The following is a 278,559-nucleotide window of genomic DNA, read 5'->3' as shown; positions in this document are numbered from 1 at the left end:
CCGTGCTTGCTGTCACCCATGGATGTGACAGTAATGCCAGCATTCCCATGATCATACTACAGAGCTTTGAAAGCAGTGACTGATTCATTTCTCACCAGGGCTTCCTGGTGTTGCTTAATTTCTTCATCTCTTTCCTCCAAGAGAGCCTTGGGGAGAAAAAAATATATATATATATAAAAGCAAACACTAGATAAGATCTAGATAGGATCACCTCATTTCCAACTTGCAGCACCTTCTGCCAAAGGTCTGCAGCTATAGGCACGATGACAAGCATGAAGGCCTGCATGGTACTTGATGCCCACCAGCCATTGCACTACAAACACTGAAAGCTTGCACAAGCAAGCTCAATACATAGCAGGAATGAGAAAAAAAAAAAAAAAAAAGTAAATTCCAAAAGAAATCATTTGAAAGATGGGTGTCTGAAGCCAGCTGTTTGAATATTTGAATAAATGCTTCCAGAGCTGGGAGGGAAGAGGTTGCTGGATGTCACCTATAGTGGCTATAAGGGGTGAGAAAGAGCTGCAAGCCAGGAAAGGATCAAACCACTGGAGCAAAAAGTTTCTGGAGAATTGTTTTGCTCTGCGTAGACTCAGTGATGGTAAATCTCTCCAGACTGCTGCCTGGGGAGCACAGAGCTGTGATCTCCCCCACAACCACCCTGCTAACACACATCACATTACAGTCTCACCTGCAGTTGCTTGCTGGGGTCATCTTTCTTCTTTACACAAATTGCAAATACAGACACCTGTAGTGCATAACTGCTGCATGAGGGAGAAGTGGCTGCAGACCCCTCCCCTCAACACCCTGCCCAATGCAGCCCCAGAACCCTTCACAGCCACTCATTTCCTGCAGCTGAGAGGATCCACGCTGCCAGAGAACTTTTATTGCATGTTTCAGACAGCAAAAAAACATTGTACACCCATGTGTCAAATGCCTGACTGATGAACCATGCCTGGGAAAGCCTCTGACTAAGCGTTATTAGTCAATTATGACTACTTTGAGGAGCCACTTAATGCACCTCTGTAATGTGCACAAGCCTCTTCAGCATCCTATGGGTGTGTTACACTAGCAGCAACATTTTCCATGATCCCAGCACCTCCTTACTGACCTGAAGGTTTGCTGAGGGCACCTCAGCTGCTTGCAGTCACCCAGAAATGAAAGGGCATAAGGCCAGTGATAAGCTGGCCTAGCAACTTTTGCCAAGAGAACACTGTGCTTCAAAATTGAGACAGGGATGCATGCTGGCATAGCACAGGACATGGCCATCACCAACAGCTCTGCTGCAGTACCACCATGCCAGCAAGCCCAGCTTCCCCCATTCTTATATCCCAATTCTCAGGTGTGTGGCAATCAGGCCACCCCTATGAGAAATGGTGCAGCATGCTAATTAATGTCTGCATGCTATGTGAGCCCTTTGTGCTGGATGGAGAGAAGCAGCACAGGCTCCCCAGAGAGATATCCCATAAGCTGTTACTAATCACTGAGCCCTCAAAACCATTTAAAATGACATGTCTGGGATCCTCTGGGCAGTGGTGTGCTATGAACCCCAGCTGGGCTGGAACTGGGCACGGGGCACAGCGTGGTGCCAGCTCAGGTGATGACTACATTTGTGAACAACTGTTTTGGAGGATGATGTACAGGAAGAGTAGAACTTCTTCAAAAATCTCTGATGAGCATCTCCAGAACTCACTGAGAGTTGCAACCACCGCCATCAAACCAGGGACTGTTTCACCAAAATAAGATCACATAGCCCACTGGTTTTATGGTTCTCTCTTTTTTATTTTTAACACAAGCATTAAAGATTAAGCTTTGTTGCTTTATATACATTAACTATAGTATATATTTAAAGAGGGCTGCTCTGAAAGTGATGCCTCCTATTTTACAGTGTTGGCCTGGGATGTCAGACGCAGATGTTGGTGGGATGGCAGCAGAGGCTGAACCTTCCCATCAATATTCTGTTGCATTTTGTTGCCATATGGCACCAGAGAGGTGGTCTGTCATAATGGCACCTGACATGGAAGTGCATATGAAGTAGAGGGGTGAGATTGAATTCCTCCATACAGAAAAAATGGAACCCATTGGCTTTCACTGATACTTGCTGAAGTTAATGGAGACCAAACAGTGGATGTGAGCACAGCGAGGCGGTGGGTGGTGCGTTACAGCAGTGGTCCACTGGTGCAGATTTTTATGAACGCAGCATGCAGCTCTTGCTCATAACTGGCAAAAACGCCTAGCTAATAGTGGTGACTACGTGGAAAAACAGTGTTTTGTAGCTGAGAATTTGCTCAATCAGTGTGTCACTGTGCTCTTTGTATCAGTTGTCATTCCCATGGAAATAAATAGGAGGCATTACTTTTGGAGCGACAGTGGTCCAAGACAATTCCTCTTCACTCAGTGCAGCCCAGGCAAGCCAAAAGGTTGAACACCCATGTTTTAAGCCAACAACCTGATACTTCAGATGAATAAACCCAAACCCCTCCCTGGTTAATTCTTGGATGCTGGAGCACTCCTTAGGCATTTAAAAACCTTAATCCTTTAGCAAGCATAGAATGCTTACTGCAAGCACTTTGTAAAACAGAAGCAGCCAATTCATCTCATACACTTCTGGCTTTCGCTCAGCTTGGTGAGACATTATATGAAAGAAACACGTCCCAACAAGCGTAATCTGGAGCACTGGAGGAAGCTGGATTTTTAATTACTCTTGGCATTTCGGTGCTGTTGGGTGCCAGCATTCAGCCTGCTGGAGAATGGCATCACTGTGGGCACTGACAGCTGCCAGCCTGTTTTCCCATCACTGGGAGGAGGCTTCTACCTCCGTATTTACCTATTTTTTCAACTTTGAAACTTAAAATTTATAGACGTTTATCTTCTTAAACGAGAAAGCAGAAGGCCTCTAATTTTTTGCCTGCAAAAAACTTCAGGCAGTTAATTTTCTCAATCAATTACACATGACAGCATATAGCTGCAGCATTATAATATGCAGAAAACTTTCCATATATACAGTATTTAACTAGATTATTTCTTGAGAATTAGGTTTTCTTTGCCAAAAATGCTTTTATGAAGGCAGTCTGATGAATATCTTTAATTAGTTGGCAATCATGCAGCAATATAAAAATGTACCAGTATCAAAGATTTGAGGGTTTGTGGTGAGGCTGTGGCATCTTCGTGTACTTCAAATGTGGAAATTCCTTTTGCTCACAAGTGAAGGGGAATCCCTGCTTTGTTCCTAGAGACCAGCCTGACACCTACACAACACAGAGTTGTGGACTCACCAAGGTTGGAAAAGACATGCAAGTCCAGCTGTCCACCTCCCACCAACACAGCCCACATCCCTCCATGTTTCTTGAACGTGACAAGGAACCCTCTGCTTTTCCAAAGGGACACCCAGACCTGCTGAGTTCAGAAGGGACCGAGTGGGGCTGTGCACATCTCTGTGTCAGGACACGTCACTGCTGCTGGCCAGAGCCCTGCAGGACACAGACAGATTGCACTGACAGTGCTGAGGAGCTTTCATGTAACGATGCACCCTGTGCCAAGGCTAGCACTCCCTCTTTTTCACAAGAACTAAAGCAAGCATTTATAAGTTAGTTATTTTCCCCAAGAGATTCATTGCTGGCCAAAAAATACATTTTAAATCCACTGCTGTCGGCAGTGTAAAGTGCTGCGTTTGTGTAGATATTCTGATGATACCTTAATGCCCTATTGCTTCTCTCCCTGATCTATGGGACTCGGTACATTCTGCTCTTCGTGTCACTGTTAATTTAAGAAAATTGGACCCTAATCTGCTTTCATAAACAATATTTTCTCCCTCTGAGTCTCATAGCTTTTGGATGGGATCCTCTGAGGAGCAGACACAGCTCTTTGGGCTCAGCCTGCAATTCCTCAGGAGCTGTCACTGCTGCACGCTGCTCTGCCAACCACTCCTTGTGCAGGTTCCTCCTATCTTACTTTAGAGCTCTTCCAGTCCAAAAGGGTGAAGGAAAAGCTTAGAGAATCTACACTGTGATCAGTGCTGTAGCCCTTCTGTAAGATTCTTCCCTGAGGGCAGGACAGTATGAAAGATCTTTTCTTTCCCTAACGTGCCTCTGCTAAGAGCATTCCTGGGCCACGATCCTGAGAGCTATAAGCACACCCACCCTACTGCACCATCACTAAGGCTGGATCTCCAAGCAGCTTTCTTCCTCTTTTCTAGACAGAAATGAACCATCTTGCCCAGCCCTCAGGTTGCCATCCTCAGGCAGCCAATATCCAGTGCTGCAGAGGAGCTGAGAGCTTGGCTCTGGTAGCATGGGCATGTGGGAGGGTGTGTTGGTGTTGAAACTATTCCTTCATCAGTATCCAATCTGTTTTAAAAAACAAATGAAATTCTTATGAGATGTGATGCATTGTTTAATCAGCAGGGAACTGGTTTACAAATGAAAATGCATGGCTGAGCCAGATGCAAAATTCTTGCAAATAATTCAGCAAACGCAGTAGGAGGAAAATACCCCAGAGCAGATCTTCCTGGTGGGGAAAATGAGATTCCAGTCCTCTTTAAACAGAGAAAATCCTGAATGGGTACCTTCAAAGGATAGCCAGAGCAGAGCTGCTGACAGAGGCACTGACCTGCTTTCCTCTGGAAGCTTTTTAAGCAATAAGTTGCACTGCTGTAAACCTCAAAGATTGAGGCTCTTTATCTCTGAGACTTGGAGCATGTCTCCACCCAAGCCAGACTGAAGCTGGTTCATCCCTCTCTAACACCTCCGGTATTTGTGAGAGCCATGAAATAGATTGTAAACCCATGGAGGCTGCTGCAGTTGCTCAGAGGGCCCAAGGGAAAGCCACAGCTCAAACTTCTCCATAAGGATCTGGTCCCTAGGCTCAGTGTGGAAAGCAGGAGCTGCGATGCCCGATGTACTGCCTGACGGGGCTGCCCAAACGAGCTGCATCACCACCTCCATTCTCCCAGCTCAGTAGCTGGAAGGAGGGGCAGCTCTTGATTTGTCTGCACATGGAATAAGAACAGGACAGAGAAAAGCCTGGAAACAGTGGTACAGTGTGACCCCACACGTACTGACATACATAGAGAGACAAGTTCTGTCTGAAGCAGTGGAGGAGATCCAAACATTTTCATATTTTGTATCCTGCCTTTCATGTCTTCAGCAGTAGGAGAAGTATTTTCTTTACATTTCTGCCTGGAAAAACAATTATGATGTTAATTACATTGACCAAGAGGTGGGACAGGAGCTGGCCAGGAACAGCTTTTCTTTGCTTGTAAACAGGAAGGCTCAACCTTTCCCACCATTCTCCATGTTCTGGAGATGGAGGTGTCATGAGGATATCAAGGAGCTGGAAAATGAGACCTCAGTGGGAAAACCAACGTAACACAGAACTGAACAAACAAGCAGCATGGAACAAAGAAGCCAGCACTCTCTAGGAGAAACCATGCTCCTGCTGCAGGCAAAGCCACGGGAATGGAGAGGACACCCCACCATCCCTCTGGGAGTTGTCAAAGATTTTCCTGCAACCTCCCTTGAGAAGCAAGGAAGCACTCAGATCCCTCTGCCTTCCCCATATTACAGGGATGGCAAAAAGCTGGAGGACTCTGAGCTGGCAGTGAGTAGATAACTTGTGTGCTGTTCTTGTACATTGAATAAGCCAAGTAATTTTCCAGAGCTCTTTAGGATAACACTGCCTTTTTAATTGACTATTTTAAGACACCCAATCGGTCCCTGCATCCCTTAATTAAACCCATAGCTGTTTGGTGTAAGATGCATTAGAAACAAGGTAAATACTTTTAAAGTCAGGTTTCCATTGCATCCTTGTCTCCAGAAGTGGCATCCTGTCCATTAAGCTGGGATTCACTGTGCCCATACTGCCACAGCACTGAGCAGCCATGCTGATGTCCAGTATTTCTTCAGCTTCTGAAGAGCATTAATTTCACTTTCTAGGTGTCCTGGGCTTCCCTGGGACCTTCCTCTATGCTTTCCCTCCCATCTCACAGAGTGTGGAGCTGTGGAAATGGGAGCGTGTGCACTGGGGTCCTGGCTGCACAGATAGCAGGTACAGGTCTCAATGGGGACAACTGGGAGGAGACTCCAAAGGTGGAAGGTTTGTGATGAAGGGATGCAGCAGGGGAGAGGTGTGGGATGCTGTGCCTTAACACAGCTTTAGAAGTGAGATCTAGAGGTGATGTAAGCCTGGAGAAGCAGACAGTGTGCTAAGTGAACAAGATGCCACCAATCCTTGCTTGTTTTGATAACCCACCACTAAGACCTGTCCAAATTGTGATGAAAAGCAATTTCCAGCAGCTGAGGATATTTGTCCCTTTCCATCCTCCACCTCCCTGCTTACACCAGCATAAAATTTTGGAGGATGTTCTGGAGCACACACAAGGAGATAGCATCCAACTGCGAGAGACTTCCCATGGCAAAGTGCTGTTTATGCAACCAGCAGCTAAGGACATGCCCTCATCTGTATCTTTTGAGACAGTGCAGATGGTTCCACGTCCTGGAACTGCAACCAGCACTTGCTGTATAGTGAAAGAAACATTCTGGCATTGAAACAGGCTGCCCTCCTGCAATGGGAAAGGAAGCTCACTGCTGAGCAACTGAGATTCACTGTGTGCTTCTTGGGAGCCCCTGCCAGAGACACTTCTCATTTTACAGGGCTTTTTCTTCCCTTCCTAGTGTTCTGAACTTTCTTTGCTCAGGAAACTCAGAGGAGCCTGGCGCTAAGAATGCTTTCTCCCTGGGAGCCAAGCAGAGAAGAGCCTGCTTCCAGCGATCGTGCCTGGCAGGACCTTCCCTGCTGCAGCATCAGGCAGTAGCTGTGGAGCAGCTGCTTGTGCCCACGTAACACTTTTCTTGATGCATATTCCTTCTAGTAAGTAAAATGATCTGCCTTTTATTTCACCCCTCATCCTCCAAAGTTTCCCACTGGCTGAATGGTCTGAAGAGCATCTTGGATAGCATAACCATACTCCCTAACTAAGTAGTTTTCTCCTACTCCGATGGCCCCGGGGCCACACAGCAGCCCATCATTGAGAGTCTCCTTTTGATTGCTCTAACCCCCATTGGGCAAGTGGCGTGCATTTCTGAAGCAACAGCTACAACAAATGAGCACCTTTGATAAAATGGGTAAGTTGACACTTACTCACTGTGCTTGTTTTCAGTCAAAGGCTGAGGCAGCTGGTCTCAAAACAACTTCCTTGAATACCAGACCATTGCCCACAGCTTCTACTCATGCCTTAGCAAGGTTACTTTGCCCACGTGGTTACTGCTACAGCTATGTCATTTCTTCAACTTTCTGATGTGATTGGTCTTTCATGAAATGTTCTCAAATGTGATAAAAACAGAATAAATGGTGCAGGATTTAAGGTTACCTAGGGTCCATTTCCTTCACTTCCCCTATCCACAGGTGTAATGCTATAATGTGATGGAAAGTACAGTGATAACAGCAGGATAGCAAAGTATTTGGCTCAGCAAACAAGGACAAACCCAACTGATACAGAAACAAAGGGAAGAAAAAAAAAAAAAAAAAAAGCTGCTTACCTTCAGAAGGCCTCAGATAGGCAGAGATCTCCAGCAAGATACCCTCACCTCCACTGCCAGACCTTAAATGAGGGCTGGAAAGGGGTGGATCCTGGCTCCGTGTCTTCTGGTCACTCAGCTACATTGCATGCACCTGAGTTCCACTGGGTTGGCCCTGCATTCCCACCATGTACTCAATTACTGCTTCAGGACATGACTTAGCATTTCCACTACCAGCTAACATCAGACCACCCTCTCCCCCCAGACTTTCATCCCCAGGAGCACTGATTCTCTTTTTCAGATCTCAGCTATTTGATCTCCCCTGGTTTTCCTCCATTGCTTCCTCCTCAGCTATTTATGTTGTGAAATTTTTGGATAAAAGCTGTCTCTTGAGATATATAACACGTAGCACAAGCAAGATCCTGATCCTGTCTGGGGCTTCTGGGCATTATTATAGCACAAATGGAAAACAGCACTAATGGTGGCTCTCAGACATGCGAAGAGAGAAGTCTCATGAATCATCCTATGGTTGAGAACTGCATGGAGGCACTGGGCTTGACATGCATGGCTCACAGACCGGTGCCAGCTTCTAGCAGACACCTGCACTGCTCCTTATGGAGGGAAGAATAAGCTCATGTTTATTGCTTATTTGAGAATATCCCAGAGTATTTTGTGTGCTGTGCTTGCTTCTGTCTTCCTACCCCCTGTATGCAGACTGCATCCTGGAGATATTAGTGCCAATCCAGATGGATTTGCAAGCTGATGTTGCCCAAAGCACCATGTGCCACCATGTTGCCAATGGATGTCCACTGGACACATTTCTGATGTTTCTCCCCCTGCTGCTGCAGACCAGTGACAGCTCTGGCTTTCACGAGAGCTCTCACAACCACTGGAACACGCCAAACCATCGCTGGCATTAGGCAGAAATGAGTTCAGAGATGTAGCTGCTGCCCAGCAGTCGCTTCACGTGGTTGGAAAAGCTTCCCCAGAAGCAGTGAGTTTGTTGTGCCTTCCCACATAGTTTATGCACTAGCTCAGGTCACTCATGGCAGTCTAAAAGTCTTCTCAAATTATTCATGGGTTATGTGGGGAGCAAATGCATTGGGCACTGGACTAGATGATCCCTCCTAACTCAAATGATTCTATGATTCTCTGACATTCACATGCCCGGGCCCAGCAGTCCAGTAAATCAGTCTTGGCTGATTAGAAATGAGATTATGATCTGAATGTCTTCCTGACATCCATAAGGGATGTAGGGGAGCCACCAAGGACTTTGTCCCCTCAGGATGTTTCTGGAACTAGAAGTCAGCTTCTAAAGTTTTGACAGTTTTGAAGGAAGCTAATTCATTGCAGCAGCAAAAATCCTTCAGGAGACACTCACAGGGCTCTAATGTGCATTTAAGTGAGTAATTTAACAGGAGTTAATGCACACTTACACTTCATCAGTAGCCAGTTTCAGAACAGGTAAGGGATTTCAGATCAGAAATACTGCCCAAAGATTTGGAGGCTCGATGTAAAATCCATTTCAGCAGGCTAACTCACTCACTGCTCCTTCCTTGGTTCATTTCTAGATATATGAGCTCATTTTATAGTCTAATCCTCAGCTTTCAATTTTTGCTTGTCCCACTTGCCCCTCAAACCACACACTTGTGGTTTGAGACACAGTTTGCTCAAAAGTACTTGAGCTTCCCTGGAAAGGCAGACACATATGCAAAACTTCAGGGATTCACTTCTAATAAGGCCTCCTGCTAAGTCTATCAAAACCAGCAGGAGCTTTTCCATTGACTTTAATGGACTTTGGAAAATGCCCTGCATCACAGCAAGGAGCCTTAATCTACTAAAATATACCATCTTAAAGCAAGCACCATGCTCTTTCTCAGAGATGGGATACGTGAGCAATTCGGATGGCCCATAGTGATCCTCGTGGTGCTCATGGTGGTTCTCTACTGGGAGTGCAGACTGGTGGCATTGGGGTAGGAATGCAGCAGGGACTGGGCTATGGTTATGATGACAGGCTGATGCCTAATGGGTGGAAGACAGGTGGGAAAAGAAGCTGCCTGACATCTTCCTCCTGAGCACTGCCACTTTATTTTGATGAAATCCATCAGCTACACAAGGTGAAAGTCAATTAATTTCATGCCGGGCTGATGCACGTTTGGGAAACAGGGACCTGTAGGCCCAGCGTCAGGGCCATGGAGAACAGAAGCAGGTAGCTCTACCTACCAGAAGCAGGGGCACTGGCAGAGGGTGCGGAGCCTCATGTGCACTGGGCTGGTCTGTGTCAGGCTGGGCTGGTTTGTATGGCTGCAGCTATGATTCATTCATCCGACATGTTCTAGTGCCAAAGCATCGTTTTCATGAGCATTAAAGAACATGAGGAATGTTATGAAACACCCCTCCTTCCTATTTCCTCAGGAATAAACACCAGTAGTCACATAACTCCTGTTCTTTTGTGCCTTCTCATGTCTGAGCTAATAGAAGAGGTCAAGTTGAACACAGTAGCTGTATACCCTAGGTGTGGACGTCCCTCCAGGAGCCAGACATTCAGGGCTATTTATGGACCCTGCCCGGGGGGGGATTTGCTTTCAATGAAAACAGGCAGGGCAACCAGAAATATTCCCTGCAAATTTGAGTGAATACCATCATGGGGGATTATCAAAAAGGAGGGCTTCTTTTTAGGAACTTTATTATGCGTGCATCGCAAAATTCCTTGAAGGTGGGGTTTGGGGGATGGAGCAGGGAGAAATACATCTGAATAATTTGTTTGCAAAGTACCTTAGATTCACAGAAATCTCTCCCTGGAGCCCAGCATTCCCAGAGCTCATACTGCTGCCTGGCTATCAAATAAGAGGGAGATGCAAAGAGGAGCATTTTGGCTTCTGGCATGAGAACAGATGATATCGTTCCCACTTGATGTGAGAATGAAAGGCCCAATCTGTATGAATGACAGAGTGAAAGCGGGGCTCTTAAAACCCTCCTATTAAGAGAAATATAACTCACTTTAGGAGCCTTCCCTTGCTGACAGCCAGACATGAAGTGCTCAGATAAGCTGTGCTGCATGGGAAGGATTTGAAAGAGCAGAGAAGAATGCCTGACATAGGCTCATTGCAAGTAGAAGGAGAGGGCTTGAGAGAGAATATGGTGGTGAGGAGAGAGGGCACATCAGGAAAAGGGGCTGTGAAGAGCAGAGGAAGGAGAATTAAGAGGGAAAACACTGTATTATCTTGTTCTGCTGAAAGCCTGTGTTGCTGCTGCAAAAAGAACCTGCAAAGCTGGAATCTGTGGAGAGGAGGAAGAAGCAAAGTGGTGCTTCAGAATGTATCAGTGTTTCCTAGGGGAACAACCCTACTTAGGATGCTGACCTACATGGAGCTTTGTTTCCCACATCACTTTTTGGAAAGCAATGGAGTCACTTAAATGTGAGCATTTAGTGCAGCAACCCCCAAGTGCATTGAGATTCTGGGCTGCGAGCCCCCAGGCTGCTGATCCATTTTGGAAAATGGCACCTTAAAGTCATTCTGCAGTTTCACTGAAGCTTAACGTGGAGATGGATAGTTTGGAAGATAACAGCTGAAAACTGCACTTAGAGAATGCTGCGAGAGAAATGAGGAGCCCGGAGTTGTTTGAATATAGAAAAGAAATCTCCTTCATTGTCATGCTCACAAACGAGAACAATTAAACTGCTGCCTTTCTTAGGTCGACGTTATTCCCAGGGGTCTCGGTGGCAGCCACATGGAAATGTCTGCAGACCTCAACAATTCATTAGTGACAGCATAAATTATTAATTTCCTCCAAATGCGTGCCTGCTGAGCGTGCCTGAGGAATTCCTGCCCGCAAACTTTAAATCAAGCAGCAAGGGAGCAGAGCACGGCTCTCCCAGCCGCTGCAGCCCATTCTTTTTACATTGGCTGTGCACTCAGCTCTGTGTGCTCAGCAGTGAGTTGAGCTGCAGGGATGTGCCGATACGCCAGAGGGTTTTCCAGCCATCAGCCTCAGGAGCAGGAACCTGCTGCAGTCCAGCTGGTTGATGTGCTGGTACAAACTGCATGAAAATGACAACTCTGGGTTGGCTTTTCTCACCCCTTTAATAGCAAAGGAGGTGCTAAGCCTCTTGTTGTGTCTGAAATACCATCCCTCATCCCAACAGCCTTACATGGGAATTGCACGCCAGCTATTCTCAATTATTTATTTCTGGGCACTGCTCTCTCCTTCTGTAAATCAAGAAACGATTGGTCTGAAGACTGCGTGTGTGGTCTTTTAAATAGACACGCTCAAAAAGAAAAGGTTAAGCACTGAAATATCCTTCAGTGCCTCAGCTCCTCAAACAACAGCATGGGATAGCCTCGGCCCCATGGATGGGCCACCAGGATCTGTGTGCCTGCCCCCACTTCGTTCCCCCTCCATCATCTCCACTCTACATCCCTTGAGCTAGGGAAGCCCAAAGGGCCCAGCCCATGGCCAGAGCATCACCCCAGAGCATCGGGATGTGCCACGGGGTTCGGGGGGGAGAGGAGGGAAGAACAGCCCTGACTCAGCTCTGCAGGTTGTGGCTGAGCAATGAGCATCATCAGGAGGTGTTCGCACTGCAGTTTCTTTGGGGGAGGGAAGGGGTAGGTGCTGAGAGCAAGTGAGTCAGAGGCGTGAGTAAATGTGAAACCAGCCAGTGAGCAGAGCTGCACCAATGGAAGCACTTACTCTTTCTCACACTTCAGATGTGATTTTTTTTTTTATAAAAACTAAATGAGGTGAGTATGATATGAACAATAACCAAGGAATTTGTTTACCCATGTGCTTCTACCTGTGTCTCACAACTCTATTCTTCTGCAGCTTTGCCCATGGTACTGGTCTGGGTGGGATGAATACAAATAATATTTTAAATGGAAATGTGCTTTTTTTGTGTGATGTGGCTGCACTTAAAACCCTTGCAGCAAGCAAAGGAGGAGGGAAGAGCTTTTGGAGGGTTTGCAAGAAAAACAGGTGAACAGTTCCAAAATAATAATGGCTCCACCTTCTTCAGTGTTAAAAGGGTTTGTAGATCTCTGTATTATGCAGAGAATTATTTAAGGTTTCTGTGTGCCCCTTAGCTCTCCTCATGTAGAAGTTGACCTGAGCTGTCCCTGCAGTCAGCCCACAGCACAGCACCTCCTCAGGGGTCTCCTTGGGGTGAGAGCATTTATTGGCACTCTGAGGAAAGGGTAACGTGGCACTGAAGGACATGGTCAATGAGCATGGTGGGGATAATGGTTGGACCTGATGATCTTAGTAGTTTTTTTTTCCCCAAAAATTATTGATTCTATCAAAATGGGCCAAAGGGAATGGGCCACATCTTTCAGTGGTTCTGGACTTCAGATGTGGAGTACTGTTGTCAAGAGTAAAACACTGTTTCATTCATGAAACTTCTCAAAAGCAAGGCCATGGGCTCTACAAGCTTAACTCAGCCTTGCAGAAACCGGTTGTGGTGGGAGCACGTGGCAAAATGCTGCACTCGGTATTTGGTGTAGCTGGAGTTGGGGATTAGCAAAGTTCAGCTCAGTGGCTGACTGCAGGCCATTGGGAATGACTCAGCTCCTGTCCCATCAGAGGCACTCACACCTCATTTCCCTGCCCATCCTGCTGCTGCTGCAGTTACTGAGAGCACAATCAGCCAACTGAGGTCAATTGCAGCTGCACAGCTGACCCCCAGCCACAAGACCATCCCTGATCTTGCACTGACTAGACCATTTGCTCTTGATTTTTATCCAAAGCAGGGCATGAAAATGGTCCTCGGGACATCTGCCCATAGCCACGCTCATGGAGAGCACTGCATGCTGGGTGCTGCTGACCTGTGTGGGCAGGGGAGAGTACAGAGGGGGCTGAGGGTGCTGAAGCTGTCATTCATCCTGCTGCCCTGAGAAACTTCCGTCACACCTACTGCAGGGTGTGCCCAACAGTTCTGTTCAATGCTTGGCTGTCCAAAGAACCGGCACTAATAGGAGAAATGTGGTTTGGTCTTGTTTTGTTTTGTTTTCAGCTGGGCTATTTAAAGAAAGACTGGAAAGCAAGAAGTCTGTTATCTGAGCTGCGGTGGTGGTTGATGAGATGTTTCACTTCTTCCTGCACCACGTACTCTATCTGTCCCCATTTGTTTGCTCCAATTTGTGTTGACCTCCTTGAGCTTTGGGTCATTCTCAGCTTGGTTAGAAGTGTAACTCATCTGTCCAGGAGGGGTTCCATTGCCCCAGGTTGTGACTCTCATCTGTCACTACCCAGAAACAGCACTGAGCAGAGTATTGCAGGCAGCATTGGGCCTTGCTCTCCCTGTCAACATTTTAATGTTTTTTTTTCCTGGTCATGATCAAATAGATGGAGGTCCTGCAGCCAGTAGGTCATTTGCAGGTAACAACCTGTGAACTTTAAGGCACCGTTCTCTGTCCTTCCAGGCTGCCTTCCAAGAGTAAAGCACTGTGTGTAATGACAAGCAGAAGGCAAACCTTTCAGATCCCTGTGCACAGAGCACTTTCGGTCAGAGCTATAGGGCTTCCTGCAAATGGACTGAGAGCAGAAGGATGTCAAACTATTGGCATCCTTCACTGTTGGCAAAGTGTGGTCGCTGCAGTGCACATCTTTATCATCTCTGTGCAGCAATACTCTGGTTCCAAGGGAATTCATGTCCTAGGAGAGTATTTCTAAGCTTTGGAGCTTCCATCCCTTTAACCTCAGGTACTTCAGGAGAAAATAACATCCCCAGCTTCCTTTGTTGAAAGGGAGATGGCAAAGTCTCTTGCTTACTTCACCTGCATGGAGAGCAGCACTCGGAGTGAATGAAAAAGCAAAGAAAATGATCAGCTGATGTGAGATGGAAAATGTCCTTAAACTCAGACCAGAGATGTCAGTGCTTCTTGCTCAGCTGTCTTTCGAGGTGCTGTAACTGTTGTGTGCCAGGGAATGAGCCTGCTTTCTCCCGTGAGAAGAAAGTCAGAGGAACACAAGGACTGGAATGCTTCAAGCTGTTGACATACGATGGAAAATGGAAGCAGCACAGATCAACCAGTGACTAATAGGGCACTGTAACCATCTGCACAAGAAGGGTGTACACACCAACAAAAAAAGGAAAGCAATTAGGGGTATAGTTACAAGAAATAAAGTGACTAATTGGAGGAAAGTATAAGCTGAATGTCAGGAAATAATTCCTAGCTGTGAGCTGCACAGGGCTGTGGAACAGAGTTGAAAGAAGAATGGGAACACAGTTTCCTGAGCTGTTCAAAGCTGGATCAAACGCTTGAGGTTCAAACCCGCTACGGACCTGGCAATCCACCAGCTGCTCCCGTCTGAGCCTCCAGACTTGCTGTGATTGTTTTTAAAGCACTGTGATGCCAATGTCTATAAATGCCAGCTAAATATCCACCCAACCTTCGCCATTTCATTTCTTGAAACTCCCAAACAGAAACCTTCAGCGCATTGAAACAGTGACTGAAAGGTCAGCCTCAAATCGCCGGCACCAATGGAGCTCCTCTGCTGTGAGCTCCTCTTCCTATGCATTGAATCCTTCTCTTGAACAAAGAGCAAAACAACTTCAAGTAATTATTTTGTCTTTATTATGCCTGCTGGAAGTCTTTTTTATTTTCTGATTCATTCGTGCCTGTGATTAATGCCATCTTGAGATTTTAAAGTGCCTCTCTAGAAAGATAAAGCCTGGCAAGGGTAGCATGTTTGGTGTTCCCCAGCCAACCCTGACAGCACCCTTTGGAGCTGACCTCATCTTGTCATCCCTTTCTCAATGTCCCTTGCAGTTCTGGCAGCACCATCCGGGCCCAGCAAGCAAAGTGCCACAGGAGCAGGGAAAGAAATGACCTCTTGACAAACCTTGCATTGTGAAATTCAAAGTTCCAGGGGAAGGTAGTAACATAATTGGTAACAAACAAAGGCAGCCCAGAATATGGAGTTTCTGTTGATCTTGAATTCTCTCCAGCCTCTTGAAATGGGCTGAACTTTAGCAGGAAATAGAGATATGACTCTCAGAAAAACAGTTTGAAGAGACTGATCATCCCTGCCTGGCTCCATGCAGGGCCACTGCCAGGTGGAGGGATGGTGAGAAGCACTGGGAGCTGGTTGTTGAGGGAGAGTGCCCTTGATGCAGTTTCTTCTACATACGTGTCCAAAGGAAAAATAGAGGAAATATAATGATCTGTGTGGTGCCTAAGTACTTGATGCTGGAGATGAAGATCACGTAGTAGATCTTCCCTTCCGCCTCTTCAGGAATACAGGACTGGCTGGTTTCTAAACTGGCTCTCACCAGTATCCCTCTGGGAGACTGCTCCTCAGTCAGGCAGAGTGACAGAAAACCTCTCTGAGCTCTGCTCATCCTGTCCCTGAGTTTCCTGGCTGTACACATCACACAGTACGCTCTCCTCTTTTACTGCCTGAAGCAGCTGCACAGAGGAGGACACCAGATGGCTGTGTTTAGTGACTGGACAGAGGGCTTTGGCTCTTTACCTCCAATGTTTGTGTTTTGAATGGCCAAAGGTTGGCTTTGTCCTCCATTTGCCTGACCCTGCACCTTGTATCACCTCTAGGAAGAGCTGGCAAAGGTGGCAGCAGCTTGGGTTGGAGAAGGCAGAAACTGGGCCCAGTTGCTATTGAGACTGGACAGAAGATGGCTGTTCTTGGAGCATCCCCAATCCACATGAGACAGTTCCCAGGAATGACACCTGCTTGGGTTGTTTTCTTTTTTTTTTTCCCAAGCAGAAGATGTCAAACCATGACAGCTCCCCTGATCACCTATTTACAAAGAGCCTTCCTGAGACATATGCCCACCAGAGAGCAATTTTGGAAGGATTTCTTAAACTATTTTGAAGTACTGGTGTGGGAAGGAGAACACAGACTGTTTCCCTGAATGGGAATTCCATCCCAGGCTGCTGGGTACAGCCACTGTAGGGATGTCTGAATTCCTTTGGTGGCTTTGGAGCAGTTGTAAAGGCTGACCATGAATTTCCCAATGTTGCCAAAGTGGAGATACAAATCATCAGTGACAAGAGAGTCTCTTGGGAAGGCGTGTGTGTGCATAAACACACACAGGGTGCACTGGCAGGTATCCATGGATAATTCCCACCACGCTCGGGTGAACTTTGCGCTGTTCACCGCATGTCATAGAAAGAGGCAATTAACGTTACTTAACATTTGGCTGTTTTTCCCAGATTAGATGTTGACTCATTTCGTGGCTGCATATATTCTTTGAAAAGGTTAAAGGTTTCCAATCAGCTGGGACAGAAACAGAAACAGATTGCTAAGCCAACATTGAACGTGGACCTTCTTCTGACTTCCCAGTGTTGCTCCTGCAGTGTCCCACAGTTCTCCTTTTCTTCTATCAGTTATGTTTTTAATGCAGAGTACCCCATAACTGCAGAGTTAAAACTGGTCGTTTCTGATGTTACTGATTTACAGCATTACATTGTAAAACTTTAATCAAGTTTTTAATAGAAAATGCATACCTTTGGGGTATAAATGTATCACAGATTTCATAACAAGTTACGTGTGAGAAATGCTAAACTGATGGGGCAAGCAACCTGATGGATGTGAAAATGTTGTCCCATTTATGTATACTACTAATTCAATCACACGGGTTGGACAGCTACAAAGACTTTAGCCGTTTGTAGAATTTGTAGCATTTGTAGAATACAGAGCATCTTAAAAGAGAGACAAAGCTCTGGAAGTCCTTTAGAACTGCTAAATCTGAAATATTTAAGAATGCACTGTGCTAAGAGACCAAACATGGTGATCATGCAGCGGTGTGACCAACACTACTCAGCACCAGCAACCACGCAGCACTGCCCACAGATACCTGCAGTTCACCACTGAGAAGGATTTCAGTGTCTTGGATCACTCACTCAGAACTGAGCATGTGGCTGTGGTGAATTGCTAGTGACAAGCACACAACAGACAGCTGTTCAATACCTTGCATCTGGATGCTAAAAGCATCCCCGGCACTCGACACCCATGCTCAGCACTTGACCCACCTCTGTGCTTCTGCCCATGTCTCTGTGCTGTGCCATCACCTGCCTGGGCATTGTTTTCTACTACAGCAGGTGAGAGCTATGCTGAGCTCACCAAACAGCCGAGCCCTTAATAAATAACAGGTTGTTGTGCCTAGGTGGCCGTGAACTCTGTCCTCTTTATGTCTGTAGTGCATCCCATCTTGACAGACAAGAAAAAAACATAAAGCCTTTCACAAACACTCTTGCAGAGCAGAGAAAACAGCCCTTCATCAGGAAGCAGGCTATCTGTGCAGCAGATCTTGCAGCAGGCTCCTCTGCCTAACCCGGCCAACTCCAGGCTTCCCCTGGGAGCTGCAGAGTGGTTTGGCTGGGGATGGTCTGTCTCTAGCTCACAACCTCACACAAAGAGCACTTCCAACCAGGGATCTTATGACATGAGTGCTGGCCCGCTCCTCCCTTTTGTCCTAAATCCAGCTAGCATAGGGGTACAGTTGCATCAGTTCATTAGTTAGCATAAGGGAATCTGGAGGCAAGGGCTGTGCTCCTTGTTGTGGTTCTCTGGAGGATCACAGAATCATGGAATTACAGATTGGTTTGGGCTGGAAAGAACCTCAAAGATCATCTAGCTCCATCTGCACTGTCATGGGCAGAGCTGCTGACCACTGGATCAAGCACCAGACTGGACTGCCCAGAGCTGCACCCAGCCTGGCCTTGAACACCTCTAGGGACAATGAAGACCTCTGGCAGGGCATTGCTAACTTCCCCTCTGTGCTTTATGTACCTCTGACAAAGGACTCTTGCAAATCTCTTGGGCTGCATATGTTCCACCACAAACAGAGCCATCCTCTGCCAGGAGCCATCTTTAGCTTTGTCCCAGATATCCTCACTTCCCATATCTGAAACATTAGAATGATTTCAGATTCCATCTCCCTTCCTTTCTCCCCTGTCCACAGCCTTCCCAGTATTGAGTCTGTAACCGAAGCACAGTTCCTGGAAAGGTCTCTCTGGAGTTGTTGAGGGACTGGTGTTCTGGTCTCCTGTGGGCACCAGCACTAGAGGAACAGCTGGCTGGACTATGTGTCCAAGTGCTCTGTTGCCATCGTTGTGTATATCCATTCAAGTCACACAGCCCTTTCTGCTGGCACTCAGAGACATGAAAAAAAAAATTGCTAGATTTGCACTCTACTATTTTTGTCTTCAGATGTTTTTGCATTTTACTTCAATCTTTGTGTATTGTGTCCTCAGCAAGATGACAGTTGTTCACTTGAACCAGCTGAACCTCAGTACAGTTTGAGCATGATCCTCAAGGAAGCAGGGAGAGGTTCCTTTTTAATTAAATTAACAGTGACAAACCTCTTTACCAAGGCTGGGCCCTGAACAGAGCTTGCTCCTTAGTTATTTTCAGCCTGGAATCCCCTATCATTTTCTATTGTGGTTTTCTAGCCAAAACACTGAGCTTCAACAGTAAGATAAACACAAGCATGAGCTGGAAAAGATCTACCTAATCTTGTCATCATCTGTTAGCAGTGCAACGTGAATGGCTTGACATATGATATTTGTGCACAACATTTTGTCCAAAGTGTGGGTTCCTGCGCTTCCAGATGTTGCTTATCAGCTTCCCCGAGGAGTCCCTTGTGAGCACAGGAACACACTTTGCTCCGAGCTGCACCAGGATATGTCTGAAATACTTCAGTTGTCTGTAGTAGCATAACCGGATTTTTATCAATGTAACTGAGACAAGATTCCGTCCAAGATGTTCTAATAAAAACCAGCGTCTGCCCTGGGAACAAAGAGCATGTGATACATTTTTTCCAGCTCACTCAGCACCGAAAAGCTGAAATCAAGATGGTGCTGCCTACAGACTGGTGGAGGTGCTGACATTCCTCGTGCCTTTCCCTTTACAGCTCCAGGGCTACACGAGCCTCCTCACATCCCCCGTGGAGGCTTTGCAGGGGGTTGAACCGTGGTCCTGATGGACTTCAGAGCTGCTTGATGAAATATGCAGCAGGGGTAGGGGGTCAGTGAATAGCAGGGAAATAGCGAGTTTGTTGTATGTACAGACACTCGTAGCCCTGCAATAAATAATGGCTTGCACAGTTGCGTGTTACAGCTTCTATTCTGTTATGGCCTTGGCAAGGCCAGTTGTATTTTTTTTTTATGACCCTGGAGCAACTTATTCAAAAGCAGCGCATTGGCTTATGGTGCTTTACAGCTGATGGTGAATACGTCCTGTTATTTATGTTCTCAGCAAGTCCTTTGCCACGGCTTCCAGATATTTTGTAATTACATAAGCAGTAATAACCAGTTCATCAAAAGGGAATCTTCATTAAATCTGCGCACACAAAACATGTCAGGAGCATGGTCAGATTTTACCTGCCAGCAGCAGACCCAGATAAAATAAAACCAACCTATGTCGAAGTGCAGAATGAAGCACACGATAGCATGTAGCTCATGCAGACACGTCTCCGCCTTCTCAACAAAGGTCATCGAGCATCTCTCTCATCCACAGCACAGATGAGGGCTCTTGATGATGATGATGATGATGATGATGATGACTCTCTTTGATGGGCAGTACAGAGAGGTATCTCTTTTTCCTCTGAAGACATAAGCAGCTAGTTCTTCTCTGCTGTGATCCTACACTGTAAGCAAAGCTTGCAGATTGCATTATTTCTGCTGTGTCACCTCTGCTCATGTCTGTGGTTTGGATGAAACTGCTGGCTTGGGAATTCCTTCAGCTGCCAGTTGCCAGAACAGGGAGCGCCTTTCAGGAAGGGTTCATGCAAGATTTGTTCTGCTGCTGTTGTTTCCCCCCTCCTCCTCAGTTGGTCACAGCTGGAGGCAGGATACTGCTCAAGCTGGACCTTTGCTCTGAGCAGTTCTGTCTTCCTTGGGGTTTCCGAGGAGATGGTAAATTTCCTGTGAGAGGCAACATGTCTCAGTGAGATCGTGTGGAAGCTGTTGGATGAGGTTTTCCTTTTGAGCTGGGCAATGTTGAGGTGGGAAAGTGGGGGGATTTGAAAATGATCCATTCCTAAAGGGCGTGAGACACTTCTCAAAGCTCTGACAATTTTTCTGCGGTAACTATTTTTCAGCTCAGGTTGGACATTAGGAAGAATGTCTTCCTTGAAAGAGTGGTAATGCACTGGAATGGCTGCCCAGGGAGGTGGGGGAGTCACCATCCCTGGAGGTGTCAAGAAAAGGGCAGGTGTGGCACTGAGGGATGTGGTGTAGAGCAGTCACAGGCACGGGTTGGACCTGATGATCTTAAAAGTCTTTCCAACCTTAATGGTTCTATTATTCTATGAACTATTGCTGAGCTTAAGGAAAGACTTCCCCACCAGCACTTCTGATCTGAGAACCTACTACTTTCATCTCAAGGATGGAGAAGGATCAGGAAGAGCAGGAAGAAGCTGCAGAAGTAGCATGTTTGCAGAGAGCCACCAGGGCAGGGAGGACACTAACCTCTGGAATTTGTCTTCAAGTGTGTCACTAGTCAAGGATTCACTTCTACTGGTGCCAAACCTGCTCAGTGGGAATGACGTCCCCATACAATGGTGGCTTCCATTACAACAGAAATGCTATGAGATGTCTCTCATTTAGCATGTTGTCTTTAGCCCTTCATTGGCTGTGCTGGTGAGTGCCCAGTTAGGAATGCCCTGGGATGCCCACTGAGAGCGCCCTGTACAAACTCCTTGGGAGGCCTCCAGATAAAGGGAAGCTCAATGGCTTCATAGGGAAGCAAAACCCAACCCAGGACCACAATTCCTGAGCTCCAGGCGTGAGCCTTCTCTTGTTCCACTGATCTGTGTTGTCAGTTGTTGTCAGTCCTTGGTATCTTCTGTTGTGGGCTATCTTCTATTGTGGGGTCACAGTGAATGGACATCCCGGGGGGGTGGGCTGGCGGATGCCTGCACAATGCACTGCCTGCAATGGAACTGCCCATCCCTGTCCTCCATCTGACCGCTTTGCCGCAGCACATTGTTCCTCTTCTTCCTGGAAAGCGAGCTCTGTGCTGTGGGAGCAGGGCAGGGGAGATGACGGCTTTATTGCTTGAAGCTCTCCAAAGTGCTACATCCTGCTTTGTGTAGTAAAAACTGGTTTGCCCTTTTCCAAAGCTGCTTCATATGCGTTCGGGTTCACAGCAGTTCAGTCTCTTCAGGTCGCTGGTGGCCAAGTGCTTACGTGCAGAATTGTTCCAAAGTCAGAACACACGCAGAAATTCAGTGGGATGAACATGCAATCCATCAAGATCAATGTAAATTGTGCTGGCACTGGGGGCAAAAGCACAAGGAGGGAACTGATGTCAGACAGAAGGGGATGGATAGGGAGATGGGAAGGCTCACAGGCTGGGCAAGTGGAGCTACAGAGCGGGGGTGTGCAGCAGGACTGCTTGAGCTCTAGTTTACAGGTGTGTTGCAATGTTGGTAATGCTGATGTTGTGGATAGTGGGTGATGTGGGAAAACACCCAGAAAATAACCAGAATCTACAGGTTTTGTTTCAGGGTGTGAATATGGACATTCCTTGGGTAGATACCCAGGTGATATGGTCATGATTATGAAGCTGAGAGCAGGAATACGTACTGCTGATAGCATAGCCTGCTGACACGGCATTGGCATCATTCAATGCCAAGACAAACATGTTACATTGTGATGCTAGTTAATGAATTCTAATTAAGATCTAAACAAACAAACAAAAAAAACTTGCCAACCTTTTTTTTTTTTTAAATGATTTTTGTGCCTTTCAGTGCCAAAACCCACTCAATACTGCCCAACCCATATTTAAAAAATAAAAATAATAAAAAAAAGATTTTTCTGTTTCATCACTGCAGTATTGAATCTCCAGTATGTACACCCATATCCACATGTAAAACGTGAAGGAATGTCTTACTGACCCTTCCAGAGTACATTATTCACTGTTACCTCGGACACACAAGTGGCAATGGAGTGTTCTAGCCCTAATCCCACAGAGACAATGCTCTTAAGCAATCCACTCAGAACTGTTCTCCTGATCCAGTTCTCCCACCTGGGCTGTGATGATGAATTGACTCATCTGAGTCTTCTCTACGGATCCAAATCACTGCATGACAGATTCCTGAGATCGGGAAGTTGCAGCTTCATAAAACACGGCCAACATCTCTGCCAAAAGGCCAAATCCTGCTGTCCTGCTCAGACAACGGCAAATGAAAATAGATGCAGTGGCTAATGCCTGGAAGAGTGCGTTACCCTGGGTTCAGAGGAGAGTTGCTGCTCTTTTTCTGCTGGGACAAGAGCTGAGCCGAGCTGACAGAACTTCACTGCAGTTTCAAAGGCTGCTGGTATTTCCTTTGAGTCATCCTGGTAAGGGGACTGATAAAGCTGGGCCAAGGCTCTGTGCCATGTTTGCCTTGCTGTCTGTTTGGGAGTGCAGATGTCCCCACTGCAGTGCTACTGGGAGCCAGCCAGGCACGAGTCAAGGCTGGAGCCTCATCCCTCCTTCCTGTTTGTGCAAATGTGTGCATTGGGTCCTCTTGGAAAAGCTCCGTAGAAGAGGTTATGCCAACAGGAGCTGCCTGAAAGAACAGGTCTCACGCAGGGATGGGGGTAAGGATATTCCAAGCCCCCACATCCCAAAGCTTTCCAGACTTTCTCAAGCTTCTTCTCAATGCTCCATGTTTCAAGACCAGGTCTGATGAATGTTTCTGACCTCCTTGAACTGTGGGAGGCTGAACATACCCTGCACATATTTTGGTCTCATCAAAACAACTCTGAGTGCCACATGTGGATGTTTCCATCAGCACAGGTACTGCCTCTGTTCCAGGTGCCTGCAGTACGCTAAGCACTCAAAGGTCTGCTGCCTGGCTAATTCACCTTTAAGGACTTTTAAAAGACTGTTTAGTGTCCAGTGTCTCAGTAAGCCAGCATATGCATGCAGAGCACCTTACTGAAGTTTTCAAGTTGCGTTTATGTCCCTAAATCACGCCCCAATTTTGGTGGCATTTCATCATTTCTATAGGAAGAAACATCCTGCATACTTTGATAAATGCAGTGAGGATGAGTCCATGACATCACTTTTGGGTTAATCAGAAGAGATAGAGGGATGCTGGAAGAGCAGCAGCTTCCCAGGGGCTCATGGGATGGGGTCATTTCTATCAGTCTCTTCCAACTCGCCCTGTGATTCCCCATAGATCTTCCAAGACAAACAAAATCCTGCTTGCCGAGCCTTTCTCAATCCTCTGACATGAGAACAGTCAAATTCCTCAAAGCCATTCGTAGAAACTGCTGTCTAATGACTTTCTGCTGCCGGCTCTTTACAGATTACTTCAAGATGCTGAGATCCCACCTGTCCCATCCAATCAGTTTTACTTTGGATGCTTACAAGAGACGAGCAAAATAAATGTAAACTGATGCAAGCTGATGCACACTGCTGAGGAACATCACTTATTATGTAAAGGTCAGCTGCTGTCAAACTGCTGCTGAACTCCAGGGCTTTCTTTTTTTCTGCACTCCTGGAAATGAGCTGAAAGCATCAGGTGGGAGAGCTGTGGGTGCAATGTGGGGCTGGAGCTGTACAATAGCCGTGGGCGCTCAGCTGTGCGGCTGGGGCAGCCCAGCACCACCTGACAGGTGGCATTTGGGGGTGGTAAAAGAGGATGAAACCTCCTTTACATTTCTTTAAGGGCGTGCCCAGGACATTTAGGTAATAAGGTTTGAAGGTTCTGTTCTGCTATTGATTTCCTATGTGTCCCTGAGCAACTCACTTAACCTTTCCATAGTACAACTCCTCTTGGATCAAAAAAAGAGCAATGATGCTTTTTTGCTGCTTCTTCAGGGATCAGTGGGGACAAGGACCTTAAGAGGTGACTTTGGTTCTCAGCGTGTTTCAAGTCATGCCAAACATTTCATTTGGTGCCAAGAAGAGATAGAACTTTATGCTTGCTATGGAGAGGTCACCACAAAACTATGTATCCTTCCAAACACTGCCAGAAATTCGCTGTAGTTTTACTTCCGCAGCGAGGGGCTCTGTTTACGTCAGCATGTACAAGTTTGAAAGAATCTTCAGACATGCTGCACAAGGCTGGGAAGCTTGCAGCAGAGTCCTGGGATGAGGCTGACACTGCCCAGTGTCCTGGCCAAGTGAGCTGTACGAACCCTGAGGTTTTCTGCACGTTCAAACCGTATCCAGACCAGCTTAGAATGTTCAAAACCTAGGAGATATGGTAACAGGCACTGTGCTGAGGATGATCTCCTATAGCATCAGTGGAACATCCATTCAGTACAAGAGTTTGTCTTGTATTCCCAGATGTCAGCCTTCAACCAAAGAAAAAAAATCACAGAATCACATCTCAGGAGGAAGAATGTCCTCTGAGGACACTTGAGGAAGGATATTAAAGAATGACTATATAGCTGAACAAGCTTCTACATCCATAGATACTGTGAAAACTTATTTTGTGTGTATTGCATGCTGAAATGGGGAAACAATCTTGTTTCCCTTTCCAGTGCCTTTAACATGGGCTTTGGACAGAGGAGATCAGTTCTCATACTCTACATCTAGTTATAAGTCAGACACACTCTTATCATAGCCAAGCATCTACAGAGCAGCATTTCTTAATCTTGCTTTGACAAGTAGGACAACAAACCTACTTTTGCCGTATAGAGTAGACCTTACCTTAGTGCTCCAGTTTTAACTTCACTGTGCTTTGTTTCTAAAGCAGGAAGTACCCAGTTTTATACACCTACCTTTCATAAAATGAAGCATCATTCCTGGAACTCAGAATCCATTCAGTTTTGCTTTTACTCTACAAACAAGAAGTTATATATAGCCCTACTGTAGCTCACTTTTTCTTCTTTAAGTGTTTTCAATTCTTCAGGAGCATTAGGTGAGTATTTGAAAAGTGCTTTCCTTGCATTTTGCAAAGTACAAGTTAAAATGCAAGAAGCAATTTCTCAGTACAATACAAAGCCACAAGTTTTCATTTCAAAGCTTGCAAATATAAAGTTTTATCGCATGCAAAATATAGATTTCATCCTGCTTTCTTAATAAAATAGTTTTGGACTGTGAGCTTTAATACCCTATATGGTCAGAAATGATGATAATTCATTACTAGGAGCACTGCCAGATAATGTCCTAATTGTTCTTCTGTTGTAGCATTCTTTGTCCCTTGAAGACGGAGTTGCAGTATGGAAATCCAAAAGAATGAGTTGATTTTCAGTCCCTCTATCCTGAGGATTTTAGGAGTTTCAAATCCAGATCAGAATTACACAGACTGTAGAGCCAGGTTGAGCTCTGCTGCGATGTGGAACAGAGCATAACCAGGAGGTCTGTGACAAGAAGCTGTGGTAGGAGCCAACACGGATAACCTTTGCAGAGGCAGAGAGGTCACAACGTTCATAAAAGAATATGAGCCATGAAACAAGCAACTGGAAACCTGAACAGCTCATTATGTTAGGTGTTGACTGGGCATTAATTAATTAACCCAATTATTAGATAACCCCAGCTTGTCAACACTTCAAAAGATTACCTCATGTTACATACTCCTGCTTCATCTCCTGCTGCTGCTTCCGCTGCTGACATCTGCCTTGGCTTAAAGCCCTGGAGAAGAAGCAGACCAATGTTGAGATGAGGGACCAGTGCAGGTGCTGCTCTGACCATAGCTTCCACTGCAACGTGATGTGCCCAAACACACAGGACTGCAGCCTGGCTGCACTGTTTCTGTGGAAGTTTTGCACCAAGTGCCCTCTTTCAGAGAATTTCATGTCAGTTGTGCCCTCAATCTTTGGCTTCCCTCTTCAAATCACTTTACAGGAACTCTACGTTAGCAAGACTAGTGCTCACCCTTGGATGGATCCCCCATTTTCCCTAAACTTGTCTCTTTGGATTCAAGATCCTGACTACTCTAAAACCCATTAATAACCAATAAAGATCCTTTAGAGCAGCATATCACTCTATTTTGTTCTCCTCTTTCATCCTAAACAACAAAATCAAAAGGGTTTTTAATCAATATCTGACAGCTGTGCTGAATATGGTGTGGAAGGATGTGTGGGGAGCACCAAGCAGACACTGAGGTGTTGCATATAAATTTAAGTGCAGAGTGCAGGCATGTATGTTTGTTTGTTACCTTCAGGCACTCGGGCACGGAGAATGATAAGATGAGATGGAATAGCTTTAAGTTGCACCAGAGGAGGTTCAGGTTGCATATTAGGAAGAATTTCTTCTCAGAAAGAGTGGTGATGCATTGGGATGGGCTGCCCGGGGAGGTGGTGCAGTCACTGTCCCAGGAGGTGGTCAAGAACCATGGAGATGTGGCACTGAGGGACACGGGTAGCAGGCAGCCTCCACCAGCAACATCCATCTTCATCTCTTCCTGATCCAGGCAAACCCAATGCTGAAGAGCCTTCAGCAGAAGAACTGAACAGCCTTCACATCTGCATGTCTGCCCATTATCCCAATCCTTTCCTTGCTGCACCAGACTTTAGTCCCAGCTCATAACCATGCTTTTACAAAGGACACTGACCTACTCAATTCAACCCTGGAAAGATCTACAGTGCTGCTACGCCAAACAAAAAATAAAAACAATATATGAAAAGCAGATTTAAAAAAAAAAAAGGAATCCCTTCCTAATCTTTCTTTCTTGGAAGAACTCCAAAACTCACTTTAATGCATGAAATTAATGCTTAGGCATCTCCAGACATCCTATTTTCCTCCTAGCCACCAGTGATTGGAAACCAGTTTGCACTTCACAGGGTGAAAAGCTTTGAGATCCATGACCTGCAGCCTGAGAGAGGCGTTCAGAGCTGAGGTGGGGTGAGCTATGGACGATCCAGCCATGCAATTGTTGCTGCATCCTTTTCTTCACTTGTTTTCCCAGAGCAGAACAAGCAACCACCCCTTGTTGAACCACTGCACAAATGGGAGCTGACAGCAACATCTCAAACCACTGAGGAAGCCCAACTGCCAATAGGCCTTTGGGAAACCCATGATTTATAATTTGCAGCAGTTACTCCACGCTGATTTCTTCTCCCTTAGGTGAAGGATCCAAAGCTAACAATGCTGTGTCCTTATCAACAGAAACATTTTTTGGGGAGAGGTCCAAAAATGACTGAAGCAAAGCTCAGAATCTTTGAAGTGCTTTGTCCTATTCCCAGATGAAGTGTGCTTGTTTCCAGTTAAATCCTTTGAGCTTCAGCAGTGAGTGTGTGTATATATAGATGTTACAGATGTAACAGTGACCAACGCAATAATAACAAAAACGTAAGGCTCCTTCATTTCTTATTCCAAATCAATAAGCTATGTGGCAGATGGCTAGCCATGCTTGAGCTGTGCTTTTAACTCTGATAACCACATAAAACACCCACTGATAGCAGAGACACGACACTCCAGAGAGCAACTAACACATTATCAATGAAAAACAGCAGATCTGGATCCACAGGCAACTCAGATAACAAATTCGGTACTAATTCCATTAGTAGGTTGGAGGGAACTTGGAAGGATACATTAAATACGTATAAATTCTTTCAATTGCTAGAGAATGGCATTTGCATCCCAAGGAGGCACCTTCCTCACCTTTGCACATCACAAATCTAGAATCAACCTTGTGTTTGCTTTCAGATGCAGAAGATTGGGTGTTATTGTAGCTCTGGATGGAGTCCTGCTTGAAAATACAGGCAGAAGCTGAAGGCTGGGATAGCAGGAAGGCTGTGAGAGCTGCCTGCAGGCTGGGGATGGGTGGGAAGATGGTGCCATGGGTCCCAGCTGAGACGGACTGACAGAGCTCTTCTTTAAATCTATGATGAAATGCCCTCCAAACTGTAGAAATCCCCAAGTGGACCTAATCCCAAAAGAGCTCCAGCACTGTCCTCTGAGCTCCCAGCATCGCTTTCAGGTCCCAGAAGTTTGGCTCCTGCAGTAGAAGAGAGCTCAGAGAGCGCTCTGTGCCCAGGAAGAGTCTCCAGACTGAGGAGTTTTCTCCTCTCTGCATGTACAAATTTACCACTTAGGAAAGAGACCCACTGCAATTTTTAAAGAGCACTGCAGACCCACAAGTGTTTTACTGGCCCCTGGAGATCAGCAGCAGCTGGAACAGAGCTGAAAGGCAGGAAGCAATTGGCCCTGTTATTGAGGGAAGGGAATTTTCATTTAACAGGGCAGCAGTGCTGGATGGGGGGGGTTCTAAGCAAGACCTCGGGTCTTGGTGCAGCCACAGTCTCCACAGCTGTGGCAATGCCCAGGGCCCCAGGCAGCTCAGTGACACGGGCAGATGGGGCAGAGGTGGGAAGGTGCCCAACTGCTGCTGTGCTGCCAACCAGCGCTGTGCCCCAGGGCTCAGCGCCCCTCTGGGAAGAACACTGTGTGGGTCACCGAGCTTTCAGGGGAAGGTGCTCTTCTCTGAAGATCATCAGGAAAAGCCAGAACACGTTCCTAGAAGGCAGCTTTCAGGACTGCCAGGATTTTACCTGCAGGATGGATGGCCCCGGTGCCCTCCAGCCTGTGCGCAGACTGTCGCTGCCCTGGCTGCTGACGCCGGCTCTGAAGTCACCATCCGGAGCAGGAAGCTGGGGATTAGCAGGAACATTTTTCTGTCAAGGGGATAATCACAGGCACATGGCACAGATCAGATAGCCCTCCTGCAAGCCAGAGCTCCTAATGAGGGTGTTTCCCCGGTTGCTGCAGAAGGGCTCTTAACGAAGTTTCTGTCCTATTCCATTTCCCAGCACTGAGCATGATGGCTCTCTTCTCCTGAAATCTCCCAGGTCTCTGTGCCCTGAGCGGCTCTTCCAGCCATGTCCACACTGACCTGCCCCAGCCCTGCTGCTCCCAGACCCATATGAAGTGAATGGCCCTGCTCTGTTCCTCTTAAAGAGTTGGCTCTTTAATTAGTATTTACATAATACTAAGTAATAATAAGCTCGTTCTTCACAAAGAAATAAGGACAACACTAAGCAGCCACAGTGTGCTTTTTATTTTGCTCAGTAAATATATCAGCATAAAGTAGGCGAGTCAAAGATTTTGCAGTAGAATTGCAGAAGATACTGCCTATAGAGAGAAAACCATCTGAAGGTGGTTGGAGGTCACGAGGCAGCATTATATTTGTGAATCTAATCTATAGGAAGTACAATTTTAAACTGTACTCCAGGAAAATGCCTACATTTAAAGGAATCCAGATCTCTGGGGCTCTGCCGTAGTCCTGACAGCAAACTCAGATGGGTAGGAGAACATCCTGAAGATGGGCATGGGTGAGGTGGTACAGCTGAGTGAAGGGCATGGCAGAGCAGTTTCTATGCTCAGTACACATATGCCTCCCATTTGCCTCTTTGAGGGTTCAACAAGGCAGCTGCTTCCTGACATGGGCTCCCAGGTGAGCGAGCTTTGCTTTAGTGGCATCCAAGCATGAAAGAGATAAAGTTTTAATTAAGGAGGGGGAAAAAAAAAAAAAAGGAAAAGAAAAAGATAAAGGCTACAGGGGCTGTCAGAGAAAACAAACAGAATTAAAAGAGAATTACAATCAGAACACAGGAGCATAGGTCTGTAAGGTAGTGGAGGTTGTGCTAAGAGACATGGTTTAATGGGGAAATATTGGTGGTAGGTGGATAGTCAGGCATGATGATCTTGGAGATTTTTGCCAACCCTGGTGATTCTGCAATTCTATAATTCTGTGCTGGATCTCCTCTCCCTGGCTGGTGGGAGCTGGGTCTCACAGCACTGGCCCAGACACCTCCACCCCTCTGCCCACAGTGAAGCTCCTGTGAACCAGGGTCTGCTGCTTCTCCCACAAAAGCTGCTGACCTCACTCATAATGATAATAATAAACACAGACTGCGAGAGCTGTTTGGTTAATGAGCTTCAAATTCTTGGGTGAAAAGCAAGGTTTGGTGGCTTGGCTGCAAAGTGACTGATTGAGCCCAGCCCTGTGACCTCCTGGTCCCATACTAGGGCTGGGAGAGAAGGCTGTTTTGCTTGGCACCAGGCATCAGAACTGCTGCCCTGTATGCTCTGGGCTGTATTACCTGCTGCAGTGCTCCATCCTCACCCACCTTAACTGGGAAATGCAGCTGCAGAGGTCCAGATGCTAGCAGGTGATGGATGAGGGTGCTGGGTTACTTCATGTTAGTTTGGTTTATTTAAAGCCCCCATAATTACTTTTCACATGGCTATATTCATTGTTGTTTATTTTGGACATCAAACAGGATTTTCCCTTTCAAAACTGCACCCACTCAAACTAGACAGCTGCCTGAACTAATGCAACAGGAATGAACTGAGGTTTCCAAGGGAAGGGAACATTTCCATCTTATCCACGTCTATCAACAATAGTCACCCTAAAATTCCAAACCTGGAAAGGGACAAAGATTTTTGTGGATGAAAAACAATTATGCTGCTAGGACAGCTATAGTTGGTACAGCTGATGGATGTGGAAGCACCAGGTCTCCTCTGCACCTCTGCTTCACCAGAGTTCATAGAACGGTTTGAGTTGGAAGGGGCATTTAAAGGCCATCTGTAACAGAGACACCCACAGCTCCATCAGTGCTCAGGGCCCCTCCAGCCTGACCTCAGGTGTCTGCATGGATGGAGCACAGCCACCTCTCAGGGAAATCTGTGCAGTGCCTCACCTGCCTTATCATAAAAACCTTTTTTCTTATATCCAATCTAAATCTCCCTCTTTTAGTTTGAAACCATTTCCCTTTGTCCTATCACAACAGACCTCGCTAAAGAGTCTATCTCCTCCTGAAAGGCTGCTCTCTGGTCTGCCAGAGCCTTCTCTTCTCCAGGCTGAACAGCCCAGGGCTGCTAGGAGCAATGTGGATAGAATCATGGGGGCCTGGAGGAAGTCCTCTGCCCACCCCGAGCTCCCTCCATGGCATTTCTGCCTTCCCTCTCCCTAATCCTCATACAGGACCTCTACTACCATCTAGCATTCGGGGTCAGTGGGATCTCTCCACTGCACCACTTGGGATACCTCCCCGTGTTCCACTCCCACCAGAGGCTTACACAAACGATTATGAAACCAAATGACTTTGACCTTTGAAGTAAGGAATCAATCCTGGGCAGGGCCCGATTTAAGGCAGAACTATTTACAGACACCAGGAACACTGCATTACATTTCTGTTATTCTGGGAGGGGGCAAGGAGCCAGCACACATTACGCTCAATTCATACACCGAGATCTTCATCATGACTCTCAGCTCACCTGCCCCAGCCTTATGCCGTGTCCCACAGCATCTCACTGCCGTGCATCAGCCAGAGAGGTTTTCTGGAAAAAACAAATACTTACAGAACTGGATTGGAACTTATCAAACCTCTCTGTGTTGCTGATTGAACTCACATCCCTTTTTATGTTGAATGTTCTGCTGAGAGCTGGTAGAAGGGGTGAATTTGAGTTTGCCAGGGCTAATTTTAGTAAGAGAAGCTTTACACCATTTCCCTCAAGGCTGGCTACATTAAAAAAAAAAAAACAAAACAAAACAAAACACACAACCACAGATTAAAATAATTCAATTACCATACTATAGCAAATAAAAACACTAGCCAAAGATGTAATCTCACATGCTTTTAAAATACACTAACACACAAACACCATTCACAGATAGCATCTCCTAGATGAATACCACACACAATGGTCCATCTAAAAGCAATTACTTACATTGTTTAAGGAGTGTTTGTTCTGGCATTCCATAATGGGCTGTGGTGGGCAAAGAGACTGGGTGGTCGTGGGACATGGTGCCTTTCACTTTCACGTGCTGCTCAGAATTCAGCCCGAGATCATCAGGGAGCAGAAACCGCAGAAGGATTAGAAGTTATGGCTTTAAGGGGGGAGGTTTGGGTTGGATATTAGGGGGAAAAAAGAAATCATCCTGGAAGACCTATCAGACATTGGCACAACTGCCCAGGGAGGTGGTGTGGTCACTGTCCCTGGAGGTGCTCGAGAACTGTGGAGATGCAGCACTGAGGGATGTGATCAGTGAGCATGGGTTGGTGGTTGGGCCTGATGACCTTAGAGGTCTCTTCCAACCGTAATGGTTCTGTGACTCTATGGATGCGAGGAGGATATGATACGTGGGCTGGGAATGTGCTGTTAACTCCCCCCCAGAGCTAAGGGATAGGTTGAACAGGGTTCACATCACACGCTGGGAGCAGGTTGGGGTAAAGAGACAAGAGATGTGACTGTCTGCTTAGTGCTTACTGCTCATCTCATTGCTAGAAAATTGTGTATCTTTGTTGGTGGTTGTAATGTGATGGAAAGCACAGCAATGATAGCAGAGCAGCAAGGTTCTAGGCTACAGCAAGTAAGAAATCAACCAAATGCAACAGCTGTGGGCACAGAAATAAAGCAAAGAAGCTACTTACCTTTGGAAGACCTCAAGTATGCAGGAATCTCCAGCAAGATGCCCTCACCTTCACTGCCAACCCTTAAATGAGGTCTGGGCTCCATCCCTTCCCGTCATTTGGCTGCATTGCATGCACCTGAGCTGCTCTGGTTGGCCCTGCCTTCCCACCAGGTGCTCAATCACTGCTTCAGGACATGACTCAGCATTTCCACCACACTGGTGATCAGCAAAATAAGTATCTTTGTGTGTTCTGGAGGTGTTTGTGTGCAAGGCTCTGAGTGTGATCATTTCAAGGCAACGCTTTCACTTTCAAGGGATTTCCACGTCCCTGGACCTTGCATAACACAGCTACTGCCTTTCTTTCAGGACGTGGATTTTCTTCAACGCTGAGAGCAAAACTCCACGACAGTTCCCACTGCAATGTCACAGCCTCTATGAAGCAGGAAGACAGATGGCTCTGGTCAGACTGAGGCATAAGAGAGAAATGAGACAAGCCTGGGTTTACCCTAAACTGCTTCTGCATTGTGATTTTCCTTGTTCCAGCAAGGCAGTTGGGGACCATAGAGGGTACAACCATTAAGAAACAAAACCTTTTCTGCACCACCTTGCGAAGTCTGCTCCAAAAGAAACGGGCGCTAGCAGCCGTGCCGCAGTACCTTGGCATGCTCAGACTGCAAAGCTCCTGAACAATCCCTCGAAGCTGGGGGAAGCTGCTCTGACCAGCAGCCTCACAAGCTATTTTGGGTTTGATATGCAGCAGATTTGATAAGAAAGCTCTCAGGAAAAAACAAATTTCCTCTTGGACTCAGTAGAACTGGGCACATATTCCGGCACACACAGTTCCCTTTCCTATAAGCTTATGAAGTAGCCTTCTAAAATTAGGAATTAGAGGAGAAGCCCTGAGCCCACCTCAAGAAGGGGCCATTGCCCCAGACCAGGACTCACCTGGGGGTCTCTGCAGACTCTCATCGATGGGGGATAGATATGAGAAGAAATAGAGTCCTGATAACAGCCTTTTATCTCTATTACTCTGTTTCCGCTGTTGCCCTCATGTTACGTTATTCCACAACCTGTATTCACCATCAGTGCTGATTTATGAACCAGCAGTTCAGAGTTTAGCCCAGAGACAATGAATCTCCAGAGCTCGGCTGTTCCATGTGCCATGTTCCATATTAAGCCCTTGGTTTTCACTGGGATCATTTCTTATATTCAGCCATTTCCCTTCCCTTTGGTCTAGACTTTAAAATCAGGACAAGAACATAAGAACTGTGAACGCCAGGGCCATCAGATGTTACACACGAAGGCAGTAGGGATGCTGCTGTGTGTCTGCTGCTGTGCCAGTTGCTTTGTGCCATCCCTGAGCCCCAGCGCTGCAGGCAGCTCCTCGGCTGCTCCTGCCCCTGTGCAGAGCAGGGGTGGGTGTTATCAGTCAAGCCCTAATTCCTAATCACACTTGTTCCTGACCAACAGAAAGGAGGTGTTGCTGGAGCTGTGACTCAGAGGTGGCTCCCCCTCACGGTGTGAGAAGTGGAGAGGAAGAGGAATGGGAGCCAGGAAGCCACCACGAGGAACCTGCCAAAAGCTCGCTGTCTGCCAAGCTGCTGTCTGAGCAGGGGAATTAGGAAACCAACAGCCCCTAGAGACCCAGAGTAATGTAAGCAACCCTTACGCAAGTACACATGGCCACCTGCTTCCACCGGGGGGCTTCCTGCTTCCCAGCCCACGATAAACACCTGGGGATCGGGCCAAGGGAGCATCCCTTGTCACAGCCCTGAAGAAGATGTGTGTACCTGAAAGCGTGGCTGTTTGTTTCCACTTGTGTCAGATGGGCTGGTAAAAGTGATTACCTCTTTCTCCCAGCCCTGCCTCTCTCATTGATCCCACTGGCTGCTCTTCAAATGTCACCCCACAAGGAAGGAGCACACATCCAATTGTAAAAGGAAAAGATTAATGGGATGACAAAGCAGCAGGGTCAGTGTGGGGATGTACTGCATGAAACAAACAGGGTGCACCTGGCTGTGACACCCTGCAAGCTGAGGCCCCAGAAGGAGGCATTGTGGGGTGGGCAGAGCCCCCCAGCACTACGGGCAATGCAAGAAATGCAAACCTAATCTTCCTCCCAACCTCTACTCTGAGGTTTGGTATTATTTCTGTTTGACAACAAAAGCCTGTAGCTACTCAAAAGCACAAGTAAAAGCAGGCAAACCACAAAAGTAACCCAGACTTTGGGTATGACAGTTATGTGGGGCAAAATCCTGCCTTTAATTTGAAGTTGTGTTCACAGCTGCAGTGTGGGTCGTGGCTGCACAGCGGGGGCTGAAGGCAGCCCAGACTGAGGGTGCACTCCAGCACACCCCATGCAGGTGAGCAGATGGCCAAAGCAAGCAGAAAGCTGCCAAACTGAGGAAGAAAATTCAGCCCTGCTACCTCCACCATCCCCCACTAAGCATGTGAGGCCGAAGCTGCCGTGAATATAACATAGAAAAAGCCAAAATCTTGAGGTAGAAGCTGGGCTTGCTGAGTTCTGCATCCCACACCAGGGTGCTGATACAGAAGGATGGAGGGCTGTTACCAGGATGTGCAGGACAAACAGACAGCTCTGATGTGTTCTGCATGTGTGATGAAGCACAGACCTGAGCTCTGACCCTCCCAGACTCAGTGTGTTTTCTCCTAAGCTCCTAGAGCTGCCTCTCCTCCTTTCAAGACAGCGCTTCTCGCAAGGATGAACATGACATCTATCGGAACAAGGAACCTGATGCTTTTTGAAAGTTGTGATTTAGTGTCACAGCATTTCCTGATGTCAGCCTTACAGGAAGCAGCACAGCAAACTTGCCAGATACTATCATAGGCTTATCTTGATCATTTTCCAGAGTTTTCTGACCAGGTCTTTAAAAAGAGCATTGGACAGCGAGCTGAGCATGACGTGTTCTCTCCCAACACTGCATCTGATCCACCTGCACTTTCCCAGCAGTTTCCTGCTGTGTTCTCCCCATGAGGTGCATGCACTGTGCAGGAACCTCTGTGCACAGGAACCAGGGATGGGTACTGCAGCCTGCAGATGCTAAGCAAGCCTGTATTCAAGTATGGAATAGATCCCCACCTGGTGCAAAGTCTGTGAAAGCCAATGGGATGCTACAGCCTTCCATCAGGCGGTTGCAGTCATACATTGAATGGATCGGATGGGACACTGAAAAGTCCTGGTAATTAACTAAGGTCATTAGTGCCCCTCTGCACATGTTGGCTGCCCCACATGTCCCTCCTTTCCAAAGCCGTTCGTTACAGAAGAGCCCCCGAGCCAGAAGCACGCACCGCTGGAGCTGCCCTTCATCGCGTTTCCCGATCCCAGCACCTCGCTCAGCCCTCTGTTAACCCACAAACCTCCCCCTGCGTGCAGCCGCTCCTCTATTAATAGCGCGGGCAGAGCGGCTGCGGGCACCCCCAGCTCACACGCGGTGCCACCTGCGGGACAGCAGCACGAGGCGTCGGGGCCCTTCCATGCACAGCGACGCGCAGACGTGGCGTTCCGGCGACAGCGTTCTCTCTCGTGACATTGAAGTTTGTAGGATTCCTCAGCCCTTATTTAGGATATTTGTTTGCTTTGGTGCCAGAGAGCAGCGCAGCAGTCACACAACCCCGTGCCCCGCACTGCCCCGGGGATGTCAGGGGGTGAATGGGGTGCGCGGGGGGTGGCAAGTTTGGGAACCCCGGGGCAGGGCGTGGGGACACTCCGAGATGGGGAACACACAGGGGGATACCGCGAAGCGGGGAGCACTCGTGGGGCGGGGGGACGCGGCGGGACCGTGGCGCGGGGACAGAGACGAACTGCCGCGTTCCCAGCAGGAGCGCGGAGCGGGGACACGCGTGGGGCGGCTGCCGGGCCGGGGGGGCACGCGGGGGGGTGCGAGGTGCGCGCGAGGCGCGGCGCGGGCTGCCATTGGCCGTGCCGGGCTGATGTCACGGCGGGTGTTGCTATAAGCTCGGCGGCGCCGAACGGGCTGGGGACAGTCTGGCGGGTGAGCCGCCGTGGGACGGGTTCGGAGGGGTGAGGAGCGAGCGAACTGGAGCGGAGCGCAGCGCAGCGCGCACAGCCCCGCACGGCGGGAGCCCCCGCGCCCAGCCCGCCCGCACCTGCCGTCCCCTATGCGCGGAGCCCGACGCAGCGCCACGACGCCGGAACGCTGAGCGCAGCCCCCGCTGCCTGCCCGGGGACCTGGCTGGGGGGCCATGGGGGTGGCGGGCACCGAGCTGCCCGGCGGCAACGTCAGCGCCAACCAGAGCGACGCGGACCCCACGGTGTCGCGGGACGTGTGGGTGGTGGGCATGGGGATCCTCATGTCGCTGATCGTGCTGGTCATCGTCTTCGGCAACGTGTTGGTGATCACTGCCATCGCCCGCTTCCAGCGCCTGCAGACGGTCACCAATTATTTCATCACCTCGCTGGCGTGCGCCGACCTGGTGATGGGCCTGGGCGTGGTGCCCTTCGGTGCCTGCCACATCATCATGGAGATGTGGAAGTTTGGGAACTTCTGGTGTGAGTTCTGGACCTCTCTGGACGTGCTTTGCGTCACGGCCAGCATCGAGACCCTTTGCGTCATCGCTGTGGACCGATACTTTGCCATCACCTCCCCGTTCAAGTACCAGAGCCTGCTGACCAAGAGCAAGGCACGCGTGGTCATCCTGGTGGTGTGGGCGATCTCGGCCCTCACCTCCTTCCTGCCCATCCAGATGCATTGGTATCGGGCAGACCGTGACGAGGCCATCCTCTGCTATGAGAAGGACACGTGCTGTGACTTCTTCACCAACCAAGCCTATGCCATTGCCTCCTCCATCATTTCCTTCTACCTGCCGCTTGTGGTCATGGTATTTGTGTACGCCAGGGTCTTCCAGGTGGCCAAGAAGCAGCTGCAGAAGATAGACCGGAGTGAGGGGAGGTTTCACATCCAGAATAAGGAACAGGACCAGAACGGGAAAGCCGGGCACCGCCGTTCCTCCAAATTCTTCCTGAAGGAGCACAAAGCCCTGAAGACCCTGGGCATCATCATGGGCACCTTCACGCTGTGCTGGCTGCCCTTCTTCATCGTCAACATCGTGCACGTCATCCAGGACGACATCATCCCCAAGTACGTGTACATTCTCTTGAACTGGCTGGGCTATGTCAACTCTGCCTTCAACCCCCTGATCTACTGCCGGAGTCCGGACTTCAGGTACGCCTTCCAGGAGCTCCTGTGCCTCCGCAGGTCTGCTCTGAAGATGTATGCCAACGGCTACTCAAACAGCAATGGCAGGAGCGACTACAACGAGGAGGACAACGGCTACCCCCTGGCACCAGATAAAGCCTGTGAGCTGCTCTGCGAAGAGGGCTCCTTCCCTCACCCCGAGGACTTTTTACACTGCAAAGGTACTGTGCCTAGCGGGTAGCTCTGAGACGCGATGGGCTCTGGCGTGGCACACTGCTCCTAACGACGAGCCTTTCTCTAAGGAAATACAAAAGCCTGATAGTTATAACGATCCTCTCCTAAAGCTCACCTAAACCCCAATGGCTGCAAGAAACCTAAAACTCAGCAAACCTCCTGCAAACAGGTGGAAGGCAGCCCCGGGTGGCTCGGGTGGGCTGGCTGCTTGCAGGGGTTATGAATTTAAGTGCACGACCTTAGGTCCCTTGTGCCGGGGGGAGTGCTAGGGGGGATGGTATTTTAAGGCTGTGCAGAAAGCTCGTCCCAAGAGGAACTTCCTGGCTGTGGCCGGTGTTGAACTACCTCATGAGCTGGGTGCTGGCGGCAGCTGCGGGAGCTCCGTGCTCCCCGGGCTGTGCAGCACCTGCCCCAAAATCCCCCCGAGGGATGCTTAGAGCTCGGTCGGTTGTATCTGATCCTGTTGCTGTCAGTGGGAAAGTTTAAACAACACCCGGAAAAAAAAACAAAACAAAACAAAAAGGAAAAAAAAAAAGGAAAAAATAACACAACAGCCACGAATGCGTCTTTTGCCAAGTGCTATAGGACTTTCCGCTGAAATAAGGATAGAAATAAACGGAGGCTTTGCCCAGAATGTGACACTGTGACTGTGGGACTCAGGAATGTGGTACTGGGAAACTGGGCGATACGCTACTGCAGTCGCAGCCCGTCCTTTTGTCGAGTCCGAAGCTGTGCAGCCGCCCGGTTTAAGTTCGGTTCCCAGCTGGCAGCCCGAGGAGGTGGGTAGGGAGGGTTTTATTTTCTGTCGCTGAGGGCTGACAGTCCGGCAGCGCAGCCCTGGCCGCGGGACGGCTCTGGGCTGGTTGGTAGGTTTGTTTGTGAAGGGTTTTTTCCCTCCCTTGCAGCAGGCTTTGCATTGCGTTCCCGCAGCACTTGGCGGCGGGCGCACGGGCTGTCACGGCGGCAGACGCGGGCGGGCAGGTGGGGACGGACGCACGGACGGACGGACGGATGGACGGGGTGGCCGTGCTGCTCGGCGCTGCTCGGACCCCTCGCTGGAAGAAAGCAGCGATCGCGGGGCGGAAATGGAGCTCCCCCCTTGCTTTCTTCCGCAGCTGCAATTTGAAAGAGGGGAGCCGAGGAGGATGTGAAAGTGCTGTGTTCAGAAGCACGTGGGAAAGATGGGGGAGGGACGGCCCGCGCCCCGCGGGAGCTCTTCTCCCTGCCTGCACTCGGGGGGTCTTGTTGGCACCGCTTCTAGGAGGTGGCTCGCACCCACCTGGGCTGCTCTGTGGGGAGGAGGTTCTGCAGCTCCTGCAGCCCCTTCACCGCGGCTCCTTTTGCTGCCCTCGCGGTTACGCCCAGGGCGCGCTGGTCGGGATCAGCTCGTAAGGACAGCGCTGGTGCTGCAAGGTTCAGGGCGGCTGCAAACTCAGCCTTGAGCTCTCAGCGTTTCTCGTGACCAAGCCGCACCCGGATTTGTGGGGAAGGGTTTGGAAATCCTCGTGCTGCCTTCTGCCTTCCCCCAGGTATCCCAATTCAGTTTGGGAGGACAGGCAGCCCTTAGCCCTGTCCTAGCCTTGAGCTGAGTGCTGGCTCGGCTCCGTTTGCAGCCTCTCCAGCTTGGTGCGTGCTACAGAGCGGCAGGGAATGTGTCCAGCAGAGCTCTGTGTCACTGCCAGCTTTGCTGCCCGTGCCCATCCGCACCTTCCTTGGTGCTCTCAGCAGTGCCCAAACACTCCCCAAGTCACTGGGTTCAGCTTTTACATTACAGCGTGAACAGACGAGAGGGGTGTGATGGCACAGAGCGGTGTGTGGCTGCGGGAAGCAGGAGGCCAAGTTGGAAAAACATTTGCTCCTCAGATAAACATTAACAGGCTGTCCTGGCAGGGGAGACCTGGTGTGGGGTCAGGTGCTCTCAGCTTCCTACTGTAAAGGGCTGAAAGGCAAGAGGCCCTATGCTGCACGGCTGGTGTCGGTGCCCCATGTAGGTTAGAGATGCACCGCATTGGAGATGCACTTCAGCTCAGTATGGGTCATGATTATCACAAAGCAAGAAGTGAAAATTAGCCTCTTGGTGGAAGCGATTGATTTTTTCTGTGCCATTAATCCTGCCTAGGCTGGTGTTAGCAGGAGTGCAAGGTGAGGGAGTGTCCCATGGTGATGGCTCCTGGTGGAGGGGCAGGAGAAATCCAGCATCCACATCTCAGTTACTGTGTGCGTTTTTTATTATTATTAACTACTATTTGCATTTCAACAGCATGTGCTGTGGATGAGGATTTTATTGTCCAAATAATCACTCTGCTTGCTTGGCTGGCTGTACTCATACTTCAGATGTTGGTGTCGTATGCAGCCAGAGCTGAGAGATGAGAAATGGGTGACTGCAGCACTGCTGCAGTGTGCAGAGCACAGAGATGTGGAAGGGACGGAGGATGTCTGTCTGTCTGATGACCTCTGCAGTGCAGTGCTCAGGTGCACTGTTAGGAAACTTCTAGCTTACCCATGTCTGAATGTTGAAAAGCTGATTTCTTTCCTCTAAGACACTACTAGTAAAACTGGTGAGGTTTCTGCTCAGTTCTGGAAGCAGCTGGAACCAAAAGAGATAAATACCAGAGTAGCAAATGTTGTGGCACCAATGAAGTTGAACTTGATTAACCCTTCCTATTTCATGAGAAAAGAAAAGCTGAATAAAGGAATCCCCTTTGCCTATTGAAATGCGTTGTAATGAAAAGAACTTACAGATGTATGCCAGGGACTCAGAAATGGAGCACTAAGTCAGGAAACTGTAGCTGCTACAGTGATTTTAGGGTCAGGGGAAACCCAGCGCGCACATTTCAGGATTAACACTAGCAGAGGGCTGACTCGGGTTAAGTACATCTGATAAAACACAGCAGTAACTTCATTAGAGGACAAGCACTGTGATGAAATGCTGGGTTCTTATTGCAGGCTGATGGGCTGCTTTCTGTGCTGCGGCCACGATGTGCATAGAGCAAGGGCGGGATGGTGCCAGCCCAAAGGGTGGGTGTGAGCTGGAGCTTGGCATGCCTGTACCTTCATGCTTTCAGTCACTTTAGCCAGAGAGGTTGTTACTGTTTTTAATGCCTTAGTTGAGATGAGAGGCAGGATTGCAGCTTTTGTGCTGTCACAAAATACCGTTCTCACTGCGGGTCCCTTTGTTATTGCTGTAGCTCCATCCCCTAAAACAGGCAGAGTATCACAAGCTGCTGCCTTATGTCAATCCTTTGCTTCTTGGGATCAATTCTGGAGACCTTCTGCTTTCTGGGAAGCACAGATCTTGAAACCCAGCCTCGCTCACTGTGGCTCTGGGGAGCTGTGGGGCAGCAGATCCCCCCAGTGCCGATGTGTTTGTCTGGGTGTTACTGATGCACAGTATGCCCCTCTGTGTATCTTTGTCGTGTGGGTGCTGGGGGCTGGCCCAGACCCTGTGGCTATTCCTTAGGAGCCCTGGTTAAAGACAACACTGAGCAGTGGATACAGCAGGGAGGATGGCAGAGGCTGAAGTTACCAAACCCTCCTGAATGCCTGACAACAGGCCAGGGCTCAGCGCAGAGAGGAGAGCCTTGTGTCTCCAAGCAGCACACAGCGTGCTCTGCCACATCACAGCTGCTGTGTTTTTCTAAGGGCTTGTTTATGTATTTATTTACTATAAGGAACGTGTTTTTGCAGCAGAGGGAGAGCATTTACAGGGCTGGCTGCAAGCACACCACAGGCTGCAAGCTCTCTCAGCATCTCTTGCCCTTCTGATATTACAGCACTGCTGCCAGCAGCCCCAAACACCACTCTGCCTGAGGGAAAGGCTTCTTCCCCTCTCTTCGCCAGCCCTCTGCATCCAAGTGTTTGTATTCACTGGTACGATGAGCCCATTTCCCAAAAAGATGAGTTTATGAGCATGTTCATTCCTCTGGCAGGAGGAAGGACATCCTGCCTTGCATGTTCCCTTCTGTGCTGTCCATCAGCAAACACTAAGTGTCATCCCATCACAACAGCAGGGGAACAGAGGTTCCCTGACCGGCCATGGCTGTGTCTCTGGGCAGGGAGGGTGGAAATGGGGAACTGGGGAGGCTGTCACCTCAGCCACCTTTGCAGGAACATCCAGCACCAGGAGCACCCTGTTCCTCAGCTGAGCCGCAGTGTTTGCTGACTTGTAAGAGCTGCGTGCCATGTTTTGAAAGCGTTAGCCCTAACCTTTCTTCTTGGGTTCGTAGAGAACATCTTGCAATTGACACACAGCCCGGGCTGTGAACACACAGTCGTTTGGCAGCTGGGGTAGCTACACCCTTACACAGACATTCCTCCAGCGACAGCTGCAAGGGACACTCAGGGGAACGTGTAGGTGCTGCTCATGATATTATGGAGCAGGGCAGCAACACCGTGCCTGCTGAGAGATGTTCCTTGTGCCCGCACTGCAGCTGCTGGTACAGGCAGAGCTGGGGCACAGCCACAGAACAAAGTACAGCAGCTCAACTGGGAACACAGAGCTCCTGTGGTTGTGGTAGTGCGTCCCAGGACTGGGCAGAGCTGTGCACTCTGGAACTGAGTTTACACACAGCTTGGAAGAAAGTTGTCTCTCCTGCTAAGTGTGGTGAAATCTGTCTGTAGGAGCTGGACCTAGCCCTGACCCTTAAATACATTCTTTATTGTGGAAAAAAGTGGATTCGCTGCTTCTCCATGCATACAGTTTGAGTTTTTCTCCTGTTTTCTCACCCTATCAAGGGCAGGAACCTTTTCAGTGCAATATTACCAGTGCCAGCAAGAGTGGGGTGGGAAATATTTTCTGGTTTACTGTCCTTGGTAAGGCCATTTTTGCACAAGTGCATATATATTTAGATATATGTATGTATATGTGTGTATATACCTTGATTATCTATATACAGTGATATATAGATCTGTATATAAATAAGGAAATGTAAAGGTGTTTCGCTGTGCTAGCTAGATGAAGACATGTATGTTCAAAAGTTAAAGTATTTATTGCAGGTCCTAATGGTTGACATTGTGTTAAAATAAAGAGTATTTATGGTACGCTTGTAGTCAAGTGTCCTTGCTTCAAGCTGTCCTGCTTATTCCATGGGAGTAAATCCTCAGGTCTTGTTGGAAACTAACCCAGCACCTGAGGAGCTCAGAGCATGTAGAGTGGCAGAGCTCCATTCATTTATGCTGCACGTTGAGCTTGCCTCCCCTGGAAGCACTGAGGATGCTGCAGGTGCTCAGCACCCCCTGTAAAAGGCCTTCTCTGCTTCATCTCCAGGGCTTATAGGAACTTAGGGGTCCCCTAAGTTTGGGGAACTCACTTACTGCTCTGCCTGTTTGGACACCAAACAGCTGCAGTCATGTGTGCCTCCTGTGTGGTGAGGATGGAGAAGAGCTGGAGACAGCTGAGCTTTAATCCTTTGTTGCTGATCTCCAGTGCCAGTGTTCCCTGGGAGCGGGAAGAAACAAATGTCTGTAGGGATGGGAAGGTGAAACCCAGGAAAGTCATGCAAGGGTCTACAGATCCTGGTGCTGTGCTGCTGTGTGCTGAGCGAGGTCTTGCTGTGTCTCTGTCCTAACCTGGTTGGGCTGGGCTTGAAGCAGCCATGAGGATTTGAACCACCTGGCTGGAGTGGGGGGACAGCAGCACAGTGTGATGGATCTTTTCTGTCTGTCTCAAGTTGCTTTATCTTCCTTCAGGGCTGGAGAATCTTCTGGGGGGTCTTTGGACAAATATCTCACCCCCTTCTGTTACCAGGTGTGCAGCCCTGTTATGCTGCTGCTGTTACTGCTTCAGGAGGGGTGAAGGAAGAGCATGGCTCATGCTAAACAAGATCGCAGCCCGGCGTGTGGCAGTGACACGCAATTTGCATTCCTTATGCCACTCAAACCACAGTGAAAGCATTGGCAGCAAAGGCCGATGTGTGTCCTGTGTGTTTCAAGGCTTCTCTCCAAAACAGCAGCAGGGCTCACTGTGCAGCTTGGATGGGAAGGGACCACACCGAGCTCTTACAAAATACAGTAGATGCACAAATTACAGTAATTTATGATTTTGTAACTTTGTGCTTTCAAGGCTGAAAGGTTCCAGATGGGAACAGGTGCCATTGCTGACTGCAGGGATCCTGGAGAGGTGGGAACCCCATCTGCTATCCACTGTTCCTTTCCAACAGGGCCTTCAGACCGGAGAACAGCTCTCCCTATGTCCCTCCTTGTCCTTGGTACTTAGAGGTGCCCAGAGCCCAGTACTCACTTCAGGGCTTGCACTGAGGCTCCCACAGCCCTGCCTGGCTCTGGTCCATTGCGATGCCAAAGGAATGGCATTAGGAAACCACGGCGGTGGCTACCAGAGCAACCTGTGTCTTTGCTACACGGCTTCCTTGCAGCCTGCACTGCCTGGAGCCCCGCTCACGCCCTGCTGGGCAGCTGGGGGGGCTCAGGCTCCACCACTGAGCTCCACAGCATCAACCCTGTCCTGAGAAACACATAAACAGCAACAGGGCCTCTGCAAAACCCCTGCCAAGTCCTTTCTCTTTCATGTAAATATTTTTTCCTCTTAAGTGTATGTGAGTGTGAAAAATCCCTCCTTAATCTTTTCTGGATGAAAGAAATGTTTGTTCATCCTTGGGTGGGGATGGCCCTCCGCTTGAGATTCGGACATTTTGCAACCATCAGCTCAAGCAAAACTGACACTGCTGAGAGCATTTCTTATCTCTCCCAAATCCATGCTGCTCTTCCTGCCGCAGCCAGGTTGCATCTGAGCAAAAGGTGCCCACCATGATGGATGCGTTGGATGAAGGTCCCATGGACTGCAGTTAGTCTGGGCAGCCTTGAAGAAGCCTTCAAAAAACCTGTACACAATGTCCATGGGGTTGCAGGGTCCCCACTGCTGGAATCATGTTTTAGCGGGCTTATAGAAATGAATGGCAAGTTTTTTTCCTGAGAAAAGATAAGATTCTTGAGGTCTGACCCTGGAATCACACTGCTTAGTGAGAGACGCCTCGCATTCTGATAAATGCATGAGAAGGTTACCACATGCTGCCACATTGCAGCAGAGATCCTGGGGACCTGATATGACTACGCACTTGGCAGTGGGATGGAGGAGATGTGCAGCAGCACATAGGAGTGTACTGTCACCATCCTTACCCAGGTTGTCCTGCTGGGGTACCAGCTGCCAGCCCTGCCCATAGCACTCCACTGGCACCACGGCTGAGGTTGGTGTCCCACCAAGTCTGCAAAGCTCTGCTGCTTCTGGTGCTCCAGCAGGAAGCTATCTGCTCTGTGGTTGGTTAGTTGTGTGTGAGAATGATGCTGAGATAAATCCTTATCAGCCTTGCCTGCAGATCGTGGTGACATTGCGTTGTGACCAAGATACCGTAGTGATACTGAGCCTCCATGTGAGTCTGGGCTCTTTGTAGAGACAAGCTGGGCTCGAGAGTTTGGTACAGAGCTGCTGAGTGGGAAGGACGTACAATGACAGTGATCTGGAGATCTTTTTGTTCTCTGCCTGAGAATTTCAATTTTTCATCTTGGAAGATGAAAAATAGTGATAAAATTCTTTGGAAAAGCCAACCTTTCAGCATGGATTTGAACAACTGCAGCTTACTGATGGCCTTTGTCTGTAAGGAGGTTTTCATCTCCCTGCCAACAGATTCATAAATACATAGAAGTTAGTGAAGAAGACTAGAGAGAAAGAGAAGGACTTTCAGGAGGATGGAGGCAGCCAAAGAACAGAGGCAAAATGAAAGGTAGCCCAAAGAGAGTGTAAAATAGTGATGAAGAAACAAATGGGGATGAGAAACGGTCCCTGGGAGGGAAAATGACTCAAACACCAAACTTGGGCGGAAAACAGGAAGCTGAATTCCATGTGGTAAAGGAGGAAGAAGCTGGAAAGGGAGTGCAGAAGAGATGGAGTTGGGAACTGCTGTGAGAGCAAGACGTGAATATCAGTGCAGGCAGCCTGACTGCTGCCCCTTTCCTCCTATGTCAGTGTTTTCTCCTCATCCTTCAGCAGGAAGGAGGTGGCAAGCAGGGAGAGGGGTGGCTGCAGTGGTACAGCAGTGCTGGGAGCTGTGCAGGAGAAAGAATGGCCATTAGAGAGGCAGTGCATGCACAGATTGTTCCCAGCACTGGGGGAGTTATCCAAGGCAAGTGACCAAAGCCTAATTTACGCTCATGGAGCAGGGAAGGTGAGTGTTGTTTCATTTTTAAAGCCCTTTTCCTCTGCCTTGTGCTGTGCCACCTTCTGCGGTGGGGTTCCAGTTGCAGGAAGAAGAGGGGAAAAACAGCCCTGTTCAAACTCATACATTGTGATTTAGCCCGTAAATGACATTTTACCCATAAGTGGACCAAGATAGCCCAGGCCCATGGTGTCCGTCCATCACCCTGTCACTCTGCCAGTTTTAGGATCACAGGGCAGCAGGATTGAGCCAGCCCCATGCCGCATCCCAGCCCGGGCTGACACTGGAAAAGACCCAGGGCACACTGCAGTCATGCCATGCTGCTCAGGTGTTCTCCCTGTTAACCCTCAGCAGGCTCATTGCAGCAACGGCAAGGCTCCTTTACTGCTGGAGTGAGAAGGAAAGCCAGGGATTTTGTCATGGAAGGAAAGTCCTACTGCAAACCTGAGATGCTCCATAAGCAGCTGGTTTGTTTGTTGACAGCACAGGGCCCTTCAGTGTGAGAAAAGGTGGCCCAAAACTGACCCTGGGTTATCTGGCCCCACCAGAGCCCTGGGACAAGCTGTGCAAGCGTTGGTACGGATGTGGGTGCGCATGATAGAGAGATAACCAAATAGCACAGTTGCATTCAGGACCTTGCTCTCATTTTTACTGCAGTGACTTTCATGTGAGTCACCACAGTGGCATACTATCACAGTTCACAAGCAGCACAAAATCCTCTGGTTTCAGACAAGCACGCATACGAACAAACTTGATGTGAAATTACCCTGTGTAGGCACTGCCCTGCCTTGTGTCTCCTGGGAGCAGCAGGGAGGGGTGAACTCAGGGGCTCTACCCTGCAGCAGGTGGGGTTTCCCAGCTCCATAGCTCAGCTTTGATGCTGGTGGTGCCCTGACTGCTCCCAGCTTCCTTCTTCTGTTTATGCTTTGGTGCCTGCATCTGGTTCTTATTGCTGGAGCTGCACCTCTGGCAGCCCTGCAGCAGACCCCAAAATGCCTATGCTGGAGCCTGCATGGCTGATGGGTCACAATGTGTTACCTGTGCTGTGCTAGCAATGAGCTTGTCTGCTGCATCCAAGCATAAAACCTCTGAACACAGGAACAATCTTTGCTCTCTCTGAAATGCCTCTCCATGCTCTCTCAATGTGCCTGAGAGGTTTTTCTGAGATACAAGCAGGTGGTCAGTCTGTGCATAGGGAATAGACCCCCTTACAATCCTACAGCCAGGGCACAGAGCCATCTCCTGCAGGCTGTTGTGGCTCCTCAGCTCTGCCCAGGGCTGCAGGGACAGAGGAAAGGTAATCAATGGGAGAAGGATTTCATATTATGGATGTCCCAGCAACTGTCAGTGTCCAAGCTTTTATCAATCCCAGCAGACTCCTGCTGGAGTCAAGTGAAAAAGGTATCAGCCCCACCTCACATTTTTTTAGGAAGGAGATCTTGTGGAAAGGTTGAAATGCTTGTGGACATCCTCCAAAAGAGCAGAGTTCACAGGACTGAGGAAAAAGTTCCTGCCAAATATATTGCATTTTGAATAGAAGCAGTGAATAGAATAGAATAGACTAGACTAGACTAGACTAGACTAGACTAGACTAGAATAGAATAGGTGGGGAGAGCAGCATCTTGGTTTGGAAACAGGGCAGATATGCTTACGTAGTACCTGCTTGCTCTCTGGATGACATCAGCAGTTGGTTTTGTGGGATTTTTTTGTTGTTGTTTATTTGTTTTGTTTTGTTTTTACCTTCTGATGTCCATGAGTGCTAAAAGAGTGATAAGATGGCATTAAAAAAGCAGTTTAAATGTGTTTTCTCTTGGGATCCTATCCTTAGATAGAGGGATAGAGGTGCCCAGAGAACACCAGTGCCTGTAATCCACCTCCAGAGTTACAGTGTCTACCTTAACCTTTCAGGTTGGATATTAGGAAAAACTTCTCCAAAAGAGAAGCACTGGCATGGGCTGCCCAGGGAGGTGATGGTGTCACCATCCCTGGAGGTGTTCAAGCACCGTGGAGATGTGGCACTGAGAGATGTTGTTTAGTGGACAGTATTGGTGGTAGATGGATGGTTAGGGATCTTTTCCAACGTCTGTGATTCTATGATTCTGTGACTCTAATACGCCATCTTTATTTCCCTTGTTTTCCGTCCATCCCCTTCTGCAGTAGGGGCCCTTGAGCCCTGCTATGTGGTTCTTTCCTGAAGCATCTTTTTCTTCCTCTTCCTTGTAGAAGACACAAAGTCAAGGCTGTGTGTTTGGAAAGTCCCCTCTCAGTCCTTGGCTCAAGGCAAGTTTATATAAAACAAAACATTCATGACTTCCTCTTGGTCCCCCATGTTCCTTCCCGAGCTGCAGCCATGTGCAGGGCAGTGGTTTCCTCTAACGTGAGCAGTGAGCTCGCTTCCTCCTCAGAAGCTGCTCTGCCGCCTGCCAAGGCACGATCACTGTGAGTAGTGAGCATGTCTGCCAGGTACAGAGACAAACTGGGACGGCCGCCTGCTGCCCAGCCTGGTGATGGCTGTGGTGTTGTGTAGGAGATGCAGGTGGGGACAGCTGGGTTTCCCTGGAGGAGAGCTGGAAGCATCAGAATAGCACCAGGGATGCTACTTGGGCTCTGCAACAGCATCACTCTCAGAGTTCCACTGCTCATTGCTGCTTTTTGTTTGTCATTTTGGGGTGTCTCCGTGATGCACGGTGTGCCAGCTAGCAGCTGCGGTTAGGGAAGGATGGGGTACCATAGCTTGTCTCTCCTGGTGCGTCCATTGGGCACACTTGTCAGCATGGCAAATGCGTTTGCATTGCTACAGCCACGCCATTTCAGCCTCAATTTGCTGAAATAGCTTTGCCTTTAGCAGCTCAGGAAGATGTGCAGGGAGCCCTGTGGCTGCACCTTGCCCAAAGGATGTCACACTCACTGCAGGTCTTCAGCTTCCAGCATCCACTGCCGTCCTTGAAAAGCAGTCTGTTACTGAAACACAGCAAGGCAGCTGTGTTGAGATGTTTGTTCGGGCTTTGTGCATAATGCCCCAAGACCTCAATCCTCTCTGAAGCACAAAAGCTTTTATGTGAGGTGCTTGTTGAGTTGCAGGAAGAAATAGCTGAAAATATCACCATGTTCTGAAATGGCAAACATCTGTGATTCAGGCACTAGATTAGAGGCTGAGCCACAGTGACTCACTGCACATCGCTGTGCCTTGAAATGGAGTCTGCTCTAGAAGGGCAAATCCTCTGCAAGGGTGTTTGGAGAGAAGAGGCACTATTTTCTATCTCACCTGAAGCAGGCTGAGGCCAGGGCAAGATCCCTGAAGAACAGGATGCAGCCTTGTGCACCAGGAGGGCAGCCATCACCAGGGGGGCTGTAGAAAGTCATTAGCTGTTATGTTTGTCAGAGAGTTTTGCATGCTTGTGCCCAACCTAAAAGTGACTGCATCCCCCACAAAAACGTACCATTTTCATTAACCCTGAGTACTTGTCAATGTTTCCTCTCCCTATTTCCTTCCTTCAGATTACCAAAAAGGTGATGTTAACAGAGAACTTTCCTCCTTCCCCTTCTTGTGTGGTGATTCATTCAGGGATGCCGCGTTCCTCCGTGGGTGATGCAGAAGCCAGTGCCAAGGAGGCAATTGCATCACAGACACTGATTCAAATGGGGACAGAGAAGTCGGTGGATGCTAATGGGTGCTTCTTCTCTGTACACATGCTAATTATAGCACCGACAAAACCAGGTCCAAGTAATGGCCCGAGGAAATCCCCGCTGATTTTAGCCAGGAGTTCAAATTACTGGTTGTTACCATCAAACAATTAATAGAAACTAGACCTATTAGGTCATCTTAAAGCAAACATTTAATTTTCACTAGATCTACAACAGGTATCGTGAATCCTGTCCTAAACTGCTCAGTCTTGCATGAACTTCATGGGACTCCCATTTGCAATGGTATCATACCAGTGTTATTCATGAACTACAGAGCAACAACACATCGAGCTGTAGGTGTCCCTGTTCTCTGCAGGACAGTGGGTTGGACTAGATGACCTTTAAAGGTCCCTTCCAACTCAGACTATTTTATGATTCTTTGATTCTATTCTCCTGTGCATTTCTAGAGGATTCCTCTGTGTAAATATATGCATGGGTATATTGTGCTCACCCTTCAGATCTTCATGTTGTTTGCCTGGTGCAGGACAGTAGGTGCCCACCTCTCTGGAGAGAAGGCTGGGTTGGTGTTTGAGGTGAGGTGAACAGAGCTGAGTACATGTATGCATTTCACTTTGTGTGTCTTTCTTACCTGGAGGACGTCCTCATTTGACTTGCAGTAGTTTATGAAAAGTTCTACAGGAGTTCCATGCGAGCTCCCTCTGGTTGGAGTTCCATGCCAGAGAAAACACTCTTTCTTTGCACATCACTGGTTCTTCATTGGCCATTTCAGCCAATGAAACTCCTGCAAACTCCTGTGCTCATGAACCCCACTCTTTCCTCCTGCTGTCACAGCGAGCCCTCATAACTCAGGGTGAGGAGTGGAGGAACAGAGCAACCTCGTGCAGCTGCTGGTGAGTCTCCAGTAGGAAGCTGGAGGCCTTCAGATTTCATCACTTCAGCTCTGTCATAGCTATGCAACCTATTTAAAATACAGTAAACCTGAAAGCCCTTCCATATCAGACCATCAGAGGGCTGTAGCTGAGCTGCCTGAACCCTCGTAAATAAATACCAGGACTGTCATTCCTGCAGAAGTCTTGGGACCAGCCATTTTTAAATGGGCTCTCAGGTTTCAGCTGGGCTTCACAGCACAGCCTGCAGTTGCTTCAGGGTCATGGTGCTGTGAGGTAAGATTTGGCCCTTCCTAAAGAGGAGGGAAATTACAATAAACAAACCACTGAAAATAGAATCTGGTGTCCCTTTAGCATTCTGCCCTTGCCATTTCTGCATGTTCCTGGGGAGATCTTGCTGGGCTTTTCCTCTCCTTTCATTAACTTCTTCAAGGGTCGTCTTACTTCCATCTCCCTGTGTGGAGACCAGGACAGGTCTTGTTGTTGGGTTTTGTGCCAGCGAGAACTGTGTTGGAAAGCAGTAGATTCGGAACTCTCAGCTTTGGTGGCTGGAAACCCAGATGAAAACAGATACAGCTGCTGATACTGGATGATGAGCATGAACACTGGAGGGATGGGTGCATCCACCAAGTGCAGCAGGTCACCAGGATTGGAACCATCAGATCACCAACAAGCCGAGCTCCACCTCACAGGGAAAGCTTTTCATCTCTCCATGGCAGATGCCAACCGTGTGCTCATTCGCTTAAGACATTTTTTGCCAGCACGTATTCAGAAAACCCCTGAGGGCTGCTATGGAGCAATCAGCACCTAAATGCCAGGCTCTGGAAGAACAGCCCTTCTTGCTAGGTCTGTATTTACCCATGTGCAGGGCCTGCTCCACTCTGGATCCCTGACCACGGCCTTCATGCTGTTTGCCAGCCTACTGCGGGACTGTGCTGTGCCTGATGTGATGCCGCTGGCTGTGTCCAGCAACGCAGAGTGGGAGCTCAGCCGTGGTGGGGCTCAGTGTTTTCTGCACAGGTAAAGACTGGGAGTGTTTATCAGCCCTGGCACAGACCTCTCTGCTCCGCCCTTTGATGTGGATGAGCAGGATGAGGGAAAAAAAATCCAACTTCTTCTCATCGAGCCACATCTACTCATGTAGGGAGTGGATGTGAACGATTTCCCAAAGCAAGCAAGCCACTTTTGAGAAAGTTACTGGAAATCTGTTGCACAAGAGAGAATTAAAGGACAGCTCACACTCTGTCCCTCTCCCTGCCCATGCATTTCTCACGTGTTCCTCGCTGATGTGACGGGATGAGAGAGCTGCTGGACTTCCTCCAAACACCAACAGATACCCACGATTGATTGCCACTTCGAGGTTTGTGTGACCCCAGTACACACAGGCTGCAACGCACCTGTTTGCTCTAAGGTTTCTCTTCTGTGTGGTGAAAAACAGCACTCCTTTTTACTACATTACGTATCATAAGGAGGGGAAAGGGAGCAGAGGTGTCTGGTGCTGCGTATGGCAGCTCAGGGCAGAGCTGCTGGGGATGCGTGCAGCTGCCTGGGCTGGTCCCACCTTCACCATCCCCATAGCCACGTGTGCCCTGTGGGACAGCTGTGACAGACAGTGATGCTGTTTGTGTTCCCTTTGTGTTATTTGCGCACTCTGCTGACACAGAGGGAAGGGGCTGGCTGCTTTTCTCGCTGCTGAATCACTTACAGTTACGTAAATGCCTTCTCCCCAGGCATTCAGATGCCGTGCAAGTCCCCCAACACCCGCCTTAAGAAAACCTCTAAGTCTTGTGACTTCTCTTTCTTCCTTCCCCTTTCATTTGCTTTCCCCTTTCCTTGCTGCTCGCTCCCCTCAGAGCCCTGCAGCTCCGTCCCATTGGCAGCAGCCACACGTTGCCAGGTCAAATGTCTTCACAACTTCAGATTCTAAAAAAGAACCCCTGACCTTTCTGAGCCTCGCAGTCACTCCTGAGCACAGAGGGCACTTCCTTCCCCGCCAAAGCATTAACATCTCACCTCTTTCTTTTTATTTTGATTCTCATATATGAGAGAAACTTCTCTTTCACACTTTAGGTGTGACCAAAAACAGCTCGAGCTGAACAGACCTGATCTGGGCAGTCCCTGAGCTGCCCCCAGCAGCCCACATCCCTTCATGGTTTGTGAGATCACGTGGCAGGAGAATGTCAACAGAGCAGAGAGCGGTGACCTCCTCCTTCCTTCCCAAATAGGGGTGCTTTAAAGTGCATCGCCAAAATCACATCTAGGAACTGCTGCTTTGGGTCTGTGTCATGCTGGGCACTCATACAAACCCAGAGCTGTGTAATGCAGTGGGCTGATGGTAACCCCTCAGGAGAAACTTTCCTCCACAGTCACCCCTCAGGGGCCGTTTCCTCTGCCACATCCCAATCTCAAGAAATTAAAGTGATGAATAATGCAGAGTTTGGGGTAATGTCTTCTTCTAAGGAGAGAGAGGGAACAAACTTGAATAAAGAATTTTATGTGTAGGTGAAATGGCATCCGCTGTGTCTCTGTGTGAGCCTAAACTAGTCTTTGTGTTACCTCATTAGTCACGTTAGTCATAAACTTCTCAGAGATCACCAGAGATGTCAGAGCTCTGCAGAGAGCCAGTTGGAGATTGGAGATTTGGGAACCAGAGTCACGAGTGTCCCTGGCCTGCAGACTGACCTCCATTGGGTCCTGGCTCCTCATCTGGGTGGGAGAGACACAGCTTTCCCAGCTAAGGACAGGTGAAATGCAGTAGTCTGAAAGCAAGGGAAATGCTTGAGTGCTGATGTGCGCAGGACCAGGTGGGAGGAAACTCCAAAGGCTGCAGGTTCCTGTTGTAGGAAGCCAAGTGCTGCAGCTCAGCAGGGCTCAGCTGCAGGTGGTGGAAGTGTCACCTCTCTGCCCGCTGCCCCTGGCCTAGCACAGGGTTCATAGACTGCCTGAGGATGAAGGACTTGGCGTTAAGGTTGCAAACCATTTCCCATATCTGGGGACATTCCACTTGTGGATCAGAGCTTCTCCATGCTGGAGCATCACGTGGGAATGCCTGAGAGAGGGACGGCTGCAGTGCTGCATGTGGGAGGGAGGAGAAGCCATCCCCATGCCTCATGCTCTCTGCCTCTCACCCCAGGGAACCACAGCTGCGTCACAGAAGCTTACAGCACAGCACTTACAGGAGTGTTTGCAAAGGGATCATGGCATTACCTAGTTTCAACTGTCCTGAATGCCACCTGTGTCTTCATCCCTTGTTCAAGTCTGAAAACCATCCTGGAAATGTGCAGTTCAATGAGGCAGAACTTCAATCACAACAACCTGTGTAGCTCTGACTGCCAAATTCCTCTGAAAGAAGAGATTTCTGTGCTCTGAGAGACCTCAGGACAGCTGGTTTGGATGCTTGCCAGTGAATCAGAAGCAAAGACTCAGACCTTCTCCTTCCCCATGCCTTTCTCTCTCCATATGATTTACTGATTGTGTATTGGGTTCTGAGTCTGGCTCAGTCTCTCATTACCAGGAATAATATTCTAGGGATGGGAAAAGAGCTCCCAAAGAGCTGAAAGGACTCTCCCATGTGTGTCTGCCTGTGCCATAAGGCAGCACAGGGGGATGTCTCCACTTTCCTGATGTGATAGAAAACAGCACTTGGTGTGTTACCAGAGAGCTGCCCCGTGACACTGTAGGATTTCTAAAGTAAAACTTATTTCTCACTGCCTCCTGATTTCAGGTTCTTCTGCACAAAACAATTTAACAGGCCACTCAAAATGCATTTACAAGATCTGCCAGAGATCCTTGGAGTATTTGAGCCACTGGGCTTAACTTCTGTCCTAATGGTTGCCTTGATGGTGGCCCACCCCTGTGTTCTGGGGCTGGCAGCCATAAACACCCCTGGGCCAGCCCAGAAGGATGAGCCTTGAGCAATGGCCACCCTTACTGGGACCCCACCTCATCAAACCTGAGAAACAGCCCTGCTGTGCCCTCAGCAGAGCATCTCTGCCCTCAGCTTAGCAACTTGCACTAAAGCTTGCTTCTTACAGCATAGCAGGAAAATAGAGAACTTCTGAGCTAGTGGGGAAAACAAGTTAGTAGTAAAGTCAATGGTGGGGTTTCTATTTCATCTGTTGGTGATCCTGTTGCAAGCACATCATCACTTAAATGCAAGAGTGACACTTTAGTGAAGGGTCCTTGCTGTTGTAATTCACTGGGAACCTCAAGAGTACTTAAGGAAACTTCCCCTGGAGTGACCCTTCACACCAGCATGGCACAAAATGTGCTTGACAGCCCTGCCAGCTCAGCGTTCTACCCAGAGGGCAGGGAAATTAGGACTTAGTCTGAGGTCCTTTACGGCTGGCTGGCAAGAAAATATAGAAAGTGGTGTCTTCATGTATGTCTTTTTTTGTTACACGAGTCTGGCATACAGCAGTGTATTTCACAGCATCACAGGATTGTTGGGGTTGGCAGAGACCTCTGGAGATCATGCAGTCCAATCCCCTGCTAAAGCAGGGTCAGGAAGAGCTGGTTGCTCAGAGCTGTGCCCTTGGCTTGGGGTGGGAGAGGAGCTGAGGACTCCCAGCACCTCTCTTCAATGAAGCGCTGAGTGCAGAGCAGATGGAGGAGTGAGAGTGCTGTTTGAGTATTCGGTTCCTATGGGGAGAAGGACTTTCTGTTCACTGTAACTTGTTTGATTTCAGTCCGTATTTGTTTAAACCTCAGAGGAAACTGGGTGTAAGCCCAACTTAAGGACAAGTAAATGTTGGCATCACACTAAGGAGAGGAAATTACGGTGTGCCACAAAGCAAGACAAAAGCATTCCCTGCATTATCTGGCACGCAAGGCCTTGGTTATAAAAGCACACTTATCTCTATCATGACTTCAGGCTTGCAGAATATCAAAAGGATTGTTTTGTGGCTTTTTTTTTTTCTTGCATCGTTGTGAAATCATCTTTTTGCACCTCAGGAGCACACTGAGATCCCACATGCATGGAATTTACACTTGGCCAGAATGAGAACACATTCAGCCCTACACAGCAGCGAGGTGCTGAGCATTACCAGCTCAGGGTGGGCTGAGTGCCTGTCCATGGTGGTGTTGCACTGAGCCTTCTAGCAGTGCTTCCAGCAGTGAAGAATCATTTGCCTTACCTGATGTGTGCATGCAATACTGTGTTTCAGAGTCAGCCTCTCCCATTAATGCTTCTGAAAATGTCTTTTCTTTGTATAATCCTCCTTCTTGCCCTAATGACGGTTTGTGTCACAGTTGCAACATTTGAGTGAAGTCTGACAGAGGTGTGGAGTTGGACACACATGCTATAGCACATTGTTCTACAGTCAGGAAAATACAGGGAGGAAAACCACTACTTGCCAAAAAATGAACACTCCAGGCAAACATTGCACCAGCTCCCAGCTCTCTGACAGTCAGGAGTTCCTGCTGGGGGACTACAAGGTTTTAGAGTTCAGTTTAATAGTTTCAAAGACAATTGCTGCTCTGTTGGGAACTGCCTTCAATCTGCTCAGTGATTGCAAAGCAAAAAATCTCCTTCCAACTGCCCCAAAAACCAAAAAAGAGGCAAACCGAGTTCCTCAGAAAAGCTGGAGCAAGCAAACAAGATAGAGAAATAACACAGCTTTTAAAAGCCTGTTGCTTTTCAGCTATTCCATATTCTGGCTGCTTTCCAGAGTTACTTTAATGATTGACCAACTGTCAGGAAAAAAAGAGAGTCCTTCAAATGTAAAGTTTGATGTGGGCATTTTCTAAAGTTTCTCACTAAAGTAACTGAGGCTCCAGGTCTGGGTTTTAGTGGACAGACTGCCATTGACATCAGTCAAAGAGCCAGTGACCTCCCCAGAGAGCCTGGAAGATTTGAGTGCCATCTCTGTGGTGGGAGATTTGTGTTCTCCAACAAGGCTTACAGGACAAAGACAACAACCAAAAAGTGGAGATGTGAAGTTAAATCTGTGCTAAGGACTGACGCTGATTGGGAAGTTGCATTGATGCTTGGTTGTGTTGGCTGCTGGATCCCTGCTGCCTCGGGAAAGCTCATGGGGAATGAGTACAAAACAAGCACATACCAATACACGGGAGAATGGCAGTGGCCAAATACTTCTGAGTAATAATGAATCCCAAGCTGACAGATTCACTATGAAATGTTCAGAGCCACTGCCAGGTATTCCCAAAGCTGCCACTTGTATCTGGGAGTTGTGGGTGAACTCTGTGGTGGGAAGATGCTGCATCAGAGCTCTGTAATGAAACAAAGACAAGTGGTATCACCGTGTGTCAGCTGGAGCATTGCCTTGTGCAGTCAAGTACAGAGACCTCTAAGATCATCTCATCCAACCATCCATCCATCACTAGTATTTTCCACTAAACCAGGTCTCTCACTACAACATCTAATCGTTTCTTGAACATCTCCAGCATTTAAAGTAGTGATGTCCAGCTGACTGTTAGTTTGCAAGTTGCACGCACTTGGCCCGTGGCCCACCTCCATGCAGCCATTGCTTTGTGGGATGCAGGTGGTCCACCCTCTCCTGATGTCTGATCTGTGAGCACATCCAAGCTTCCCAACAGTCAATAGCAGAGACCACAAGGCTTCTTCGGGCGACTTCTGTTTTGAAAGTGATGTTTTGACTTGTGAACCTGGAGGAATTCAGGGCAGAGGAAATGTTGGAAGAGGTCGGGCGCGGAGCAGCAAATAGCAAGCGTTCCAGGGCAACATCTGATTTTCTGCTTTTACGAGGCAGATGTTTAGGAGAAGTGATCTGCTGTTTATTTTAATTGCCATCTTCCAAACCTCCCTTCTATGTACGCGCACACATTCAGAGGCCATAAATAAGGATTCTTCAGGGTATGCAGTTATTTGGGTAGCCAGCCCTGTCTTCTGTCAGTGCCTGGCCAGGGACGTGTCTGCAAACCTATTTCCCCTTATGTATCAGTTTTACAGTGATGTAAATCAGCGAGGTTTAATTCCATTCTCAGCAACACTGGCATAAATCTGAAGTCACTCCACTGACGTCAGCACTGTAATTGCAGTGTAAAGGAAAGCTAGACCCTCTTGGCTTCAGAATGTTGCTGCTGATATAGACCAGACCCAGAGCAATAGTAGTGGGGCTCAGCATGTCCCGGCACTATGGAACTGAACCACGCTTTGCTCTGTATACAGCAACAGAGACACACTCTGCTGATTTCACCGGCATTTTGTTGGTGAAGATGAATTGTATCTTCACCACAGCTTGGGTCGAGCTTGGGTAGGAACCCACATGGCCCAGGTTGTCCTGCTCTCCTTGTTCTTGATAACTGAGCCAAGGGGACCACTGGTTGGATGCTGCAGAGTTTACCAGTCCTGACACAAAACTCTGGTTGTTGCCATAGGAACCTGAGCTTGAAAGCAAAGCTCATCCAATGGGGGAGCAGAAAAAGGGCATCAAGCTTCTGCATCTTATCAAAACCAATCAGCTTGGCTTGGATTTGGAATACCAGACAGTCACTAATTACAATAATAATTTTAGAAATATCTAGATATCAAGAAAGACTGATTTCTTTTGGATTCTGGGCAAGAATCCAGTCAGGATATCTGGGGCTGGGCTGAGAAGGAGGGCAGTTATCCCTGCTGCAAGGCACAGAGCCCTTCCCATGGGGAAAGGAGGCACTTAAATCACGGTGGCTGTGGAATGCTGAAATCCTCGCTGTGCTCCATGGGTGTCGTTCCTGGCTGTAGATATGAACTTGTTCAGAGAACTTCCTCTTCCTTTCCAGATGGACTCTGTAGCAGTGGCTTTGCCCTCGTAGCTGACAGCTTGGTTCAGGTTTCCTGGTAAGCTTACAAGCTCCATCTATAGGATAGTCGAAGAAGAGCCCCTCGGCTTCAAGCTGTTGAAAAGAGCAGAGAAGCTTCCCTAGTTCTGTTCTGGAAAAACTCGTACCATATCGCAGAACATCTCTGATCTCCTCGTTGTGACTTCATATTTAGGTATAGTTCCCTTCCCTGTCAGCCCTTGGTCCCATACTGAGCGACTGTGGGGCTGCTGTCTGGAAATCAGAGAATCGTTAAGACCTCTATGATCATCAGGTCCAATCCCAGCCCGTCCCACCGTGCCCACTGACCGCATCCCAGGAAGGTGACCCCACCACCTCACTGGGCAGCTGTGCCAGTGCCCGACCACTTTTTCTGAGAGTATTTTCCCAATATGCAGCCTGAACCTCCTCTGAAATCACTGGAGTTGTGGAACTGCTGTTTTCCCACATGGGAAATCTCAGGGATTTTCGAAAGACATTTGGAAGATTTCTGGGTCCCACCTGTGGCACCCTTAGTCTCTGATAGCCTGCAGCAGCCTGTATGCAAAGCTCAATGGTAGCAATTATCCAAACCATCTAATTGCAGCTGATTTAGCAAATTGGTTTCTTCTTACCTGGGTGTTTAATGATTGCCAGCCTCAGCTCACACTTCACTGCACTAACTGTACCAGCAGAAGTCATTGCAGCTTACAGAGCTTTTTTAGAAGTAGGAAACATAAAAAGTGAAAGACTTTTGTTCCTTCTCTGGTGCAAAGCAACAAATTGCCATTAAGAAATTCTCCAGAGCTTGATTTTCTGCTCAGGGCATAACTGTGCCTTCTTAAGTACTATACCCTAACGTGTCTGGTTGTGCATCCCCCAAACAACGTGGCAGGGCAGATGGAACATGAATATTTTTTTGTAGATGCTGGCAACTGATACTGCTACAGAGCAACCCTCTCACATTGAAACTTCAGCTCCCATTTGCACAAGGAGCGCAGCTTCAGTTTGGATACCCAGAGTTCTTCTGAGAGGCGTTGTGTTCCCAGAGAACAGAAATGTTTTCTCTTCCTTCCTTCAGAACCGTTCTGTTTGTCACTGCTGTTTTTCTCCCTACATCCACACAGACCACAGTCTTCAATGTGTACTTGTTAAAATATCACATTAAAATATCACTTTGCAATAAACAAAAGCACAGGCATATCTAGTACTTGTTCCTTTCTCTATCTCAAGATTAATTTCCCATTTTTCCATCTAACACGTCAGTCATTCAGGTATCTCCACCATCAAGAAAAGGGTCTGTTCTTTCCTTTTTGTAGATTCACAGATATAAAACCAGAAGGAAATATATTCTCATCTTCTGGCCAACAGATCTAAGTGTGCATGTAGAGATGCATCTGTTTATTCTAATTATTTCATGCAAAGAAGCCCTCTTCTGCTTTTTAGTAGGAAAATCTGCATAAACCTGATGCATCTCTTCTTTCTCTCTTGCACAGAGATCCCTGGGTGTCCAGGAATGGTGGAGAGCTGACGGCTGGCCTCTCTTCCTTACCACCCTGAGCTCACGAGGGCTCTGAAGAGATGGAGTAGAAGCGCAGCCATGCTTCTCTGAGCCCAGGGTTGCTTGGGAAGTGATTGCCTTGGCAAACGTCTTCATCTCAGCCCATAGCCCATCGTGCATCACCTGAAGGAGAAGCTGATGAAGGATTCAGAGGACCAGGAAGGGCTCTGCCAGCACTTCAAGCACTGGAGAGCACAGATGGGGGATTAGCACTGAGAGGCACTCTGCAGGAGCCACTGCATAGGAAACCAGCTCTGGGAAGATGCTAGAAGAGCCCTGTGAGCTGAAGGAGGTGAACGGCCAAATGACCACAGAAGTACTGTGAGGTTTTCCTGGCACAGCATCCTCCGCAAGAGCTTCCAGAAGCACAGGGTAGCAGGACCACGTGTCTGCATGCAGTGGCTGGGCCAAAGGAGCCCCAGCAAGGTCCTGTCTCATGCTGCCTGGGGCTGCAGGTGGAACAGGAACCTGACCAAGACAGGGAGGAGAAGCATGGGAGATTGTTTTGCTTTATACTGTGCTCATTTCTGCTTTTGGTATCTGCTCTGTCTACCTCTTTTTCTCTTTAGCCCTACACGTACTGGATATGGGAAAGCCCCACACAACAAGCAGGAGGTTTGCACAGGGCAAACCCTGTTCAGTGCAGCATGCTGCTGTCAGATGGGGCTGACACTGAACAGCGCAAACATAACCTGGCCTTCATTCACTCCTTCTCCCAACAGATCTGGAACTGCAAAGCCTGGACTTCGGACAGGAGAAAGGCTTGAGCCTGGCAATCCTTGCAAGCAGTCACATGCTAGCATGACCAGCCACTTTTGGGAGCCAAGTTTTAACACCTGAGAGCCAAAATCACATAGAGCATCTGGCTCTGTGCTGTAGCTGTTGAAATGAGTGTGCTGCACATTTAGCTCCTGTTTGTGGAATTTTAAGAATTCAGCAGAGAAAGGAACAGAGGCACAGGGAGCAACATAGGCTCAGGCAGGGAATCATAGGAAAAAAATGGTTCAAAACCATAGGGAAAGTTGCAACTTCATTGCAGAGGGCATCCCAGGCACACACTGGCATGCCCAGCTGGCAGGCTGCAGCTCTCTGGTCACTGAGCATCTCTTGAAGGCCAGACACAACACGCCAGCACCGACCCAAGGCAGGAGCCCCATCTCTGAGCTGCTGTGCCAGGCTTCCACCTGCAGAGCCCTTCCCCTTCTGAAGTCATATTTATTTATTTATTGATGCCCTTACTGCTTGATGCAGTGCTGCTAACAGGCGAGGACACAGAGAGGGAGTGTGTGCTGTGCCCCTGCAAGATGGGAGCGGACAGACGGACAGATGGACACCTGCCCTCCCCTTGGGACCGGCTGTGGAGCAGCACAAAGCAGCCTGCTCAGGGGAGCAGGGCTCACCAAGGGCATGCAGTGGGTCTTGCACATGCAGGAACAACTGGGTTTTATGTGGGTGAGGCATGGCAGTGGGAAATGCCTTGGTCAGGCCAGACCCAGGCATGCACATGGGCTGTGGGAGCACATATCTGTGGGGCAGGAGGAAAAGGCTGCCACTAAAACAGGAATGTATCGCCTGGGGTGAGCACAACTTTTGGTCTTTGGAGAATTAAGAACAGGCAGGATGGACTCTGTTGTGAAGGACAGCAGGACAGCTGTATGGAATCTCTGCGGAGCTCTTCCAGTCAGATTTCCTGCATGCAGCCGAGGCTGTGCAGCACACATCTCTCCTCACTCTTCCTCCAGGCCCAGATCCTGCTGCAACGTTGCAATCTCCCCATCTGCTCCCTGCTGGTGGAGCAGCTGTGTCCCTGAGTGCTGGGCTCTGCCCTGCTGCTCCCGGCCCTGCACCCTGCCCTGTGCCCTCCTTTCCCTGCCCCATCCCCACCAAGGCTTTGTCCCAAACTGTGCGGCTGCTGCATGGAAACATCTCTTCTCCCAAGCCTGTTTCCTCAGAAGATTCCTGGCTGACTCCAGTCACATATTATGTACTGGAAGCACTGCCCTTGGGATTAGCATTCAGGTTAGAGACACGCGTGGGATCTCAGTAGGTCTTTTTCTCACAAAGCCTCTCATGTGCAGTTTGCAATAAGAGAAATGGATACACTTGCTCTGATAATTCGCCAGCGTGGCCCAAAGCAGTGACCTGCTGATTGCTGAGTGCTCCCTTGAAGAGTTGTTGGAGATGGAAGAGACAAATTACAAATCCATCTGCCTATGGACGTTCAGACTTGTTCCATGAATTACATTACAGCCTATTTTTAAATGCCCTAACACCAGGGTTATTGTGCTTTCCTTTGGGAGACTGCTCTGTAGTCCAAGTCAAGAGCTGCTGTTAGCACTGCACCTGCATTTCCTCCTGAAATCTTCATTCCATTATTCCCAGTGATGCTCTGCAAACACCTGCTGCTCACTGGGTGAGCTCTGCCCCCTGAGCAGTGCCCCTCCAGCCTCCTCCAAGGAGCTCCCAGGCTGCTGCTGCTGCTCTGTCCCTCCTGCAGCTCAGCACGGTAGAGCCCACTTGTCATTAATTGGTGGAGAGGGAGTTGTCAGAGATCTGCACCCACAAGCAGAGCAGCCAGGACCCATAGCAGTATGGAGCTGTTCTGCACCTCCTTGCACAGCATGTGCGGTGCAGGAGAGGGGCAAAGGCTGCAACTTGTCCATACCAGTGTCAGCAGTGAGCAGCTCCCATCCCACAGGCAGCAAATGCTGGGGAGAGCACACAGCAGCCTCTCCATCTCTGCAGAGCCCTCAGTGCTGGGGGAGCGCGTGTACCGCACTCGGCTGGAGCACCATTGTGATCGTGAGAGCTCTGTTCTCACTGAACAAATTGTTCCTACCAATAAAGAATGAAAAGCTCTCCTCTTCCCACTCTCTTTTATTGCACTATTCATCGAGCTGTGCTGGAGGAAAGGACCGCGCTGGGCTGGGGGGGCTGAAATTTGCCATGCGATGGACAGGTCATGGGGAGGAAAATCACAGCATGAAGTGGACTGCAGCTGGGGCTCTAGGGGGAGTTTGCTGATGCAAAGCAGGTTGCAATATCTCCTGGGGATGGGGTTGTGGCACACGGCTAGAGGGGAGCAGAGTGACCGTCGGTACCAGTCCTGCAGCTGCTATGGCACAGAGCAGAACAGGTCAAGGAAACCTAGGCAGGAGAACAAGGCAGATGAAAGGGGATGCTGAGACTCCCGGGAGTTTCATAGGATGATAATAAAGGAATCTGGAGACTCCCATTCGCTTGGCAGTGTGTGGTCCCAAGGGCCCGTGCTGTGCCCAGCCATCAGATCAGTGATACAGCAGCAGGCTCCTTAATTCCCCCTCTCCATTGCTGGCTGTTCTCTCCTGGTGATGTGGGGCAGGGTGGCAGTGACAACATTGCAGCTTTTAGGAAGAAATTGCCAGGAGAAGCTTTTGGTCCCTGCGTGCTGAAAGAATCAAAATAACACATTTCCAACAGCATTCATGATTAGATAATTAATCATCCCAATTTAAAACATTGGAGGGCCTGAATGAATAAAGATGTTGGAGGCTGTGGCTGTGCTCTGTGTCTGGCAGTGAGTGTGGAGCTTTAGGCAGTATCTGCACTGCAGGTCCACACAGATCCAGCAAGCAGACAGGGTGCGTTCTCCCCATTTTCCAGGCTTTGCATCTTGATTTACCAAGCTCTGGGGTCACTCTGGCAGGGTTGGGATTGAATAAATTGCGAGCCTTGTTTTCCACAAAACAGAACTCCAGTGCCTCCAGACATCTCATGATGTGTCCAAATAACTCTCCGAAGTTCCTAAAGCTTTAAAGCAATCCTGAGAAAAGAGCCGCAAAGAGATTATTGCGGTACATCACTGCAATAAACCTTTTCTTTATCCTTTCATGGTTAGAGGTATGAACATGAATTATGGCAGCTTAAGCCTCTCAAGAGCAGCATGTACAATTGTTTTCTCAAACTGCTGGTAAAGAGCCCTGTTAAGCTGCGATGTCAGCGCTCGCAGACGCTGCAGCCTGAATGGGGCTGCTTTAGGAGCTGCCTTAATCCTTCCAGGAATCAAACGACCCCTTTCTGCCCGCTCCAGGCTGTGGGTTGCTCCTTGCTCCCTTCCAGTTTGCTCCTTCAGGGCTTTGGCACTATCACTTCTTGCAGCAGATGAGAGCCTTGAAGCTTGCAAATGTACACCTGTTAATAAAAGCTTTGCAATCAATAACTTCATGTGCGCAGTTTACCTTCATTTGAATTGTTATGGGAGAACTTAGAAATCACAGCCCACTTCGTTTTGGTCTCCATGGGATCTGATGAAGGCTCACCCCTCAGCTGCATGGTCCTGGTGTGTGAGGACTGGTTTTCAGGGAGGGATGGGGCTGGGCTATTTGTCTGCTTTTCTTTCTGTGTGTGTCTGTCAGTGAAATTCGTAATGAAAATGTGGATCTGCACAGACTGGGCTGTGATCTGACAGCAGGGAACAAAAAGCAGGAAGATGGGGTGGTACTGAAATGGAAATGATGGTAATTAAAACACAAAAAATAACCGTTCAATTTTTCTGGACATTACAGCCACCAGGGCTGATTTATCAAGGCTGCTTCTCTAAAGACTGCTGTGGCTTAAAACTAAAGGAGTAGAAAAGTATCTACTGTGATTATTTACCATTAACTATTTTGCTGCCAAGCCTGACTGCAAGGGGATCCCGATGGGTTTTGTTTGTGGGTAAATCCTCATTCAGCGCTCACTCAATCCAATGGGAGGACTGGAGACATTATGGGAAAGTTGTGGGTTTTTTTTCCTTTAAGTGAATATTTGCCATCTTTGAGAGATCATTTCAGACGGTTCTTGCTCGAAAGAAATAAACCACAGCTCCATCAGGGCGCCGAGCAGAGTGCACCCAACCTGCATCATCCCGCTTCCTTCTGCACTCCTTCCTTTGGGGCAGATTTTAAAAGAACAAGGAAAGGTGAGGGGAAGAAAGAAGCACCCTCAGCACCGCATGGATGAGCGCATCCAGGGACAAAGCAAACAAAGAGGAAATTAAATATTTCAGTTTTTCTTTTATCATCGAAAACGAAGTGAGGTGAATATGTCAACAAAATGAAGGCTGCTGTGTTGCAGAGATCCTTGGTAGAAGTGCAACCATAAATATAATTTTTGAGAGAAAGAGATGGTTTTGATGGAATTGGATTCTTCATTTGGTTGGAGCTAAATGAACCTCCAACTCTCCGTCCTGCGGCTGTGGGTGAGCACTTCTCTGTGTTGGTACCACGCAGACATGGAGTGGTTTCTCAGAGCTTGCTTTCAGCTGTCAGCTTTCTGCAGGCACAGATTACGTTGATCCCTGATGGATTTCACTGTGTGCTCCCTGGTGCTTTAACCCATATGTGAGTTATTTTTCCTGGGGTTGCCCTGGGCAATGTTGGAGGCGCAGCTGCGAGTTTGCAGTGAAGAAGAGGGCGAACCTGGGCCGCTCTTCTAAACATGGACGAGCTGGGCACACACATCACACCCCAGCTTTGTGCTAACAGCCCAGGCACGACCCCGAGGCCGTGGGACGCAGCACCCACACAGCCCAGCACAGCACCTGTTGCTGTTGCAGCCATGCACAGCGGGAGCTCAGCGCTATTTCTGGGCCGTGCTGGAGGGCAGGAAGGGCTGGTGTGTCCCAAAAGCAGGGGAGTGAGCTGGTTGTGAAGAAAGGGGCTTAGCAGCCATGCAACCACAGGAGGGGGTAGGAAGGCTGCCCTGGACCCCCTCTGCGTGGATGGAGCAGGGCAAGGAGCTTGGGACACATCAAGCAACAGCAACTGGGACAGTAATGGCAATTCTGCAGCAAACCTGAGTTGGCCAAAAGGTGCAGGGCTGAGCTCCCTGAGCATCACTATAGGAAGCATCCACACCAGGGTAGGACAGAGACATGGCCCCCAGATAGACACAAAAGAGGGGAGCAGGGAAAGAGGGTGTTTAGGGTCAGGGACCTTGCCTGAAAAGGAACAGTCTGCACAGTCCAAGGAATTCAGCAAAGGAACTTTTGGGAATGGTTTTTCTTGTTGATGGGATCCAGATTGTGTGGTGGCACCCAGAGCTGCCAGGAGAGCTCCAAAAGCTGACATCCTTCACAAAGACACACCAGCAGGGCAAGTCTGAGGAAAGCTTTCAATAAGCATTATTCTCATCCCACTGCATCTTCTGCTACCTGAAGCCCTCATCCTTCCTGAGGCCTCAGAAAGCGTGGTCTTCATAAAGAATAGCAGCCAGCACAACCCCAGGGCCCCATAGCTGTGAACTGGTGCAGTGGTGGTGGTTCAACAGGAGTCGATGTGTTTTTCTGCAAGATGCCACTGCCAACATCATGGGAAAGATTTCAGCAGATGCAGAGCTGGGACTTGCAACTTCAGCATGCAAACCCAGCATACTTCAGAGGAACAAAAGAACAAATGGCCCCAGAATAGAAATGAACGCCCATTTCATTAGCTCATAATTCCCAGTGTTTATTTAAGCATCAATTCTTGGGGCGGCTGTGCATGCATAGAGCTGATTAGCAATTACAGAATGTACCAGAGCATCACCACAGCACAGCTGGGGACTGCAGAGCCAACTGGGTGACACCATGTGAACCTCAGGGCAACATCTTTGTGATGACTTTTAATAGGAAACCACTTGACTGGGTAACTTTGAAGGAAGAAAACTAGTTTCTAAAGTCTGTTAGCTCAGCACTCTCTAGCTGCCTGGTGGAGCAACTGCCTGAGCTACACCCAGGTGCTTTCTTCCTTCTCTCCTTGTCACACTGGGATGTATTTCCTTAAAGCCCAACCTCCATTTCATCACAGCAGCAGGAGCCTTACAACTTAACACTGATCTCTGTAATCTTTTATACAGTTGATGAGAAGAAACAGTCTCCATCCATCTATAACACGTCTCCCAGGGACATTTCATATTCCCCTCTTATGACAGCTTAGCCAATTCTGGTCCTGAGCTCCACACATCCATCCTAAATACTGATGAAAGCCTGTCCTGGTTAATCATACCGAATGGGAGGTGGAGGTCCCAGATTGAACCAGACGAGGGTATCAGAGAGCAATGCAAGAGGGGCTTTCCTCCTCCAGCACTGCTTTCTGCAGCCACCCCACTGCCAGTGCACCAGCCAGCTGCGTGTATTCTATTGGCTCCCCTGAAAGAATTGTGATCATAAAATACAACATAGCTGTCTTGGTTTGAACCCTGCTCTATTATTAACTTGGCTGAAGAACAGGAAAACCTTGTGCACTCAACCAGGGCTTGCTTTCTGTATTCTCCATCTTCCTCTGGGACATCAGGTGCCACTGTCGGAGGCATCGGCCTCAACACAAGAGAGGCGTCAAGTCCTCCTCTCCTACAAGCTGTATCTTCCTTGTTCAGGGAGAACCCTGGGCAGCAGCACTGGAGTGTTTCCTATCTCCCAGTGGGCAGAAATTCAGAGGGTAAGAGCCCATGCCTAGGAGATTTGTGTGCTCGGAGCTCTCAGACGTTTGGTGCGTCCTCCTGGCTTACTACCTCCTGCTGCTGGCTATGTTAATTCTACATGGGGGACATGGGCATTTCCACAAAGTCCAGTAAAAGAACAGTCTCATCACTATTAATTCCTTCAGTGCTGTTTCTCTTGGAGCCACATGTACTGATAGGGTATTCACGTGGGTGAAACCCAGGATCCAGGTCCCTGCTGCTGCCCAACACACGGAGCTTCCTCCTCTTGATCTAAGCAGGCAGCAGCAATGAGAAAATTAGGTAGGTTTAATTAATCAGAAAAAGGAAAAAAGATAAATAAAAGTAGCATCTCTTGGGAAGTAGAGAAAAAGGAATTTACACTGTTGGTTACAGAGCTGCTCCTGGGAGCCGAGGGATGTCTGTGACAGCAGGAAAATGGGAAGGAAGACCTGAGAAGAAAGGCTTGCAGAGGGGCTGGGACGTGGGGATGAAACACTGAATAGAGTATGTAAGTAAAACGCCTACTCCTGCAGGAACCCAGGCTGTTAATTGGACTGACAATCCATTTGATCTTACATATACATCTCCTGGCTGATTCATGCTGAGACATACTTCTGATCTTTCGAATACTCAACTTTTTGGTGAGAAGTAAAAAGGGAGCCGTTTTCTTTCAGCAACTGAGTAATAAAGTAGTGCTGCAGTACTCCTCATTTTCTTCATCACGGTGAGTCAGTATCTGACTAATGAACGCAGTCAATAGCTGAGTAATTTAACCTGGTGAAAGCATGACCCTGCCACAGCAAGACCATCTCCTGCAAACAGCAGTGTTAGGCACTAACAGATAAACAGAGATTCTGCCAGGCTGAAGGGATTACTTTCCATAGCAGCAATTCATCGGCCACAGCTTTTACAAGGATCTTCTGGAACAGCAAAGCTGTGGTGCGGGGATTTCAGCCCAACTGCAGATAAGTGTCTCTTAGGGGAACTGGCTGCTGGTTGGGGTGGGCTGTCACATCCAAAAAGGGTTTCACCCCCATTTCCACAGGTGTAAACCCAGCATCACTCCATGCCTATAGTGCCAAGGCATAAGCAGGCCTTCCAGTAGTCCTCAAACCTCTGCTTTTTCCAGGAAACCTCCCCTGCAACCTCACTTAACCCAGCCCCCGGCTCTGGGGGACCCTTCTCATGGTGGTATTATCAGACAGCAGAAAAAGGAACCTGACTCACAGGGCCTGCACTGCACCCGAATTTATCCGCAGGCTTGTTAGCAGGGAATGCAGGTTCACGTCAGGGCTGTTTTTCCATCCCCTTTTGGGGGTTAATCTCTCCAGGGCAGCACCTGCTGGAGGAGTCCGTGGCTCTGTCCTGCTGCAGGCAGATGTCTGTCTGATGACAGAAGTGCCCTTCACGCCTGCCCGTGTGCTCCATCCCATGCTGACCCGGCCCTGCTGCGCACAGCCCAGGTGGAGACACGGAGCTGGTGCACACACGTGGAAGGGGCACCCAAAGCCCTGCACGTGAACAAAGCTTCAGCTTCACCTATACGGATGTCTCCATTCCTTTCCCCTCTTCACAGTTTTAAAGATAGAGGGAGGAGAAACAATAGGAGCGCTGAGTGGGAAATTCCCTTTTATCTCTGGATGTAAAGTCAAAAAGTATCATTTCCCCCCCTCAAGTGCAGGGATGAGGGGGCAGATACACCTCTGTCTTAGTGAGTGCTGCAGCCTTTAGCAACACAAAGTGCTCCTGCTGATACAGCAGGATTTGTAAGCAGGGGAATCATTTACTGCATCAGGAGCACAGCTCCAGATTGTTCAGCTCCTATTAACAAAATCACATCAAAACAAGTGATCGGTCCCTATAATGAAGACTCACTGAGAACTCCTCCACAGCAGATAGGACAGAGCCTTCTGAGCAGAAGCACCAGGAAGAACTCAGCCTTGCAGCAGCACTACTGTCTCTTACAGCTCAGACCATTCCAGCTAAGCAACAGCAGAAGCAAGCACAGGCTCTGCCAGAGCCCTTTATACCTTCATGCCTTCCTACCAGCCCTGCCAGCAGCCACTCAGCACAGACAGGTCTTTAAATTCTCCGCAGGTGGACCTGCCCCATAGCTCTGGGTTTGTGGGTATAGCGTGGAGGAAATCTGAGAGTTGGGGTTTTTAATCAGTGGGTCAGCAGGTTAGTGAAGGTGCTAAGAGGAGGTTTCTTTTAAGTGGGTGTACTCTGTAATCCAGCTCAGAGAAAAAGGCTTTGGGACAGAACCGCTAGAGGTGTAGAGAGAAGCTGCTTTGAGAAGGTAGGGCTTGCCTTTGTTTCAGGCACATCAGGAACTGAAAACATTAGAGGAACATATCTACTGCTCATGGCTGTGGGATTCCCACTGTCTGTGGCTGATGTCCCCTGTCTTCTAGAGGATGGGAGCTTGGGAGGTGAAAGCATTACAACAGGAGGAACTGGAGGAATCCCAAACAACTGAATTCTGTGCTGGCACTAGTGAAGAGGATCTGTGCTGGTGAGCAGTATAGGGTCTCCCTTTAGCAATGGGCTCCTCATCAGGAGGCAGGAGCAGCTGCTGGGTGCCCTGGCTGCCTGCTCATCTGCAGGTGTCTGTAAGAAGAGCTTAGAACCAGGCTCAGCACACTGTGCTAGGTGTGGGGCTGAGCCTGCTGGAAGGGCTCTGTCAGTAAGCAACTGAGTCGTGGCTGCAGGAATGACCACAGTCTGAAGCTCTCTATCTGCAGCTGCTTGTGATTTTGAACATCTGTCCATAACATATAAAACTCTGCGGAGTGTTTTCCCCGTATCACTTGTGAGAAAAGAAAGAACAGAATGGGGCTGAAGCAGCCGTGATGGATGCTGAAAGCAGAAGGTGCGTGGGTGCTATGCCCAGCCCACGGCAGTGCTCTACCCATACTTTGGGCTGACTGAGCTGGTGAGGCATCTCCCAAAAGAAGCACTTCTTCCTTTGCTCATTTCTTGCATTCACTGTTTCTTCTCACCTTGTGGCTTTAAGATAAGTAAGTGGAACACATCTCACCTTTGGTCCTGTGATGGCCAGGAGGAGCATCCAATAAAACTTATTGTTGAGGAGCTGGCTGTGACAGAGACTTCCCCTGCCCTGAGAAGCAGGGTTCGCAGAGAGAAGCATTCAGTGATGAAGGCTTTGAAGAGGGTTTGTTCCACATGGAAGTCACAGCAGGAGCGTTCCTGAGGCGGTGGGATTCCTCCTGCTTTTGCAAAAAGAGCACTTAATATGTTTATTTTGTATCCTGTATTAAAACACTCTGTCCCTCCCTTATTTATCTTCTCCTCCAGGCTGTTCTGGATCAAGCCAAGTGTGCTCTGGCTGCAAGCTCCATTACCACAGCCCTGCAGGGACAGGGACAGGCTGTGCTGGAGACCAAATGGCCATGTGGAGGTGCCTGAGGTCAGCTCAGGTCATACTGAGGGGGAACTGAAGCCTGTGACAGCAATTAGAAAGAGAAAAGATTAGGTATTTGCAGAAATAGCCCTCATTGAATCCTGGTGTCATGGTCAGAGCTGGAGTTGTCAGTGACAAGGGGGCTCAGAAAGTCACTTTCTCACCTGGACTTCCCACTGAAAACCAGACTTTCCATGTGCACTGCTCCAGCAGACCTCATCTGATACGATATGAGGGAGGGAGGGAGGCCTCTGGTTCCTGAAATAGCCCTGACAGGTGCCCTTAATATCCTGGCTCCAGCATGACAGCGCTGAACGGGGCCACTAAGGAGCCTGAAATGGATTTCGAGTCACTGAGTCAAAGCACATGTAACCCCAGACCTTTGGGTCACTTCTATTTATCCATCTCCTATCAGATGTGGGGGCTTGGGCAGAAGCACACATGTGCCCATGAGTACACAGCTCTGCTGCTGCGTGTAGTGCTGGGCTGCTGTGCATTCTGTCCTCAGCTGAAGTGTCACTGCACAGGACCCTCCCCAGTGGGCAGCACAGAGCTCCTGGTGGGCTGTCTTCTGCTGCTGCTTGGTGTCCGTGCTTTGTCAGGTCACTGACTTCTTACTGGAACTTTGATTTCCCTTCCTTTCAAACTGCCACTAACAAGTGCTAGCTCACTGGTTTCACTGCTCTGTCCTCTCCTTGTTTTTTGTCTTACTATGTGTGATTGAGCACTCTCAGACGAAGAAAAATAAATGCAATGACAGCTCTATTAGCAGTATAACTCTGTCCTGGTTCTCCAATAGCATTTCCCCACGGTTGTGCAGCAATTACATCTTGGTGCATGGAGCTTATTCCTCCTTCAGATCCAATTCCATGCATTGCAATGGAGGATGGCATTTGGATGGACAGTGGAAACACAAAGGTAAAACTGCACTGTAGGTTGTGCTGGGGTTTTAAGGTTGTCCTTTTAGTGTTGTAAATGGAGAACATAAAGTAAACTTCTTTTGTTGCTTTTGTCTTTTGATTTTCTCTTTAAAGGCATGGAACGTTCTCCAGGACTGGCACCAGATGTTGTGGTTGTTTGCTCCAGCTGACAAAAACTGGGACACAAATGTCAATGTCTCTTTTCTAACGACCTTGAAAAATACAGAGGGCTTTGGGCACCGCTGGTCCCAGTGCTGCTGGGATTTGCTGAACCTGGAGAGGTGTGGGCATGGATTTGTTGTAGTGTGGCATCACCCAGAGCTGGTACCCTCTGCACCCAGTGTCCCTGCACTGCAGGTAGCTGGCGGGGGGAGGACTGAGGTGGCAGTTGGTGTTGCAACACAGCATCCATCTGATTCAGCAACACAATGTGAATCCTTTGGAGGGAAGCTTTTAATAAAAGGTGAGAGGGAGATTCTTCATTTGCAAAATGACACGATGTTCCACAAAGACGGGGGGGGGAGGGGGAAAAAAAAGCAGTATAATTGAAAACAACACACCCAACCTCAAAACAGTAAATCCAATCAAGCTTTCTTGTTAAACGCTTTGAAGAACATTGTATTTAATCATTAACAGTGCTGGATCGATACGAATAATCTGAAGCGACTCCGAGCAGCAGGGGCAGGTCATCCTTACAAAGAGATGAATATTGATGTGGTTGCTCTGAGTGCTGCACAGCCCCATGGCACGGGGGCAGAGGACCAGGGCCATTGGGGCAGAGCCTGCAGGCCAAATACATGGGGAATATGCACTGCACGTGCACAGCAGGCTGCTCTCTGCCGTATGAAGACCCGGGCTGTGCTGTGGTGCAGGAGAGCCCAAAGCATGGGCTGGTTCCCATTCCTTTTCCTGCTGCTGATGGAGGCATTCCTGCTGATGGATGGCAGTGCCATCCAGGACCAAGCGATGCACACTCTTTCTTCAGCTAACTTTCCATTGCAAAATGTAAGACCTGAGGCATCAGGCTGATGCTCTCTGCCTGGAATCACTGTAGGCAGAGCAGGGGCGGGCGGTTGCTGCTCTGTGATTCACAGAATCCTTCAACAGGTGACTGCTGAAGTTGTAGTTCCATTTGCTGTCCTATTTCTCCTTTTTTTTTTTTTTTTTTGGCCTGGCCATTTGACAGCAGATATTCATTCGAGCAGTTTGTATTGGGACATCTTTGAGAGGCCCGTTGCCTTTGGCTCTGAATTGCCAATGTGTTTTTTATAACAAATTCTCATGAATTTCCCCCGGATGGAAATGAACAAAGGAGCCTGGAGGAGGGGGGAAGGTTTCCAGTTTCTGGGAATGCTTTGCAAGCAACTCAATTAAACAGGCGGCGGTGTTCAGTTAACAACGGGTTTTGTCAGAATTCAGCCAATTAATCTCAAAGGAAAATGAGCCATTCTGCAATGCAGCCACTCCAGCACCCTTGTCCATACAGCTCTTCTGCTGCTCTGCTGTGCCTCACTGCTTGGACATCTGACACTGGGGGTGTTCACAGGGATGGCAGGGCCCCAAATATTGCTGTCACCAACCTGCAGCCTGCTGCCTTCTTGCCAATGTGCAGGAGGCTGCTCTCCTGTCAAGGCTGTTGTGGCCTTCCAAGAGTTTTCTCTTTGATTCCCTTTCCTCTGCGCAGTTCCTTCCCCTAAATAAAAAAATAAAAATTAAAATTAAAAAAAAAAAAAAAAGAGAGAGAGGAAAACGAACCCACGTTGCCTGACGAATGAAAGGAAAAAAAATCCCACTCTTCATTAGCTTGTGGATATATAAAGAATAAAACAAACAAAACGTGCTGGTCTCTTTTGAAGGATTGAAATGGACTCACTTTTTATGCTGGTTTATGATATTTCCATAGTATTCAAAATGTTTTACTGCTGCCATCCAAATTAACCAACTTGTTCCAGCACGAGAAGTCACGTTTGGATTCAAAGAGCATTTCCTGCTATTTGTCTTTGAAAGTGGTATCGGAAATGACAAAGAAAGTTCCTTTGGAGAAATCGTTGACATAAAGAGATTGATGACTTGGAGCCAGTGATCTCATTGTACATCTTCTGTGAAAATAGAGCATTTTGATAGCTTTTCTCCAATTTGCAGTACTTAACAGCAGTATTGATCCGAGAGGACAAACGTAAGAGCAGTGTAAATGATAATCGGGAGCTATTTGAAATGAAGCTTTTCTCGCTCTCTCATCTCACAGCTGAGGACAGAGAGAATGCAGCAATCAAAGCGCGTGTCTCTGTAACAGCTTACAGGTTTATAACATGGAAGTCACAAAAGGAGAACGTTTACAAACTGCATTTTGCTGATTGCTGGGGGAGGTTTGAAGACTCATGTCACAGCAGCAGCAGGAGCTCCAGTGCGTCCCTACACGAAGCCCCTAGCAGTGCACTCAGCAACACGTGAGTCCCTCTGCAGAGCAGCTCACCCCTGAGACATGGGCAGTGGGTGCTCCACGCCGTCCTGCACACAGTGCAGAGAAAATGCAAAGAGAACTGAAAACAAACCACGTCTGCTCGCCTGCATGTGGCACCTGCACCCCAGGCTGGTGAGGTTGGTGAGAAACGAGGCATGGGAAATTATACTTGCTGGTTAAACAAGTGGCTGTTTCTGTGCTCAGCTCCTGCTCGTTGTCCGCGTCCTCGCAGGGAAATGAAGAGCTGTGTTTATACCAAATGGGGTTATTGAAGTATCAGAAAGCACAAATCAATTTGCAAATGAAATTATATAATACCCCAGGAATCAAAACTGACAAACATAGAGATTTGCTGCTAAATGAATTGCAAGCTAAGATAAAAGGCAGACCATACAATTAGCCAGGTATAATACGCTCCCTCGACTCAGGAGCTGCTTCCAGCTCATTGGCACGCTGCTCCACTTCAGAACTAAATAAGCAGCAAAGGGGTTTTGAAATCAATATTGTAGCATGAGCGGCAAAGCAAACTGCAGAAGGCATGTTGCACTGGGGCATTTTTCCTGCCTTCATACATTGCCCTGCAGCCCCTGTGGGTGTACACCCTGCCCCCGGCTCCAGGAGGACAGAGCTGGTGCCCAAAGCTCTGGAAGAAAAACATGCAAGGGACCAAAGCCCATTCCCAGACAGGCTCTGTATGAGGATGTGAGCACTGTGAGGATGCAGCAGCCCCTCAGCAGAGCCCACCCAGTGCCAGGATGGCACGGCTTGTCTTCTCTTGGATCATGTCTGCATAATTCAGAAGAACCATTTCTGGCTGCAAAAGGTTGCCTAAGCTGATAACCAAAGGAATGAAAAGATGGAGGGATTAGGAAGTGCAGCAAGATAAATTCAGGCTATAAGCAAGGTGCTGATAATAAAAAAAAAAACTGAGCAAGTTTCCTAGGAACGCGGGTGTGCTTCTTACCATTATGAAGCCAAGCCTGGTGTCACTGCAGGACAGGCTTGCTGCTCTCCTGCTGCCCTTACACACCTGGTGCATGAAACACATGGGGAAGTGTGGGCAGGAGGCTGTGTAGCCATTGGGACAGCATCTTCCAGCCTTCAAGTCCATTAACCTCTAGCTTTCACCTCCCTCTCCAATAGGAACAGTCATTTTTTGTCTGAGGAACATGTTCTTTGAAAAATAAGGTCCCACTGGGACACGTCTGGGTCCATAGACAGCACAGATCAGGCAGAGCAGGCCATGTGTCAGGCCATGCTCACCCTGAGCGACTGGAACAAGCTGCCCAACGTGGGCTCTCACAACGGGCAGCACCTTGGGCTTCACTCTCTGAGCTCATCTGACATTTTCACACGTTTTGTAGCGCTGCTCTGACTGGTGCCACTTGCTCTTCTGCCACCTAATTAACTAACGAGACATATGATGAAGCCATGACATGCACAAGGAATGACAGGGCCACCGAGCTCTGCAGCGTGACGTCCCCTGCGGCGCCCAGCAGAGCAGCAGAAGTGGGGCAGGCTTGCAGAGATAAGGCACTAATGGATGTTGAAGTACGAGCGCTTCTCAGAGTGAAGAAAACCATTGCCCCAAAAGAGGCTCAAGGATCTTTAACCCTGGGCAATTTGCTGCAGGAGGAAACTGCTGCTTCCACTGGGAGCCAGCCCTGGCTGGGCAGTGTGATGGGGGCTTCCCAAAGTCAATACAGAGCCCTTGGATCTGAAGGATGTGCTGCAATAACTCCCTTGGAATGTTTCAGTTTTGAGTTAATAAAGCTGTTATACCTAAATTGAGTTATAGGTATCTGATGTTACTCCATTCGGTTTTCATTGCCTTCTGCTTAGGAAACTAAATACCATGTGCATAATAATAATTAAAGATTGGCAGATGAGCAGGAAATCAATCCACGTCTCCTGGGCAGATATTAACTCTCATCCATTTTTTTGTTTGTTTGTTCCTTTTTACAAACATGCAGCCACACTGCCTTACCCACACTGAATTAGCAGAGCTCACTGACGGATGCCCTCACTGATGGAGCACGGCTGGAGCTGCTGCTCTCTGGAAGAGCTCCCAGCATCTCCTGTGACCCTTCTGCAAATGAAGTTTGTAAAACAGACTCTCCTGTCTTTCAGAAGCTCTCTCAGTACACACATGACACTTGCAGTTCTTACAGCCAGGGTGCATGACATGCATGAGAAAATAAAAAGCCTCTGCTCACCTGGGTTTGCAGGGGCGGATTAAAGAAACCTAATCTGTTTTCTTTGAAAGAGGAGACAGGTGGGTAACTTGATTACAGCCTACAAATGCCATCTCAGAAAAAGCCTTTTGTTGAGGAGAGGGGCTTCAGTGAGTAACTGAAAACACAGGTAGATCCAGAGCATGGAAACTGAAGTCGGGCAACTTCAGAGTGGGAAGCAGGGTGAGTAATTAAACAGCAGAATGGCATTCATGAGGATGAAGTGATTCACCAGTACTTCTAATAGCAGGATGGATGTCTTTCCAAAAGATGGCTGTGGCTGAAGCAAGAGGCTTGTGCCAAAGGGGGAACGCATGCAGTATCTCAGGGATGGTAACTGTAAGCGTTAACCTTGATAAAAACATGAATAATGAGAAAAGACTTGGGATTTCTAAAGGCACTGTGAGGAGCACACAAGCACTTACACAAGGCTGGGCTGGGGACGGTGGCAACAACCTTCCGAAAAGTTACTTTTCATTATTTTGTCTGCCCCACATCTCTGTGCGCCCAAACCCCTGAGCCCACCTCCCACCACCCTCCACATGTTCCCCTGCCGCTGAGCTCTTTGTAACGTTGTCCTCTGCTCAGAAGCTCCCAGTTCTTCTGCTTCTGTGCATTCAGGCCATGCAACCCCACGGACAAAGCCAGCATGCAGGGAGTGGTTGTGCAGTGACTGTACCCCACTTGTTCCGAAATGCATCCAGGAGACTCTGCAGAGATAAAAGGCAGAAGAGAAAGGTAACTGCAAAGAAAGGCCTGCGGCTGGTGCCGGGAGGAAACAAGACAACAGAAAATGATGTGCATATGGTGTGATACCTGTACAGACAGCACAATAAGATGAATTGTTAGCCTGAAGCCTGCAGAGCAGAAAAGCAAAGGAGAGAGCTAACCTGTCATAGCCATGACTGAGGGTTTTGGGTTGTGCCCGCAGGTGGCATTGCAGGTGATGAGCATTTGCAGAGAGAAATGAAGGTCCGGATGAGTTAAAGGCATCTCTGTGCAGATCAGCCTGCAGAGCCCTAAGGGAAGCTCACAGAGATGCAGAGCCACCACACAGTGCTTCCTGTGGTGTTTCCTTCTCCACCAAGCAGACGCAGGGTCACAAAATCAGGATGAGGTGCAAACAGAAGAGAGCTGCCAGCAGCAGCCGGGCTCCAGGATAGCCTGTAGGTGACTTTCCAGGGCTGGGCACTAAAGCACTGTCCGCCACAGCCCTTCAAGGTGAGGCAGGAGCAGATTTTTGGCTTGGATAAAAGCACCATGAGATGTCCAGTGATCGCAGCTCCATCCAAGGGACACCTGCTGGCTTCCAAAGGCAACAGCCTTCCTGCCAACAGCAAATGCAAATTGCCAGATGTCCATTCAGAGACCGTTTGGGTTTTTAAGTGTCTAAGAGACATTCTTGCCTAAGTGTCTCTTTCTCTGTGTTCTTCCTGCATGAAAACGCAACAAATAGGCAAGATCCATAGATTTCCAATCCAAGAAGAGCACTGGAAGCACAGCCGGAGATGGCAGCCAAAAAGTAGTTATGAGACAGTATTCAAGGCAGGATTGGAAAGAATCTGAGAACAAAGCACCCTAAACAACAGCCTGCAGGGGCTCATGGCTACTAGTTGATCATGATGGCCATTGCAGGGGAGAAATGCCCCTGCTTCTTGAGAACTGCCAAGGAGGTTTGAGAGGAGAAGATGCGGATCCCAAACTTTAGGTAGGAGTTCAGCAGAGTGCCAAAGGAAAACAGAGCTGGTAGAGAAGTGCCACATGCCAGGACATGTCCTGCCTCCCTCAAAGACTGGAGCTTCTGTAGTACAGAATACCTTGCAGCATAGATAGATGATGGATGACAGCCTCAGAGGTCAGCGAGATGAGTCCAAAGGCAATGATACTCTCATTGAGCTTGGCTGTGTTGCCACCAGGAGGAACACACAGTGTCCCTGCAGGTGCTTTGCACTTCAGTGATGCTCCAGCACAGCCTGCCCAAGAGTGAATGTGTTGGGGGGGAGCCTGGGAGAGTTTTTAGCAGAACACAGCCCTGACACAGGACGTATTTGGGAACTCTTGCAAATCCTTTCTAAATCAATAGAGTAAATTTTTTAAACCTGATTAATATTATACTAATACTTTGAGATCAAGCATGACTTAAATCTTGGGCAGCAATGGGGGGAAGGTCATGCTGCAAGTGGAAAACCAGCTGCAAGGAGCTGGAGGTGCTTCAAGCAGAATTAAACTTGATGCCATCAGTGCCGCAGCATTGCTCCCTGTGTGTCCATGTGTTCTTTTATGGCCCCAATGCCACTGTCAGAGCAGGTGCAAAGAAAAAGAAGAAAAAGAAACAAAATTAAAGTAGCCCTCCGTAACAGTCCACTCCATAACCAAAGCCCCTTTGTGTGCTGGTTAAGTAAGAATTTATTCTTCATTTCTCCAGAATCTCTGGTGCTCAGGGGCTAATTGCTTTGTGTTCATCCCAGTTCCTGGACTGCATCCCAGCAGGCTCTGTGGCAGCCAAATCCTGATCTGTTTTTCCTCTCTACTCCCTGCAGTGTTACGGGACTTGTTGGCGCTCGCGTGGTTTCCTACAGTTGTCTCCATGCTGTGACAAGGGAGCCTCGTGCTGCCGGGTTTCCTCCCAGTGAGGAGCCAGGGCTGGAGGGAGGCCGTGCTGAGCTGGGGAGCCATGAGGAGAGCTGGGAGCATTGCTGCACCCTGCCTGCCTTGCCACCATACGGAGGACCGCGGCTTTACCCAAGGACATGTAGTCACAGTGAGTGACTCCTGGCTGCTGTGCAGAACCTCAAGCACATCCCCCGGCGTGCATATTTATGATCCCAATTATCACCAAACAAAAAACACAGGTTGCTGTGTAAATAACTGATTTTTAATCTAAATCGCCCAGCTTAATACTTCACCCAGCCCTGCTCAGCAGAACAGCTGGTGTTTACCAACTTCTCATTGCTTTTCCAAGCAACGTGGAAAGACGCTGTCTGCAGAGTCACAGCTGCCCCTGAGATAAGGAGAGCTCAGGTTTGCCTCTGCCCCAGACACTGCTCCCTCATGTCTGATGAGCCCTGGCAGCAGGGTGTGCCCAGCAGCACTTCTCTGCTGACATCTGGGGCTGATAAATGATGTCCCATCCACGGACAGCATCCCCTGCTGCACAGTGAGCATGGGCCCTCTGAGCCACTGTGTGCTCCCAGCAGGGCTGCAGGAGGGTCAGCTGAGGTTGGTTATTTTGGTTAGGGTTAAGGTCGGGATTAGGGGCAAGTGCAGGGCCTTGGGAGGGGAGAGATGGCTCCTAGCCACGTCACTGAACTTCAGACTTCCCTCCCAAGCAGCAGCACTCCCCCACCCAACTGTTGGACCTTGACATACTCAGAGGTTTTCTACCCCTTGACTGTCCCATGAGGACCGGAGGTCGGCAGTGGGTGATGGCAGTGTCTGGTACAGCTGGGGATAGGAAGGCTTCACCTAGCACAGGCAGTGAGGATTTGCAGTACTGTACAATGAGGGAATGATGAAAGGTGCCTGCTCTTAGTGGTTATTACTGCTGGGTGTTGCATTTCTGCAAGAAAGAGTAGTTTCCAAATAATCCAAATAACTCTAGCTATCATTATGCTTCTGTCCATATCTATATTTGCAGTTGCAAATGCTTCCTTTTTTTCCTAGTGCCTCTGGAGGCTAACACCAGGGCTACGATGAGCCAGGAATTATTCTTGTCATGGTATTTCCACTGCCCAAGAACGAGCATATGTTAAAGAAATCCAGTCCCTCTTTATTCCAGGATTTAAATGGCCCCCTGAGGCACCAGATTTGGCTTTACGTGGGCTTGCATTGTGGCTGGCAGTGCTGATGCCGGCGGTTCCTTCAGTAGCACTCACTGAATGTGAGGATGTGAGAAGACTTGATCCACCCTTTCCCCTAATTTTTCCTCTGTCTGCCCATAATGGCATTCATGCTGATGGAGGAGGGCTGGGCACTGGTGCACACCTCCTGCACGATCACTGTGCTCTGCACACACACAGGGCTTCTCCTTGGTGTGCCTAAAAGACAGCTAGCTCCCAGCCCTGTGTCCCAGGATGATGGATGTCATGCCAACACACCCAGGAGGGGCAGAGGATGATAACTCCCAGCCCAGCTGCTCCAGGACCTGAGCCATCAGGTGAGGTCACCTCCTCTGCCGTAAAGACCCCAAAGCATCTAATTCTCCTTGGCATTTCTCTCCAGGCAAGGAGAAGTCTCCTTTGTGGCTGGAGGAACACTGGATTCTCACCCTCCAATGTGTTCAGACACAGGAGCTGGTACGCACCAAGTTTCACTGTGTTGTTATGATGTTTAATTAGTACTTGCTACCTTGACCTCTCATCTCTCCACGAAAACAGAGCTGCTGTGTCAGCGTGAGTGACCAGTTTTGTGCAGGAGAGAGCTGGTGGATGAAGGGGAGGGAAAATGGTGTTTTATGGGATGTTCTCAAGGAGCGAGTCTCCTTTTCCCCCAGGCACCACAGAATCATTTGCTGTGATTTAAAGAGCACACATTTGGTTAAAACAGTGGGCCAGACCTACAGTCCCTGCATGTTTGACTCCATGGAGGTTAGCTGATTTAGACCAGCTGAAACACAGATCCTCTATGTTTAAACAAAGCCCTTATTTTTTCACTGGTGCTCAACAGAAAGTGACCTACATTTAGTGTGGGTCTGTGAGGGCATGGCCCCATGCAGCTGTGCTCCCATGCTGTTCCTGTCCCACAGTGCTGCACTGCTCAATGCACCGGCAGCTGAAGCCTTGGGGAAGTAGGACCACAGAGGGTGCTAGGCCAGCAGCCTCGTGGTGACCTCAGACATCATTTCAGGGTCCCCAAAGCCAGTGCTGAGCACTAGATGTGTGCACAGCTGGGCTGCATGCAGCTGTGCAGATCCTGGCCTCTGTGGGTGAGCAGCGGGCACCTGATCTGAGCCCATGGAATGAGCCGGAGGGATTCCTTGCACTGCCTCCCCCAAAACCTCACCGTATTTCATATGGGACAGAGATTTACCTCTTCTGAGCATAGGGCTGAGGTTCTCCAATGGCAGGAATGTACGATAAAGAAGCCGTGTATTCACTGCCCCAGTGACAGATGCTCACAGAGTTTGAAAGGGGAAAATGAAATCAGCATTTTCGAAGTGCAGCGAGGAAATAAATGTTCTGCGTTCAGCATTTACAAGCAGCGGGCCACGTAAGTCAGACGGGGTGCCTTGCAACAGGTCCATTTGTGAAGTCCCAGCTGGCTGTCAGCGCCCGGAGCACCGCTCAGCCTTCGGTCCGAGCCGCAATCGCGGGGCTCGGTTGCTCCCTGGCGGTGAGCGGCCGCCTCGCTGCCTCCTGGCTGCCTTCCCCGCCCTGCCCCGCCCCGAACGCTGCGTTTCCCCGTCCCTATCCCTGCCTCCCGCTGCCGAAGGGCGGCTGTGCTTTGTGTCACAGTGCGGGGCACAGACCCGCACGGAGCAGACAGCACAGAAAACAGCCAGGATCAATAAAGAGCTACTATTCCAGTTAATACACGCTCGGGTCAGAGGCTCAGGTGGGGACGGGCAGCACCTTGTTACCATCCCCATCACACACAGCTGCACTCCTGCTCCAGCACCAGCTGCTGGGGCCTCATCTTGCCCCGCTCTGCCTGCAGTGCCATGTGCACAGCCCTGTCCCAACTTCCTCATCTGATGGGCACAAGAAACCAAAACGCTGCCGGTGGCAGGACCTCTGCTGACTGCTGCTCCTGGAGAGCACATGGATCATGAGCATCTCGTGGTGACACGTCCATTTGATCAGACAACGTGGCCTCCTTCACTCAGCCACCTGGCCCGGTATGTGGCACAGCCTGGCACGTCCACGGGTTGCTGTGGGGCTCTGGGGATGTTGGCCAGCTTGGCACCAATGAGGCCCTGCAACTCCGCATCTCCCAGCTCGGTGGCTGCAGCGAGGGCCAGGAGGAAGTAGGCTGCTGCGTCCTGTTCATCCTAACCATAAAGAACAGAGTGTTAGGAAGTAGTTTAATGTGAGGTCATGGTGTGAGGACGCTGCAGAAGAGCCCAGTGGTTCTCCAATGGCAGGAATGTATGATAAAGAAGCTGTATATTCACTGCCCCAGTGACAGATGCTCACAGAGTTTGAAAGGGGAAGAGACAGAACCCGATGACACTTGAGTTCAACTGAGTGAAATGGGCTCTGCACAGTCAGTGCAAAGGGTCAGCACATTTCTTCCCACACTGCCTTCCCCTCTCAAAGCCTGGAGATGCCAGCATTGTGTGTACTTATTCTAAAGCTGCCTACAAGGGTGGCTGCTCTGCTGGCAGATGTGATTTTCCACCTCCAGCGCCCCATCATAGAATACTAGAATGGCTTGGATTGGGAGGAACCTTAAAGCTCATCCACTTCCAACCGCTGCCATGGGCTGGTTGCCTCTCACCCGATCAGGCTTTGCAGGGCCCCATCCCCCCTGGCCCTGAGCACCTCCAGGCATGGAGCACTCACAGCTCTGGGCAGCACTCCCAGGGCCTCACCGCCCTCTGGGTAAAGAATTTCTTCCTAACTCTAACCTAAATTTCCCCTCTTATAGTTTGAAGTCATTTCCCCTTGTCCTATCACTGTTAGACCAAGATTGAGATCTGAAAGCTCAACGTAGCACCACAGAAAGTGGCTTCCTACCTTCAGCTTGTGCAGGGTCAGGTTGCCAAGGTGGCAATACACCTTGCAGTAGTACAGGGCTTCTCCAGAGCACTGCAGCATGGGGGGATGCAGGGCGAGTGTCTTCAGGTAGCAATCTTCAGCCATCTCATACATCTGCAGAAAATAGTAGACTGTAGCCAGGCGGTGGAATGCAACCAGCTCTTGCAATTGATCTCCTAGAAAAGAGTTGCTGATATAGTCAGCCTGCAGCATGCTCACAAATCATTCCCAGCCCAGCACACCAAGCTGCATTTGATCAACAGCCCTGGGGCACAGATCTCTTCATAAGGAGACACTACAGTTGAAAACAGTCCAGAGAAAACAGAGCCAAGGGCAGGGCTGTTGATACCAATGCAAGACAGGTTGCCCAGGGAGTGTATCATTCAAAAAAGGGGATTTCTTGGTGCTGGAAAGTGTTATGACAACACTGGTTTCATCTCAGACATTTATGCTGGCATTATGCTGGCATTATGCTGGCCATTAGACCTACTTCTGCAGTGGAAAGAGGTGGGTTTATTGGAACAGCAAGGGCAAAGAGGAACTGTTGAGTCCCATGCCTTCATCAGACTTCCTGTGCTCTGGTGTAGCAATAGCCCTCTGCCCAGCAGTGCCCCTACTCCTATGGGACTGTCACACAGCTTAAAAAGGGAAGTGGCCTTAAAGAGATGTTACCCTTAGGATAAGAATAGATCCGGAGGACTTATGAAAGCAGGAGTATCTTCCCTGCATGTGCACGCTGCTCTTACCAAAAAGCCAGCCCACTTTGCCAGCAGCTCCGTGTACCCTTGGGTTTGCATCACTCACCCACCCTGATGCTCAGCCTGGCTGCCAGCGTGGCAAACTCCAGCGCCTTCTCATAGCCCTGCAGCCCGATCTGCAGCTCCGTCAGCTTATTGAACAGCCGCAGCTCTGTCTTAATGGCCTGTAGCTTCCTGGCCAAAGGCACTGCACCACCCTGGTGAGAGAACAGTGAGTCTGGTGTGTTCCTGGAGGTATGATTACAGCACTGCCCACAGAAGGGTGGAAGTGCAGCAAGAGATGAATTGAGCCCTTGGCAAGGCAGGCAGACAATGGGGTGGCTGGGTTCTGGACATCCCAGTTCTAATCCTTAACATGAGTTCAACATCCCAGAGTATGGTCCTCAAAAGCTGAGCCTCTCATCTCTGCCTTTCCTTAAGTGCATGAAATTCTGGCTCTGAGCACAATGACCATCCCACATCTGAAGCTGCCAGGATTGGTAATGCACAGCCCTGCTCCCATCCCCCAGAATGACCTCTGGGGAGATCTGCAGCTATTGCAAAATGGGCCTGTGCTCTGAGATGCCTCCTAGCAAAGATTACACAGATAAACACTCAGAATTCTGATAATGTCCCTCTCCACCTTCCGCCCCGTCCCTCCACCCCTCCACCCTGGCCACACAGTGCTGCAGTTCCCCCTGGTCATCACCTAAAAGGGACATAAGGAACATGCTCAGAGGGTCAGTACCCTGTAAAACTCCACTGCTCGATCTCTGTGCCGGTTGCCATTAAAAAAGTTATCGCCTGCTTTTTCATAGAGATCCATGGCCAAGGAGAAGTTCTCAGCTTTCAGAGCAGTTTCAATAGCTGCCTAGAAGGAAAAGGAACTGGAGTGAGACTTGGAAAGGGACATTCACAGGCAGATTTTAGAGTGATGAAGTAAACCACATCATCCTACACTTGAACCTCAATGCTCCAAACAGCACAGACACAGGTTGGCGAGCAGGTGTGTGAGTCTGTCATGCTGCATTTGTAAGTGATGTGCGAGGGTGGAGCCAGGAGCTATACGTGTCCCTGTGCAGGGTTAGAGTGCCAGACTGACCAGCTGGGGCATCCCATGAAATCAGGATGAGAGTCAGGGCAGCTGCAGCCTGCCTGGTCTGTCATTACAGTGTGGTGGAGGCAATGCTGAGACTGACAAGGTGAAGAGATAACCAGGACAGGGAAAAGGTGGAGTCAGTGGGATGGGAATGACGGCAAGTATATGAGCTTCTGGGAAGAACAGATATTTGTGCCAATTATACACCCTGCCATGATGCCACCCTCCAGCCAGAGCATATCCTTTTCATCATTACAATCTGTCAGTGCCCATGACCATGCCAATTCAGTTGCCCAGTCACCAGTTCAGTAGTGCCTCTAGGGTAACAGAGTGAGGACCCCTCATGTATGCTCAGACTGGTGCTTTTCTGGATACCCCAGCTCAGTGCAATGCCAGCAGAGCCTTCTGCTCGGCTTTCTTTGGGCATGTGGAAGGATTTTGTATCTTTTAATAGAAGCTGCTCTTTGAATGATGGAGCCCTAAATTTTTTGTGGAAGCTTTTCCTCTTTGCAGTTCATCTGATAGAATAATGTTGGAGATGGAAAGAAGCCAGTAGCCTCCTGCTCCAAGAAGTCTTCAAGCACTTCCCTGGCACCTCAACCCTCATCTATGTGCATTTCAATGGGAACTCATCACCTGGCAGTTTGACACTCTCACGTCACTTTCTGGCCCAATGAATTCACAAACTTTCACCCAAAAATCCTCTAAAACCCGTGTATGGAAGGAAAGTTAGGACATTTAATGCCAGATAGTGCATGAACGCTAAGGCAGCAGCTCCTCCTTCCAGCAGCAGGTGTCTTATGCTCATGAGAAGAACTTTCCCTTCCAAGTTTTTGAGCCCCAAATGGCTCCTGCTGAACCACACAGTTGTGATGGGAATGCAGCACCAGAGTGGGAATGGGATTGCTGCAGACACCTCCCTCATACCTGAAAGTACATTTCCACCAGCTCATCTTCCTGCATGAGATAGTACAGCCTTCCTGCCTGCAGCCAGGCCTCTGCTGCCTTGCCAGTCTCCTCAAGGTCAATGAAGATCCTCAGACTCTGTTTGGTGCAGTCCAGCGACTGTCTCAAAGCCCTGTGATGGTAACAGGTAAGAAAACACTACAGAGGAATCACAGGATGCCAGCAACCAGCTGCAGAGCTGCCACCACACCTTCACTTCCCAGCCAACATCTGCCACCCAGAACCAAATCTGTGACTGTTGTCTGTCCCTTGATGCTGGCAGAAGGACAGTTCTGTGCCACACATGCAAGGCCAGCTGTCCCCTTCTCAAGCCCAGTGCCATTAGAGGACAAAGGGCAGGCAGCAGGACGAGGTGTTAGGTTGGACATGCTGCTTGCAGAAGGTGGCTGTGGCCAGGGGTGGGGGCAGTGCCCAGGACATGTTTGCTTGCTTGGTATCTTGCTTGAAACTGTGCTCCAGCTGTCCTTCCAGGAACCTGGGTGCTTTGTGAACTGAAATAGCACCGCTCACATGACAGGCGTCTGCTTCCTAAATTCCTTCCCTCTGAACTCACAATGACCCAGAGCGGGAAGGTGAACATCCAATTAGTGACAGCCCCTGCCCACTTATCCTTCTGGGACACAGGGGCTAACCCTCCACTATTTGACATGCCCGCCTTGAAAAACTGAAGAAAGTCTGTGATTTATTCACATCTTCCTCTTCCCTTCTGCCTAAACTAATCCATCACCTGCATGTGTCAAACAGGAGATTGAAAGGTGAGCTGATACGAAGTCTGAAGTGTATCCTTGGGGAAAATATTCTAGTAGCAATAGGAAGGGCAAGCTCAGTGGCTGGAGGCTGAAGCCAGGGTTATTTAAATAACAGATAAGGAGTCTATTTTTACCAGTGAGAGGTAATTAATCACTGGGATAAGCCTCCAAAGGAAGTGATGAATTCCCTGTCACTAGGTCCCCTCTGAAGAAGGCTGGATGTCTCTCTGGAAAGCTATGTTTGGCCATCCCCCAGTTTTATCCCAGCTAGCAGCACAGCATTTGCTGGCTGTCCCTGCGATCTGGCTGACATTGAGCTCTTCCTGCAGAGCGCAGGGACAGCTCCCAAATCTCAGCCACTCAGCACCCACCACCTGAGAGCACCCCACCTCCCTGCAGGGACTCTGCTGTGAGCACCATAGAAAAGCCACTGCTCTTGCATGGATGAGCAGAGACACCTCTCTAACAGCATCTGCACAGGAAACAGCAGCGCTCAGAACTTACTCAGGGGTGTGTAAAGCCTGGTAGAGCTGGCTGAGGGTCTGCTGGACATTGCCTTCTAGCTCTCTGTCCTGGAGTTTCTGTGCCAAGGAGACCCAGTGCTCGTGGTAGGTAATGCAGGCCTGGAGGCTGGGGCACACTTGGCTGTAGAAATGGCAGAGTGCCTCAGTGACGTGAAGCTGACCTGCATGGTAGAGGGAAGGGAAAGAGACAGCTCAAAGGGCTGCGTTAGGGATCTAATGGAGTTCTGCACTTAGGTGAGCACTGCTCCATCCCTGCCAGCAAAGCTGTACTCACTCCTCACATTGTGCCACTTCAGGGCAAAAACCAACGCAAGTTCATAACAGAGTTTGCCATCTTCCATCCTTTGCCTGCTGACCATGGCCTGTGCCAGCCACAGCAGCACATGCACCGACTCCAGCTCCAGCTCCTCGCTGCCCTGCAGCTCAGCATACAGCTGGGCAGCCTGCAGCAGGTAGAGCTCAGACAGCTGACTCGCCCCTCGCGTCTGGCTCAGCTGCCCCAGGTTGGCCAGGGCAATAGCCTGGTTCCTCTTGTTCCCAGTCTCCTTGGCTTTGTGCAGTGCACGGAGGTAGTTCTCTGTGGCCTTCTGCACCTGCCCTGCTCCTTTGAGGGCAATGGCAAGGAGGTTGTGCACCGCTCCGCCTTGCGTCACACTGTCCGTCCCGTGCAGAGAATGTAGGAGCTGCCCCATGATGTCTGCGGCCGGGCCTGGTTGGCTGCTCAGAAGGTACATCCACCCCAGAGAGAGGGAGGACTCAAAAGCCTCCTCCTCACCTATCAGCCTGCTGAAGACCACAGCCTGGGCTGCATAGCACACCGCCCCGTCCAGCACACCGTGCTGGAGGTACATCCGGGACAAAACAGTGCACAGAGTCCTCTGGGTGGTCACTGCTCTGCTCTCACAGGAGAAGTGCAGTGCCTGCTTGAGGTAGGAACACACCAAGGCTGGGATGCTGCTCCTCTCCAGCTGGCTTCCCAGGAGCTTGGACACATTTTGGAGGATGAAGCCAGCTTTCCAAATGGGCGTTGGTGCCCCTTTGATGCCACTGGGAACAAAAGACCTGGCAGATGCCAGTGCAATGTTTGGCAAGTACTTCTTGTCGTACAGATAGCTCAGGATGGGGGTGGCATCCAGTGGCACAGCACTAGCGTCCAGGCTGAGTGAAGAGGTGCAGAGACATTGAAGGTGCTCAATAAAGGGTAGTACTTCATCATTTTTTCCCAGCTGGAGGAAGAGCTTGACAATAAGGAAACAGACCCGTGCTTCCAGAGGAGTGTTCCCCACAGCAATGGCCTCCCTCAGGACGTACATCATGACCCTCAGCTCGTGCTCAGAGCTGAAGGAGCGGCCAGGCAAGCAGACAAGCAAGGCCACCATTTTTCCCAGCAAGGGGAAGAACTTGTTTTTCATGTTCTGTTTCAGGTAGATGGAAGCAAGGTTCACGTGCAAGGCAGCCAGCAGGGGCAGGTCCCCAAGGCCCTTGTCCAGGGTGCTCATGGCTTCCTCAAAATAGACTCGAGCCTGGGAGAACTTGACTTTTTTCATACAGAGTTTACCCAAAAGGAAACAGAGCCTGACATGGGCCCAAACTGAATGAGTCCTCTTGGCCCAGTTCCTGGATGTCTCAAGGTACAAGACCAGTTCATCCTCATCAGAGAAACCATAAAAAGTGGAGTTGAGAAAGGAGAAACTGAGATCATAGAGGCTTTGATAACAGGGCATATAACTGTCTTGGTTTAGGAAGGTCAGTATGGGTTCAAAGACATCAGCATCTTCCATGTGTCCAGCATTCAGGTCAATGAAGAACTTGGGATCATCAAAATCATTCAGCTTGTCCAGGAGAACATCTTCCCATGTAGCAGGGGCTGACTCACTCCCTGGGCTGGACTGCTCTGAGGTGCTAGCTGTGACCAAGCTGTTTATCTCCTCCCAGGACTGGAGCAGCTGGGTGTCCTTACAGCCATGGAGAACAGCCTCTGGAAGGAGATAGGAAAACCACAGTGGGACATTTCTCCATGTCAGAATTCACTCTCTGGCATCACTGTGAAGGCATTCTCCATGCACTCACCTGATGGCGCTTTCGGGAACATGGCTGTGGGTTCAAAACCATCTATACAAAGAGACAAAACAAACAGCCCATAGGCTTGATTAGTGTCAGTGTGCAGACACAGCACTCAAACCTGCAAAGCCCCAGACCCATGTCTCAGAGAGCAGGCTCACTTCTGGCCACAGACACCACATGAAGCTGCAGTTTTAGCTCCTTTATATTCTGGAGTTTGGCTTAGTGCACAACCATGGAGAAAAGGCACAGGAGCAATGGAGCTAAGTAAGGAGAGGGAACTCACCCAGGCGGTACACAGAGGTGATGTCAGTGTGTGCCAGCTCTCCGAGGAGGGTGGCAAAGTGCTGCTCACCACCATTGCAGGGGATGCGCAGGAGGGGCAAGTTTTCTTCTTCGCTCAGAAACATCAATCCCTTTTCTCTAGGTTGAGGTATGTAATATGGAAAAACAATCAGTGTCTCTGCTGTTCTGTAGTGTTAGAGAAAATTGCCTGCGATTTATCTTGAGCGAACCTGACCCAGGAAAGCCCAACAGAAGCAAACAGACCTAGCAACAGTTAAGAACTCCATTCTCCAATATATAGTCTTGGAGGAGAAGCCTTTTTGGATGGGTATTGAACTGGAAATGTCTTTAAGCCAGCAACAAAGACAGCTGTTGTGTCATAAGAGTACAGTTGCCAGCCATGCTCCTCAGATAGCCCTTGTCCCTGTCCCTAGCCTGGCATTCAGTTCTGTTCAGTGAGGAACTGTGCCAGTAGCTGCACCCCACAGAAGGTAAAGGAGCAGAAGGAAGCAAAGAAAAATTCTGTTTTATGTGCAATTATCAGCACCCTCACCCTTGCCAGATTCACAGCCCCTCAGAGAAAAGCTACTAAGACAAGAACATTTCTAGTTGAAAATGTGAAGCCAGCTCATCTGGTATACAGATGTCCTGGGCTGCCTTAGCCAGCTCTAACCCAGAGTCAGATCTTTTCCTCTCCAGGAATCACCTGAAGCAACTGAAGCAAGAGAAATACGAGGCTTTGTCTGGGCAGAGACTCCTGCAGCTGACTGGCAGAACAGCCTGGGTGAGGCTTCTGGACAGATCTCACATGGATCCTCTACAAAGTCTTTGCAAAGCAAACTACCTGCCCTGGACTCTCATAGCCTTGAGCTGGGACTTGGAGTTGACCCTTCCTTTCCACCCAACTTGAAATTCAGACAGCAGCAGTAAACTTACAGAGATTCACAAGGCTCAGCATTTACAGATCGCACTGGGACAAAGCCGATGTTCCCACTGCTTAAAGATCTGCCCACAAACCACGGGAGTCCTGGAAGGAGGAAGCCAATGACTTCTATGCTGTCTCCCTTGGAGAAACTCAGTTCATCCCATGCTGCTCCTCTGTGGTCCACTGTGGCTGTGCACTTGCCTTTGACTGGGAAACAAAAGCAAACAATGGCATTTCACTGTGAGGCTCACTGTTAAAACTTCCTTGCTAGAAAAGACTTAGGTGAAGAGAGCATGATGTCATCCTGAGAAGACTGCCTCTCTGTTCCCCAAGATTTGTTGTGCTCTCAGGCTCAGACCTCTACAGTTTCTTCTTGAGAAAAAATATTTTGATAAAATATACAGAAGGCATAGGTAAAACCCCACAAAGCCAAAGAGTGAAACCTCTGAGAGCTGCACTAGTGAAGGCAGCTGGAAAAATGAAGTGGCTGTAGTTTCACAGGAGATGGACTGTCAACTTTCTGCTAGGAGTGAAATCCTTAACAGTGCAAATGTCTAGGAGAATCTGAGGATGCAATACTCCCGTGCAGCACCTCACAATGCAGTGCCATTGTCACATCAAGAGATGGACCCTTTGCATTTCAGACCAAACCCAAGTCTTTATGAGCCATGCCCATCCCTGGGAAGGGCAGCCACCCTACATGGTTATCACTCACCAATCGGCTGAGAGGTTGACTCACTGATCTCCTTGGAGATGCCAAAACTCATGGTGTAATTCTTCAGGAACCACCTGTAAGGTAAAAGAGAACCCTGCCAATCCTCTCCGAGCAGCCTTCAAGCCACCCGCAGGGACGGTCTCACACAAGCAGAGCAGATGGACAGTACTGCCAGTCCAGCCATGCCTTGCCATGGGTATGGGGCATGGAGGGCAGCTCGCATCTCCCATGTGCAGCTTCACACCTTGTGGAAAGTGTAGGATGATTTTGCCAGCCCATAAAGAGGATTTCACCAGTAAAAGTATAAGATCTGTGCATATCTTCATGACTCAGCCTGGTGTGCAACATCAGGCCACATTTTGACTGCATTACTTAAGATTCAGGATGTTTTTTGTTATCACAAGTAATCTCGTGTATGACTTAATATTATACAAGAATGATACCAGAACTAAGTCCTTGCTCTATCCCAATAATAGAATCTGAACTGGTTCCAGTCATCTCAATGCATAATGCATATTCTCACAGTTATAGGGCTCTTGCCCAATGCCAGAGGTAAGAGCAGCTCCTCACTCCTGATTTGGTGTTAGCTGGTGCGTCTGGAATGGATGCTTGGCTTGAGCACCATTGATTGCCTGTCTTACTACTTCTACTTACTGGTAGAATGGGTGAGGTATTGGCTCTAGGGCAGTCACAGGCACCAGGCTTCGTTGGCCTGTCAACAAGGACATCCCTTCCCATTTGGACTCCTCTCCAATGTTCTTCACATGAACCAGCTCATTCTTGCAGAACTGCAGGCCTTCCTCTCCCTCCGTTTCTGGCTGGCATGCACCAGGCACTGCTCTGGAAAAAAAGTGACCTGTGGATAGAAAGAGTCATGGCCAGGTCAGTGGCACTGGTGCAAGGCAGAGCCCAGAAGAGGGCTACACCACAGCCCTGTAATCCCTCCTCACCTTCCTGGAGCAGCAGACCCAGATATATGGTGGCCAAGCGATTTTCATCCATGGACACTCTGATCTCCGTGTCCTCCACCAGTGCACAGTTCAGCCAGTACTCCTGCTCAAAGAGAAGCTGCTCCAAGCAGCGGCCTATGTAGCCTAAAAACAGAGGGAAAGCAGTGTCAGCACCCTGCTTTGCTGTGCAGCACGAGCTGCTCTTTGGGTGTCTCCCAGTCTGCCATTCGCAACAGAGGTGCAATAGAGGAATTACCCAAAATACAACTTCCAAATCTTCATCACTGATCCAAGAGTGGTTTTGTGAATCTGTACATGAACACCAAGGCCCTCTAATTAACATTCCTTTCACTTTAAGCTGTTCTCTCTGTTACATGGCTTTTATTTGTTGTCACAGAATACCTTCTCCAAAAAGGCTCTTCACACTTTTTTTTTTTGTATCCCCCCACCTTGAAAACATTACCTAAAGTTAGATACGTGGAAAACTTCCAAACTTCTTCCAGGGTTTTGAAGGTGAGGAGGAACCGATCTTCTTGTGCCTGTATGCACAGCAGCCTGGCTGACAGCTCCTACATGGAGACAAAGCAAGACTGAAGGGCTGGGAGTTGAACATGGGGTCTCCTTTGGCAGTGTGGCAAAAAAATCAGACCCTTCCCAGAACTTCCCAGTGGGTTGGGTGTCCCATCACACATCCATGTCACCAGGCCAGGAGTCCCCCCGTGCCGTGCTCTTCCCCTACCTTGAACAGAGCACAGACATCTCTGTCGTCACTCTCCAAGGCCCACAGCTTCCTTCTGGCTGCCTCCTGCAGCTGGGCATTGGGGCACCGTGAGGAGCGGCTCTCAATGGAGAAGAAGAGTGAGATCTCTTGAAAAGGAAATGTGCGGGGTTAGAGGGGAGGAGGAACTCCATGCAATGCATCAGCATCATCAGGGCTCAGCCTCAGGCAGCATGAACCAACCCCATCCTCCTCATCCAGACACACGGATGAGGAACTCAAGGAGTGAGTGGGCTTGGTTAGCACAGTGCGAGGCTGCATTAAGTTGCTGGAGATATTGGTGATGCTGAAGGGAGCACTTTACCTGGCAGAAAGCTCTCCCCAGCTGCCAGCAGCACTGAGGAGGGGTCTGGGGAGCCTTCTGCTGCCTCAGCTGGGCTGCTTGACCCTGTCGCTCCTGCCTTGCCTACACAGGAACACAGAAAAGCCACTGTCAAGTTTTGTGGTGGAATCTTGGACATTGTGCCTAAACACAACACCTGAAAGCAAAGTCCATGGGCCATGCTGCATGTCTGGCTGGGGAACTGCATGAATCCGGCATCACCCTAAAATGATGCTCGGGGCTGGATGCAACATTACTGTGTGCTACCTACATGATAGCCATGAGCTTGCTCCTTCCCAGAGATGGAGTGGCCTTGAGGTAAGGACTTTCCCTCCTTGCTCTAGGGACAGGTCCTCCCAGGGCAGACCTGGTGATCCCATGGCAGAGAGGTTTTTTGAAGATCTCCCCAGCACAGGAGGGCCAAGAACTCTTTGCTCATCAGTCTGACAGTCAAAATGTATTTTCTCTCCTGCCTGCTTTGGTTGGTAACTGAAATCCAAGCTGTTTTCTCTCTGCTTCTCACGTCATCAACTACAGCCACAGAGGATTCAGGAGAGGAAACTTTAGCTGGTATTTATGTTAATGATGGCTGTGGCACATAAAAATCCAGCTCACTCTCCCACAGCTATATTGGCTGTGGAGGGGTAACAAGATTGAAAAGCAGTTATTGTCAGCAATCGGATAGAGCTCACTAGACAAACGTACCAGAGATCTGAACTGGGCAATGGTTAGTGGGCAATACTGGAGGTAGGAGGACAGTTGGATTAGATGATCTTAGAGGTCTTTTTCAACTTTAATGATTCTATGATTCTGTCTGGAGCTGGAACAGTTTAGTGACTTTTCTAAATCACTTTTGTCACCATAAAGATATTCTATAGTCTTTATTATTTAGCCAGCTTTGCTAGGCAGTCAAATAAACTGTTATTTCCACAGTAGAATTATAATCCTTATATATAGTCAACAGCAAAGAATGGCCCAAGGCTGGACATGCGATTAATGGGCTTTTCTTTGAAAGAAAAGCCTCTACATTTCTCAACAGCTGATGTGAGTGCTCTGAACAAAGGACTTCATCAGGAACTCCTTCCCCCCCCAACCCCGCCCTTGCATGGGGAAACGGAGGCTGAGGCTGGGAAGCGAAAGGAGACGTAGGCAGAGCTGAAACAGAGCGCCTGCTGCCAGGGCTGGGCTGTGCCTCCTTCCCACGTCCTTCCCTTCCCCTCAGCCCACAGCCCAGCAGATCCTCAGCACGGTATTTCCTTCCCGAGGACAGGTACCTGATGCCATGGTCTTCTCCCACCACCATCGTCCCCGGCGCTCAGCTGTGCTGTGCTGCAGGCGGTCCCAGTGCGGCAGGAGCAGAGGCGAGCGGGGACAGCAGGACTCACACTCCTCAGCTGGGGGAGAGGAGCGGTGGGGAGAGGCATTCAGACCCCTGATGGGATGCTCCCAGCCCAAAGGCTCTCCTGGCATCTGAGAGGCAGCCGAGGTGAAGGAGGGGGCAGGTGGGGCACTGCTCGTGCTGGCACTGCCTACTGTGCAACCAGGCATGCTGGGGCTCCCCACTGAGCCGGCGAAATGGACGGAGCAAGGGCTCCCGGGGGTGAGAGGAGAAGTGGGTTTGCTCCCAGTGGTGCTGGCTGCTGCTTCAGTGTTTATTTTCATTTGGGCCCGGCTCAGAAAGGGAACTAGCAAATTTTTCAAGAGACCAATTGAAATTGCTGGTTGAGAGTTGTTCCTAGTTGTGCTAGTGACTCATTTACCTCCCAAGTGCTGAAATATTTTGCAATGTGGGGCAGGAAGCAGTCCCAGCCCCGAGTTGAGAGTGGTTCCAGGCTCTCTGACCCCTCTCCTGGCGTTCCCTGACTCTCCCTGCATTGCCATCCTCCTGCAGCACCCCAGGGCCCTGCAAGCCTTCCAAGCAAAGGAAGCCACTCAGCAATGAGGCCTCCCCAGCAGCACCGGCAGCATGGCACCCATACGTCCCACAGCCCCACTTGAACAGAGCAGGGCTGTGGCCTCCTAACAGATAGCTTACCTGTGCACCCCAGCGCCAGGTCCTGGTGCCAAGGGGCCCCCAAGCAGCAGCCCATGTGTCCAGCATCGCCACCAGCCCCAAGCCGGCAGGCTGCTGCTGTGCTGCCGGAGGAAGCGAGCGTCTCACCACCGGCCCCACTGCAGCTCAGCCCATCCACAATGCACAATGGGCTTTCAGAGCGGGCCTGCGTGCCAGCAAGGCGGGGGCCGGGCACATCCCACCGGCCAGCATCACTGCCCCACTGTTGCCCCGGGCTGTGCTCTCATCCTCGCCTTTGGGCGCCTGTCACCAGGCCCACGTGGCACATTCCTCTCATTCCTCCTGCTGAAGCACCAAGCTTCAGCCTGCCCTATCGGGAGATCTGCAGCCCCGATCTCCCCCCAGTCAGAGCGACCCACTCCCAGTGCCGCTGCGAGCACCCCTCACCTGCTGGCACCACCTGCAGCTCCTCCAGTGCCCTCCATCCACTCCTGCATTGCCTTCAGCTCACAGGCAGAGCTACGGCCCAGCGAGCCGCCCGTCTCCGCAGCACAAAGAGCCGGCTTGCTCAGGGCTGGCGGGGCTGGTCTGTGGATCAGCAGAGCTGTCTGAACCCCAGCGTGAACCCAGGAGGACTGATCAGATGGCTGCGTACTCTTCTCTGGGCTGCCCGTGGTGGATTCTGGCTCTCTCTTTGCTCACACGCTCCGACCCTCCCCAGGCTACAACAGTAGGACCCGCTGGGTGGCCTCAGTGTGCTACACGTGGCAGAGGTGTGCAAAGCATCCCTGGGAAAGGTCAACACAGCCCCTGCATGAAAGAAAAAAAAAACACCACAAAAGAAACTCTAGGGAGACAAATCACAGGCAGAGTGGGCTTCTAAGAATGCACTTTTCCTTTAGGAATGAGCTGATTGCCACCACGGCAATGCCTTGCTTGCCATGCAACACCAAAACACTGGGGCTGCCAACCATCCTTCTCATCCTCCCTCCTCCCTGCTGCAGCCCTCAATGCGAGAGTGCCAAACACCACTGTTATTTTCCAGCATGCCAACACTGAACTGATCCTTCCAGTGCAGAGGAGGACCGGCACGAAGGTGAGCAGCTGGGACATGCTCTGCCCCTGGCAAGGAGGCTGCCTGCTCCCACTGAACCATGTCCCAGAAAGCTCCGGATTTAGAAGACTCCTGCAGTCGACCTAGAGATGCACTGACACTGTGAGGGCTGAAGGAGGAACTGAGCTCCCAGCAAGGCTCCCAGAGCGCCCAGGTTCCACTTGCACAGCCCAAGTCTGTGTGATGCCAGGCACAGCTTTGCAGTGAGGTTCTGCTGGTTTGGGGCTGCACCTCTTTTCTAACAATCTTGTTGCTTCACACAGGGTGCTGTTTGTTTTAGCAATATCTATTTATAAATTGCTGTCAAATCCTTCTGCACAGAGGACAATACTGAAACAAAGATGTCCTCATTTGTTGTTTTGAAATCTCTGTGCTTTTAAGTTTATCTAGACAACTTAGGGAACAAACCCACCCCTCTACAGGTAAAGGTAAGCCTCATGTTTGACCTGGAATGTAATTTTCCTTTTGGCCAGCAGCCCAAACTGCTCCCATTGCACTCTCCCGCTGTACCTCAGTAGCTCCAGGACTCGTGCACAGCCCTCAATGCTGCTGATGCCATCCCAGGCTCCCAGATTAGGAGAGGCTGCAGAGCAATGCCGTGGGATCTCATCTGGTACAGCCCACTGCTGACTCCCAGGGCCTCCCTCTCTGTGCAGCCCCAGCGAGCGCTGCTGCCAGCTGTGTGTCCCTCCCAGGGCACTGAGTGGGAGGTGGGGGCTGCCCAGCACCCCTCATCCAGGGATGCAGCACTGCCAATCTCTGGGGCTGTCTGACAGCTGCATCCTCCTGGCACCAAATCCACTTTGCTAGACTTAGAGACTGCTGGTGTGATTTCTCCTTTCATTCTCCCATTGGCTCCTGAATACGAAAGACCTCAGACAAACTTACTCCTCTCTGGTGTGCTCATAACCCCCATATCCAAACCCCAAACTCCACCGGGACTAATAATCCCAATATGGCTCTACGCTGCTGTGTCCCCACACCGAGCTGCTCCAGGCACCTGCAAGAACTGCTTCCAGCCGTGTTTGCTCAGCTGGGGCCGGCCAGCACCAAGCCAGCAATGTATGGCCGTCCTGCCCCGTCCTGCCCCATACTGACCTGATCTGCAGGGCCCACACCGTGTCCTCCTCACAGAACCTCAGCTCTCACCTCTCCACGTCAGGTCCCCGTGTGTGCAGAGGTGCAGACGTGCCCGTGTGTGTGCCCAGCGCCGCCACTCCCTCACATGGGGAAAGGAATTTCTTTCCAGAGCCACTTATCATCTCAGGAGCCTCTGTTTCCCAGCAGAGCAGAGGTCAACGCACTGCCCTGCCATAATCCGCCCGGCACACCGGTGGGGCATGGGCTCTGGGGAGAGCCCCACTACTAATCCCGTGCCACATGGAAAACAACAGAAGGGTTAACAATCTCCTCCAACATTCCCGTTTCCTTTGGGGAGTGCGCAGAAGTTGACCATTCCGTGGCGGGTTCAAAATGAAGCCTCCCCGCTTCTCACTTTGTGCTCTAGAAGTGAACCTGAAAGAAAAAGGAAATCAGCCCCAGCCTGACGGCAGCAGGGACAAAGCAAACAAACGCGATGGAGCATTTTGTTTCAGGTCAAACAAACTTCTCTTCCGTGGTTTTGATGCTCGATGCCAGGCAGAGCCATACTTTCCTCCCCCACCCTCTGCGACCCCCCCCAGCGCCAGCAGTGCTGCCGGGCACAGGGCAGAGTGCGGTGGGGGCATTTCCTCATTCCTGCGCTCCTGTTCCTGCTTCCACCTTCAGCAGGCAGGCTGCGACGGGCACCTGCAGCGCAGCTCCTGCTCTGTGCAGCGCACTGCAGCCCGAAGGCGCTGCTCCGCACAGGGGAACGCGCTGCATCCGGCGAGCAAAGGGTTACACGGCCACGGGGCTGTGCCCAGCTGAACTCAGCGTTCGGTGCTCAGAAGTGCTGAGGCCTGCGCCTCTCCCAGCTCGCATTGTTTGCAGTCGGGGCGGAGGAAGTCAGCACTGCTGGACAGCAGGCGGTGCGGCTCGGCCGTGCGGCTCGGAGCCCCCAGCTATGCTGCTGCTGCCCAACGCCTGCGCTGATCGTGGGGCTCGCAGCACCTGGGGCTGCTGCTGTGGTCTCGTCCTCACTGTTCGGTTTGGGATCCGCAGCCTCCTTCCCACTCCTCATGTGGCCAGTGTGGTACTGATGTGGCTTTGGAGCAGTCGTGGGAGATGTGTAGTGGGTTTTGGAGCTGTCATGGAAAACCTCTCCTTGCCTTGATCCTTCCAAAGCTGTGGGACTGCAGAGGCAGCACAGAGCTCACGTCCTCTGCTAGATAGGAATAACAGCCCATGAAAGAACCGTGAACCGTCAGGACTCTCCTCCCAGACCACCTCCGGCTGGGTCCCTCCAGCCTGCAGTGGGACAAGGTTATAGGAGGAAGGGGGTGGTTCCAGGCTCCCACCACACAAGGGGACACGAGGAGATGTATTGTGAGCTTCTAATGTCCCCGGCTTGTGCCACATCCCAGACCCCCAGCCCTCCTGGATCGTGTGCATGCGGGGCAGGCTTCCCCTCAGCACAAGGCGCAGCAAGGGAAGGTCATTTTGCTGCGTCCCCTGTGGAGCAGAGGCTGCTGCCAAGCCCAGAGGCTTTTCTATTCCAGTCCAATAAACCTGAAAGAAAGAGGCACCGTGCCCTTATTTGTGAAGGGCTCGGGAAGCCCCCTCAGCAGAGCCGTGTGCCCGAGAGAGGGACACCTGAGAGCCTTCCCCTCTGCGTCCAGCAATGCCTTACCAGACTTTTTCTGCTTTGAAGTCCCGTCAGCAGTCCCACAGCTCCACAGAGGACGCTCATTAGCTAATAGCCAGCCCCGCAGAAGCACGCAGCGCAGGCTCTCCCCCTCCGCTCCTTAGTTGCCAGAGCCAATAGATGGCAGCAGCCGCCGCGCCATCAGCTTCCCGACTAAAGCATTGCCCCGCATCACTCTGTTACTCTTCCCTGCCTCTATTCTTACCCTTTTCCTATTTTGCCACTGAAACAGAAATGATCAGAACAAGAAAGGAGAGCTAAAAATGACGGAGTGAGCACAACGCTGCGGATCTCCCATTTTTTCATTTTTCAATCTCAGCTGCTGTAGGAAAATACTCACAGAAACTTGTTTAGCTCATCTTATATACAACAACTATTTATAAAATCCCCACAGTTTCCTATCCCTTCCCCTTCCAGTATTCACAACACAAAGGGCAGGGCGCTGGGTCGCTGGGTCAGAGGCTGCCCCAGGTTGGAAGGGACCCCTAGGGATCATGGAGCCCAGCTCCTGGCAAATTCTGAGCATCCAGCTCAAGTTCTGTGTGACATCAACACAACAAAAGGAAAGAATTTAAAGAAATATTCCGGCAATTTTGGCCAGCCAGGAATCGTAGGCTTTCCTCTGGAGGAAAGAGTAAAACTGATGAAGATAGTAATTGCTTATGCTGATCTTGAGGGTTTTTTTGAAGCTCTTAATGAGCCAAGCTGCTGGTGAAGGTGTTGGTCCTGGTGCCATTTGCTTTTAAAAGGAAACAAAGCGACTCAGCGAGGCTAAGCATCGTGTTTTGATATTTTCAGGGTGGAACATTGTGATTTGTCGGCTTGCAAAGCTTTGCTGCTTCAATTTTTTTTTCGTACATAAAGCAGAGGTTGAAATCAGAATGAAAGCTTTCAGTTTAAGCTAATTAATCTGAACCCTTTGATGCAAATCCCGTTGTGTTTTCTCAGTTTTGTTCTCCGGGAATTTATTTTAAGTGCCTGCATTCCATTTTCAGACTGGGGGAAAGAAAAAAGTGAGATTTCCTACAGAAGAGATAACCCGCTGTCCACCCAGGGCTGGAAATTCTGCAACAGTTCTTACATTAAGAAGAAATGATTTTTTTTTCCTAATTGTGTGGTTCAGTCTCACCCTGAGCTGCCCAGGCTGTGTGGGATGGGGATGAGCCAAGGGCCTGTGATGGGGAAGGTGATGTGTGGTGGTGGGGAGGAAAACTCTGTGCCCCCAGAAAGGGCTGCTTGGTGCAAAGAGCGCAACGCTTGGCCCCAAAAGTCCCCACATTCTGCAGGAACTGCTCCGATTCTCAGTTTCCCTGTGAAACAATATGAGGAACAAAAGGAAGAACAAGCCCTTGCGATAACACAGCTCCAGCAACGAGAAAGCAGCAGCATGTGCCAAGGCTCGATGTCTCTTACGGGTAACACAGCCGGGTGGCCCTGGGGAGCTCAGCAGGCACCGAACCTGCTCCCCTGCACCTGCTCTTCCCACACCCCTCTTCCAACACTCATTGCCCCAGAGCCTCATGGTGGGCACAGCTGCCCGGCACCATCCTGCGATCCCAACCCGGGGCTGGAGGGAGTGCAATGTTTGCCCTTCCATCAGTCCCCACTGCTTCGGGGAACTTAAAAGGGAAAACTAAAAATAAACCCAACTTCCTATGACCTTTCATGGGTTGAAATGGGTCTGGCAGTTGGAAAGCGGGTCAGGTACCTTGGGGCCAGAACCGCAGCTGGAATAAATTTCCCTTCTCATCACAGTGCCTGGCCCTGTGGGCGGGTGTGCAAGGTTGGGAGCAGCAGCTGCACCCGCACAGGGCACAAACTTGGGTGTGTATGCAGGGGCTAAACAAAGCAGCCCCAAACGTGTGACCTGAGGGTGCCTGGAAGGCCAGCCCTGCTACACACAAGCTGGCTTTGCAGGATGGCCGCAGCCCACAGATAGCACACACAGCATCACCTGGAGTGCACCCAGCTCTCAGCCTTTCTCCTTTGTCTGCTTTTATTTTTTCATTATTTCTTTTCCCTGAAATCATTTGCACAGCGCTAACGAGTGAAAATTCAAGTTTGCTTGAAAACAATCTATCATCTGATTATCGTTGTAATGCAGGCAGCCTGGGAACAGCTGCCTCTGCCTGTCTGTGCCTCCTCCTGCCGACACACGGAGCTGCTGGGAAGGAAGGGCCGTCGTGCTGCGGTGTGAGCTGGAGGAAAGCCAAGCTGCTGGTGAGTGACTGGTAGTGATGTGACTGAGGAAGAGGAGCGGGTCCTGTGCTGGTGTAGCACTGTGCTGCCAGGTTCTACCATGGCCCTCAGGGTGCTAAAACACCCACTGCCCATTTTGCTGCTTCTGGTCCCAGTCGCCCTGTTTTCCTCTTGCAGCTGTGGAACACGGGGCTAGCAGTGGAGGTTGCTCTCTGAGATAACTGTCAGTCCAAGGGCAAAGGAAGTGCATCGCGAGCCTGTGAGCCCTCTGAAAGTTCTTCCATGTGACTGTGAGTGTGCATTTGTATGTACATGTGTATCCAGGTGCGCTGAAGGAATACTGTAGCTTCAAGCGAAACAAGAATGCAAGAGCTCAGACTGATGATAAGCTGACCCCTATGTGTGCTGAGGACAGAGATGTTTATATGAATTTTAACTGTCTGTCATCTGCTGGGTTCATCGCTCCTAGCCTCAGGAGCTGTGAGCTGATTTGCCCTTGTACCACCATCCCCACTGCCACACACATGCCCAGGTCATGCAGCAGGGAGCAGGGGTTCCTTCCCTGGGGCCCTCACAGCACCCCACTCTGAGGGATGGGGCTGCCCCCCAGCCCCAGGGGCCAATGTCCCTGCTCCAGGACAGAAGCCTGCAATGGAAGCCCACAGTTGGTGTCTTCCTGAGCCGCTGTCTGGGGAGGTGGTGGGCTAATTTCTGTGAGTTCCTGGAGCTGCTATAGCACAAGATATATTTTGAGGCGAGCCCCAGCAATTTCACACGCAGACAGCAGCTCCTGGCTCTCCCAGGAACCAGCCAGCAGGAGTCAAGCATCAGGGAAAGAAGCAACCCAGTTCTCACCCATGTGGGGACAGCTTGGTCCCTTGGCATCTCACAGGGAGAAGGAGGTAGGGATAAGAAGCCCCGTGTCCGGGGAAGCAGTCAGTATGATTAAATGAAATTAGCACATTTTTTCCCCCTGTTCTTCTGCCCTCATCAGAATCGTGTCCCGTTTTGCTGAGTCCTGCAGGCAGCAGCCCGAGTTACTTTGTGCACGCTGTGCTCTGAATGAGGCAGGCGCCTTATGGGAAAAACACACAGCTAATAATTGCTGTGAAAGACTGTGTTGCAATGCACAGACACAAAGGGATGAAAGGAGACTACGCTCACATCCTGACATTTCCTCATTTCTGTGTTCTTGTCTCAGGCATCCCTAACACGCTTTCAAGGCAGCTTTTACAGCCAGCTTCCTCTGTCAGAGGAAAGGAAACGGAATTTCCAAACACCCCAGGATGGTGTGGGGCACGAGGGTCTCAGCATGGTGACCTGCCAGCCCCTGCCTGGGGCCTGCCCCAGCACTCCCAGAAAGGAAACACTTAGAATCATAGTATTATGGAATATAAAAGGTTGGAAAAGACCTCTGCAATCATCTAATCCAAACATCAACCCATCACCACTAAATGATGTTTCCTATAACTTGAGCTCTATCCCTACCCACACAGCCCTCTCCCTCTTATTTCTGCTCCTGTTTCCATCTTGCAACAGCAAACAAAATTTTGTTAAGGGGAGACCTTTGCCTAGATGCCTCTGCCCATGGAACCCCCACACTGCCCCTGCCCCTTCCCCATGGATGCTAGGATGGGAGATGAAGATGGGGATGAAAGAGGTCTGTGCTGGAGCACCCAGAGCTTTGCCAAGGCACCATGTCCTTCTCTGCAGCAATCCCAGCCTGTCTCTGCTGGAAATTTCAAGTTGTTCTGATGGCAGCAAGTTAACAAGATTTGGAAACCAGGTCAACGGAAGGAGCTTAATTAGCTTGCTGAACCGTGGGGACCAGCTCTCATCGTGTCTGCTTTGTTGACTCCTGGGATGGAGGTTATCGATATGGTTTTTGTGAGCCTCGCACCCCTGGTGCTCTCCTGGCATAGGGAAACTTTGCAGCCAAAGTCCCCAAATCAGCAGCATGGAACAGCCCAAGATGCCCTGCTGTGCTGTACGGCAGTACTGCTTTCTCCCTGCCTGCTTCCCCTCAGCCCTACAAGGACCCTCAGAGCCCCCACTGCTTCTGGCTCAGGTCCTCCCACCCAGCCAGCACTGCTTGGTGGGGCAGAGCCAAAGGGGACAGGCAGTGAACTGGCAGTGTCACTGGCAGTGCAGGCACTGCTCACACAACCTGCTGCCTGTCTTGTCGTGTCACCGACAGCATCTGCTGCCACAGCGAGAATAGCAAAGGAATGGCAAAGCAAAAGGCTCTCTCTGAGAAAGAAGCAGGAGAGATGCAGGGCCCCTCCATGCTACATGAACAGCCCTTTCATTGGAGGCATGGCCATGGCTTGTTTCTCTGAATGGCAGCACAGCTTCTCGGGGCTCCACGGGAATGTGCTCAGCTCCAACCCTGTTTTCACCCCAGGAGCAGCTCCACCAGGTGATGCTTTATTCTGACAGGGTGTCTCACAAACAAACCAAGGAGCTAATGGCTTTGAAACCCTTCCAGGAACTCTGATGTGCTATCTTTGCTGTTAGTGAGAAACAAGCCCCCTCTCCATCTTGCAGCCAGACACCCTGCGCCCTGTGCAGGACGGACACCGGGGTTTCCTGTATGGGGCAGCGTGGATGGCTGCTGGGAGGAAACACCCCCTCCCCACGCCTATATCCTGGGACAGCATCTCGTTGCATCCTGCACCACCGCAGCCCCAAGCCAGAGGGATGGCAGAACGGCGGTGAGGGCATCCCGGGGATGCCGGGGGCTGCAGCAGGACGCAGGGCAGGGCGCGGGGCCGCGGGCAGGCGGTGCCCAGCAGATGGCGGCGGTGCCGCGGCGGAGCCCCGCAGGCATCCCCGGCCCGGCCCGGCCGCCGCCCCCCGCGCTGCCCCCGGTGCTGCCCCTCCCGGCCCGGCCCCAACACGGCTCGGCTCGGCTCGGCTCGGCTCGGCTCGGCCCGGCTCAGCCATCCTGGGCTGCTCCGCGGGGCGGGGCGGGTCAGGCGGGCGGGGAGAGGCGCGGCACCGCGCGGCCCCACACCCCGCTATAAGAGCGGAGCGAGCGGCCGCGCTCCGCAGTGCATGGCAGCGCCGGGCCTCGGGCCGTTCCTCCGGGTCGGTCCGGGCACCCGCCCCGCTGCCACCACTCTGACCTTGGCATCGGGACAGAGCGGGCGGCGCAGCGCTGGGGATGCCTTAATGAGAACGCGCAGGGACCTCTAATAGCAAGGGGAGAGGCGACCGCCTCCCCGCTATCGGGAGAAAAAGAGGATTTAAAGAGCGGCTTTGCCCCCTTTGTTGACTACGAAGGGCAGAGAAGGACCGGCAAGATGAGCACTAGCAGTAAGTACGGCTCTCCCTTCCCTTTGCTATGGGAACAGGGCTGATGTTGCGTGGCGGGGAGGAATCGGAAAGAAAATGTGACACCAGGGCTGACACATCGGATGGGCTGGGTATCTTTTTCTCTGCCACTTGCTTTCTGACAGGGTATGGCTTTGCTAGTGCTCCCTTCGTGTGGGCTGAGCCGTGGTGCTCATCTCCCCTGAGTACTTCTTGGCTTGCGTTTCTGGGCTTGGAGGGCAGATCATGCAGTAAAATGTCGATATGCAACATGGTGAGAGGGAGCCAGGAGCACTCTGCCAGGCAGCAGCCACACTTGCTGATGCCTCTGCCCATGTATAAATAGCCATTATAGGAGAACAGCCTATGGGGATGAGGAGCAGAGGAAGGGGGTACTCAGAAACTGGGGAGCTGAGCAAAGCACAGATGTGGTACAGAAAAGCATGTGCCTTCTGCAGCTGGGGATGTGGGTGTTTCTATTGTGCGTGGGTGAGAGATGGGGACAGAGGCGTTCATGCACTACGTAAGAATTGCTAAAGAAGCAGAGCGTAGAAATATGCTGCATGAGATGAGAACTGGCACCTGCTCCTGGTCTGGTTGCTCCTGGTTTTGCATCCCTGTTGCAAAGTCTGGAAAGATTGATCCAGTCACAGTCAATGTCTTCTCATTGCTGTGAGGGTGTGTGACAGCTGTGTCCACCTTGCTAGCAGACCTCTGGCCTCTTCCTTTAAAAGCACATGGCACTGAGCCCCCAGAGCTGCTGCTGGTTGCCACCTGCCTCCTGGGACAAGGTCCTGTCCCTCCCGAGGGTCCTCACAGCCATGTGGAGTGAAGAGGCAGAAAGTGGCAGAGCAGTGACTTCTCTGTCCCTTTGGTGTGCTGAGGTTTCTCAATCTGAGAGCTTGGGTGGTTCCCAAGCAAAACACCGTGAAAAATGTCTTGGCATGCTGCAAGCAACAGAACAGGTGATTCCAGATCTGTAGGGCTGTGTTAGAGGTGTGAACGCTTTCCAAGTGCCCTCTGCATGAGCCATGCCTGTGGCACGAGTGGTCCCCTGCTTGGGGGCAGCGTGGTTGGCAGTGCCCAGGTAGGGACTGCTGGGGACCCATTTGTTCCCAGCTCTATGGGGTGCCTGGTAACAACTGGGCTATGAGTAATGATTGTGGGTCTGGTGCAGAGGGCTGCAATGGCTCTCAGTGCTTACTAGGGTCAATGATTGTGGTGGCCAAGTAGGGCTTTTAGGCTTCTTCTAAGCCAATTCCTACAAATGAGTGTTAGTTCCTCCTGGGGGTTCCTTTCCAGCTCTTAATAGCCAGCTTGGATGCTGACAGTGATAAGGGTTGTTTCTGGTGCCAGCGTATCATAACTATCTGATTACACCGCAAAACTTCACTTATTCCTCTCCCACGTGGAGGGAGTGGTGCCAGCAGAGCCACATGTGCATCCTGCCTGGTGCTCTCCTGTGATCTGATGGGAGGAGGCCACCAGGTTGGTGGGTGGGGAGCTGGAGCCCCCTGGAAGCCACATCTCCTCCTGCCACCAGCTCACTCAGTGCCCCTGGGGGCATCACTCAGCCATGCCTTGGCTTCTGAGTGTCCCAGCAGCAGGCTGGCACTGTGGGTCTTGCCTGAGCCTTCAGATGGCTTTGCTGAAGTGGTGCCATTTCCCTTTCCCAAGTAGCTTCGTGGATTGATGAGATGTGGGAAACTGCTCCAGCTGCAGTTTGCTTGCTGTGCTATGGGCTGATCACTGGGGGGGGGGCATTCTGTGGAACAGCACCTGTACAAGAGCTGTGCAAGGTAGCAGGCACTGCCCTGCTGGGCTTCCAGGCTTTTGCAGATAGCTGAGGGCTCAAAGCAGAGTTTGCCATACCCACGTTCTGGCTTGCCTGTTCTTAGCAATGGCATGATCCTCTCCCAGCTGGTACTGAGAGCAGGGGCAGGACTGGAGCTTCTACCTGTGTGCTCTATGGCTGCTGTGAGCTGCTGAAAGCTGTCTAGCTTCTTCTCTGCTCAGCCTGCAGCCCTCAGGCCTGTATGTGCCTGCTGGAGCCCTTGGCATCCTCTGTGCCATCTGGATGTCACCCTGAGGTGCCTGGCTACGACCTGCAGTGGTTCTTGCAGCCCTTTTCCAGCAGCTGCTGGCTCAGGAGCTCACTGACACTTGTTGGCTGTGGAGCAGCTCTACTGCTCTCAGCAGGGATTCTCTTGTCTGTGAGGGAGGGCTCTGAAGCAGAAGGGCTGTGCCTGCAGGTCAGCTGTGCTCAGCCTCCCAAGCCTGGTCTCCGTCCTGATGCTTGAGATGCTGTTTATGTTGATGTTAGAGAAAAAAGAGAGGATGTCATCACCTCACGCAGTGGGACTTGCTTTGCTCCCAGGGTTGGAGGACCTCTCCTCTCCCACTGAGAGGAGAAGGCAAAGCCATGTGAAAACTCTGCTGTTAAGGGGCAGAGGAGAAAGCCCTTGATCCTGGGTGTAAACTCATACCTTGAGGCTGCAGAGTGAGAAGACCTGAGGGTGCAGAGTTGTGCTGTCTGGCAGCCTCCTGGCACACGGCCGTGAGCGTTTGGAGGGCACTATGTTGATATTTACATTCACTCCGCTATTTATACCTCCCACTCTGGTTAACACTGCTAATTGGTTGCAAATGGATTCATGCTTTCCTAACCAGGTCCATCAGCGCTGCATTTCTGCCGAAGCTGGATCCTGTGGTACAAACTTTTACCCTAGACAACAGCCCTTAAAATCACTTCAAAACCTCCTGAGCTCTGGGCTCCAACCCCTCCTTGAGAAGCTGGGGCAGGAAAAGCCCATCCATCCCACCCTGCTTCCTCGGAGCAGTTGCCACCTGTTGGAGGATGGGGAGGTCTGTGGGGGCTTTGGTATGTGAGGTGGAAAGTTTCCCCAGACCATCCCATCCCGGCACCTCTCCGATCCCCCTGCAACAGCTCTGCTGGTCTCAGAAGGCCCAGAAAGGAGGTATGGGGAAGAGCTGGCCGGTACGGCGCTTGGGCAGGAAGGCTTCATGACACACTGATGAATGTAACGTGTTTGCCTGGTTATTTTTGTCTTTCCTAAGTCGTGTTCCCTGTTGCATGATGATCCACTAAGCGTAATTACCCATAATCTGCAGGCACATGTGGTTACAAGGTGTTTACCAGCAAACTCTATTAAGTCCCTGTGTAATTAAAGAGGAATTGCACAGTACTGTGCATCTCCAGGAGCCCCAGCCCTATCCCATAAGCTCACCAGGTTGGGGAGGTTCTGCATTTCCCCACAAAGCAGGGCAGGACATGCTAAGGAAGCTGTGATGCTGCTGAGGGACCCATTGGTACGATGCAGTCATCTCTTCTTTAGCTTGTAGTGCCAAAGAGCTCTCCTGGTTTTCAATACCCAGCCCTCTGCTGCCACCAGCATCCCAGTACAAATCCTCTCCTTCCTCCTGCACAGCCAACCAAAGGGACAACTGTCAACGGCATTCACTTTGGTGCCAGAAAATTCAGCACCCGCGCAGTCTCTCTGTCCCCAGGCTGGTGGATGGACTTTGGGCTCTCCTGCAAACCATCTTTCTTGGCAGTTTGCCTTTCAAAGAGCAGAAGCCATGGAAAGTGGCCCTGCAGGCCAATGAAGTGCATGCTGTAAAGTCAATTGAAGCAATTGAATTATTTCAGGGGCCTGCCATGCTCTTATAAAATAAATAGCAAGTTTTCTAATGACAGAATGACGATCAGTTTAGCCAGATAATTGTATTTGTGATGCCAGCAGGCTGGACTAATGACAGACTGTCCTGTTATCAGTGTGGTGCTGCCCTTGTGCTCAGCAGCGCTGCGAAGGAGCAAAGGCAAAGCCACCAAGTTCCTGCCAGACCCCGCAGTCCTATCATGATGATGCCATAATGAAGTGCTTGGAACATCTAATCAGATATTTTTAGACTAAATACATCAGTGCCTCTCGGTTGTGAGCGCTGCAGCACCTCTGGAAGGCATCCTGGGGGAGGGCTGGAGGTGGGAGAGAGATGGGATAGAGAGGGGGGTTTTGTGAGGTGGATGGGGACAAGGAGTGACTGCAGCAGCTGGAGGGAAGGCAGAGCTCAACTCCAGATGTTTCAGCCCCAGAAAGCTTGCTCGAGTGCCCTGAAGAACAGCCCCATTGGAAACACTTCCCCTTCCAGAAAAGGGCTGTCTGAAGCTTAATAGCACCAAACTGAGCAAGTGTGGCAGCAGACTTGAGCATATGGTTCCCATATATTTGATGGTGGTTCAGATTTTTGATAGGCTGTAGTTGATAGAGGCCTTTTTCAGTTCTGGCATAGCCTGAATGCCTTATCATTATCAGCCACAAGCCCAGGGCTGGGAATTGACATGCTTTCTCTGCTGCCTGGGGCAGAGTTCTGAAAGAAAGAGGAGCCAATATGATTTCCTTATGCAGCCTTCCTGACCTTCCTTTTTTCTTACCCGTTTTACCTTGGCAAAGTCCTTCTCTGAGCCTCGAGCATTGCTTGTTTTTCTCTTCTTGCACATTCTACTATACTCCCATCTTGAAATGTTTTTGAGGCTTGAACAATTGGAGAAGTCCTCGGGAGGAGGGCATCTCAGAGGAGCAGGAACGTGTATGAGAAGAGTGCGTGTCTGAAGCCATCCTGCTGACCTCCTTGCTCCTTCTTGGCAAGGAGTGCCCCACGGTGGGGAGCACCGGGCTGCCTTGTTGGTGCAGTGCCACCCCCGGAGCCCTTCTCAGATCTGAGTCCATCGCAATCTGAATTCAGGTTCTGGGGGTTGACCTGCTCTCACAGCAGTGAGCTGCAGGAAGGTCCCTCAGCACGAGGGGATCATAACCCAGCACAGGACTGGAGGTGACGTGCCCACACCAGGCTCTGCAGTACCACGCCCTGCACGGCACACGGAGCATCTCACAGAAGTGCAATGCAAGCGCTGCGCACCCTTCCCACCCCCTGTACTGTGTGCCCTCCAGCCCTGGAGGTGTTGCTTCTCCTCGTACATCCATTCTTCTGCCTGCCTCGATGCAGGCATCCCACTGAGGGCTGTCCTGCCCGGGGCGGCGGCAATAGGGAGCTATTTATAAAAGCTGAGGTTGGGCTGGGCCGGTCCCTGGCTCAGCTCCGCTTGCTGGGACATGTCAGGCAGTGTGATGGGGATGTCACTGCCACAGCTGCTCCCCAGCCCGGATTCCCTGCACAGGTGGGGGGGCCCAGCAGGGTGGCGGGGCGAGGGAAGCTGCTTTCCCCTTGGCCAAGGATTTGTCTTCTGAAAGCTTTAAAAGAGGAAGAGGAGGACAGGAAGCTGTGTGAGAGCCTGCTCAGTAGCACGATAGGAGCTTCCTTTGAGTCCCAGGGCTGCTCAGGAGGTGACTGCCTACCCTGGCACCCCCCTTCCAAACCAAGGGCTTGCCTCGGCCCTGGCAGGGCTGCTCCCTGCTGCTGCCCTGCCCTCCACCTGCTGCTCTGAGTCACCAAATGCTTGCAGGTTAAATCACCCCTGTCTGCAGCACTGCCCAGCTGGGGTTGTGAGCAGCTTCATCACCAGGCTGTGCTATGCCAGAGCTGTGGTGTGCCTGGGGATAGGCTCCTGTGCCAGCAGGGCTCTGGGCTGCTAGGAGAGACCCAGGGCAGGTGCCTGTGGCTGGAGCTCTGTTTGCAAGCTGGACATCAATGATCAGGTGCAGAGTGCAGCAGAGGCGTGGGGAAGCTCCCCTTGGCTGGGGCAGGTCCCAGAGCAGGGTACCAACCCCTCTGCTCTCAGCAGCCCCCAGAACGCAGTCCATAAGTGCAGGGCGCAGGGCGGACAGGCGTGCTGCATGGCTCAGTGCCGGCTTTTGCTGTCAGCTCTGTTCCAGATTTTCGCTCTCTCTGCTCAGATTGCAATCCTCAGAGTGTAATAGGGTGCTTCCCTGGCTCTGCACAGCCGCTGTCTGCTTGAATCACGCTGCTGGTCCCTGCCAACCCTGCCTGCACTGTGCTGGTGGCACAGGGGTGCCCCTGCCTAACCCCCCCCCCCACCTCAGCACCTCCTGGCTCTTGAAGGATGGAGAAAGGGGGGCAAGGTAAGCTGAGCTCTCTCCAGCTGCTATGAATAGCTGCGTCACCCACATGTCGTCTGAGAGTTCTGTGCCTGGGCTGGGGCTCCTGGGTGCACTTGAACCAATAGAGGAGGGCTCTGGCTGCTGCGGGAGTCACAGAGTGTTGTCATGTTAGTGCCCAGTGGGATGCTGCTCAGGCTATACCTGGCCTGATCACAGCTGGCACCTCGCTGGTGGCAGCCTGCAGCAGGGACCTGCTGCACTGGGCAGAGCCCATCAGCTCTCACCAAGCTGCTGGGGTGTGTCGGGGGGGCACAGGTGGAGGATTCCTTGCTATTCAAGGCATAATTGTGGGAGGAAGCTCTTCTGTAGGGTGTGATCAGATCAGAGAGGGAAAAGTGGTTCTCCTAGTGCTGTTGAAGTGCATCTGTGGTTTCTGAGTGCTTTTGCACTCCCTCTAGGTTGGGGTTCGTTGATGATGAACCTTGGTCATCGTGATGTCATCCAGGCTGTCTCCTAGGATTCAGTTTTCGGGATGCTCTGTGTCTTTATGTTTGTGGCACATCTCCCACTTCTTGGGCATCTCAGGCTTCTTGATCACAACATGCATGGGTGCACAGGGAGGTTCACAGCCATCTTCCCAGCATTGGAGCTTTCCTGCTTCTGCCTGCAGACACCAGGACACCAGTCTGGGTGAATCCCAACTCAGAGCCCTTAACCAGTGGGAAAACATTCCTGAACCCATCTGCATCTCCTGCAGAGGGCCCTGGCTGTGCTGCCCCAGCATCTGTCCCAGCCATCCCCAGGAGCAACGTGGTCCTGCTGGCCAGGCAGAGCTGTGCAACACAGTGTGCGCGTTCTCCATTCCTCTGCTTCTTTTTTTCTTGTATTTTTTTTTAAAGTCACTGTCTGCGTGGAGAGTTATGTGGTGATGACAGTTTGTGATGGGTTACATACAAAATCCCTTGCATCCCTGAGGATGCTACCAGTTGAAAGCTTTTATGACATTTTAAAAATAGCCACAGAGAGGGAGAGAATGAGTAGATGGATGGGTAGGTGGATCCCTAATAAGGAGAGAAGAGGAAACAGCAAGAGGGGAATGGAAAGACTTCAGTGAACGGCATGCGAGTGATTGCTGGGAGAGGGGGTGGTGTGGTCATACCGAGCTGCTGAGCTGCGTGCCCAGCAGGAGTGGGAAACCCTATAAAAAGCCTGGATTTGAGCTATGCTCCCTGCACATGTCAGAGGGAGGGATGGGGCAAGCATCAGTGTGAGCTGTCTCTCCTGCATGCACTCACTGTGTTCTACAAGTAGCTGTTAAAAATAATCTCTGACTCGGGCTGGCTTCTGCTCTAGTGTGGTTCCCAGAGCATCATCTGTGCTTCCCTCCCTGCTGCAGGGATCGAGCTGAGCACTTCCCTGGGAGCTGACAGACAGGGCTGGCCCTGGCGTTCCCCAAATGTCGAGTTCTCAAGCGGGCTGTGCTCCAGGAAGGGGAGGAGGCTGCTTCTGTCTTCTGCCCTGCTGCTGACTGAAAGCACCCAGAGGCAAGATGTGGGGCTGGGGCTGTGGGCGAGGGCACAGCATCCCCACGCTGCATGGAGCAGCAATCCCATTGTGGGACAGCCCTGCTCTGCCTTGCATCACTGCTGGTGCAGCTCTGCAGCCCTGGTGGCAGCTCTCCCCATCACTCAGGGAAGATTATACCAAGTGTCTCCAAGAAATGCTAATTGCTTTGGCTTGCGCTTGGCACAGCAGAGCCATCGGGCACTCGAAGCTCTGAGTCAGCTCAGAGATCTGCCAGATCCTTGCTCTCCTTCCCCCAGAGTCAGCAGAGCTCTGCTGTGGCCATGCTGCTCCCTGCATCCCTAACCCCACAGAGCTGTGCCTGGTGCCCCACCTGTGGGACACTTGGGGTCCTGGTGCCCGTGACATGGGAAGGCAGGAGCTTCCTGTCTTGGGGAGCGCATGGTGCTTGTCCTGCAAGAGAGTCTATCAGCACCCTTCTATCCTCCCTGAGCCCTTCTGCTGCTGCCCTCCTGTCCTGCCCCTGGCAATTAAAATCCTGTGAAGCCAGGCAGGCTGCTAGGAAGCATTCCTTGGCTGTGCCCCTACTGAGGCAGCAGGAAAGCAGCACTAACAAGAGTCCTCTGTCCAATGTGCCAGCCTGTCATATCCAGGCCATCTAGCCCTGCTCCCCTATGATTGCTTTTCCCATGTGTGTTTGTTTCCCTCATCACCAAGGCACAGAACTGGGGAAGCTGGAGAGCGTACTCCTGGTCCTGTGCTTCTCTTTCTCAAAGGATCTGCTTCTGCTCTCTGTTGAAATTCTGCAGCTCACAGCTTTATTTAGCGCTGTAGCAGAGGAACTGCAGGCCAAGCTCAGCTTAGGTGGGTGCTGTCCTCACCCTGCCCATCACCTGAGTGTGGTGGCATCCCACACTCACCCAGTGATGCTGTGAGCCCCTGGGGTGTGGGCAGAGGGAGGTGTGGGTATGGGAGTGTCCCAGACTGGGGGTGTCCCAGAGCATCCCTCAGGTGTGGGGTGAATCGGGGCCTTACTGAAAGGTCATCTGTGGCTGTCCTGGCTCATGATGTCCCACATGGCTCTGCTGGCACAAAGGGTCTGATTCAGAACATAGTTTTGCTCCTTGGCAGGCAGTCCTTGGCTCATTTAAGCTGAGAGCACGCACAACAAAGCCTGTGTTGATTATCCCTCATGAAAGGGGACTTGTTCCCTGAAAAATGCCAGTTCTGCTGGGCATGCTGACTGCCCATTAATTGGCACTAATGAGGAGCTGGAAGGTGGCTTTTAGGGATAGGCAGGCTGCGCTGATGTGTTCGGGGATGGGAGCAGTGACCTTGGTGTGGGCATGCTGAGCACTGGGCCTGGCTGTGCTGGACAACATCACCGTTCTCCTGCCTGCACAGGTGACACTTAGCCCAGCCTGGAGCAGAGAACGTGGAGGGTTAAGAGAATCTCTGGTGCTTACTGTACACAGATGGATTTATTTACGTTTGTATGCAGAGAGGTGGGATAGGGAGGGCTGGACTCCCACTGTTGCAGAGGGAGGGGGCAGTCCCCATTGGGAGCACAGTGCTGCTGGGCAGCAGCACCCAATGCCAGGCTTGATTGTCTGCCTCCAGCCCGTGCAGCAGAGATTCTGTGCCTTTTTTCTCCAGGCCCTGATGAAAGGCACTGAAGGCTTTTAGCAGCAGACAGCCGTGTCTGCCCGCCCGCCGCTCCTTGCGCTGGCAGCCCCCCCGTGCCTTTTGAAGTCGGTTTCTGGGCGTATGCAGAAGCCAAGGAGAGCATGAGAGTGGGAAGGAGGAGGGGAGGATGATGTCTGTGCAAACCCCTGCGTGTACTTGGGGGAGCTCATTGTTCAGCAATGCTGCTCCCTCATCTTGCCACATTGTCTCCTTCACACCCAGCATCCCCAGCCCCCTTGTCCCAGCAGCAGGGACACCCCATGTCCGCACATGGGGCCCAGAATGCAGCTGGGGGTATGAAGCACAATCTGAGAGCATCACTCCCCTGACAACCAGCTGTGGAGAAGACAGACCCACCTTTGTGGGGCTGGGATCAAACCCACAGCTTGGCCGATCCCCCTGTGCTGGAGGAAGGAGGGAGGTGCCCAGGCTCTCACTACTTGTTGCTTTAAGGGTGTTTCTGATGCGGGGTTCTGTCCCAGAGTGTGGGAAGGGCTTCTCCTGGCTCTGTAGCAGAGCAATGCCTCCACATACCTGTATAGGATGTCCTGCAGCATGGCCTCAGGCCACCAGAAGGGGAATGGCCCCCAGCTGCAGTGGGAGCTGATGGGCACCATCCCAGTGGTATAGCTCAGTGCACGCCCTGGGTCACATCCCCAGAGGTCATCCCAAGGTGAGCACTGAAGGGCGGCTCTCCTCCTCCTCCCCCCCCCACATCCCTGTGCTTTCTCGCCCCGTTACTCTCTCCTGCTGCAGCCTTCCATTACTGCAGACTTGTCTCCCCTTCCTTCTTTTTGGCTTTCCCCCTTTCTTTCCTCTCTCCCCTTTTTTCTCCATCAGCTTTGTTCGCTCCGGCTGTGTACCGGCGTTGCCATGACGACTGCTGGAGCATCTCTGCATCCCGCAGTAGCGGTCCTGCACCCACCCTGGCCCTGGGGAGCCAGGATGCCCTCCTGGCCCTCAGAAGGACAGCCACCCCCTCCTGCCAGGGTGGGGTCATTGGAGACACCTCTGCAGCACATCCTCTGTGCAGGCGGGGATGGAGAGGGGCATGGAGTGTTATTGCTGGCCTGGATGGGGGCCATGCAGCTCCTCGTGCAGGGGCTGGGAGAGGTGCTGGCAAGGCCAGCCTGGGCAGGTGTCTCTTCACGAGCTGTCTTCTGGTTTTTGGGACATGAGCTGAGCCACGGCTTGGAAGCAGAATGTGTTTTGTGTCTCTGGTGCTGCTTTGCAGACAACATTTTCTTTCAGCATTTGTCAAAGCTTCCGTGCCCCTTTCATGAGATAATTAGGGTGACGTGTTATTAGTTGGTTACTGGGGGAAAAATATATTTACTGAGGATTTATTCTGGAAACAACATTAATCTCCTGTATAGTTGCTAAGTCCCCATACATAATCTGGTTTTGATAATCAATTGCTATTGCAACCTCCCTTATAAATCTCAATTAAATGCACATTTAATTCACATAAAGTTGCCAAACTTGCTTGTACATTTCTGTCCTGCTGCTTGCCGTAGGCAGCTGTCTGTGTATGTAGCTCAAGTCTGTTTATCAGCCAACCTGAAACCAGAGCATGCTTTGCCAAGGCAGAGTGGCAGCACTCCTCTCCCATGGTCCTACAAGGAGATCCCTGCATATCCCAGTTCCTTCTGGCAGAGCTGCACAAACACAAGTGCTCTGCAAACATTGGCGCACAGAGCCCTTCCCCTGCTTTTCTTTGTGCTGGGTTTGCAGTGGGGGAGCAGCAACATAGAATATCCTGAGTTGGAAAGGACCCATAAGGATCATCCAGTCCAAACCCTTGCTGCCTCTCTGTCTGTGCACAGCAAGGCTTGGATGGAAACCGAGGGCTGGGGGGGCTCTGTGGGGTCCTGACCACCCCGGGGCCGGCAGCAGGGACATCTCAAGCAGCAGCCAGGTCAGAGTGGAAGGAAGCGGGGGCTGTTGTGGGGCGAGGCAGTTGGCCCCAGCTAGCAGGATGTGTCCCGGCCAGCTTCCTTTGGAGCTGCAGGGAGATTCCAGCCATGAACTGCTTCTCATTGGGGCCATGGTGATTTATTTCATCCTTGTGTTTTTGCAGAAAGCGTGCAGTGAGTTGTGTTGGTGTGCACCCTGGAGAGGGAGCAGAACAGGGTTTGTTCAGGCAGAGCCCAGGGCCACCACTCCATGGCATCTACCAGGGGACACGCAGGCAGACTGGGCAGGAGCATGCACACCTCTGCTGCCATTCTTGGCATTGCGTTTTGTATCTCACCTGTACCCTGGGTGCTGGAGCTGATGCTCCCTGCAGCACTGCCTGCCTGCTGCTGCCACGTGCCAGTGGGGGTGACTGGAGCTGTGACAGCCTCAATGGCAGGGGACCGTGCTAGGGGAGCCATAAAAGAAATGATGAAGCTGTTGGAATTGCTGGGAAGATGTCTACTAAGATCTCTTCCTGAGCCTGGCTGGAGCCCAGCTTGCTAATTACAGTGATAGGGGAAATACACAAACATACAGATGGCACAAAGAACAAAAACTGCTGTCTTTTAATATTGAAAGCTCTGCTTCCGGCCAACTGCAACCAACACATGGCAGGAGATAAAGGCTAACAGCTTTGGGCGAGACCGATGTGTGCCGACAGCCTGCATGGGAGCTGCAGGATCCCTGCAGAGCCCCACACGGCTGTGCCTCACCTGGGCAGCAGTGTGGCCATCCCCATTGCTGCTCTGGCTGTCCTTGCTGACCTCTGTGGTTGCAGGGGCCTGAGTTATAGTTTATAAAAGATGCTCTGTCCCGCAGAGCTTTACATAACCCCTGGTGCAACAGATAGGGTGGGGAAGACGGACACCAGGAGACAGCCAGGTGTCCCGCCAAGCTGTGCAGAGGGGGCAATCTTTTTATGACCACTTAAAGGCTCCATTTGCTACCTTCAACAGAATTAGAGCAGGGATTATGTTAGATTAAGGAAGGCAGTAAACACCCTCTGTGCTGCCCATGTAACACGCAGGGACCACGCGGGGGCTGTGCTGAGCCCTTGTCCAAAGGCAGGCTTGCACGGCCTTTGTGGGATATCCACTCTGAATGACTGCAGGTGTGCTTTGTCTCTTCTGCTGTGGTTTGGTTGCTTAGCAGGGATGTGGCAGTGTCCTTCACTCCGCAGCTGTGGGCTATGGAGCACCCCTCCCAAATCCCAGTTGTTTTAGCCAGCACCTTCCTGGGATATAAGAGCGGAGAGAGGAATGTGGAGCCTGCTGGGGAAGCTCCCGGTGCCGTTTTGCTGCCAACCCCGAGCTGTAATTCATCCCCTGGAATGGCAGTGGCTGCGCGGCGGCTGGTCTGCGACCGTCAGCCTCTGAGCACGCACCGGTGGCAGTGAGATTGCCCTGTAACGTACACCCCTTTGTGTCCTATTTATGGGGAGAGTGTCCCCTCTGTGACGCCGGCGCTCGCTTTGCCAGCTGTCACCCCCAGTCCGAATTCCCATTTTGTTGCATTAATATCTATACAGTGTCTCTGAATAGAGATTTGATTTCAAGTTCCCTCCCTGGAGTAGAAGGAGTTAAAAATAGCAAATCCACCACCCCTCATTCCCTGGCTATGACGCAGTCTCCCAGGTTGGAATTACAATGCCAGCACGAATACGGTCTAAAATAAAACAAATGAGCGTATCACACTCTGCAGAATGAGAGAACGAGCTCCATGTCTGGAGCGATGACATGGAGGAGGCTCTGCCTTCTACCCTGTGCCTGCAGAAAGCGAGAATTCATCCTTCTTGCAGTGCTTGTATTGGCCAGATAAATGATGCTGTGCACGGAGTGATTAGCGGAGTAATAGAGAAGGCATTCAGCCCATCAGAGAATCAGCCGATTGCAGAAGAAACAGGAAGAAATTAGCTTAGTGCATTACAGTTTAGAGCTTCTTCGAGCACCACGTACCAGCCGCCTTCCAGGCAGCTTCCAGATGCTGAGCTGTTAGCTGTGCTGGGACACGGTACATCAGCAAGGGCAGGGTGTGGGCATCAGCCTGCTGCCAGCTCACCTGACGGGGCTCTTTCTCTGATCCGGGTTAGAGAATCCTAAATCCCCCCATTTCTCGCTCTCAGACACTGCCCCAGTTTAAAAAATGCTGGCTCCTGGCTTGCTTTGTAATATTTTAAATATAGCATCCTTTATGTTTTTTGATGTACGCACCATATGTTTTGAAAACTGCAACAAAATCCATGGCGCTCGTGGGTGGAGGTTAAAGGGAAAAAGCATTTCCATACGGGAAGCTGCAAATACGAAACACAGCAGCAAACAGAAAATCCGTCCGTGCAGCAGCCAGCAATAAGCTCCTTTCTGCCCCGCTGTCTCAGTGCGTGTGAGGGGCCGTGCTGAGTGCTTCCACTGTGTCAGCTCCTCTCTCGACCCGGCGCTGACTCCTCAAGTTCGGTCTCCACCACGCACATCTGGAGCCCCTGACTGGAGGACCCCTGGGCATCCGTGCACGTGGACACCCCAAACCTGCCCAGCCCACTGAGAGCAGAAAATAGCACTGTGTGGGCTGGGGCTGGGCTCAGTCTGCAGCCAAGGCGCTGTCAGAAGTTGCTGGGTGAGTGCTGTGCTGCTGCAGCTCACCCACTTGTCACGCCTCATGAATAAAATCCGGGGGAGGTGATGGGCTCCTGCCGGCCCCAGGCTGCTTCCTTGTGGGCCAACTCATGGTCACCGTCACCCTGGGCAGGCTGGAGAGGGGGTGGCGGCGGTGGGGAGGGGGCTGGTGGGACACACATAGGACCACCAAGGTCACCCTAGTGTCTCTGTGCCCACCTCGGGGTACAGTCCCCAGCCCGGTTTGAGGAGCAGGCAGGGCTGGAGCTCCCATGCCGTGGATGCGTGGTGTATCATCAGCGCAGGACACACTCATCCGCCTCACTCCGCTGCGCTCATACACAATTTATTGGTATCTCTAGCAGCCTGGGCAAGATTTTTAAGCTGAACCAGATGTGAGGATGAAATTCCATCGTCAGCTTCGCAGCAGGGATCCCTCCTCGTCCGCCTCACACAAACCTTCCTGCAGCCCAAAGTGCTGAGCTGGGGAGTGCTGCACATCTGCGGGGCCAGCTGTGGTGGCAGCTGGACAGCGGCAGGGCTGGGTACGTGGTGGCTCCTGTCCCCATGTGTCCCCCCGTGTCTCTCCTGCTGATTATTGCTCCTGACGGGTGGCTAAGCCCTCTGCTTCCAGAGGTGATCCCTCAAGAGAAGCCTGTTTGGGCTCTCTGGGCTGGAATCCAGCGTTCTCACAGCCTCCCAAGCGAAGGACTGATGTGTGTGTGTGCTGCTGTCTGCTCGGGGCACTGCATGGTGCTCTCAACTTCCACTCAGGCGAGCGGAGCCCCGGGCAGTGCATGTGTGCTAGGGTTCAGCCCTGGGGATGCCTGTGTACTGCATTCCCTCTGCCTCACACACATGTGCCTCACCCTGCTCCCTTTTTCTCAACAGCAAAGAGAATGGATAGCTGCTTGTCCAGCCCTGCGGGCCCATGCCATGTCCCCATTCTTGTCTTTAAGTGACCCTCCTCCAGCAGATTAAGCTTGTAGGTGCTGGGCAGAGATGCTTTGCCTGAGCTGCAGCACCACGATAAGGCCCCTCTGCAGACTCCCTTTGCAGCCTCGCCCTGCCCTCACATCTCTCCTCCCACCAGCTCCTGCAGTTTCCCTCTGTTTCCCTTTTGGCACGCTGAACATGCACATCCACATCATGTCTGAGGCTTGGCCTAATGCTCCCTCATTTCTTCTGGTTCAGCCTGAAGGCTTTTGCTCTTCAGCTGGAGCAGCTCAGATCGGGCGCTGTCCCAGGAGCATGCACCCAGCCCCCAACCCCCAGCCCACTGCCAGCACTGCTGCTCCTGCCTTGCTGCTGGGGCCTTCAGTGCAGCATCCTTGCCCCTGCTTGGAGGCACCTGAGGCAGGACCCCGTGCCACCTGCTGTCACCTAGAGACTGCCATGCTGTCTCCTCCCATTCAGTGTAAGTCCCTGCTTCAGGCTCACCGTGGTTCCTGCCCTGGGCAGTGAAGTGTTTCAGCCATTATTAATTAAAATGCAATCTATCCTCTCTCTTCCTCTCCCCAAGCCACGAAGAACTGCTAAAATATTCTCAGGGATAATAGGGAGGGGAATTAAATAGTTAGTGTGAAATTCAAGCTGTGCCTTTCGGAGATTGATTGCTGCTCCTGGAGCCTCCGATTCCCCTTTGAGTACTGCGTACCCACAGCCGTGCTCAGTGCAGACACCATGCCAGCATCAGTGAGATGCACAGTCTGCCTGCGGACATCATACCCCAGGTGCTTGGAGAGGGGTCTCTTTCTTTCTCCCACCCAATTTCCACAGGGGTGAGCGGTGGTGGCTGGTTTTGTCCCATGGGGGATGAAAAGCACTCAGTTTCAGGGTATGGGGGGCTCTGCTGCTGTGATGCCTGCAGGCGAGCAGTGCAGTAGCACCAGGCTGCAACGGCAGTTCAAGGAGCTCTGGTTGCCATGACAAGCTGAACAAGTATTGGCTAGGAAAAAGGACCCCAGCAGCGCTTGGTGGGGATGGGAGCGAGGCAGTGGGCACGGCGGGCGCACACACCTACATGAGCTGTGCATGGCCACGGGGGATCAGTGTGGGTCCAAATTGGGGATGGGGCTCCCAGGGCTTCGTGCTCGACCTGTGAGCAGCAGTGGGACTGCTTTCCCTGGATGATGTTTGCATCAGTGGTGCTCTGGGTGTGCCCGTGTCACGGTGACCCTGTGGTGACGGTGCGGGGCTGCCAGCACAGGTGTGTTCCTGCAAGGCTGGGACTGAGCTGTGCTCCCTGGGTCATTTAGGGGTGTCCTCTTCACAACTGTCTTCAGGCCAGGGGAGGGAAGCGTCCGAGTGTTTTCTTTTGCTGTGCTGTCCTACATCGAGATCCTCATGTTTCCCAGCAGCATCAAAAAACAGAGCAACAGCTTCTTCCTCTCCTTCTTGGCAATCTGGACATCAATCTCCTGGCACTGGGTTCTTCCAGCAGCCCCTCACCCAGTACTGTCCACATCCCTTGTTGCTGGGGGTCTGCCTGTAGGTTGGGCTGACCCTGCAATGGGTCCCTGGGCTCCCCTGGTCCTGGCAGGGAAGTAAACATCCTGCAGGCTGGGGCCGGGTCAGCGCGGGGGACAATCGCCAGCTTCCTCAGCGCTCACGTTTAGAGAATAATTTCCATGAACGCAGCCAGGAACTAACTCAGCTGCACAGGCAGGGCCCAGAATATTCGCTGCTTTCTCCTGTTTCTGTTCTCTTTCCTTTTCTCCTTATCCCCACTCCCAAACCCCCATAGCAGTGCTTGACTTCCCTCCTCTCTTTTCAGGCTGGCATCAGTGTTTCCTCCAGGCCAGCTCCCTGCTGTGCCCTTGCCACTAGCACAAGGCTGGTGCCACCTGTGTCACCCATAGCAGCAGTGACAGCATAGCAGTGACACCATGGTGGTGACAGCATGCTGCCATTTCCCAGCTGCAGTGTGACGTTACCCTGGGGACCCCCAGGGCTGGGATTTGGGGAGCAGAGCAGTAATGCAGGTCCCATCCCCACCCATTGCACCCACATCCCATATCCTGCTGTCACCACCCTTGGCACCCACATGTTGTTTATGTCCTGTGTCACACCGAGGGAGGTGACGTGGGGTGGGGGGACAGTGTAGGGCAGGTGGATCAGTAATTGGCCGTGATCTGATTAGGGCTGGATTAGGGTGGTGGCACACTAAGGACTCGCTGTAAGCTGTAGATGGTCGCTGGGATCCCAGCCTTACCTACTCTGCACTCCCTAACGATGCTGTGCTCAGAGCCCCCCAGCTATTTCGAGGCAATTTGGTGACCTTCCAGCTGGGTCCTGTTGCAGTGTAGCTGGGATGCACACACCTGCACTGTGCCTCACCAGGCTGTACACAGCCCCAGTGCCCTTCCCCAACAGCAGAGCTGGGCACAAGCACACCCACGGCACCACCCGGCTCCCAGCTCATCCATCCCTTCCTCCCACAGCATTTTTACAACCATGGCCGAGCTCCTCCCACCCTTGGCCACCGCAGGACGGGTCTTCAGCCCCACCATGATGAGAAACTCACATCCACAGCTTCCACCCTTCCTTCCCACAGGGGCAGCAGGGCTCTTGCAGCGGTGCGAAATCCTGCTCCTCGCCTTCCACTGCTCTTCTGCTCTGTCTGCAGAGTGAGGGGATTCAGGCTCCTGTCCCCAGGGTGCTGCCTCTCCCTCCCCATCTCCCCGCAGGGTCACCTTCATGCCCCCAGCTCAGCTGGCACAGTTCATCCCCGACTTCTCTCTCAGCACTGACGCTTCCGGCAGAATTCCTTCCTGGCCACTCACTGCCACTCCTCAGCCTCGACGCCTCTGGCCTGGCACGCTGCCTTCCTCTTCCCGAGCCACCCAGCCCCATCCTGGCCTTCACCTCCACCCACCCCAGGGCTGCAGCACTGCAGGGTCAGGGTGCCCAGCTGCAGTCACCCTTCCCAATGCCACCGCATCCCCACGTTGCAGACCAGCCCCAGCAGCACCCACCTGCTTCAGTTTTCTCGTTATTAATTAGAGGGTGAATGCTAAGCTTTTTTCACAGTCCGAGCATTGTGCAAGTATTAATTAATGGCAATTAATTACATTGGGCCTCCACATCCCCCTGCAGAGATGCTATCTCATAAACATAGTGATAGCAAACACAGTGTTGAATTGGGTGGGAGCCTCGCATTACCTGTTGCTAATGGTACAAAACCCACCTGCAGCAGTGCTTGCCTAATTGGCCTTACAATTAGAAGAGCTAACAGGCAGGTAGAGGGAGATAGGGGTAGGAGCTGGCCTAAAGGATGATGGATCTTTACCCATCTATGCACCTTGGTGTGCTGCCGTGCAGGAAGGGGTGGCACAAAGCTGCTCTGCTGCTGTCTGGGGGCACTGTCTCTCCCCAGCACAGGCTCTTAGCCCCTTGTTTGCATACAGCCGAACCAGCACAGGGCACCGGGCTCTGACCGGAGCTGCCACCTTAATCCGGATCAGCAGAAATCTGCCACGTGCCCACGCGTGGTGCGCTGCCGTTTGTGGTCTGCCAGTCTGGTGCCAGCAGGGACGTGCGGCAGCCCCGGCCCCGGGCAGCACGACGGCACTAATCGCCGGGCGGAGCCAGCTCGATGTCTTGCTATACAGCAGCAAACCGGGGTGAGATTACGGCGTTCCTCAGGCAGTGCCCACCCCTTCGCCCCGGCTGCTGGATCCCAGCCTGGAGGCCACTAATGCTACTTACATTATTAGGGGATTATTTGGGTGTAATGAGCTTTGCCCCGCTCAGCTGTCCCCTACAGGAGCTGCAGGGATGTGTGACACTTCCTGCGTGGGGCCGCTCCCGACCAGGCACGGCCCCGCTTAAACAATGCCGTAATGTTCCTGGTGAAAAATTCCAGCATGAGGCCAAGGTTAATCCCAAATCAGGAGTGCTGGGCTCAGCTCTGAACAAAGGCAGTGCAGGGTGGCGGTGGGGCTCGGCGCATCGCTGTGGGTGCCAGTAGGTGCCCCAATGAGGCAGTGGGTGCCCTTCTGGCCTCAAACCCTTCTCCTTTCCTCCCACCAAGCACAGGGGTTTGGAGATATGTTGCTATGGCCACAGAGAAGTTTCCCCTAGAGACCAGAAGCTCCAAACAAGTGATACCTGCGCTCTCTGACACCGATTTCCCCCCTTTTTTAAATTATTATTAATATTTACTGAAGTGTTGATTTAATTTGCAGCCTCTTACCACCCCACTCCCCCCACTGCTTTTCCGGCAGTGGATTGCCGTGGCAGTGTCCCAGGGCTCAGCTCCCGCCTTGTTCTGCACAGTGTGAGCACGGCGTTCATGCGGGGAACGTTCCAGCACTGTAACTCCTGCTGTGCTGGACACCCCTCCAGGAACCCCCTTAGTGGGGTCAGCGCAGGGCACTGCACCGCACTGCAGCCCTGTGCATTCATTGAGCGTGTCCATGGGCACTTGGCCTTTGGGATGGGCTTTTATCGTGAGACCATCTCTAATGTTACTTTGACTTTTCTTTCTGTGCTTTACAAGCCCATAATGGGCTGTTTCTGTTCCCTGTCACCCGATCTGCCCCTCGCTGAATGAAGAGCTCTGCGATGAGTGCGCTCCTCTGTCCCACACCTGTCCCCTCACCCCGTGAGGTGTGCACACCTCCAATCGGCTGCTTCTCCTATTCCTGGGAACGGAGCGCAGTGCCTGGTCAGGAAGGTCACCCCAGCTCTTTGAAATCCCTACCCTTTAATAGCTGGGCTGCCCAAATTGCAAGTTGCTCTCTGAACTCTCAGCAAACGAGGCTGTGCCCACAGCTCACGGCGATGGACAGCCCAGAGCTGCCGCTTGCAGGTGGAGCAGGGAAAGCAGGAGCTCCTCCTTGCAGCATTTGCTGAGTGCATGTCTGGGGGCTGTGCTGAGCCAGCAGAAAGCCCCTCTGCTCGATGCAGTTCCTGCCCTGAATGACTGTCAGCAGCATCATTGTCCATAGCAGGGTTGTCAGTGCCGTGACGCCTGGCCAGGCTGTGTCCCAAGTGCTAACAGACACTTTTCTTCCCATTTTTCCTTCCCTCCTTCCTGCCAGCAGTTCCCTACCAACAAAACCCCTACACCGCCGGGAGCGGCTCCACCGTCATCCAGTGCTACCGCTGTGGGGACACCTGCAAGGGCGAGGTGGTGCGTGTCCAAAGCAACCACTTCCACATCCGCTGCTTCACCTGCCAAGGTAGGACGGGACAGGTTGGTGCAGTGCTCATGCTCACAGTGTCCCTGATTGTTGTCAGCCTCACCAGGCTGTGTGCAGGAGTGGCTGACACCTTGGAGCTGCTGCTCCCTGTGAGCTAAGTGAATGCCACCAAATACATCTGGGGGGCTGCTGTATCCTTCAGGTCAACAGGAGGAGGAAAAGGGGGTGCCACCAGCCTGGCTGAGCTGAGCTGTAGCAGGGGAGATGGCCAGGGCAGGCACATGGCACAGCTTTGCTCAAAGTGCCACGGATACTGTATGCTCAGCTAGGACTCAACGGCCCCAGGAGGCTGTGGAAATAGAGGGGAGAGGTTGCTTGTCCCCTGAGGCTGGATGCAAGAACAGAGCTGGGGAGCTATAAAAGCCAACAGCCCAGAACCGATGCTGCAGGGCTCCTCAGCATTTGTTAAAGCAGCCGCCCTCCAGCAGGCCAGCGGCTGGTTCTGTGCCTTGTAAAGCATCTCATTACCAGGGCTTTTAAAGGTCTCACAGCACCCTGTGCTAAGCAGGGCACATATCCTGTCCCCTTGGCCATCGTCTTGCCATTCCCCCCAAGCACCCAGGGCTCAGCAGAAGGGGACCGTCCCCTGGGGCTGTCACCACTCTGTACAGCCCTGGCTCGCCTTGGGGGCCAATGTGCAGGGACCATGCTGAGCCCCTCCCCACCCTTCTCCAGCTTTGGTGTCTGTGAGCGGAGGGAAGCTGCTTGCTCAGACAGCTGCTGGCTTCAAAGGGCACAGAGCTGCTGGAGAGCTTGGCACAGTTCACTGCCCGCTCTGCAAGTGAAAGGGAATAAATAACGAGAGGAAATCCTCCTGTCTTACCTTCCCTCTCAGTCCTTACCCCTGCCACTGGCTGCTGCCAGCTCCCGTGCCAGCCCTGAGGCTTGTCCCCGTGTGTCCCCTGGAGTGTGGCACAGCTGTGAGGACGTCCTCTGAGTCCCACAGCAAACAGGGTCTGATCCTTCCTCAGGTGTTCATGCTTCTGCTTCCCGATGCCACACAAGAGCTGGGGGCTGCCTGCCTGCCCTGTACCCCATCACTTAGTGGGATGGGTGTTATGCATCATGTCCAATGGTCCCTGTACTGTCCCTGTTGTGCCTCCCAGAGTATGAAGCTCCTGGGGTCTGTGTAGATGGAAAAGACGCAGGAGGGAGATGACACCAAGGAGCAGGGCTTGCCGTGTCTCCTTGCATCACTCTGTCGGGCCGTGCACCACTCACAGCTCCCACCGGAGGGGATGCAGCAGGGCTGGGCTGGGTACCCACGGACAAACGGCAGTGCGAGCAGCTCCTCCGGGAGCCCCGTCCCGCACCCGCGCGGCCCAACACTGACACCTGCTGGTGCTGGGGCGGCTCTCGGCGGGAAACCCTCCGCGGTACCCGCGGCCCTGCGCTGCAGCCGGGGGACGCACCCCGCCCTGCCCCCGGGGTCCCATGGCCGAACCCCGTGCTGATGGCTGCGTGTCCCCCCCGCAGTGTGCGGCTGCGACCTGGCCCAGTCGGGCTTTTTCTTCAAGAACCAGGAGTACATCTGCACCCACGACTACCAGCAGCTCTACGGCACCCGCTGTGACAGCTGCGGGGACTTCATCACCGGGGAGGTCATCTCGGCGCTGGGCAGGACCTACCACCCCAAGTGCTTCGTCTGCAGCACCTGCAGGTGGGGCATCAGGCACACGTGGGGGCACGCTGGTTTGGGGGCTCATCTCCCACGCTTCATCTCACGTGTCCCTGTCCTTCTCCTCGGCTGCAGGAAGCCGTTCCCCATTGGGGACAAGGTGACGTTCAGCGGGAAGGACTGCGTCTGCCAGAACTGCTCCCATTCGCTCATCAGCACCAAACCCATCAAGATCCACGGGCCCAGCCGTAAGTCGGCCACCAGGGTGTGATGTGAGGGACCCCAGGGGCTTCTGTGGGCACTGCTCCTCAGGCTGACAGGACTGTGTGCACTCTCCCTGATATCCTTTTGTAAGCCTGTCTCCATGCCCTCTAGCAGGGTTTTGGCTGTGCCCATCATCACTGGGGTGGTGCTGGGCACTGGTGCTGATGCTCAGGGATGGGAGGGGCTTTTAGGGCTGGCATGCAGCACGGCACGAGCATTTGGGAGGTTTGGCAGGAGGAGCAGAGCAGCCTTCGTCTCCACCCAGGGCTGCAGGTCAATGCTGGTTTCGGAAACTCCCTTGCCCTGTGCGTGACCTGGGTGGGTGCTGCTGTCTTGTCCCTGTGTTGTCCCACTGAGCTTGTGCTCCTTCCCTTGTGTTGCTGATACCAACTTGAAACTCGTCAGGACCTGTGGGAAGGCTGCACTGGGTGGGTTTGGCCGGCCCTCACCGTGACCTCCTGTGAGTTTGGGGATGTGGCTGCACTGGTGAGCCCCAGGCACAGCACAGGGCTTCCCCACCTTCCTCCATCCCCCACCCTGAGCCCCACGGATGAGCTGGCAAGAGCTGCCCGTTGACCCCCTGAGCGGGGCCATAGGAAGGGGAAGGGCAGCCATGTGCTCGGCCTCTCATCAGCTTCCTCCTTTCCCACCCCTTCCAGCCAGTGCTCCCTGGCCAGCAGAGTGGGGTTACCCAAGGGCACTGTGCTTTGTTGACAGGCAGCAGCCAGTTGTGTGGTGTCTTGGGGTCCTGGCACTGCCACCCAAGGGAATGGCAGGGAAGGAACCCCTCTGCAGGGCTGCCACCGGGGGCTGCTGCTATGCTCTTCAGAAGAACAGCCCTGGGAGCAAAGTTCTGTGCCTCTCCCTGCAACCCCTGGGGAGCAACCTGAACACCAGGCGAGCAGCACTTGTGTGAGGGAAGGACCAGATCCCAGCTCAGCTGAACTGCCCCACCTGCTTTCTGCCAGGGCTCACCCAGCTTTGTCCTGTGGGCAAGGGCTTGATGTGGAGCTGCCCAAGGCTGGGGTATGCAGAAAGCCTTGCTCTGACTGCACAGTGCCTCAGGAGGGAGGAAAGCAGTGAGGAGAGGGTTAAGGAGCAACCCCATGGAACCTGCTGCACCGGGGCAGAAGAGGATGAGAAGCCAAGGTCAGGGGTCCAGGGCCCATGTGCTTCCTGCTCGCAGCCTTGGCAGGAGCCAAGAGTAGCAGGGAAGGAAGGGAGTCTCGTAAATACCGCGCTGGGGCCGGATGCGGTGATGGAGAGTGCAGCCCTTCCTCTGCTCTGCTGAGCGCTTCCCATCCCTCTGCCACATGGGAGCCCTGGGCGGCACAGCCCCACAGAGCCCTGGCCAATGCCATGGTGGTGCCAGCCCCAGCAGAAAGACTCTCCTCCAGATTCATTCTGAGGACAGGCAGGGGCAGGTGATATCTTCCCATCTGTGGTGCAGGGATGATCCCCCAGGGGCAGAGTTTTCATCCATTCCCCCTCCTTTTTGCCCCCCTACTCCAGACTGCGCAGGCTGCAAGGAGGAGATCAAGCAGGGCCAGTCCCTCCTGGCACTGGAGAAGCAGTGGCACGTCAGCTGCTTCAAGTGCCAAACGTGCGGGATCATCCTCACCGGAGAGTACATCAGCAAGTGAGTGCTGCTGGTTGAGCTTGGCTGGTCTGTCCTTGCCTGCTGGTGCTGCAGTGAGCATCTGGCTATGGGCAGCTGGCTGTGGGTACCTGGCTATGGGCACCTGGCTATGGGGGGCAAAGCAGCAAGTGATAGCCCATTGAGCAGGTGACTCTCAGGTGTGTGATGGGATTTTGGCGGTGCAAAGAGTTCTTGGCCTGGCTTACCTGCCTCACCCATCTCCTTCCTCTCCTGAAGGGATGGAGTCCCATACTGCGAGTCTGACTACCATGCGCAGTTTGGCATCAAGTGTGAGACGTGCGACCGGTACATCAGTGGCAGGGTCCTGGAGGTGAGTCCTGGGGCCACGGCTGCCTGTCCTGGGCTGTAATAGGGACAGTCCCACCCAGAAGTGTGTGTCTTGGGGAGCTGGGGGAGATGCATCACTGTCATCACATTATTCCTCCCACTGGGCCGTGGTTGTCCCTGCAGTGGGTGTACGGACACCTTTGTCTGGAGTGTGGCAATAGAAGGAAGAGCAGCACCACACTGCAGACCTTTGGGGTTTGGTACCAAAGCACCCAGTGCCCTGGACATGCCCCACACATGGGGACTCCAACTCTAACCAGCTACCACCATACCTGTCTCCAGAGCATCCCCAGCCTGCAAGCACATCCCTTGCAGCCTGCTGGTTGCCTTGGAAACACATCCAGCACAGCCACCCGCCCAGGTGAGGGCTACAGCACCCAGCCTTCCATGTCTCCCCCCTCCCGGGCCAGGGCCCTGTCCTGGTTAGATTCAGAGGTGTTTTTGCCCATTGGCCAAGTCTTGGCCGGCAGGAGCTGCTTGTGCCAAGCTGCTGTGGGATGCAGGGATGTCATGGGGATCCAGCAGCAAAGATGAGTGCAGGCAGCCATGGTGCAGCTTTGAGGCAATGGAGCAGCTGCATAGCCTGCAGCAGCCAGCAGGTGGGAATTGCTGCCTGAGGGAGGAGAGGTCCTTCAGGGCCAGTCCTGCAGCCCCTGCTCCTGGAGTGGAGGATGCAGCCATGCTTACTGTTCCTACCCAAACATCTGCAGGGGATAAAAGGCTGGAAAACTGATTGTAATCCAAAGGGTCAGAAGGTGGGAGGCAGAGAGAGAGATGTCAGAATAAAACATGCTGTGGTTTTTAGATCCGCTGGTATTGCCGTGGAGCTGAGCTGTGGCAGGATGGGAAGGTAGTAATGCTGAAAGAATGTGCAGCTGCTGCTGAGACCTGGAGCTGCTGGGTAGGGGAGCCACTCCCAGGGCAGCACTGTACCTACCTCTCTGCCATTCCAGAGACCCCTGAAAGGGAGCAGCATCCCCAAACCCGGGGTACCACAGCTCTACTGTGGGTTGAAGAAGCAGTGGTGCAGTCAGCAGCTGAAGGAGGGGTCTGGAGCCTGCTGAGAGCTGGGACAGGGCACCTCCAGCGTGGGTCACCCACAAGAAGTAATCGGCCACGCACTCCCCCCAGTTCCTGTTAGCTGAGCTGAGAGCACCAGGCCTGGCCAGGGAACCTCCCATGAGGCTTCAGCCAGGGCTCTCCAGCGTCTTCCTCCCATCCTTCTTCAGGAGCTCCCGAGCCCAGGAATGCTTTCTGCTGACTTCAATCTCCAGCACTGGCTGCTGTGAGCATGAGCTCAGAACTGCAGCAGCTGCTGTGGCCAGCTGCCCAGCACGGGGCGCTCAATTGGCAAACCCCAGAGAGGAGCAGGGTGAAGCCAGAGCTTCCTGAGCTCAGATCCTGCTGGCAGTGCTGGGTGGCACCGCTGGCACTGCTCAGTGCCTGCCTGAGATCTTCCCCCTGGAGTCAGGGGCTCCAATCACCTCCTCTGGCAGAGCACAAAATGAAAAGGGCGCCTTTAAATAATGTGAGGCCTTAACGAGCCTTCCCATGCTATCCATCAGCTGCTGGGCTTTCCTAAGGGCTGGAGCTGTGCAGCCAGGCACGAATGATTAATGAGTCTGTAAGGGACCCTGTGTGATAACAAGCAGATCTTGCCACCCACAGGCTCTGCCAGCCTCTTATGAGCTGTAATGTGAATCAGTATAGGAGAGGAAAGGCATGTACAGTACTGGGATGCGGTCTTTGGAAGGATAGGTGGTTGCTCAGGCTCTGCACTTCACAATGGATGAGGCCCTGCTCCCCCTGCCAGGTCTGTTGCACTTCCCTGCCAGCCTACCGCAGCAGCACATATGGACCAGACAGGAAAAGATGTGTGTTATTTCTTAGTGTCAGCACGCTGAGCCACTGAGAGGTCTGAAAGCACCGACCTCACTTGGCTGCAGCACATCCTGGCTCCAAGAGGGACCAGAGGAGCAGCAGAGCACCTGGGAGGATCTGTGTCTCCGACGTGAGCTGTCTCCAGCAGCCCATAGTCCCAGTCCCGTATGGGAAATATGGAACTGCAGATACAGCGCCCATGGTGTTTAGGAGCTGAGGCTTAGCTGCATTGTTTTCAGTCTCTTTTCTCACAGCTTATGGCTGAATCCTCCGATTGACACAGTGATGGTGGATCCCTCTTGGCACAAATCAGAGGGGAGAAGCCACTGGCTGCCATCTGTGCCCTGGGAGGATCAGTTCCCTGCTGATTTTATGGGCAACCATCTCTTCTCTGGCACTTCTCGCTAATCTTCACATCAGATTTTTCTATTGATCTTCCCTGCTTCAAACTGTTCCCAACTCCCCCTGTCACTGCCATTCTCATTATCAGCAAGAGCCTCATCTTCCCTGTGCTGCCCTCAGTCTCCCTGCGCTCTGGTTATTGCAGGAACACAATGTCTGGTGGGGCTGTGCCCTGAGCCAGGGCTCCCAGACCTGCAGGTCGGGTCTGTTTCTTGCATGAAACACGCTCTGCTTTTTTCTACTTTGTGTTGCTCTCCCTGAGGCTTTGCCCCTGAGCATGCCCAGGCCCTGCCCCACTCAGGCTGTTCCCTTGCAGGCGGGTGGGAAGCACTACCACCCCACCTGCGCCCGCTGCGTGCGCTGCCACCAGATGTTCACCGCAGGAGAGGAGATGTACCTCACAGGTAGGGACTGCTACAGTGATGGGGGCTGTGCCCAGTGCAGGGAACCCCAGGACCCTTCCCACCTGTCCCACCTCCCCTCTGTCTGGGTTACACTGAGCATCTTAAGGCTCTGTCTTTGCTCAGCTGCTTTGGTTCTGGCAGGAGCTCATTCCAGCCCCCATAGGAGCCATTCCCAGCTGCACACCAACAGCTTGGTGCAGCTGGGGACAGCACAGCCAGATCCCACTGGGGGTCAGCAGGTTCTGGGCAGGGGCAGGAGGTGGCGGGGCTGGGATATGCAGGGACAGGACGGGGCGGGGGACGTGCAGGCACACAGCTGGGTGATATCTAGCAGTGGGTGCGAGCTGTGCACAGAGCTCAGGCGCTTTCCCTCTGCACTCCAGGCTCTGAGGTGTGGCACCCCATCTGCAAGCAGGCAGCTCGGGCAGAGAAGAAGCTGAAGGTAGGTGGCAGTCAGAGGCCTCTCCAAAAGCTGCAGGTCCCAAATGCTGACCCGAGTCCCTGGGCACTGCGGGAGCACTGCCCCAGCCCAGAGTGGTTCCTTACCCTGAAGGAGCTTCATTCCTGAGCAGCACTCAGCACTATGCAATGTCTGCTGCTCCTGGCTGTGACTTGGCTGGCTCTCACTGGTCCTTTCTTTTCGGCTTCACAGCACAGAAGGACATCAGAAACCTCAATCTCGCCACCCGGCTCCAGCATCGGCTCCCCCAACAGAGTCATCTGCGTAAGTAGATCTCTGACCTCAGCCCCACAGGGCAGAACTGGGGCTGTGGCCATGGGTTTGGAGTGATTTGGAAGGGAGAGTGACAGTTCCCACCCCTGTGTTTGGGAACAGCATGGACGAGTCATGTCCCCTCTCCCCATTGGCACGGAGGGAGCACCCCGAGGGACATTGTCCCACTGTCCTCCATCCCAGCCCCTCTCCCCTGTCCCTCTGCTGCCTCCACTCATCTTTTCTTCCTGCTGTCGTGGTGCTCGGGCTCCACGTGCTGGTTCTGTGTACTGTGTGCTCCATCTTCCCCTTTCCTCTTTCCTTCTCTCCCTTTCCGTCCTTTCTGCCTCTGTCTCTCCCTCTCCCTAGGCTAAAGTGGATAATGAGATCCTTAATTACAAAGACCTGGCAGCTCTTCCCAAGATTAAAGCCATCTACGAAGTGCAGCGTCCTGACCTCATTTCGTACGAGCCCTATCACAGATACACGTCGGATGAGACTCTGGAGAGATATAGCTATGGGGAGGTACTGAGCTGGGATGTGCCCAGAGCCGGACCCCCATATGGGGACATGGCATGGGGCTTCACTCACTTCTCAGGGACACCAGTGGGCACACAGGAAAGGGGATTTCTCCCCAAGGGTTCCTTCCCATCAGCAGGTGCTGAAGTCACTGTCAAGAGTGAGGTGGCATGGAGCTGTCCCATAGCAGCTCATGGGCAGAAGGGCACAGAGGGACAGGATTTGATCAGATCCCACAGAGAGGAGGGGGGGGGTTGAGGTAGTCCTGGCAAGGGCTTTGTAATGTGCCGCAGCCACATCCCTCTCATCCCTAGTCCCAGGGCTTGTCACCCCAGTCCATCCACCCCAACAGCTGTCATGAATCTGCTCTCACCGAGTGGCCTATGGCATGGGAAACAGAGCTGCTGTGTGGCCACCACCGTTAACCATGTGCTGTCTCTCTCTATCTCTCCTCCCTGCCTCCTGCTGTCTCCAGTCCTTGGGGACCCTCTCCCCGTACTCACAGGTAATGGCACTGCAGGCTTTCATCACCCTGCTGTTACTATGGGGCTGTGCTGAGCATCCCCTGCCCGGTGCCAACCCGAGGTTGGGGGACACGGGGACCCATCCCAGGGGACTGCTTCTGTCCAGCCCCAACTGGACATGCATGCACTCAACAGCATCATCAGCCACCTCTATCACTCACCCTCAGCTCTAACCTTCCACACCTCTCCCTGTCCCCAGGACATCTATGAGAGCTTTGACATCCGGCAGAGGCGAGCCTCCAGCCCTGGCTACATCGACTCCCCCACCTACAGCCGGCAGGGCATGTCTCCCACCATCCCGAGGTCCCCCCACCACTTCTACCGCTCAGGTGAGGATTTGGGCTGTGGCTCCAGGGACCCCTCTGGTCTTGGCCAGGGACAGAGGAGGAGCGGTGGGGGCAGGTGGTGACCTGCTGTGCTGCATGCAGCCCATGGTTCTGCCACTCTCTGTGGCAGAGAGGGGGCTCAGATCTGAGGATGAAGGTGGCCCCAAGGTCCAACAAAATGTAGAGGAGAGCAGCCCACTCAGCTGGCGTGGTAGTTCTGGGGTTGTGCATGGAGCACTCATGCTGCAAGTGCTGCTCCGGATTGCAGAGCTCAGCTGGGGAGGAGCACGCTGTGTCTGCCCGCTCTCCTGGCATCTGGAGCTCGGTGGAAATGCACGGCACAACCTGAGGCAGTGTGTCCAGAGGTGCTGCCTCCTCCACCATCCCTGCACCACTCACCACTGCATCACGCACAGCTTTCCTCTCACCAGTGGTGCTGCCAATGGGGCACTTCCACATCTGCCTTCATCAGAAGATGCAGGGCATCTGCTCCATCACGGCCCCTCCTGGACTACATCACCCTGTCACCTCACTACACGGGCCATCCCCTGCTCTTCTAACACCGCTGCCTTTAACACCTGTTTTCTTCTGCCTCTTGTTCTTTCTCTCGATCACTTTTGGCTGCTTCTGCTCGGCACCGTGTAGGCACAGAGAGTGGGCGCAGCTCCCCCTACTATAGCCAGTTAGATGTGAGGTCTTCTACTCCAACCTCATACCAAGCACCCAAGCATTTCCACATTCCAGGTAGGCTCTGGAGCCCCTGGCCCAGGGGAAGCGCCGTATGTGTCGCATGCCCGCATGTGCCATCCCTTGTGTGCTGCATGCGTAGCTCCACCGCCTGCCTAGAGCCAGCTGGCAGCAGGATCTACCCTGGTAGAGGCCATCCATAAGCAGGACCTGCAGCTTGAACCCTCCTCCTCCCCGTCACCACCCAAACGTCTCAGAGCCTTCCAGTGTCTGCTTGTCCCCTTGTCCCCATGCCCACCCTTCTTCTACCCGCACATCTCGAGGAGCCCCTGCAGAGAGCCATCCCCTGCCCGCTCCCCCAGGACCATGAGGCAATGCGTGTCAGCCAGGGGCCGTTCTGCTCTCCCCCTTTACAGATGATTATTTTATACTCCCCCTAGGGCCCGCCGCTCCCTCCCCCCAGGCTCTTCTGGGCTTGCCAGCAGCCTGCTGCCCTTCTGCAGGGATTGCAGGGGGCCACCAGGTAAGGGCCACCACCCACTCCCAGAGCCCACGGGGATGGGTCAGAGGGGGGGCAGTGGGCGGGAAGCAGGCAGAGCACCATCCATCCCCTGCCCCGCTACGGACACCTCCCACCACTCTGTCCCACCATGGGACCCCCAGTGCCCGGAGACACCCTGCACCACAAGGACACCCTGACCACACTCCTACCCCATCCCCCACCCAGCAGGTCGGTGCTTTATGGATGGCCCCCTCAACCCTCCGCCAGCTTGGCACCAGGCGCTGGCTCGCTTTCCCTCCCAGCTGGCTCTTCTCTCTCTCTGCTGCGGAAAGAGGCTTTGGCTGAGTTTGTTGTGCCCCAGGTAGCTCGCAGGTGGTTCTCGCAGGCGTTCTTCCCCATGGTGCCCAGCTGCAGGCTGGCAGGGCCGGTGGTGCATCTGTGCCCCCCGCGGTGCATGCTGACCGGGCGTTCGCTGCATGGCACTCATGCATTGCCACCTGCCCAGCTGCAGTGGAATCCAGCCTGGATGTGGCTGGATGCTGGGGCTGCACTGGAGGCTGCTGTGGGGCAGCATCTCCTGCAGGACCACCGTCCTGCGCCCGCTGCAAGCTCGCACTGAGCTCCTCTCCATGCTTCTTTCCTCCTTTCTTCCCTTTCTCTATCCAGCTGCTGGTGAGAGCAACATCTACAGGAAACCTCCCATCTACAAGCGGCACGGTCAGTCTGCAAGCTGGGAGCCAGGCACGGTGGCTCTCGGTGTGGGTGATGGGTAGGGATATGGTGGGAGATGCAGGCAGGAGCTGGGGAGCAGGACTTTGGGGATGGTATTGCTGCTTCCCCTCTGAGAAGCACAGTGCAGGGCACAGTGCAAGGAGCAGGATGGAGGGGAGGGCTGCTAGCCATGGGGCATCCTTGGGAGGGGGAGTGAGGACACGGATGGGGGGGGGGGGGTGGCAGAGGGGATGAGGGTGACACCTGGAGTCAGAGCAGCCCACGTAAAGGGCTGCAGATGGTGATTTACAGTTACACACGGAGCCCTGCAGGAATAACATAGCCCATCCTGGATGACTGCTGCAGGATGAAATGCACCCAGGAGGTGCAGGAGGCTGGGGAGGAGGAAGCCTGGGGTGGTTCATGGCTCTGCTGGGCTTGCACTCTCTCTGCTTGCTGGCATGTGTAGCTGGGCTGCAGCTGCCTGAAGTAGTAACTGTCTCTCCTCTCTCTCTGCGGGCTCCCTTTCCCACCTGCCCACTGCCTTGTTGTCTGCCTGCACCTCTGCTGTAAGTAGCTGCTGTCGGTGAGGTACCCTGTGCTTGGGTGGTGGGCTCTGCCTGTACCTCCCTGCCCCTGCTGCCTCCAGGACAGTCATCGAGGGGGGCTGGAAGGAGCCAGGGGCTATGCATGTTCCCAGTGCCCATCCCCCTACAAGTGTCCTGGCCTTGGGGCTGAACCCCTTCCCCAGCTGCTGGGGTCCCTCCCCCTGCTCTTCATGGTGACCCACTGGCTGCCCCAGAGGGACTGTGCCCTCCTCCATCCCTTCCTGTGTGAACCCTGCTGTGTGCCTGTGCAGCCATAGCCCTTGGAGATGGGACAGCCTGGGGACATGGTGCTGTTTGCACTGAGGCTGCTGGAGTGCCAGACCCTGCACTGATGACCATTGTCTGCCATTGCATCCTTGTTTTCAGGAGGTGTCAGCCATTTGAGAATGGGTTATTTCCAGCTCTTCTCTGAGCTCTCCCAAACACAAATTGTTACGAAGTTCTGGGAAGAGAGGAGGCTTTGCTTTCATCCTGGTGTGGAACTTTTATAAATGTGGTGTCCCTGTTACAGCTCTCCATTCTCCTTTTGCAGACAATGTCCCTGCAGCCACCAAAAGCAAAACCAGTGAGGACATTGCACAATCATCCAAGTACAGCCCTGCCTACTCCCCCGACCCCTACTACCACTCCGAGTCAGAATACTGGTCCTTCCAGGGATCCCCCAAAGGTAACAGCCATCTGCAGCACTGTGGGAATGGGAAACCCGCAGAGAGGGCATCACCCTGCGCTGCACCTGGACCCAAAGATGGGGTTGAGCTGAGATACGTACCAGAGTGACCCCCAAATCCCAGCAGTCCTTGGGATCTGTCTATGCCTGTGCCTCTGGGGGCTGTCTCCTGTCTCTGCCCCAATCTGACCCCCCCCTACATGTCTCCTTGCAGCCCCCCGAGCCCGGCGGTTCTCATCAGGAGGTGAAGAGGATGGCTATGAGCGGGGCATGCACAAGGTGAGAGGTTTCCCTGTTTGCAGCCTGGTAGGGTGGGCACAGAGGGTGGCAGCGAGCCAGGAAGGCACAGAGCAGTCCGTGTGTCACCTCCTTGCCCAGAGGTGCCATGTGCCCTGGGATGCTTCCCAACCAGCATCACCATCTCTCTGCATGCCCAGATCCAGAGCGGCATCGGCAGGCTGATCCTAAGGGAGGAGATGAAGGCACGCTCCAACTCCTACGCAGACCCCTGGACCCCGCCCCGCAGCTCTGCCAGCAGCAGAGAAGCCCTGCACACGGCTGGCTATGAGGGCTCCCTCAACGGCTGTAAGCACAACTGTCCGTCCTTCTGTGCCATGCAGGAAGGGGCTGGGAATGGGAGATGCACCCAGGAGGCCCCTTTCTTCCTGAGGCTCTGTGCAGTCCCCATGCTCTCATGGGGCTGGGACTGTGTGGGGATGCTTGGGGAGCCCTAAGGAGGACCAGGGGATGGGGGGGGGGGGATCTCTGCATGGTGCAGAGTGCTCAACCCTTTGACCCTGGCTGTGCTCCCCTTGCAGCCCCCCGGATGCACTACCTGGCTGACAGCGGTGAGTGTACACCCCTCATCCTTGGGGCATGGTCCTGCCCAGCTGTGGAGACCAGAGCCTGAGAGCTGAGCCCAGAGAGCCGTGCTAGGACTGGGGAGGTGTGGAGAGAGGAAGGAGGCCTGTGCTGTGCCAGGGCAGAGCAAGGAGGGAAGAAGATTTTGAAAGGGGTTATTGGGATGGAGGAGGGAGGGCTGCCATGGGAGAGGGACCTGGGGGAGAAACACGCTGGGAGGAGTTGGAAAGGAAAGAGAGCCAGGTGAGTTTGGAGCTGGACAGCAATGGAGAAATAACGGAAATGCAAACGGACTGTGAGCAGCTGGCCTGGGGAGGCAGGAGCACATCTGTGCCATGCATGGGAGCAGTGGCCAAGGAGATGTGTCAGAAAAGGGGAGGTGTGGGCATGCAGCAGTGCTGCTGGGTGCATTGGGCTGGCCCTGCGGTCTCACTCATGCTCCGTGGTGGTTTCCTTCCAGATCCCCTCATTTCCAAGTCAGCCTCTCTCCCTGCCTACAGGAGGAATGGGCTGCACAGGGTGAGTGCCTCCTGCTGCTCCCTTCTCTGCATCCCTGCTGCCATGCCTGGCTGTGCCAGTCCCAAATAACCCTCAGTGGGCACTGCCAGAGAGCTGTGCCTGCCCCACTGCAGGTCTCAATCCCCGTCCTGCAGCTCACCTTGCTTTGCTTCACACCCTATAGCTTAGGAGACCTGGGCTTGTCACTTCCTTGTCGCTTGTGCTTCAGTTTCCTCACTGCCAGGCATGGGGGTGCCTTCCCCTTTTGGGGACATGAGAGATGCTGTGCTGGGAAGAAATCTGTCTGGAGGGGCCCCTTCTCACCCCTCCCTCTCTCCTTGAATCCCTCCCGCAGCCGCCCAGCGCGGAGCTTTTCCATTACGACAGCACCAACGCCGTCAACTGGGGGATGCGAGGTGAGGCTGTGGGGCTGGGCAGCAGGCAGGGCAGCAGGCAGGGCGGGGGGTCAGCGGGTGCCATGGGGCTGCCATCCCGCTGCAGGCAGCTCCAGAAATGGGATCTAGACCAGAGGGACAAGGGCAGAGATGGGGGAGTCCCCGCAGCCCGGGAGGGGGCTGCTGGTGGGGAGTGGCTGATGTCTCTTGTTTTTTTGTGTCCCACAGAGTACAAGGTAAGATGGCTCTCAGGCGTGACTGCCACCTGGAGGTGACACCCAGAGGAGGTCCCAGAGAGGTGCCCCTGTGTGCCCAGACCCTGTTAGGGAGAAGCTTTGCTCTCTTCCTGCCTTCATTCTCCTCCATCCCCATCCCGACAGCCCCATCCCTGCACCGTAGGGTCCCACTGGAGCCTCAGCTTCCTGCCTGGGTCCCCAGCCCTGTGCTAGGCAGCAATGTCTCCCTGGCACGAGGCAGAGGTGGGTGGCTGTGCTCATGTTCCCAGCTCACATTCACCTCTGAGCCACTCCTGCCTTTGCAGAGCGAGTAGCAGAACTTGGACTCACCATTTCAGAGCCACACAGGTGGATTAGGGTCACATCAAAAGCAGGCGACCCTCTACCCTGTCCCACCCAAGCCCTGCCGTGCTACTTAAGCCCCCCAAAATGTGGCAGGGGGAGGCACTGTCCTGGTGCCCCATTGCTGGCTGTAGAGAGCTGCCACAGTGCTGCTGTCCCTGCACAGATTTACCCCTATGAGCTGCTCCTGGTGAAGACAAGGGGAAGGAACCAGCTGCCCAAGGACGTGGACAGGACTCGGTTAGAGGTGAGGCATCTTCCAGTGGGCACATCTCCTTGGGGCTTACCCTACCTGGCCCACGTGGGGCAGTGAGGGGGGCTCATGGGCATGCAAGGAGCATCTCCTGTGCGAGCAGTCCTGCAGCCTGCAGTCCCCTGTTGCACACCTTTGGGGGGGTCTCGCTGCCAGACCCCCTCCAGCTGCAGCCCCGCACTGCCATCAGCCTGGGATGGTGGCCCTGGCCCAGCAGCCCCTCTCTCCACAGCGGCACCTCTCCCAGGAGGAGTTCTACCAGATCTTTGGCATGACCATCGCCGAGTTCGACCGCCTGGCCCTCTGGAAGAGGAACGAGCTGAAGAAGCAGGCGCGGCTGTTTTAAAGGCAGCGCATTATAAATATATACATACCTATAAATATATACATAGAAAGATCTCTATATTGCAGCTCTGTATGATTCTCAGTACTGTACGTGGCAGAGGCGCCCTCTGCACCCCTGAGAGTGAATTGGAGTCTCACGGATAATTCTGTGCTCTTTGTTTCTTTTTCTTCTCGAGCCTTGATTCTGCATCCGTCTTTGGGGGCTTCTGGAAGCTGAAGGTGGGGAGATGCTGTCAGTGCTGACCCTCTGCAGCAGCCACAGCTCTGGGAGCCTGGGCTGTGTGCTGAGGGTGGGAGTGGACGTGGTGACAGCACACCGTTAATTGCTGCTGTCGGCTTTAGTGCAGCAGTAATGAGCCAATTGGGTTTATAATGATTTCACCCATATAAACTACAGCTCCCTAAATCAAACTCGGCTGTTCGGGGTTATGAGGAACTTCCAGCAGCAGTGTGAGAGATAAAGCCTGGAGAGGCCAGAGCTTCAGTTAATTCCTAATAATAATAATAATGCCACAACAATGAGAAGCTTTTAATTTTCAAAACATTTTATGAACGTTAAGTAACTGTTCCTGACCACTCCCAGCATAGCAACGATGGGATAACTGGGCCAGAGTCCCGGCACACACCTCTGGGACAGCAGCCAGCCAGCAGCACCCCACGGGCTGCCATCGCTCAGGACGTGCTGAGTGACTGCCGTGTCCCAGAGAACAGCGGGTGCCTCACAGCAGCTGCAGTGCCCACGGTGCCGCTTTGGCTGCGCCGTAGGGATGGCTGTGCCCTGTGCCCACGGCCCGGGGCGACCCTTTGGTTTGAGAGAGAATTGGGGCTCAGTCCCAAAGACAGAGACGAACGGGGGCACATCTCTGCGGGGCTGTGCGCGGGGGGAGCAGGGCTGGGCTGCTCAGGGGACCAGAAGGGGCTGCCGGCTCTATGGTGCCCCGCACTACAGGTGCCAGTTCTTGTCGGGGTACAGTGACAGCAGCAACGCAGGGCCGAGGGACGCCAGGAGAGAGCGGGCACGGAGAGCCCCGGGAACGGCGGGTCGAAGCACGCAGCTCCGCACGCGGCTCCGGAGCCGCCGCCACCCGGCGGGGCGGGGCGGGGCTGCTGCCCTGCAGGCGCGGCTCAGGGCGGGGCCGTGCCGTGCTGCCCCGCGCCGAGGGAGGGGCGTTGCGGGACCGCCGGCACCGCGCCGCCACTCGCCAGTCCGCTCCTCCCGGGGCGGCCGCCGCTGCCCGCGGTGCGGACCATGGACCGGCTGAGCGGTGAGGGCACGGCGCGGGCGGCGGCACCGGGCGCTGCGGGGGGAAAGGGCCGGGGGTCGGTGAGCGTCGTCACCTGAGGCTGGGACGCGGGCTGGCGTTGGTCGGGAGGGCGAAAGGGCAGCGCCTTGCGGGAGGGTGTGCGGGGGATGAGCGCTCTGTGCGCTCGTCGAGGAGGAGGTGGTCCCGGGATTGAGGGGAGGGAGTTTCCGCGCCGCGGCCGTGGCACCGAGCTGCCGGGGCTGTCGGCTTGGAGCGGGACCTGCCCCGGTCCGGTGCCTGCGCTGCGGGGAAGGTGCGGCGTGGTGCTGCCCGTCAGTGCCGAGCGCTGCCCCGGGGCTGTGCGGCAGCAGGTGGAGGCGTGGGGAAGCACACGCGGGTCCCGGCTTTGGTTGGTGCCGCGGCGGTACTGCCGGGGATGTGGCTCTGCGAGGCAAAGTCGCTGTGTGTGCTGCTGCTCGGGGTCAGCGCCAGAGAGACCCGAGGGTCAGGAGTTCTCCCTCCCGATGGAAAAAGATGGGGTTGTGTTTCCGCAGTAGAAATGTGATGTGAGGGGTTCGGCTCTGGGGATGCAGCACCAGTGTCGTCGCTCAGTACATTGCCTGGCATCACAGGAGAGGACAGGGACAGGGACAGCCTCCCCTTGCAGCTCACCCAGCCCACCTGCCGCGCAGTGCTGGCTCTGAAGGAGGCTGCTGCTGCAGGAGGAGTGTTGTTGTCAAACACACGTGGTGCCAGGGCCCAGAGGACCTCATTGATGGGTAAAGGAGAAAGCTGTGCAGACTGTTGGGAGGATGTCCCACCTGTGATGGATGTCTACTGGCAGTGCTCTCCATGCCACATGATGAGCATTGAGGGCTTCCCACATCGTGGGGAGGTGATGACATGCTGCTGAGCCCATACTGGGGCTTAGTAGAGATGAGCCCAGATGCGGCACAGGATGTGCATGGAGAGGTCCCTGTCCATGACCCCTGCATGGAGGCCCACTGCCCCAATGCCTGCCATGCCCCACTTTGCATAGGTTTCCCCACTGAGGCAGAGCTGTGCTGCTTCTTTTACCCCCTCGTAGGTGCCTTCTATGGTAGTGGTGGAGGTGCCTGCTGCACAAACTTTCAGTTTGTGTAATGAATGGCTGTTGGCACTCAGATTGTTCTTTGCTAATGTAAACCTTCTCCAAACTTTTCTGCTCATCACCAGAGCCACTGGATCCCTCTGAGGCTGTAGCTGTGCAAGGAGGGCATGGAGTTTTGGTGGACGAAGGGCCTCTGACCCAGTCCCCAGCCTCTCCATACTCTCTGGCAGCTACTCCAGGCTGTGCCGATGGAGAGCTATGGATGTGCCTGTGATTTGGGGATGCTCCACACCATGAGCCTTTGCTCCAGTTGGGCTGTGCTTGCTTCTCCTCATTAATAACTCTTCTCTGACCTTTCGTGCCACAAGAATTTCAATCTTGCACCATATCTGTGGTCTAAATCCAGTGAAGCCAGCAGAGATGTGTCAGGGATAAACTTGGCTCCAGCTCACCCACAAGAATGGGGAGGCATTGGGCTGGGAGGGAGGGAGCCAGGCTCATTCCTGACCTGCTGCCTGAGCCCCACATGCAGCCTGGTGAAGGGGCGAGGAGCTCTGGGGCCAGCTGTTAGCACCAGGCAAGTGCCGAGCTCTCCCCCGCATTGCAGCCATTCCTTCCGCTGGAAGCTGAGCTGCCTGGTGGCGGGGTCCTGTTTATAGCCCAGGGAATGGGAATGAGCTGTCCTTGGGCTGCCCCGGTGCAGGCAGGCAGTGTGGTATTGCCCCATGCAGCGGTGGGGATGCTGGGCAGGGTGGGAAGCAGTGGGCTCACGCTGTGTAAGCATCTTCCAGGCAGTGACCCCAGGGATTCCTATCGCATGGGACAGTCTGGAAACCTGCCTTTTTCCAACGCTTGTTCTTGACCTGGAAGTGCTGTTTTCCGGTGGAAATGTGCTGAGCTGCATGCTGACGTGCCCCGTGCTACACAGCATACACCAAAATGCTGCCTGCAGGAGGGCCGGCACTCCTCATCCCATCTCAGGAAAGCTTTGTATGAGGTTTTGAAGTTGTCTCATCCTGAACAGTTGGAGGGCTTTGTAGAGGAGAACAGGGAGTGAAAGCTGGGCTCGGCCCAGTGTTTGCCTGTTGTTCTGTGGCCAAGTTGCTTGCTGGGACACAAGATAAGGGTTTTGCAAAGTGGAGGCTTGAAGTGGTTTCTGACATCCCAGACTCACGTCCTAATCCTTTAACTCTTCCCTACACCAGTCCAGTCTGGCACAGCTAAAGGAACAAGTATCTCCTCCTGTGTGGAAGGAACCTTTTTCCCATGTAAATTAATGGTAAAACTGCCACTTCTACATAACCTGTATGGAACATCCCTGTCCCAGGACAGGAGGCTTGGTCAGAAAATCCCTGAGGAGCTCTGTATTGTCCCTGCCTCACACACCAGCCCTGGGATGAATAGTGCTGGGCCCTGCCACCCGCAGCCCGAACACTGCCACGGCCAACAACGCCCGGCTGTCATCACCCCCGGCTGCCAAAAGCAGTGGCATTCAGTGAGCTCCAGTCCCTCTGTGCTAATGATCTGCAGCCTCCGTGGTGGGGAAGGATGAAAGTCTCTGATTTGGTGGTTCCACCCTATGGAACCTGCCTCGGGTTCTTCAGCCCCTTCGATTTTTGCTTCTGATAACACCTCTCATCTCATCAAAGGAGGCTTTTGGCAGGCAGGGGAAAACACTGGCATTTTGTAACAGTTTGGAATGAGCACAGATCTTTGCTGGGAGTTCAAAATCTCAAAATCTTTTTTTTTTTTTTTTTTTTTTTTTTGAAGTGGGTTTTGCCTGCATGTGATCCTGGAAGCGATAGGAGCAAGGTCTGGGCGCCGCCGTGTGCTCTGATTGCTGGCAATTAGCAGAAGAGCTCTGGGGAGGTGTGTGAGGAGCAGTCCGAGCAGTGGCTGTGGCTGAGCAGTGGCTGTGGTTTTCTCCCGGGTGCATTTGACCCATTTAACCCACCAGACTCACCGATGGCAGAGCAGCCCGTTTGTGTCTCATTGTCCGGCAGGTTCAGCCTCCCGTTTGACACAATGCCAGTGTCATCTTATGCTTTGGGAAACTGAGGTTGTACAGGGCAGAGCCAGGAGTAGAAGATGTGTAGGAACAGGTTTGATAGCTGGCTTTTGTATGTCGAAGCTAAAAGCAGGGAGGGTGAACCAGTCCCAGCACCATTGGAGACATCAGCGCTTTCTGGGCGGTCACACCATCCGTGTGCTTGGGCTTGGCTTTCCCATCATGCTGCGCTGGCTGTCCTGGTTCCACTCCTGCCCTGAAGGGGTTAAGCGGGTAGGAAATGCTGCAGGCTGGTGGCCTTGCTGCTGCACCTGATGCTCACCAATGGAAGGAAACGGAAGGGCTGATCTCAGCTGAGCAAACACGCTTATCCTGCCCTTGAGGATGCTACGGCAGCACGGCTCTGGCCCCAAAGTGCGGAGACTCTATGGGTTCCCCCACTGCGTCCATCCCACAGGTCTGCGCAGTGCTGGCTCTGTGGTGCTGACTTCATAGAAATTTTGCCCCCGTGGGATTTTTCTACCCCTGCTGGTTTTTACTCCTTCCACCACCTCCAAAAAGAGGTGTCCCCATCATGCAACATGGCTGGATGCATTCAAAGAAGCAAAGCTGGCTCTGGCTGATTCCCCATCCATCCCCTTCCTGCAGCTCCTGTGTCCCCCCAGCCTGCCCCCTTCTAGGGGAGAGTCCTGTGTCCTCCTGTACACGATGGCCCCATGGCACTTTTCCTATACGCAGCACATCTGCTGTATGGAGCTTTGGGGAAGGGTGATGCCTAGGACACAGAAAGCTTCCATCCATTCGTTGGGCTGGGATGCCCATTTGGGAGGTGCCTGCTGTGTCCCCTGCATGCAGGGTGTGCACCAGGCAGTGCCTCAGCCACCCTGTGCTGCTCTGTCCCACTGCTGGGGCCACTCCTGGTGTGGGGGCACGGCAGCATCCTGCTGTCTCTGCTGCTGCAGGGCTGGTTTTGAAGAGGCCAATGCCAAAATTTTACTTGGAAATAGCAGAGTTTATTCTGGGTTCTGGCTAATCCTAACATCTCTCCTCAGCCTGAAGCTTGTTTTTATACATTGCTCAGCAGGTCTTGCCCCTGCCCGACTATTCCTTTAAAAGGGCATCTCAAACCTCTCTTTTCCTTTCATTACTTAAACACGTTCTCAGCCAGCAGCTCTTATCAACCCAGCTCCGCTCCCTGCTCCCGGACTCCCTGCAGAGCATCACACCGATTGCTGAAATGTCACCCCCTGAGTGCAGCCCTGTGTACTCATAGAGCTGTGTCCTTGGCACTGGGCTGTGCCTGGGCTCAGGGAATCCTCACCCAGAGGTTTCGCTGTGTCCCTGTACCTTTGCTCATCTTCTTGCTTCACTCAGCAGTAAAAGAAGGTGATGCACAAAACTCTGGGGTCAGGGCAGCTGCAGCCTCATCGTTTCAGAGGGGAAAAATTTGCTTTGGGTGAGCTAAAACAAACCTCCACAATCTTCTCTGGGAGATGGAGAAATGTCAGTGCAGAGGGGGGCAGCCGCTGGTAGCATCCCCAGCACGGGGCACCAAAGGGCTCCTTATCTGCCTCGGTCATAAGAGGTGGTTGGGGGTGATTCAATCATTCCCCTGTTAATTATTACCTTAGCAGCTCAGGCTCATGGAGCTGTTCTGCAGTGGTGCAAGCGCTCTGGTGATCACATAGCAGGCAGGGCATGGGCCTGGGGGAGCTGAGAGAGGGGGCTTAGGCAGAGTGTGTCTGGAGCGTGATCTGAGCTCCCCCTGGGCTGGGCTCACGGCTCAGCTGCTGGCTTCTGGGGTCACTGAGAGCAGGGCTGCCAGATAAGGCTTTCAGCAGAGCTATTTATATCAGAGAGAGAGCCACTGCTGGCACATAGCAGGACAAGGCACAGGGCCCTTCTCTCATGCCATGCTGAAAACAGCAGTAGCAAACGTGTGCTGGTGGTCAGCACAGCCCTGAGTGCCTGGGGTGCACGTTTCAAACGGTAAAGCATTCCCTGGCTGCTTTGTCTCCCTGGTGTTTCTCTTATGGGAAACTGGTCCCGGTGCTGGACCAGGGCAGAGGGCAGCAAGCTGTGGGCTCCTTGCTGTAAGATGAGAATGCAGTGGTCACTCTACCGGTGGGAACCTCCTGTCCCCTTGAGCAAGCATGCTGCACGTTCAGCTCCCAAGGCTGATTTTTTTCAAGGCTGTCAGCTGAGGATACTAAATAATGCAGAGTTGTGTGTGTGTGGATGAACACCTCAGAAGATGTGTGCCCCTGCCTTGCCCGATGCAGCCTGGCCGCACAGGGTACTGCAGGTCCCTGCTGCCTGCAGTGCAACAGGCACTCAGGAGGTGTGAGCCAACTGTGCTCAGTGCTGGGGGTGCTGCAACCCCTGAGCTGGGGACACCTGCCCTAACGTGGGGGTTAATGGCTGTGGGGATGGTTGGAGGGGGGGTCGTGGGGCACAAAGGAGGAGCCCGAAGCACTCAGGCTCTGGCTGCCAGAGCTGGAAGTGGAGACACTGCCCCCACCCGCCCCTCTCAAGGGGCCCTTGTTCACAAGGAGGAGATGATTCATGGACATCAAGTGGCCCCTGAGCAAATCTTCCACTGTTATGGGATGTTTCCAGAGCATGAGTGTGATAATTAATGGCTTGCTTTTCTCTTAAACCCTCTGTGCTGCAGCGTGCCAAGTAGCTGTGTATGCAGGCAGGAGGGGACTTTCCAGGCTCTCCTTGCTGCCAGCCCAGTGCAGCTCATCCTGTGCCCACCGGGGGCTGAGATGCTGCAGGGCCTCAGGCAGTATGGATGTGGAGGAACAATGGTGGGAGCTGTGCGCCTGCCTCCTGCCCTGTGGTAATGTGGGAAACAGCCCTGTGGGAATGGGAATGGCCCCCGAGCACTGGGCTGGGAGGCTCCAGCCTTCCTTCCCTCCGAGCTGCTCTGAGTGCTCAGTGCCACTGTCCTCAGGTGCTGCAGTGACCCCCTCCCCTCCTGCACCCCACCCTATTTCTGGCATCCCAGGAGCTATAAACATCTGTTTACTGCCGGTGGCGACTCCAAGCAGTGCTCCTCCACAGGCAGAGCATCCTGGGGCCCTGCCCACACCAACAGGAAGGATTTATTTTTGCTCGGTTTTTATTTTAGCTACAAACAATGGCCGTCACTCCCAGCATCCGATTTCCCCCAGCCCCCCTCGCCCCCGGCCTCCACCTGGTGTGGGAGGAAGCGGGGCCTGGAAGGGACAACGGAGCCACGGGCTGAGTTCCTGCAGCGATGTTGCAGTGCTGCTCCTTGGAACTGTTCCCCCTCCTCGAGGCTCCCTTGGGCTGTGGCTGCCAACCACACTGCTTTGCAGCCACACACGTGGTCTTATCTCTGCCTCTGTGACAGACAGTCCATGCACACGGAAACTGCTGCACTAGCTTGGCTGAAGACTCTTCTTCCCCTTCCTTCTTCTCCTCTTCCTCCTCCACTTCCCTGCAGGTTGCCGAAGCAAGAGCTGCTGCTTGCTCCTGTGGCCAAGCAGAGGCTGAGGAGAGGAGACACACTCTGCAGCTGCGCCTAGAGCCTTATCTCCAATCCAGAGGACACGGGTTTCCAAGAGGAATGTGTTCACAGGATCTAAGAATAGAGCTGGCCTGGGCATGAGGTGGAGAGTGGTGTGGGGTGCTGCTGTGGAGAGGGGCACCCTGCTTGAGGCTGTTTGTGGGGTGTAGTGGGGTGCAGAGCAAGCATTGCCTGCTGACCTGAGCAGCAGGACCATCCTGGTGGTGTTGTGAGCATCATTCTTGGTGCTGGTTCCCAGGCCTTCTGTCCCAGGAGTGCTGCCCTGTGTCTTAGCTCATGCTAAAGCCATCTGCCTCCATAGCTCCCAGCCCTCTCAGATACAGGGACAGCCCTCTGACATCTTCCAATTCCTGCCGCAGTAGACGTGGAGATCAGCGCATCTCCGTTGCAAGGCTCCCCGTCCTAGGATGCCTGCAGCCAACACAGAGAAGTGGTCTCATGGTGTTTGGGCTGCAGGAGAAACTCCAGCAGCACCCAGCAGGTGGGACTCTGTGTCTGCACTGCTGCTTGGCAGCAGGGAACACGGGCTGGGCTCTCTGCGGCCGGTGCCCTGCTCGCCCAAGGTTGGGCTGTGCATTGGCACCAGACACCGAGCCACTCTGTGCTATCCATGCAGTGACCCGTGGGCAGTCTCCCCTGGCTTCCTGCAGCCGCCTCATTAACCTCCTGTGGGCTGGGAGCTGAACAAGTGCAGGAAATTAATTTCTTCTCTCCCTCCGCTCCCCCAGGCGCAGACTCGGCTCTGTGCACCCGCTACAGATCAAGGCCCCTTTGAGCAGCTCACCCCCTCACCCCCCCTCGGCTCCGGGGGCAGCTGTAACAAGGGAGATGCAGGGGACAGCTCAGCTGGGGAGGAACAAAGGAGCCTTCATGCTCTGCTTTGAGCGCTCGTTGGCCAAGGCGCTGCCTGCTCTGTGATCCTTTGGCCCTCAATTGGTCTGGTGCCCTGACAGAGGTCTGAGAGCTGTGATGGGAGATGTCCTGGGGGATGCACTGTGGGCTGCGGTGTGCTGTGAGAAGGTGGCACAGGGCATGGCCCTTATCTGCCGAGCTGGGGCAGGGAGTGGGTAAGTGTCTCCTCAGGCGCTGGCGGGATATCTTGCTTTTCTTCTCAGCTGCTTCCTCACTAGCCCAGCGCCCTGCCAAGCCCCGCAGCTGGATCCTGGCCGGCCAGAGGAGGATGTCTCACCTGGCAGTGTGTTTCCACCATTTCCATTCTGCATGCATCCTGGGAATGTCTGCCCCTCTCCCCTGCCTCGGTGGAAAGGGAGAGCAGTGGGAGCTGAGCACCCACCCGCCTATGTGCTGCTTTTCCAGCTCCAAAGCTTAAGCAGCAGCCCTGGTCCCACTGTGCCGCCCTCTCCTTCTCCATGGGCTGGGAGATGCTGCCCATTCACTGGTGCTCACTGCCCTCCCTGGGGTCTGCCTGTGGCAGATGGACACTGGCAGAATCACACTGAAGGGCTGTGCTGGTGTTTGGCTTGGCTCTGGGGAGGAGGAGGAAGCAGAAGGTCTGTGGAGATAGAAGACCATCAGCAGAGGCAGCAGGATGTGAGCTGCATCCTGCCCTGTGTCCTGGGGAGCGGTGCTTTGGAGCTGAGCATGCTGTTCTCTTGCCTGGGGGGATTGCCTTGGCTGGGCACTGATCAGCATCAGCTGGCTCACATTGGGCTCCCCTTTGGCTGAGGGATGTTTTGCTCACCCTGGGAAACATCCCCTCACCGCTGCCTGACTCTGCACTGCCCTGCAGCTATGAAGCAGACAGTCCTTCCTCCAAGCACCACTGCTGTGTCCCTGCAGAGAAGTGATGGTCCAGCAGTGCACCAGTGGCTGTGTGCTCTGTCCACGAGGCATGCGCTCTGCTTTCCAAACACCCCATCACTCAGCACGTCCCAGCTGCCACTGTGGTCCCCTCTGGCCTCTCCTCTGTCCCTGCAGACCCACAGCCAGCTGCGGGGCCACCCCAGCTGTGCTCTGATGATGTTCAGTTGCTGCCAAGATCTCGCTCACACTTGCATTGAAATAATCAGTTGTTTTTTTTTTCCCCCACTGTCAATAGCTTCCAGAGCCGCAGGTTTGTTGGTGTTCTGAGTTGGGCCATCTAGGTGCTGGATGCTGCAGGTGCTACCCACATAACACAGGAGCTGGGGTTTGTCTCCAGCTCTGTTTTGCTCAGCAGAAATCAGGAGAGCAGCCTGGGAGCTGTGTGCTGGAGCAGCTGAGGAGCCCATCCCAGATCTGTTCTGAGGCTCTGGTTACCAGCGGGGCTGTCCCAGACGATGGGCTGAGCAGGGCTGGAGATGCTCTGCAGGCAGCACAGGCACAGTGAGGGGTGCTCAGAGCCCTGTAGTACATCGGGGGTTGAGCAGAGCTGCTTCCCAGCACTGTTCCTGCAGCAGGGGTGCTGTGTGGCAATGCCTTCCCTTCCCTCCTCACCAGCATGCCAAATACTGCCTGAAGGGATTAATTTTTTTTGTAAACCTGCTCTGAAATTCAAGCACGTGGAGTTGTGTTACACATGGGTGCAGCCTTGCAGCAGCACACAGCAGGTGTGCATCAGGTGCCCCATCCCATGGAGGGAGCACTAGCAGCTGTGCTACAATGTAGGTGGGACAGAGGTGTAGTGTTATCTGCATGGAAATATTCACGTGCTGAGCCTTTTGATAGCAGTCCAGCAAGCTTGCAGAGCTCAAGTTTCCACCCACAGGCTGCATCCCAGCGTCTGCGTGCGGGTGTGCACTTGGCAAACAGCCCCGAGCCCAACCCAGGCTCTCAGCCCCACGGGGGTCTTCCATGTGTTGCAGCCCTTTCTGCCTTCTCTGAATCTTTTTGCACATTTATTTCAGCACCTCTGGTGTTGACTCTGTGCTTTTCATGCCTGGCTGTTTTGAGGGGGAGAATGTCTTCAAGGCAAACAGTTCTGGAGCTTGTCACAGTTTTGAGCCAAAAGTTGAATCAAAATGTGCAAGACTGGCTTGGAAAGTGCCCCATGCTTTCCATGTGCCCTTGTTGCCTCTTCTGCTGAGCCTCTGCTCTGTGTGCCCTTCCCCACATGCAGAGGGGCTGCGGGTGAAGCCCAGCATCCTAACGTTGCTACATTCATGGGCTTTTCTCTGCTTCCCTCAGTGCTGGACCAGCTCCTGCCAGAGCTCAGCATCCTGCTCAAGCTGCTGGACCATGAGTACCTGAGTGCCACGGCGCAGGAAAAGAAGGTGGCTGTGTCCTCCATTCTGCAGAAGCTGCAGCCGCCCACAGGTCAGTGTCCCACTGCCATGGCACCCAGTGGCTGTCCCACTGGTGCTGTGTCCCCAGCCTGCTCTATGGCCATGAGTTGGCATGTCTAGGGGCAAGAGGTGCTGGTGCCTGGCCATGCTGTCCAGGTCCAGGCTGAGCTTCCCTCCTCACTCCCAGGGAAGGACACAGACTTCATGTATGTGAACACGGCCTCTCTGAGCAATGGCACCAGCTTTGTGGAGTCTCTCTTCGAGGAGTTTGGTACGTGGGACCATCTCAGGATGGTGCTGGGGTCTCACTATCAGGTGCTGAGCTGGGCTCCCAGCTGGCCATGGGAGCTCTCAGGGGGGCAGGAGGGAGGCTGAAGCTGTGTCCTTGTGCCCGGGAAGGGCATTGTCATCCTGGGCTCCTGTTCCTGCTGCCCCATAGCCGTGCCCATGGGTGCTTGGCCTGGGGCTCCCTGGGGACATGGATGCCCATCTCTAGGGTCCTGCTACTCCCTCACCCTCAGCGCTTCCTCCCAATCCAGACTGTGACCTGCGGGATCTCCGGGACATGCAGGAGGATGATGGGGATACCGGTGACAGCATCGGTGTGGAACTCGCGAGGAGCCAGCCAGCAAAGAGCGTATGTCCCAATACTGTGAACTCTGCACCAGCACAGGGAGGTGGGACCTGCTCCTGCCTCTCACACCAGTGTGCCTGCTGGCCCCTCGGGGACGCATGGCCTCTCATTCACCGGTGTTTCTGCCACAGGTTCCTGCAGACCCCCCTCCGCCTCTGCCCACCACCCCCCCACCTGAGGATTACTATGAGGAAGCGCTGCCCCTGGGCCCGGGCAAGGCCCCCGAGTACATCACCTCCCGCAGTGAGTCCTGCTCCTGCCGCATCCCACCTGCCCCACAGCCAAACAGGCAGAGCCAGACCCTCCCAGTGAAGGAAGCCACCCGCACCGCACTGCACCCACTTATTTCCCATCCCATTCCACCATGCTGCTTTGCACCAGGCTGTTTGCTCCTTGGTGGGGAGGGAGCAGTGAGCAGAGGTGACAGCTTTGGTGCCTGTGTGTGCTTGCAGCAGGTGCACATTGCTCTGCCTGACTGCAGGCTTACCCACAGCCCTGGCCGTCCTCTGCTTCCCCTGCAGACAGCTCCAGCCCCCCCAACTCTGTCATGGATGGCTACTATGAGGATGCAGACAGCAACTACCCCGTCACCAGGATGAACGGGGAGCAGAAGAACTCTTGTAGGTACCTGGGTGCCCTCACCAGGCAGGGAAGAGCTTCAGCAAAGTGGGCGTGAGACATGGGCTCAAGCAAAACTGAGAGTTGCTACGTGCTGAAGGTGCAATGCTGCTGTGCCTGGCTGTAGTGCTGGCAGGAGGGGAGGCACCGAGCTTTCCTGACCTGCTCCTCTCTGCTGCACCAGGAGCCTTTAAAAATGTGAGACTTGCAAAGAAACAAGCCAGCCCTAGGATTTGGACAGGAATGCCTGGGACTGGCTTTTGGCCAGCAAGCATCATGAGTGATGTGGAGGGGAAATGGGGAACATAGGAGTAGTTGGGGTCAAAGCAGCAATACTTTCAGAGCAGGATGTGGAGCTGCTCCATCTGAATGGGGTGACTTGCTTACTCCCTTCCAGACAATGACTCAGATGCCATGAGCAGCTCCTATGAATCTTATGATGAAGAGGAGGAGGAGGGGAAAGGTCAGCAGCTGACACACCAGTGGCCATCAGAAGAAGCCTCCATGAACCTGGTGAAGGACTGTAGGATTTGTGCTTTCCTCTTGCGCAAGAAGCGCTTCGGGCAGTGGGCCAAGCAGCTCACCATCATACGGGATGGCAAACTGCTGGTGAGCCTGGTGCTGGTGGGGCAACAGGGGTGGGAAGAGACCTGCAGGTGGGCTAGGGGGAGGTCAGCAAAGCCTGCTCCAAGACTGCGACCAACCAACAGCACATGCAGGGGTTGCTACTGCTTCCTTTGCGTGCAAACAAAGGGCTCCTTGCTTTTGGGGCCCTTTGGCTAGTGAAGGAAAGGGAGAGGGCATCCTGCAGCCCTAGTATTGTTGAGTCTCTTTATAGCAGAGACACAGCCACCTCCATCTGTGCCATTGGCTGCAGGGTTGCCCAACCCTACCCCCATCCTGGGCATGGCAGCAGCATCACCTGAGCCCTGAGTGGTTCCCTTTGCTTCTCCCAGTGCTACAAAAGCTCCAAGGACCGGCAGCCGCATGTGGAAGTGCCCCTGAGCACCTGCAATGTCATCTATGTCCCCAAGGATGGGCGACGCAAGAAGCACGAGCTGCGCTTCTCACTGCCTGGCGCTGAGGCACTGGTGCTGGCTGTGCAGAGCAAGGAGCAGGCTGAGGAATGGCTGAAGGTAGACTGCTGTCTCCCCCTCACTCACAGCCTTCCTCTGGCTGTCCTGGGGAAGGAGAAAGGGAAGGGGGTTTTCCTCTGGCTCTTATCAGCCGTGGGGACGGCTGGCTAGCTGCTTCCCAAGCCCTGGGCGGCTCCTGTGCCGATAGCCTGAGCCCCTCACCAGGGAGTGGAGTGGGGATGTTTGCTCACCCCCTCCTCTTCCTCGTGGCCCTTTCCTGCCTTTGTTCTGGGTGTGGGAGGCAGGGAAGGGGCCACCTCTGCTGCGAGCCCTGGGCTGAGAAAGGGGCTGTGCTGTCTGTCTCTCCTGCAGGAACTATGACATGGGGGACAGTGGGGTGTATAGTGCTGGCAGTGTGATTGTGCAGCTCCCAGATCCCTCATGTCCAACCCTCTGACCATGCATCTCAACAGCAGTTGTTATTTGGAAGGGGCCTCAGGCAAGCAGGGTTTGTGTCCCAAGCAGGGCTCATGGTGGGCAGTAGAGCTGGGTGCTGCAAAGACCACAGTAACCAGCTGGGCTTGGGCTGTGCAATGGGAGCTTGGCAGTGTGGGGACAGTTGCCTTAGTTCCCAGCCTATTGTGAGGGGCTACTCAAAGGCCTTTCTCTGCAGGTGATAAAGGAAGCAAGCACTGCAGGAACCAGTGGGATGGAAATCCCTATGTCCCCAGTGATGCCCTGCAAGATGGACCTGGATAAGGTGATGTTTTCCGGCTGTGGCTGAGAGGACAGGGACTGGCCCATGTGCCGTGTGGGGCTGGTGACCTTCCATCCTCACAGCAGGTCTGCAGGGCCAATGGGCTCCCAGCATGTTCCAGCCCTGTGCTGGAGGGACAAAAGCCCATGCGTGGTCATTGCTGGGGGCTGGGCAGAGGGATGCTGCTGAACCAGTGCCTGCTCCACTGTTCTCCACAGAGGCTGTCACAGGAGAAGCACACCTCTGACTCAGACAGTGTGGCGACGGGTGAGACATGCTCCCCCATGGCCCGCAGAGAGCTCTGCGAGAACGGTATGGCGAGATGAGATGTCATCCTGCCCACTGAGCAGGGACACTGCGATGGGTGATGGGGGCTATCAGAGCTGTTCTCTTCCAGGGAAAGTCAAGAAGAGTGGCTTGGCTGACCTGAAGGGCTCAATGAGCCGGGCAGCAGGGAAGAAGATCACCAGGATCATCAGCTTCTCCAAGAAGAAGCCTTCCCCTGAGGATACACAGACCTCCTCCACTGAGGAGGATATCCCATGCTGCGGTTCGTGGGGCTAGGGGCAGAAATGAGTCCTGAGCTCCCTTATGAGGGGCTGTGGGAGCTCCCATTGAGCTGATGGAGAATTAGGGCACTCCTCGGGGCTCCAAAATGGTTCTTAGACTATTCTGTTTCCAGGCTACCTGAGTGTCCTGGTCAACCAGTGCTGGAAGGAGCGTTGGTGCCGCCTCAAGGCCAACACCCTCTACTTCCACAAGGACCGCACCGACCTGCGCACCCACGTCAATGCCATCAACCTCCGGGGCTGTGAGGTGGTCCCAGGACTGGGTCCCAAACACCCCTTTGCATTCCGTATCCTGCGCAATGGGCAGGAGGTGGCCGCTCTAGAGGTGAGCATGGACAATCCCCCCTGGAGATGTTCCTGGGGGGATTGTCATGCTGGGGGAGCACCTTGGAATCATAGGAAGACCTCTAAGATCATCTAGTCCAATTGTCAATCCATCATTGCCATGCCCTCTAAATGGCCAGCACGTCCACTAAAACATCATTCTTTGGATGGAGCCCAGTCTGGAGATGCTCAGCCCCATTAGAGTGCTACCAATGCTCCTCTGTCCCAAGCTCACCTTTACTTGCTGTTACGGCTTTTATTAGGAGAAAATCAGCCCTTTCAGAAGCCAGCACATGATGCCTTGCTTTCCCCTCCTGTGCACACTGATGAAGCCTGGGGTGCCTTTATGGTGCAGGGATGTGCAGGGAGGAGGCCAAAAGGGCTGAAACAGGCAGCTTGCTGGGGGCTTGGGAATGCACGTGCTTTCTCTTTGATCCTCCTCAATCTTGGACGTGTGCTTTTCATAGAGAGCCCTTCCCTGCAGTGAGGCTTTGTGTTTTGGGGTAGGAGTGAGGGTCACTTGAAGCCAGGCATGCTCCCCAGCCCCTTCTCTCTCCACAGGCAAGCTGCTCAGAAGACCTGGGCCGCTGGTTGGGCCTTCTCTTGGTGGAGACGGGCTCCCAGACTGCACCGGAGGCCTTGCACTATGACTATGTGGATGTGGAGACAATTGCTAATATTGTGACAGCCGTGAGGCACTCCTACCTGTAAGACTTTCCTCCTGCCGTGCTAAACCATGATGGGTTGGGATGGTGAGCCTCATCCTGGGCTCCTGGGCAGGGGCATGGGCTGGGATTGGGTTTTCTCAAGATCCTAGGAGATAGAAGGGACGTCCAGAGGCTGGCATTTCTTAAAACAAGGCATCTTCCTTTGGGCAGGACTGAAATTAGAAGGTGCTTTTTGAGAAGTTGTAGATGCCCCATTCAAGGCCAGGATGGGGCCTTGGGCATTCTGATCTAGTGCCTGATTTAGTAGTTGGCAACCCTACCCGTGGCTGGCAACCTTACTCGTGGCAGGGGAGTTGGAATGAGATTATTTCTGAGGTCCTTTCCAACCCAAGACATTTTATGATTCTGTATGATTCTTTAGTAAAGCTGATGAAGAACGTAAGGGATATGTGTGCTTGGGTGGGGCAGGGTGAGCACTCAAAAGCAAAGCTGTGTCCCTCCCCAGAGCTGGGAGAGCAGCGAGATCAAAGAGCCCATTGTGGGTCTGGCAGGGATGTCCTGGAAAGGAATCCCATAGCACAACCATCCCTCGTCCCATAGGTGGGCCAGCAGCTCCCAGGACAGCCGACCCGACTCCTCCCGCGTGGTGTATGATGATGTCCCCTATGAGAAGGTTCAGGTGAGTTGACTCAGGGCCTCACCATGTCCCACTGCTTGGAGGAGGTGTTCTGGGGAGCCTTGGTGGGTTGTGGCAGTCCCACAGGTGTTTCAGCATACTCTCCTGTCCCCACCACAGGCTGAGGAGGAGTCGGGACGGCCAGCAGGAGCCCAGGTGAAGCGCCATGCCTCCTCCTGCAGCGAGAAGTCACGTCGAATTGACCCGCAGGTCAAAGTGAAGAGACACGCGTCAAGTGAGTGGGGGTCTGCAGTGGGACCCTCAGGATGGGGGAAGCCCGTGGCCTCTGTGTGGAGGCTGATCCCACCAAGGCGTCCTGGGTTGAGCTGTGCCAGCCCAGTGGGACCATGAGAGGTGTCCTTGCAGCTCGGGTTGGGCTCAGGTGGGTCTTGTTTAGGCTGGAGCCATTGTGATGGGCTCTCCTTGTGCGTGCAGATGCCAACCAGTACAGGTATGGGAAGAACCGGGCTGAGGAGGATGCCAGGCGGTTTCTGACAGAGAAGGATAAGCTGGAGAAGGAAAAAGCAGCAATTCGCAGTGAGCTGGTGCTGCTGCGGAAAGAGAGGAGGGAGCTGCGGGAAGCCATGAAAAGCAGCTCAGGTAGGTTGCATACTGTGGCTGAGGATGCTCGAAGGCACCCAGGTACGGTGGGAAGGACCGGGATGCAATGCAGGGCTGGCGGCGTGGCCGTGGCACTTGTGACCATGCTCAGGCTTGGCTGCAGCACACAGCTGGGCCAGCAGCCCCATCTAGTGTCACTACCCAAGAAGATGGATGGCTGCCCAGCCCAGCAGCCTCAACCACTGAACCGAGCACTTGTGTGATCAGGAGTGAAGCTGCAGGACCTGGAGCAGCGTGTGGCTTTGCTGGAGGAGCAATGCCGGCAGAAGGAGGAGCGCCGCGTCGACCTGGAGCTCCAGCTGAGCGAAGTGAAGGAGCAGCTGAAGCAGTCATTGGCAGGAGGGCCAGCCCTGGGACTGGCTGTGACCAGCAAGGCTGAGAATGGGGTACGCACCCCTTCTTCCTTGCTCCTCTGGCACCTGCAAAAGGGTTTGGGGTGGGGGCAAGCAGCACGTAGGGATGAGGGGACACCCCTGATCTTTGTCACTTTGTGATTAGAGGTGGGAAGCAAAGCACTGACATCAGCTTTGACTCCATGACAGTTTGTGCTTTCTTGGCAATTTCTGCTCCCTAGGTTTTGTAAATCCTCCTTATTCTCCCTTTTTTCCGCAGGAAGCTACAAACAAGCCAAATGGGAGCCCCCCTGAGCACTTGGTTCCCGTTAACAGTGCAGCTGAACTGAGAAAGAGAAGCCCCTCCATCCTTCCTGCCAACAAGGGCAATGTGCTGAGGAAGGCCAAGGTCCTGCTTCACTCCTCTCCTCCCTAGCTCCCAAGGAAATCTCAGTTTTTCATCCTGTCCCTATATTTGACCAAGAATTTCAGGGATTGCGGGTGCTCCTTACTCCAAACACAAGGGATGCTGCCTGGGCTGCATTTGGGCTGGTCCCGTTCAATGGCAGAGGCTACTGACATGAGCCTAGCCTGCAGGAGATTTGAGGGTCCCAGGGCTGGGTGGGCAGCAGTGAAAGTATCACCTCTTCAGTGCCCAGGGCAGCACTCATCAGCCTTTGGAGATGCTGGGGTGGTCCAAATCCCCCAGGAAGGAAGGAGGCCCTCAAAGGGCTCAGTGCTCATCCTCCAGCTTCTGATGTCTCCTCATACCCCTCTTTTTCTCCTTTTCTCTTGCAGGAATGGGAAAAGAAGCAGACATAAACCAGGCAGTGGGAACACCTGCCAGGCCCCACTGGACACTGTGGCCCACAGAGGAGCTACAGGGCCCCTTTCTCCCAGGCATGGGGAGAAGTGCCCTCCCTTGCCCCTGTGCTACAGTGCCTGCCACATGGGCAACACTATGAACTGTGGGGAAAGGGGTGAGAGGGGATTTACACAGAGTGGGATGAGGTGCTGGAACAGGCTGCCCAGAGAAGCTGTGGATGCCCCATCTCTGGAGGCATTTAGCGCCAGGTGGGATGGGATTCTGGGCAGCCTGATCTAGTGGTTGGCAACCCTGCCCATGGCAGGCGGGTTGAAACAGGGTGATCTTAAAGGTCCCCTCTAACCTAAGCCATTCTATTATTGGGGAAGCAGGTGGGAAGGAGGAGTCCTTTGGCAATCAGGGTCACATAATACTGGGGAACCTGTCTCTGGGGGTCCTCCTACACAGCCAGGAGCTTGGCACAAGGCATATATCACACGGAAGCGTGTGGGACTGATGCAGCCATCGGATGCTCTGCTTTGTCGAGATCCATGTTCTACCCCAGGGACACCAAAAGCCTGGCTAATGTTTTCCAAAGTGACTGGATTCTTTGGGGATTCGTGGCTGCCTGGACATTGGGGTTTATGAGCTCAGGACCCGATCCCTTGGTGATGCCCGTAATTCACCCTCCTCACTGCTCTCAGCTCCGCGGGGTCTCATCTCAGGGTTCTTTGTGCCTCTGGCTCACTGTGTGTCAGCTGCGTGTCCTCATCAAGTGCCTCCTCCTTGTCCTTCAGGCACACTTGCTTCCTTTGGGAACAAAGCTCAAGCATCAGCAAATTAACAGCAGGCACCTTCTGACCTTAATGAGCAGCACACTAGTGCTGTAAGAGTTGAGGCTGGAGGCAGCCTGACTTCCCAACCCCGTGCTGCTTTCAGGGGAGCAGAAGGGCCTGGGACACAGTTTGCCAAAGCACGTCGTCAATGTGGAGCAAGGGGAAGTTTGAAAATAAAAAAATAAAAAGTGCTTTCAAGTGAGAGGACTGGAACAGAAAGAAGGAATGGGAGAAGGTAATTCAGCACAGGTACAGGAACGAAAAGGGAAGGCCCAGGCTGGTGTGCCAGGGACAACAGAGCACCCACGGCCCCTTTGCGCTCACTGCCGCCAGTTACCCTCTGCAGCTTGGTGCCCTTTTATAACTCGGTCAGCAGCTTGTAATAAAACCACTGGCACTGGCAAAGCCCTCCCTTGGCTGCAGGGAGCGAACTGGTGTTGTTTCTCTTGCTTGCAACGGAAGGCCAGCGTGGGCTGGGGCTCCGCACACAGCGGCTGCGGGGGCAGCGAGGCGGATCCTCGCGCATCGCACCGGGGCCGCGGGTTCGGAGCCGCGGGCTTCCACCGGCTCGCCTGCGTTGCAGGACCCACGCTCGGAGCGCAGCGCAGCCCGCAGCACGGCGGCACCACCCGCGGGGGGCGGGGCGGCGCGGGGCGCGCCGGGAGCTGTAGTCGCGGCGGGGGCGGCAGGCGGCCCGGGGAGCATGGCTGGCCGCTCGCTGCGGGCCGGCGCTCGGCTGTCCGTCGGCGCGGCGCGGCAGGGCAGGTGCGTGGGCGCGGGGCCTCGCGGCCGCGGGCGGCGGGGAGCGGAGGGGGACGTGGCGGCGGGCCTGGGCTGGGCTCGGCTGGGCTCGGCGCGGCGGGCCCGGGCCTGTCCCGTCCCGTCCCGTCCCGTCCTGCTGGGTGAGCCGGGCCGCCCCGCAGAGCAGCGCCGTGCCAGCCGGCCCTTCCTGCGGGGCGGCTCCCCGTGTCCGCTGCCGGGCCGCCGCCGTTCTGTGCGCGCGGAGCGAAGCGCCGTGTGCGTGACGCACGATTCCGGTCGGCTTAGCGCGGCTGTGCTGCCGTGCCCGGGTCGGGGATGGCCGTCGTGTCCCGTTGTGCGGGCAGGCGTGGTTTGGGTGTTGTGGGTCTGGGTTACAGAAGAGCAGTCAATTTCAATAAAACGCAGGCAGCTGAAAAGGAAAGCGAACAAAATGGATGGGCCTTTATTCTGGTGTCGGTGCGGGTTTTTCGCTTGTTTTTCTCCTCTGGAAAGAACTGGAAGGCTACACAAACTAATAAAGCGATGCCTTAATGGAAGCACTGGGTGTGGGACTAACCGTGCAGCCCTGCCGCCTCCAACTCGTTCCGTAGGTGTGAAAGCTGCCGTGCCCTGGCAGCACGCCTTCTGAATGCAGGCCTGTGCCCATCGAGAGAATTCTGATCTTTAAGGACAGCTGACTTCGGCCGTGTGGCTGCAATCAGCTTCTCCCCTCCATCTATCTGCATGCTCTCTGACATCAGTCCGTAAATCTTTCTGAAGTGCCGGCATAGTCCTATGATCCTTTCACACCCACTGGGACTTCCCCATGTCTGTCACCTCAGGATGCGTCAGCTTCCTCCTGTGGGATTCCACCTATTTTTAGGGCAGCTGCGACCAGGACTGTGTTTAGGAGATAGAGGACAGGCTGTAAATAGCACTCGCCCTTTGTAGTGGTGCGTTTCTTTCATCCTCAAGGAAGAAGTAAATTGAGCGGCATTTTCAGTTCTGCTTCACACTCCTTAAATTTCCCTTTGGAGTCAGCCTGTGGTTCTTTTTTCTTGCCTCCAACTTTTGAGGCAGGCTTGTCTGAACAGCCCCTGGCACCCGGGGCGTCGCACTGCTCTGCAGTGCTCTGCAGCTTGGTCTCACTGGCTGGAGACAGCGCTCCATGCCGGCAGCTCTCTGCTTCACGTAGGCAGGGCCCCCGAGTGCAGACACAGCTCGCTCGTGGCCCTCTCCTACGCACTGAAACACACCCCTCCGTGTGCCCTGAGTCACCTGCATATGGAATTGACTCAGTCAGCTTCACTTCTTGGATGCAAACGAGTTAATTTGTTTATATTGTGATGGTGTTTTTAAGCTGAAGGTGTCTAACCTGTGAGGTGCTTAGCAGTGCTGCTTTCTTAGCTGAACTCAGCTTCCTTGGCTCATCTGCAGCAGGGCTGACCTCCCTTTCTGCAGCTCTCCGAATGAAATACAAGAAGATGAAGGACAGGGCGTGTAGTTAGTGCTTACCACAGCCATGCTCTTCCCCAGAAATAAAGCTTTCCGGTTATTAAAGGTTCATTCATGGATTTTGAAGGCGTGGCAAATGCGTTACTTCTCTTCCCTCACTCCTGGCCAAATCCTCTTTCTGTAACTTTGTTAACCAGGCAGCAGAACAGATGGGACAGGCACCACTCGAGGTGGGGTGTTGTGCCCCAAACAGATCTCTGTGCAGCCTCTGCTGGATGTTGGGATCTCTCTTCTTTGGCATTGTGGGAACTCAGAATGGCGGTGGCTGGGCAGCTGATTGGGAAGCAGACCTTGACAGGCCATTGCCTGGTTCCTTAATGATCTGTGCCAGGAATGTTCTACTCCAGAGCAAACACACTGAGCAGAAACACTCAGGTCTGCGTTTGGTGCTTAATAGGAATAGGAGCTGTGCACAGATCGTGTTTTGTGTACCCACCCAAAAAGTGTGGGTGCAGATGTCTTCAGTGGGAAGAGGCAGTTTGTCATTAGTGCTGTGGGAGGTCTAGCAACCCTTCATTCAAGATAAAATGAGGGCACACCTCAGCTGCTAAGTAGGGAGTGGTAGGAGGTGCTTGGTGGTCTTTGGGTAGATATATCTCTTCAAGGGTGCTTTGGTCACACAGGTAAAGCAGTCTGAGGCACCCAAAGGGGACGCCTCTGCCCTTCCCCACATTGTCCTTCCCACATCTCCCCAGACCTTGCACAGTGTCTCCTCTTTTGTACTGGCACTTGGCGCTCGTCTGATGGCCCTGCAAAGTTTGTTGAGCACACTGGACAGAAAGCACTCCTGTTGGGTTTGGGTTTGGCTGGTTTAACTCCATGAGTCTTCTTTCTGAGACTCCCTGGAGTGAGGGACATGGACCCATCCTACCCATCCTTACCCAGTTTTTTTTCTTTTACATATTTGTTAAAACATCTCTAATACCTGCCTCCTTTTCAAGAATAGCCTGCGAAAATAATTTGGAAGTTTACTTTCTGCTACTGACCACCTGTAGTGGGAGGTTAGTAACAGTGCAAACAATAGACTGTTTTTCTGTCAAAATCTGACTTTTTTCAAGGTATGTCAGGGAGGTGGCATACAGTGACGTGAATCTAAAAAGAAAAGTATCTGTCTGTTTTCTGTGCTAGCTGCCTATTTCCTTTATTTCCTTTGAAAGGAGCTAAAATCTTTCCTGGAATCCTGTGTGCCTGCTTTTAGAAATGATGCTAAACTGAAATTCTTTCTTTTGACTGTGTTGGAACTTAACTTTCCCTTTCTTGTCACTAGTTTGTATTTCAGGGAGTCCCTGTGTGTTTTCAGCACTGCAGCTCAGCAGAGAAGTACAGGAGATGAGTGTGGGCCGGAAGATCCTCGTGATGAGCCGAAGCATCCCCTTTCTGACTGTGCCTTAGAGCACAAAGCCATCAAATTGGAAGAGCAAGTTCGGGACTTAACTGTGAGTTTGCAGCTGGTGGCATTACTGACTTTCATTTGGGCCCCTTGACTTTCACTTTCAGCCTTATCTTGTTCTGTAAGAGCCATAACCTGCACACAATAGCACTGTGTTGTGACAGCGTTCAGAGCAGCTCTGCCTTCCCTACAAACACCAGGTGTCAATAGTTCCTGGGAGCAGGGCACTGACAGTTTGATCCCAGCAGGCTGTGAGAGATGGGCTGTGGTCACATTCTTTCACGGCGTTGTACAGAGGGAATGTCAGTAGCTTTGTCATGGTTAGTATCACAGATTGTAACGTCCTGGGTCAGTGCTGTCTGAGAAGTCAGCTTTGGTGGCTGGTGAGAGGAATAAATACTGCAGCACAGGGCAGTTCTTGGGGATAATTGTCCAGATACGACTTCAGCAAGTGACAAATTAGCTTGTTACAGATCTGTTGCTAAGACCTGCCTGCTGGAGAAAGGAGCATCTCGACACGAGCAGTGAGTCACGCAGAAAGCAGCAGCCTGACAATGTGCTGAGCACTCAGTGCTTCTGGCCTTGGGCCTTTTGAGGGGGTTGCAATTGTGCTGATTAATCAGTAGGAGAGGGATTGACTTTGCATGTTCTAATGAAAATGCTGGAGCCCAGTGCAAACTTTCTGGTGTGTAATGGCTTCTTTTTCATCTAAGGTTTCTAAGGGATTGCAGTTTTGTCAGAAAAATCAGTTTTATGTCATTGTCTCCTTTTGCTGTTACAGGAACGATACCGGAAAGCTTTGGCAGATTCTGAGAATGTCCGGAGGAGGACGCAGAAGTTTGTGGAAGATGCCAAGCTCTTTGGTGAGCAAAGCGACACAGAGCTGTGTTTGCTGCAGGAGCCTGCCTGAGCACAAAATGCTGATCAGCAGCTTTTCTTTCCCCTCTGTCCTGCTCTTGTTCATTGCAAAGTGTGGCGTGATGTTTGGCCTGGTCTGCCGGTGTCTGGGTGTTACTCCTCTCTGTGCCCAGCTGTGTTATTTCGTGGCTTTATGGACTTTTCTAAATAAAACAGGCCTGGTGCTGTTGAAGGTAGTTCTGCTCCCTTCATGGAAATTACAGGATCTTCTGTGTGCTGAGAACTGACTCTCGCAGGATGCTGTTTTGTGGGTTTTCATCAAGCTGTGGTCTCCTTTATTATATTAACAGTCTCTTCTCCTCTGCTCTGGCTTTTAGGAGGTGCATCCTGTCTGGGACAAAGGGGGTGGTTGCTGTATCAGATGGTCTTTAAAATTTCTCCAATAAACATTTTAGTGACAGCGGAGTGAGCTGGATTGCAGGTTGGGAACGGAGGCAGGTGTAGGGGGAAAACTGCTGTGTAGTCATTGCTCTCTGCCAGCTCTGCCATCTCCGAGAATGAGAAACCATTGTTTTCCATAGCACATGTAAAGCTTTTTTGTTAGTTAATTTTAATGGCTTTCAAATTAGACCCACATCTGTTCCCATTGTGCTACAAAATTGCTGTTGAGTTCTGGGAAAATCAGCATTATTTGTAGGGTTTTTCTGTTTGTTTGCTTGTTTTGAGTTTTAACTTTGTGTGTGTGTGCGCTTTAGATTTGGGGGGGAAAAAAGTTTATTTGTTAAAGTTACTCGTGGAATAGGGCACAGGGCATCTGTAGAACATTTAAAGTAGACCGTGGTGTGAAAGGAGATGGATGGTCTGCTTTTTGTTGCCCCTCCTTTACACTTCTGTCGTTCTGTACATGTTTAAACATGTATCTGCAAGCACGAGCAGCACTGAACTATTGTTTCTTTTGTCTTTTCCTGATGTATCTTTCCAGTATAGGGCATCAGTGTGAGGAGAAACTGGTTTTCCTGAAATTTCTGCACTGTGTGATACAATATTCTGTAAATGTGTATTATCTACATCCCAAATGGCTGGTTTTTCTAATGAAAAATGCTGTGGTTTTTTTTCATGACCAACTGTATTATCCAGTCCTTCCACAGCGGTTTTACCTTATGAATAAAGTTGTGGATATACAAGTGAATGATCACATATTATACTCACTTCTCTCCCCTGTGTTTGTTCCCCATATGCATGGACATGTGGCTGACAGATCTTGACTTTTTGTCTGGCATTGGCACTGTAGCTCTGTACGTTCTATATGTTGCCCTTTCTTATTTTCTTATTTCTTTGTTCTGTAGGGATCCAGAGTTTCTGCAGGGACCTTGTGGAGGTAGCAGATATCTTGGAGAAGACTGCCGAGAGCGCTGCAGAAGAAGCAGAGCCTACTAATCCAAATCCGACCCTGCAGAAAATCTACGAGGGCCTCTCTCTCATAGAGGCCAAATTGCAAAGTGTGTTTGCCAAACATGGCCTTCAGAAGATGAGTCCTGTTGGCGACAAATACGATCCGTACGACCACGAAATAGTTTGCCATGTCCCAGCCGAGGGGATGCAGCCGGGCACGATAGCACTGGTGACTCAGGATGGCTACAAACTCCATGGTCGCACTATCAGACACGCGCTTGTTGGCGTGGCAGTGGAGTCACAGGAGTGACCGTGGCCTCGCCCCTTGGCATCTGGGACCTGACTGGGCTGAGGTCCTCTCAGCTCTCGTGACAGCTGCAGCTGCATGTCTTTACTTATTTATTAAGCTAGATATGTATTGTGCGTTGGCTTCTTCATAATGCGTGCAGTCATTTTGCCATTAATTATAAGGTACTTGTGTATTTAATGATCCTTTTTGGAGTATGTGGAGTAGTACTAGGAGTTCAGCTATTTGTCAGAAATGTGGCGTTATAGCCCGTTCTCTGATGCTCGTTTCTCCGTTAGAACTTGGATAGGGAAGGGGATATGAGAAAGAAACGGAAATTCTCTGAGATTTAGGGCTTCTTGTCTCTCGACTGCATCTCTGAGAGATTCCAGCAGTGGCCTTCAGGCAAGTAACTCCTCTGCCTCAGTTTCTGTATCTGTATTGAGGGAATATAATAATACTTACTGACCTACCTCACAGGGATGTGGTGAGGCTTTTTCTTTGCAGAGCACTCAGAAGAGGAAAAGCTCAAAGGGCTGAGTATTATTATCAGGCTGATTTGGGTATCTTCCCTTGTCTCCAGGCCCCCTAGGTGGGAGTCAAGATGATTGATTGCTTGGGGTGACATTTAGGGCCATTTTTCTTCTTATGTCATTTCAGGAAAATAATCCTGAATTAATGAAACCTGTCATGCTACAGTTGAATAGTTGAGGTTTTAAAGAGAATTCAGATGTTGTATCAATGTGTTAATATTTGTTTTCTAGGTAAAATTCCAACTTGCCTCCTTGTTCCTAGAGGTAAAACAGGGAGTGATGGTTTTAGGTAGAGCCAGAAAACTCTCAGATCTCTCTTTCTTCAACCAAAAAAGTGTATTCTAGAGGAGAGTAATCTCTCTTCCCTGGTGGGTATTTGTGCATCTTTCAAGCATGATAAACGATACGCTTTTTGTTGCAGCTGCTGGCGAGATGGAGATGTGCCCTTAAGTAGGAAATCTGGACTGCTTTATTTTCTCAGGCTCTCCAATAATGGTACTCAGATAGCACTAACTTGCAGTTGACATTCAGATTCCACCGTTGTGTACTCACAGTAAATGTGAAACTGTTTGGTTTTCTTTTTTTTGACGCAAGGAGAAAAAAATCTTTTCTACAAAAGTCTCAAGTGTCCTTGAAACAGTTTTAGAAGCAGTGACAAGAAAGGAAGGAAGAAAGGAAGAGAAGCAGAAGGCAGGGGAACTGAAAGCTGACCTCAAGCCATCCTCCTAGTTGAAGGCATGTTGTTGTCACAGTATGGCATATGTATTTCCCAGAGGTCCTTTTGCCAGGGAGTCCATTTATCTCAGCTGAAAGGATGCAGTCACCCATTAAGATCAGAATTTAACCCTTGAGAGAGCAGTAAGCAGTGTAGTGACAAAAGAATTGTATAAGCCAGACTGTGGTTTGCACTATATGAAACCCCCAGGCATGGTGGTTTTCAGATTATTTCTTACAAATTCATTAATTCCTGCCTTTTTACTTTATGGATCTATGGCCTGGCAGTTATTTGAGATCTGATTGCAAAAGCTCTTTACTGTAGTGGGTGCCATCACTGGTTTAGAAGAAAGCTCATTCTTCTCCCATTGCTTTGCAGGCTTTGGTTTTGTAATCCTTTTGTGACGGACTTGAGGGTAACAGCAGCCTCCAGTTAGCATCTGTCAGCATTATTTCGAGTGGGGAGACTATACACAGAACATACACAGCTAATGGCTTGTCATCATAGAATTTTTAGGGAGGTGCTTGTTTTGGTACGCTTCACACAGGCTGCTTTGGTGACTGCTGTGTGTGGGTGACCCGGTGTGGTTTTGTGCCTCTGTGTAGTTAGGTTTGCAGAGAGGGACTTGAGCTTTCAGCCCTGGGACAGTGCTTCATGGCAGCAGCACATCACTTCGGAAGAAGCTCTATTCAGTGCTCGTTTTATGGCACTGCTGGAAATGTTGGAGTTACAAAGGACTTACTGGTTGTTGTGTTGCTCATTGGACATGCCAACTGAGTGGCCAGATTATGCTGTTAACCAAGACACAAAACAGGTGAAATTTGCAAGGTGTCAATACAAGTCTTGTTCTGCCTCATGACTGCCTGCAGCCTCTTCTGCAGAAGCTGTATGTTCAGCAGGAGCAGCTCAGTTCTCCTCTGCCTCTTTACTCCCTGGTAGATCAGCTGAGCCATTTGCAAACAGCAGGGGAGAGCCAGCTGTGGAAATGAATGTGTGATGTGAAAGATTATTTATAAGGAACTGAACAGAAATGTAAGAGGTTGTTTTATGTAAGAGGTTGCTTTCTCTCATAGAAAGGCTGCAACTTAGCTGAGCCATACTTAAAGTAGCAGGTGGCCAAAAGTGATGGGATCCAAAGCACCTTTAAACTGACCCACTGTGCAGCCTGACTGTGAAAGTATGCTACGTCTGCTTGGTCCTTGGTCCTTGGATTGTTTGGTAGGCCTGCCTGTCACCTCAGTTAGTACTCACCCTTTTTTGCCTTAAAGAAGTACCCTAAGATGCACTCCAGACACTGTCTGCAGTAGAAGGTTATCGGTTCAGCTGGTGTATCTGGGATCTGCTTGCACTGAGGCACTGCTGTGTGCTGGAGCAGAAACCTGAGGGCTCAGGTTCCTGTGTAGTGTTTCTGAACCCCCTGCCAAGCTATTTTCCCAGTTTGTGCCCCAGTTTTGTAAATCTGTGAAACTTCTGTAGATCTAATTAGGCTTTATGATGGTTATTGCAAGATGTAAGTAGTGCTTAGTAGCTCTTGCAGAAGTTACCAAAGACTGTTGTTGTTTGTCTTGATTTCCTGCTGGCTTTGAATTGTGAAAGGGGAATGAAAGAACCAAACCTGGATTCCATCACAGAATTTACATTTCCAAGGCAGAATTGGATTCCCTTGCCTTTCAAGCACACTTAATGATCTCTTATTGTGGATGAGATTGCCTAAGGGTGGAGTGCATTTGTCCTCTGTGTAGCTTCCCTGTTTGTGCAGAGCTCCCACACAGCACGGTGGGATGAGTCCCCCTTGGGTGCTCTGCAAAGTGACACCAAAGAGTCTGAGCCGTGGGCTTCTTCCCTGCTGTCACTTTATTCAAACCATTTTTGACTTTGTTAGAAGGGATGGAACAGCAGAGGAGGGCGAGTGCTTCGTGCCTCTGTACCTCGTGCTGCTTTCCACTTGCTCACCCAGCCATCAACTGAGCTGGGGGTGCAGAGCAGGTAACCCACAGTGTGCTGGTGACGTGTGGAGCTGCAGCTGTGCTTCCCACCAACGTGTTGGCTCTGAGCAGGAGCTGTGCAGAATGTGAATATCGCTTTGCGGACCTTAAATTCTCAGCTCTTCCCCAGCAGAGCTGCTGCTGGAAGAGAACAGCTGTGATAAATCAATGGCTGCGAGAAGTCCTCTCACTTTTGAAAACTGTATTTAAGTTTTATATTGTGAATATTGTAGTGTTTGGTTTTTTTTTTTATTTTAAAACATGAGGCGTTGTGGTATTACTTGCGAAGTCAAATGAACAAAGTGTTGCTAATCTTCAGAAATTTTAAGTGCATTTTAGTTGGTGAGAAACCTATATATATACTGTATGTTGTGTTTCTGTGCTGTGCTTACCCAACGGTTCTGGCTATATGGAAGAGGAAGACTCGAGTGTGGGACCGGTGCAAGTAATTGACAACAACATTTGAGTTAATGTTGGAAAGGGCTGATTTTCTTTACATGTCTGTTTGCTAATAAAAAAAAAAAGAATTGCAATTGCTGCTTTTCCGTTCTTTTCCCACTCATTCCAAGTGGTGCTGTGGATTGAAAGGGCTGTTCTACAGCTGGTTACCTAAAGCAAGGACTACATTCCACCTCTTTATTTATTTACTGACATCTTATGAACAATCTGTTAGGTGGACTCAGAAGTGAGCATAGAAGTTGTCATCATCCCTCACACGGTGAGCTGCCAGGGGTTTCTGTGCCTGCTTTCATCTCTGCTCCTGGGAACTCCTGCCATGGACAGCTGTGCAGGAATCACGCTCTGCCTGCCTCTGGTGCTTTATCCTGCACAGCTCTTAGCAGTTAAAATATGTTGTCTTGTGTCATCTCTGTCATTGTGTTCCCCCACTGTTTCGTTTTGCTGTGTATTTCCCTGTGTGTATGTGAGATGTGCAGTAGCAAGCACGCTGTGCTTAAAGGACTGTTTCATGTCTCATGCCATCGCCAAGCGCTTTATTCTTTCAAGGATGTGCTGGGTTGACTATCAGCCTTTCTGATACGGCCGTGATTGCAGCAGGCATCATTCTCCCTTCCTGCTCCCTCTGCACCGATGTCCTGTTCTCCATTCCAGGCTCTGCCTTAGCCCTGAAGGTGCTAATATCAGCAGGCCTGGCCGTGCCGCGTGTGCTTCTCCCTAGGGAAAAAAAGAAACAATTTTGCAAAGAGCCGGCCTTCCTGGGGGAAGAGCTGCATTTTTGTGCTGAGCCGCTGGCAGCACCATCCCCTCGCGATCAGGCTTTTTCTCCTGGCCTGGAAGCAGCTGCGATGGCATCGCTCCGCGCATTCACTAACCAAGAAATGCTGCTAGCTGCTGCCATGCCAGTCACTGCTGGCTTTTCTGGTTTTCTCCGCAGCAACGACGAGAGTCGGGAGTTTGCAAACCGCAACCACCGCCGTCTGCAGCGTGAGCAAACGCAGGCATTCCGCTCGCGGTCAGCACACAGACACAGCAGCCCTTCCAGCCCGGGCGGGCAGGGCTACAAGTATCAGCGTGCCCTGCCCGGGGCTCCGACGCCGCGCGGCCCTCCCGCCTCCTCCCCCGGAACGGAACGCGGCGCACCGCCCCGTGCACTGACGCGCGCTCCGCTCCGCAGCGCAGGACAGCAGGCGGCGGGGCCGCGCCGTGCCCGCAGCCGGGGGCTCGGGGCCGTGCCTGCCGCGAGGGGCGGTGCCGCCGAGCCCCGCCGCTTCCCCCGCCGCCCGCGCCATGGCCCCGCCGCGCGCCGCGCTGCAGCTGTCGGCCCTGGCCGCCCTCCTGTTTGTCCCCGTGGCCGCCCGCGCACCGCCTCGCAGCGTCGGTAGGGTCGGGTCGGGTCGGGTCGGGGGGAGCCGGGCGGGGAGCCCGGAGCCCGGCAGGGCTGCGGCACCGTGCCTCGGGTGCGCCGCCAACCCGTGCCCCTCTCTGCCCGCAGCCGTGGTGGGCGCCGGGCTGGGCGGCTCGGCCGTCGCCTACTTCTTGCAGCAGCACTTCGGGCCGCAGGTGCAGCTGGACGTGTACGAGCAGGGCGGCGTGGGCGGCCGGCTGGCCACAGTCACCGTCAACAAGCAGCAGTACGAGAGCCGGGCCGCGTCCATCCACGCGCTCAGCCTGCACATGCAGGACTTCGTCAAGACGCTGGGTGAGTGCCGTGTGATCGCGGGGACGCGGCGGCACCTCGGCACGATGGGCACGAGGTGTCCCAGCGCCCCAACCCCGCCGTGCCCGCACCGTGGGGCTCCGGGCGGACCGCAGAATCCCACCGCTTTGTCCCGTCCGGAGGCGGGGCCGCCCCGTGGGATGCCCGAGCACGTGGGCTCTCACGCTGCCCGGTGCCCACGCAGGAGCTCGCTCACCCCGTTACCCGCACCCCACCACGCCCGGTGGGCCCCTCTGCTCCCCCAGGGCTCAGGCAGCGCCGCGAGGTGCCGGGGAAGAGCGCCGTGTTCAGCGGGGAGCACTTTGTGCTGGAGGAGACCGACTGGTACCTGCTGAACCTCTTCCGGCTCTGGTGGCACTACGGGATCAGCTTCCTGCGCCTGCAGATGTGGGTGGAGGAGGTGATGGAGAAGTTCATGAGGTAGGGCCGTGGCGGGGTGGGGAGGGGGATTCTCCCCGACGCCGGGACCTCACCCCGTGCCGCCATCCATCCCCCCCAGGATCTACAAGTACCAGGCGCACGGCTACGCCTTCTCCAGCCTGGAGGAGCTGCTGCGCTCTCTGGGGGGTGAGGCCTTCGTCAACATGACGCAGCGCTCGGTGGCCGAGGCTCTGCTGGAGGTGGGCGTCACGCAGCGCTTCGTGGATGACGTCATTGCAGCCGTGCTGCGCTCCAGCTACGGCCAGTCGGTGCTGGTGCCTGCCTTCGCGGGTGAGGATCCATTGCCCTCGTGTGAGCGTCTTCCCCGGGGTCCTTCCCCGAGCGGGGCCCTGAGCGCCTTCCCCTTCCTCTCCCCAGGAGCCATGTCGCTGGCGGGGGCCCAGGGCAGCACGTGGGCGGTGGAAGGAGGCAACAAGTTGGTGTGCTCGGGCCTGCTGAAGCTGACCAAAGCCAACATCATCCACGGCAGGGTGACGGGCGTCTCTCTGCACAGCTCGGGTGAGCCCGACCGCGGGGTCTGCTCCGGCCCTGTGCACCCATGGGTACTGCTGGCCTTGGGGTTGTGGGTCTGTGCCTGGAGAGGGCTTGGTGGGGATGGGTTGGTGGTTGGACCTCGTGGTCTTAGCTGTCTTTTCCAACCGTAACAGGTTTTGTGATTCTGTGAGGTGGGTGGTGGGGGCTGTGGAGATGCTGGGGGCTCTGGGAGGCTCTTTGTTTTTCTGAGAGGCTGTCTGTCTGTCTGAGAGGCTTGGCCCTGCCCTGCAGACCTTCGGGTCCCTTAGGTCCCCTCTTTGGGCCAGGTTCCCACTGGCACTATCCATGCTCCAGCACAGCAGGTCGGACAGCTGTGCTTTGTGAAGGGCAGCTTTGACCCTCTTCTCCTTTTCTCATCAGCATGAGCTGCTCTAGAAGCTTTCTCTCACAGGCTCTATAAAATGCTCTTTCTGTTGCCCTAAAGCATTAGCAACTCATCCAAAGCCACCAGATTCTATGGTCCAGCACTGGAAAACCAGGGGCTGGAGGCAGTGCTAAAACAAAGTGGGGACCATACAGCTTGGGGTCAGTGCTACAGCCACTATCTGCCATTTCTCTTCAGAGGGGAGAGCCCTGTACCAGGTGCACTACACGAGCAGCGAAGGCCAGGGCTCGGCATTCTACGACATGGTGGTGGTGACCACTGCCCTACACCCCAGCAGGAGCAACTTCAGCTTCCAGAACTTTGAGCCGCCCATTGACAACTTCCCTGGCACCTTCCAGCCCTCCGTCACTTCTGTGGTGCATGGCTACCTCAACTCTTCCTACTTTGGCTTCCCTGACCCCAAGCTCTTCCCCTTCGCCAGCATCCTCACCACCGACACTCCCGCCCTCTTCTTCAATGCCATGGACAACATCTGTCCTGTCAACGTCTCAGCAGCGTTCCGTCGCAAGCAGCCCCAGGAGGCGGCGGTGTGGCGGGTCCTCTCCGAGCAGCCGCTGGACAAGCAGCAGCTGAAGACCCTCTTCAGGTCCTACTACTCGGTGCAGGTGACGGAGTGGCAGTCACACCCCCGCTACGACTCGGCCAAGTCGCTGCCACCCATCGTGCTCCATGAAAACCTCTTCTACCTCAGCGGCGTGGAGTGGGTGGCCAGCTCCATGGAGATGATTGCTGTGGCGGCCAAAAATGTGGCCCTCCTGGCTTACAACCGCTGGTACCAGGACCTGGAGAAGATAGACCAGAAGGACTTGATGCACAAGGTGAAGACTGAGCTGTGACGCATTGGGTGGTGGTGGGCCCGGAGCTGCTGTCTGCAGTGGGCAGGGGTGTATTTATTGCCTTGGGAACACCATGGAGCTTGGGGCAGGGGGCCAGGGACAGGCTGTGTCCAGATGACTTGAACATGTTTTTCCTTCAGGAATATAGACACTGTTGCTTGTCTGTGCCATGCGCTGGAGATTTCTCCCTTTCCCTCCTTGGGTGGCACTGGAATGTGCTGTGAGGAAGGGTCATCTTGCTTTGGAAGGGACCTCGTAGGGCTTCAAAGCCAAGGCCATGAGGGTAGTGAGACCCTGCTCCTGCTGCTCCTCCCTGCTGGGTACAGCCCTCCAGCCCAGGCAGCACCATAGGCTGAGGCATGGAGCGGGTCAGACGGGGGCCAGCAATGCACTTTATTATTTAGGGCCTCAAAAGCTGCCTCAGCTTCCCCCGGACATCAGCTGCTCCCCACCCCCTGCCTCTATGCCAGGCCCTGGGCTGCAGTTTGCACATGGGGCTGGGGGTGGTGGGTGAGGACCTTCCCCCTCCATTCTCCTTGGCCTTTCACTGGGGGTTCAAAAGCTCCTGGCGAGGCCAGAGGCAGGATGATGTGCTGGGCTGCTTGCAGGGCTGCCCCAGCACTGCGTGTCCTCAGCCTGGGTTGAGGCTAGTGGAATCTGCAGGGGGATTTTGGGGAGCCCTTGGACGCACTCCTTGCCCCAATGCTGAGCCTGGCAATGCTTGATAAGCAAGAGCAAGCTACTTATATGCCCTTAGATGAGTTTGGGCATTCATTATGCAACCTCAGAAGATGCAAGTGCAGCCCACAGCGATGGTCTCCATGACCATCTGGTACTTCTTGTGACACTTCTTCCTCCTGGCAGCCTTGTGCCCCACCTCGCCTGGCGCCTGGCAGAGCAGCCTGCGGACAGGCAGCCAGCTGTAGATGGGAATGCTGGCCATGGTGCGGTCCTCCTGCATGGTGAAGGGGTTGATGCAGCCAGTGCAGAGGCACCGGGCCTCAGGGATGTCTGCCGGGATTCGCGTGGCATCGTGGTTGATGCTGGAGGATAAGGAAAGCAGTGGGAGGTTAGGGGGACGGTGAGACTGGCAGGTGGGATGGAGACAGTGGGGTGGGGATGGGCAGGGCAATACCACTGCGGGGTGACATGGGGAGCACTGCATCATGGTTGCTTTGAGATGCGGGAGCTGTGGTCACCAGTGCACCTGCCAACGTGGGATGAGTGTGCGTGGCCCTGCCAGAGCTCCCCAGCCCTGAGGACCCTGCCCCACACTTACCTATAGGCCCAGGGGGACAGGCTCCTGCGGTTGGACCTCCAGAGACGCAAATTGACTTGGCACTTGGTGTCGCCTGGCTCAGAGCCATTCTTCAGCTGGTGCACCATGTCCTGGATGCTACGCTCATAGTCCTCCATTGGAGTGTAGGGGTCATCCGGGGCCCTGGCCAGGGCGGGAGCGGCCATGGGGAGCCGTGAAGGGCCCCTTCTCCTCCCCTTGGCTGCTCTGCTTTCATCCTTGGCTTCTGGCACCAGAACCATGGCAAAGGTGAAGATGCAGAGGAGAAGCTGAAGAGAAAGGAGTGCAGTGCGTGGCTGCCCTAGGCTGCAGAACTTGTGCAAAAGGTTGCATCCCTGCTTTGGGGATAGACACTTGGCCCAATTTCCTGGCACTGGGGTGGCACCGTGCATGCTGGGTGGTGAGCACATGGTCGTGGTGAGCCCCAGGAGGTACCCATGGCTGCAGAGCCCTTGTCCAGGGAGCCGAGCCCAAAGGGCCCTGAGCCTGCCCTGAGCATCCCCAGGTGGCCCCGTGCCCCAAGCAAGCGCACACACCCAGCTCAGGGTGTACCTGGGGCTCCTTTCGTTTACAAGGAGTCTTAGAGATGAGACATGCAAGAATGAGATCTTTATCCAAATCCTCCTCTCCCTCTGTGCTCTGAGGACAGAGAAAGAAAGGTGCCTTTTCCTCTCCTTCTCCCTCCGGCCTCGCAGGGCCGAGCTCCGTGTGCCGGCAGCCGGCATGCTGCCCAGTGCCGAACAAAGTTGCTTTCTGTAGCGCTGCTCTCCGTGTGGCTGCAGCCGGCCGAGGCAGCCCCACGCCCTGCCCGTGGTCCCGCTGTGACACCGTCCTGCGTGCGTGCAGGGTCCAGGCAGAGCGCTGCGCTCTCCTCCTGGGCTGTGCCGCGCTTCCCTCAGGCCGCCGCAGGTTCGCTCCCCGCTTTGTCCCCTCCGTGCCACGCACGGGGACGACGGGCTCAGCAGGGCCGGGATGAGCATCTCCAAAGCAAACAGAGCCAGGTAGCCACCCGCAAACACGCGTGTACGTAATGGCATTAAAGAAAGGAAGCGAACGGGCAGCCCCGCGTCGCGGCACGGTACCTACCAGGTTGGGAGCCCGCTCCATCGCGGCGGAGGGCCGGACGGCTGCCCGCAGTGCGGCTGGCACAGCCGAGCCCCGCAGCTAAATAGGGAAAGCCCCAGCCCCGCGGCGCTTCCCCGGAGGTGTGTCCGGCGCGTCCCCGAGGTGTCAGCAGCTCAGGGCCGGGGCCAGCGTGGTCTGGGACTCGGCCACCGCCTCCTCCCGGGTGCTGGCTGCAGCAACCCTGGCTGTCCCTCCTGGAGCAGGCAACGCAGAGAGGATCAGGGGCAGAACTTGTCTCAGAGAAATGTCTGGGGTTCTGCTGGCAGTGACAGCACGGTGACAGCCTTGGTGATAGCCCCCATGGCTGGGGGGCACTGCTGGAGCAGGTGCTGGCAGGAGGACGGTGGGCTGTGTGCTATGCTGGTGGCACAGTGTGCAGGTAGCCTGGAGCTTCTGTGGAGACAACTGAGGGTCCCCAGTGACGTGTGTGCCACCAGCAGCTCCGCTGTGTGTGCCCAGGAACCCCCATGACTCACACCATTGCATCCCGCACCCCGGCTATCTGTCACCAGACTCTTCCCTGCTGTTGTCTGCAGCCCGACGGCTGTGCCTGGGGCTGTGCCCTGAGCTGCAGGCTGGGGGTGTCCTGGGAGTGTGCTGGAGATGCTGCCTCAGTGCTGTGCTGCATCCACAGGTCGAGCCTGGGGGTGCTGCAGTGAGGGAAACTGAGGCACGGGAGGTGCTGACTCCGGGGCTGGGGACTGCGGGCGCCTATAAAGGAGGGACAGGGAGCAGGGGGAGGGATGCAATCCGTGTCCTTGAAGCCAGGGATGCTGTACCGCACGGTGGTGCTGTCCTCCACCCAACCGCAGCGCAGTGCCCTTCCTCCATCCCTCTTCCATCCCTCCCTCTGTCCACTCCCAAACCCCACCAGCTTCGCTCACTGCAGAGGTGCCTGGTGCTGTTCCCTGCTCCTCGGGGGGCACCTTTTAAGCTTTGAAGTCTGCTGTCCCACGTCTGGGATGGCTGCTGGAGGAATGCCCCCCGCTTACTCCACATCCCCCCATCCACAGGCTGGAAGGCCCTTGTGCTTCGTAGGGCAGTTGGAAATTTCCACTTCCTTTTCCCAGTCCAGGAATTGAGCCTCAACCCAGGAAACAGGGTGAAAGTCATCACCTCTTCCTACTGTGTCTCCCCTCCTTTTGGTTACCACAACCCAGAGATGCTGCAGGAAACATGCTGACACCCCCAAGGGCATTCACCAGCACAGTGCTTCAGGGCTGTGGCGTCTCCCAGTCAATGAGCAGTGTCACCTCTGTCAGCTGATGGGGGCCCGGTGACTCTGCAGCCACCTGCACCCAAATTATTGCAGTGCCTGGGACCCAACGCTGGCTGTGCGCTCCCCAGGGCAGCGCAGGGCAGAACGCAGCCCCTGGCCATGCCCAGAGGGTGCCGGGCTGCGCGGCCGCCTGCGTTGTGTCAGCACTCGGCAATGCTGTTTACACATGAGAGAGGCTCAGAGGCATCCGCAATGGGAGCCAATTACCCAGTTTTGATCTTTTTTGGTGAAAAGGAAACCAGAGCTTTTCAGACATGGCCAAATTTGATAAGCTGGGGGAGGTGGCTTTTCTCCACCAGCCTTGCGATGGAGCTGGGGTGCACGGCTGGGAGGGGGACAGCATTGCACTGGGGTGGCTACGAGATGTGCCCAGCCCAGAGCAGGGTGTTCAGGGTCTGCCGTATGCCCTTGTGATGGAAGGAAGGGCTGGAAACTCTCCAGGGCTTCCCCTCCATGTGGACACCATAGGGGAGAGGGCTATGATTTGGATTCTGCTGTCCATGCTTGTCTCTGTTGCCTCCTTGCTTTGTTCCTGCCTGCCCCACTGCTATGGGCACCGTTGGAAGTCGGAACCTGAAGAATGGGAGCCGGTGCCCAGACAGGGTGGATCTGATCTGCCAGCCAAAGGAGACCAGGGTGCATATTTTGTAACCATCCATCATGAGATCCACTGTCCTGCCCTCAGCTGAGCCGGAGCTCAGCCATCTCCAGCCGTGTGGCTGCTCCCTGCAAAGCAGAGCTGTCACCCTCAGTCTGGGTGGGAGCCTGCCACTGTGCAGTGCCACACAGAGCACCTGTACATGTGCCCGGCTGCGGCCGGAGCCAGCGGGGCTGCGTCTGCAGCATCCTCCTATCTCCCATGAGCAACATTTTCCACTCATCAGATATGAGCGTGCCGCAATGAGCCGGCCTGGCCGGAGCCTGCCGTGCATGGGAGGAGAGCTGGGGTTGGTGGTGCTGGTGTTGGGCCCCCACGTCCCCGTGCCCCTGCAGGTAGCACCCGCCCGCAGCACGGCGCTCACATCCATATTTGCACAAACGCTGTGCTGGTGTGCGAGCGGCTCCGGAGCCACCCAGACCAGAAGGGCTTATTTTAAGCTCGCTGGAAAAAAAAAAAAGTTGGTTGGTGGGAATTAAAACTCTCCGTTCTCAAAAAAGGGAAAAACAAAAAGATCTGAGTTCTGCCTGCTCCTTCGGTTGCATAAACACAGACACATCTGGAAGGGGCAGCCAGGACATCGCCGCTTCGTGCGGGGTGAGTGCCCTCCGCAGCCACCCATCAGTGGGACGGCACCCTGCTGGCAGCCCCAAGCAGGCAGTGCCCACGGCCCTCCTGTGTGCTGCAGAGAACAGCCAGGGCTTGGTGTCGGGACGCAGCTCTGCGTGTGCTCGGCCCTGAGGGACCCTGCATCTCCCGACAGTACATCCCGGCCCAGAGGCAGCTGCCAGCAGCGCCAGGCGGGCGGGAGGGAGTGTACATCCTGCACAGCCCCAGCAGCATCCATCAGCGTTTACAGCACGTCTCCCGTTACACGATCCAGACACACAGGTTCCTCCTGTCCTGCTTCTCTCCTGCCTTTTGTTTTCTTTTACTTTCTGCTCTTGGAGACAGAGCACCTGATGGAAAAAGACTGTGTGTGCTCTGGTTCCTAGAAGCACGCTGCTTCCTTCCGCTCCCCGCTGCCTCTCTGCTGCCCTGGGCTGGGGGGACAGTGAGGCCACGGCAGGGACACGGCAGGGAAAAACTCTCATCCCAGCAAAGCCCTCTGCGCGTTCTGTGTCAGGCAGCAGAGGTCACTGCGGAATGGACAAAGCAGCTCTGAGGGAGGGAGATGGCAAAGCACTGCAGTCCCCACTGTCCCTGCAAGGATGTGGGGAGCACCCAAGGCCACGTTTCCAGGGCAGCGATGCCCTTATTTTTAGGGCTTTGGTGGCTTTAGCTTGCAGGCAGGCTTCCAAGTTCTCAGGGCGCGACGCAGGGCTGAAGTAAATGGAAAGTTGAGCAGTGACACTGACGTCTGCCCCAGCTCTGCATCTCCTCCCCGCAGAGCTGGGGACGGGGCCACGCACGTGCAGGGACCCACAGCCCCGGGAGCTGTCACCACTGGGAGCCCAGCAGGGAGGTCCTACCCTGCTGCTGTCCCGTGCTTCCAGCTGGGATGCGCTGAGCTCCAGCTGCTGCTGAAGGTCACCTCCAGAGCTGCTCCAGCCTGGGCTCACCCGCTGCCCGTGTCCTGCCCGTGCCACCAGCACTGCAGCACCGGGCAAAGCTCCAGCAACCCCCCTGTAGTGTCAGCGAGCAGATGAGGAGGCCGTAAATTCAGCGCTTTGTTCTGTGCAGGGCTGGCTGGAGAGGGAATTCTGCCATCGTTCCTCTGTCTTTCGGGAGGGCCGGAGCCAGCTCAGCCCCGGGGGCTGCTCTTGTAGGGATCTGCAGCAGGACTGGGGCTTCTGAGAGCATGCAGACCTTCGTGCACAGCTGAGGGCAGGGAGTGGGGAAAAGTGGCTTTGCCAGGGGTACAGAAACAGAACCTGCTGCAGAGAGAACTCACTGGGCAGCATCCTACTGAAGGAGTAACAAAAACAAACCCGCGCCGTGGAATCCTGCTTTGCCCTAAATGTTTTTCTTATGGAGTTGTAATAAGACAAGAGTTGTAAAGATAGTAACCTCCTAAACATTACCTTATTAAGGCTTCTTAGAAACCACAGGGCATGACCCCACTGGGTCATGGAACAAGAGAGCAGCATCCAGAGAACAAACAGAGGCTAACGTTACATTTTTCACTTCATTTAGGAAACCTGGTTTCTAATTATAGGCGTTGTTTAATGGCAGCATTTATCCGTGCTTTATTCAAAGCCAGCCCACCGACAGCAGGGGCTGAACTGGAGACAGCAGCAAGATGCTGTGTTCCCAGTGTGTGTGGTACTCAGTACGGCCCAGCCAGACCGGTACCAGTACCCACTGCTGACAGTGTGGGGCTGAGTCCAGTACAAGCACAGAGTGCCCTGCACAAGGGCAGGTGCTGGGTATCGCTGGGGTCAGCACGGCTGAATGCTCCCCAGCCCCCCAGCATGCACTGACCCTACTCTTCCAGCTTAGCCTCCCAGGGACCTTCCCAAGCTCTGTCTCGCAGGGGACAGGAGGCACCAAATGCTGACAAAGTGTGCAAAGCCTGGCACAAGGGCACAGAGACCTTGGCCCGAGCTCTGGGACTGCCTGCAGCCCACAGGTGATGGGGATGGGCATCCTCTCAGCAGACCCTGCCTGCAGACTGGGCCCTCAGAGGCCGGCAATGTGGGCCCTTCCCAGGAACCGCCTGGGAATGGATGCTGAGCCAGAGCATCATTGGGGCTGGGGCCACACAGGGCACTGCTGCCAAGAACAGAAGTGGCTGGGGCTGGTGGTGAGCCCACAGAGTGGCTGTGGGCACTGGGTGCTATCTGCAAAACTCAGGCTCTCATGGCCACAGCCGGCCCTGTGCGTGCAGGCGGCCCCGTGGCTGCCGGAACGCCGTTTTCCCAGGCCAGATGGAGCTCCTCAAAGTGATGGGAACCACAAGCCGGGCCAGGGAGCATCTCCGCTTCCTTCCCCCAGTGGGACAGCCGCCAGTATCAGCGCGCTGCAGCCCCGCTCTGCCCCGCTGCCAGCCCCCAGACCCACACAGCAGCATGGGCAGGGGCTGCGGGGATCCAGCATCTCCAGGCAGCTCTCTCCGAGGCGTCCCCGTCGTTCCCAGGCGCAGGGCTGGCTGCTCCCACCTCCTCCCCCCGCGCCCCGCACCCCTCCTTCCCGCGCTCTGCTCTCCCCCTCTCTCCTGCTCTCCCTCTCGGACTTAATGACTTCCACATGGGCCTCTGGCATCCTGAGCCAAGCCTCCCAGCATTGTCTGAAATCTCCAAATTTAGAAGAAATATGAAAATTGTCAAGCGGCCCTTCCTTAGGGGGTAAAACCAACACTCAGCTGAGCGGCGGCGGGTCAGGGCGCAGGGCCACGTGACGGCACCCCAGCCAATGGGTCCCTGCGGCGCCCCTGACAGATGCGCCCGCCGGAGCCTGGCCTCCTTCTCCAGCTCATATAAGGTAAAAAGAAAAAGGTTTTCCAGCTTCTGAGCCGCATGGAAGGAGTTTTCGCCCAGCACTCCCATGCCAGCTGCTTAAAAAACCCCAGCAGGCAGCGTGGGGCCGCAGTGCCGGTTATAATGGGACAGGAAGAGGTGGTGGTTGCATGCCCGCGCCCTGCGGTGATGTGGAAAAGGGCAGCAGGTAGGTGCCCGTGGGGCGCGTGGGGGTGGGCATGGCGTGGGGCGGAGGGCAGCAGCAGGGAATGGCGTGGGGGGCCCTGGTGCGGTGTAGTACTGAGCAGAGGAGTCCCAAATGTGACCTGGCGATGCTGCAGGGGGTGCGCGTGGGGCGAGCGGCACGTGGGGCAACCGTGTGGAGGCAACCGTGTGGTCCTGTGGGATGAGGGGAGGGATTGCTCTGCATGCACCTGGATAGAAACAATGGCAAGGCACTAACAAGCCAGGGTAGGACCGGCTCTGCGAAGAACGAGGCCGCTCGCTGGGCATTGCTGCTGGACAGGCGGCCGCCAGCCGGGGGGAAGCGGGCTGAGGTCACGGCGCAGGAGCCGTGCCTGGGCCCCCAGCCTGGCCCTGGGGCTGCAGTGGGCACGGTGGCAGCGGTTGAGGCACTTCAGCGCCTCTGTCCCTGTCCCACCGTGAGCCCCTGGGAAGCGGCAGTGGGGTCATGGCGGGCAGTGAGGAGCGGCTCAGCTCTGCCTTGGCCCTGTCACTGTGCTCATTTTGTACTTTGTGTACTGATGAAGGACGGCCCGGTGCACATCGCTCCCCAGGCTGTGTGCATGCAACGTTCGCGTTACTATTGGTTCCATTCATACCAAAACGTTACCTAGAAAGCACTGAAGCACTCATCAGGTGCTCCGACAGGCCGTGCCGGTGTTTCACTTTTGGACACGTCTCCTCCAGGAATCTGACCCATCACCTTCCCTCCACACGGCTCTTTCCCTGCCCAATGGGGAAACAGAGGCATAGAGAGGGCTGGGCTGTGAGGACCCCAGCCCCGTGGCTGCCACCCCTGCAGCGCCCGGCCTGGGTTAGGGTTAGGGTTAGGGTTAGGGTTAGGGTTAGGGTTAGGGTTAGAGTTAGGGTTAGGGTTAGAGCACTCGGTGCCTTTGTGCTGTCCCCATCACGGTGCCCATATCCCCAGATACGGGACTCAATGCTGTTCCTGCCCAGCCCCAGGCCCCAGCTCACAGCACTGTGCTGATGGAAGAGAAGCTCATTTCCAACACACACACACTAGCCTCTGCCATAGATTTCCCAAGCAGTTATCAGCAGGAATTTGGGGAAGGCTGTGTCTAGACAGGCTGCAGCTCTGGGTGGCTCCTGGATGGAGTGGCATTTCCCTCCACGCTTGTCAAGAGGCAGTCTGGAGATGATTAAGGGCTTTTTTTTTTTTTTTTTCTTTTTTTTCATTTTCTTGGTCTCCCTTTCTATTCTAACAGAGGATCGGCCTTGTGCCTGATCAGGATTTTCCGAGGCTCACCCCCAGCAAAGCCTCTGCTCATCCCCATCTCCATGGGGGCTGAGAAGCATGAGTGGGTGGGTGGGTGCCTTTGGGCACCAAGTTGCCCCTGTGATGCTTAGTGGGAACTGGGGCTGTAATGCTCCGTAAGGCCCATGGCAGGAGAGGGGCTGCCAGCTGTGGGCATCTGCCTAGGCTGGTCACGGTGGGGAGCTGTGGGGTGCAGCTGCAGAGCTGAAACCGATGCGGGGGAGAAGCAGCACAAGCTGCTCATGTCTGTGGGAGCGCGCCGGAGTCGGATAGCAAACGATGAGGCAAGAGGCTGGAAATCTGAGCTCTGGAGCCGTTTCACCATCCTTTGACCTTGGCCAGCTACACACACACACTCACACGGAGGAGGGAAGCAGAACAGACTTTGCTGGGGGAGGCTTTGCTGGGAACAGGAGTACACTGCAGCCAGTGATGCCGGGCAGTGCTGCTCCCTCGCTCCGAGCCCTTTCTCCTATCCAGCACCCCTGCACAGCACTGGGTTGTGCTGGCTGCCTGCTCTGGGGAGTCCCCACACCTCCCCGAGCACTTTGGCTCAGAGACCACACAGCACGTGCCAGACTGGCATGACACTGCCATGGAGACCAAGGGGAGAAGCCGAGAGCTGACCTTGTGCCAGGGATATGGTAGTGAGGGTACCCATGGTTCCTATCTCGCAGCTGAGTGACCCCAGCCCAGACCCTGGGATGGGACAGGGACTTCTCCCAGCAGCAGCAGCCAAATCTCGGCTGCACACTCACCCCTGCAGTCAGCAGCACACAGACCTGTATGCCAGCACAGGGCAGGGAAAGCCACAGTGCGGTGCACAGCTGGCACCATGGGGCAGAGCAGTGCAGTGGGACCCAACCTGGGCTCCAGCACTATGGCTGAGGATGCTGAAGCAGGCATCTTCCCACTGCTGGGCACAGGTGAGGGATGGAGCTGCTCAGTGCTGGCTGGAGGAGTTGGGGATTGTTGCGCTTTGATGGGGATGGGCACTTCTGGAGTGCTGCAGAGCCTTTGATCAGTTCAGTGCCCACTGTGTGCGAGTGAGAGCTGCACAAGGCATCACGATGAAAGCGGTCTATTGAGACCCTTTCCCTGTGGCTACAGGACAGTGGGATATCCTGGCAGTTCTTGAGGCTCCCCGTGGGGCAGCAGGAGCTGTGGGTGCCAGCAGTGAGCTGTGTGCCCTGACTCTGTAGGGAATGAGTGTGCCTGCCCCTACTCTGCAGAGATGGTCCCCACTGTGGGGTCTGGGAGGTGCAGGGAGGTGAGTGAGCAGCATCCCTCTGATGTGAGCTGTGTGTGGGGGCTGGGACCTACTGTGCTTCATGCAGGTGCTCTGTGCTGGACACCTGGCCGTGGTGGTGCTCTCTGCAGGACCAGTTCACTGCTGGCTGCTACATGGGGAGAAGTCTTCCTTTCAGCCGAGACTCCTCACCTGGGTTCCATCCCCATGCATTTTCCCTTCCTTTCCCTCTCCCTTCACCCATAGCTGAGCTCACTGAACTGTTCTGCTCACTGGACCTGCTGGGAAGGTGCTGTCCCTGCTGCTCTGCTGCAGCCAGCTGCCTACATTTGCCTGTCCCACAGCAGTGAGCTGCTGTCAGCATGGCTCTGCCCTCTGCAGCCCCACTGGGGTGTCAGTGGGAACACCGAGGAGGGATTCCCAAAATGAGAGGGAGAACCCAGATTGCTGCATCGGTGGCTGTGGACTCAACTGTCCCTTTGAGGCAGGCTCAGTAATGTTTTCATGCTCCTGCTTTACTGTGGTGACAGCCACAGCCAATGCTGTACAGCACAGCCTCAGCACCTGGGGCCTGTGCAGGGCTCCTGTTGTGACGGTGGCACTTGTCCCATAGGGTGTGCATGGGGAAGCCCAGCTCTGGGGGCTTAGCAGGAAGATGGCACTCTGAGAGCCAACGTGAGCTCAGTGCTGTGCTGGATCATCCTCTGTGCCTTGTCTCCTCACAGGAACCTGGCAAATTTGGAGTATTTTCTTTCAGAGTGCAGTGTCTCATACCAACTGGGCTCAGTGGGATTCGGAGAGCCAAGCTGGAGACATGCACACATGCACAGCGCTCCCCCGCTCCTTTGCTGGAGCAGAGATAAGATGATAAAGGCCTGATAAGCAGCAAGGAGTGCCGACAGCTCCATGAGCTCCAGGCCATGCCTCTTTGGACAGAAACCTGGAGCTTGGCTGGTGGTGTCTCACAGTGCCCCGGGACCGGGAGCCTCATGGCCAGGGAGGGCGAGGAGCAGAGCTGGAGGCAGCAGGGAACACGATGAATGCTGGAGCAGCCTCGCTTCTGCCAGAGCTGTGTGGGAGAAGTCTCACTGGGGAGCTTTGCTCTGGGCTCCTTTCCCCTCAGAAGGCTGGGGGTCGGTGACGTGAAGGTCCCTTCCCCCGCAGGGACTTCACCCCTGCACCACTTCCTCTGGATGGGGAATGTGCCATGTAAACAGCACAGCAGGGCCGGCCTGGGCTGCTCCCACGCTCCTGCTGCCCCGGGTGTCAGGCAGGCTCACCGTGCCCCATTCCCGGTGCACCGTCCTGCTGGGATGGGGAGGCTGGGGGAGATGGGGCTGAGTCCTGCCATGCATGGGGAGCGAGAAAAGGACAGGGGTTATGGTGGCTGGCTGGGAGGCAGCAGGAAGAAGCGAGGCCGTGGGAAAGGCGATGGATGGAAGCTGCAGAGGAGGTCAGGCTGCTGTGCAGCTCTGCTGTTCCTTGGCGATGTGTCTGCACAGATCTCATCGCTCATTCAGCCCTGCTGAGCTCCGGTGGTGCTGTGCAGCTTTTCTCCCCCTGCACAGCCAGCAGCACCTGTCCACCTGCATGGACAAAGCAGAGCCAGCCATGCTGCAGTGGGGACAAGAAGGCATTTTCCCATTGGCAGAAGCTGCCATGCCAGGAGCACAGGGACTATCCTGCTGCCCGCTGTCACCAGCAGGGAGGTGCCACTGGGGTTGACACCCTGGAAGTGACACTCCCAGACATTGCTCACCTGTCTGCTGTCTCCATGGCGTCACCACCCCAAGCCCTGCTGGGGATGCACAGACACCAGATGAGGCCATTTGGCTCCAAGAGGGGGCTGTGTGCCCTGGGAGGAGCACAAACCAGGCGCATCCTTCCCCTCTGCACCCATCCCCTGCTCCAAGACAGAGAAGCAGCCCCCCCAGACCTGCTCCTTTGTTCTTGGCATCATAATTTATCCTAGCAAAACCCACAGAGAAAGAGCAGCATCCCCCTGGGCCCCCTTGGCTCGCCCCCAGCATGGGAGATGTGGGCTGCACGGGCTCCAAATCTGCCTTTTTGACCATAAAAGGGCAGAAATTCTGCAGCCCCGGCAGGAGGATGGGAAAGGAAAGGCAAAGCTATTTATAGCTGAGCATCAGGACCGCAGCCTGAACTCGGGGTTAATCAGCCTGTGACCAGATTAGGATCTCCCCTGGCCCCATCATTTTCTCATAAACCTTTGATTTAATACCACATAGGCAAGGGAAGGAGGGAGGAGGCCATCAGGGCTGATGGGATGGAGGTGCCAGTTGGGCCAGTGCTCTGCACAGCTCCATGGAAGGAGCTGCCTGGGCCAGCGGGTCTTGCATGCAGAGCCATAGAAGGCAGCACCCATTGATTGGGACTGCTCTCATAGCTCAGTGGCTTCAGTCCCCGCAGAGATGAGTGAGCAAGAGCTGACCCCTCCACAGTTCCGGCCTCTGCTATCAGAGATGGCACTGTGCACGGACCTCGCTTGGTGCCCATGGGCAGCGCTCATCTCTCCGGCTGCCCCACAGTGGGGGTTCATCCCGCTGGACGTGGCACCAGGGGTCAAAGCTGGGGGGTGCTCAGCTTTGGGGGGCACCGGAGACAGATGGGAGCGTGTGGTGTTGATGCCGCCTGAGCTCCTGTCCTTCCCTAGCACGGGACAGAGTCCTGCTGAGGTTTGAGGCTTCCACCAGCACAAGGCCCAGGCTGAAGCAATACTTGGGACGGGGCCCTCGCCGCTGGAGAAAAAGGCCGGGGAATTTCAAGGAGGAAACAAATCCCAACTGTTATTAAAAAAGGACATTTCCTGCAGGAGCGGCCGCTGCAGAGAGGGGAAAGGGCGCAGTGTTGTAACCGTGGGGAGGGCTCTGACGCAGCCCAGCGCTGCCGGCTCGCCCAGCCAGGGACGCGGCTCCGCGGAGCAGAGGCGGAGGTGAGCGTGGGTAGGAGCGCGGGGCAGCGCCCGTGGGGCCGGTGGGATGGGGCGGCATAGGGAGCAGCCTGCCTGGCCCTTCAAAGGGCACACGGTGGTGGCTGGCAGCGCCCTTCCCTGCAGCCACACAGCACATCCGCGCCCACGCGAGCGAGGGATGAGCAAACTGGGGCTGATGGAATTCATAAGTGCGTGGTCGCTGCAACAGGGAGCGGCGTGCGAGCGTGTCCGGGGGCTGTGGGAAAGCTGAGAGATACCGGTCTGAGCGCTCCCACAGCAGGGCTGGGGGCTGCAGCAATGCCTGGGGGCTGACCCCTCCTCATACACTGTGGTCCTGGGAGGGTTGAGCACTTGGCTCCGGCAACGTGTGCTGGAGGGGCAGAGCCCCCTGCCTGGCTGCAGTTCGGTGGCTGCGCTGCCCCCAGGCGCTGCGCTCTGCTGTTCTCGCAGGCAGCAATATGAGCGTGGGGGGCAAGGGGTGAGCCCTGCTTCCATGTGAAACTGGGAAACTAGCAGAAACAAGGGGACGGGTCAGGCCTCGCCATGTTGAGCTTTTTGCCCCTCTTGAGGAGGTGGAGACCACAACAGAGTTCGGGCAACTCCTTCTCCAAGACCCCCTCCGGGCAGAGCGAGCTCCCAGCAGATGTTTTGCTTCCCAGCCCGGTGGGATGCACAGCCTGGTGCATTCCTCCGCCTTCTGTGGCATTCCTTCCCCCCACCAACACTTCCCTGGGGACAGCAGCTGAGGTCCCCAGCCCCACACTGCAGGCAGGGAGGAGTCTCCATTCCAGTCTTTCCTATCGAACTGGCCAGGGCCTGTCGGGGTGGTGGCAGGGGCGGAGGGGGTTGTCCCCAGGCCCACCACACAGGGCTGGGGCAAGGCACCTCCTGTGGCTCTCTGGAGCTGGGGACAGTGCATGGAGCAGGGTGTACTGGCTGGATCTGAACAGAGGCTCTGTTCCCAAATGTCAGCTGCCTGCTGTGCCTCGCTTTGGCAGGGAGTTCACCGGCACTGTTGCAAGGGAGACAGCTGGCTGTGCTGGAGAAGGTCCCCATTTGAGAAAGGAGGTTCTGAATGCTGTGCTCATTGCAAAGCTTTGTGGGTGCACAGAGCTGCTGGTGTGCCTTGGGACCCTGTATTGCTGGCAGGGCCCAGTCACGGCTGGGCAATATCTGGCCCCAGCTTCTGGGGAAGGGAGCATGAGGCCAGGTGGTAATGGGCAGGCAGTGGGAGGAGGAGAGCTGGGGAGGGTGGGGGTGCTGGGTCAGGCAGGAGATGGGCTGTGCTTTGCCCTACAAGGGATTCATAGCACTCTCCAGGGTCTGATCGCCCCCTGCTTCACATCAGACCTGAGTCCCCAGTTGTGCTGCAGCAGGAAACTGCACGCAATGCCTTGGGGTGCCAAGAGGCTACCTGCAGAGACCCAGAGCTCACTGCCCCACAAAACTCCACACTGACTGCTGCCCTCTGTCTTTTACAGCCTTGACCAAGGGAGTACCCAGGGACACAGCCATCACTGGAGATGCTGGAGGTGCACAGAGACTGTACATCCCCGGACAGCGAGAGAAGGGCAGAGCTGGCATGCTACCCACACCGGATGCCCTTTGGGTGCTGACAGCAGCACACACAAACCCAGCAGCCCCCTGAACAGGGCTGGCTCCCAGGACAGTACTCAGCCTGGGGTTGCTCCCAGCTAAAAGCAGCCCAGCCCCTTCCCAGGGAGCTGCACATAGGGAGTGCACAGGGCTGGGAGGCTGAGCTCTGACACAGGGCAGCAGGCTGTCAGGAGGGGCCCTGTGAGCAGTGCTGCCCCATGGCACCGAGCCCCGTGGCTGTTCCCACACTTGGCCAGTGCTCAGGGCTGGCCCGATCCGAGCTGGGAGCAGTGACAGCCTGCACCAGCAAAGGCAGCTACCAGACATCCCTCCTGGGTGACTCACACTGTGATCTGCGCATGGAGTTTGGGGCACCGTGAGGCTCTTCCCTTTCTTTCTTCCCAATAAATCGGGGCTGTGGAGCTGGGGGATGGCGGCTGGGGGAGCGGGGTGTGAGCAGAGGCTGTGGGTGCCCGGTTCCCAGCTGGGTGCGCTCAGGGGGGACCATGCCGGATGCAGGGCGTCATGCTGGAGCTGCACCATCTGCTTCTCGTCAGGCTGCTGGGAGCACCGCTGTTCTGGGGCCGGCAGCGGGACATGGCTGTGATGGATGGTGTGTTTATCGTGCTCTAGCGTTACTCAGGATGTTAGTGCTCGCCTGCAAGAGATGTTTCTGTGCTTGGCTGCTCCCTCCATCCTCCCCTCCTCCTGCTCCCCCCAGACCCTCTCCCTTGGGCCCACACAGAGGGTGCTGGGGGTGTCCATCCAACAGACTCCAGCCCTGCCTGCAGCTGAGCTCCCGGGACCAGCACTGACACCTTCCCACAGGTACTGCCCAGCATCAGGCTTCTCTCTGGTGAGGACAGGGATGGTGGCAGGGATAGGGCTCCGCAGGGCTCTCACATGCTCCTCATCCTCCAGGGGACACAAAGGAACAGAGTGCAGGGAAAATGCACTGTGTGAGACCTGCATCCCACATTACCCCAGGGGTGTCCTGGCCCTGCTGAGTGACAGACTCATACTCTACAGCCACCCCAGCAGCCACATCCGTATGGCTTAAGACCACAGGCAGTGACTCCCCAGTGCTGGGCCAGGTTCCAGATCCTACAGCCCCACAGACACACTGTTGGGATGCGGTAGGGGCCAGTGTGCAGTCCTTCTCCAAGCACAGTTGTTTATCTGTGTGATGCTGCAGGTTGTCCCCAGCAGCCCCCAGCCTCATCTGTCCTGTAGTGTGATGCCCAGCAGAAAACAGCCACACACGGCCATGCGTGGTACAGCACACATCGAGCGCGGCCGGGGGCTTCTCCATGTCTCCCAGCCCAAGGTGCAGTGCTGCATCTCTGGTCAATTGGGAGTCTGAGATGAAGCACTGTAGCTCGGGAAGGGAGGAACTGTGCCCTGGGACCCCGACACCTCTCAGACTGCCGCCTGCTGGGAGCATTGATGCCAACGGAACGTGGGAACTGCGCAGTGAGATGGGAAGCACAGCTCATGACTGGATGTGGGGGTCTGCTCCACCCCTCTCTGCTGCCTCTGGGGCTGGGTCCTCAACCGTGGGAGCAGGGGCTCTCCCAGCTGTGTTTTGGACACTGGCTCTAATGGAGAAGCACAGAGAACGGAGCCTGCAGACACGCAGTGTGTCCCCCGAAGATTCCATAGGGGCTGCTGACCACCAGCCATGGGGCAAGGCTCACCCCTCTGCTCCGTATCCCTGTGACTGAAGGTCAGAGGAGTGGAGGTTTGCTTTGAGGCAGAGGAACACCCCTGTGCCCGGTCAGGATCCCCAGAGCTCCCAGCTCTGTGCAGGGGTGGGCAGGGGTGCTGCGTGGGGACAGCAGGGCCACACAGAGCGGCCAGAGGAGCAGCTGTGCAGGGCAGGGGCCGGTGGGAGCCGCGGTCGCCGTGCTCTCAGGGTCCAGTTTTCCCAGGAATCCCTTAGGCTACGTTGGGGATTCCTGGAAATACTGTTCTTGGGGCCACGGCTCTGCACATGGAGACATCCCGACCCCGAGCGGAGCCGCAGCCCCGCAGGAGCCAGGGACGAGGTACGGGGCCGCGGCTGCGAGCGGGAACCCCCGGGCAGCCCCGATGGGAGCCCCGAGTGGGAGACGGCCGGCACCTCGGTCACAGCCCCTGCGGGCGAACAGCGCCGGTGCCCTCCGCGGGGCTGCGTGCGCGTCAGCGAGCCGTACCAATAAAGGTCTCAACTCCAAGGAACTGTCGGAGCCATTTCTCTGGGGCGGGGAGCGGCGCGGGACGCTGCGGGCTGATGCCGGAACCGCCCGGCCGTGCAGCAAAACCCCGCGGTGCCCCGCGCTCCGCTCCGCCCAGGGCAGGCTGCCTCGTGCGGGAGGGAGAGGGGCCGGGAGCAGCAGGGACAGCAGCAGGGACAGCAGGTGGCAGTGCTGCCTTGGAGCAGGCAGTTCGTTTCGATTGCAGCTGGCGGAGGAGGGGTTAAACGCCATGCGGTTTCTCTCTCTTACACACACAAATTAAAAAAATACGGCACTTAGTGCAGGAAATGCCAACTTCGTTTTTTCTTTTTTTTTCTTTTTTTTTCTAATTGTTTCCTTTTTTTTTTTTTTTTTTTTTTTTTTTTTTTTTTTTTTCCCCAGACAGAATCTTTATCGAAGAGAGATTCTGTTTGGACCACATGGGCAACCCCTGGCCAAAACGAGCCGCTTAAGGGCAGAATTCCCGACCTGCCCCCCACGTGCCAGACGACTGCTGCCCCAGCAGCTGCGGAGCCACAGCGATCCCCTCTATGTCTCTGCTCTGCACTGCTACACACCCACCAGGATCACGGCCCGGGGCAGCACGGTGGCTGGGGGTGAACCTCATGCAGGGACCCTTGGCGCTCAGTGATCCCCAAATGCTGTGCATAAGCTGCCAGCAGCTGTGGAGCACTGAGCCGTTTTTCCTGATAGGGAAACTGAGGCACAGACCCCTGCCTCACCCCAGCATCCCACTGTAGAGTGGGACAGGGAGGAGACATTTTGGGATGGCACATTTTGGGAGGGTTTGTCCTTTCCTTTGCGGAGCAGCAGGACTTGCAGAGCAGATGCAGGACTGCGCCCTGCCCCTCCTGTCAGCACTGAACATCTCAGCCAGCACACTCCAACAGCGGGTGGCTTTCCCTGGGACTATTCCTGGTTCACAGATGTCACCAAAATGAGAACTCCCATCTTCCTCCCTCCAACATCGGTGCTCAGATACACAAAGCTCCCAAGCGGGAACCTGCTGCCCCATGCCAGCACAGTCCTCTCAGGGACACCGAGAGAGTCCCAAGGCCTCTGTGGGTAGGCAGGACAGTGCTCTGTGTTGATGATCACGTGGGCAATCACACCTGCCCTCCTCCAAACACAGCCTGACGTTAGTCACCGGCGTTGCTCTGTGCCTCAGTTTTCCCTCTGGGCAGTGCTGGCACTGAGTCACACCTGCAGCAGGGATGCAAGGGCTGGGCTGGGTGCAGTGGCAGCAGGCAGGCACTGTGGCTTCTCCCTGCTCCTAGCAGGATGAACTCGCCTGCAGAGAGCAGCAGTGCCCCCAGGGACCTCTCAGCAGCTCTGGGAGGCAAGGCCAAGCCGCCACACTCCCATTTTTGGGCAGCTTTCTTATCCCTGTGCCCCCTCCAAGATTCCTACAAAGTCCCTGTCTTTGCAGCGCTCTGTAGTGCTAAATCATCCCATGCTGTGGGGAAAATGCTCTCACTTTTCCCCCTCCCATCTCTCCAGAGCCACGTGTGCTGAACCAGAGTTCCACTCCTCATAATACTACTGGGGGTCACTGCCCACAGTGAGGCACAGCCCCACTGCCATCCCTTGGAGAGGCTGAGGCTGACAAGTTGGCAGTCCAGCTGTGCCCCCAGCCCCCCAGGGTGGCCATGTTCCCTCCACACCGCAAAGCATCCCAGCGTTTCCCCAACAGACAGCAGCAATCAGCTTAAAGCTAATCCCTGCCCAGCGCTGGCCTCTGGGCACAGGGCCCAGGGGGGGCATGGCAGGGCCCAGGCAGCATTCGCTGTGCTTTCATTCACTGCCAGGCACTGAGGGGAAGCAGGGGGATCCAGTGAAGCTGCCCCAGAGCCAGCCCCGGGTGCCCTTGTGCTTCTTGGCAGCACCGCGTTGTGCCCTGCGGGGCTTTGAGCATCGGCTCATCTTGCCCTTTGCCGGGAAGGTCTCGCAGGATAAAGGCTTTTTGCACAGCAGATTTGCAGAGATCAATATGGCTCGGGGGAGGAGGGGTGCGTGCAGACGCACACGCACACGTGTGCCTACGGGAGCAGGCAGGCGGCTGAGCCCATCTGCACCCTGGGAGCCTCCCAGCGCACAGGAGGAACACAGGGGTGAACCATACTGGGGGATGCTGCAGGGCCCACCCCGCCCCGCTCCCAGCCCAGGCTCGCCGCCACCCGCCCGGCCCCGCTGAGTCAGCGCCCACGCAGCACCGCCGCACCTCCTGGCCTGCCTGCTGCCGCGTGGCTGGAACAGGGAGCTGCTGGCTCAGCAAGACGGGGCCAGGATCACCTCACTGCGGCCAGGAGCCCAGTGGGCACAGCATGGCCATCCTGATCCAGCCCCATTGGGATGGGGAGAATGGAACTTGCTGGTGCCCATGGGCACCCGGGCAGCAGAACTGCTGGCACAGGAAGGCTGTGCCCAGCCCTGCCCTGCCGTGGGAGGCACGGCTGGGCACGTTCAATCCGACACAATGCCCGAAAGCCCCTCGTCAGCAGCTCCCAGCTGTCCCCGCCCCAGCCAACAGGCCCAGCAGCTCCCAACCTGTTCAGCAGGCCCTGCCGAGCTCCCAGCCTGGGAAAGCAGCACACACCCCACCAGGGAAGAGGCAGCCACCAGCAGGCTGCAAGTTCCCACCACCCTCCCTGCGCTGCCAGGCCCGAGGGGGGAGGGGGGGGCTGGGGCCAGCTTTGATCCTCCCCATGCAGCCCTGCCCCAGCACAACACATCATGGCTCCTGCCCGGCTGCAGCACAAGCCTTGAGGGCCTCACAGCTGTTGCGAACCATCAGTGATCTAAGCACACCTGCGTGGCAAAGCACTGCTCCCACTACTCCTGTCTCTCCCCCCCCATTCCCACTCTGGACTTTGGAATCAGCTCAGGCATCACTGGAGCTGGCAAGGAAGGCTGAGTGTGGGGCCTGGCACGTGCACCCCAGGCAGAGCTCCAGCCCAGCCCCCCCCCCCCGCCCTTGTTTGCATGGTGACGAGGGAGAAACTAAACACAAGCAGGGCAGGCAGCTGCCGGGACACAGCCAGGCTGCTCAGGCATCCCCTTACTGCTGGGGCACCTCTGGGGGTGCTGCAGTGACAGTGTGCCCCACGGAAGGTGACAGCCACAGTTGTCCCCTGGCCCACACCCACAGCTGGCACAGCACTGCATACACAAGGCCGCCATGAGGTGCTTCCTGCAGGGCCTGGCAGGGAAGGAGGGAGGGAGCGAGCAGACAGAATTTGCACAGGAATACACAGAGCACGTTTTCCCCTCTGCACCGCAACCCCATGCAAATAGAGGGGTGTCGGGTGAGGGAAGGGACTGTGCCTGTTTCTTGCAGTGAGCTGGTCAGCCTTGCACAGCTGGTGAGAGCCAGGCCAGCCAGCCCCAGCTTCACATAGCACAGACCTGGAGCCAGGACCAGCAGTGGGGCTGCAGCAGGCCCCACTCTCACCCCTGGCCCTGCAGCTCCCAGCAGGGCCATCAGGCCCAGGAGGAACACAGCAGCTCTGTACCTGCCCTCAATTAACAAGTGACCTACTTAGAAATCTGGGCTAAGTGGGATGAAGGGAGCTGGCTGCTGGGGGGGCATGGCATAGAGCAGGAGTGTCAGTTTGGAACAGGACAGAGAAACTCATTCCCATTCTGAGTACTTCAAGAAATCCCCTGTAAGTTTTTATAGCTGGGGAAGAGAAACCCAGTCTGGGAACCTCCTGTGCATTTCTGCTCTCGCAAAGAAGCAGTACAGGGAAGAATTTGGTTCTCGTCCCACGTTAAGACAAGTGCTAGGCTGAAGAGAAGCCCGTGCTCACAGCTGGCCAACAGAGCTCAGCCCTTTGTTCATGCTGCAGGGATGGGCCTATGGCTTCTCCCAGTGCTTGCAGTGCACTGCTCCTAGCTGGCTTTGGGCCACGCTCTGCCTGCCCCATCATGCTCCCACATGGGAGAGGCTACACTGGAAGAAGCCAGCACCTCCACTGCTCACCCTCCCAGCCCTGCTCTGTTTTCCCAGCCTCAGGGGCCAACCCTCCCCTCCCCCCCACCAACCCAGGAACAGGAGGGAGCCTGGCAATACATGGGAAGGGGCTGCAGGCTCCCAGTTCCTCTTGTGAGAGGCCCAACTGAAAGCCAGCACCTGCCTGGGGCCACTCATTCCCCTGGGGCAGAGGAGATGGCACGGGCATTCACTTGATGAAATCCTGCCAACAGCAGTAGTGAGTGGTTCAGCTTGGTGCCGGTCATCCCCTGCAAGCGCTAGCTCAACGGGACACAGGAGTCAGACATACAGAGTTGCAGCAGGCACTGCCTCCATGCGCTGGGCTTCTTCCTGCACAGAACCAAGCACCACGGCCCCGCCCAGGGACAGTGCAGCCATGGCAGCTCACACCTTTCAGCTACAGCACTGCTCTCGCCTTTCTCCCAGCAGCACTTCCAGCTACCAGGTAGCACCGGAGGGAATGCTAAGAATACCCTGCTCCTTCTGATGCAAGCTGAGGCAATGTGCAGCTTACTCTGCTCAGTTCCACCTGAAAGGAAAGATGCGCTATTTTCTTGCCCTGTGTTGCAGAGACCCAGGAAAGGAGGAGGCTGCTTTGAGTGGGCAGCAGGACTGAGCTGCATTAGGTAGCAGAGAGAAAATGGTCTCTTAAAGACTTCATTCTGAAGCTGTGTGTGAAGCACCACACATCTGGTTGTGCAGCTGGCAGCGAGCACACAGCCCCCAGCTCTGCCCATGTTCTATGCGATCTGTGGCTGCAGTGAGCTCCTGCAGTGGGGCTGCACCACGCCTGCTTCACCAAACCTGGCTGCTCCCAGCAGGAGGGGAAGGAGGAGCACACGGGTTAGCCCAACACTTCAGAGCTGGCTCCAGAGCAGACATACAGGTCTCCAGATCAGGACAACACCCTGAAGACGCCAACTGTCAGCTGCAAGACAGCTGACGTGGCATCGGTTCAGCCTTCGACTCTGAGCAGAGGCTGAGATGCGGACTTCAGCCTTGTTTCCCGATTACTGCAGCAAGATTGAAGGCAGCCATGATCTGTAGGGCAGGCTGCCCTGCTTTCTTAGACAGGGGATTTGGGTGCAAACATTTATTTCCTGGAAAGTGCTCCCTGGGGCGTAGATTCCTTCCTATCCCACAAAACCCCTCTTCCAACACAGTTCTCAAGCACCTCACATTCCCCCAAGGACCACAGCTCATCATCATTAACAAGCACCAGCAGCTGGCAAGCTATTTAGAGGAGCAGGACTGCTCGTAGCCATTAACCACACATACACAGTGGCTTCCTCACCTTGCTGCCCTGCCAGCACTAGAGCTCAGCCCCCTGCGGTGCAGGGCATGCTCTCTCCTGCTGTGTGCTCCACAGAAACCAGCACCTTGTGCTTGAGAAAAACTAAGCTCATCTAAAACTAAGCAAGCTCCACTTGCTTCTTGCATTTCACCTTCCTGCAGGTTTCAGTGGGCAGGGAAGCTGCTGCAGATGGGGCATCAGATACGCACCATAGCCCTAAGGGATGGGTGGGGAGCAGGCGGCTGCCAAGCCCTGAACCTCTCACCAGGAAAGGCTGAGCACAGCACAGCTCGGATCCTGCGAGCTGTTTGCATGTCGGGAAGCAGAAAACAAGCCACTTCCAATCAACATCATGTTGCCAAGCTTGAGCTCTGCCTTCTGGGAACCAGCTGCCAGGCTCCAGCAGAGCTGCCATTCGTGGCACTGACGCAAGCCCCAGCCTGTGGGGAGCCGCCCTGCTACCAGGTACCAGAAAGGTCAAGGGACGCAATAGAGAAAACTGTCACTAAGGAGAAAGGTCGTTTAGCAGAGTGACTTACAGCCATAATCAGTTTATAGGATTTGTTAACAGCTTCAGGTGAGCCAGTCAGGAACTTGCTACAACCGTGTCAAGCAGCCTGAGCACAACAGCACCTTCCCACGCCTGGGGTGCAACGCAAACAGGGAAGGCCTTACTGACAACCCTAGGCTGGCCATTGTAGCACGAGCCCACCTAAGAAAAGCAGTCAATTAATACATCCTGTGCAGCCGGAGAGAAGAATGGTCCCAGCTGGTGTACTCTGCTTTCCTCCTCAGAAGAAAAGGGTCTCAGGGACGAAGGAGAGTGCTTCCAGGATGTGAGTCAGTGAGAATTCCTGCCATTCCACTCTTCTAACAACCCTGCAACAGGAGCTTCCTGACCTTCTACTTGCACAATGCGAGTACCAGCCCTGAGGGCACATGAATATACCCTCATTGTGCAAACACTTGCGAAGCCGTTAGCAGGGCTCACCCCACCAGGTGATCCCAGCTCAGACACACCCGCTGCAAACAATCCTGGCAGCACCAGCTGCCGCCATAAAGAACCAGCTCAGCACAGGGCAGAGCAGTGCTGATCTGTTTGCTGTCGAGTGACTTTCTGTTAGCTCAGAGGACCCACGCCAGTCACCACCTGATCTCTATGCTGCCTTCCCACTGCCAGCCCCTACCCGCATGAAGAGCTTGCTCCTCTGTGCTCAGCCTGGGCAAAGCCCAGCTACACGGAGATATGGCAAGTGCCCTGCATCTACCATTGCAGAGGCCAGCTGGCTTGGTCCAGCTGCAGGGAGGCAATGGCCAACTGCTTCTGAATACAGGAGCCAACTACATGGCCCCAAGCTGGTCCTGAGGTCAGAGCACTGCACTTGTGGACACCAGGATCTGTGAAACATCACTCCTTGCAGTTGCATAACGATGAGCTCCGGGATCTACACTACTGAAAAGCAGTGACCAGTTGGTGCACAAACACCACCAGAAGGCCATAGAGCAGCGAGAGTTAGTTAGGCAGCAGAGTAGGCTTCGCAGAAACCAACCTCACACCCTGCAGGGTTCTCAGCTGAGCACACCGGATTGCCCACCTCATTCTAACAAGTCCCACTGCACTTCCTTTTGGCACAGGTATCCGCCAAAGCCACACACCAGTGACTCATTTACGGCACGGGGAAGGGAAAGGCAAGGCCTGTTCCTTGTGCCCTTGGCCTGGTAGACCACGAGGCCCCACAGTGCACGGCTGAGTCACACAGAACCGCTGCCCCACCTCAGCAGGACACTGAATTGCAGGTAATGAAGCATATGCTCTGTACTTACAGGAACATAAAACAATAAGGCCCTTATTTATCATAAAACATGGACTTTGGCAGCAACAAGGGAAGCTCAAAGCCAGTCTACATCGTGTGATAACGTGCAATCCTTGAAGGTCTTCTGACCTCAAATTGTTTCCATTCAAAAAAAAGGCCCAAGACTGCAGAGCTGCTCAAAGCTTGCTATCATTTCATGGCTGGGAGGAGAGCTGGGAGCAGCGAATGAAGCCAGGAACCGACTCTCTGAACACAACTCATGCACACTGTAGTTCTGATAGCACTTCTGCAAGCTACTGCTAGTGCTTCTGTGGTATCCTTCAAACTCAGAAGGAAATGAAGTAAAGCCAGCTGCTTACAAAGTCAAATTATAGTCTTAAAGGGATTCACACCTTTAGTATCGAGCTCTGCAAAGCAGCTGAGCTCACTGCAGATCCTTTAAGAACAAGAACTCCTTTTGGCCACAGCCTTCCGCTAATGTACGACCTTTCCTTTGTGGCTGAGGAAAAACAGCCCCAGCCTGTTTTGAAGTTTCATTAGAACATCTCCATACCCTGGCACAACAGTCGGTCATTCTCTATTCTTTGTACGCAGACCTTGCACAACCCCCTCCCCCTGCCCCCTTCCTGTTTAGCCCTGGATAATAAGGATTACATTAAAGAGCAATTTCCACATTAGAACACACCATGAATGCAGTTGTTCCACTCAGGCCCAATTAGGAGGGTGGGCACTTCCTCTGCATCGTCCTTTGCCTCATGCTTCCAGAGACATTAGTGCTCAGAGCAGACAGCTCTTCCTCCCAGCCCACTTTTCCCTTTTGTCTGGAGCCTGCAGTGCTCATAAACTTGCATTATGACATCAAGTTGATATGAAATCATTATGATTTCACTGTGACTAAGTAAGGAGCAGATGGGCTGACGAAGCTGGCCAAGCAACAAATCTTCTAAACTGAAGAATGCTGTCAGGAGAAATTAAAGCCTCATGTAAAAAACCGGCCCAGGATCACAGATAGAATCCTGGTCAGAAGGGACTGCTGGAAGGTATCTACTCCAACCTCGTGCCCAAAGTAGCAGCAGCTGCCTCAGGCACATTCAGCTCTGCTGCATCCCTTTTAGGAAAAACACAGCACACAAAGCCACATCCAAACTGCTGGAAGTTGGAAGCAGCACACCTGAACCAGCCCACAGGGAACAGCACAACAATGCACTGGCAGAACAAATCAACACGTAAGCTTGAGAAACAAAGAACAACCCAAACTCTACAAGTGAAATTCAACAGAAACCAGTAAAAGGTTAAAAATCTAGGATCACACACACTGGACAGGTTTAGCAAAGCTAGCAAAAACATCGATAGCTTTTACAGGCTGACACAGTATCACAAGTGCCTGTGTGTGAGAAGCCAGGGTTTGATTTCACCACTATCACCAACACCCAACACTGCAGAGAACAACAGGCAATGGAGGACACTGCTCATCTAGATGAGACATGAACACTCTTTTGAGTGCCTTTTACATGGGAGAAAAGAAATAGGCTCTTAATTGCTTGCAACAAGGAACGGATTAAATGGGTTAAACAATTATGAATCAGCACACCACGCAAACACTCCATCCTCCCACTTAAGCAAGCCTTTTAAATGCGGCCCTTAAAATGCCTCAGTTGCCATAAAGAAGTTAATTGCTTTAAAATGCTGTATGTAGCTTAGGAAGATGGCTGAGAACCTGCTGGTCACAGACTAGTTTTGTTCTCCAAACTCCAGCACCTTCCAGGGAGCATGAGGTTGTAGTTCTTGTACTTTATGGCCATCTTTGTAAATAAGTACTTGTGAAGGGCCCAAGTTTGCTTGCAGATATTTCACTTTGCATCAGGATAGCAGATAAACCTCTCAACACAAAACCTTTGCAAAGCTGCAACCAGAAAGTCAAGATCCACATAGTTTTTAATGCTTTGTTTTAAATCTTCCTTACAAACCAAATAGATCATACAGCAAACGAGTGTTCAATATCATCACAGCATCTCTTTGAGAAGGGTTGCCATCTTGGTCAGCATGTCTGGCGAAGGCTGGCTTTCTGCAACGAAGCACAACAGGGCTGACAGTTTCAGCTCACACCTCTGTGTAGAAGTAAACTCTATTAACAAAGCAAGTTTTAAAGACTAACTGGACTCCGCACTCTTCTGTATTGCAAGACTTGCAGTAGCAAGAACTACAAACCAACGCATTCTGACACACCAAGCATTACAGGCTGTTCTTGCTTACAGTGCTTATTCAAGGACAGTTCTGTTTTTAAACTTTGATAACCCTCCTAGAAGTTTGAGTAAGTTTAATGAACAGAGGAAATTTCTTCTCCCGAAACCAAATTATTTCCTCTTATTTTTGAGCATTGTACGTCAAAGCAAGAGAAGAGGTACCAAACAAATCCAAACAGCCACTCTGAAACCAGCTGCCAAGGAGGTGTTTCATTGATGTCTTCCACCCATGCCAGTGCATGCTGTCAGATGTATTGCCTAGACATCTGAAATCTTAAAGAGTTAGCACAGTCTTCTAGACACCAGTTCTTAGAAACGATACCAGTCTTCATATGAGGCATGGCTTGTAAAGCATCCATTAGTGGATGGGGCAATAATCAGAACTTTAAAAATACCCTAGCCAAAAGAGCGAGCTACATTTCCTTCACCTCCCAGGTAACAAAGAATGCTCTTAAACAGCAGACAGGTTTCCAAAGCTGCACGGGTATCTCTGAAGCCTGGCAGAGTTTCACCTCCCTGTACTCCAAGTTAATCTGTCCACGCATTAATTAGCGCAGAGCTCTCCAGCTCAACTTTAACATCTCCTCAGAGCAGATCCTTCTTGTATAGGGAGTATGCATAGCGACCGCACAAGTGAGCAGCCTTGATCCAGATTACAATTCTAAGATGACGGAGTGCACAGTGTAGTTATTATGACCTTGAAGAGACAGTTTTCAAAACAAAAGATTTTTTCAAACAGTAGAAATATGAATTGTGACCAGAAACTCTGTTACATGCATGGAAACTGTCTAAAAAGCTAACATACAAACAACATTTACACAATAGGCATCTGGCAGCATTTTCAGACTTTTTTTTTTAATTTATTCTGACATGCTATAAAGGAATAAATTACACTGTTAAAGAATTATCAGCAATAAAATTATTTCTGTCTTTCAGCTGGGCTAGAATAGGAGTGATAAGGAAGACAGCCTGGGGCAGTAACCAATGTGAACTCTGCATGGCATGAGGCTGTCTCTGAGAACAAGAGTAAATCCGGTCATACCCACTTCACAGGAACTTAAAAGAAAATGCCTTGGTTTAAAACCATCCAAATACTCCATCTGAATTTTTCTAAAAGGTAGCAATCACAAGTCAGTCCAGCCGGGGCACGACATGGCAATGCTCGTGAGGCTGCCAATACTGGGTCTGCAAAAGATGCCATTTAAAAAAAAAAAAAAATCCAATCTCAGTATCTAGGGATGGGTCTCAAACAACAGGTTATAAAAATGCTAGACTGCCCCTTGCCCCTCAAGAAAAAAATACAAAATTTATTTAAAAACAAAATGAGGAAGAGTTACAACACTAAGTCTAAAATGATTTAGAAAGAAATATGACTTCTTTTGCTTAACAAATGGCCTTGAAACCTGGTTTAAAAAACAGGGTAATGCAGATTTCTCTTGAACTGGATTAACAAGGCAAATTAAAAAAAATTTCCTTACAGAAACAGTTTTTAGTTTTTAATGAACTTGTAAACAAAAAAGCTCCCGCTTCAAAATAAAAACAAAATCCCAGATCATATAGATGTTTACAGTGATTACATTTATCTAAGCAACTTACATACAGGTTCAGTTGTAAGATGTTAACTAAATTTTGTGACAAATATGCTGTTTTTCCTTTTATACCAAGAACATTATAGAGTTAATGCAGAGTCCTAAAGATTATCTAGTAGTCGCTAAGTTTCTCTTAAGTCTTCACTTTAGATGCTGTTATTTCTAGCACAGGTAAGCAGGCAGAGTCTTTCATACGCTTAAAAACTGGAATCTTTGGTTACTACCATGTCAGCTGGCTTGGTATGTTGCACATAGAAGCCAACAACTTTAAGAATGTTTAAGTGTACAACTTTCAAAACCCAGGGAGGAATAACCAGAAAAGAGTGCACAATTGTGAGCATTTACAATTATCACAACTGTTGCCGAAGACTGTTCATGCCATTCTTCCAAAACAATGAGATCTCATAAGCAGTGTAGTTCAAAGTAAAAAGGTAACAAAAATTGGCATATGCACAATTTTCTCCACTTGTGTGTCAACCATTAGTTAACTTTTCCACTTGAAAAAAATGCAATAGAAAACTGGACACCATGTTTCACTATCTCAGTAATATTCACAATTACAGCTGCTACAACTCAAAGTGCAGCATCATTGACACTGCCCAGAGCCAGTTTATACTGATATTAAGTTCTTTACACCAAGTAAATGGTTGCCCACAGCCACTGGCAAGTGTACGTATGAACTAAATTTCTAGGATTTGGGGAGTGACAAGTCCTGCTCCAATCTGCTCTGCTTTGTCCCATCCTCTCCATGCTCAGAAACCTGCAAGACAAACACAAGGGCAACTTACTGATACAGGATGGAAGTAGAAATAGCCTTCACGGTAAGAAAATTAAACATCAGTTATGGTCACAGGGGAAAGTGCTGTTCCACCTCCACATTTTGCAAAGTTCTTGTGCTTTTCCAAAGTTTAACCAGTATTTGCCATCATCCTTTAACTCAAACACGTGGCTCTCACTCACACCTACTGCTGCACTGGAAAAAGGGTTCAGGCACCAGCTGGATGCCACATTACTCAAACAGGAATTCAGACCAACAGTTTGAAAGACGGATTATTGCCACTAGGAAGCAGGATGTAATTTCATAGGATTGTTTTCTACTTGTCTGCAGTGCCTCACATTCATATCCTTGAAAGTCAAACTGTCATCTGATTGCAGTGGTGCTCTTCAGAGACAGTACAGCAGTGACACACAGACAAAAGGAAAAGAAACAAATAACTTACCTTCCAATAACTGGTGCTCGCTACACGCTCAGATGTACGATGCTCTGGGCAACCACAACAGAAGCTTTACATTAGCTAGAAACCCAGAATACCTTGGGTTCTTGGAAGGACTCGGCTAACTGATAATGTGACCCAGAGGGGGGCATAGAGAACAATTGTTTAAGAGTTCAAAACTCCAAGTGACAAGTTTAATGTGTTGTGGAAAGGAGAAATAAAAGGAACACACGCACAGATCTCAAAGAACCAGTTACTGCAAACTAAGCTAGTCTTATCTTCATGAGACTGCTTACGTACTCAGTTCTGATGACTCAGGTACAGCACTGTGCTGTAAGAGGTAGAAGAAATTTCAGCTGAAGACTACTGAGCAAGTTTCCACTGTGGTGGATGGCCTCCAAACAGCACTGTATTCTCTGAATGTATTAATTCCTTTAAGCAACAGCTCTTTTTTTTTTTTTTTCTTCCCTCAAACAGAATTGTCTTCAGAATAAACTCCAAAGCTGACCTCAGCTACAGCCTGTGCTATCATCCAGAGCAAAGCAAATGTAAACAAGTCTTAAACATGGCCTGAAATTCCATCACAAATATATCTGGGTAATACCAGACAATAGTTCTGACTTTTCCAGGATAAGTTACAGGTAATTCAGAAGAGATTCAATGGCTTTGTTTGAATCCAGTCTTAAAATAACAGACTTCCCCTTATGCAACACTAGCAATTGTTAAAAAAAGAAAAAAAAGTTCTGTAGCAGCATCAAAACAATCATTCCTACTGGAGTGCAAATTCTCACAGAAGCCCCAGTGATTCTTTGGTTCCACTGGGATAAAGCTGCTCACAGCCCTTACTTGATTCACACAACTGACATTTACACTGTTTTTCCATGTAACGTGTTCATCTGTGAACACAGATTCATCACTTGAACCACTTTCTCCATGTAAGCAGCCAAAACTAACTGAAGAATGGAGTCCATTCCCCATATGGAAACAAACAGACTGACTCACTGCTCAGGAGCCTGTACATTTCAAACAAAAAAGGGATCTTGAACCTGAGGACAAAGGATATACTAACAAATGATATGCTGCTGTTTGTTTTGGAGTAACAGTCTCTACTGTACAAAAGTCTGGAAAATTAAGCCACTTTTGAAGGGCAGAGTATAATGCTCCAGATTCCAATCTGACAGCTGATACAGAGAAAAAAACCACGCCGCTAATGCAATACGGCTATCTTTGGCAGGGCTTCTCCGTAGTCAGACAAGCATCTAAGTCTACATACATAGGTATCAGTACTTGGATCATGCTTTTGTTCAACTCAGATCCATTTCAGCTACCTCAAGTAGTCAGATCTATATGGGCCAAAGTAAGGACACTCAGAACCAGAGCTGGCATGCTGCTCGCCTTTCCAGAATAAATCTCTCAGACTCTCAATTACAAGCATTCAGCACCAGTTCCTTCAAGCAGCAGGGATCACCTTTCTTTGAATCAAAAATAAGAAACCAGAAGTTTGTCATCCCCATGTATCAGATTATTAGTTGAATAGCTGTTCTTCATGGTCAACTTCGAAATAAACCATTTCAAAAGCCAGTCTGACTGAGCAGCACAGCAGTATGCACAGTGCTGTTAAGAGCACTCACCATTCATCCTGCTGGTCATGGCTCCTCTCTCCACTTTCCTAAACTATTTTATCCAAAACTTGGAAGGCAATAGTGACACAGTCACTCAAGGCAAGTTGCTTCTAGCTGGAAAACCTCAAATTTAAGGTACTTGGCAACATAATGCTCAACTTTGCAAATATCAGTAGGGAAGTGCATTCAACCCATAATGGTCTCTGCAAGTCCTATTACCACTATGTAGATATGTTCACTAAATATAGACAGATCTGTGCTGGCCTTGTTTTAATATTCTTGTAGCTACTGAACTATTTGGTACCTGCAGAAACAAGCAGTGAGAATTGTTTAGTTGTCAGCTGGCTAAACCTCACAAAATGAATAGTCTGTTCTGAGAAACACTGTCATGACCAAAGGTATCCAGTGAATGTTAATGGGATTGCTTGACAGGCTGTACAACTCTACATTGAAGTGAATTAACAACACTTCTCAAATAGAATGACAATTTATTCTGGATAATGACTGTTTCAATCAGTTTTATATCTGAGGGAAGCTGACTGTAAGCACTGTTACAAATCACACCTGAACTACTGCACTGTCAGTCAAGAGATTGAGCTGAAGTTCCCAGAATCAGCAGGGAAGCACTATTCAGTTCACCCCTCCCAAGATCAAAACCAGTTCATCTTGCTGTTACAAAAGACACTGCACAGAGTTCCAGAAGACAGGGACAGGAGAAAAAATACTAAAGGCCACTGAAGGGACTACCCTGGAGGCAAGGAGAACATTCAGCCTGAATAACCCGTGAAATGGTTTAACACGAAACACGGTTAAGGACAGCAGGGATATCTACAAATGAACACGCTGTCACAAGAAGTGATGAAAGTCATTTGAAGCTTGATTTTTTGCCCCCAAGATGCACACCTCCAATAGTACTTGTATGTTATGCTATGGCATTTTAATCAATGAACACCTGTAAAATGCTAGTTCCAGTACTCCTTTAAACTGGATGTGTTTACCAGGTGGGTTTAATTTGATATGGTAAAGATCTTTAAGCCAGTTCAGGATGGCCTTCACTACAGCAACTATGGGAAAATTTAACTGAACACTAGAGAAAAATAACCATGTATTATTTCATTAACCTTCAATGTGACACCAACGTATGAGAGTCATGCAACCTCCTGCTTGAGTTTAGCTTGCTTCAGATCTTTATTAACAGGCAGTATCACAAAAATGCATGTATGATTTTTGTAAGCTCATATCTTTACTCTGATGAAGTGATTAAGCTGTTCATTTTAAGAAGCTGGAAAATCTTCAGATGTTTCACGTGCATGACTTTAGTGCTTTACCAACATTACAGCTTGATCAATCTACAGATCATGGATCTTGTCTTCGCAATCGGAGAGGAAGGAATCATTCCACTGAGAGGCTGCTATGCCAAGAGCCAACAAAATTCTACTAGGAAAACATTTCTTCCACAGGGCTCAGGACCCAAGGACAGCACACAATGGGGAAGGTCCATCAAGAACAGAAATGGTCCTGGGGTTCAGTCATATGACTGCTTGTTATTGACGCTCATCACTCAGCTGCAGCTTTGTATTCTGCCACCAACTCGTTATTAGGAAGTGGAAGCAGATGATGATTACAGCCTTTACTTACAGTGTAGCAGTCATACATAAGTCCTGAGCCAGGCAATTAGCACTTTAAATGTTAGAATACTTCACCATCAAAACAGCATTTCAAATGCATATAAAATTTGATTTAAGACAGCATTGGTTTACAGATCATCACAACCTGCAAAACCTTTACTTTAAAGAACAGTTGCTGGGAAGAATGTGCATTTCCACTCAGATTACTTCTTCCTGTTGTAATAACCAACCTTCCCACACACTGAATAGGACTGGCTCTGCACTGTGTTCTAAACTTCAACCACAACTTCCTGCTTCAGGAAATAATCTATGCCTGGTTAGTTATCACCAAGTCTGTTACGTACCACAGTTTCGATCAAGGAAATTGGTTCATAGTTTTCTATGTTGTAACACCTGTCTGCTGTGTGCTCCAGCAAACCAAGGAATCTGACATGATATCCTATTGAGGTGGGTTTTTTTTTGTTTGTTTGTTTGTTTTGCTTCAGGAAACTTCCAGACTGAGTCTTGGAAAGATCAGCAGGTATTTTACTTCACTCAGAAAGGTGAAAAGTTACACCTTTGGATAGTTATTTTGATTCAGGCTACCTGTAAGGTTTGAATGGTGCCACAATACATGAAAAACAATATTTTGAGAAGTTCTCTGTGAACACTTCTGCTTTTTTAACACCTAAGTCTACCATGTTAGACTAATAACTACACATATAAAAATACATAATAAAAATTAGTCAAGACAAGAATGTACTGGAGAGTAGCAAGCAGTAGCAACATCTCAGTACATAACTTGAACCTGGTCTCTCTATTTGATCAACCCCATGATTTCAGTCTTGTCCAAACCTCTTCCTGAAGAGTCAGTTTCATGCTAAAACTGGCTGTAGCAGTGTTTCATTCTAGGGGCTTACTATACTAAAACTGGAGAGGTACTTCAAAAAATTAAAGCCTATAACATGTCTAAAAAATTCTGAAGTGCCTCTTCAGAACTTAATTTTCTAGCTTTTACATAACTGTATCTTGAGCATTACGCAACATTTCCCCTTGAAACCATAACCTAGAAACATTAAAAATAGTCAAGAAACCTGAAAACCCACCCAAACCATCTATGTACTTTAGAAAATTGTGACGTGGCAGTCCACAGCAGTACAGGGTTACTCCTCAATTTAGGCAAGACATTTTGAGCTGACTTGTCCTTTCCTTTAACTGTGGATCAAATGTCTCCGTGTAAACCCACTGGAGGAAGCCAGACCATTCACAATTTTCTGTTTGCGATGTTTGAGGCATACAGAACAGCAACAAACCCACAGCACTACAACAGCTGGAACAGAGTAGAACCCAAAGTCTCTAGATCCTTGCCTAGTTGATGAGAATTATCCTTTAAGAAGTGTTAGGTCTAGGATTTTGGATTGTATTATATATTTATACATATATAAATATATGTATATATATATATATAAGTAAAATAAATAAAATGTCCCATTCCCAACACCAAGTCAGTTCCTTGTTTTTGGAAAGTGGTTAATGCAGGAGCAAAAGATGCAGTGGTTAAAATGACCCAATATCCCCAGAAGAAATGATATGAAGAACAAGGACATTTTGGTATAAAGTTAGTAGTCAAATTCTCCAAGGACGTCTTTTTGTTTTTGCTTTTTCAATCAACAGCCAAATATATATTTTTAACCACCTCCTTGATCTAACACTTAAATTGCAAAACATCGTCCAAATTAGTGTAATTTTTTTGTCCTGTAACGTCACTTGGTTCTTGGCTACTAACCTTTCATGTTACTCTTGGATTTGTCAGTTTGCTTGCCTGTGGGGGTTTGGGCCTGCTGCCCCTGCCCACTGGAAGAGGCTGCCTGCTGTGCTGCTTTCTGCTTTAACATTGTCCAGTCGAATGTGTAGTCATATTGGTGGTTCAAGGTCCTAGAAAAGAGTGAAATACTTTACTACAATAATATCATAACTACCTCACTGGTAAAGTAGAGTCTTTGCTGAAAACCCAGAACTAGAGATTAACTCTTTTTGTAAGCTGCTTTGGAGATTATGAATGATATACAAATGCTAAGTATTGCTAACTTAAATGGATTCTTGAAGTAAGCCCAAATATCATCAAGCAGTGTCGTCTTCATTGTTTATGCAAGAGTCTACATTTGTCTAAGCAGCAACCCAGATTACTGCTTTGTCTTAACCGTGATTCTCAGCCTTTTAAAATATATGTAGTTCCATAGGAACTGCAGTATCATAAATTCCAAATTTAGCAAATATAATTTCTTTGGATTCTAGAAGCTCGGAGACTCTTAAAACATCAGTACTAGCTCCTCTTTTTGCAGACACTACTCGCTCTGCAAGGCTGGGTTTATGATCTGGATTCTCTAGCAAACTTGCGGAAACAGCTCTATGCCCCTCCTCTGAAATCAGTCTCCTGGATACTGCTGCTATTCTCATCACCAACTGGCAAACAGCAAAAGCTTCAAACAGTTCTATGAAGGGGCCCAGCTCCTCAATCCATTTGCAACAGATTTTGAAGCATAGGCTCAACTCTCTAGCATTAGTGGTAAAATCATAGAACTCTTATGCAAAATAATCTTTTCCTTCATAAATATTATGCAGTATTTTTTCAGGGTCTTTTAAAAGGCAACTATAATCACATTTCCAACTCTGATAGAAAAAAGTCCCAGAACTCCTACACCAGACACTGCAGCTTTCTGGAAGTGCAAGTTCCAGAGCAGTTACTGACTGGTACAAATTCCTCTACTGCACTTTGAGACTGACCTGAAAAGAATACGGAATAATTGCCTCAGATACATGTAATCTGGTGCCTCTTCAAAACGCAGGCCACGACAGTAGTTCAGATACATGGCAAATTCTGCAGGGAATCCCTGTAAATCAACAGTGTTAATCAAGCCATGACTTGGAACAAAGAGCTTCATACAATCCTAAGGCAAAAAGCTGAGTCTAACAAAAAAAGAAAGCTGGCTGAAGATTCAAATCCCTAAATTCCACCTTGCCTCTATTATTCCCTTACCCTGTATTTTAGAAAGCAGATTTGATTAGCAAGTTACCAGGTACACATTTTTTTTTTTCCCCTGAATCATTACTTGATGCATTATTTGCAATCATAAAAGCAATGCAATTACCAAAACCTTCAACATACAACATTTAAGTAATTAATTAATCCTACTTCTTATTAACTAGACCTCTGAAATACGTAATCCTAGTAATTGCTCTTAAAAGATTACACTCATTTTCTTGATAACCTTGAACATACTAGTGGACATTTACCACCAGTAAGCGTGAAGACTTAAATCATGAAGACCTCAACCTCTTTCAAAGATTCTGGGCTCTGTTTTAGGTACTTCTAAATTTAGAATGTGTTAAAGTACACAATTGAGTAGGTAACTGTAAATACATAATGCTACACTACAAGAAAGAAGAGATGCTGTGCAACAGTTCAATAGTTTGCAAGACTGTTGGTGCCATTTTGATGTGCAAAACTATGTGTTCTCAAGGACCTCTGTTAACCAGCATGTGGCTGTACAGCCTAAGAGAACTCAACACAAAAATAAAAGCATTGGAAAATCACTATTCTGTGACATAGCTCTAAAGATCACTGACATCCAATTCTACTACAGGATGCACTTGAGATATAGAGGACAACTGAACAGGTAAAGGCGACCTCTATACATCTGCCTTGGTTTTATTTATCCCAGAGGGTAGATGTCGAACATTTGCTGTAAAAGTTTTAAAAAAATAGATAACCCTCTCCAGAGAGAGGGAAAGCCTGCACAGCTGACAATCTCCAACAACTGGAATTGTGGTGGCATGAGCTATCCCAAGAAACTGCAGTGAATGCCTGCCCTGTTCTACCATTTCACGCTCTTGTTGGGTGGCCGAACACAAGGCATTTATTGACTGCCAGAGAAGTATAATTCAGCAGCAAATGCTATGTGAGATTAATACACTGGCTCTAATTTTAAAAGCAAGAAAGAAAAGAACTTCCAACTCACGGCATGACATCATTTGGAAACTCTTACCTTACACAAAACCTCAACAGGAGTGGACATTTTCTTTTCACTAATCTTTTCATACTTTTGCTTCTTTGTTGCAGCCTGTGGAACATGTAGGTCACAATATAAGAGATATTGTGCAACACTGGATTAAACAAGGACAGTAGCAAAAAAATGACAAAAAACCCTTTGGTCAGCTTTAAGTATTTTATGTGAAATCTCCAAGTCCCACACACTTACTGCAAAGAGAATGAAGGTCAATCTGGTATTAAGATTTGGACACAGTTTAATACCATTTGTTGCAGTCTAATGCTTCCCTCACATGGCATAGCTCGTGTAGTTCTAGCTACTGCTTCTGTGCACTGAACAGACCAGACTAGCATATCTATTTGGTAAAGTTACATTAATTCCCACTCAGTACCCCATTCAAGTTCTGCCTGCTTCAGTACACAGTCATTATGCTCATTAGCAGCTGAAGAATTCCTGTGTTTCACAAGATGCTTGCCTTTAGAAAGCTAACATCTGCAGCTGCAACACTACTTGAGTTACACAACTCTCTCAGGAAAAAACAATTAAAACATGGATACAAGTCACTGAAGTGTATATAACAGAAACAAGACGTATCTGCCATGCTTGCACTGGCTACTACCACATGTAATAATATTTGAAACAAGTACATTTCAGCTGGCAATCATGCCATAAACTAGACTGAAGATACCAAAGCTTAACCTGGTAGGCAAGAGATTATTTTTATGCTCTCTACAGCAATTCAGAAAGCCACCAAAAATGTTATTTTCTACTTCCCAAACAGGGCCTCAGCCTTGGACAGGACAATAATAATTTGCAAAGCTGACGTAAGCTATTGTTTAGCATAATTTTTAGGAGTCAAACAATACACATGTTGCCTGCTGCACAAGAAGGAGGCAGAACCTTTTTCTTTCTATATTCTATGAATACCATACCTCAGGAAAAGCTATTTTGCTGAACTGGAACTGAACATTATATACAGCAACCTGTCCAGACCAGGAGGCAAAACCATGGATCCCAAATAGGCATAAGAAAAGTGCACAAGGCTCGAGAGGGAGGCAACATTACCTACCTTTAATCCTTGCCAAGGCAGACTGGTTCTGTTAAAGTACATCAATACATAGCCTAGAGACTCCATGTCATCTCGGCGACTGTAGAAAGGGAAAGAATACCCTGAATTACACACTTCAGCATTTCAACTTTGTTCCAAGCAGTGAAATCATTGCAAAATTAAAAAAAAAGTCAAGGAACCAGCAGTGCACCAGTGTGGGCCAATAACGAACACCTGTGCACAAAGTGCAATGTATTTACAAAGGGCATAACTCCTTCCTTCTCTTTGCATTCTCCCTCCTTCAGTACAGTCAAAGAACTCTTAAGTTAACCATCCATAGACTTCACTGAGAATCAGCACGCAAACTTTCATGTAAAAGGCCTCAAGTGTTCTCTGTACTGCATAAGCTCCAGATCTATGCTTCAGCCACATGAACACCATCATACTTTGCTACACAGCTTTCGTGATTACTGTGCCTAAGTACAGTTCAGTGAAGTGGAAAAAGCATTCCATGATTTCTTCCTCTTGGCAAAGGTGCCTCTTCCAGCTGTAGCAGTCAGATTTTTCCTGTGACTGCCTCTCTGCAGCTGACATCTACCTGAAGAGAAGAAACAAACAAAAAAGAACCCTAACAAAACCCTTATTTTTCTCCTAGTTCCCTTCTAAACAGAAGCTGACAGGTATAGCTGCTGCAAGAAAAGCATTTAAAATGGCAGCAGGAAAGGCTACACACCTCCTGTCGTCACAACAGAGTAAAAAGCTTAGAGAGTGGGAGTGCTAACAAGATTATACATATGGATGAGGTAGCAGAGCTTCCTTAAAGTGAGAAAAATCTGCAAGAACCTAGACAGCTCTACCTCCAGCTCTTGGTATCAGATGAAAAAAACTATAGGTGAAGCTTGTGTTAAGGCCAAGCTGATATAACCACCAGTTATACCCAGAGCAGCCTGCCTAACACCCCATGCTTGTTCCATCTCTTTGATCCCTTGGGGAATTACTACAGGAAGTTACTGCAGAAGAGAATCAGTTTGTGTCTTCCTAATCCACTGCACTACAAAGGGCACTAGCTGTGGTAGGGTTGAAGGCTGGAAGACTGGTTCCCTCCTCTTGACAGGAGCTAGCTCTCAAGTCATCTCAGCTGTAACATAAAACCACAGCCAAGGTCAGAGGGGTGACAACTGATACAAAGACCACAATCCCCACCTGCGAAGCTTCAGTTGTATTAGATTTGTCTATTAATCATCAGCAGAACCCAGTGAAGTGGTATGAGGTCATGACATAAGACCAGATTTTCCGAGGAAGCAGTGGCAGATTCATGACCAGTCAAGAGATTAATGGCTTCTTTCTCTCACCTAGTTCATTCTTTAACGTTCAATTTCATGATTTTGTAGTAGGAAATATTTATGAGATCTTCAGTGGAAATATTACATTTGGATGTTCTATAATAAAAATTTTCAGGATTTGGAGAACAGGATGATACTCTCCATTACTGTAACAAGAAACAGAACACTGCAAACAGCTCCTTAGGAACAGTTGTCACTACATATAGGAAAACATGTTCTGTAACTACAGCACTAACAGTTGGAGCATTCTGCCATATGTTTCAGACCTGGTTCCTCCTGATTACAGTAATGTGTTTGCTTCACTGTTAGCTTGATAGAGGCAATTCCATAAACTGGCATGGACCAAACTACATTTCTAATTATACTAGAATTTCCAATACCAGCAGAGAATGGTACAAGACCTCCAAAAAACTCAACAGCAGTAATCCTTTGCAGTTCTCTCCCTTCACTGTGAAGGCTAGCATGACTTCTCTTACAAAAATAGCTGAAGTTCTGCAAAATTTATTTAATTCAGAAATAACGCCTGTCATTTACACTACCTGACCCACAGGTCAAGTAAGCTTATATCAGTGATACTGACAGACAATAAAATACTCTTAAGGAAAACTAGTGAAAGCAAAGATGAAATATGTTTTTGTTTTTTTTTGAAAGAAACAAATATTTTTAAGTTGCATTTTCTATCAGTGCTACCACTAGAAATTGTCACTGCCATCTTGATTAAATTCAAGATCATGGGCACCAACATCCATGAAATTTTTGAGTAGAGTCCTCAGCATCACATGGTAAAGCCATGGTATTACACTGTTGTATAACACCTAGGCACACAAGAACAGATCCGAGTCGTTCTTTCAGACCTAACAAGAGCCTTCCAAAGAACCTAAAGTGCTACCTGCATTAGCACGCTGCCAGAGTTCTGTAACAGCAATACTTTCTCATCCAGACACTAAAAATGTGGTTTTAAAGATAAAATGTGTATGTTCACATATACATACACAGTCTGCAACTGCTGTTATGCAGAGCAGAACACAGCAGAAACTGAAACGTAGCACGTGTGGAGTAATAGTGCCATCATAAAGTCTTGCTTGCAGGCAAAAGGACAAACAATAGTTTGATAATTAATAGGAAGTCAGAGGACATCGGCTTCAGACAAGTCCTTCTGGTAACAGACTGCCTGTCTCAAGTCAGTCACGAGTGGCACTGACACATACTAACGCAGTCACAAAAATGCAGTTATATCTCTGAAGAGAAACAGTATAGATCGCCCTAGAAATGAAAAGTACACAGAACATCCACCTCCTGCTAGCAAGAGAGCATCTCTCCAAGAAGCAAATTAGATGCTTTGGTTTCCTATCCTTGCACAAGAAGCCAAATGGAAAAAACACTCGCAAAGGAACATACACGTTGACTCATACAAAATTAGTTTAGAAATTTCAGAAGCTTACAAATAAGATCATCTTACTGCTGTGCTCTTCAGGGCTGCAATCTCTTTGAACTCACCTCTGCTCAATGCCAAGATGTGCGTTGATACTGGCATATCGAGCTGTGCCAGTGAGATTTTTGTCTTCTCTGTATGGTATGTGTTGCCTTGTCCTGTTGTCCCGGTACTTTTTGGCCAAACCAAAGTCAATAAGGAATAACTTAGAAAAGAAAAATGAAAACACATTATACTTATACACAAGGAATCTCCAACCAATTTCACTAGGCATTAGCTACACTTTAGGACATCCACACAACATAACAGCCTACAGTTACAAGGAAGCAAAGTAACAGTGCAGTCACAACTAGCTTTAACTAACAAGTTCAAAAACTTAACAGTGAATTAGTTCAAGCCTTTTTTCAATCCAGTGGAATAGATTAGACTGTGCTTTTCAGCATCTCTAGCTTAGCTCTATGTTTATTTTGTTACTATTATAGTTTGTATCACATTAGCTCAATAACTACAGTGCACAATGTAGAAGAACCAACTGCATCAGTGTACGTCAGGAAAACCCACTCTCACAGAGCATTTTACACGTACAGATAGCTAATGGCAGCTCACAGCTTAATGCAAATGATGCACATCCTGTTTTCTTTTCTATGTTTTGTAAAGAACACTGGCTATTTTGCAGAGCAGAAGGCCAAAACCTCCAGCAGCAAACAAGACAACTTGCCTTCAACAACATGCCCTTCGCAAGACTACCAGAAGACATGAAACAGCAGCATGAAACTCTTGTTGATGAAATTAATACAGCCAGGAAGCTAGAGCCTAGTGCATAGAATCCAATTTAGATTTCTAATAATCAAGCTTGCTCAATGACTTGGTATTTGGCAACAACTGAGTGCGTGCTAATTAGTGTGCTAACAGCCAGTCTATCCACATGTTAATACAGACAGTACCTTCCTGCAACAAGATTTCAGGACTAGGCAAATAAACTGAGGCAGAAATACACAAGGAACATTTCAAACTCTAGCAGTTGGTCTTCAAGCTATTCATCATCTGGATGAGCAGATTTCAATGCTGGATTAAAGACAAGGGATCAGGGACTACAACCCCTGCAAATTAGTGAATGCTGCAGAAGCAAGCAGGGGAAGGAAGATGATGGAGAGAAGAGATACGGACTGAGAAGTTCTCAGTAAAAACCTGTTCAGCATCGCCTTAAAGATGAAGAAAAGAAGATACTGCTTTTCATGCAAACAAGTACAGGGATTCACATGCAGTTGTATCTGCATTCAAGGATGAAACAGGTCACTGCAGTACACTGGCATGACCTATAAAAAGAAACACTCAACATGGAAGATTGCAAGGCAACAAAAAGAGTTTCTGAATGGCACAGCAGACATCTTTTAAAATACTGGCTGAAGATTTTTCTATCTGTAGCAGTCTAGACGACATAAAAAAGCTAAAAGCCTCTTTAAATGGCTGATGTTAGAGCAGAAATTCTTAAGCTGAAGTTGTACCATGATTTATGCACAAAGTTCCTGTTCATCTGCTTTTTACAAACCGTTCTATGGAAAAGTCCCAGAATGCTCCCAGCAAGAGGAGTTAAAACAGACTTTAAAAATGAATTCCATCAGTCAGACAACAGCTTGGGAAAGGTGAGGGTCTTTTCTTTGTTGCACCCACTATGCCAAGTGAGCATGGAGATGGTCTCAAGCTACAAGGAAATGAGCAATGTGGAGACTAAACTCCCAAGCCAAGAGCACAAAGCATATATGTGATTACTATGGTGCAAATGCAACTTTCTCAGAAGCAAAGCTTGATCTCAGAGGCTATCTTGCATTTTCTGATGAAAGGTCTATGATTTCATAGTCTCTGATGTACAGTTTGCAACAGTGACTTTGCAAGGCCTTTGGCAATTAGCTTAAGTAAAGCACTATGCCTAGAAAAGGAAGGAAACTGAAGACTTCACCCACAGAATCTTGTCAGTACAAATTTAATTACAAGCAAAGTGATTCAAAGCCTTTACATTCTTTCTGGAATCCTGGAGTTCTTGCCATTAATTAATGCCACGAAGGGACAAAAATCACAGCTTGTGAATGAATATAGGTAACATTGAAAGCACACCTCTAACATGCAAAGAGTTGGCGTCTCGTTCTTTCTTTAGCAGACTTCTGAAGATTACTTTCCTCAAGGGTCAGAGAAGTAAACTAAGTGATGTTGTTTCTTGCACAGCTGCTACAAGCTCTGAATATTAGCCCTGAACAAGGCAATTATACGTTCTCTTAAGCAGTATGGGTAGCCCTCTTCAAAGACATATAAAATAGAATCAGTTGTGTAATACAGTTCTGCTTTACGTATTAGTCAAGTTATTAGATATTACTGACAACACTGACCTCTCCGGAGAAGATTTTTCTATTCCCTAGCTCAGGCTCATGCTGTATTCCCTATTCTAGATGGATGGAAGTCAAGGGAGTTAAGTCAATCTCAAAAGGAGGGATACAGGAAGATATAGCCTTATTTGGATGAATACAGAACACACCAATGCCAGCCAGCAAAGAAGTTTTTCCATAGATAACCTCATGCCACCTTAGCTCTGCTTACTGCATGATCAGTAGGAAACTAGAAAAGTAGGGCAAGATTTCTGCCAAGAGCAACGACAAAAGTAGATCAGTCTCTGCTTCAACCAGTAAGTGAGTTTCAGAAGCAGACAACAGAAGTCTAAGCCTGCATACAGCAGCTAGCTGGCTGGGATTTAATACCTGAAGACTTACTGGGGAAACTATGGGCTGTTGTTCAGCCAAACTCCTCAGCTATATACATATTCAGCAATTTCCAGCTGTTCTGCTAGGAAGTGGCATATGTCTTGATGTGCTTCCAATTCATCTTTCTTTAAGAATCAAGAGTACTACATTTAGCACTAGAGACTTCTCCAAGACACTGGAGTAATTTTATAAGCACAACAGATAAAAATATGAGAGTCCTTATCACACATTTGAAAAGATTTTGAAGAAAAATGGTATGGGAAAAAGTCTGGTTGACACGACAGCAGAACTTGGTCACGTGTGTGAAGATGCTGCAGGAACCCTATGGGAAGGCAAACAGACACTGTGTGGGTGCCTGTGTAGAAGCCCTGCTATTTCACTGGGGTGGCATGTCTGTTCTTTAACATATCCAAGACCTCGCCTTTCAGTTATAAAGGACAGAAATAAAATCTGCTTCTGCATCTGAAATCAAGCACATACATTTAACCCTTTTTAAAACCAAGTTTAGAAATAATTTCACAATTTAAACAAGCGCCACAGGGAAACATCTTAGTAATGTTACATGTTTGCCAAGTATGTCTGAATAATGCCAACATAAGAGGTGCTTTTGCAAGATCTACATTCTCCAGATTAAAAAAAAAAAAACAAAACGAAAACAAAACAAAAAATAAAGCACATGAATTTGGGGTTGAGGTTGGAATAGGAGACAGTTCAGACCTGGTTTAATCCTGAGAAAGATGGGTCCTGAGAAGTACTAACAGTCATGCTTCTTTTCCTCTTCCCCACTGGAGATTCTAAACACTGAACAAACAATAGAGGGTGGCAGTGCATCAAACAGTATTGCTTACATTGCAACAATGGCCGGCGCAGACAGGCAACACCGAGGCGTTTGAGAAAGAACAGGGTAGCCAAATGCCATCCTTCTTCCACCAAGCTCTGTAGCTTTCCAATAGCTATGTTGGTTTGTTTTTTTAATTTGTTTTTTTTGCAAGGAGAAAATTTAAAAGATATGGCAGGGTAAATTTCAACTGCGAGCCGCTCCAAAATGGCACTGCCTTGGCCAGGGATAACAATGGTGACATTTGGCTCTATTAAAAAAGGAAATTGAAGTTTTGCTTACAAAAGCATCCTTCGGTTCCATAAACTGCCCTTCCCCCGAAAGACATTTAGAAAAAGTAAATCTTCAGTAAGGAAGAGGTAGAAGGCATTTAGTCACCTTAAAGTTTACTTTCATAAGCATGCAGGGCTTATTTCTAGCAGAGCTGAAAATTCACCTTTTAAGGCGGGAGCACAATTTCTCCCAAACACCAAATTAAAATTTGAATATGTATATGTTTTTAATATAACTGACAGGAAGCTACTGGAACAAGATTACCATGCTATTCTAGCATTCGTGGCTGATTTTAATTTAGGTAGTGTAGAGTCATCGTTTAAAAAACCCTGAACTATCCTTCACTACAAAAAGGAGCAAATGCTGCGTGGTGGCAATTGTCCCTCGATAGAACACCTGAGTGCTAAACTTAACCAACTCGTTTCTCATTTTGCTCATGTAAGCCTGTCAATTTGCATTTCTCTCAAGAAGTGCCTCTCTGATCTCCAAAACCCTGCATCGGTAACAAAGCCCATACTCACAGCTCACAGGAAGTATTTACCACCATAAGGCTGCATGGCTCTCTAACTAGTATACTAATGGGAAAAGAAGAAAAATAATGGTTTACTGGCTTTTTTCCCCCAGCTGATGCAAATCTAATGTGTTCTTCCACTAAAGTAAGCACAGCAGTATCTTCTAGGCCATTAATCCAATGAAGATGAAACAAAGCACAGCAATGCTAACCTAGCCTAACTGCAAAAGTACGGATAAATGGCCCAAAAAGAACAACTGGAAATCAGAAACTAGAACTAGAAAAAAAGCTATTTTTACTCCAAGTTTGGCTAGAAAATTAAGGAGCCTAACTGCTTGACACAGCAGAGAAAAATAGAGCTCTACAGAGTGAAAGTATGAAACTTGGGAATGAGCAAAGTTTAATAGCAAAAGAATTACATAAAGACTGCCTTTCAATTAGGCTTACAAGCTTTTCCAACAACGGTTGCATCTAAACATTCAGTGCACTGCACCTCTTCAGACAAGAGCTGTTACCTGATGTTAATACATTTCCCCCTTCTAGTGTTCGTGGCTCTGAAGTTGGCATTCATACAGGCAAACAAAGGTAAACATTTTAAACACTGGTAGTGCCTAAAGAGATTAGACATTCTCTAATGGCATATATAGAAAATAAGTGGGAATCTTGCTTCCAATAAACAGCTTGATTGTGTACATTTGTCCTGAAGTTAATTTCTATTAAGTAGCATGCTTAATGCATTGCCAATGCTGCCTGTCTGCCCGAGCTCAACATACAAATTGCAGGATTAAGCATATTTTACTTAAGACTAGAAATAAAATAAAACCTCATGTAGAAGAAAACTTCCCCCCCCCCACATCTGGAAACATGCACTTCTGAATCTTTTTAACCATCCAAACAGTGCAACTGCAGCCCACTTCCCACCCCCACCCCTCTTTTCTTCACAAACTAAATCAAGTTTGTTGTACAATATATTCAGGTACTCTATAAAGTTTTTCATCCACATGTTAGCATAAATTCATTCATAAATTAATTTATTTATAGAGACAATTCATCTACACGTTGACTAGTAGTCATATCCACAGTTCTGATGGCTGAAGAGTCCTCTTTACCAGTCTGTCACTGCAAGTCTTACTGCCCTGATGACTGGTAGGCCAGGAGCTCCCACGATGGCACAAACACTTTTCATCCCAGGAAGTCAGCCCAAAAGTCAAAGATTTGACTTCATGGTTAAGAAAAAATGCTATTACAACAGTCATCTCAACAGTGAAACTCCATCCCCAATGAAAATAGCAACGTATTCTCTATGGTTAGTTTATGATCTTGTTGCAAGACTTGAACTCATCTTGCAATCAAGTCCATCTCAGTGTGGGTCAGAGACCTACACACATATGGCACTGCATTTAGCAGTGGATACTGACAAAGCCAAGTCAGCCAAATTCTCACAAAGGTTTGTGGTTTAGCATCTAATACATCAGCTTTAGCAATGAGTAAAAAGGCTGTGCAGCTTGAATTAAGTAACATAGCCATTCTCTTTGAATCTTTTAAATACAGCATTAGACTAACCTTATTACAGTGACGCCCAATACCCATTAGGAAGTTATCTGGTTTAATGTCTCTGTGTATAAAGTTCTTTGTGTGCACATATTCAATTCTACTGATCATCTGTAAAACAGAAAACATCAAGAAAGAGATTCATGAGAGCAACACATTTCACTTATGCCTACAATTAAGCATGACTTCATAGTGCTAGTTTATAACTTGCTCAATGAAAACCAAGTCTTTTTCATATGCTTTTTAAAGAAAGTCCTTTTACATGTTAAAATTCCAACTCTGGTTGTGAGCTGGAAGATTAAATACCTGAAATCATTTCCCAGACATTCAAGTTCATCATCTAACTACAGTGTCCAATTAAAGAGTAATTTATTTTTGCAGTATAAACAAGGCTTTTCAATACCTACCATGAGACAATTTTAAAGCTTGTCTCTTCACGTAGCACCCATCTCAGTCATTCATTCAGACAGTTATTCACTTATCACTAAGTACTGCTTTCCCAGTTACTTTTTTAGAGCAAGTAACAACTTGATTGTGGCCCATCCTATTCCAACTACTACAATCCAAGAATGACAGTGAGCAACAAAGATGCAGAGAAATTCTGGCACATCTTAGCATCATAAATGGTCGTGCTATTTCCTGTGCGTGAGATCACAGCACATGAGTTTATATGGAACAGCTTTTCAGCTGCACTTCACATAGCCTGTAGTGAGCTAAGTTATGTTATAACATCATATCCTTGACAGCTGTTCTACTTTATTATGTCCTAAAACCCAGTTCTACAGACCTCATATGCTGACCTCATACATCTCCCTTCTTTTCCCAGATGACAAAAAGTTACTATTCACCATAGAAAGGAATACTGCACAAGAACTGCACAGGTTCCTCAGAAACACTGTAACACTCTGACTCTAGTTAAGTGAGCATGTAAATGCTTCTTTCTAGAGCAAGCACACCAGCCATTTAAAGCAGCACAGATAGGGGACAGCTGATCTTGTCTTTACACAAGCTCCCTGAGCTTCCCTGGCCATACGCCTGGGATTCTACGAGCTCTGGCTAAGTGACAACTTGGTACTAACACTGATTATGTAATATTAGATTAAATTTAAATTGCCATTGAAAATTCAACTCACAAACCCCTTACTGCCTTCCAAATAACTGAGAACAGTACAACCAAGCTATTTACTAACAGCAAGGGGCTATTTCAAAAGCTGTACTCTCAGAACCAAGTTGAAGAAATGTCAATTGCTAGAAAAAGACTAACTAGACAGGCACTCCTGAGGTCTCAGTTACAGACCGCTGAGGCCTTGAGTAAGTTTGAAGTAGTACAGCATCTCAAATAACACAGAAGGCTGTTTAACACATTATTTAACCTAATTAAAGAGAACCATGCTACACAAATTCATATTCAGGTTTTCTGACATCCTCACATTTATGCTTGTACATACCTGGTCTGCTAGCATAAGTACTGTTTTCATCGTAAACCTGCGAGAACAGAAGTTGAAGAGGTCTTCAAGGCTGGGACCAAGAAGATCCATAACTAGAACATTGTAATCCTTTTCTTGACCATACCACCTGCAACAAAGAAATGTGTTCAGCATAAGCAAGAATCATACAAGTTTGAGCCTTAGCTATCAGTAAACAGGAGTGAAACAAGCAGCTCAATTACTGTCACATGGCAGTTATGCTCCTCAACGTATAGAAGCGATCATTCTCAAAATGCATTTTTGGAAACCAATAGATGCTTTTAGAACATTCAACATTTCCACACTCTAGAAGCCCTATGCTGGACTCTCTCCAGTCCTTCCACATCTCCACTGTCCCCAGAAGTCCAGAGCTGATCACACCACTCCTGGTGTGGCCTCAGTAGAGGGAATGGACCATCTTCCTGTACCTGCTGGCCACACTCCTGATGCACTCCAGGATGCCACTAACCCTCTTCAAAGCAAAGACACGTTGCTGGCTTATGTTCAATCTAGAGAGTTAACTAAAAACCAGGGCTATTAGTCACTCCTACTTTCCTGGAAGCAAAGCCTGAAGGCAAAACTCAAACTGACAACAGTGCACGGCATGTTTAAGTTTCCCTGAAGTAGAAACATTAAGTTTTAACAGTGACTGAAACACCAAACATCAGAATTAACACAAAGCAGAAGTCATTACAAGCCAACACACTGAGGTTTCAGTACATAACTCAAAAACTGAACTGAAATGCATCAGCAGGACACCTTACAGTTCTATCTTTATTTCCTGCGTTATTTAATTTCACAGGAGCATTGGTAATTGCTTTAGGCTTTGTTTCATGTAAGGCATCTCTGCAATGCAAAAGAATTCATGCAGTTAGCTCATACTACCTCCTCATTTATTCATTCAAGTTTAGCAAATATCAATCAAGTACTGCTGTACTACTAAGTAAATGACAAAAACTCTTTACTAGATTTTTAACATATAGGGAAGCACAGTTGAGTGCCACAGAGGCAGATATAGTTGTTGCAACATATACACTCTCAATCACAGCCAAGGAGGCAGTGGGATCAACCCTTAAGTGTCAATTTGGGACCAAAAAAAAAAAACGTTTCAGGAATTACTCAGTATGACACCTTGGTTCCTATCAAAGTCACCTTTACAAACTGCTGAGTAGATATGACAAGGGTCTATAAACAACTCTGCAGCTCACAGTTCAAAATGAAACACTGCAGTCAATGAAAGCGATGAGAACTGGATTGGATGATCTGCTAGATATTCTGCCATGAAATTTAGCTTCACTATGAAAAATAAACTGAACCCAAACACCCTAAGATCTGCCATTCTAAAGAGTAAATCCAGATTCAGGTAAACCATGTTTTGCTTTAAGAAGTGAAAACTATTTCAGATGCTGACTGTAATTGTTCGTTACAGTAATGGCTCAATAGCCAATAGCACAGTCCAAGGGAAAACAACCTTACCCCAACTGAACTAAGAAAATTTAGTTACAGCATCACAAAAGAGAAAAGCTAAGCAGATGAAAGGAAACCCTACCCTGGGAAAAGCATTTGATTTGGTTCCTCTATAGGGATCTCTCTGCTTAGCACACACAATAACCCAGGTTGGTTGCACAACCTCCATCTGGCCTACTTCTGCATAGGCACAAGAACTTCTTTTAATCTCCTGATCACTTAATATTTCTGAAAAGCAGAATCAACTTCACAAGACAACAGGACTTCTAAACATCCAGTTTTCATGCTTACAGGCCTATGATTCCTCAAGTAGTAGAGCACCCCATTTATTCATTGCACTGACAGCAAGTGAAACTTCTGCTAGAATACCAGAGTCACCCGTGCTTTATTTACTTTGCTAACACTCAGTTTTCATTTCCCTTGGAACATTTCCAGGGAAAATGAGATTAAGAAGTAAGGCTACATCAGGTCCATTCACAGCGCATCCAGTAGCTGCTACTGCTGGCAGCACAAGAAAAAACATTACAAGAGTTGGCTCTTCTCAGGAATCCTTGGAAATGATGATGCTCAAGAGCTTGGCAAGTACTCGTTGATCCCACAGTCACTGCAAGATGACATATGATCACACCTTTTGGACATGAGCTTTCCCATGCAAGTTTTAATGCTGTGGGAACACCGCAGCACCAAATGGAGCACATCTCTGGAAAAAAGGCTGGTCTCCTCCAGAGATCTCTGGTGGTCCAAGCCCTACTGCTGGTGCAGTGTTGGAAGCAAACTACTAGTAGGAAAGAATGACCTTACAGAGCCCTGGTTAACTATTAGATGCTACAAGAACCTCAGAACACGTCTTCTACTTGTCACTTCTTCTAAACACGCCCGGAAAGTGAATTTCTCTCTCTCTCACTGAGGAGAAGAGAACAGAAGGGATATTTTTTAAGCAAGGAGAGCTCTAGAAAGCAGGAACAAGATACTTAACAACTTAACAGTTCACTCTGGTTACACAGTAACTCTGTGTATTAGTTACATACCACCTATGTTCAAAAGAAATATAGAATCCCTAGACTAGGAAAAATCATTATCACTATTCTAACTCACTTCCACAGTGACCATGTCCCATTAGGACATAGTGCATAATTAGACAATTTTAGTTCTGTAGCACAGGTCCATCTATACCTCCTTATGCAAACATACATATATATATATAAACACACACACATATAGTTTCTAGCAAATACAGTTTATCAGCTTTCCCAAACATTTGTAGAAAACCTTACTGGAAGGCTCCACTAATTATTAGCAGGACAGTGCAATTACTGTAAGAGCTAGGAGCTATCTCTGAACACGCCACGTAGCACAGTAAGCCCTGACACAGCTGTTAAGATGCACAGTCCATACTGAAGCTGTGGGGTGTGCCTAAATTCACGTGTGCATAGAAATGCTTCGTCATTCTCCCATGCCTCATTTGTTCATGGCTACTAATCAATTAGAGCATAGTTTATAAAAACAAAGCAAAAAGCTAAAACAACTCTTTTTGAAGCTTTTGTGATTAGAACATTATCAAATTCGAACTGTGACCTTCATTTGACTCCAGCAGCTTATCTCACTTAGAAGACCAAGACTCAGCATGTCAACAAGTTTCCAAATCACGTGGTTTAGCAGCCTGCTACGCAGTTCCCATATACTCACACACAAAACTTCTTGTAACATCCTGAACAGTTTGCAGCTCTATGCTAAACAACTAAGTCACATGATACAGCAGTTTAAAAGTATTTGGTTTCCAAATCCCACCCAGTGAAGTATGAAGCCAGATCATATGACAAATGAATGCTTACTCTAATGTTTTTTCATTCCCTTAACTAACCTTGAGACAAGCACCAAAGTACTGATGCACATCTAGCACTTAGTAGCAAAGACTGTAGGTCGGCCTGACCCAAGCTTAAATCCTTTTCTGTTTCCAGAGATGCATCTTTAGAAATCGTATCATCTCTATTTCAGCAACCACATGGTTCCTAAATAATGCCAGTGGTAAAAGAAGCCTTTGAGAAAACACATGTCTAAGAAGAACTTTAAGAAAATGAAATATTTGGTTATTACCCTATTCACTTCTTGTATTTCTTTCCTTCAAAGAGTCAAACTGAGGTAAACCAGTTAGTAAAGAAGTCAAAGAGTCAGCAAAACTCAGAAACAGGCTGAGAAAGCACAGGCCCAGCTGCAGCCTCCTGTGCCACTTCTACACCCTCGTTAGATTATCAGTTAATTAACTGTCTGGTACTGCTACCTTGCTGTTGTAATTACAACCTCCAAAACTGTGCAAGCTGTTCAAGTGATAAATAAAAGCATTCAGGAAATTCATATTTAAAAAGTGACAAATGTAAACAGCAATGAATGAAAGCACTCACTCACTGGACAGCTGTTGGTCACCAGCAAAGAAAACCCAAACCCCAGGTGCTCTGAAACTACCAAGGCAGCAAAGGCACGAGCATAAGGCAGCATCATTTCACCTACAGGTTACTGTATGCATAAAACCAGAGCATCAGCTCACTGTCAAAACAAAGCATTCCTACCACCAACTATAACAAGACTGTCCTGTTTCAGATTGATAAAAGCTCTCCTCAGACACCCGTTTTGCCAAGTGCCTGGTCTTCTGCTACAGGCTTCTGAGAATTTGACTGCCATCACTGACTATTCCTGTAGCCATCTGAACTGCAGAAAGTCATGCTCGTGTCCTACAACAAAAAAAGCACCCTAGTGCCTCAGTGCAAAGAAGTACAACGCTGCTGTGAGAAAACTTAGATGGACTCAAACCTTTAGACTCTGCAATTCAAACAAAAATATAATATTGATGAAAAGGCATCCAGAAACAATTATATCTTCATTCAATAAAAAGGTCAATTTGCACTTCAACATTCTACTGACTTCTGCTAATTTCATCATTTGCACTATGTCACCCTACCATTACTCTGTCAAGCTCTATGCAATTAGTTTCCCAGCGTTTTGGCTTTAAATGTCAGACAGAAGAGCTCATATGACAAAAAAGTGGAGACTGTTAAATGAAAGTGGATTGAGAAACACTACCAGAACAAAAACAAGGCACAGTGAACAAGCAAGCTGGAAAGAACTACTGGGATTACCTGAGATAACCTTATCAATAAGTTTGACAAGTCAGTATGCACGTGAGGGTGAATACACAAGTCTGGAAGATCTCATGTGCACAAAGGATTCAATGTGCGAAATAAAACTGAATGGCGGTGAGGTGATGAATCCACTGGAACGATTCCACTTCTGCAATCACTAAAGCATTTCCACAAAACTCCCCTCACTGGGCATAATGTAACGAAAGGGAAAACACAGACCTCCCTATAATCATATGCTTCCACAGACAGCACTGAAAAAATCAGCAATCCTAACCAATGCAAACACAGGTATTCAACAGAAATTGGGCAGGAGTTGGTGTCAGTGCTTACAGCATTGTTCCTTCATGCAGCAATCCACAAACAACGCGGGTCAGACATCGGAGCAGAAATATAAAGCAGAAGCTGGGCTTCAAAATGGATGGAAAGGCGGTGATCCTAGCAATTGTGTTCACAGAGCTCAGCAAGTCAGTCATGAAGTTATGCAACTGCTCTTTGTACATACAGGATGACTGTAAGAGGGAGGCAGCCATTAAAGAAATCAAGGAAGTAGTAAATGGGCACCGACCGCCCACAGGTACAAGCACTCAGCTTCAGGCTCTTTCCAACCACAGAGCCATGAGTGCTGGCCTAAGAAGTCAGCACTGTGCCAGAATCACAGGAAGAACTGCATGTTAACCAAAACAAGCAGAGACAGGACCAAAAGTAATCTCTTCTGGTCAAACACGTTCTGGACTTCTCAGGCCAAACTCTTGAGAAATAAAGATGTTACAGACAAACCACTGAGTATATTCTGCCTGTAGAAGTACACTAATGTGAGTCTTAACAGATATGGAAGCAACACACAAGAGGAAGGCAATCTACCACTCAGGTTCACATCTACATTGCCACATATTCTCTATTTCCCAAAACTGGAAAAGCACTTCAACTGCTAGCCAGCTTGGAATCAGTAACATAAATGAACCTAACATAACATGGCATGACTGAAATACTGAAGTGGAATATTTAACAGATGTCATTTAACATTAGTTGCTATGGTGAGTATGAATTAGGCCACTCAAGTACTAAATAAAGAAACAGCAAAGAACACCCTATGTTATCAAGTTAGGTAGGATATAAATAAGATTTTGTATCACTTTTTGTACAGTTATGAGAAAAATATGAATACATGAAGCATGCCAATGCAATTCATCCGTTAGGCACAAGGGAAATTTCATCTGTCTGGTCTTATGTTGCATACATACTTCTATGACTTGCTGCTTTGCTAGTTGTTTTGTGAAGTAAACTAACAGCTGGTAGGAAGCGAGGAGAACATAAGTCACATTTCTTCCATAGAAGTCAAAAGGCTCCGCTCAGATGAGAAGGTAAGCCATCAATCTACAGCACGTACTGCAAATGCTGGAGGAAAATAGACCCTTTCTGTAGGACTTCTGCTGATCATCTGTGCCAAATGGAGTTAACACTGAACTTCAAGTGCACACTTCTGCAGCTGTTTCTGCAAAGGATGAACTAAGGCAAGAGGAAAAAATGATAGAAAAACAGGGTCTCTCTCAGCTGCTTTTAAGTAGTCCACGAGCACCAACTAAAACAGAAGTTTAGATTGTTATAAAAGATGAAATTTTGTTTGAAGACATTCACTCTTAGCAGTAAAAGTTCAGGGATTCATTTCAGTTTCCCACTGAGCTATCAGAGCAGGAATGTTGCTCTTACCCACTACAGCGGGTCTGTCCCTCAGTACAGAGGTGCTTGAAAGAAATATATTTACCAATTTTTAAGAACAGAATTTAAAATGCTCAGGGAAAATTCCATTGGGAAATGGAATTCCATTGGCCGTGGTTTTCCGCTGCGTGTACTATTTAGTGAAGATGAATATGGACAGAAGCTTATTAACAGATTATCCACCAGCATGGCACTAAGTAACCAGAGAGCCCTGATGTCTGAGACACTTTGACTTTTTTGACAGCAGCTTTATAACATGCCACACGATTTAGGACATTATGTAGCAATATATAAGTGACAGTATTTAATTTCTCAACCTCAAAATACTTTGCAAGAACTTACTGCATTGTCAAGTTAGAAATGTAGGATTTTATTTGTTCAACTTGCAAAAACAAAAAAGTCAATAACATTCATATTTAAACTTAGCAGTGACTAAACTCAAATATTCCCCTGATAAGCCTCAGATGCAACTGAATACTTCACCTCTCCAGCTCTGCCCAAAGAATAAAGCATCGTCTGTTTTACAGTCAACCCTATTCTTTGTGCAACACTTTCACACCTTGCCAACAGCTGCAGCTAGATCCAGCACAACACCCATTCCTAGTGGAAACAAGTTATACAGAGGTGTTGTCAGGAGAAAAAAAAAAAAAATCTTAAGTTTGCTTTTCTTTTAGAAGTACATTTGGAAGATATCTAAAGAATCTTCATAAAGGAAATCAACTGTTGTTCATAATCACCATAAATGGCAAAAACCAAGAGCGGCAACCACAGAAGGTTCAAACAATTCTCTCGTCAAGAGATTCACACCATAAACAAAACAACATACAAAACCTCAAACAGTTTCATTCCTCTGAATCAAGACGAAGAATGTGGGAATCAAAGCAGATATTCCAAACTCTCCGAATCAACACCCAGTTAATGAGAAGATCACAGCTAAAAATGCTTTGCTACTAAAAAAAAAGAGCTGATGACCGAGAACAATCAGAATAAACCTACCAGAATACTGCAGACTTGGCACTGTGTCCTAAGGCAGACCAGATTATTAGATGTTAAGCTTGGTCCAAAAGCCCGCTGTCAAAAATGAAGGTAGTATAGCCTAGATTTGTGCATAGCACAGCCTGCAGTGGTATTTACAGGTTTCGGGACATTTCAGAGAGCAGAGAATCCTCCCTGCTCTTTCAGAAAGCAGCAGATTGCAGCAAAGCTGAAGACCCCGTGTGAATTTAAAGTTGTGTAGCTATTCAGACAAGCTAATCTCAATTTTTTGCTATTTCATGTGGAAATTACATGTTCTGTTACAGTGCAAGTAGCAAGTCCTCTCTACACAACTGAAAGCTCACAGTTAATCCCACAGAAGCAGCAGGATAAAAATGCTGTTGAGCCCAGCTTATACAGCACAGAGACTGGAAAAGCTTGGAACTATTCTTCAGTTTTCTATCAGATACTCCATTTCTGTTGTTGCTGCTTAAAGGTACCACTTCACAGAAAATTTAACTATCTTACTGCAAGAATTTCCTCAACCTGATTCATCCTTCTCAATAGGCTGAGCCAAGAACAGCTCATTCCAACTGGACAGCAAACCATTACAAAACAAAAGCGGAATGCGTATTATCAATTACACACGCAGAGACCTAAGTACAAAGTCATACACTCTCTCAGCTTTGCTGCTGCCAAAAAACTCATGTCAGAAAAGCTTGAGTTGTCTGGAACAACATGTGCAGTAATCTGACGTTGCTCCTAGGCTTGGTGATGCACCTGATTGTGTAAGACAAGTTCTCTCCTTCAGATTCTGAGCACCAGGAATTCTCATTCTAACTACACAATGTTTCAATGCTTATCGAGCAAACCACGAGCTGAGCACCCCCCCCCGCTTCCTCCTCTAGAATATAAACAGAAGTACTGGTTTTTAATTTTTTCAAGCATCACCACATTTCATATCACCAGACAACAAGAAAAGCACAAAGAACCAGTCAAGCAACATCTAATATGTACATACTTAAAATTTACAATAAAAGACACTTCCAAAGCTTTTCTGAAGAGCTTTTCTAGAAAAGTCATCCTAAGATTAACAATGCTGGAACCTGAAGGTAGAAATCTTCAAGACCCCCTGACATTATCAAATAGATGTTATCTCAAGCACAACAGAAGGCATCTGTGCTGTTTCGAGTGCTGCCCCAGTTGTCAATTCTTACCCAGATTCCTGTAATCTGGTACTACTTTGCAGAGGCCATATGTCAAAGAAAGTTCTTAGTTCCTCTGTGATGGAACTTTAAACAAGAGTCATAGAAAAAGTAAGGTCAGATAAAAGTATGTCAAATACAAAGGAAAGAAAACTTACAAGATTACTGCTTTATTTGAAGCTAAAAACAAGTTTCTCAACATGTAAGACGACTTCCAGCATCTCAGCTTTAAATAAAAAGCTCGTATGAGGCATTTAAATCAAACTCAAGAACTTACTTTAAATAGTGGTTCACTTCTGTTACATGGTACATTTGAAAAACATGAAACTTAAGTCTCATTATAGCACTAAAGGTTTTCAGAAAAAAGTGTAAGCTTAAGAAAGCATGCTTTTCCAGTTTTGTGATGAAACACCAGATTCATCATGCTTTGGCTGCTCTCCCAGTTACCCTTGTTTTAGCATGAAACTGTACCGCGATGGCTTTCCAATATGCAATTTCTATTTTTCAGCTGTGAAACAAATGTATTCATACAAAGAAAAGAGAAATTTGTCTAAAATAAAAATTAAATCTGGTTACACACAAGGAACTGCTGTAACTGTAGCTGTTCTGTTTCACACAGGTATGTTTGTTCTATTCCTGTAGAAGGCTACCATGAATGCTGAGGACAGATGGGTGAAACAAGGCTGTATAACTCCAGCATACAATCAGGTCTACAATCAGTTGTGTTTACAGAGCAAGGCAAAAAGCTAGCAACTTCTAGGTTTTGTTGGAATATACAATCTGAAAAACACAAGTGTCCCTGCAGTTTGTACAGACTAATTTCTACATGTGCAACAAAGTGAGTTAAGAGCAAAAGGACTAATCAGAATTCGCAGTTTGACTCATTAGCCCTAATGAAGTTGTTCCTGTAGCACAAGACACCAATTCCTTTTATAATATAGCACAAACACCACAAATACTAACTTTAAAAACAATTATTTAAAATACTCTTGGCCAAAGTACTTCTGGAAAGAAAGAAGTTTCACTTAGGCTACTCTGATGCGGATTCAGTCAGAACTACACAGGATAACACCTCAATAATCTGAGAAATGACTCCTCCTAGAGTCTGCTGCACCAGAACAGCAGCAACTTACTTCTAGATCAGGAAATTACTGAAAACTCTGAAAGTTTCAGACAGAATAAGAAACAAGGAAACTGCCTAACAAGCAACTGGGAGGGATTAATCCTGGCACTTTAACTGTACGGAAATCCTAGTGACGCATCTGTTGCGGGTAACAGAAAGGGGCTGCCATTTCATTCCTGGTCGAGGTTCTCAGCAGTCTCAAGCCTTGCTGCACATAACTATGAAAGGAAAAGATACGTGCCTGAGCACGTCCCTTGTCCCAACAGGAGAAGGGGGAGGGTTAATCACGTCTATCCGCCATTTTCTGAGCAGAGGAGGAAGACATGTTGGAACAAAAAAAAAAAAAAACAACAAAAGAAAGCAGCCATTTCCAATACCAGCTCCAAACTCTCAGCCTCATCAAGAACACTGGCTCTCATAGAAACAACCTCATGCTTTATTCTGATGACTTTAAGAATTTCTCACAGTTCACAAACTGCTGAAGATCTCACTTTCATTGCACAGTATGTAAGCCTAAGAAAAGAGTCTGGGGCAGGGAGGGGGAGCTACAAGGATACCCAGGTGGTTGTTAAGCTTAGAATGGAGTATTTTTCCCAGCAGTCCAACTACTTCTAAAAGAAGTCCCTTATGGTGGTGTCCCACCTCATGGGAACATTAAAGGAAAGTCACCAGACTTGGCACATACAACTGAATCCTACCGTATATGTGGGATGCCAACTCCTCCTTGCAGAATTTTGTAGAGTTTGCTCTCATACAGCAGCTGGGGATGTCTGGCCTTCTGAGACTCCAACTTCACAGCAACTTCCTGCAGTGAGAGGGAACAAGGAATCAGAGCAGAGTGTCCACTGAGCATTGCCTTGCCACTGAGGTGCAGGGGCACAGAACTTCAGTATTCCCCATGCTCTGAGCTACAAATTTTTACACTTCTGGCACTCAATGTCCTGCATTTTGCTGCTTCTTCAAATAAAATCCATAGCGTGATGATTTGTACACGAATATCCATCCCAGGTCATGAAATTGAGCTGGAGATGTTATATCTTCAGATTCACACAAGCAAGGAAGAACGTACGTGGGTGTTTCTTCTTTACAGCTCACAGAAGTGAGGGGAAGAAAGAATAAAAAAATACGAGGAAAAAAAAAAAAAAGAACTGAAGAAACAGGGGATCTTCTTTGTTTCTACTGCTGATGAACACGAGATAAAGTGCTCCCCAGCTGAAAAAAGGGGCAGAGACGACTGCCAGAAAACAGACTTCTCCGGCCGCTGACAAGGCGCTCTCCTCTCCCTACCTCTCACAAAGCAAAGCGCCGGGCGGCGGCCCGCGGCTCCGTGGGAAGCAGCAGAACGGCTCCCAGCCGGAGGCCGGGAGCTGCGGGCCCAGGACCGGAGCAAAACGCCCGGCTCCACAGCCGGCACCCCGGGAAGGCGAACCCGGGGACAGGAGCCAAGCGCCTGGCTCAGGACGCGCCGCCGCTCTCCGGGTGCCCCGAGCCGCCGGACGGGGGTGCGTGCCGCCCTTACCTCCCCGTTGGTGATGTTGATCGCCAGATAGATGTCCCCGAAGGAACCCGAGCCGATCTTCCGCACCAGCTTGTATTTGCCCCCGACGATGAACTCGGCCTTGGAGCCGCTGCTGCTCGCCATGGCGACAGGCAGCCGCGGGGCGCTCCCGGCGCTGCGGGGCTCGGAAGACGGGAGAGGGGAGAGAGGGCTCTGCCACCGCCCCGGGAAGGGGAGAGAGGTAGGGGACAGAAGGAAGGAGTGCGGGGAAGAACGAAGAACGGCGGTCCCCGCCGCTCAGCTCGGGCCGGGCCCCTCGGGCGGCCGCCCCGCTCCGCGGCTCTGCCCCGTTCCCCGGCCGGGCACCGCTCGACTCCCCGCGCCCTCCGGAGAGGTGAGAGGCGGCCGCCAAGGTGCCGCGAGGGGAGAGGGGAAGGGAAGCGCGAGGCCTGCTGGCTCCGCCGGGTCCCGGCAGCCGCCGGTCCCTACTCGGCCGCCGCCGCCATCTTGTCTCTCAACCGCTGCTATCGCGGACACAAAATGCCCCCAGCCTGCAGCCGCCGCTTCTTCACCGCGCGGGGCACGCTGGGAGCGGGGCGGGGCGGCCCGGCGCACCCGCCGAGGAGAGGCCGCCTCCTGCCCGCAACGCGCCTGTGCGAGGGGCGGCGCGGGCGGGGACAAGGCGGAGAGCCGGCCGCAGATAGCCCTCCGCGCGTGCGCGCGCACCGCCCTCCCGCCGGACCAATGAACGCCGTCGTTTTCTATCCGCCCCAGCACCGCGTCTCGATGCGTTCTAGATGTGCGCGTGCGCGTCACTGAAGCTCGAGCCCGGGCGGAAGGGGAGAGGCGTCTGTGCCCTCACCGCTCCTTCAAGGCGCTGGAGCGCCGAGGTGCGGGCAGGGCCTGTCTTGGTTTCCGAGCCGTAGGGCTGGTGACGGCAGGTGCTGATGTGACCCGGGCCGTTCACAGACAGCCCAGTGTCGCTTAGAAGCCCTTCGGGGGTGGCTGTGTCTGCACGGGGAAGTGGCAGGTGGTGCTCTCACTGCCTGCACAGCGATGTGACACCGCTGCTGGTGGCTTTTCCAGGCCGTGTCAGACAGAGCCTTGCCCGCTTGTTTATGAATTGCCTGCTCATTTAACCATGAAGTGAATCTGCAGCAAGGTGCCCTGTGTCGTGCTGCAGTGCTGTAAGCACCTACACCCACATTTTGTGGGGCTCAGCCCCACTACCTGAAGGGGGTGTACAGGAAAGCTGGGGAGGGGGTTATTAAAAGGGCAGGTAGCGACAGGACGAGGGAGAGTGGTTTTAAACTGTACGAGGGTAGATTTAGACTAGATATCAGGAAGAAATTCTTTACTGTGAGGGTTGTGAGATGCTGGAACAGGTTGCCAGTGAGGTTGTGAATGCCTTATTGCTGGAAGCATTCAATGGAGGTGTGGAATTAGATGATCTTAAGGGTCCCTTCCAACCCAAACCACTCTATGATTCTCTGAACACGGCTCTCCATGATGCTGTGAGCACACAATATCCGCCTCGTTACCCCTCCCTGCCCAGCCTGTGTTATCCATCCGACTTTCAGCCCCCGCCTGTCAGGAGGCAGCGCTCAGGGCTGGCAATCCCAGCAGGCCTCACATTGCTGCGGGAGGTTTCTGAGGCAGTGGTGGGTTTGTGAGGAGCATGAGGGGCCCATAGCTTCCTGTGAAGCCCCTGCCAGGTAGTGGCAGTGTCACCTACTGCGATCACCTGGAGCCGTGATGCCACTGCCTTCACACAAGCTCCAAGCACAAAAAGCTCCTTTTCCAGACCCTATTTCTTGCTGTCTTTCAAAAACAAGTTCTCCTCCCTTGTCCTCTAGCTCAGTGCTGTGAGTTTTTCCTTTGCAGGAACATAAAACTGTGAATTCCCAGTGACTCATTATCACTCCCTGTCAGAGCGGCGTCTTCTGCTGTGCAAGCCTACATTTGGGAAATGATTCAGTCCTCAGCAAAAAGAAAGCTCCTACAGTAATGTAGCTCATGTATATAGAAGGAACGTCTACTCAGGTTATTTAATTTAATGGGGGCATGCAGAGGATCTGTTTTCCAGCTTGCGTGGCGTACTTAAAAGCCATGGGAATAATAAAAAATTTTATTTTAAGACTGGTCAGGTTGTTTTAAATAGCTAACACTTTGATAAAACTGAGATTAAGAGGTCCAGGTTAGGACATTACAGTATCGATAGGAACTTGTTCATATGAAGGTAGAGGAGCATAACAGCATCCACACGGTAAGGGAGGTTTTTATTGTGCCCACCATATTGCTTTCCAACTTGGTAAAGTTACTGTGGTACAAATACTATCTGTCTGCATAAGTGCAAAAAGTCCTGGCTTGTGTCCATGTGGCTGTTGCCCAGTGAGGGAAGTCTGTGATTTGCTGTGTTTCTTCCTGTGGTGGACTCACTTAGCTACAGGATGACTCCATGGTGAGAGACCAGGAGGAACAGAGAGGGAAAATTGGCAGTCAGCAATGCTGTGAACTGCAAATATCAGTTCCAAATTTCCCTTATGTTTCAGGGAGTTTAGACCCAAGGTTCTATTGCAGGTGCCTCTGCATTTCCAATAAAAATAAAATGCAGGAGACTCAAAATCAGATCAGACCGTACCATATCTGACAGAATGAAAGTGATGCTGAGAGAGCAAGCGAGCCTCCGACTCATTCCTACCTCAATACTGTAAGGGAGCATTTGTAAGAATATCCACACTCTTCTCATGGAGAGGGAAGGTGGATTTTGTGCGGAGGAGCTCTTACGCATCACACGACACTTAAGGGGGCTGGAGCTTCAAGGGCAAACGAGGTGTATCTGAACATCACACTCATTTCTAAATACAGAGCCTTTCTGTCCTCACTTGCCCTCACATTACTGTTAATCGTGATTTGCAAACAGATTAGGACTGATGTGCACTTAGAGGCCTTTGGGGTTTAGTCATTTTTAATGATTGCTCTGGATGGGATTTGAGCAGTCTGCAAGCGTTGGAATCATGTATCCTTGGAGGAGCAGGAAAAACAGGTCTGCAGGTCCCGGGCAGTACCTAGCCCGTCCGTGGGGATGCAGGGGAACAGGCTCTGCTGGGCTGTGCAATGCTGCCACCTCCTGCCTGCCGGGGGACAGCTCTGCGGCCAGGGGACACTGCCGCCCGGGGCCCGAGCGCCGCGTGGGGACCGGCCGAGCTGAGCCGGCTATAAAGATGCCCAGACACGCATCGTCTCCCAAAGGCCTGCAATGCAAAAACAAACGAAAGTGATGATCAACAGTCAGGTTGGATATGTTGTCTTTGTGTTGAGTCCCGCAACGATGTTAGGAATGGGGGGATTGAAAAGCAGACCTGTGTAGGTAATGTGGGAAGGGCTGCAGGACCGGCTGGAGGGCAGAGGTGGGAGAAGTCAGCCAGCGTAAGCTGGAACACATCACTGGGACACAGAAGAGAAGAACTATCAGCGCAGCTGCAGCTCCATCACTCCTGGTCGGAACACTGTCAGAACACTGAGCATGGGGAAAACCTTCCCCCCATCGCCAGCTGTGGCAGCTCCAGGCAGCCTGCCTGCTCCTGATGTCTGTCGGACAGGTGAAGGAGCAGCGGAGCCCCGTGCCAGCATCCCACCGTGTGACACTGGGATGACCTCAGCCCGCTTCCTGTTTGCTCACTGCCTGTGGTTGCAGCCACGTTGGAGCCCACCGCTCAGGTTTATGCCTTGGCCACTCCAGTTCTCTACTTGTGTCTCCACAGTAACAAGGAGAGGTCTATTTATTTGTCAGGAAGAGTGAAGGTGGATGTGTATTTCTGGGTAAGCAGGATATAACCTAAGGAATGAATAGCTCTATTGAGAGAATGATGGTAGATGACACTAAGACTGAAGGACTGTAGATGTCCAAAGCCGGAGGTGGGTCTCATTTCACATCAGGACAGATCTGACATCCACCTGTTTAAGACCTTTTGCTCTTCTCTATTTTGGCCCATGAATCTGTCCCGTCTTTGTTCCACACATAGGAACATTCCCCTCCCAGCCCCTCATGGTAAACCACATCCTGTGCTTCCACATGCGGGGTTTGCCTTGCTGAACAACAGAGATCCTGATGGTCTGAAAGCAGCGTTGGCCTTGTAAAAAGCCTACACAGCCTGGGCTTGTATCCTGACTCTTTGGAAAGCACAGACGTCAGTGAAGGCACACAGTAGATGTGCACAAACATAAAAAAAAACATAAAAAAAAAACATAAAAAACATAAAAAAAGCTGCATCACTTGATAAAGTGAAAAGAAGAATTCTCCTCTCTTCTCTTCCCAGAGGACAGGTCAGCATCCTGCTGCATGGCCCAGCCTCCAGCATTGCTCATCCTTCATTTGTGCCTGCTTTGCAACTGAGCATCTCCACACCTCTTAATTTGATCACAGCAAATGAAAGGAGTGTTTTCAGTGTAATAAACCAGCTGTTTGAAGCAGTGCTGATGGAGCAGCATCCTTTTTGCATGCTTGTAACTGTGTCAGCAAATACTTGCTGCTGTGTTGGGTCAGGAGGGAGCTATTCATCCTCCTGGGCAGCAGGGATATCCCAGGCTTCTATAAAAAGGCTCAGGGGGAGGGAGTAACATTGAAATAACAAGCTAGACAAAGAGACAAAGTCATATCTGAAAAAGTCAAAGGCCACATAACGCCTCTGCTCCAGAGCCATCAACTTGTGTTTGGTTGGGGATGGAATTTCAGAGCTGTCTGAGGTGGATGTGCCACTTCCCAGGGCTCTGCTTGTGCTGCTGCAGGTAGGACCTGGGAACACAGGGGGTGCACATCCTGAGTGCTTTTGCCAATGCAGACCACAAATGTACACTGCAGCTGAGCTGAGCTGAGAGATCCCCTGCCCGCCTGTAGCCCTGCTCACTGCACGCAGTCTGGCCACTCGCTGAGCTGATTCGCCCTCCTCACTTGGTGGGAGAGGACTCACTTGTTTCACAGGCACTTGTTTCTGCTGGTTTGGGGAATCAAACTGCCTCACAGCAGGACCAGCAAAGCTGGAGCTGACATGAAGGAGAAAGAGGAAAGGGCTCACCAGAATCCCAAATTCTTTAGAAGTAAAATGCGTATGTTTTGCATTCTGTCTCATCAGCCTTGCCACCCAGCATCAACCGCATTCCAGAGAGGCACATTTCCCCTATGTACCCTATATAGCCAAGAATGAGTGAGTTCCAGAGCTCCAGCCCAAGGTCTGATCTTCTTCCTGAAGTGCTTATTGTCTCAGATAAGGACAGCCCATGGTGGTTTTGCCCCAGTTTTCATGTAAGTGGCCAAAGTCTGGGTGCAGGTGTACAAACTGAGACACTACCGATGGATTTCCCTGAGGCCTGGACAGCCAAAGTCATCTCAGTATTTCTTCGCTCTTTGGCAGTAGGGACAAATGAAATCCTGGCACTTCCCACAGCCGACGGATCTGCGCTTTAAATTAGATCTGGGTTACAGGTTTGTAGACACAGCAGTTGCTTGTCTCAGGGCACCAATTCTGCTCACACATCTCTCCGCGCTCCCCCTGCCCACGCAGCCCCCAGCAGTGTGCCTTTCACACCGGCTGTTTGCCCTCCCTCCCTCCCCACTGCCGTGGGCTATGGCTTGGCTCTCACCTTAGCTGACCCCACTATTTTTAGCAGGGCTTGTGGTGCTGGAGAACATGGCTGGAGAGGAGCTGCTCGTGCCAGGAGGAGCCAAATCCAGCTTGTGCTGGTGATTCCAACAGAGGAGACTGTACCACCACAGGCATAAGTGAAGTGACTTTGTCTCAAATTCAAGAAGTGGGGACCTGAAAGAGCCCTGGGTGTCTAGGCTCAGTAATGCTACTTGGGTTTTAATTCCCCTCGGAAAAAATGAGACTGGTAGGAGGGACTGGGGCCCCACAGCTCTGGGGCCATAGGAAGAAAATATCCATGAACTGACAGCACCATTGCCAAGCTGCACAAGAAGTTGGATGGGAAATTATGTGGCCTGGGACGTTCTTGGCTGCTTGGAGTGAGATTTTTTAAGCACAGCCGGAAAAGGGGGATTTTCAAGTAATTTTGGTGATTCACAGGAAATGCCATTACTGCACAGCTGATGCTCTACCAGTGCACTTGTTCCTGGAAGACTTTCCTGCAAAGTTTCCCTGGCGAGGTATTGCTGCCAGGAGTGGTGCCTGCAGGCTGCTTGGATTGCCTGGGCTCTGCTGCAGAGCTCTGAGCATCCAGCCAGCCAGAAAGGTTTGGAGACATGAGAGCCCTGCATGTTTCTGCTTTCCTTTAGGTCTGCAGGCAGGAGGAGGAACAGCAGGTCCTTTTGTTTGGCACACTCCCCAGGGACAATTTGCTGAATGGCGGTGAAGCTGAGGTCGAACTTTTCCATGATGTCAGACTTGAAACCACTTGGAGTATGCTGGTGAATGCCTTGTGAGGTGAGGCAAGAGGCTCCCAGGAAGTTATGGGACAAAGGACGTAAATGGCAGCGAGGCTGATTCATGGCTTGTCATATCCGTGGCTACGTCAAGTCCTCAGCAGCAGCTTCTCTGGCACTGGTTAATTTATTACGCTGCTAGTGAGGAGTGCTGATATTTGGCTTCCACACCACACTTCCACTGCTGCAATCACTCAGCTTCAAATCACCAGGGTGAGTCTTCTCTAACGCAAAGTAACTCAGCTTGTGGACGGTGGCTGATACACATGGGCTGCCATCAATCTTCCTGAGTATAATTACTTGAACAATTTTAGGCAGCATGGATTTCATGCATGCCATGTGCACTGGTGCAGGATGCAGAGGGGGACGGGAGGAGCAGAACAGGCAATGCAGGATTTGGCCATACTTCATGGCTGCTGCTGCTCTCCAGTGGCAGGAGCCAGCCAAGCACAGTCTGTCGCTCTGGGTTCACCATTCCCTTTCTGAAAGCTCTGGCTTTTCTTGGCACATTTTGGGAGGGAGGACCCTGAGCCAAGAGCAGAGGTGAAGTACTATGCTGCCCCCAAGCCCCATGCAGCAGGGACCCTCCCACTGCCACCCACCTCCAGGATGTCAGAGCTCTCACAAGCTGTTCTTGGAGCAGAAGCTAGCACTCGAGCAGATTGCAGATGAGGGACAAAATCAAGGGCTGCTGAGTCTGGTGATTTTATTGCTCACGGCACATCATGTGATGGCTTTTATCAGATCTCCTCAGGGGTCATGGAGCTGGTCCTGCGCAGCCAGGAAAGTACAGTTCTTTATAGATTTTTGGAACTAGCTGCTTCCTCCTATGATTAGGATAAAAAACCCTCCATGATTAATAGCATCCCAGAGAGCATGGGGAGCAAGGTGTAACAGAAAGGAGCCCCATCCCTACAGGGCCTTGGTAAATGTCTCTGGTTTCTAGGCAGACTGTTCCCTAGGCCATCCAGATGTCTAGGTTCTGGGGAGATTCACAGCAGAGCTCCTGCAAGGTGCCAAGTGTGGGCCCATCTCTCACATGCCATGGCAAATGGACTCAGGCTGGCACACCCAATTCCAGACAAGTGGGTTGTCTGGGGCTGCAACCCCTTTCACGAGTGTGTCCTCCCAGTTCAGCATTTGCTCACATCTCATTCATTCTGGCAGTCACCTGCAGACCTGAACATCTCTGCTCAATGGAGCTGCTTTTCATGCTATCCAAAAGCTAATTTCTGTTGAGATCAGCAAAGCAGGGGCCGAGAGATGCTGCTTGATAATGCTTGAATTTATTCTCTCCCCTCCTCCAAAGATTATCACGAGCTCCAGTTCATTTGCGCTTGTGAAAAGCACAGGGTGGAAAGTGCCAGATAAGGGGAAAGGCTCATCACATGTTGTTGCCACAGTGCAGGAAACATCGCTAACAAATCAATCAGCCCCTTGACGTGCACGGCCCAGCTCCGCATCTCTGGAGCAGCATTCACGCCGTGCGGGTCTCACTTTATCACAAGGGGCTGAGGGAGCAGATGACAAGCATGCAGGCTGTCCCACTTTGATGCTTCAAAGAGCAAGCTCTTTCAAGGGCTCCTTTACTGATGGCCCTTCAGCTAATTTTAGCTCCAATGAGCAGTAGCTTAGCACAGCTCAAAGGAGCGGGACTGTAAAAGCAGGAGCTCCAGGCACACGACATTGGCTCTGCATGCCCTCACTGTGAGGTCTTCCTTACAACCGTGGGAACTCGAGATTCTGCTCTGAAATCCTGAAACTCATATTTACCTTGCTGAATTCAGTAGCGCCGTCTGGGTATGCCAGCACGCAGATCAGACCCACCTGGCAGCAGGCAGGCAGAAGACACTGGAGTCAGTGGCCATGTCCAAGCTCCTGCCACATGTGAACTGACTCAAACTCTCATGAGCATTAAGTGGGGGCAAATAGGCATGCAGGCTGGAGATGGAGGCTGGACTGAGTCTTAGCTAAAAAACATTTTAAAAATGATTTTTGTAACCTGAATAAATACTGTAGCTTCCATGAATTCCCATGCTCTTTCTCTCCACCCTATCTCAAAGACATCACACAGTTAGCAGCAGATTACTTGCTTTTGCCATGTTGTATGTGGCCTGAAAATGCAATGGAGACAGAGCAGAGGAATGCTCCCTGCCATGAAGTGTTCCAAAAAGTGGTTCAAGAAGAATAATGGACTCCAGCTGATTATTACCAACTGCTCTGTTAAAAGCAGACCTCACGATGGTCTGTATCTCACGCTGTGGAGCAGCCTTCCTGCAGTGGCTGTGTCTTGGAGTGTCTTGGAGCAGCCAGGCTCAACCTGCAGGTGAGGACCCCAGGTGTTCCCAGGAAGCTGCTGGGTGCATGGCCTCACCATGCTGCCCAGTGGGACACATCCAAGGCCGTATGACAGCTCACCCTGGCCAGATGCCGGCAGAGGAGCAGTCAGGCTGCAGCAACAGTTGCCAGGTGCAGAGCCCAGCTCCCAGCAGTCCTGCAGCCTTCAGGAAGAGATGCTGGCTCTTTGTGTTTAATAACGCAGCAGATTTTTCTTCCATGAATTCATCCTGTTTAAACGCTTTACATCTGTCACATCCTGTGGCCAGAAGCTCTGCAGTTTAACTATACGTTGCACCAAGAACCACTTCCTTTTTGTTGTGTTAAACTTCCTTCAGGTAGTTTCAGCTGGAGCCCCTACTCCTGCTTCAGAGGAGACAGTGCACAGTCCCTCCCTCCCTTTACGTGCCTGCCAGGACCACATGGCTCTGTCTCACAGCCTCCCACCCATCCCTGCTCCCAGCCATGGAATTGTTCCTCACCCTGAGGCTGCTGCAGGGCTTTGGGCACTCACACTTCCCTTCCCTGCTCCATCTTTGTGACATGGAGGCAACAGGAAAGGCAGACATGCACACATCCTCCTAAGCTGTTGGCAGTCACGGTCATTTTGCTATTCCTCCTCTTTCTCAGAACATTCATTTTGGGATGAAAATCTCAAATCAGGCATGTTTGGGTCAATGTTGCCTGCAGTGATGCAGGCTCTGGGCACACAGTGGTTTCTCGTACAGAGGAAGGAGACTCTGCTGGCAGCCCCAGAGAGGGCATCGGCTGCAGCCCAGAGCACAGGCCAAGCACAGGGAGCCCTGTGAGGCCAGGAGCCAGGAAAATCGGTCTCCAGAGAGCCTGATAACGAGCAGGAAGAAAACATAGCTGTCGTTTTGCATCAAGGCTCCTAGGGGGAGCAAGGGCACACTGCGAGTGGCCTGCTTGGTGCTGCTGAACGTGAAGCTGCTGCTGGCTGGTGGGGCTGAGCTTTTTTGTGCCTCCAATCAGTTCTCTCTGTGCAAAGATACCTGGGGGCTAAATCTCTGGTGCGCTCTTCTATGAAGAACCAGCACATTACCTGCTGTGGTGTGTGATGAGAGAAGGACGCATCCCCTGCCACAAGCCCCCTTCCAAAAAACTGGGCATGCTGGTTTCCTACCAGCTATGGGGTGGCTTGCACAACCCATTCCAGTCCAGGCAGGAGCCTGGGGATGCTGGAGAGCCCTGGATGCCCCCAGGACTTGCCTTGGCCAAAAACAGGACCCAGAGCTTGGCAGAGAGCTCAGAGGCCTTGAGGCTGATGGCTCTCCACCATCACAGCCTGGGAAGCCAGGCCTGCAGCTGGCACATAGGCTGGTGACTCGAGGGGTGGAGAAGCTGGAACTGGTATCATCTAACAGGATTAATAATGGAGATGTCCCTTCTGACACTGCCATTGCCTTGTGGCTGGATGGGATGAAGGAATTTCTGCTGACCCAGCATTCTTGAGCTCGGTGCTGTCATGTTGGCAGGAAACTCCATGTTGCTGGAAATGTCCACATGGAAATGCCAACCTTGAGAAAGAGGAAGCCCAGAGGAAGAGAAGCCCAGGCATCAAACTGTTCCCCTGGGAAGGCTTCCCCAGCCCATTGCATGGTGCCCACCCCGCCCTTCACCGCGGTGCCTGGGACATCCTCGCCATGCCCTGAGCCTCAGCACCCCAGTTAAGTTTCATGGGAAGAGTCTCTGACCCCAGTAGTGAAACAAACACACAGTGCTCCCTTTCAGGAGAGTAGCTGCTGTGCTCACTTGTGGCAGAGACACAAGTCCCATCAAATCAAAGACACTCCCAGTTACGTCAGTGGAAAAAGGAATGGAGAGCTTGCTCACAAACTGGATTGGCAGCTTCAAAGGCTGCCTCCCACCCTTTGTTCCTCCAATGAGCAAGAGTAGCTATCTCCTGCAATGTGTGCTGCACAGGGAGCAGCTATTGCCATGCCTGCAGAGCAGCCACTCCTGCAGGATCCTGTCCAGAGCAGCAGATACTGATGGGACTCTGGAGGTGGTCAATCCCGAAGAAGGTGCCTCTGCAGAGCTCCTCACGCCCTCACCTTGCACAGCAGAGCCACTGCACCCTGGATGAGGTGTGGACAGCAGGGTGCCTGGCTGCTTCTTGAGGGCACCTGGAGGAGGCAGCTCCCTGGTGACTTGGCAGCTGCAGGAACTGCACAGGCAGGCAGACACATCCTCCATGGCTGCAGAGCACCAGAACCCAGAAGCAGCTCAGTGTGTGTAACCTTGATGAACAGGGATGGGAGATCTTGCAAACCATGGCCCTTAGAAAATAAGCCATTTGCCACCTAGCTGACAGTAAACTGTTCTCCTTCACCAGCAGGAACACCAGCACAAAAAGCAGCCACAAGCAAGAAAAGGCTCCAGATCAACAGTCTTGGAGATTTTAGGGTAGGGAAAACAATGCAAGGCAGCAAGGACGAGGAAGGCGGGAGTGAAGGGCCATAGAGGCTGGTAGACGTGAAGCCTCAGGCTGTAAATGTGGGACAGGAGATGTGAGATGCTGCAGACCTGGAGAGGGTGAGAGGAGCTGACGCTCCTTACACAAAGTAGATCTGTCTTGATGGTTGGGCTCGATAATCTTAGTTGTCTTTTCCAATCTCAACGATTCTATGTTCTTCTTAGGAGGGTTGCTCTTTGCATTGGATTCACCGCAGTGGGGAAAGAAAAGTCCACGGGAACAAAGAGTGAAACCCACAGCCTGGGAGGAAGTGCGAGGGGCAACAGTCTGAGCTGCTACTCCATCTCATGCTTCTTTTGCTGGGCACCAGGGCGTGTGCTGTGGGATGACAGCATGGAGGTGATGGCCCAGGTAAAGCAGTGACAGCGATGTCCAGCCACTGCCAAAGAGACCTCCAAACAGAGCAGAGAAGGAATACATGACACAGCTAAGCCAAAGACAAGTAAACCTTTGGCCCATAAATAACCCCTTTAGAAATAAAGAGCTGACTCAATTTATTCTGCATGGATCAAATTCTATCTCCTTATTTTTAGCCTCCGCTCTGCCTCATGGTGGAGGCAGTGCCCCCCAGTGCAGCCTGCAGCCTGCAGCTCCTTCCTGCAGCAACTGCTGCCTGTTGGAAGGCCCTCATACAGCGTGGGGGTAATTACTGTGAGCAGGTGTGCTTCCCTTCCGTGGTGGACTTAGGTACAGGTTACATGGACTGGAAAGAGAAGAAGAGAGAAATGGAATGACATCTACGTGGTTTTTCATGTGATGCTTATGCTAATGACCAGCTCAGATATGAAGTCCTGTGAAAATACTTAACTTTATGGCACTTGCCTCCTTGCCTTAGCACCTTAGCTTGGATTCCCATGCTTCACTGCACACATGAGGAACCGTGCTTGAGGCAAAGTCCACTTCCCAGAGGTGCAGTGTGGGAGGAAGCTCTGTGATTAGGACGCACCTGCCACCTGCTTCTTGAACAGTTGTTTTTTTTCTGTGTGTTTTCACTTCCAACGTGAACGGCTGATAGCAGTGTGTGGTGATGAAGCCCTTTCAAGACAGGAAAGAAATCCAAAGAACAGTAATAATGGAAAAGATTAAATAAAGGAAACACTGCTTTCTTGTGCAAACGTGCTGCTCTGAGGAGAACCCCTGCCTGCTGCAATTGGGCATACCCAGGGCTGCTGCACTTTGCACGGCTGGAAGTTGTGCCTGCTTCCTGAGCAAGCCCTGACTAACGCACAGCACATCTGCTGCGTTCCCACAGAGCCCCCTGATGGCTCCAGCTTCCAACTGAGCTACCTGAGCCTTAACCTTTCGTGCAGTTGGGAAAATCCCTCTGCTCTGGACTATCAGCTGCAAACAGCTCTCCAGGAGTGATTCAGTTTGGTGTGAGATGCTGGGAGGCTGCCCTCCCCTCTGGACGCTCCTGCTGCAGCTGTGGGCGCAAGCAGAGCCAGTGGTGTGTGGGGGTGACCCTGGAGAAGCTGCGAGCAAAAACAGGCATGCACCGACGTTGCACAAACCAGGGAGCCCAGCAGGAGGAGGCAGTCCTGCCCTGCCCTGCCGCCTCCGCAGTGCTGCGCCCTTCTGCGTGCCTCCCCGTGCCATGCTGCTGGATCACATGTCTGCAGGGTCTAAGGCCACAAGGCTACAACAGCCATTGCCAACGGGGTGGAGAAGAGACCAGGGCCCTTTAGATCGGCTTATCGAAACCTGGAAACACAAACAATTGTGCTAGACCAGCATGCACCTATTTGCTTTTCCTTGTAACCAGAGCCTGGCAGTGGCAGCCAGCCCACTCCCATGCCTTCCTGACTCCTGGTGAGCCCTGGAGTGGTGACAGCACGTCTGCATGGAGCTGTGCAGCTCCAGCTTGGGGCTGGATAGGAGGAGAACAGGGCTAGCAGCACAACAGGAAGGAAACTGCTCACACTGGGGAAAATCACTTGGCAGCACAGTGGTCTTGCAAGGAAATCACCCTAGCTGTGCTATCAAACATCTGAAAATACTGGCTGGAATTGAAAACATGCCGGGGGGAACACCCACAGCATGACCCATGTGAGGCGGAGCAGACAGCCGGGAATGCTGCCCCACTGCCCTGGCTGCTGGGGCAAGGGACGTGCTGGGAGGAGAGCGCTGCCAGCCACGGTGTGTCACGGCACCGGGCGCTGATAGGAGCCAAAGGCATTGACGTACCTCCACGGCTTTGTTGGATGTGGTGGTAAGTGTGCCTGCCTGAGGATGGAGCCGGGAAGCTCCTGACACTGCTGAGATGCTGTCTCCAGGGCCACCTGGCTGGGTGTTCCGCTGCTCCAGAATGTACCTGGCTGAGGCTTGAGTCGCTGCTGCGGGGGAGAAAGAAAATCTGCATCCCTGCGGTCAGAGCCAGGTAAGGCTTTTGCTGCCAGCCCCTTGTGAGTTGCTTGCACTCATGGCCCCATCCCCGCGTGGCCATGTGTCTGTCCAGTGTGCCCCTCTGTAAGCCACTATGTGTGTCCTTTCACTGTGCCACTTCTGGATGCTGTGTCAGCCTGGAAAAATCCAGGTGCGGCTGTCACCTCCCTGTGGTTGGATGGGACGCGCTCGGGGCGGTGGGAGTTGGCTGTGCATCAGCTGCTGCCGTCTCAATAGCTTGTTTACAAGGATGCAAATACTTCACAAGCGAAAAAAAACCTGCAGCCCGAAACGTCCCTGAGTCCCGGTGGCACCGTTTCGTCGGCTATATTTGGACTTTTCATTTCGGCCTTCTCCGAACCCCGTTCTGCGACTGAGCGGCAGGGCAGCGCCAGCAGAGCGGGTGCCCGGGCGCCGCACCGGGCCGCGCCGGGCAACTCCAGCCCCGCACAGCCGGGAGCGAAGCCATAAACAAACAGCCGCGGAGCGCCGGGTCGTACAGCAGCGGGGAGCTCCGCACCGCCTCGAGCCAGCCGCAGCCGGGAACCCGCAGCCGGAGCTCCGCAGCCGCTGCGGGGCTGACCCGGCTTGGCGCTCGGGCACCGGCTGCAGGCGCGGTCTCCCCACCCCCCCGCCGCCGCTCCTCTCCTATCAGACCCGGGGGGGGCATCTGCGGGCGGTGCGGAGCCGCCGCTGCCGCGCTCCTCCTCGCCGCTCCCCCGGGCGTTGCGGGCGGGCCCCGGCCGGACCTGTCCCCTCTCGCCGGGGGCCGTCCCGTCCTCCCGTGCCACCCTCGGCCAGCGGCAGCGCGCCGCCACTGACCTCCTCCCGCCGCGCCAGCGCGGCCGCGGCTCCCGGCGCCGGCCCTGCAGGTAAGAGAGGGGTCGGGCCCGGGCAGGGGGGTATCGCGCACCGGGGCGCTGCGGGGTGGGAGCTGGGGCCCGGCAGCCCCCGCCCTCCCCCGGGTGCAGCTCTCCTGCAGGGATGCTCCGAGGCAGCAGCGTAGCGCCGATCTGTAGGCAGGCCGAGGGGAGAGCCGGCGAATCAAACCTGCTGTCAGAGCGGCTTCTTTTTAATTTTGTTGTTTCTCCGCCGTTTCAGATGGGGGCGCAAAGAGGTTTCCCGGCCTGGGAGCCGTTCCCGGAGCATGGGAGCACGGGGGTCCCCGTATCGGCACGGGGACCGGTGGCACTCAGTGCTTGGTCCCTCGAGCTGCAGCCAGCGAGGAGTGGGACAGAGCTGCACAGCGCGGTGGGTCCGAGCCCTGCCTTCCCCTCGGCATCTGTCTGCCCCACTGCCGTGCAGAGCTCGAAGCACTTCCAGCCCCGGCCCCAATCATCTGCTGGTCTCTGGGGTACATCCCACTGTCTGGGGACCTCCGAGGCACCCAGTAGAGCGTGGAACATGTCCTGTGGCAGCCACAGATACATAGGAGGTTGGGATGACAGCTAGCAGGGTAGAGTTCTATAAAGCAGGCAGAGTCACCGTGCCTGCTGTCTTAGTGCATGTATTTGTGTTCTTGCCAAGCCTAGCTCTCCTCTAGAGCAGCTGTGGGCATTTGCCAGGCAGGGGCACTCACTGCTGCAGCAGCCAACATTTGCTGGAGCAGCCCCCAGCTGAGGCTGTGGCTCAGCTCTCTGTTCCCACCACATGCACCAGGGCTGTGCAGCTGTGCAGGAGGCCAGGCTGCCATAGTCTGGCTGCGTCTCAAGGACTCACGCTGCCCAAGCACAGCACTGTCAGTGCTGCCTGGAGTGCTGTGCCTTTCTCCTCAGCACCAGCATAAGCAGGGGATGTTCCCTGAGAAGGAAATGCTGTGAACCAGCTCCCACATTTTGTGCTCTCTACAAGAAGAGAGGGAGCCAGAGCAGCACTTCTGCAAAAAGCACTCTCAGCACCAGGGGCTCCCGGTGCCTCTGGCACAGGCACTCACGCCTTTGCCCACTTCTCCCCCCAATTTGTAAATCAGCTCTCCCTCCCATAGAAAAGCCTGTTGTTCAGGCGTCACATAAACACTCTTTGTACTTTGAAAAAGACACTTGAATGCAAGGCAGCACGCCAGGCACTGCTGAGCAGTGACAGCCAGCCCGAGCAGTGCTGGAGAGGGCACGGAGGTGGCGGAGCCCTGTGCTCCTCTCGGGGAGGGCACACAGCTGGTGCTGGGGTGCTGCTCTGGCCGCTGGGATTTAGGCACAACTGCTCAGCATGTCCCCATCTGCCTCACGTGGGCGCCTGCCCTTGACAGCCAGCCTACTTTTCACTCTCGGCATTTTATAGTTTTATGATTTTGGAGTATTGCCCTATCCATCCAGACCTTATCAGTGGTAGGAAAGCCTTGCTTGTAGATGTGGATGGCTTGTTGTCCCCTGGAGCAAGTGTGTGTCCCACAGATGTGCCCATGGAAGTGCTCTCTGTCCCCTGGCATAGGTGGACCAAGTGTGAGCACCGAGCTGGACACCAGAGCACCAGTCCCTGTGGCTGCAGCTCAGCCCCTGACCCAAGCTCACTCTTGCAGAGCATCTTGACATGGCAAGCACCCATGCAGAAGAGCCACTTGCTGAGGACACAGCCGACCATGATGCACACATCTATGAGGAGGTGATGCTCTGTGAGAGGATGGAGCACAGCCAGCGGCTGGCTGTGGAGGAGCTCATCACCACTGAAGCCAGCTATGTGCACAACCTCCAGCTGTGCCTGTCCGACATCCGGGCACACCTCCAGAAGAAGCAGGTGAGAGGCCGTGGGGTGAATGTGCTGGGAGCAGTGGGGCTCCCAGATCTCAGCAGGGCTGATGCTGAGGACAGCTGGGAGGTCACTACCTGCGCCCTGATCCTTCCAGCCCCCCCAACTGCCCCCATCAGGCAGGGTTATGGGTTGAACAGACATTATGTCTTAGCCAGTTACAACCATCCGAAGGCTTTAACTCTGCATCTGTAATGCTAGAAAGGCCTTGTCCTGCTTGGGAACAAAGCCAGGTCTTATCTCCAAACGCCTCTTGAAATGGAGCGTTTCCAGCTCCTCAGATGTCACATGAGGCTGCTGGAAGGACACTGGTGTTGAGAGAGTGCAGATGATTCCACAATGCCAGGTCCACCTCCATCTCATCTATTTGGCTTGTTCTGGGGCAACTGTGTTCCTTCCAGCTGCCTGGTCTTGACCTGGAAGGACTCTTCTCTAACATTGATGACATCCTCCATGTCTCCAGACGGTTCCTGAGGGGACTTCAGGACACTGCTGCCCAGGAGCATGAGCAGCTGCTCAGCATCAGTAAGTGGAAAGCAAACTCATACTGTATGTGGGGAAGAGACCCCTTCCTATAGAAGAGAACTGTCCCATCCAGCCTGATCCTCCTCCTCCAGGCACTCTGTTCCAGGAGTTCAAGGAGGAGATGGAGATGGTCTACAAGATCTATTGTGCTAGCTATGAGCATGCCCTCCTGCTGGTGGAGAGCTACCGCAAGGACCCCAGGCTGCAGGAGGAGATCATGGAGACCCTGACCACGACAGTGTAGGTACCCACTACCACCCCCTCTCTAGTGGCCTTGCCCTTCTCCTCTCTAAATGAGCTCCCTTCGTGGATGGTACCTGCCCCGGGGTACTTAGCTGAGTGCCACATCTTCACAGCATTGTGTGGTGTAGCTGCTGGCAGCCTCTCCTGCATCCTCTGAGGCCTGTCAAAGAAGCACTACAGTTTGGGAATCTATTATGATGGACTCCAAACCTATGGTGGGGTGGCACCCATGGCTCCTGCCTGCTCCTTCCCCAAAAGGGGCTGTGCCACAGAGAACATGCATTCCCCAGTATCAGCAGAGAGATAGGCTGGCCCCAATGGATGTGGAGGTTCCCTCCTGCCCCATCAGGATGGTCACAAACACTACAAGCCACTGGCATTTCCTCCTGCTTGGAGTGCAGATGATGTGCTGGAGAGAGGGGATCTGTGCACACAGCCTGGAGTGTCTGTCCTGCACCTCTCAGCCAGTCAAGCACAGTTCTGTTCAGGAGCACCAGATGCCTGCTCAGGCCTGTAACTGCCTTTGGGGTTGGTGGGGATAGCACACCGGTGAGCGCTGCCTGGGGGTGCACAGCTGGGGTTCATGGCCAGAAATCCAGGCACAGCTCACCTCTGGATCCCAGGCAGCAAAGCTTTCTCGGTGCTAGAGAAGGGCCGGGTTATCCCCAAAATGCTTGCTGAGAAGCCCAGAGGAGCATCAGGGCTGTCCTCCGCACCAGCCTCATCCAGTTCCCCCCTCTTTCAGGCCTCACACGAGCGCCTCGGACCTCAGCTTCTTCCTGGTGATGCCAGTGCAGAGAGTCACCAAATACCCACTGCTGCTGGGCAAGATCCTGGAGAACACCCCTGTCAGCACCAGCACTCACGCGGCCCTCGCTGCAGCCGTGCGTGCCATGACCCAGGTCAATGCCAACATCAATGAGTACAAGCGGCGCCGGGAAGTGGGTGAGCAGGGGCACATTTCAGCAGAGGGCATGGCACAGGCAGCGGGCGTCTGGGGAGGCTCAGTTCAACCCTGATTGCGTCCCATTGGTGTTGCAACTGATTCCTATTCGTGTCAGTTCAAAGCTCTCCCTTTCTCCTGTCCTTCAGCCATCCTGCCAGGTGGGGCTGCAGGCTGGGCTGCGTCCCAGCAGCTCCTGGCACTGTGGTACCTGGCTCAGGGAGGGTGCTGCGCTCTGGGCAAGCTGCAGGAGCAGGGTGGCATAGGAGCGAGCACAGAACTGGTCCATCTGCATTCCTTGGGCTGGGGAATTGAAGGAGCAATCCTGCCCTTGGGACAGGAGAAATCAAGCTCCCCACAAATGCGAGCTCACTCTGCTTTTTGGTTTTCATGGTAGTTTCCCTGGGGCTGCCCTTGTTTGATGTGGGTTGTGCTTATTCTGTTGATCAGCCCCAGCCTTGCTGCTGTTCTCGCCTTACTTTTTCCGTTTCACCCGTTCAGGCTGCTGCCATAAAGCTTCTGCAGCCACATTGTTCTCTTGATCACACCAGCATCCCAACAGCTGCCCCAGCACCGTGCAGCGAGGCTGCTGAGCTGCAGGGCTGTGATAAGGGCATGCCTGCCTGCAGAGAACAGCCAGGACACAGCGCTGCAGGAGCCAGATCTGCACTGGTTACTGGTTTGCTGGCGGCCGCAGGCAGGATTTCTGGTCCCAGAGCACTGTTGTCCTATGTTTGAAGGCCAAAGCACCCTCGGGGTCCCGCTGTACAGATGAGCAGCTGTGTGAGCAGCCCCTCACCTCGGGGCCGCCAGGCCGCTCACCAACATCTCTCCTCCCCCTCCCGTGTCTCCCCGAGGCAGCCACCAAGTACAACAAGGCTGAGCAGCTGACGCTGCGGGACCGCTTCGCTCGGCTCAACACCCACTCCATCGCCAAGAAGACCACGCGGCTGAGCCGGCTCCTCATGCACGAGGCCGGCATCGTGGCCAAGGTGCGAGCCTACCTCCCTCCTCTGCCGCTTCTGGGGTTTTCCTCCTGCACCGAGGCAGGGAGAGCCGAGCCCGGTGCTGACACCCAGCGGCCTGTGCTGTCGTGTAAGCCCACATCCGCTGTTGTGGCTGTTGGTCCCCAATTCTAGCTGCTATGCAGGCACAGACCTCCCTCCTTGCCTCATGAGTATCAAAGGGGAACATTTTGACCTCTGAAAGCCCTTCAGACCCGTAGAGCATCCCAGCAAAAGGATGCACACCCAGTGACGCGGAGCACTGCTTGCAGTTAGGGCATTTTCCCCAGCGCCACATCCCATGTAGTGCCCAAGCACCCCGGATCGTGGCCCTTGTCAAACTCCTGGAGCCCCTCAGGGTCTCCCCAGCTCCAGCTTCAGGCTGCAGCTTGTGTTGGCATCACCTCTGCCCCCACCCCTCCCTGTTCTGCCTGCACAGAGACAAGCTGCCCCTTGCCTTGCAGACAGAGGACAAGGAGTATGATGACCTGGAAGAGAAATTCCAGAGCGTGGCATCCAGTGTGGCTGCACTGAAGGAGAACGTGGCATCCTACCTGAAGCACTTAGAGGTAAAACCCTGACTGTGTGCAGGCAACTTTCCCCATCCAGGCCTCAGGACCCTGTCTGAGAGCTGCAGAACACCCCCAAGCCCTCTGCAAACAACAGCTGGAGGTGCTCAGGGATTTGTGTTTCTCGGCTGAAACGTGTTGCTGTGCTGGGGACCTTACAGCCTCAGAAGATTACTTCCATCCACAGGAGGCTGAAATGAAGCTAAGGCTTCATTGGCAGAGCTGGGTGTCAGTTGAGAAAAGTCAATCCTTATGCTGATCATTATTTCAAAGTATCAGATAGCTGGAAGTGCTCATTGTTGTTCAGCCTGGAAATTCTTGCTTTACCAGGTATAAGGCACAAGTGTCCCCAGATGAGGCATGGCAGCAGACTTCCCTTCTGAGTGACCTGGGTCAGTAATTGCTGTAATTTTCTCATAGAGATCCTTCAGGCTGTCTGAAGGAAATTAAAGCACGAGTGATGGCAAAAAGACTGTCAGGAAGATCTCAGGAAATGGCAGAAGGGTCAGAGAGCACCAATGTGAGGATGGAAAGACCTTGGCCTGAAAATATTGAGAACGGTTCCCCACACTGGGATGAGATGAAGGAAAAGGGGACAGAATGACTCCTTGTAGCCCAAACAGTGCATAAAAAGAGAAGAACACAGGAGGACGGCAGTCTGTGTGCTTGTGAGATGTGTCAGGGAATGGCTGTTCCTTCTCCCCCTTATATTTGTGTGCAGAACATGTATGGAGGGAAGCTCCCATGCTGTGGGATAGTTACGGGATGCTGCACGGTGCTGGGCAGCTCCCAGAGGCCTGCCCTGATTGCTTTCTCCCTTCCAGGCGTTCCTGCTGCCCACCCCACACAGGTGTGAGCTGCAGATGGAGGAGGGCCCTGCCCAGCAGTACCGCCGCCTCGCAGAGCACCTCCACTGCGCTGTGTTCCCGGAGTTTGTGAGTGCTCCTTCTTTGCAGAGCTCCTTTGGGATCAGAGCCAAGCATCTCTCACACCTCCTGCCAGGGCTGCCAGGGCAGGGGAAACAGAGAGTGGGGTTCAGAGTGGCCCGGTGCAGGGAGCATCCTTATCAACATTCAGCTTTGGGAGCCCATCAGCATTCCGTAGATGGTGTCTGCTATCTCATTGTAAGCATGGCCAGGATGGGCTTCCAAGCAGTGCAGGGTGAGGCAGGGCAGACAGATCCCCAGACTGGATGCCCTATAGGGAGCACCAGCCCTTCCCGTGCCCATGCTGCACAGGGTGGGACACAGGGTTAGCACTCAGATCGTGGGCTGAGGACATCTGTCCAACCAGGGCTCTCTGCTGGGACATGCACTGCACCAGCCCGTGGGACAGTGTACATGTGGGTACATCTGGACTTTTGCTGGGGCAGCCCAAGTTTTGAATCACGGCATACATGACTGCTTTACTAAGGGCATGTTTTGGTTAGCATCCCATGTGCATTCAGGGAAGGGTGCCTCACAAGCACCCACTCCACACAAGTCCCCCAGCAGGGGGGCCTTTTGCCTCTTCTAAAAGGCCCAAGCCTTTTCTAATGCATAAGACGGTGTTGCATGCAGACAGTGGGTCCTGTCCAATGGGGTTCCCATGGAAATTTGGGTTTTGTCATCCCACAGAGGCGCCGCCTGGACAGGCTGGTCTGGCAGCCCCTCTGCAGCCTGGCAGAGATGCTGGTGGGGCCGCAGCAGCTGGTCAAGAAGCGCCTGGACAAGCTGCTGGACTACGAGGAGATTCAGGAGAGGAAGAGCGAAACGGGCAGCGTGACGTATGATGAGGAAGCAGCCATGAACACCTATCTGGCCATCAATGCCCTGCTTGTGGCTGAGCTCCCGCGCTTCAACCAGGTGGCCATGCAGCTCCTGGGACAGCTCCTGGGCTCTTTCTGTGTCCTGCAGCAGGACTTGGCCGCAGAGGTTCTGCATGAGACTAAAAAGGAACTAGAGCAGGTGAGAGGAGGAGAGCGGGTGTCCTTGTGCTCATCGAGGCTTGCCTGTTTTAGCTGGGTTCATCCATCTCCCCTTCTAGCGGGGCTGTGGGGCTGTGGGCTCGGGGCAGGACCTATGGTAGCTCTGGTGAGCTGGTTGCATCCCACGCTGACCTCAGGGTCCTTCACAGATGCCCCATGGCCACATGCTGCTGCCCGCTTTCTGGAGGATGGTGGAGGACACCCTGCAGCAGTCAGGAGTTCAGCTCTGTACCTTCATCCAGGCGTTTGAGACTGTCACACCAAGCCCTGTGCCACAGGTAGCTGCTGGAAATCATAAACTCAAGGTTGGAAAAGACCATTAAGATCATCAGGTCCAACCACCAACCCATCTCCACCATGCTCACTGACTATATCACTTAGTGCCACATCACAGTTCTTTGACACCTCCAGGGATGGTGACTGCACCACCTCCCTGGGCAGCCTGTGCCAAGGGAAGGGCTGACAGTGAGGAGGAGCTGTGTTTGAGACCTCGTGGTGCAGGATGCTGGGGGGAGGTTGGCTCACACAGTCGCACAGAGGATCCCCGCAGCCACAGCGCTGCTCCAAAAGAGGCTGTCTGGGAATAACCAGAGCTGGAACAGCCTCAGCTTTTCTGGTTCTGAGCACTGGTATCCAAATTGTGAGGAAGAGCAGATAGTGTGGAGAGGTTTCTCTAAGCACCCGTTGGAACGTGACCACATGATGATAGAACATGCTCACAGAGGGCCTCAGTCTCCTGTGTCTGACTGAGTGCTCCTGTGTCTCTTGTTCCCCTCCAGCCCCTGAACTCTGCTGAGGAGCGGAAGGTCCTTTCCCTTGTGAGCAAACACGGCCCAGACAAACTTTACCAAGTGACAAGCAACATCAGTGGCAGCAAAGACATGGACCTGACTTTGCAAAGAGGGCAGATTGTGGCTCTGCTGCAAAGTGTGGATACTAAAGGCAACAAGGGCAGATGGCTGGTGGATGCTGGAGGTACTTTTAGCATTGCAAGGAGGCACCAGGGTCAAAAAACAAACCCAAACCACTTCCTCAGCTTGGATGAAACAGTGAGCCATTATCTCCTGGGCCCTCCTTTCCAGGGCTGGCTCAGCCCAAACCCATCTGTGCTTTGCCAGCTACACCTGTAGCCATTGGCTGTAGATCTTTGGTTTTCCCATTTGTTCCCCAAAAGAGCACTTGTGAAGTGTAAAGGCTGGGAAAGGAGAGTCCTGTCCATCAGAAGTGTCTTGAAACCCATTATTTGGGGTTTTGCTCTGGATGTACCCTAGCGATGGACACGTTTAAGTGGGGCTACTGTGCTGTGCCAGCCTACAGCCAAGTTCCCCTCCCTTCTCCTCCAACCCATCCTATGTGTGCCAGGTTGTGGGACCCCATGACCTGTGTGTGCATGTTCTCCAGGTCCCCGAGGATTTGTGCCTGCTGCCAAACTCCAGCCCTATTGCCTGGGACCAAGCCAGCAGCCCAGGATGCAGATGTCAGCCCTGGAGAGTGGCACAGAGAGAAGGCGACATTCTTATGTGTCACCTGAAGCTCCTAAACCCCAGGTGGCCACGTTCACCCCAGCTTTCCAGGTGAGAGGAGAGGACAACACAGGGCTGTTGCCAGTGACCCTGATAGCTCTCTGCTTGTGGGCAGGGACACAGACCTGTTTTTCCAGCACACATACAACCATTCATGTGCAGCTGTGTGCCTTGCAGGAGTGTCACAGCCGCCTGGGTAAGGCTGAGGTTTGCCTTGCTGGGACTTGGGGTAGACAGAGCAAGGGAATTGTGCACTGGGGGTCTCCATGTCCCTATATTGATGTCCTTGGTGTCCCCTCTAGGTCCTATCCTGCCATGTATGTCCCTTTGCTTCCTAGCTCTGTCTCTTGCTAAGTGCTTCCTCCTCTCCTCCTGCTCTCACAGGTGGTTGCTGGCTTCTCCTTCACAGCACGCAGCCCACAGGAGCTCAGCCTGCAGGCAGGGCAGCCCGTAGTGGTGCTGGAGCCGCACGACAAGAAGGGCAGCACCGAGTGGAGCCTGGTGGAGGTGAACGGGCAACGGGGCTACGTGCCCTCCAGCTACCTGCTGACAGTCCCTGTGCAGGAGCCCGTGGGCTGGAGTCTGCCCGTGTGAGCAGCACCAGCGCAGCACCCGATGGCTTCGTGCTGCTCACGGAGGAGAGCTGTCCGATTGGCACCTGATGAGCTCGTTGCTGAGGGAGTGGCTGCACAGCCCTGGCCTGGAGAAGCAGCAGAATGTGGCCCAGGGGCTGTGGGTCCACGGTTGCAGGTGGGGAGATGTGCTTTGTGCCGCTGTGCACAAGGGCAGGAAGGTGCGAGGGTGCCACGTCCATGTGCGTTTGCTTCTTGCTGGGCAGCATGGAGAGAAGACTTGGGATGGAGTGACATGTGGCTGCAGCTCTGCAGGGATTCGTTTTGGTGAGAAAGAGAAAAGTAGTGGTGATGAGAGAACCATCCCTGAGTAAATCACGTCTGAGCTGCAAAGGCTGCAGTGCTGCAAACGGGGCTCCGGCCTGACACGTGTCTCTTGGAGACGTGCTCTCCGCAGAACGGGTGGGGTGACGCTCCCCTGTGCGCACCCACACGGCCCAGCGCCATCTGGGCACTGGGCTGTCCCCGAGGCCAGCGCTCCGTCCCCTTTCGGCCACCAAGCCCTGCTGCTGGGCCCTGCACTGCGGTGCGGTGCTGCCGAGGGCCGCTGACGCTCCCGGCGCGAGAAGCGCTCTGTGTGCGACCGCGGCTCTTGGCCGTGCCGGTGCAGGACTCCGGTGCCGTAGCCGTGCCCGGCCCTGTGCCACGCCGGGGCTGCGCGGCCGCGAGGTGGCGGAACTGTCCCGGCACCGCTCGGCTCAGCACCGCAGCGCCGCGCCTCCCGCCCGTGGCTCCTCCGGGATCTTCCGTTCCCAATCGCGTCGTGTCGAACCTCGCTGCCCGCGGACGTTCCCTGCAGATGCTCTCCCCGGGACGTGCGCTGTAATGTGGTGTGAGGACGCGGGGCACCGACGTCCCTCGCTTCTCCCATTGTGTCACCCCAACCGGTGACACGGAGGCTCCGGCTGCTCCCTCGGGGTCAGCGCGGGGCACGGGTCCCTTCCAGCCTAACCACGAGGAAGAATAAAGGGCACAAGCGTGCCTTTAAATAGCGCGGTGAGGACACGCTCTCCCGAGAGGAACGCTCTGGCCGGGCTGGTGGAACATGCCAGTGCCAGGGGGGCGGCTCCTGGCCAGGTGCCCACCTCAAGGTCAGGCATAGCCCAGAGCAGCAGCACGGCACCAGCCTGGGGTTTCAGCGTGCGCAGGGCTGTGGTGGCAGTGGAGCTGGGTGGCACTGCTGCCCACAGCCTCCACTGGCCAGCAAGGGACTCGGCACTGGCACTGCGCCTGAGCTGATTCATATCCTGGACGTGCTGGCATTTGGATGGTGTCCACCCAGAGGGTGCGACAACAAGGATCAGATCTGACCTGCTGGCCCTGGGCCGGCTTGTTTGTGTGCGAGGCGCACAGTGACCGAGGCATGGCTGGCATCACCAAGGGAAGAACGGCATCCATGCAAACTCCAAGCCTGGGTTCCCAAACCTGGGTCCATCCCAGGGACGCAATGTGTGGCAGGGCTGCGGTGTGCAGGGAACGCAGGGCTGGATGCAGAGCAGCACATGCACAGGATCCCAGGACCTAAGGTACCTGCAGTGCTGCTCTGCTGGGGGGGCTGAGCCCTGCAGATGGTGGCCACAGGGCCGGGAGATGGGAGCACAGGCATGAGCAGCACTGCTTGCTCCCGTCTTGCACAGCCAGCACCTGAATTGTTTAATAAAGTGTGAAATTGCTTTCATGCTCTGCTACCTTTGCAGACACGGACCATCATTACTGCCTCCCTCCCACCCCCCAGCCAGCCGCTAGCTGCTGCTGAAGTCCCCGCTGTCACAGAGCTGCCAGATGAGCTGCTGGCTCACATGGCGCCCAGCTCAGCTCCACAGCACAGCCACAATGCACCGTTCCCTTCTTCTCAGCCCCATAGCAGAGCTCCACTGCTGTGAATGCAGAAACAAAGCCATGTGGCTGGGTTTGGGCTGCACACTCCATTTTTCCCCCCGTTCCCCTCTTCTGATGGCCCTGGGGATGCTGAGAGATGGTGCACACTGCAACATCAGCCTCTGCTCTGCAGGGAACACAGGACTGCCCCACTGCCAAGGTGGACCGATGGCTTTTGAGCCACCTGAACGTGCTCAGAAACCATTTGCAGTCTTAGCAGAGATAATCAATCACTGTGCTCCTGCTCTGGGCCTAGCTGCTGAGGATAGCTCTCCAGAGCTGAGGGCTGGCAAGGCTGGGGAGGACTGTGCTGCCAGCAGGGGAAACATCCCCTGGAGGGGACACAGATCTCTGCTCTTTCCTTCCTGCAGGAGGGCGGTCTGTGCCCCTCTGAGACAGGAAATGCCGAGGGAGCCAGGCGTGGGATGGATGCAGGGATCTGCAGGAAATGCCAGGCAACAGAGATACTTTGCCCCAGGGAAAAGGTGTCATGTTCTTCCAGCCACTGATAAAGTTAAACCCTTGATCTTGTTAAAGATTTAGTCCAGAAGGCGAGTTTAGATAGGACATGCACGCTGCTGGCACTGCCCAGGCACAGGGACAACTCTGCTGCTCTCCTTCCTGTGGGAAGGCTGCAAGGCTGCAGGATCAGCCCTGTCCCAGGCACAACAGCATCAGAGCAGAGAGCATCACAGCCCTCAGCTCTGCCGTGCTGCAGAGGTGGCATGGGGCGAGCGGGGGAAGGCTGGGTACAGCCTGGCATCGTGGAGCCCTGCGCCCCGTGCCCGGCTCTGGGTGATGGAGTGGTGCCCCGTAGCTCACCCTGCGCTGTAACCCTATAGCCCACGCTGCCCCTGCCACCTACTTGTGCTGCAGCTCAGCCAAATGCCGTGGGTGGGGGGAGGCTCTGTGCCACCGTGCTGTCAGCCTGCTCCTGACGTGAAATGAGTCAGCTGGAGCAGTCCTTACTGCTGCTACCCATCTCGGATAGCCGGGTGCCCCCCCACCGTTCCCCATATCCCTGCTGTGTCCCTGCAGCCCACAGCCTAGGATGGCGGTCCTGGAGCAATGCACCCTTCTCTCCCTGCCTGTACCTCCTCCCCTGGCAGCAGCCCAAGGCAGAGCCCTGCAGGCTGTCCCCTCCCCAAGGTGACCCTGCTGGCGGGTGTGCTGTGCTCCTCGGGGCTTTCCTGAGAGCACCTGAGGTGAAGGCAGCGTGCGTGGCAGGAGGTACGTGTGTGCAGGGCACAGGCTGCTGGGTTTGCTGACAGCTGCCCACAGTGACAAATGGCCTAAACCCATATCCCAAGGGCTCCTGCTGCACCTGTGGGTGGCCGCTCATGGTTGTCACAGTGGTACCCAGGACTGTAAGGGCATCCCAAATCCCCCAGGTTCTGTACATCCAAGCAGCTCCCAACTATAGGTGCGCGCTGCTGACAAAAACTCCCTTTGTGTGCTCAGCATCCCGGCTGGAATTCACCTAAACACACCCCAGGGAGGAAGGGATGGGTGAAGGGTGGGGGGAGGAAAGCTGCCTGCTGTTTGTTTTTGCTAATGAAGGCCCATAATCAAATCATTTCAATTTTAATTGTAAAGCCAGCAGGCAGATTTCTGTCTCCAGATGGGACGTGATAAGAATAGCTCAGGGCTAGCCATGTTCTGCCCTCACCTCAATGCCTGCCCAGAGGGATCCCCAAATAAGCCTGGGGAGCACTCAGGGTCTCTTCTGCTCCCCCATCCCAGCAAAGGGACCTGCAGGTGCTGTGCTGCACTGGGTGGGAGCAGTGGAACAGGAGTTGTTCCCCTGGTTTATACCCCAGGGTACATAAGATCTATTTGCAGCTTGCACTGACTGCCTTGTTTTTGGATGTTTGGATTTGTGAATAAGAGAAGGAAAGAAAAATAAATGGAATAAATGGGGTCCATTTGGTGTGTTTTTTGGATAGCTGCAGTGCTAGCCTCCAGCCTCAGTGGGATATATTGAACCCGGAAACAAGCAGCTGGAAGAGGAGAAATTGTCTATACCCAGTAAGACCTGTGCCGTGCTCAGCTTTGTGTTTAGGCTGCTGGGAGCTGGGTGCCAGCCACCAAACCCAAGATGATGCTATTTAGGTAATTGCTGGATCCCTGCATCCTGTAAGGAGTGCAGCTGCTTGTATTTCTGACAGCACTCCTGGCACCCTCCAGGAGGGCTCCAGGCTGCAGGATGAATGTTGTGGAGCAGCACCAGCACCCCTTGGCCAGGCCTGCTCTCCGCTCTCCGCTCTCTGTCCTGCCCTCATGGCTGTGTCACCAGAGCCAGGCACACCAAATCCAAAGTCATCCCCAGGGCCGCTGCTGCCGGTGGGCTCACCCAGAGACCTGCTTGTCTGCTGCCCAGGGCACAGCCCACGCATGTGTCTGTGAGCAGTGGGAGCGCGGGCACGGAACAGCTGCTGGGAATTTCAATGACCGCTCATGAATGCCGGTTTTGTTTTGTCCCAGACGCGGCTGCGTTCTGCCTGGGAGAAGCAGCATTCAAATGTGGCTGATCACAGGGCTCTCCCCTGCAAATAAAGCTGGTCTGGGAAATCCGGGGAGAAATGGAGCTTGAAAAGAGCCTTGGAGTGACTCCTGCCCCTGCACGGCCCTGCCAAGGGAGCAGCGGGCACCCAGGACAGGGAATGCAGCGGTGGTGTGGGGACATGGGGACATGGGACATGTGATACATGACATAGGCACTTGGGGACACCTGGACGTGGGAGCCAACTACGCTTCCCTACAGCCCCTGATGTGCAGCCAACACGGGGCTGGGCCTGGGGAGACAATGCCATACGCAGGACAGGGTCAGCAAGACTAGAGGAGAGAGCAGGTCTCCAGGGACAACCTGGAGGTGAAGATTTTGGCCTGGTCATTAGCTCAGGGTGGGAAACGCTGTCCTGTGACCAGGCTTATGCCACCAGTTGCCACCACTGACTCAACCCATGCTGTCAAATGCATGCTCTGGAGATCTGGTTCTGAATGGATAAACAACATTTCTTATTGCGATTGCTAATGGGATACCAGCCCATGACAATGTAGATACTTTAATAATACAGAGTTCTTTTAATGAAGAAGCTTAACAAACTAAATTACTTCTCGACATTTGTATATGTCATATTTGCTCATTTATGCATACAGTAAATGAAATGAACATTACCAAATAGTTAGAAAATAACAAGCATACACAAGAAGTGCACTTGTATGTAAACAGAATTGGGCACTGCTTTGCTCAGCACATGCTGCCTCGCGCTGCAGCTGGACATTCCCTCCCCAGTGCTACACAAAGCGGTGATGCAATGGCTGAGCTGCCCCCACTCATGGCCAAGGGTTCTGCAGCTGCTGCAGTTGTGACAGCCCTGGTTGCTAAACCCCTGTAGCAAATGGTGCTTGCAGATGGAGGGCTGCAGCCCTCACTTGGATCCTGGCCAGGAACCTCTTAGTTCATGGTAATGGCGCTCTGCACCACCGTGCACCTCCACGCCTCCGCTTGTCTGCGTGTGCACCTGTAAGTACGTGGGATGTGTGGGCAATGCACCCCGCTGCCTCCTCCTCCCGTTGTGTCACTCGGTGTGTTCGGATGTAATTCTCCTTCTGGTTTTCTGCTCAAGAGAATATTATGCCCAGCTCTTTGTCAGACAGGTGAGCTGTGAGGCTGTGTTCCTTCCCCTCCTAATGAGCCGAGAGTGCACGGGAGAGATGGAAATAGCCCTGGCTGACACAGATACCTGTGCAAAGCAGCAGGAGCCTGCACTTGCCTTTGTAATTGCATGCTGCATGGCGATGAGTCAGCCAGCCCTGCGCGGTGGGCAGCACGCTGCGGGATGTCTGCAGCCCGCACCATGCCAAATCGGTATCCATTGGTCTGGAAAAGTGCTGTGCCCCCCCTCAGAAAGGGTGCTCAAAACACAGCCAGCGCATGGAGAAGCTAGTGGGGAGAAGGATGGCAGCAAGAACATCTTGCAGCTTTTTCAGCTCTCTAGACACTTCCAAGCGGCAGGAAGGAGCGTGAGCTGTGATCGTGCTGCATTCTCTCTGTTGCTATGTGCAGAACTGCTGCCTGCAGCGTTCAGGCCTGGCTGCAGGGCTCAGCCCTCAGCTGGCATTGCCCACTCCCTGGGACCAACCCAGAGTGATGCAGAGCCCCAGGGTGCCGTTATTGCAGCCACCGGCACAGGCAGCCCTGCAGATAGGGACGAGGCGGGGGACAGCGGGTGACATCAATGGGATATGACACATGCTATAAGCGCAGTGCGAGAGCTGGAGTGAGAGAGTAAGCAGGAGGGACACGGAGCATACGGCACAGCTCCCGTCGGGCCCTGCAGGCACACAGTGCCAGCGCTGCACGAGCTGCTCGTGGGAGGTGCACTGTGGTGCCCAGCCCAGGCAGCACCGGGGCACAAAGCTGTGTGCAAGGAGCAGCCTCTCTGCGATAGAGTGCTTCTGGGACCCCATGGAGACACTGTCCCCAAACAGGACAGGCTGCCAGCCTTGCAGCGTGCCGGTGCTCAGCTCTGGTGTGCAGTGCAGGGACTGGGTGCACAGTTGCCGTGTGCCGCTCCCTGCAGAGACGTGAGTCAGCAGCAGCACTGTGGGGAGACGGTGGGCATCCCGGGGTCCTTATACAGCCCACGCATCTGGCAGCAGCCCCATTGCATAGGAGACCTCCCCGCCCTCCTCAGCTCCTTGCTCTGGGAAATTCCCATCTGTTTCAGCAGCTAATCCTCAAACCCCACGTGTCTCTCTCCACAGGTTTCCTCTGCAATAACAGCCTGACTTCAGCATGTTCAGGGATGCAGGTTTGGAGAAGAGCACGCTGCAAAAGCAGGCTGGACCAGCAGAGCCTATGCTGAAGCAGCTCCATCCCTGCCTCTGCTGTGGGCTAAGAGCTGCAGCACGCCGAGCCCTGGGGCAGCTGCGATGTCCATTCCACACGGGGGTTTGTGTCACAGTGCAGCATCGCTTTGGTGGAAGAGCAATGGATCCCGAGGAGAGGAGCCCAGCAGAGACGCTCAGTGCCACATGGGGCCACCAGCACAGCTGGGAGCCCTGGGGACAGTCCCGCGGTGCCTCATTTAACGTATCATGGAATCATTAAGGTTGAAAAAAACACAACGACCATCTAGTCCGACCATCAGCCCATCACCCACGCAGGTACAAGGAGAACACGCCATTGAGTGGGGATGGCGAGCTCCTGGGGAACCCCGTGCTGTAACCAGGAGGACCCCACTCACCGTTGCCTCCCACCCCGCGCTGCTCAGCCCTTACAACATCTCCCCATCCGCAAACACAGCGGCTGAAACCCGAGCACGAAGGCGGGCGCTGGCGCGGGGTGGCTCCGGCCCTGGCGCCGCTCATTGGCTCCGCTCCGCGTCCCGCGTTGGCCTTTGGCAGTCCGAGGGCGCTCAGCCCACGTCCCCCCCGACCGCTGCCCTAATGACACGGCTCGCCCTCCCAAAGGGCATGTGCAGGCTTCTTGTTATATTTTACCTAGGCTCTGTTATCCCCGGAGCCGACGCTGGCGTGGGAGCGGGGTTGGGGTCGGCACGCTCAGCCCCGTAGTGGGGAGGCTGCAGGGCTCCTCCTCTTGCAACGGTCTGGGCTGCCTGCCCCTCTTTGAGGAACATCAGGAAATTTCTGGTGCCTGAGATTATGAGAGGTGGAGAGAGTAAAAACCAGCTTGGCCATATCACGGGACAGAAAGTGTCATTGCTTGGGGATGTTGGCTCCTTTGGGGCTGGGGCTGGAGGACTGCAAATTGGAGGAGTGCCTATCTGCCCTGGCAGAGGGCTGAGAGCTGCAAACCGTAGCTGACACCTCTTTAGTTACAAGAACCAGCGGGCCTTGAGCTCTGCCAGCCCTCCTGCTTGCAAAACTCAGGTTTTGATTTAGAGAGAAGTCACAAACAATTGATAGTGAAACTGCACGATGCTCTGCGTGCAGCCAGAGAAGGGAGCATGCACACAGTGAGCACTGCATCCTATTCACACCACTACGGGCAGGACACGCTGCATCCCCACCTGATCACTTCTGAGGAGGCAGAACAAAGCAGTGAGACATCTTGTCCTCCTTCACCACCTCCCTGGGGCTCTCCGTTCTATAGGGGAAAAGCACCAACCAGCACAGAGAAGCGAAAGCGCAGTGAAAGCCCAGAGCAGGCAGGAGCAGAGGGAGCATCCAAACACCACCGTGCAGCCACGTCAACAGCTGTACTTCGTCCCCCAGGATCCTGTCAGACCCCAGGGACACAGCCAGCAGCACGCCCTCTCTGCGAGGTGTCCCCATTGTGCTCCACCTGCGCTGTCCTCCACTCACCTCCTGGCACAAGGGCCTGTCCCCAGCTGGCCTTGCCCAGCCTTGTGGCCAAATGGAGCCCTGTGCAGAGGAGCAGTTGGGCGGTGTGGGCTGTGTTTGGCTTTGCTCTGCTCCTTGGGTGCTCGCATACTCAGCTGGGAGAGGTGTTTTTGAAACTCAGAGCTACGGGGATTAGAGTTTCGAGCCTTTTACAAATGATTCTCATAGATGGTTACTTCCCATTTGAGTGCAACTCATATAAAGGAAATCACGAGATACACGAAGGAGAACCTCACTTGTCATTCAACAGATTCCGCTTGAAAGCCCACATTCAGCATGAGGCCCTGCAGCCCCGCTTCTCCCCGAGCGAGGCAAACACCGCTGCCGGCAGCTCACTTCTCCCTGTACTGCATGCAAAGGGGCACTGGGGCCGCACTGCAGGACCCTGGGAACACAGTCCTCCTCTGCAGGAAACCACTCGTGTCCCAGAGCCATTTCCTGCCCCCGTCCCTCCTGCCATATGCGGTGGTCTGGGCTGCAGGAAGCACTCTGGGGCAGGGAGCCCTTAGAGAAGGGAAGTTTTACTGCGGTGAGGCAGCGTGAAAAGCGCTTTGGGTTGCAGTGTTCCTTAACAGAAATCAGCAGTAAAGCAGCACCACATGGGGAAGAGCTTTGGCAGTTTCTCACTTCTTCCATCCCAGCAGCAGAACCCACATCCCAGCTCTCACCCACCTAGTGCTGCCTGTGACACTGTTGGTGCAGAGCTCGGGGCACAGGAATGCTGCTGCTGCCAAAGGGTCTGCAAAGAGCCTTTGGAACAAGAGCAAGGAGAGAATGCTGATGGGCAGCAAGGCTGGGCTGCTGGGGGAAGGGAACCTCAACACAGACATCCGAATACAGCACATCCCTCCCCACCTCACGGCCTTGCCACATCAGCAGCTGGACGCACAGGTGTCCGGCACCGAGCCCTCTGATGGGACTGGAGGCTGCAGCCCCACGAGCTGCAGGTGCTGCCACTCGGCTCATTGGGCAGCAGCTAATTCAGGCTGCAGCAGGGAGCCCTGCTCCTTCCCGTGTAATTGCAACGGGTAAGCAAATAGAACATTCGTGAGATTTTCATCCCGTCATCAATTATTTCTAACAGGGCTTTTAGCGTGCATATGCCTCAAAACCTGAGACAGAAAACGATACACGTGACATCGAGATGCTCGCTGTAGGCACACTGCTGAGACGGAGGCGGCCCGAAGTCCTTCTGCCTCTCTCTTCTCCCCACTTTCTGTCTCCCGGAGCAGCTCTCCCGCCCGGAACCCCCCCGCTCTCCTGCAGCCCCTCGGGACGCACCCCGCGGGCGGTGCAGCTCAGAACCTCCCGGCGCAGCGCTGCCCCACGCGCGGCCGCGGCTCTGCGGGTCCCCCCGGCGGGGCGGCGCGGTGCCGTCCCCCCTCTCTCGCCGCCCCCCCGGCTCCCGCAGCCGGCGGGCGGGGGCTGCTGCCGGCTCCGCCCCGCCGGCCGCCCGGCTCCTCGCCGCCGCGCCTGCTGCATGCTCGGTGCCGCCTCAGCCCCAGCCGGAGGTGGAAGATGGCGGAGCCGGGGCCGGACTGCGGAACCCTGCTCGACGAGGCGCTCTCTTCCTTCGTCTTCAACTACCTCGCTGACAGCCAGGTGGGGAGGGCGGCGGTGCGGTGCGGTGCCGGAGGACCCGACGCGGAGCCCCGCGGAGCAGCGCGAGCCCCAAGGGGAACCCGCGGCTGCACCGCCGGCTGCGCGGGAGCGATTTTAGGGGAGGGGGTCTGCGAGGCAGCGCCGCACCGCGCCGCAGCGTCTCCGGCCCCCGCTTTCAGCACCACTCGCACGTGGACTCCCGGCCCCCCCCCTCCCCGTGCGCGTGGGGCGAACGGAAAGCCGGCGCTGCAGCCCCTCCGGCCGCGGGAGAGGGGCGGCGGGGAACGCCGGGGGGGCTGCGGGGGGCTGCGCGGTGGGGGCGATAAGAGCCGGGCTGCGGGATGAGTCATGCCGAGCGTCAGTTGCACGCATACGGGCTGGGATCTGGGGGATGGAGGGGATGGGGAGGCTGGGAGAAGGGGCTTCGTGCTGCGAACCGGCTGCTCCAAAATCTGGATCGGCTCCCTCCTGCACGGAGCCGGGTATTAAAATCAGATTAAGGCTCCTTGGCAGCTCCCGCACGATCACGAGAGCGAGCTGTGCTCGCTATAGGGCTCGCATGCTTTTCCATTTTGGGGGCTGGAAGAGAGGCACTATACGATAATCAGGGCGGCAGCGAGAGCAGTGCCCGATCTGGAGCCCCTCCGTGCATTTCACAGCCGGATTGCTGAGGCCGGTGCAAGTGGGAAGAGTTTTCTGTAGTTATATATCATTCCCCCAGCCCTTCACTTTCATAACCCCAGATTACAAAATCACTTCGATTGTGAAGCGAGCGGATTCATCCCAACCCATGCTCTCTTACCAGTTTAGCTTTGGGATTGCACACAGCAGGAATATGTCGGTTGTGTGTGTGTGTGCGTGCGTGCGTGGGGGGTGAACGGGACACACGGGGACTAATCCTGCTGTTTGGGTTCCAAACAAACAAGCTCTCAGGACTTGGTAAATCAGATTTGCCCCTGGTGTGTGTGCCAGACAGAACCAGGCAGGTCTTGCCACCAGCTAGATGGATGTGGTCCCAGTGCCCGCCCCACATGCTCCTGCCTGGCACGGGACGCGGGCGCTTTGCTGGGGGCAGAGCAGCGGGGTGGCAGCTCCAGCTCTTAACGAAGAGCTGATGACAGGCTGCTTACAGCAGAAGGGTCAGGGAGGGTGAGAAGTGGGCCGAGGAGGTTTTGTAAGCAGTTCGCGTTCTCTAATTCGGATTGATTTATTATTGTTGGGGGGAATGCTTGGCCGAAGGAATGAGGCAGGTTTGGGGGTGTCGTCCCCCAAAGTGCTGCTGCAGCTCCCAGCAGTACAGCTGCTCTCGAGGCAGGTGAAAGTTCCTGGCTCTGCTTCCCAGCAGTGCACTGTGTGCTCTCAGTGGCTTTAGCTCCGAGCACAGAGCTCGTGTGATTGCAGCACGCGCCTGAAGGGCTGCTCCGTTTTGCTTTTCTGGTCAGCATTTGACGTCTCAATCTAGGAATCTTTTTTTTTTTTTTTCCCAAAAAGGGACTGTTAAGGGAAAAAAGAAATCCTGATGATTGTCATCCTTCTCTGGTGCGAAACCACCATGTTGTGAGCATCCCCTGCAGAATTTGGGACCTTGAAATGGCCTGTGATGAAATAAGACCATTTTTACGGCATCTCATGAAATAAGACTGCTGTGCTTGTGCCCTCTTTTTCCCTCCCTCTCCTCTATGTGCATCGTGATGCTGGAGGGAGCGCTGTGCGTGCACATGGGGTCAGTGCTGATCTGACGTCTGCCAGCCATATAACGTTACGAGCAGCAAATGGATCCGCACCGACTGCCGCAGGTCCAGGCAGCGACGTGCAGCCCACGCTGGAACAGATATTGCATTTTCCCTCTGTCCCCTAAGTGCGTAGAAGGGTTAAAGCCTGGTGTGAAAACAGAGGGAAAGAAAGAGAGGGGAAAAAAAAAAAAAGAAGGCCCTCCCGGGGATGATTTGCATACATTTGCTTAAGGAAGGACTAAGTTGTAAGTGTGTGCTGTTCGTGTACCTTCACCTCTGATGAAACTGCAGTGGCAGCTCCTGCTGCTGTCACATGCTTTCTCCAGAGCTGGAGCCGGAGGCGGGCCCCACGCTCGCCGCTGACGTCCCTCCCCACTACTACTGTACAGCCCTGCTTACAACTGGGTGCTGGCTGCTCATTGAAGCCCGAAAGCTGCTTCTGCACAGTTCCTCAGTGCTTCAGCATGGAATCAGATTATCCTAAGTGGCTACGATGTCAGGAGGCCATGAGATCATGAATATTACCCGCTTCCTCCGTGGAAATCTTGAGGAACTCTGACTCTTCCCCCACTGCCTCTCCTCACTCCCTCCTTCACAGTTTCGGGTGAGGAGTGGCTCAGTGTTGGTGATCAGTGCTCTGTGACAGAGGAACTCTCGGGAAGGCTCTCAGGAGATGCATGGTGAAGGTTTAATGTGGGTATTTGCATCCGTCTCTTCATTATATGGGCTTGTGCTGAGGAACCTCTATTTACATATTGAGGACAGCGATGATTCACCTGCAGCCTGCATTGCTACAGAGAAAAAATCAGGGTTGCTCACTCCATATGGACCTTTCTCCTGCTGTCCCCTTTCCTTTCTAACAACAATGAAAAAGTGATTTTGTACTGCAGTAACTCAGAATGGGCCATTTGATCCATTTTGTGCAACCCTGCTGCAGCAGGCAATGGAAGGTGGCAGCAGGTGCTGGAAAGTGGCATCCTTGTGGCTCTGCAGGCAGCATGGGCCCCAGCATTCCTGCAAGAAGCAGGAGCACTGCGCTTCTAGGCTTCAATTTGTTCAAAACCCCCCAGTGAAGTGCAGCAGGGAAAAACGGTAACAACAGGCTGCTGCTGGGAGAGATGCTCAAAGATCATGTGAGCTGCAATGCTATATTCCCTCCTTAACTTCTCAGCCTCCCACTAACGGCTTAATCCATTGATGAGCGCAGGGAGAGCACTGAAGCCCTCGGCTGAGCATCAGGTGGATCAGTATTGGTAGTAATGAAATGAATGTGTATCCCTAATTTCTGACAGTCCTCGCTGAGCAGGCCGATATTGTGCTTTGTGTGTGTGCTGAGCTCTGGGGGGTGGAGGCAGCCCCAGGCTCTGGCAAAACTGTCCTTGCAGCTCAGGTTGTGCAACCCATGCTGGTGATGCTCTCACCTTGCTGAGTGGTGCTGGGCTGTGGCACAGATGTGTGTGGATGAGGCCGTCAGCAGTGGTTTGCTTACAAGGCAGAAAGCCCACAGCTGTGTGCATTGCAGCTTCAGGTAGGGAGGAGATGGAGAGTGCAGCGGGAGCAGGGAGAGGAGGGCTGCGTTCAGCCTGACTGCTCTCAGCCCTGGCTTTGGGCCCCAGCAGGACCCTTCCCTCCACCTTCCTGCGCATCCCTCCCTACTCCCATGCTGTAATGGAAAGGCACCTCTCCAACAGGTGAATAATTAAGGTCTTAACCTCGTGCCTCTAGCAAAGGGAGCTTTGTGAAAGAGACTGATTTCTCTCCCACATTAACCTTTCCAATGTCAAAAGCCTCTTTGTAGTTAGAAACTCTGCTTGCTCCCACATTTAAATGCTCTCAGTTGAGAGTGAAAAATGTCCTGGGGCCACAGGATGCCCTTCCTCCCCCAAGACCCCCTCTTTGCTGTGTGCAGGGCCAGGGACATGGGCACTAGTGAGGCTGTGCCGCTTGGGGCTTTCCCTGTGGTGGGCCAAGGAGCCTGCTTTTGTCAGAGGAATCCGCTTCGGCCCCCGCTTCACGGCTGAGCCCCGCTCCATGGCAACCCCGTGCAGGCTTTCATTTCTCGTGATGGTTTGGCGGAACGGAAGCGATTTAGCAGAGGAGGAATTTTGCACGCTGCCTGCATGGAGAGATGGGCTGGGCATCCCTCACCTGTGCCCCAAGAGCAGGCGAATGCAGGCAAGGGGATGCCCTGCTGCATGCACCATGTGCAAGGGGATGCGGGTGCTGATCGTGGTTGTCATGAGCCAAAGACTAAAGGTTGAAGTTAATGGCGCAGATGGTCAGGTGGGGTGAGCTGACCTACTTTGGGAGGCGGCCACGCTGCTGTGCCACCCAGGTAATGGTCTGGCCAATGCGTTCTCCTTCACTTATCACTCAGCAGTTCTGCTCTTCAGCACTTTTCCTGAGTTCCGGCCATGGAATTGCACTAATTATTATTTATTTATTGGCTTTTTTTATATATATGTGTAATGGGAGCTTCCAAGAAACGCCACGGACTTTGCATGGATCTGGCAGTGCTTGCAGTGCCAGCAGAGCTGTCCTCATGTGGCTCCGTGACAAAGGCAGCACGCAGCTCTGAGCTGCAGATTGTTGAATTGAACGTGATCATGGAAGAACTATGAAAAGGAAAAATAAAAGCTAGAAAGCTCTGCTTTGGCCATGTAAGAGCTGAAAAGCCCCGGTGGTTCCCAATGCAGTGTCTTGTGTATTGGCTGGTGGGGGTGCGAGACTGGCGCAGCTCAGCGGCTGTATGCAAAGCCCCCATCCAGTAGCCAGACTTAACCTTTGATCACTCCTGGCTCCTGGGCAGATGACTGAGGCTTAGGGAAAATGCTTTGCTTATCTCACTTCCAGCTGTCCTGAGACAAAGCCTCAGGCACGGGGTGCTGGGCACTTCCCCAGTGCCCTGTACTCAGACAGAGCAGCTCTGCAGGTAGGATGCTGCTGTGCATAGAGCACCGTGGGAGCGCTACAAAGACCTTGCTGAAGCGGCACAGAGCTTCCTACATCCCCTCCTTCTGCAGCTGGTCAGCTGGTGAGGGGCTGCACAGTGCTTCCCCTCCAGCAGGGACCAGAGGGCAATCCCTGGGCTGAGGGCTGCGGTGGGAAAGGCACCGGTGGCCTCGAGGGCTGATGTTCCCATGGCACGCAGCAGCACATGCTTGACAGGGATGTTTTTGTGCTGAGGTGGCTGAGGATGAAACGAGTGCCTGGAGCTCTTGCAGTGAATACGATTGCAGAGCAGCGGTATCTTTACTGCGATGCATTTTCTAAATTCTTCCTCTGTGCTGCTTCTGCGCCATGAGCTGGCCGCCTGCAGCGACAGGGCTGAGGCAGCCCCTTCTGCTGAGCCAGCGCTGCTCGGCAGGCACCTCTGTTCACGGTTTGCAGAAAGTTCCTTGCTGCTGTCACTTTGCTTCCTGACCATTGTTCAGGAGGGCTGTGGGAGCACATGGGGCCCAGGCAGATGGGGTGGGGGTGGGAGGTGTCATCCTTCCCCCTCTTTCCCCCACCTCTCTCACCGGCCAAAATCTGCTTCCCCCACCCAGTCCCTGAGGAGTCCTCATTTCCTAATTTTTGCGCACATCAAGAGCAAGGAAATCCTGTGGCAGGGGGAGATGGAGGGGAGAGAACAGAGCATTCTGGCACAGGGTGGGAGGGAGGTCTGAGGCAGCTGCACAGTGTGTGCTGGGGGGGTGGGGGGCACAGCCAGCAGGGAGCCTGGCTGCCACTCAGCACGTTTCTTCTGCCCGGATGGGGCTTTGCGTTTCACCTCCTGCAAGTGACAGCTGGGGATCTGGCTGTCCTGTGGCGTCCCCGCAGCTAGAGCAGCACTTGAGCACAGTCAGGATGCAGGGAGGAGTGCAGAGCACAGGCAGCACGCACAGTGGTGCTCAGCCTGCAGCCTGCTTGCTGAGTCTTGCTTTTAGCCCAGCTATGTCGGTGGGAGTAAGGTATGTTGTTTTTTCTCAAGAAAATGCAAGTGTGGCTGTGAGGTGTGTCAGGAAGTGCTGCAGTAGGAGCCTGCTGTGACCCCGTGTGTGCACAGGGGCCAAGTCAGGGCAGAGAGCAGTCCTGGCTGCAGCTGCAGTGGTGACCAGATGCACACTTGGGTGACAGCAGAAAGCCACAGGTGTGAAGCATAACCCTCACACGACTGCCACTGACTTTCCTTCTGCCCTGTGAGCATCACACGTGGGCAGTGGTTTCACCGCCCCTGTGCACCAAACAGGACACTGCTGCTGTGGTCCTGCATCTCCTCGCGTGTTCTCCATGCAGAACACATGCTTCCCTGTCCCTGTGCTATGATAAGGGTGAGTGCTGCAGGCCGCACGCAGGGAGCCCACCCGGGATCCCCATGGAGTGACTGTTTGCCTGACCTCAGCACTGGGTGCTGGAGGCAGAGAGAGAGAGTGATTTGTGCAGGCACAGCTGGCTGTGCTCTTCCCTTCCTGAAGAGGTGCCCACCTGGCATCCATGGTGAACTTTGTTCCAGCTGCAGTCCATGTCCCCTGGTTTACCAGGACTCTCACAACCTCAGTGCAAACATTTGCGACTTTCATGGCCCTTCACTGGATGCTAATTAAATTTTGCCTTGCTGCCAACTCTCTTTAAACCGCAGTGCTTAGCTGCTTCTCTGCTTCATCCCTGCAGCCTGCCCAGGAGCGGTGTTCAGCTCATGGGCACGCTCAGCACCACGGAGCCAGCAGGATTTTAAACCTTCCCTGGAGGAGCGTGAGCCCCAGGGCTCTGCAGAGCTGGAGCTGAAGCTTTAAAGCAGCCAGCAGCACATATCTCTGTGAGTAGGCATGCACACAGGTAGTCACGACCTAACCATGCTAATAATGAAAAGAAAAAATTGCAACTGCGTTTCATGGAAAGGAAGTTTCTCTGCATATTTAGGCCCCACAGAGAGACTGGCATGTAATTTTTTGGGTTCTAAAACCTATTACTCGGATAACAGAACTCAGGCATTATGAAAACTCCGTGGTTTTCTCAGTGTTAGAGCTGTTGTGGGTTTTTTTTCTTTCTTTGCTGTCATGCCCTTTTAGGAAGGAATACGTATGCCTATTTATATATTTATTTTGAAAATGAAAGCGCTTGGTGCAAAACCTCCTGCTGTGCGTGCTACCAAACAACGCTGGCGTTGAGGCTGCTGTTCGTGTGACTGCAGCACACAGACTCCAGGAGCCCCCACCCTTTACCCCCATGGGTTGGAATGAGAAGCAGTGGGTGTGTGGGACACGCTCATGCACGTGTGTCTCCTCCTCGCCTGGCAGAGGCTTTACATTATGGAGGTCCGTGCAAGAGGAAGGAAGCCAGCAGCCGAGAGGGGTGGGAGGTCATGGGGAGCTGTCTGGGCAAGCACAGACAAGGAGGGCTGGAGCTGCTCGGTTTGTTTGCTGCTCAGGGTGCCTCCTCTCTGCTGTTCGCTCCTCCTGTGCTGCCCACGAGGATGGCTTCTTGCCCTGGGGACCTGTTGCAGGACTGGGGCTGAGCAGATGTGCTGGCATGGTGAGGTGCCACCTGGGGACATGGTGAAGTGCTGCATGCTGAGATGGTGAAGTGCCACTCAAGGATATGGCAAGGAACTCTTCACGACATGGTGAGGTGCCACTTGGTAACATGGCAGCCAGGGCCCTGTCCTGGGGCAGGGGGTTCCCCTCATCCCAGGCACTTCCCCCATGTTGCCACTGGAACCGTGTGTCCATGTGCCAGCCTGCCCATCAATGCTGGGGAGCACAGCCCCAAATCCAGCAGAAAGTGAAGGCAAGTCACAAGGGAGCGGGGACTGTCCCTGGCTCTGCTTCTCGCTTATGGCAGTCTAAGGTCCTTTTAAGTTTCCCTCTGTATTTATGTAACCCAAACTAACTCTTTTTGGAAACAGCCACTCTGTCTCATTTAGATACCTAAATATAGCTGCCGCTGTTGTGGGAGGATTAGCCTGAGAGCGCAGCAGAGGGGCTGGGACCTTTGTGGAAGAGTGCTGGGGGGAGCTCAGATCTCTCTCACTGACCTCCATGTTCCCTGGCCATGGCTCACAGCTTCATGGGCACTGCAGAGCTCATGAGGTGGGGGGGAAGCAGGCAGCCTGCTGGATCCAAGCAGCAGATTTTTCTCTAGATGTCTCACTGCCTTTTGAGGTGGGAGCCCATCTATGCCCAAACATGCTGTTTGTTTGCTTCCCTTGGAGGAAAAAGCTAGATTGAGAACCACACAGAGCAAAGCTTATAGCTGCAGGCAAAACCTGCAGTCCTGTGCTGTGAAGGGGACTGACACTGGGGGTGATAACTCAGGCTGCTGGAGCAGAGCCACCAAACGAGACGTGGGGCTGGGCAGCAGGAAGGAAAGGGAAGAAGAGCAAAGGTCCTTCTGTCCTTAGGTGACTGGGGCACTGCACACAACAAAGCCCTGAGCTTGTTTAATGAAAGACGTGTGATCTTCCCCTTTGGAATGCCAAGTCAAAACACCTCTTAGAAGCCCGTTTCCCATTGTCAGGTCTGTTCTCACCACGTCCTGCTGGTGGCCTTCCCTGTGCCTGGTGGCACCCAGGGACTGACTGCGTGGTCTGTCAGACATCACCACTGGGACCATGTGCTTGAGAGGGCCACATGCAGGGATGGAATATGAGTTGTGGATGTGGCTTTGGGACCTGCTGCTGCATCAATTCACACGAGACCCCATTGCCCTCAGTGGTGGTGATCTCTTTGTCTGCGTGCTGCACTGAGCCCTGATAACGTGAAGGTGAGATAGAGGAGGTGGAGGCTGCACATCCAGCATACAGCCAGGCAGAGGGCCCGGAGCGTCCCCAGGATCCCGGAGCTTCTTTCGGCAGATGGCTGAAACCATCCTGCCCTGCTCTGAAGAATACAAATGTGTAGCAGATACGGTTACCCATCCCCGAGAGCAGTGTTAGCTTTCATCTAGATCGATATCCCTGCCTGCCCACGTCTGCTGGAGCACTCAGCTGGCAACTCAATGCCAGTCAGGAGCAGACACCCGCCAGGGCTTGGCTGCCCACTCCCAGTCCGTCTGTCCGTCTGTCGCAGCGTGCGGGCAGAGCCAGCACCGACCACAGTGCTGCCGCTGTGCTGTCGGACTCCATCATGTGTAAAATGTAATAAATAGGGCCATAAGCCTTTTACGAAGTCTATTTCCACTCTTGGATCTGGGATTTAATGCATGGCTGCTTAGCGAGGCTGAGGATTTCAGGGGTCACCGAGGCTAATTGCAGCGCTGTGCAGAAGGGCCGTGCTGCAGGGCCCTGTGCAGGCAGGAGGCAGTGGTGGGACCTGGTGGGGGGGATGCAGCTCCCACCCTCGCTGTCTCCGCTCTAGGGCCTGGAATGCAGCCACCATGCACAGCAACTTGGCCAGGGACCCCCGAGAAGTGCTGGCATCGCTTTTGGGTTGGGGAGCATGGCAGCTGGGCCCAGCCCCAGCAGCTCCTGTATCTGGAGGGCTGCAGGCTGCCCATGCAGGCTCCAGTACCAGGTTGCGCAGGCTGGGCTGTGATGTGCTCTGAGGTGGTTCCATCGGGAGTTGTCCCTGCAGCCACCAGGACTGACAAAGCCGCTCTGGGGCATAGCACCAGCTAGGTGCTGCATGCACAGTCAGGATGGGGCTAGTTGTCAGGGAGGGAGTGGTGGCACGGGGACAGCCACAACCAGCATGAGGGGGACCCAGATGCCTGGAGGCTCTTGGGCTAGTGAGGCTGTGCTGCAGATGGAGGATGCCAGCTCTGCTCGGTTACTTTCCCTGTTGATCCCGTCATCTCCATCTTGCACTGAGTGCTGAAGTTGCCATGGAAACTGGTGCGGCGGCAGCAGCATGGCCTGCAGCTCCCGTGTGGGATCCTGCAGCTGGCCCAGGCCTGCAGCCATGACAGGTGGCAGGCTGGCCGCCGGGTGCTGGCCATCATTGCCTGTCCGTGTGCTTCCAGGGCTCTGCTGTGCTGCTGGGCTCTGCCATGCAGAATCGCTTCCCTGGAGTTGTGGCAGGGCTAGTTCCATCACTCCCGGGGGAGAGCCTTGCAGAACGCAAGAAGAAAACCTGCAAAACCCCTACAATATCACTATTAATAGCACCTTTGTATGAAGTTATCTTTAGCAGTGCTGTTCCACCTCCATTCACAGCAGTGATTGCACAGCCCCAACTCCTCACTGTGGAGCCCCATGGCTCAGGGCAGTGCAGGGCCCAGGCCGGGCTCACCCTGCCGCCAGGCCCTGCGCTGCAGCTGCTCCCCAGTGGTTCATGGGAGACTGCCTGAAAAGCCCTCCCTGCAGTGGGAAATGGAGCAGGATTCTTTTCCAGGGTTTATTTCTCTCTGGTGGCCCCCGCTGTGAACTCTGCTTGCCTTTGCCTCTCCTCCCACATCGCCTAAAGGCTTCTTCCCTGGAGCATCCCTGCTGGGGGCTTGCAGCAATGTTGAGACCATGCGTGGTGAGCGGAGGAGGCAGTGCTGCAGCTTGACTGTCTGGGCTGGAGCAGACATTTTCCACTCGTATTTCAGGGCGTGTTCTCATTGCTTTCAAGCTCTGCTGCTGCCTTCATCCACCTTCAAGCTCCCGCAGACCCTGGGAGGGTGCAGGGCTTTGATGGTCCTCTGGGCTGTGCCATTCAACCCAATGCTTTGAGGCAGGATTGCACAGTGCCTGCAAGGGAAGGGCAGCTTTGTCCTGTTCTTGAACTCCTCAGCCAGAGAGTTTCTTGGTTTCTGTACTAATCCGTTCCTGCTTTTAATGAGCTGCCTCATTTGAGTGCTTTTCCCCTAATAATTAACCCTCTGGGCTTGGGGGAGAGGCTGGAGATGTTTGATTGCTGACAGCCAGAGGCTGCAAAGTGCCTGCACCCAGCTGAGTGGTGGGTCCCTTTGGCACAGCCCCTTCTTGTCATTGCAGCCCTTGGCCCCAGCTATGGAGCTGGTCCTAGCAGGTAGAGGAGAGCATTGGGTTTTACTGTGTCCAGCCACCAAAGTGTAGCTGGGGAGGAAGGAGAGGGGTGGTGGGCAGCTTGCACTGGGGAAGGCAATGCCTTAGAATTGGAAGAAGCTGGGCCCACAGGGCCTGCACTGCCTTGCTGCCCAGAAGGCAGGCTGCAGCCTTCCAGCCTTACCCACCGATGCACCACACTCAGGCTCTTCGTGCAGCCCTACCAGCCAAACCCACGCGCTCTTTGTGGATGGGCATGCCTGTGCCGGAGGCTTGGCGGTACACTGCCAAGCCTTAATTATGGGGTTTGAGCTTGCTCTGTGTGTGCTCAGGAGCTTGGGCAGCTGCTTTTGATAAATGGAAATCTCCCTCCTGCGGGCCTGTTCTGTGCAGGATGTGCACACAGTTTGCAGCTGTGGGCTCCTGGGAGCATCTGTCCAAAGGACATTGATTCCACCTGGTCCCTCATCCCATGGTGGCTGCCCCAGCCAACCTGGAAGCTTGGGGTGACTGCTATAAGGAGAGGTCTCAGTGGTGCCTTTGGCAACATAACAACGTTTCATGTCTGCCACAGTGCAGACTGAGCCAGACCCCGTTTCAGGGCCATCATTTCTAGGGTGGCGATGATGCAAGGCGAAAAAGTGCCTGGTGCCGAAGCTGCTTGTTCATTTATATTTAGCTGACCCACTTGCTGAGTGCGACACCGAGGGTCGGGGAGCGGCTGACACTTCTGGGGCAGGATTTGTCCCCAGTGGGAGCAGCCTGAGTAGGAAATAAGAAAGCAACCCTTTGGTGGGAGCAGGGGCACCTGAGGTGTTTTCCCGAAAAGAGCTGCTTCTCATGTGCTGCTGCCCTTGCCAAGTGGAGGGGACATGGTGTTCCCATCCAGCAGCCTCCCTGGGGTCCCTTGGCTCTGAGCACCGAGCTGGCGGGGCTGGCACACCTGGGGAAAGGCACATCCCCAAGGTGGGTCAAAGCAAAGTGCTTGCTAAGGAAAAGGAAATTAATTATAGGAGCTTTGCTTTACTCCAAGCAACTGGAAAGGACAATGTTTTTTTCTGTTGGCTGATAAACTAATTGTAAGGACAAAACCTCAACAAAAGCAGTGCTCTTAAATGCTTTCTTAATTAATAATTCTCAATAATTAGTTGACGTCAATGGCCAATAAACATTTCAAAGAAAGGAAGTTGCAATTAAGTGCTTGATACCTCTGTTCCTACAATCACCACACTTGGGTTCTTAAAGTTTTGATGAATCCAACAATAAAACACAGGGAGGGCCAAGGCTGATGTTTGTGAAGGAGAAAAATTAGCAGGAAAGCATTACGCCTGTGTTTAATGAGGAGGGCAGCTGAGAAGTCGCGAGGCCTTGCTGCCCACCAGTGCAATGGCAGCGCCCAGTGGATGGCACCAAAGGTGCAGCTGAGCTCCACCAAACCCTGGTGCCCCAGCTGTGCCCCCACAGCCTTGTCTGGGCACTGGAGGCCGCTTTCCTGGGGCAGCACAAGGGGCAGAGCAGCCCCATGTTTATGGGGAAATGCTGCTGCTGAGCATCCTGGATCCATGGATGGCACCGCTGTGGTTTCATCCTGTGGGCACTTGTTTTGTGCTGCTTCCTCCTCCTTCTCCTCCTTCTTCTCCGCCTCCACCTCCTTCTTCTCCTCCTTCTTGTCGTCTTCTTCCTTCTCCTCTCAGTGATCCATCCTTAGAGCAGCATCTCCCAGGGCCTGACAGCACAGCTAGGTGCAATTTGTCAGGTGGGAGTTGGGGGCACCCTGCTGCATCTGATGTTGGGAGGGTTAACATTGCACAGTGCTGGGAGGGTTAACATCCTCCTCCTCCTCTCAGCTTCACAGCCATCTTAAAGCAGCTGAGCTGGAGCCCTGCAGTCTCCATTCCCACTCCTTTTACAGTATATGCCAGCAGCTCCTGCTTCGCCCTGCTCCTTTCCTTCTTTGGTTGTCCCCGTGCTGGCTGCCCCATGCCACTCCCCCTGCGCGCCCCGTGGGGCCGTGCCTGTGGCCACGGCCATGGCGAGGGGCTGCCTGCAGCAGTACGGGGTGCGAGGTTTGCCAAGGTTTCTCCAGGACGGCGCTCAGTCCCTGCCAGCAGCCAAGATGGATGCCAGCCGTCTGTCGGGCATGGCAGCATGTGGGAGCTGCAGTCCCTTCGCAGGTGCTGGTGGCATCCTCCTGCAGGGACATGGGCCCTGTTATGAGGCCTGGGAGTGGAAACTGAGGCACTGCTGGCACTGGGAGCTCTTCAGATGCAGAAAGAGATCCCAGAGCAGGCATCGCATGCGTGCACAAAGCCAGGGCTGCTCCAGAGGGTGGGTGGCAGCAGGAAGGGGACAGCCTGGGGACAGGCTTGCAGCCACCACGCTGGGACTCCAAGAGTCCTGGAGAGTTTGCCTGTGGCCATGGGAGAGCGGTTGGAGCATGTGCTGCTGATGGACAGGTGGATGTGGCCATGCTGCACCTGCACTCCCCTCCTTGTCCCCAGCAGCGGGGACAGCAGGCAGCTTCCAGAGCCTTTCATAGCAAACCTGCTCCAGGGGGCATGGTGCAGGGACCAGGGTGCACCCATGCACTGATAGAGAATTGAGATGAAATGCACAGGTGGGAGCCCTGCACAGCTGGACCCAGGTGCTGCTGCCTGC

At 52.2% G+C, this 278,559-nt stretch overlaps 10 protein-coding genes and 2 long non-coding RNA genes across 47 annotated transcripts in view; 8 read left to right on the top strand and 4 right to left on the bottom strand.

Moving 5' to 3' along the window:
* Positions 1-36,746: 36,746 nt before the first annotated feature.
* On the top strand, positions 36,747-64,411 carry ADRB2 (adrenoceptor beta 2). Of its 3 annotated transcripts, none has more exons than XR_014886535.1 (2): positions 36,747-38,968; positions 60,144-64,411. XR_014886535.1 is itself a non-coding variant. In XM_010719047.3 (2 exons), the coding sequence occupies exons 1-2, from the start codon at positions 37,003-37,005 to the stop codon at positions 60,176-60,178; spliced, it is 1,209 nt and encodes a 402-aa protein (XP_010717349.2). In that variant the 5' UTR covers positions 36,747-37,002; the 3' UTR covers positions 60,179-64,411. The 3 variants fall into 3 exon arrangements, 1 of the variants encoding a protein (XP_010717349.2); XR_014886534.1 differs by having other exon boundaries at positions 36,747-52,246; XM_010719047.3 differs by having other exon boundaries at positions 36,747-38,176.
* A 17,397-nt stretch (positions 64,412-81,808) lies between these two features.
* On the bottom strand, positions 81,809-99,525 carry SH3TC2 (SH3 domain and tetratricopeptide repeats 2). 6 transcript variants are annotated; one of them, XM_085236705.1, is made up of 20 exons: positions 99,395-99,525; positions 95,958-98,139; positions 95,532-95,632; positions 94,771-94,890; positions 93,479-93,580; positions 93,136-93,263; positions 92,860-92,965; positions 92,397-92,540; positions 92,101-92,302; positions 91,447-91,520; positions 90,743-90,938; positions 89,808-89,992; positions 89,531-89,572; positions 87,735-89,438; positions 87,441-87,621; positions 86,149-86,299; positions 84,871-84,993; positions 84,190-84,340; positions 83,365-83,561; positions 81,809-82,676 (listed from the first exon to the last, which is right to left on the bottom strand). In XM_085236705.1, the coding sequence occupies exons 2-20, from the start codon at positions 96,005-96,007 to the stop codon at positions 82,485-82,487; spliced, it is 4,149 nt and encodes a 1,382-aa protein (XP_085092831.1). In that variant the 5' UTR covers positions 96,008-98,139; positions 99,395-99,525; the 3' UTR covers positions 81,809-82,484. The 6 variants fall into 6 exon arrangements, with proteins under 6 accessions (XP_085092831.1, XP_085092833.1, XP_085092832.1 ...); XM_085236707.1 differs by lacking the exon at positions 99,395-99,525 and having other exon boundaries at positions 95,958-96,320; positions 97,723-98,405; XM_085236706.1 differs by lacking the exon at positions 99,395-99,525 and having other exon boundaries at positions 95,958-96,320; positions 97,774-98,405.
* Positions 99,526-104,521: 4,996 nt separating this feature from the next.
* ABLIM3 (actin binding LIM protein family member 3) lies at positions 104,522-139,748 on the top strand. Of its 11 annotated transcripts, XM_010718942.4 has the most exons (23): positions 104,522-104,926; positions 124,787-124,927; positions 126,425-126,608; positions 126,702-126,814; positions 128,343-128,469; positions 128,707-128,800; positions 131,417-131,504; positions 131,888-131,946; positions 132,157-132,228; positions 132,586-132,741; positions 133,211-133,240; positions 133,459-133,588; positions 134,231-134,329; positions 135,441-135,491; positions 136,626-136,760; positions 136,975-137,039; positions 137,198-137,345; positions 137,579-137,608; positions 138,082-138,140; positions 138,475-138,535; positions 138,743-138,750; positions 139,259-139,339; positions 139,578-139,748. In XM_010718942.4, exons 1-23 carry the CDS (start codon positions 104,914-104,916, stop codon positions 139,689-139,691), a joined length of 2,058 nt encoding a protein of 685 aa, XP_010717244.1. In that variant the 5' UTR covers positions 104,522-104,913; the 3' UTR covers positions 139,692-139,748. The 11 variants fall into 11 exon arrangements, 9 of the variants coding, with proteins under 9 accessions (XP_010717244.1, XP_085092871.1, XP_010717246.2 ...); XM_010718944.4 differs by lacking the exons at positions 139,259-139,339; positions 139,578-139,748 and having other exon boundaries at positions 104,525-104,926; positions 136,641-136,760; positions 138,743-139,192; XM_085236744.1 differs by lacking the exons at positions 139,259-139,339; positions 139,578-139,748 and having other exon boundaries at positions 104,526-104,926; positions 124,790-124,927; positions 138,743-139,192.
* Positions 139,749-140,810: 1,062 nt separating this feature from the next.
* Positions 140,811-159,136, top strand: AFAP1L1 (actin filament associated protein 1 like 1). Of its 8 annotated transcripts, none has more exons than XM_085236429.1 (21): positions 140,837-140,955; positions 147,508-147,673; positions 148,320-148,658; positions 150,718-150,846; positions 151,003-151,086; positions 151,355-151,452; positions 151,581-151,692; positions 151,971-152,069; positions 152,465-152,676; positions 153,024-153,203; positions 153,817-153,903; positions 154,119-154,212; positions 154,298-154,450; positions 154,583-154,794; positions 155,355-155,500; positions 156,062-156,140; positions 156,258-156,372; positions 156,573-156,737; positions 156,966-157,144; positions 157,371-157,499; positions 157,889-159,136. In XM_085236429.1, the coding sequence occupies exons 3-21, from the start codon at positions 148,568-148,570 to the stop codon at positions 157,910-157,912; spliced, it is 2,388 nt and encodes a 795-aa protein (XP_085092555.1). In that variant the 5' UTR covers positions 140,837-140,955; positions 147,508-147,673; positions 148,320-148,567; the 3' UTR covers positions 157,913-159,136. The 8 variants fall into 8 exon arrangements, with proteins under 8 accessions (XP_085092557.1, XP_085092555.1, XP_085092558.1 ...); XM_085236435.1 differs by having other exon boundaries at positions 140,838-140,955; positions 151,943-152,069; XM_085236433.1 differs by having other exon boundaries at positions 140,838-140,955; positions 151,312-151,452.
* Positions 159,137-159,264: 128 nt separating this feature from the next.
* Positions 159,265-168,679, top strand: GRPEL2 (GrpE like 2, mitochondrial). The gene is made up of 4 exons (XM_085236439.1): positions 159,265-159,496; positions 162,255-162,423; positions 163,159-163,240; positions 164,582-168,679. Exons 1-4 carry the CDS (start codon positions 159,435-159,437, stop codon positions 164,935-164,937), a joined length of 669 nt encoding a protein of 222 aa, XP_085092565.1. The 5' UTR covers positions 159,265-159,434; the 3' UTR covers positions 164,938-168,679.
* Positions 168,382-175,647, bottom strand: IL17B (interleukin 17B). Its single transcript, XM_003210300.5, has 4 exons — positions 174,902-175,647; positions 173,798-174,084; positions 170,651-173,561; positions 168,382-169,319 (listed from the first exon to the last, which is right to left on the bottom strand). The coding sequence occupies exons 1-3, from the start codon at positions 174,920-174,922 to the stop codon at positions 173,303-173,305; spliced, it is 567 nt and encodes a 188-aa protein (XP_003210348.2). The 5' UTR covers positions 174,923-175,647; the 3' UTR covers positions 168,382-169,319; positions 170,651-173,302.
* PCYOX1L (prenylcysteine oxidase 1 like) lies at positions 169,723-172,686 on the top strand. The gene is made up of 6 exons (XM_085236437.1): positions 169,723-169,983; positions 170,098-170,304; positions 170,568-170,742; positions 170,822-171,033; positions 171,121-171,261; positions 171,860-172,686. The coding sequence occupies exons 1-6, from the start codon at positions 169,893-169,895 to the stop codon at positions 172,516-172,518; spliced, it is 1,485 nt and encodes a 494-aa protein (XP_085092563.1). The 5' UTR covers positions 169,723-169,892; the 3' UTR covers positions 172,519-172,686.
* Positions 175,648-180,292: 4,645 nt separating the features above from the next.
* LOC104913254 (uncharacterized) lies at positions 180,293-189,808 on the top strand. Its single transcript, XR_795244.4, has 3 exons — positions 180,293-180,483; positions 185,877-185,996; positions 187,478-189,808. It is a non-coding gene; the product is annotated as an uncharacterized LOC104913254 (long non-coding RNA).
* Positions 189,809-198,848: 9,040 nt separating this feature from the next.
* Positions 198,849-232,169, bottom strand: CSNK1A1 (casein kinase 1 alpha 1). Of its 3 annotated transcripts, none has more exons than XM_085236788.1 (11): positions 231,607-232,169; positions 230,786-230,892; positions 220,450-220,576; positions 219,014-219,112; positions 216,546-216,629; positions 213,144-213,283; positions 210,325-210,403; positions 209,253-209,327; positions 207,991-208,097; positions 206,993-207,141; positions 198,849-201,523 (listed from the first exon to the last, which is right to left on the bottom strand). In XM_085236788.1, the coding sequence occupies exons 1-11, from the start codon at positions 231,727-231,729 to the stop codon at positions 201,516-201,518; spliced, it is 1,098 nt and encodes a 365-aa protein (XP_085092914.1). In that variant the 5' UTR covers positions 231,730-232,169; the 3' UTR covers positions 198,849-201,515. The 3 variants fall into 3 exon arrangements, with proteins under 3 accessions (XP_085092914.1, XP_085092915.1, XP_085092916.1); XM_085236789.1 differs by having other exon boundaries at positions 207,029-207,141; XM_085236790.1 differs by lacking the exon at positions 216,546-216,629 and having other exon boundaries at positions 231,607-232,162.
* Positions 232,170-243,335: 11,166 nt separating this feature from the next.
* LOC146543327 (uncharacterized) lies at positions 243,336-245,178 on the bottom strand. Its single transcript, XR_014886585.1, has 2 exons — positions 245,043-245,178; positions 243,336-243,893 (listed from the first exon to the last, which is right to left on the bottom strand). It is a non-coding gene; the product is annotated as an uncharacterized LOC146543327 (long non-coding RNA).
* Positions 244,602-257,060, top strand: ARHGEF37 (Rho guanine nucleotide exchange factor 37). 8 transcript variants are annotated; one of them, XR_014886584.1, is made up of 15 exons: positions 245,958-246,112; positions 246,342-246,491; positions 247,756-247,970; positions 248,384-248,507; positions 248,600-248,747; positions 249,496-249,695; positions 250,555-250,685; positions 251,162-251,266; positions 252,091-252,201; positions 252,883-253,212; positions 253,382-253,510; positions 254,012-254,207; positions 254,634-254,806; positions 255,140-255,505; positions 255,594-257,060. XR_014886584.1 is itself a non-coding variant. In XM_085236782.1 (14 exons), exons 3-14 carry the CDS (start codon positions 247,767-247,769, stop codon positions 255,347-255,349), a joined length of 2,061 nt encoding a protein of 686 aa, XP_085092908.1. In that variant the 5' UTR covers positions 244,602-245,067; positions 245,132-245,235; positions 247,756-247,766; the 3' UTR covers positions 255,350-257,060. The 8 variants fall into 8 exon arrangements, 7 of the variants coding, with proteins under 7 accessions (XP_085092908.1, XP_085092909.1, XP_010717233.2 ...); XM_085236782.1 differs by lacking the exons at positions 245,958-246,112; positions 246,342-246,491 and adding exons at positions 244,602-245,067; positions 245,132-245,235 and having other exon boundaries at positions 255,140-257,060; XM_085236783.1 differs by lacking the exons at positions 245,958-246,112; positions 246,342-246,491 and adding exons at positions 244,602-245,067; positions 245,132-245,235 and having other exon boundaries at positions 247,668-247,970; positions 255,140-257,060.
* Positions 257,061-265,057: 7,997 nt separating this feature from the next.
* PPARGC1B (PPARG coactivator 1 beta) overlaps positions 265,058-278,559 on the top strand; it is a 39,604-nt gene continuing 26,102 nt past the window's right edge. For 2 of the 3 annotated variants that reach the window (XM_085236780.1, XM_085236779.1), the window contains exon 1: positions 265,058-265,239. In XM_085236780.1, the coding sequence (XP_085092906.1) occupies positions 265,156-265,239 (84 nt within the window). In that variant the 5' untranslated portion in view covers positions 265,058-265,155. The remainder of the gene's footprint in view (positions 265,240-278,559) is intronic. The other variant, XR_014886583.1, reaches the window with a different exon arrangement.

The sequence above is a fragment of the Meleagris gallopavo genome, chromosome 15, assembly GCF_905368555.1.
Source record: "Meleagris gallopavo chromosome 15, MGAL_WU_HG_1.1, whole genome shotgun sequence".
Lineage (NCBI taxonomy): Eukaryota > Metazoa > Chordata > Aves > Galliformes > Phasianidae > Meleagris > Meleagris gallopavo.
Note: the sequence above shows the minus strand (reverse complement) of the source record. Positions and strands in the feature narration are given on the sequence as shown.

Bases quoted from the DNA above. Each gene is read 5' to 3' on its own strand.
- ADRB2 (XM_010719047.3), top strand. From the start codon at position 37,003: ATGGGGGTGGCGGGCACCGAGCTGCCCGGCGGCAACGTCAGCGCCAAC. The intron at 38,177-60,143 runs GTACTGTGCCTA...TCTCTTGCACAG, and splicing joins GGACTTTTTACACTGCAAAG to AGATCCCTGGGTGTCCAGGA.
- SH3TC2 (XM_085236705.1), bottom strand. From the start codon at position 96,007: ATGCAGGAGTGGATGGAGGGCACTGGAGGAGCTGCAGGTGGTGCCAGC. The intron at 93,581-94,770 runs GTACCTGTCCTC...GTTCCTGTGTAG, and splicing joins GGAGAAGACCATGGCATCAG to GCAAGGCAGGAGCGACAGGG. The intron at 86,300-87,440 runs GTAAGTTCTGAG...TTACCATCACAG, and splicing joins CAGGCTTTACACACCCCTGA to GGCTTTGAGACAGTCGCTGG.
- ABLIM3 (XM_010718942.4), top strand. The intron at 126,609-126,701 runs GTGGGGCATCAG...CCTCGGCTGCAG, and splicing joins TTCGTCTGCAGCACCTGCAG to GAAGCCGTTCCCCATTGGGG. The intron at 138,141-138,474 runs GTGAGTGCCTCC...TCCCTCCCGCAG, and splicing joins GGAGGAATGGGCTGCACAGG to CCGCCCAGCGCGGAGCTTTT.
- AFAP1L1 (XM_085236429.1), top strand. From the start codon at position 148,568: ATGTCCTGGGGGATGCACTGTGGGCTGCGGTGTGCTGTGAGAAGGTGG. The intron at 153,904-154,118 runs GTGATGTTTTCC...TGTTCTCCACAG, and splicing joins GCAAGATGGACCTGGATAAG to AGGCTGTCACAGGAGAAGCA. The intron at 156,738-156,965 runs GTAGGTTGCATA...TTGTGTGATCAG, and splicing joins AGCCATGAAAAGCAGCTCAG to GAGTGAAGCTGCAGGACCTG.
- GRPEL2 (XM_085236439.1), top strand. From the start codon at position 159,435: ATGGCTGGCCGCTCGCTGCGGGCCGGCGCTCGGCTGTCCGTCGGCGCG. The intron at 159,497-162,254 runs GTGCGTGGGCGC...TCTTGTCACTAG, and splicing joins GGCGCGGCGCGGCAGGGCAG to TTTGTATTTCAGGGAGTCCC. The intron at 162,424-163,158 runs GTGAGTTTGCAG...TTGCTGTTACAG, and splicing joins AGCAAGTTCGGGACTTAACT to GAACGATACCGGAAAGCTTT.
- PCYOX1L (XM_085236437.1), top strand. From the start codon at position 169,893: ATGGCCCCGCCGCGCGCCGCGCTGCAGCTGTCGGCCCTGGCCGCCCTC. The intron at 169,984-170,097 runs GTAGGGTCGGGT...CTCTGCCCGCAG, and splicing joins CGCACCGCCTCGCAGCGTCG to CCGTGGTGGGCGCCGGGCTG. The intron at 170,743-170,821 runs GTAGGGCCGTGG...CATCCCCCCCAG, and splicing joins GTGATGGAGAAGTTCATGAG to GATCTACAAGTACCAGGCGC.
- IL17B (XM_003210300.5), bottom strand. From the start codon at position 174,922: ATGGAGCGGGCTCCCAACCTG. The intron at 174,085-174,901 runs GTAGGTACCGTG...CTTTCTCTTCAG, and splicing joins TGGAGCGGGCTCCCAACCTG to CTTCTCCTCTGCATCTTCAC. The intron at 173,562-173,797 runs GTAAGTGTGGGG...CTTATCCTCCAG, and splicing joins CTGTCCCCCTGGGCCTATAG to CATCAACCACGATGCCACGC.
- CSNK1A1 (XM_085236788.1), bottom strand. From the start codon at position 231,729: ATGGCGAGCAGCAGCGGCTCCAAGGCCGAGTTCATCGTCGGGGGCAAA. The intron at 219,113-220,449 runs GTATGTACAAGC...TCTGTTTTACAG, and splicing joins TACTTATGCTAGCAGACCAG to ATGATCAGTAGAATTGAATA. The intron at 216,630-219,013 runs GTTAGTCTAATG...TTGTTTGTTCAG, and splicing joins TTGGGCGTCACTGTAATAAG to TGTTTAGAATCTCCAGTGGG.
- ARHGEF37 (XM_085236782.1), top strand. From the start codon at position 247,767: ATGGCAAGCACCCATGCAGAAGAGCCACTTGCTGAGGACACAGCCGAC. The intron at 251,267-252,090 runs GTAAAACCCTGA...TCTCCCTTCCAG, and splicing joins CCTACCTGAAGCACTTAGAG to GCGTTCCTGCTGCCCACCCC. The intron at 254,807-255,139 runs GTGAGAGGAGAG...CTGCTCTCACAG, and splicing joins CGTTCACCCCAGCTTTCCAG to GTGGTTGCTGGCTTCTCCTT.